Below are 288,358 nucleotides of genomic sequence, written 5' to 3'. Positions count from 1 at the left end.
ACAAAGTACTTGACTCTTTTCTAGTGCCTCCTTCCCCAACTCAGAATGGAGTATGTGTTGTTTTTACTCTTAAGTTTTGAGAAGAAATTTCAAATTCCAAGTTCTATTGTTTGCACACACTTTTCCCCTTAAGGTTTCAGCATGTGATTTGATTTTGCTTAAGTTTTAGAGAAGAAATACATATTTTAAGTTCTTTCTGCATGCTTTCTGTCTTGAGTTCCATGTCATTCAATATCCAGGTATATTTTCCTCCTAAGGCTTCAAGGTGTGATTCAGCACATTAACTCAGAAATGAGGGAGAAAATAAAGCAAAACAAAAGAGAATATCCCTTCTAATGATGCAATGAGAGGCCTATCTAAAAACAAACAAACAACAACAACAACAAAAAAGATCATATGCAGAAAATTCCACCTTGAAGAGCTTCAATTTAGGGAATAGCAAATATTTGCCAAAGTCCTTGAACAGAGTTTGTCATTAGAAAGAATTCAAAGATCTAAGAAAATTACTTTTTCTTTAGCATTCAAAAATCTGGAAAGCAGAAAGGAAATGATTGCAAGCACCATTTACTGCTTTATGAGTTTAGTAATAATGATTTACACAGGAATCTTTATTTTTTAACAACTGTAACAACGTTCAATTAAGCAATAATGGCTGAGGAGAAAATCTAAAATCCAGTTGTCAAACACATAGTAAAATTACATTTAACAAAATGAATTTCCTAGAAAAAATAATATATTTGAACAAAGAAATATCTAGAAATAATTTCAGATTGTATTGAGAGATGCCAACATTTTATCACACAAACTAATACTTTTTCCTGAGAGACATTTGTTTGTTTAAGACTAATACTTGAAATGATTAATATGGTTACTGACTCTTTCTCTGAAATCATTGCAGTGAACGAAATACTTCTGTCATTACTTCTTCCTGGGTCTCTGTAGTTATACATAAAATGAATCTCTAATGACACAAGAATTCTAGATTCAATATATGTCAGTGAAATTTTCATTAGTTGCTCACATGTGCCTTCAAATTAACCTTAAGATCCCATCTAACTGGAAATCTAATTAGTTTTAGAAAAATGATTTGTTATTCATCTTTCTCACTAACAAACTATAAAGCCATAGATACAATCATTGGAGGTGAGGTTTAAGGTAGATATAATAAAAATCCTTCCTTATATTGAGAAGATAACCACCACTGTACAATCTTAAGGTTCAAAAATGCTTACCCAGGAATCAATCAGAAATGAGATATATCTAGCCTTAGAGGAGAATTGATATTTTCAAGGAAGCCAGTACTTATTGAAAAGTTGGTGATTTTATAATCCCTAAACTAAGATAAACAAAGTGTCTCAGTTTACATAACAATCACACCATATCATCATTGTCCTATTACCCTTTGATGATCCTTTAAGCCATTGTGGGAAATTCTTTTGTAGTAAACAAATATCAATTATTTCCAAGGAAGACTTTGGAATTTTAATATTAAAATGAATATGTTTAAATTATTATGTATCAGATACATGATCTAATTCCATATGCTTCAGCCAAACTCCATAACAGTTTCTATTTTTTAAAAACAGATTGCTTTGTGCATCTTATTTTTAAAATCGGTTGCTTAGTTTTATCATTTTAAAGATCACACATTTCCAAAGTCTGCTGGTCAATAATTTATTTGCACATGATTATAAACAAGAAAATAATTATATTATTTCAGGAAATAATTTTAATTAAATTTAAATTTTATTTATAAAGATGATTCTGAAACAATGTGTACAGTACATATATTTTAAAGTATTTCCATACAGGTTGAAATCGATGTTAACTCCATTATTTTGAATTTAAGCTTCTGAGAATCCAAGATCAAAACTACCAGTATAAGTCTAACCAAAGTTTTGTCCCATGACTCTAAAGCTAAATTTGTTTAAATCTAGGAGTACTAAAATTCCTATTTTCAAGTGTTATTTAACATATTAATAATATATAATTTGGATTTTACTTTGTGTTTATTTAGTTAAGTTGAAAACCTAAAGCCCTAAATGAAGACTGGTTTTTAATTTAAAAAACAGATTTAGAATTTCAAGATTGAGTAGAGGTAAAATATATTGACAATAGATAAATATTGATATGAAATTCAATTGAGATAATGCTGTGTAGATAGGAGATAATAAATGAAGTGGTGTTTGATTTTACTATTGTAGAATAATTGATTCTATTATGCTTTGCTGACAGTGATACTTTTACTACTATATAAAATTTATGAAATAATGATTGTCACATTTTATAAGATACATGATAAGATAGACAGAAAGAGCATATTAATACAGGGATTAAAGCCAGTTTGTTTTATTTTCCAGAAACCTACTCATATCATTTCTTGTTGTCTTTATGTCTATGTGTTGAATAAATAGGCTCATCTTAATTTTTTAGAAAAGTTATTTTTCCTTTTCTTTTATGAATAAATTTCTGAGTGTAATTCAGATTTATTCTGAATACAGAGACCCATAATAAAGTTAGCTCCTCAAATATCTGAAAAACCAAGAACAAGCATAAAATTACTCAGCTCTTATTTGAGATTAAATATGTTCCTAACTAATGAGATGAAAATAACAGAAATAGATAAAATACCAAGACATAGAATGCACATCAGGACTGTGTCTTCTGTGTCCAAGACACAGAGAGAATATGGCATGAAAAACAGCCTCACAAGAATTCATGGACGGTATGTATTGAAGTAGAATAGCATCTCTAAGTGTCATCTCTACCTTATCCCTAAATTTATTTTTTTCATTGTTTTTGTTTAGTTTGTTTTTTGTTGCCCGTCCTGGGGCTTGATCTCAGGGCCTGAGCACTGTCCCTGGCTTCTTTTCTTTTCTTTCTTTTTTTTTTTTTTTTTTTTTTTTTTGCTAGTCCTGTGCTTGGACTCAGGGCCTGAGTGCTGTCTCTGGCTTCTTTTTGCTCAAGGCTAGCACTCTGCCACTTGAGCCACAGCTCCACTTCTGGCCGTTTTCTGTATATGTGGTGCTGGGGAATTGAACCCAGGGCTTCATGTATAGGAGGCAAGCATTCTTGCCACTAGGCCATATCCCCAACCCCCTGGCTTCTTTTTGCTCAACGCTAGCACTCTGCCACTTGAGCCACAGCACCACTTTAGGCTTTTTTTTTTTTTTCTATATATGTGATGCTGAGGAATCGAACCCAGGGCTTCATGTATACGAGCCGAGCACTTTACCACTAGGCCATATTCCCAGCCCTTTTTCATTGTTTTTGTAAAGTGATGTAAAGAGAGACATCAGATAATGAGTCTATTTGTTTTTAAAAAATGTCCCCTCTTCCTTCACTTTTTCCCAGTTGATTCCCTCCTGTTCCCTGCCTCAAAATGCATAGTTCATTTCCAATATAATATCTAGCGACTGTCAATGCTGCAATTGTTCATTCTTTGTCTATAAATTTTATAGATTGAATAATTTCACCTTGATTGAGAAACATTCATGCTTTCAGGAGAAGCAAACAGAGGAGAGTTTGGAATAGCTTTAAAAATTATTTTGTAGCTATATATTTATGACTAGGAAGTTTTGTACTATTCCATTATTTCTTTTTGTTTTCATACATTTTTACGTTATTTTTGATAATCATTTTCCCTAATAGAGATGATGATATTATTTGGCATATTAAAAAATGTGATTCACTTTAACAAATGGTATTTTCTTGTTTTGTCAATCATAAAGACTATGTATTTTACTAATACTTCCTCTCTTGTTTAGATTGGCTTAGACTAATTCATGCTAAGATTATTTTGTCCATATTGAGAAAGGTAGTGTGTGGCGGACAGAAATCATATGCTAATTATTTTTAATTGTCATATAATTCTATTTCTGGTGTCTGCAAACAGATGTTGTAATACATACATTTAATTCATATGTACTCATCATACTTGATTTCTTTATTATTTATTTCTTTCTATCCTTGAATGTATTACAACTTGTGTTCATTTATTTGCTTTACCACTTTGTAAAGGTAGTAAGTTAAGCTAGAAGAAGAATTATAAACATTTTTTCAAATTATACCTCTTGATAGTGACAATGTGAAGCACTGCAATCAAACATAAATCGTTTTTGTTGTTTAGAAGTTTATTAGAAGTTTGGAGTGGACATATACTCTCTAGGATCTTAAATTTCTTCTCTATAATTTACTAACAGAAAAGGATTATTTCACATCCAGAAAGTGTGTTTCTGTCATGATATTTTTAGACATAATCAAAAATTGGTGGATCAGATAGTATCTTTTTAAAAATAATCCACTAACCAAACATATTTCAAAACCCTGTAAATCTTCACCTACATTAACATTTTTTGTGTTTGCAATGAGCTTGTAATTTTTCTGAACCTCTAAGCCCATGACATTTGCAAGGACTCACCCTTTCCTATCTTGCCTTCCCCTCAACCATTCATGTAAATTTCACTCATTCACTTGAGTTTCATATCCCATAAGATGCAAGAAAAAAAAACGTGATATTTCTTTGTTTCCATATGTCATTTAAAATTCTCTGTTTTTTTAATAGTTCCATAATTCTCCAAGGATATAACATTTACATTATGATTCCTTCTCAACTATTTTAGAAGTTATCATTTCATCATAGATGCTTATTTCTCATTTATTAGTGTTAGATGTTATACTGGCAAACTCTAAGTACAACTTTGATTCATTTATTTCAAGATGTACAAACAAGAATTATGTCACAACCTATTACATTGGAATCACTTGTGTAATGTTGGATACTATGCATTTTATCAAATATATCAAATGAGATTACTTGTAATTTTCATGTTTGAAAACTTGTTCGCTTTGAAAATCCCATTGAATGAAGGAGTTACAGAAAGCTTGGGTTAGAAGCTGAACATGTCAGAGCACTGTCTGTAGACAGGTGCGAAAAGATACATGCAGAGTACTGAGATTTGATTCTGTAACATGAATAAATTGTATTGATTTTAAGTGATAAATTAACATATGGGTAGTCTTGACAGAATTTTTTTAAAAATTTCACTGAGAAATAAAATGTTATTGTTCTCTGATCAAATCATGAAAAGCACAAAAGGATTTTTAAATGGAAGTAGAGAGGACACAGTATTTCAAGGAAGGATAATTACTGGGGAACAAATGAGTATGAAAATGATGAATTATAGTAGGCGGCTGTATGAATTAACAGTGGTTTTGATAATATTTTGAAACAGCAGATTATTTTTTCATATTTAATTAGGTCATGAGTTTTTTTTATCAGTGATATCTTTTTAGGAGATAAATCAGTAAGTTGAATTGTAAGGAATGAGTTAGAAAAAGAAACCATTTTGTGCTGGCAAGCTAATGGTCAAATTTCTGTAAGAGTCAAAAGGAGAAGCGCAGAGAACCTGATTTGAGTTGGTGACATGGAAAAGATGAACAGAAAAGAATAGCATATACATTTTCAAGTACTTGGATATTAGCTATACCAAAGAGTTTGAGGTGGAGCATGTGTGTGTGTGGTAGACACACGTGTTTGTGGTGGGTGAGCATGTGTGTGGCATGTGCGTATGGCATGTGTATATGCAAAGAGAAAGGAGAGAAGGAATTCGCAAGATGCCTGAGGAGGGGAGCCCAGCTGAACTGAGCAGTGCCCAAGGCCTGCGGAGAGGCTAGGCCTGAGGCCTGCAGGAAAGAGGAATAGACAGAAGCGCACTCCCTTGGAAGCTTGAAGGTTGCAGGTTTGGAGGTGGAGGCTGATCTTGCCTCTGAGTTCTAGGTAGTTAGCCCAGGACAAGGTAGTTTCAGGCTAGTATTTAGAGGTGATGGCTGTTCTGGTTCTGGGTTCTGGGCTGTAAATAAAGCTCCTTTGTAAATAAAACTCTTTTGTCACCTAAAAAAAAAAAAAGAGTTTGAAAACGTATATTGTTGTTTGTCATTGGAAATAGCCTTTAAACATTTTTTAAAATAAATTATGACAGTCATTTAACATGTTGGATTTTCAAATACCAGTATTCTTTATTTAGGAAGCAAGTATTTGCATATTGAGGATGTAGCTTGAGAAATGCCTTATATAAAGCCAGGAAAATGGTGGCCTGATAGTACAAAAGAAGTATGCAATTCAAATAAAAGCCAGAAAACCTAGGTTACACAGAAAACACTCTTTATCCATAGTATGTATTGTTCATAAAACTAAACGTTGTTATTATTCTTAATTGAAAACCAGAGGGCATTATTTGTTTCTTATTTGGTGTTCTCTGGAACAATTAAAAGAATTTTTGTCCAGGGCATAGGTTTGAACTTAATTTGGTGTACTGGGCATCATTTCTACCTAACCTTACCCTGAGTTCAAAATAGATGCCATTCATCCTGAATGTACTATTAACACATTCTTTTATCCTCTCAGTTAAGCCTCAACCTAGAGAGTAGCTAGAGTGGTCAGCCCTAAATTACTAGTACTTTTAGAATTTCTGTCACATTAAGGAATATCTGGCGCCTTGAACAACAGAAAACTGTATAGGTGGAGCATGACCACTTTTAAAAATATTTTGAGTTTATTATCCCAAACACAGTGAATATAATGTTAACTAGAAATGGGATCTTCTCAATGGCAAAGTTTAGTGTGGACTCAGTGATTTCTATCATCTTAAGAGTTCTACATTTGGACAGCGAGAGAAAGTTAAATTATGGACTGTTCCCAAGAAAGTGGCATAGGAATTTCCATCCCTAAGTATTTTTAGATACACAGTTCTACAAACGACTTGCTTAGAATTTCTAACATTCCAAATGTGGTACAAATATTATATTTTATTATATATGTATGTATTTATATATACTATATTTCTCATGGCAGCCAAACTACATTAATACAGTCATAATGACATTTGTAAAGTTTTCATACTTCAAAATAATAATGTCATACTTTCTTGAAATTTCAAAGACCATGGTGAAATTTCAAAGCTCTATCGGTGTAAAATCATTTCATTATAGGGTCAAATGAGCACAATAGTATTTTTACATAGTCATTTGTTTCAATGGCAAACTCATCCATTTTTATATAGTTTTCAAAATTCTGTGTTGTTATGTTAATGGCTTACTTAATTTCAACTGAAGTTATAAAGGTTGTAAATATTATCTCTCTATTTAATTTAGACGTTTTGACATGAGATAGAACAAATAGAGCTCTACATATTCTGACATGAAAAAAGAGATGATATATTTTAAGGATAGATAAAAAGATATATAGGTAGAAAGTTAGACAGATAGTCAGATGGACAGATAAAATGGTGACAGTTTCTTCAGGATAAAAAAAGTTCTTTCTTATCACAGGTATAAGTAAGAAATAATATTGGAGATTCTGTGATAATTTCAAATTATTAATGTTCAGTAAAACAAAAAACAAACACTTTTGGGCCTCTGCCCAAAAGATTACAAACAAGAACACACATAAGCCAACAGCACAACTGTGTTCATCGCAGCACAAGTTTTCATTGCTAAAACATGGAACCAACCCAAATGCTCCTCAGCTGACACATGGATCAAGAAAATGTGGTACATATACACAATGGAATTTTATGCCTCTACCAGAAAGAATGACACTGCCCCATTCATAAGGAAATGGAAAGACTAAGAAAAAAATCATACTAAGTGAAATGAGCCGGACCCAAAGAAATATGGGCTCTATGGTTTCCCTCATAGGGAATAATTAGTATAGTCCTTGCAGAAGACCATAATAGCTCAAGAGCTATGCCCATATGAACACATAAGAGGAAGCTATGGGAAATGAACTCTAAATTATGGCATATCACTGTTGTAGTCATTTTCAACATGTCATGTAAAACTGTGCCCTTTTTTGTTTTTCTTCTGTATTCCCTTCCCATGGTTTAACCCCTGATATCACCGTAACTGATTTTCGTACCCTGGATATTGTATATACGTGTATTGAAATTAGGGAAAAGAAAGGGAATATCAAAATCAAGAGACAAAAGATTGAAAGACAAACCAATGCAACATCAATACTTACAAAGCCATATGGGGTTAACCAACTGTACAACTCATGGGGGGTAAAGGGAAATGAGGAGGGGGGAGGCAGGGGAAAATGAGTGAGGAGGTATTAAGTTGGATAAGAAATGTACTCACTGCCTTATGTATGAAACTGTAACCCCTTCACATTGAAAATAAAAAAAAAACACCAAGAAGGACATTGAGGATAAACTTGGTATGTATTATAAATAGAGCAAATAGCTTTATTTTAATTTGAGTAAAACAGAAAGGGGTCATATAATAACTATTTGTAGACATTTGTTGATTCTTTACCTCAATTTTATAAGCACATTAGGTGAGTAGCTTAATGTGGTGAAGACAAGAAGGAAAGAGGAAAGGCAAAGCCTGGTCACTGAAGGGGCTCCCAAACAAAAGGGTTTCTGGTTGGTAGCTTAGAAGATTCATATCCTGACAAAGCTTCAGCATAGCATATTAAAAATAGAAAACATATAATTGTTTCTTTAATATATAATTTCTCAAAAAATTCCAAACCTCTCTTCTGTATGTGATGTCATTATGTAGAAAGAAGATAACATCATTTCCGTTAATCTTATATTTTTAAATCTATACAACATGGCTAAACTTAATATATTAACACAAATTAAATATGTTTATTTTTGTTTTGTAATTGTATTTTTTTGTCTTTTCATTTTTGGTACTGGGGATCAAACCCAAGACATTGCACTTGCTAGGCAAGCACTTTGCCACTGAGCTACATCCCAGCCTTAATCAAGTATATTTATATTAGTCCAAATAATTTAATAAATACTTATTTGGCATTTACTGAATTCTAGCCATATTCCTACATACCTTGAAGAAACAAAGAAGAGAAAACCATAGTTAACATACAGTACTAAAAGCATACAGAATAAACATATTGACAAGAAAAATTTTTAAATGCTATGTACTTTAAAACAAAACATAAAGCTGGATACCTGGGATGTTAGTTGAGGGTAGCATTAATTTTTAAACATAAATGACAAAAAATATTCAGTGAAAAAATAGGGATTTATTACAATGTGTATGAGACATAAAAAAAGATATACATAGGTGAAAGGAGCTACTTTCCATTATTCACAATGAAGAGAACTTGCTTGCAGATATTTGGGGTATACAACATTAGGATGTAAACTATAAGAATGTGAATATATATTTTGCTGAAAGCCTTTAGTCTGTCTCCAGAGATCCCATTTAGAATTCAGAATTAAAGTGTTAGTCACCATTTTTATTAGAAGCACAGAAAATGTATTACTTCACAAGTGATCACATTGCTTTTGAGGTGCTTGAATACAGAATTTAATTAAAAGGCACCACAATTAGGTAATCAATAGTCTTTGTGACTGAAGTTATTGCCATGAAGAAAATGCAGTCATTCTACTTTAGAAGAAAAGTTCTTTACTGTGATACCTAATTTTAGTAATTTTCCCTATCAAACTCCCCCAATATTTGAGCACATAAAGCCCATAAAGGTGGACTGTAGTACCAAAAGGACTTAAAATCAACCAAAAGCCAGTCTTAAAATCAAATTACAAAAAACTATGAGTTAAGATCTTCTGATGCAATGACCTTTTTAAAATGCACTTTGGAATTTCTCTCTTAACCTCTGTGGTAATTAAGTGTTTCTGACACATTTAGGAATAAGTCAAGCAATTTGAGCCAGTAAACACCCTGCTGATTTGTGTAGAGTAATGATTTACTGTGCATGCAAACATGAAATACAAATCCAGAGTATATGAAAGGAAAAAAAACATAATATAAATCTAATGGCAAATTAACTATGTGTGCAACACTAGTGTATGAATTCTGAGATCCTCGTTACATCTTTGACAATCACATAACAATTTAAATCCACAGGAAACTGATAGCCACTACAAGGTACTATATCCAAGATAATTTCCTTCTCTCTCTCTTTCTCTCCTTTCTGCCTCCCCCTTCACTCTTCTACTTTAGAAATATGACTATATAGAGTGATTTTAATAAATTAAATTTAGTAAATTCTACTGCGGTTTAGACAATCTGTAATGCTTATTTATATTTTTCAGCCATATTCTTTTTTTTTTTTTTTTTTTTGCCAGTCCTGGGCCTTGGACTCAGGGCCTGAGCACTGTCCCTGGCTTCTTTTTGCTCAAGGCTAGCACTCTGCCACTTGAGCCACAGCGCCCTTTCTGGCCGTTTTCTGTATATGTGGTGCTGGGGAATTGAACCCAGGGCTTCATTTATAATAGGCAAGCACTCTTGCCACTAGGCCATATCCACAGCTCCTTCAGCCATAATTTTACCTGAGGTTGAAAGATAATTTGAAAGTATGGATGCTGTTCCAAAACATGACTGCTCCCATTCTCTCTGTTGATAAAGGGATAAAAGGCTCAAGAATATATGAAAGTGTTATGTACATTTCAAAGGAAATATTGTATTCTTTCTTCCATTAGATTTCTTACTACAACTTGTTTGGTATGTAATTTAACTTCTTCAGACTTAATTCTGTACTTCTTTCAGGAAACGTGTGTGTGTGTGTGTGTGTGTGTGTGTGTGTGTGTGTGCGTGTGCGTGCCTGCACGCATGCATGTGTGTGTGTGCTTGCATGTAAACGCGTTCTGGGACTGGGGCTTGAACTCAGGAAATGATTGCTGTCCCTCAGCGTCTTTTACTCAACGCCAGAACTCTACCACTTGTATCTCAGCTCCACTACCTTTTATTATTATTATTATTATTAATTAGAGCTAAAAATCTCAAGGACTTTCCTGCTTGGGCTGGCTTGGAACACCAATCCTCAGATCTTAGCTTCCTGGGTATGGGAATTTACAAGCATGAGACAGGAGTGCCTGGCTAACTTTATTCTTTGATTATCCCCCTGTTTCATGAAGCCAGTTCTATTGTAAATGATAGCCTTGATAACTTTTCCAAAATGATTTTGTCTCAAATCTAGCATTAGTGAAGACACCTACACGTTTCCTGCTTTTGTGCATTTATACACACATGCAGGTTGTGGACAGGGTACAACTGTCTGTTTTGCCTTACTATTCATAGGCATTGAATGCATTTATTGTAATTTAATCTTTTAAGATAAAATTATATAAGGTGCATGAATTACATAAAGTTAATAAAATGTCTTAGAGGAAAATATTTCATGTTATTAAGTATTGTACTGAAAACATACAATACAAAATCATATAAAATGTATGAACTCTTAAGTAAACAATGCAATAATAATTTTTGAAATTAACATGTCAAATTTAATTTTATATGAGTAAAATATGGCTTATTGGTAAAAATATACTTCATAACAAACATATCGTGACAGCTACCTCCAATGTAAAAATATTCATATAAAATCATACCATGAAGATGTGAATCTTGTCAGAGTTTCTCATTTTATTACCCTCCTTTAACTAAGAATGATATAAATGATGAACACTGAATTTTTCTCAGATTTGCATTATTAAATAGTTTCAGTAATTTTAACCAGTATAATTTTAACTATTAAAGATTATGAACTAAAGAACAATGTTAGAACTTTTTAAATTATATTTTATCTAAGAAATAAAAACTACTTATGGAAATGAGTGTTATATCACTGTTGTAATTACTTTCAACATACCATGTGAAACTGTAGCTTCTTTTCTTGATGATTCTCTTGTATCCCCTTCCTGTGGTTGTACCCAGTGCTATCACTGTATCTCATCTGAGTACATTGGAAACTGTATATACTGGTATTAGAACTAGGGAAGTGAAAGGGAATATCAAAATTGAGAGACAAAGGACAAAAAGACAAACTCTAAAAGCAATAGTTGCAAAACTATTTGGTGTAAACCAACTGAACAACTCATGGGGGGAGAGGAAAAGGGGAAGGGGGAGGGGGAAGTGAGGGAGGAGGTAACAAATAGTACAAGAAATGTACCCATGGCCTTACATATGAAACTGTAGCCCCTCTGTACATCACTTTGACAATAAATAAATAATTATTATTAAAAATACAGTTAAAAAACTAGTAATGACATTTTACTTTTTTTTAAATTTTGAGTTACTTTATTTTTCTGTTTTCATCTGTCTTAATAGTAGCTCTGCTTGTATTTGGACTCATGTAGAGAACAATGTTGATAAGAATAGTGTGCCCTTCCAGAATTTCCTGCTATATCCTAAAAAAATAAGCAATGAATGTAATGGAGTTGTTATTTGATCCTCAGTTACTCAATCTTGCATAGTAATTGTCTTTGAGATCAAACCTAAGAGCATAATATAAAATTTTAAGCATCCATCTAATTACCATATTCTTCTTTCTATGACAGGTAGTATTACACCTTCTCAAACATACTAAATGTCAAACTTAGTTCTAGATAAGGATTCCACCACTTTAAATAGTAACTAGAGCTGTAAGAGCTGGGTGTGGGCTGGTTCACCCAGTTAGTCTTATCATATAAATGATTCTGGGTCCTGACATATAGAATTAAGAATCTAGTAATGACATTTTAAAAGCTTCATAAATTAGTAGGCAGATTTTTATACTGATATCAGGCAGAAATGTATTGAAAACTACTTTCATCAGTTATAAACTATGCTAGTTTGAGCTTCAATTTCTTCACCTCTGAAGGTCTGCTTACTGAAAAAAGCTTTTCAGAGATGTAATGAAGCAATGAGAGTTTAAATTTCCATGATTGGTTCCCTTAAGTAAATAATTTTTAGTGGATAATATCAAGTTCACTGTAATATTTATTATAAGAATCATTAAGATGCTTTCTCAATTATTTTTTCTTCTAAGTGAAAATACTTGTTTTATAGATAGAAAATATGAAATTCCAGTGGAAATATAGCGTTCCATTTCTGGCTATGTGATTTCTTCATCAGCAATTTGAAAAATGTCACTGTGGTGGAGCTTACTGCTTCAGTGCCAGTGGTGCCATGTTAGAGCAAGGCAGAAAAGAGGAGGCTTGTTGACATGATGGACAGGCACACCTTCTCACTGCCACCGAATAGCATGAGAAATAATGGGGATGTCTTGGAGAACTGCAAGGTAAATGTTGCCTATGTCACACAGTACTCAAGGAGAACTCCATTTGTCACTGGTGCATGCATTGAGTCACTTCTGTGGGTAAATTCTTTACATTTCCTGTTCAATCCATGCTCTGGTACTCACTCTTTTTCCGTGCTTTGTACAACAACCTTGCATCTGATGCTTCAGGCACACAGCATTAGGCCAAGAATGCTGCTCTTTGTGTATTCGTGGCAGAAGCTCAAGTATTTGTAGAGCTATTTTTCTTTCCTGAATCTCTGACCAAAAAGAGAACAAGGCCTGATGAATGTCGAGTAACTAGCAGGTATGAATACCAAGTTGGTGTGAGTGACACAAGAGAGGTGAATTATTGAACATAAATGGATCATGTCAGCAAAGAACTGTGACTAGAATACATAATAATTCTTACCCTCTACTTTCTAAGGAATCACAGATGGGAAAAATACCGATATAATATTTAAATCACATTTAATCACAGGTATAGATTATTAAAGCCAAATAGGAATAACATAGACTAAACAGCTTTTTAAATTTTCTGTGACTACCAAAAGAAATTAAGGACAGTAAGGGGTTGAATGAGTGCAATAATCATGAAAGTGAGCTGGAAAGTTGTAAAGTAAATAAATTTTTCCCAGATGATAAATCATTTTCTGAAATGATAGATCATGCAATTTATTACTATATTTCTAGAAAACCAAATGAAAAATTTACCAGAACTGATAATACGGGCACATTTTACATAGAGTAGAAAAAAAAAAACAAAACCTGTCTATATTCTTATATGTGAATGATAAGAAACAGTCCCAAAGCATTTTTTCTTTAAAAGATGGCATATAAGATTAAGATCCCAAAGTATTCTTCTAGATAGTAACTACAGAAACATTTCAAGGTAGTAACTACAGATACATTTCAAGATATGCATGAACCTATAAAATTTAACTTCTAGGAAGAGAATTTACAGAGGACAATACTATAAAAGTAAATACAGTGAAAATTATAAAATTCAAGAAAAGAACAATATGGTAAAAACTCATTTGAATGGTCATTTAGAAAACAAAACAGATTTAACAAAGTTGTGTTAAATAACTTGATTGTAAACACAATTTAATTGGAAAAATATTATTCAATGTCTATGGAATTCAAAAGTCAGCAACAGACATATTTAAAACCCAGACTGAATTAATTGAAAGCAACAGATTAAATAATGTGATGGTGAATTTAATATGTAAGCCCCTCAAAACTCTAATAGATTTTTCTTTCAATAGATGGCATAAATAACATAAGAAGTAAAGTGAATATTTGAAAACTATTCAGTGGTGTAACTTCAGTAAGTAAGTCTATCAAAAAGAAAAAAAGAAATTCTGGATGTAGGACATAGATGATTGCAGTATATATTCCTTGCCTGGATTAATATAATGTTTAAAAAGATCACACTTAGGTGTCAGGAGTCCTGATGATAAGTCTTTGATCTCTAGAGCTTTAGAGCTAGAAGGATTTGGGAACTGTTGTCAGTAATGGCAGGGAGAAAGCTACCATCTTATTTGACATCCCTTTGATATTTGGCCTCTTTTTACTTCTACAGATTTAGAGTATTTGCGGCCATGCACAAAAGAGAGTGGACAAAATACTATGCTATTAGAGCTGATGAAAATATTTCTTCATTTAATACTTAATAAAGTTTTTAATACCAAAACATCAAGATTTCACATATCTCAGGATATTAACAATTCAAAAAGACTAGAAACAATAAATGCATTTGGTGTCACAATTACATCTCTTAATTCTGGACAAAGGGAAAGAAGTCCACCACTTATTGCAGTAAATTATGGAATAACACACACACACACACACACACACACACACACACACACACACACACACACACAAAGAGCAATAATCAAGTAGTGAGAAAATGTCGGGCTGGGAATATGGCCTAGTGGTAAGAGTGCTCGCCTTGTATACATGAAACCCTGGGTTCGAGTCCTCAGCACCACATATACAGAAAAAGCTGGAAGTGGCTCAAGTTGTAGAGTGCTAGCCTTGAGCAAAAAGAAGCCAGGGACAGTGCTAAGGCCCTGAGTCCAAGCCCCAGAACTGGCAAAAAAAAAAAAAAAAAAAAGAAAGAAAGAAAAAAGAAAATGTCAATGTATATGCAAATTTTTAACCCTTAATTTTACCTGTTCTTTAGTTGGCAATTTTATTTTGTTTCATTTCATGATTTCTCTCTCTCTCTCTCTCTCTCTCTCTCTCTCTCTCTCTCTCTCTCTCTCTCTCTCTCTCTCTCTCTCTCTCTCTCTCCCTCCCTCCCTCTCTTCTTCTTCCCCTACTTCTCTCTTCATACTGGCACTGAACCCAGTATGTTGCACTAGCTAGGCAAATGCTGTGCCACTGAGTTACATCCAAGCCCTTCAGTTGCAGTTTTTAGAAAAATATATTACAGGAATTAAAAGTCAAAATAAAAAAAAATACTACATTGATATCATTACTAATACAATCATTTATTGGATAGGTGAATTAAAAAGGGAAATAGAATAGCAAATTACTTGGGTAGAAGAATTTTATTTTTAGTAAGGTTTGTTTTCTTCAAGATGCAATGGAAACTTATTTTTGGCTTTCTAAGGACATTAATATTTACAGACTTAGCCTTACAAAACATCAAGGCTTAAAACTTCAAAGAACAGAAAAAAATAGAAATTATATGTCTGCTTAGTAAATCTGAATGTCAGAAAGGTGACATAGTTCTAAGCATTCAAACTAGAAAAAGATAAATTCTAACTTGGAAGTACCACTTTCATAAAATGCTTTGCTTTATATTTTTTCTAAGTCCTTCTCAAAAACACATGTACAACCACAAGTCAACTGAAGTGCATTTTCTGGTAATCATTACAGGATTCCAAACATACATTGTCTCAAAACTTCCAATTCAATGAATATTTTAGAATTTTCATTGTCAGTCATAGCCATGAATGTCTTGTATACTAAATATTAGCGGTTTATTTGAAATATGTGACTTACCAGAGAATTTATATATATACATATATATACACATGCATATGAGTAGCATCTATCTAGTCTATGAACCATGAAAATAAAATGAAAAGATATTTAAACATCACCCAACTGAAAAAAAACACCTTTTGAAAATTCTCATGTTAACTGTAGATTGCAGTGCTTTTAATATTTTTTCCTAACCCAAGAAGTAACTGCAGTTTTGAACTTTATATTTTTATTCTATTCTTTTATATTGTATATGTTATCTCATCCTGTTTACATGCATTACAGAGAGCATGATGCTTAATTTAGGTTTATTGTAAGCTTTCCATGAATTTGTTAATATTTGTTAACATTGTTTATAATATAACATCAAATATAATAGTATCTGGGCCCACTCTTTGGGGTTTTGTTATGCTTGTCCTCATTAAATAAGAGATTTTATGTCTACACAGTCCATATTTAATCATCTATGATCTTTTCATAGACAGTAATATGTTTATTCCCCCGTTCTACCTAAATTTTTCATAAATAACTACAATTATTGTTTAATATTTTACACTTAAGATACATGTAGAATATTCACACATTTAGGGATGGTGTGTGTGTGTGTGTGTGTGTGTGTGTGTACAGTACTTATGAAAATTAAACCCTAGGCAAAAGGGTGAAGAGCTAAATCCTAGATCAAAGAAGGAAGAACTTTTTTTTTAATATAAAATTTCTGGTAAGATGTCCAGATTCTTTTCTTTTTTAAAATAAATAAATACCTACTTATTGTCAAAGTGATGTACAGAGATGTTACAGTTTCATATGTAAGGCAGTGGGTACATTTCTTGTACAATTTGTTACCTCCTCCCTCATTCCCCCCCCCCTTTCCCTCTCCCTCCATGAGTTGTTCAGTTGGTTTATACCATATGGTTTTGTAAGTATTGCTTTTGGAATTATTTGTTGGTTTTTTTTATCCTTTGTCTCTCGATTTTGATATTCTCTTTCCATTCCCTAGTTCTCATACCAGTTTATAGAGTATCCAGGGTATGCAGATGAGATACAGTCATAGCGCGGGGACAAGAGGATTATCAACCAAAAACAAAACAAACAAAAAAAGCTACGGTTTCACATGGCATGTTGAAAGTAATTAAAAAAGTGATATAACACGCATTTCCATATCATGGAGTTCATTTCACTTAGCATCATCTTATGTGTTCATAAGGGCAAAGCTATTGGGCTCTTGTGATCCTCTGCTGTGCCCTCATAGGGAATAAACTTAGTTTTATAGCATCATAATTTTGGATGCAAATCTTGAACTCCAAATCTGTTACTAAGCATTTATCTATAATAAACTCCTGATTGTGGTTTGTTAAATAAACATTTTCATATAAAATGACTAAATGACTATTCAAACAAAATGAAAAATTCAATCAAATGCAATTTATTTTCATAGTTATTTTTATATACTGATATTCCAAGTAATCTTTTCTTTTCTTCTCTTTTTTATAATTTTAAACCTGATTTTACCTAAATGCTCAGGGGCCAGAATCTGATTGCCTCAGCAGAGTAAAGAAAATATAAAAATGTAAATGGTAAAATGTGTAAAATATAAATGTAAACAATGTTTGGTCTCATTTTATAAACATAAATGAAACTCTAAATAGATGTCTTGTACTCCATACAATATAAATTTTGAAGTATCTTTAAGTACAATTATTTTTTTTCTGTTTCAAGTCAATTTATCATTTCCCTCTTTTCTCTCAACTCTACTGTTTCTGTACTCCTTCCTTATTCTGACACTTTTGGGTGTTTCAATAGAACTTAGAGTAAATAGAAAATTTCAAAAAGTTCCTCTACTTCTCATAACAAGTTTGCATATTTACCTATGGTACACCCTTATACTCATTCTCACAGTTTGCTAAAGATGGCTTCTGCTCATTTTCATTTAAGCTTAAAATCTTATGTACTTATCTCCTTTTCCACTTATCTACTCTATAATGTTATTCTGCAATATACTATTTTACTTCAGCTTTCACTCTTTAGTTATGTGTTTTGTGATGCAAAATTAAAGAGAGAGAGAAATGAGAAAAAGAGGGACTGAGAGAAGGGAGGGAGGGAGAGAGGAAAGGAGGAAGAAGGGAGGGAGAGACAAAAGAGGGAGGAGAGAGGGAAGGAGAGAATAGTACAGAAGGAAGGAAGGGAAGTATGAAGGGAGGGAGGAAGGGAGGGAGGGAGGGAAGAAAGGAGGGAGGGAAGAAAGGAGGGAGGGAGGGAGGGAACAAGCAAAGAAAGAAGACAAAACTAGAGTGGGCTGGGGATATGGCCTAGTGGCAAGAGTGCTTGCTTTATATAAATGAAGCCCTGGGTTCAATTCCTCAACACCACATATATAGAAAAAGCCAGAAGTGGCACTGTGGTTCAAGGGGCAGAGTGCTAGCCTTGAGCAAAAGTCAGCCAGGAACAGTGCTTAGGCCTGAGTTCAAGCCCCAGGACTCACAAACAAACAAACAAACTAGAAAACAAATAAAGTATCTAACCTCACGTGTTAGAATTTCATCTGGCCATTTACCACCTGAAAAATTTTTATCTAATCTGGTAGAAATGAAAAAAAAAGTACAACTCACAATCAAGATAAATGTAGCACCAATGGTTTAGAGGGTAGGTTGAATTATTCAAGGGATATTTGCTTATGTTATAACACTATTGTTGGAACCAAGTGTGTTATCTTCCTTTATGTGACAAGAATATTCAGTTTTTACATTTGATATGTTCATGTTAAAATACCCAGAGTTTTCAAAAACACAAAATAAAGAACAATATAAACAGGTAAAACCACTGACTTCTCCATCAACTATAAATGTAGGCAAGACTCAACAGTATATTGGAAAAAAAAACTAGTTGGTTATGTAAGGTATTGTGAATAATACTTTATGACATATATTAGAAAAAGCGTTTTTGAACATCATACTTACATAATATCAAACAATTTTAGAACTTCCTCCAATTATACTCTAGTCATTCTATTCTATTAATTCTTATTACCACATCACTGAGATTTGTTATACAATCATTAATGGGTGCTCTATACTGTAAGCCTTTGCCTGTTGTCTTAGTCTTCTGTTATCACTGAGAGAACAATGGCAAACATTGTCTTTCTCTTCACTGTCTTAATAGATCCTTCCTTCAAAGAACATATATAATTATCATTTGTGTATTGGGTCTTCTTTTCAATTTTGATCCCAACATGGAAGAAAATAGTGATCTCTTTCCAATTCTTATTCTACTCATATCTTCTGCAACAACATCATTGTGGGTGAAATGTGCAATTTGTTGATATAGTGTCATGAACTTAAATGCTATTGGTTTTCCGGTCACAATTATTTTACTCTTTCCTCTTCCTTTAAGCCTCTGGATTCATGACATCTACTTTATTCCTTTCTTTTCTTTTTAGGCTCTGTTTAAATGCTTTGTTCAAAGGCTGTCTCTATCCACCCAATCTAATTTCTCCTATGCATTCATTAATTAGATCCTCACTTAACCTCTTCTTTTCAACGTGTAATAATTATCATAAAAATTATACTTGCTTTATTCTTTAGTTCATGCTTGTTTTTCCTCACCAACTTTTCTAGTTGTCTCCCTTTATATAAATTTCTTTTGTTCTTTCACTTTCAACAATTTTCTAAATCTAACCAAAACATAGGAAAGAGTTCACACCTAAGATTTTTTTGTGGAAAGAAATGAAAGGAAGTGTAATAAGAAAATAAGCTGGTAAATTTGTTAAACCACCCTGAAAATCAGTCTGGAGATTCCTCAGAAGGCTAAATATAAAGCTCCCCTACGACCCAGCAGTCCCACTCCTGGGCATCTACCCAAAATATTACAAACAAGAACACACTAAAACTACCAGCACAAGTATGTTCGCGCAGCACAATTTGTCATTGCCAAAATATTGAATGAACCCAGATGCCCCGCAGTAGACGAATGGATCAGGAAAATGTGGTGCACTTACACAACGGAATTTTATGACTCTATCAGAAAGAATGACATTGACCCATTCATAAGGAAATGGAAGGACTTGGAAAAAATTATACTAAGTGAAGTGAGCCCGACTCAAAGAAATGGTTTCCCTAATAGGAAATAATTAGTACATGTTTAGGCTAGTCACAGCAGAGGATCACAAGAGCCCAATAGCTATGCCCTTATGAACACATAAGATGATGCTAAGTGAAATGAACTCCATGTTATGGAAACAAGTCTTATATCACTGTTGTAATTACTTTCAGCATGCCACATGAAACTGTAGCTGTGTGTGTGTGTGTGTTTTTTTTTTTTTTTTTTTTTTTTTTTTTTTTTTTTTCCAGTCCTGGGCCTTGGACTCAGGGCCTGAGCACTGTCCCTGGTTTCTTCTCCCTCAAGGCTAGCACTCTGCCACTTGAGCCACAGCACTGCTTCTGGCGGTTTTCTGTGTATGTGGTGCTGGGGAATCGAACCTAGGGCCTCGTGTATCCGAGGCAGGCACTCTTGCCACTAGCCGTATCCCCAGCCTTTGTGTGGTTTTTTGGTTGATGATCCTCTTGTATCCCCTTCCTGTGGTTGTTCCCGCGCTGTATCTCATCTGAGTACCCTGGATACTGAATATACTGGTATTAGAACTAGGGAAGGGAAAGAGAATATCAAAATGGAGAGACAAAGGATAAAAAGACAAATGATTCCAAAAGCAATACTTACAAAACCATTTGGTGTAAACCAACTGAACAACTGGGGGGTGGGGGGAGGGAGCGTGAAAGGGTGAGGGGGAAGGGAAATGAGGGAGGAGGTAACAAATAGTACAAGAAATTTACCCACTGCCTTATGTATGAAACTGTAACCCCTCTCTACATCACTTTGAAAATAAATTTAGTAAGTATTTTTTTTAAATAAGTTTAAATCTTTTGACTTCCTTTTGATATCTGGATACATGGTTAATCATCTAAAGCATTGAGTCTGAAGTTCTAATTTTCATTTAAGTCACAAATTGGAGTAGGGTGCCAATGGCTCATATATGTAATCCTAGCTCTTGAGACTGAGATCTGAGTATCAATGTTCAAATACAGCCTGGATGAGGAAGTTTGTAAGACTTATCTCTAGTTAAACATTGGAAGAAAAAGGAAGGAAGGAAGGAAGGAAGGAAGGAAGGAAGGAAGGAAGGAAGGAAGGAAGGAAGGAAGGAAGGAAGGAAGGAAGGAAGGAAGGAAGGAAGGAAGGAAGGAGAGAGTTAAAAAGGAAGGAGAGGGAGAGGGAAAGAGAGAGAGAGAGAGAGAGAGAGAGAGAGAGAGAGAGAGAGAGAGAGAGAGAGAGAGAGAGAGAACAGCATCCAGTCCCTTATTTCATGTCCCAGGGCTGGCATGGAAAAGGAAAAAAAAAAAACAAAAAAACAAAAACAGGAGTAGCTCCTCTTAGAATATCAATCTCATCTGCTAGTTATCTCATGAGTTTCAGGGGAAAAAGTATTTTCTCTTGACTATTCCAATGTTGTCATAGTTTTCAAATCTATTTAAAATATGTATTTACATTTCTCCAAGTACAAGTATTATTTAGTAGCAATTCAAACTTTTCCCTTATATCTCTCTTAAACATGGTATAAATAATTCAGAAGTCAAAATCCCATATGGCATTAATACATGATCTTTCATACGTCTTTCATTCTGAATGATACAACTATGATTCCCCTGAAGTTTTGAAAGTGTCTATCAAAAATCATTTGTATTTAAATATTTTCCTCCTTAAATCCATTAGTATCCCTTAAGACTTTTCTGAAGTCAAGATTTTAAGATCAATATCTATTAATATTTCAATATGTTTGCCTACTCTGCTGTTAGTATTTGGGGAATTTACAAGCCATTATAGTACTTCCATCATTATACTCTCTATTTTTTATCTACGTCTAAAAATGTTTATAAACCCAGCAAATACTCTGAAATTCAAAATAATTTTAAATTTATTTCATTTATGAGTTTCTAGGTAGTTTTTATGTATTCATTCTATTTTTACAAGTCAAGATCCAACTGTAACTAATAATAAGCATATAAAGCACTTTAGATTACAAAATAATACCAACCTTAATATTCTAATAATGTATGAGAAAACTAACTACAAAACGAATATGGATCTGGAAAGGTATTAGATATTTTACATGACTATTTTTACATAAAAATGGTGCTACTCTTTCAAATAAGAGCTTTATCACTGGTGCTTCATAGAAATTAAATTAAGGAAAGAAAACAAAACTAGATAAAAGCTCTGCACTTAAATTCTTTTAAATGCCATGCAAAATTATTTTCATTTCAATATTACTAAAACATAATCATTTAATTTATTGACTGAGAATTTTTTAAAAAGTATAAAATTTCTCTAACAATACATTAGAGTTGTGTATTGTGTGTATAATCAATATACTGCCAATCATCCATTTTTACTATTCTTTACAATAACATATTCATATTTCCTTGGCTCATTGTCTTAATAAATTTAAACATGTTCATGTAATTTCAGCCAATGTGAAAAGTAATATATTTAATTTTTAATAACATGGAAATGATCCAAGTTACTAAACTGTATGGGTCATTTACTTATTAAATACAAGGTCACAGTTTTATCGTGTCTTCTGAGTTTATGACATATTCCATCAACTTTTCTAGGTGAAGATTGATCTCTACCCTCTGCTTGCCATCTAGATTGTCAGATATATAGTTTTATTAGGATTGACCTGTCAGCCATGAGATGTTGTCAGTCACAATGTGGAAAATAAAAGTACTTTATATTTTCCCAAGCTCTAAAACGAACTCAGGCAAATCTTTTAGCATATAAATATTCATCTTAAGAGTCTCTGAAATGAGGATTACTTTGGTTCAAGGCCAATGCCCTTAATTTAAAAAATACAGAAAGTATTACTATTTGTGACAGGTCATATCTGGCAGGTGAAAATGCATCTGTGGTTCAACAACAACAACAAAAAAAAAACCCACTGTCTCTAAAGTAGATTATACAATATATAACTCATCATGTGGACTAATATGTCTATTGTGAAATTCACTTTACAATGGTATATGATGTAGAATTTTATAATTTTCTCTTATCATCAGGGATATAGATTTTTTGTAGAAATTGCTAGTAATATATATCCAAGTTTTATAATATAGCACTTTAATCCTGAATTAACTACTTAGTATGTACTAGTTTACTATATTCAATTAGATTACTACTGTGGATTTCCAAGACTTAAAAAATAAAAATAATAAATAGAGTAGAATGTATTGTGGTCACAATTTAATAAAAATTTCACTATTGTTTCTTAAATCCTTCCTGACAAGAATTGACTATTAAAATATCCCATGTAGCTTTCAACTTCTAATAAGTGTGTGCTGGTGTTCAGTCACATCAGTAGTCCATTTTTGCTTTATTTTTTTAAACTTTAATTGTTATTTTAAAGGTGATGTGCACAGGGTGTATAGCTAAATAGTCAGGTAAAAAGTACATTTCTGTTTGGACAATGTCACCCTCTCCCTCACTCTCTCCTAGTTTTCCCCTCCCATCCCCACCCATAGTTGTATAGTTCATTTTCAACATAGTGTCCAGTGAGTCCCACCACTGCATTTTCCCCCTTGCCACCTAAATACCTCTGTTATTAAAAAAAATAAAGTCTTGCATCTATTCCTGGGCCACACAGGATCATAATCTTCCTATTTATGCTTCTAATATAACCTAGATGATGGACCAGACACATCAAGAATAATTTTAGGTCTATTAGATGAAGTCTCCAGGACAATTTCCCCCTGGACTAGTCTCAAACTGTAATGCTCCTGCTGTCTTCTTCTGAGGGTTATATGCGTGAACTTCTAGTCCAAGTTCAGATAACTTTCACAAATTCTAATGTCTAATTCCTTTCTGATTGTTACCTAGACACTCAGACCCACATATATGGCTCAGTTCCTCCTACATAATTTCTCTTCCTTTGCTTTTATTGTTACTAACAGTTTTTATTACATTCTCAGGTTTCTGTAACTTCTTGGTAAGCATTTCCCTGAGAGTCATTACTTTTTCTTTTGTTTGTTTCTAATTTTCTTTAAGAATTACTGACTGAATTATTTCATGCATGTGCAATTATTGAGTAGGAATCTTTTTCGTGGTAGAGTTGTTAGACTTGAAGATCTGAGGCAGACTCAAAGAAGGCAAGTCTTTAGTGCTGTGTACCAAGTCTTGGTGAAGCAAGCAAAGTTCACTGAGCATTTATTGTATGAAATATTTGTATCTGATTTATGGAAATAGGAAAAAATATTCCTGTGATGGCCTCTGCATATTACTGCTACACCAATTTCTTGCTTAATCTCATCCTTCACTTTTTCTTTGGGCTATACCTTTGTCTTTCCTCCCTCAAAGTCATCATGAAGTTTCGCATCTAGATTTGCACTTCTTTGTTTTTGTCTACTGAACTAAGATGTTGAATTTTTTTACAATAATTTAGATCAGAAATTGTCATCTCTATTATGATTTGTTGTTACAGTTTTGTACTTTGATATGTACTTTCTATATTTTGTCATTCTAGTACTGTTGTTCCTAGCAAGCTCAGTCTATTCATTGTAATGTTGGTCAAGTATTTGCACTATTTGAAGGTAGGAACTGCACTTATTTCAGTAGTCTACAAGAAATTATAAATTTTTAAAATAGAGAAGATGCCCAATAAAAGTCACTCTATCACCAACACCTGATTGAGTAAATGTATGCAGTCAATTGTAGCTTCCAAAGGCATGCAGCTTTATGATCATAACATTACTTTTCTAAGTGGCTATTTTTATTTTCAGAATGGAATATTGACAGGGTAGTCCTACAAGTGTCCCTGAATTGGAAGTTTAATATATGCCTATGTATTATATCTAATAAGAACACTAAAATATTCATTTTGAAAATATGGATGCAGGCTAGAGTTGTCTTGATAGGGAAACCCTTTAATGTAGGACAATATAGCTTATAATGGAAGACTGTGCTTTGAGGTGAAGATCGTAGTGAAAATATTTATCTATAGGGTGAAAATGCTTAAAGGGTGGGGATTCTAGATAAGCATCAAGTACTCTTATAGCATACAGTATTAAAAGTAACACCAAGTACTGTTATAGCATACAGTATTAAAAGTAACAGTTCCGGCATTAGGGGATTCAAACATTATGTTAAAACATCACCACATAGCACTTCAAATAAAAAATTAGCTTAAGGCAACTCATTCAAATGCTTCTTAAGCTCAATGTATATCATTTAATAAATACACAAAAAGGAGTTCTATGTGAGGAAACACCCCTGTTAAAGAGGACTATGTATTTTTCTTAATAACATAGACATGAAGAAAAATATGGAAAAAAACCCCAAATCTTTACTCTAATAAAAAAAATCAATCCTTCTTCTAGTCAAGCAAAATATGAGTGAGGCTGATATTGTATACTGTTAGATCAAAGGCAAAGTATATGTGTTCATCATTCTTCTTATTTCCAACGTATGCCACACGATTCTCCATGAGTTCCCCAGTTTTCTGGACTACTTGTCACACGATTGTTTCTCCCTCACTTTTGAATACTTTTCCGTGACTATTGACTTTTGACCTCAACATTCCTGCCTGGGTAGTTCTGCTGCAAATTTCATTTACCTTCAGAAGTGTGAAAACTAAGCTCCAGTAGCTCTAGGACATCCAAAGACCTCCACAATGCTAAATGTAGTTAACTCTCAGAGAGGAGGGGAGAATTCTGAAATATTCATGTCCTCTCTATAATGCAGCATTTCCAGAACAAATCTCTTTTGAGTATTTAGAATATCTTTTTTTTTCAAATTTTTATTATCAGACTGATGTACAGAGAGGTTACAGTTTCATACGTTAGGCATTGGATGCATTTCTTGTACTGGTTGTAACCTTGTCCCTCATACCCCCCTCCCCCCTCCAACTTACCCTTTCCCCCCCTGAGGTGTTCAGTTCACTTACACCAAACAATTTTGCAAGTATTGCTTTTGTAGTTGTTTGTCTTTTTTTTACCCTGTGTCTCTCAATTTTGGTATTCCCGTTCAATTTCCTAGTTCCAATACCAGTATACACGGTTTCTAATCTACTCAGATAAGATTACAGAGATAGTGTAGGTACGACCACAGGAAGGTAATACAAGAACATCATCAATAATAGAAGCTACAGATACACATGGAACATTGAAAGTAGTTACAACTGTGATATAACAATTGTCTCCACAACATGGAGTTCATTTCACTTAGCATCATCTTAGGTGTTCATAAGGGTATAGCTATTGGGCCTTGTGATGCTCTTCTACGACTTGCCTAAACCTGTACTAATTATTCCCAATAAGGGAGACCATAGAGTACATGTTTCTTTGGGTCTGGCTCACTTCACTTAGTATAATTTTTTTCCAAGTTCTTCCATTTCCTTACAAATGGGACAATGTCATTCTTTCTGATAGAGGCATAAAATTCCATTGTGTATATGTACCACATTTTCCTGATCCATTCGTCTACTGAGGGGTTGGTTCCAGATTCTAGCTATGACAAATTGTGCTGCGATGAACATTGTTGTGCTGGTGGCATTACTGTGATTTTGTTTGTGGTCTTTTAGATAGATACCCAAAAGTGGGGAGTATTTAGAATATCTTAATCTCAAGTTTTTATGTCAGCAGGGAGAAATAGAAAAACCAGATTTTAGAATGTTTCTATCAATGAAAAGACTTGCAAAAGTGCTCTCTGACACATAAACATTGCTAAATAATTTATGTTTAATATTTTTATTTTTTTCATTTATTTATTTATTTTTTGGCCAGTCCTGGGGCTAGGACTCAGGGCCTGGCTTCTTTTTGCTCAAGGCTAGCACTCTGCCACTTGAGCCACAGCGCCTGTTTAATATTTTTAGTTAATTGTCTTTACCTACTGCTAATTACTTGTGCTTTCTTCACTGTGAGCTCTGAAACAATGGCAATTTATCACATTTGGGTGAAGTTCCAATAATACTTAAAGGATATACCATTTTTAAGTTGTGTAGCCATGAGAAACAATTTAAAGATACATCTTCATAATGGATTCACTAAATATGAAAATTACTTTAAAAAAGTACACTACAATAAAAGTATGGAAAATGTCCTGTACAAGATGAGTATTTTTCTTAGTAAATATTTTTGGATTTCCTAGCCTTGCAGTGTGAAATTATTAATACTCATGTATTTTTTTTCAAATTGATTCAGAAAAATAATAAAGGTGTATGCCTATATCCTAGATTGCACAGATTTTGGAGAATAGCTAAATATATACAGATACAAGGCTATATCTTCACATTTGTACTTTTTTTTTTTTTTTTTTTCCTGGCCAGTCCTGGGCCTTGGACTCAGGGCCTGAGCATTGTCCCTGGCTCCTTCCCGCTCAAGGCTAGCACTCTGCCACCTGAGCCACAGCTCCCCTTCTGGCCGTTTTCCATATATGTGGTGCTGGGGAATCGAACTGAGAGCTTCATGTGTAGGAGGCAAGCACTCTTGCCACTAGGCCATACTCCCAGCCCACATTTGTACTTTTTAAATATGCATATAAAAGAAGCTGACACTAAGTGTTAAGTTTTTTAATTTTTAAAGGAAGAAATATAAGTGTTCAAAACTTTCTTCTCTTGAAAATCCTAGTCCTGCCCACCCTAAAGTAGCCTCTGGATTGTGCAGGCAATCCCTCCCCCAGCATTTCCGGTCAGCTGGATCTGGACTCACTCAGTAGCTGAGCAGGAAGACTGCCCCTGAACTCTCTTAATTCTATGTGAGTTGTCTATGGAGTAAATTATAAAGGAACTTTTTATTATACAACATGGACTCTTATTTCTGGATAATGGGACATGTCTAATTTTTTTCTTGCTTTACAAGAAATGAAATATAATCAAATTCAGAGAAATTTAAAGAGCTCTGATTCTGGAATGGTGAAGATATATGCATTCCACTTACTCCCTGACTGACTGTCCTCCGTCTTTTTCGTGTAAGTTTCTCAGAAGTTTCTTGTGGTAGTGTAAACATGGGACCTGAGAACACTGTTTTCAAAACTCACCCCTGAAAAATACTCATCTTGTACAGGACATTTTCCATACTTTTATTGTAGTGTACTTTTTTTTCCAGAGGAGTGTCACAAAACTGGATTTAAACTATTACTCTTTTTTTTTTTAACTGTATTTTTTGTCTTTTCTTTGTAGTTACTGGGGATCGAACCCAGGACGTTGCACTTGCTAGGCAAGTGCTTTGCCACTGAGCTACATCCCATCCCTAAACTATTACTCTTCATACCTGAATTTTGTTTATCAATAAGAAAAAAAATCAACATTTAAAAAAAATATATAGAAAAAGTGAGGGGAGAAATTCCAGTTTCTACTTCGCTGTCCCTCTCCCCTTATCAGCTTTCAGTATAAGTAACATCTTATAAGATTTATTTTCAGAAACTATATAAGGCTATATATGCATTATTATTAGCTAAAGTCTACAAGTCAATATTTATTCTTCTGTTAAATAATTCTATGGGATTGCCCAAATGCATGATGACATGTGACCAAAACTGCAGTGTCTCACAATTCCCCTCCTGTAATATTCCTTGTGTTCTGTTCATGCATCCTCCCACTGAAATCCTGGCAGGCACTGGTAACTGTATTGTCTGCATATGTTTACCTTATCCAATATTTCATGTACTCGGAATTGTAGTGTATGGAACATCTCAATCTGGCTTAGTAATCAACATGACTGTGACATTCATCCACGTGTTTTTGTAGATTGGAAGCTCATTTCTTTTCATCATTGAATAGGTATTGGATTTACATGTCTTGGTCTGCTTTTATTAAAACTTTTACCCATTAGATGTTTCCAGGTTTTTCCTTTTCTTGATAAAATGGATATAACACTGATGTGCAGATTTTGTGTGAATGTAAGGTTTTGGCCAGTTTAATAGATTATATAAGAATATGACCGCTGTGGGCTGGGGATATGGCCTAGTGGCAAGAGTGCTTGCCTCATATATATGAAACCCTGGGTTCGATTCCTAAGCACCACATATACAGAAAATTGCCAGAAAGTGGCACTGTGGCTCAAGTGGCAGAGTGCTAACCTTGAGCAAAAAGATGCCAGGGACAGTGCTCAGGCCCTGAGTCCAAGCCCCAGAACTGGCAAAAAACAAACAAACAAATAAAACCACTATGACCACTGTATCACAAAATAAGTCTATGTTGAGCCTTCTATCAAACTCTGTCCAAATGCACTGCAGATTTACAAGTAAGATCTGAAACTAAGATATTACAAGAGAAGATATTACACAGGAGAAACATTTGGACATTTGAATACATAAGGATTTCCTTATTAAATAAGTTCCAAACAGCATAGGACACAGTAGCAAAAAGAATAAGATTATGAAAAACCACTAAAAGTTCTTTGTAGCAAAGAAAACAATAGAGTCACAATTTCTGACTTAGTGAAAATCTTTACAAAGTATACACCTAGCAAGGGGTGATAAGCAGTATTCATAAGGAATTCTAAAAGGCACTAGCTAAATTAAGGGGGAAAAATAAAAACAGAGGAAAATGCCATTAGCTAAAATTAGGATAAAACTGATTTGAAATGGCTAATTGTCCTACTTATTTGCATATATTGTACATACGTATACCCAATGCTCTGAATCAGGAACCATAAGCAATAACAACAACAACAAAAAACACTGACAGACAATTATACCTGAATCTATGTTCATTGGCCAGAGAACATGTAGAAACTAGAAGTAACTTTCATAGATTAGCTTTCTCTTGAACAAAGGATGAGTGTCCCTTTAAGAATTAGGAAGGAACAGTGAAGGTTTTATTAATAACTACAGGAAACATTTCATCCTGGTCTTGAAGCGGTCTGACCAAGATAGTCAGGGGGCTGTAGAAAAGGAGATAATAATGAGTCTAGGAGTGAATAAGACACCAACATATTGTCCTTTATGCCTAACAGGAATTTGTCCCACTCCATCTGCATAGTTTCTCTATGCCACAAAGAACTTGAATTTCTCCAGGGCTGGCTAATGACTGAAACAAAATATTGGTTAGAAAAGAAACAAAAGGTTGATCCTTGGGATTTGAAAAGTTATTTTTTATTTATTTAAATTTTTTTGGCCAGTCCTAGGCCATGAACTCAGGGCCTGAGCACCATCCCTGGCTTCTTTTTGCTCAAGGCTAGCACTCTGCCACTTGAGCCACAGCGCCACTTCTGGCCGTTTTCTGTATATGTGGTGCTGAGGAATCGAACCCAGGGCCTCATGTATACGAGGCAAGCACTCTTGCCACTAGGCCATATTCCCAGCCCCGAAAAGTTATTTTTTGATCATATATATCATATATATCATATATATATATATATGACCTCTATGAGGAGGAAACATCTTAATAACACAATAACAACCTTTGTGCTGTGTTTAGGTGGATTTGTTTGTTTTTTGAGACATGGTGTTGCTATGAATCTGAGGCTAGTCTGGTGCTCAGAATCCTATTACCTCAGATCACGAATTCTAGTCTCAGTGCCCTGTATCAACATGCTCAGCAAATTGTGTTTCTATATTTCATTTGTTTTACATCACTTTGAAAATGGTCAATATTTCATACTTATTGTATAATGACAATGATTTTATAAAATATGTAGAAATTATAATAAAATAAGCCCAAGTGTTCCCAGTGTATGCTTTCTAGTTTATGTATCTTTTAAAATGTTTTGAGAGGAATTATACAAATCAAAACTATCACTAACATACACATAATTTATATAAGCTTGGATATAAAATGTCTATTAATTTTGATAGCATTTATAACACTTATTTTGAATTAATACTTGAAAATGTTGACATATTTTATCTACTTTGAAAATCAAATCAGGATATGTGTTAAATTCTGCACATGCATTATGTTTAAACAATCTTAGCCACAGTCATCCAGATACACTGAATTTGGAAATATATATTCATTTCAAAAATTAAACGTTATTTTTGTTTACGCTTGGTGCTTGTGGCTTAAATCTTTAATCCTAGTTATTCAAGATGCTGATATCTGAGGATATCTTTACAAAGCTAGTATCAGCAGGAAAGTCTATGATATTTTTACCTCAAATTAACCACCAAAAGGATGAGATCAGGGCTGTGGCTCCACTTGGTGAGCACTAACCTCAAACATAAAAACTCAAATACATGGCCCAAGCCCTGAGACCAAGACTCAGGAGTGGTATAAAAAATAAAGAAAAATTATTTTTGCTTTTGAACATGTACAATCAATATTTTAGAAACTGAATGTAGAATTCCTATGACTAAAACCTGTAGGGTCTTAATAATACAATAAAACCTGGTTCTGACAGATATTTCTGAAAGTAATTAAAAATGTTTTCACAAATTAAAATGCTTCTTAATGAGGCGACAGAAATACTAAGATAATTCAACAGAGAATGTTTGCTAAAGTATGAGGATACATCATGATTAGAATCAAGTTGGTTTAAAATCAGTATAGAATGAAACTAAGGGGAACAGTTTATTTATTTATTTTTTACCATTAGAAGAAATAAGACTAATGGAAAAAATTAAAGCATAAAATAAACAAAGTATTTCTAAAAGGCATTTGCTAAATTCTAAATGCTATTGCTAAATTATTTGTCTGTCCTTGTATACTAAGAGTAAAACGTATTATTTTAAATTGTTATACCTAATATAATTATGACCAACATAAAACAAAATTCTACTTTAAATTAGGAAACATTAATTCAAGTGTACATTAAAGAGACTATCTTTCCTTTAAAATTAGTTTTATGAACTACCACTTTTCAGATCAAAGGAATGCAATAGTGAAACAGGGTGTGAATGTGCAAGCATTTAATGCCAGCCATGTAATGAAACCCTAATTAAACAGAGAGACAAAGAGAGAGGGGGGGAGGGAGACAGACAGAGAAACACAGAGAGAAACAGAGAAAACAGAGAGAAACACAGAGAGAAATAGAAAAATAGAGACAAATGGACAAAGTGAGAAAAAGGCACAAGAAAATAAATACAACTGAGTAAAATATTATGTGTAACATATTGCTTTTCATTTATTTTAAAATTGCATCTATATTTCCTGATTTCAGCCTTGGTCTTCAGGTTGTTAGCATAGAGAAAGGCCGTTGATTTTTGAGGGTTTATTTTATATCCTGCAACTTTGCCAAAGTTTTGGATCAGCTCTAGTAGCTTGGGGGTAGAGTCTATGGGATTCTTTAGGTTTAGGATTATGTCATCTGTGAAGAGAGAAAGTTTAACTTCATCTTTTCCTATTGGGATCCCCTTTATATTTTCTTCTTGCCTAATTGCTCTGGCTAGGAATTCTAGTACTATGTTGAAGAGCAGGGGAGAAAGTGGACATCCCTGCCTTGTTCCTGATTTTAAAGGGAATGGCTTTAGTTTTTCACCATTTAGAGTTATGTTTGCTGTTGGTTTGTCATAAACTGCCTTGATTATATTCAGGAATGTTCATCGCAGCACAATTTGTCATAGCGAGAATCTGGAACCAACCCAGATGCCCCTCAGTAGACGAATGGATAAGAAAAATGTGATACATATACACAATGGAATTTTATGCCTCTATCAGAAAGAATGACATTGTCCCATTTGTAAGGAAATGGAAGAACTTGGAAAAAATTATACTAAGTGAAGTGAGCCAGACCCAAAGAAACATGTACTCTATGGTCTCCCTTATTGGGAATAATTAGTACAGGTTTAGGCAAGTCATAGCAGAGCATCACAAGGCCCAATAGCTATACCCTTATGAACACATAAGATGATGCTAAGTGAAATGAACTCCATGTTATGGAAACAATTGTTATATCACAGTTGTAACTACTTTCAACGTCCTATGTGTATCTGTAGCTTCTATTATTGATGATGTTCTTGTATCACCTTCCTGTGGTCGTACCTACACTATCTCTGTAATCTTATCTGAGTAGATTGGAAACCGTGTATACTGGTATTGGAAGTAGGACATTGAAAGGGAATACCAAAATTGAGAGACACAGGGTAAAAAAAGACAAACAACTACAAAAGCAATACTTGCAAAACTGTTTGGTGTAAGTGAACTGAACACCTGGGGAGGGGGGGAGAAGGGAAAGGGGGAGGAGGGAGGGGGTATGAGGGACAAGGTAACAGTACAAGAAATGTATCCAATGCCTAACATATGAAACTGTAACCTCTCTGTACATCAGTTTGATAATAAAATTTTGAAAAAAAAATGCATCTATATTGATCAGATAGATAAAAATATCTCTGCCTTGAAAGACTTGATGTTTTATGCATGCATGTATTGTGTAATAAGGTTAAACATTATCTTCTGAAGAAATAATCACTATGGAAAAAGGCAAAATGAACAAAAATCCACTTACAACCCTTTGTTTCAGCGGTGTGAGATGCAGCATACAGCTGCTGTTCATAGTGACTGTGGACTTCTTCCTCCTATCTCAGTTCAAGGTAGTCCCCATTGTCCAACCTCTGCGCATCCTTCTCTCCCCACACACTCTTCAAACTCTGTCACTATCATTTGGTTCAGATTCTACAAGTTCACATTACTCAAAAAGAAATGCTTGCCCTGTGCCGGTCTTTCATGCCTGTAATCACAGCTGCTAAGAAGGCTGAGATCTGAGTATTGCGATTCTAAACCAGCCTGGTCAGCACAGTCTCCAAGAGACTCTATATCCAATTAACAGCTAAAAAATTTGAAGTGGCTCTGTGTCTCAAGGGGTACAGCACTAGCCTTGAGTACAAAGTGGCTCAGCCATAGCACCCAGTCCCAGGGTTCAAACACTACACCAAAAAAAATTAAGATCTTCATGAATATTTAGAATTAAAAAAATTATTGTCAAACTGATGTACAGAGAGGTTACAGTTTCATACGTTAGGCATTGGATACATTTCTTGTAGTGTTTGTTACCTCCTCCCTCATTTTTTATTTGAAATCATGCTGTCAGAATCTACATACATGTGTTAGTAGGCGATATGTTATTTGGGTGCATTCATCTGATGATTCATAATCATTTGACTAAGTTAAATATTAACACAATTTAATCAAAGTATATAGTATTCAAAAAACAATAATGAAAATTAGTTTCAGTGGCATCATATAATTATTTGAATGGTACTGACAAGAACATTATAAAGAGCTATTTTACTTAATTCCACAAAATTATTTATTCTTTGGATGTTTGTGTTTCATATAAAATGTGACTAATTATGTGCATTTTCATTTTGGAACTAAATATAGCACATCAACAATATTCAAATTTGGGCAAGGAGGATGTGGCTCACACCTGTAATCTTAGCTACTAAGGAGGATGAGATCTGAGGATTGCAGTTCGCAGTGAGTCCAAGCAGAAAAGTCTCCATGGCTCAAGTGCTAGAGTACTTGTCTTGAGCACAGAGGCCCAAGTACAGTACCCAGGCCCTGTCTTCAATCCCCAGGACCAGCACAAAAATAAAATAAACTTCGGTTTACTATGTGTCAGAATCTTCTAGTTCCTGTAGTCTTTTATTCTATTTGTGTGAAAACTGATTAAGTATAAATATCCATTGGCAGTGAGACAATAAAATGTGGTATTTCTATATTTTGGAATAGAGATAGATCATGTGTCATTGTAAATATATAATTTGGAAATGCAAAATATACTAGGAACATAAATGGACAAAATGTTATGCAAAAAACATACACATTATTAGTATGATCAATTTTGGCAACAGAAGATTGCACAAAAACCAATGCACCTTAAATTTACATAAGTGTATTTGTGTATGCGTAAATATATGAGGCCTTAGGAATACTAGCTATCTAAATCCTTACACTTTTTTTTTCTGAATAGCAAGTGTGTACTTCAGAAACATTTGTGTTAATTTTACTTTCTTTCCTCCTTTTCAGGAGTTTAACTTGTTTTTAAACTTTGAGTTATTAGAAGGGAAGTGTGTGTGTGTGTGTGTGTGTGTGTGTGTGTGTAAGAACAAAAGTCTATTCAAAATGGAAAAGATATATGTGAATTTTACTCTTAACTCATATGTATTTTGCCATACATTATAGTCCTTGGACACTCACTATATTTGGTGGACCAACGTCCTTATGAGGCGGCCTCAAAGATAAATTTAGCCCAAGTTTCCCAGATATTTGCAGCAACTCATCCCAATTATTTGTTGAGTTGGATCTTTCTTTCAAATAAAAGTAATACATAAAAGGAGACAAACATATATTCAATGTCTGAGACATTTTCATAACTGTCACTCCCTACCCCCACCTAACAGACTTACACAGATTTTTTTTTGGTTCTTGAAGTACTGAATTTTCTTAAGCTAGACTTTCTCATTTCTATATTGTGAACTCAGTGTGGCTTTACATCATTCTTTCTGAGTCTGGAATTTGTAGATGTGATCTTATTGAGCACATGAGAATTCTTATTCTGGACCATTCATTCGTTTTCATCTCAGGGTCGGTATTACTAACTTATCAGTATCTTCCAGGTTTAATGAGGTAATTTTATAAAGAATGAATATTTTAGAGGTCCTAAAAATATAACCCAGATCTGTTAGCATTTCCCATAAAGGGTGCCCATTTTTAATAATCTACACTATTTCAATAATTTGTAATGAATTCATATTTTATTTATACTATTTTGAAACAATAAACTTCCTTAATCATAGATAATGTTCATGTAACTATAATGGAGGTGTAGACATAGGTGTGTATATCAACTAAAATTATGTTGGTTGCAGCTTGATGTAATGCTTTTTTAATAAAAGCTCTATAAAATATTATTAAGGCACATTTACCTTTTTTTCATTAACTTGATTTAACTACAAGAAAATTTAAATTGCATATAAGATGGCATTATAATTCTAGTTTAAAGCTTTTCTTTGGGGAATCACATTTTCAAAGCCTACAGAACATCCATACAAATCATGAACTCTAGAAGATTTAAGGCAATTGTAGACCAATAAGTAAATGCAGCAGTTAATAAATCTTTCCTTGAGTGTTCTGCTCTTAACATGATTCACCTCACTGCTATCTGTCTGCTTCTTGTCATACTGCTATAAATTGTCTCCCGCACCTCTAATGTTTCTCTATCCCTATTGGCTTCTAGATTTTCTAGCATATCAAAATTTATTTTCTTACATAAGGAAAATATTGCTCTCCCTAACTCAACATGTGACGTAATTGCAAATTTTCAAAAGTAATATAAAGTGTTAAGAATTTTTGGAAAAAAAAACATTTGATATAGCAATTTATTCTTAGTAAAAAAGCATTTTTTTCTCCACAGTCCATTGATGTTTCTTGAGTTATTTGATTTCATTAGCTTAAGTGATGGTATTATGCTTAACATGTTTTTACATATAACATGAAAAAATTCAGATTGATTAAATTTATGTATGCTATATTATCTTAATTTTTTAAGATTTGCTAATTATTTCTAAATACCTGTAGTCTTACTATCGCTACACTGTAAATTAATGATACTAATATTCACAATAAAATACCACGTCCTAATTTTTACATGTTGCTTACTTTGGTTCACATGGCTCTATCTCATTATTTTGTATTCAGGTTGTTAATCAGAGCTGTATACTCATTTAGGGGCTTGAGATAATGAGAGTTCAGTGACTGAACTAGAAATGCTCTTTATTTTCTGAAATAAAATTTTCCTCTATGATAATATTATCAGTGAAGCTTCTCAACAAAACATCATGACATATAGAAACTCTCAACATCTTCTGCCATAACAGAAATGACTAGACACTATATTGGAAATGAACTATACAAGTTGTGGGGAGAACCAAGGCAGAGAAATGGAGAAAGAGACGGAGGGGTAATACAGTTCAAAAAGAAATGCACTCATTACCTGACTTATATAACTCTAATGTCTCTATACATCACTTTTATGATAACCATTTTAAATAAGTACATATGTCTTTTATATTAGTTTTGAAAGTGCTATGTATGCCAGTAAAATTTTGTCACACTTAGAATACTATTGCTTAAATCTTACATTTGGGAAGAATGTGCTATATACATCATTGAAAAGACAGGATGTCAAATTGTGCAATGACACTTTTCAAGCAATAAATGGATAAGAATGCCCTAGAAAATAGCAGTCTTTCTTTCTCTAGGATTTTCACAACACTATGTCTTTTCTTCAGTGTCAAAGAGTTTCATTTTACAGTATGATCTTTCTCTGTTCTGGTGTAATTAAGTTAACATGACCAGTGGATTCCACCTAAATATGTAGATATGATACATTAAAATGTCTAATAAACATAATTATTACCAGTTAAATGATAATGCCATCCCACAATGATGAGAAACACTAAGAAAATGAACTATGCTATGGATACTTGGTTTCATTCTCTCTTTTGATAGCTCAAATAATCCCTAATTCATACTCTTTCTTTTCTCCAATGTATTAAATTCCCTTTTATTGAACAACCATAAATTGGACCATCGATTGCATTTAAGTAAGTGATAAGGTAATACCAGATATAGTTGTGAATATCCCACACTACAAGGATGGGATTTTTGAGATCATCCCTTTTGATATATTTTAAGTTTAGAGATACTGAGAATGAACCATACATTAAAGAATGGCTCTATAGAACTCCAGGCACACAATGATAAAACTGTCACTTACATTCTTGCCTGCAGTTATGAGGAATAGAATGCTAACTGAAGGTATAGCTTTGGAGTATCAAGTGTTGCAAAGTATGATGTCTATGTTGGGCATGTAAAAGATAAAAATTTTGGAATAGGTTTCTTCTCAAAATCCTGAAATTTGAAGAAAGAAAACAATATTTTTCCATTGTGTACTCAATGATTTTTATAGAAAAGAACAAGAATCTATAACTTACTTGAAAACATATTGCCAGAAATCATATAAAACTTTGCTCTAAATTGCTGGTCAGTGATGAATTGAAATAAGTTGAATACTCAGACTTGCTATATTTCTCCTGTCAAAGCTAACCCTTGGAAAACTGGGACTTTACAGTTGATGACATTTAAAAAATGTTTAGATAATTCTAAGGGGCCACAATATTAAAATTCAGCTGAAACCTTTCCAATTAGCAGAGGTAATTATTCCTTCACTGTCTGATGAAATCTGCCATGCATTAATTGAAAATATATTTGGACCTAGATTTAGGTGGCTATCAAATTTAAGAACTGTAACTTTTGTCATCCTTACCTGTTCTCACTGAATCTTCATCTGTAATTACATTCACACCTAGCTTATCTCAGTGAGAATGTTAAGTCCAGCTTGATGTGCCAATATTTTAAAGACACATTTTCAAATATGTCTCTGAAAGCAAGGGTAAGTTTTGAAGTTGTTAAACTAAGAAAGAAGGAAAAATGTGTTGATGTTAATTATGTCTAGAAATCTATTTCTATGTTTCTCTTTCCTTTTCCCTCTCCTGGCCTACCCACCTCCTCTCAATGGCAGTTCATTAATTTGAAATTAAAATACCAGAAGATTCTGGGTATACACACGATCTATTCTGTTCAACACAGTATCCAGGCTGCATATGAGATAGGTGAATACTAGTAATATATGAGATTTTCAATAGTTATTAGAAATGAAAACTAATATTAAAACAATACTGAAGCATACTTAGAAGTTTAAAACTGGGAGATTTGTGTTTTGAGGACAACTTGGACAATAAGGGAGACCCCCATCTCAACCAAGCCACACATGAATAGTCACAATTATGATTCCCTCTATATGGCTGAGCATATGTATGTATAGCAACCATTATCAGAGCCTGCCCGTGTAGAAGACCTTAGATGAAAAGTAGTTGGGTAGAAACTAGATGAGGATTTGGCTCAAGTGCCTGTGCCTCGTAAGTGATAACGCTTGAAGTCATACTCTAGTAACACACACACACACACACACACACACACACACACACACACAGTAAATACGAACACAATTTTTATTGATTATGTTAAAATTGGACTATTTTAGATTAAAATTTAAGATATACAACTAAAATATGTTTACATTTTCTTTTGTCATGGCTTTGCAAACATTTAAAATAATATTCTTGCAGCCTATCCTGCATTTCTAGAAGACAGGATCTGAAGATGTAGAGAAAAATGGGACGTTGAAGTAAATTCATCGTGTGTTTTATCTAACTATTTAGAAATTCTACAGCCCCCAGAATTGGCACCCTTCACCTTTGCTTGGGCATATATACATGAGGCTCTGGGTTCAATTCCCCAGCACCACATATATAGAAAATGGGCAGAAGGGGCGCTGTGGCTCAAATGGCAGTGCTAGCCTTGAGCGGGAAGAAGCCAGGGACAGTGCTCAGGCCCTGAGTCCAAGCCCCAGAACTGGCCAAAACAAACAAACAAACAAACAAACAAACAAACAAACAAAAACCCCAAAGGGGCTTTGGATGGGATGCAAGGGAAAAACTGGGAGAGAGCAAGGGAAGGGGTGACATTTTCCAAAAGAAAATGTACTCTTTGCCTGACTTACATAACAGTAACCTCTCTAATTATAACATTTTGAAATAATTTTTAAAAGCTCAAAAGAATGTATTCTGGTGGGGAGCAGAAACCATTCACTTCTCAATGGGAAGGACAGCACAAAGTCGGTTTTCCATAACTTTGGATCGGTTTCACAGCTACTGCGGGGGACAGAATGACCAGGGTGGACAACCCAGTGGGGCTTCATTTGTTCATTACCATGAATGCAGTCCTCAAGTGTCAGCCTTCTGAGTAGCTAGGATTACCAATATAAGCCAGTGCTAGCTGGCTGAATCTTTATATTTTAAAGCAGAAACAATTCTCCCAAAAGTGACTAGAATAGTTTCAACTAAATTTAAGCTGACATATTTCTGAGCATTAGCTCTTAAAATCATTTCCCTAAAGCCTGTACTTTAACAGAGCATGAATCCTTGTTTACAGTCTATCAATATCATTACCAAGATCTGTGAACCATTATTTTGAACAGGAACCAAGGGGACAAAGGCAGACCCCATGTGCAAATTTCTCTTAAAGGATAGAAGTCGAACAGTTTGAGAACTAGGGAGAAAAGGGGGTCAGCAGCCTTTTTATTTTAAGCTGTATAACTACGTGTATCATGCTAAAATTCTGTTCTGTATATGAAAGTTTCTCCATCATAACTATTAGTTGTACTTTAAGTAAAACTATTAAAGATGGCCTGTAATGCATCTACACATACTAGAAAACTTCGATTTCCCCCTAGTGGTTATCACTTCCAGCTAGTTGCATTGTTCTTTTTTATTTTAATGTTTTAAATTGTATTGTAAGGGGTTTATTGTAGAGGGGTTACAGTTACATAACTCAAGTAATGAGTATATTTCTTTTTGAACAGTGTCACCTCCTCTCTCATTCTCTCCCAGTTTGTCCTCTCCAGTCTTCCTTCCCTCCCAAGTTGTACAGTTAATATCCCACAGTAGCTTTCACTGATGAATTGGCTCACCCTTTGTCCACTCTTTCTATACTTCCTCACTCCCCAAATCAGATAAACTCATATACAAGACAAAGGGCATATAAATCAAATACAGCTACAGAAGGGAATTAGCCAAAGAAAAAAGGAAAGCACAACAAACAGTACAATATAAAAAAAACCTCTATTTAGTGGAGTATATTTTGATAAGCATCAGTTTATATGATTTTATGCATGAAGCTTTTGACCCCTTGTAATCAGTTCCTAAGAATATCCTTCTTTGGTCTCACTGTGTGAATGATTAGATTGCTGTTTATTGAATCATGTCCAAATGTAATTATTTGTCCTTTACTAACCATTGGGTTTACTTGTATATTTAAACGCAGATTCTAATTATTACAAATGAGGGAAACCATGCAAGCTATGTTTCTTTTTTTCTGGCTTACTTGGTTTAGTATGATTTTTTCAAGGCTTTCCATTTCCTTAAAAATGGGAGGTGTCATTTCTTCTGAAGGAAAGCAATTGATTCCATTGTTTATATATACCACATTTTCTTTTTTTTAAGTTTTAGTGTAAAGATGATTTGAAGAGGGGTTGCAGTTATACAATTCAAGTAATGAGTACATTTCCTTTTGAACAGTGTCATCCCTTCCTCATTCTTTCCCAGTTACTCTCTCATTTTCTTGATCCATTCATCCATTGCGGGGCATCAGGGTTGATTCCATATCTTGTTCATGGTAGGTAATGCTGCAATGAACATGATAGTGGCTAGTGGCCTGGGTTGTAGTCAAATAGGTCCAGGAGTGGGATTCCTGTGTCATAGGGAATCTCAATGCCTAGTCATTTGAGGAAGCTCCGTACTACTTTCCAGAGTGGTTGAACAAATGTACATTCCCATCAACAGTGCAGTGTTGGGTTCCCTTTTGGATAAATCTCACCCGCATGTGTTTTGGTTAGTTTTCTTGATAATGGTCATTCTAATATGGGTGGTCTGGAATTTCAGTATTGGAAATACAAATCATTGTATGCCTTTCATTTCCGGAGATAACAAATATCTCTTCTTGTATCTATTGGCCATTCTTATTTCTTCTTTATGGAAGTCTCTGTTTAAGTCTTTATCCCATTTATTAATTGGCTAGCATTTCTTTGAGAATTTGTTTTAGGGAAGATTTAGTTTTTTGAGCTCTGAGAGTATTTTAGATATGAGGCCCTATCTGATGCATAGCTAATAAAAATCTTCTTCAGTTCTCTGGCCTGTCTATTTATCTTGCTAGCTAAGTCATTTGTCATGCATTTCTGCTTGGCAATCCTATTGATCTAGTCTTTCATTTGTTGTGATTCTGGATCTTTACTTAGGAAGTTTTCAGCTGTGTGTTGCCATATTCTTTTTTTTCCATGAAGAAGATAAACATTTCATTTTTGTGTATGCCTAGACTTGTATAAAAATGATCAGAAATCAAAATTCCCATTCATAATGGAAAATTAAAAATGCCACTCTAGAGATTTATTAATCAAGAGAACAAAAAAAGTAAAGAAATTACTTTGAAAAACATGAATAACTACTACTTTAAATTAAATATGCAGAAATATCCCCAATAATTGCAAACTGTACACTATTTTCAAATATATATGCAACATGTACGTAAATCAACTGGGCACGGAGCAAGTATAGTGCAAATCAGTAGCAAATAAGTACAAATGAAATCAACATAAGTGAAAAGACATAGAAAAATATATCATACACTCTTGGAATTAGCAGAGATATGGCTCTAAAGAGATTACTTCTGAGGGAAAATCATGGATGTTTAGATTTAGAATTTGCCTCTAATGAACTGTGTCATATTTGCATAGGACATGTTTTTCTCCTGGGCCATGTGAATGTCAAGTAATAAATCTATCAAACAAGACAGATGTACTGTGTAATAATGAAACTCTAGTCATCCTTAATAAAGAAGGGGATTCTGTCATTTACACATTTATAACAATATGAATGAACGGGGAAGACATTGTGCTCAGTGACATCTGACATCAATTGTCTGCTCTGGCTTTAAGGCTTGTGGGAGGTATGGCTTATTTTGTGTGTGAAAATGCAGAGCAATCAGCAGAGCCCTTTATATTACCTTGTGTTTTTTTAAAATTTTTAAATTATTTATTTATTGTCAAAGTGATGTACAGATGGGTTACATTTCATACGTAAGGCAGTGGATACATATCTGTATAACTTGTTACTTCCTCCATCATGTCCACCTCCCCCTTGCCCTTCCTTCCCCTTCTCCTCGCCCCCCTCCCCCCCTCCCCCCACCCCCCACCCCATGCGTTGTTCAGTTGGTTTACACCAAATGGTTTCATAATTACTGCTTTTGGAGTCATTTGACTTTTTATCCTTTGTCTCTCGATTTTGATATTCCTTTACCCTAATCTAAGGAAGATTTTACATACACTTTATTGCTCTGTGTGTGTGTGTGTGTGTGTGTGTTGGTGTGTATGTATTTGTTCTTCTGTTGTTGTTTTTTTTCCATCCTGTATATTTTGTATTCACAATTGTTCTACAGTGCTTCCATTTCTCTAGAGGGCATGTCTCTAATAACTGTCAGATAATACATTCTCATGTCATCAGACCATTAGAGACAAAATGGATGTAAACTGTAGATCGATTTGGTTACTTCTCTAAGCCAAATCTGATTATGATCAGAATTTGTATGGTATGCTGCTCATACTGTTACTTGAATCATAAAATGAAATGTTATATAAAATCCCACTGTAGGCTGACATACTGAAGAGTTCTGATTATTCCTAAATGAAGCTTTGAGTCATGCTACAAAGTATAAAATACTAACCTTATCAGATGCAGCCAAGTGCTTAACTCAGAACAAATTAGGAGAAAAGGAATATAAAAATAGGGAAAAAAACAAACAAATAGGAAAAGGTCAATGGAAGAAGCTGGTTGATATTTATCACTATAATCTAAAGAGTAAACAAAGAAAGAAGCCCATTATTAACTATCATCTTTTATTTCTTCTTTGCCCTGTTGGTGTTAAATCCACATTGAAGATTCTTTGTTCTAGAGTTTGCTCTTGTACAATTCTATTTCTCTAAGACACTTAAAGGAGATGTGAAAGAGAGAGAAAGGGAGAAATCAAATGCTCCATGTTTCATATTCCAACAAATCTTGTCATATAAGGAATTGCTGTTGGCAGCAACCCATTAGTGCCTTGGTGATTTGATGAAATTATGGACTAGTATCTTATAGGTTCCGGTAATGTCATTCACTTTTTGAATTTCACAATAAAGCGGAGATGCTATTGCAGATTTATGCTTATCTATCTCATTCTGCTCTCACAATCCTCAGTAAATATGTCTAGGACTAATGAAAGTTCTGCTGTTAGACTCTGTCTCCAACTGACCAGGAAAACGAATTGGGGGACATTGATAAGGTGGCAAGCCAAGCCAACATGAGGTTCTGAGTTCAAGTGCTTATATGAGACATGTCACCTGTAAATGACCACTACTGTAAAAACAGCAATAAATTAAATGATTAATAAAATCAGATAACTTTAGTCCAAAATATATTTGTCACAGAAATTGAAATTTCTGCAATACTACATATACTTCAATATGTTATTAACTTGGAAATTGTTTGTAATATTAAATGATAGTGCCAGATAGCTATTTCTTTAGAATAAAATATTTCTTGTGGAAAATAGTTACTCATTTAGAAATCAACATTTCAGGAGATTGCTTCTCTGTCGAGGAAAGCTACAACTCTGTTGAGGTATGAGGAATGATTCAACTAGTTGGACAAGAACTCAAATTGGGTAATGAAAGACTCACTTAAGGTTCAGAGAAATTTGTTAAAGAGATGTTCCTTAAGAATTCCCCAGAACTACTGATACTAAAATACTCTGGATTTCCATGGATTTAGGTCATTTTTCTTGGTCTTTCAGGATAAAGTTTATATGAAAGATACATGTTTTCCATACATGAGGCCCATTGTAGTGGGTAAAATGAAGTTGCAATTCTTTAATTATTTAGCTATGTATTATTTACCTCTGTCTATATTTAGCTGTATATTAAATGAAAACTCTAAACTATTCCATTGGATTAAAGATTTATGCCACCTAATTTGATCATTTAAATAGATCAAGTCTGGTACATTTAGGATACTAGAAACAGACAGTATTCTTGGAAAATGTACAGACCAGGAATAAGAGAGAGGTGTCTTAAATTGTGGTTCAATTGGCAAGTAGAGGAACTTTGTCTTTAGATTGAAGTAGAAGAAAGAGATAAACAGGTAGTAGGCCTCCCATTATCTGAGTTAATGCTTTCCTAAGATAATTTTGAGTCAAATTAAGATACAACATTTTGTCTACATATCAAATAAAATGAAAATACGTTGTTTCAAGGTTACCAATATCCGTGAGCCCTAGAAAATCAATGATAAATGGATCTTTGTTCTGTTAAGAAAATATGCAACTTTTGGTCATGAACTCTCACTTAAAAGAAAAGACATCTGGATACATGTGAAGTGTAGACATATTTTAGCAAAGCATACTGATCTAATAGCTAAATACTGAAGAAATTGATCATAGAGAGTGAAGCCAAACCTCAGCTTTCTTAAGAAATCTGATAGGTCTTTAGCTTCTCAATGTTAATAAAGCTTCTATTATATTTAAGAAATTACTTAGAATGATAGCAATAACAGTCTTATTCTAGTGAATGAGTTGACTTTTTAAGACCTTGGAAGCACTTCACTTGAAATGTAAAGAAAAATAAGCAGGCAATGAGAAACAACAACAAAATTATGAACTGTTACATTTTTCTGATAGAGGGGGAATTTACTGAAGAAGACAAGAAAGGCAGCTGAAACATTCAGTATATTATGTGGAAATAACTCAGCAGGACACAATATATAAAAATGGTGTCAAGGGAAAAAAGTGCAAAGCCATGAGCACTAAGGTGGGTGGGAGGAGGTGGTTGGTACACTTGCTGAAGAAGGAAACTGTGATGCTAAGTACCAAAGTGCAAGTGTTTTGGAAGAGTAGAAATCTGTTCTTCAGTAGACAACAAGAAGCACAGCGGTCTTCTAAGAATAACCACTTTGAAAATAAGATAAATATTTAATAGAAGAGGGAAGTTTACAGACATATCACTGGAAGTAATAACTGAACTTTTTAGGAAAAAGCAGCATGCTTTAATTGATTCAATAATAGGTAGGAAACATACAGATGAAGTCCAGTTGAAGCCATTATGACTTAGGCTCATGAGAGACAGAGAGAACAGTGCTCAGTCAGGATGAGAATAGACAAGACCACTGCTATAGTTCTTTGAAACAGATGCCTCAGGGCCCAAATAGAGGAGAATTTTCAGTAGGTAATATTATCTTATGGTCTGGAGCAGCCATGGAGGAGATCACAGGTTTAAGTATGTCACATTGTTTTAAAAAAAAAACAGTTCCCTCAAACAGTAAAAATCTTTAAGTCATAACTCAGGTAAAATAATTACTAAAAGAGTTCTGTCCCCTAAACTTCATAGAAGTGCCAGTTAATAACTCTTTCTCTTCATCTTGTTAGGATGGCGCCTAGTTCTTACTCTCATTATTGTAGTTGGATAGTGACCGCAAATGTAAAGGTGACAGGCCAGTGATAAGATTACGTAGTAATACATTTAACTGCTTTCCTAAATTGAAAATAAGTTATGTGTAAAGCTGATATACAAGACAAAATAGTATTTCTAATGCCTGAACTTTAAGACTAAAGTTTAGGGGCTGGGGATATGGCCTAGTGGCAAGAGAGCTTGCCTCGTATACATGAGGCCCTGGGTTCGATTCCCCAGCACCACGTATACAGAAAATGGCCAGAAGTGGCACTGTGGCTCAAGTGGCAGAGTGCTACCCTTGAGGAAAAGGAAGCCAGGGACAGTGCTCAGGCCCTGAGTCCAAGGCCCAGGACTGGCCAAAAAAAAAAAAAAAAAGACTAAAGTTTAGAGAAGGAAGATTACTCATTGTTTCCTCATTATACCTCCATTTATTCCTTGTACAGATATAAAGGAGAGTCATATTCAATGACATTTAAAAATCTTCAGAGAAATTAGGGAAGGGAGCATAGTTTTAGGGAAATAAATGGTATATTTGCATCTTGGTACTAAGTTGTTTTCTTATCATTAGGATTTCTTTCCTAATCCATTTTGTTTGTCTTTATTAAGATGATCAAATTTGTTATTTAGAATGTCACGATTGCTTTCCTTAATAGATCTAACTTCAAAAAAGACAACAGTACTTCTGCTAAATAAGAATGTGTTCTTCATAATCATATTGTCCTTGAGCAATTTTTTTTTCCTAAAAGCAAATAAAATTTTAATCAATTTCATAAATATCTCTTAAAGTGAAAGGAATTTATCCCAATATATAATTCTGAAAATAATTTTGTCATTGTTTTTTGTGACATGGCCTCATGGAAATCCATATGCACTATTATAAATAAAACTACAATTTAATGAGAATGATAACAACAAAGCTTAACTTCTGTTACTAACTTCAGATACAATTACCATTGTAAGTTTTACATAATACTCAGGATAATATTATTTTAATTATAGAACAAAACAGGAGTGAGGTTAAATTTTGTCTCCTTTCTCATGATGCACCTAATCCTTTTTCTCCTTGTAAACAATTCAGTTTAGAAATGATATATTGATTTATGTTTAATCAAGGATTAGTGATTACTTTTAATTAAAATACTTTAATATAATTAATGGAGAATTGTTATAGTCAACTTAAAACCTCCCAAGTTTCAATGTTGATCTGCCAAAAGGGAGGGAATTTCCACTTAAGGATTTCTTTAGTATTTTGAGTCCATATTGTCCAAGATTACTCTCGTATCTAAATATTGTCCATTTGATAGTATTTGCATTTTTTACCCAAGCATCAAATTCTGTATTGAAATTAAAAATACTCAAAGCTTCCATATGTGATATACATGAATAATCATACTCTAATAGCTAGGTGCTATAATCCTTCTAGTATATTTTACCAACTTAATACATTAAAGCAGATCCTTGTCTATTATGATGAAGAATAATTTCTTCCTTATATCTCTTTCTAGAAATTTCAGATGGAAATAAATGGTGCATTAAGGAAAGCTAGTTATGTTTTTCCTTGATTGTCTTGGTAGTAGTGATTATTTATAACAACTGGCTTTGTACAGTACTTTCAAATCTACATAAATATTCATAAGTAAGTAGGTAGCAATGTTATCATTCTTGCTTCCCATTGTAGCAGTGCAAATCACTTTCTTTCACAGAAATATTGTCTCCTTTTGCAAAATGTTAACTATATCATAATGTCTTCTTCACGTCTTTTTTCTTTCGTGGTAGTGATATTTGAACTCGGGACTTGCTCTTTTTAGGAACATGTTCTCTCTGTCATTTATTATATGACCACATTTCTTTTATTTTTAAGAACTTTTTTATACCTTTTTATACCAGAATTATGCCTTGGTCAGCCGAGATTGCCATTTTCCTATTAACACCTGCATTACTGTGATGACAGAGGTGCATAATCTCACATAGCTTTCATTGGTTGAGTTGGGGTTCCGTGAAGATTTTGCCTGAACTTACCTCTGACTGTGATCCTCTCAGTTTCTGATTACAGGTATAAGCCATGATCTCTTCCCCTTCATATTCAAAAATTCCTATTAATATACTCCTTATTAAATGCAGACAATTACTCCTGGGCTCATAATCCCATTCTTCCAATTTTAAACCATTCCTGTGGTTTCAGCACATTAATGAAACATATATCATAAATCATCCAAGTCACATGGACTCTTTTTCTCGAGCTTTTCTTTTTACCCTCTCTCTTATTACTGTATCTTGTGATTTGGGCATTCAATTTTCAATTTAACAACCGTCAAGCAACCCAGTCCTTCTCTAAAGTATGCATCCTCACTTTTATGGCTCATCATACTTCTTGGTCAAATATAATTCACTGCTCATCTCTAGCCACTGCTTTAAAATCTTTTGTGGATTTTACCACAGTATAAAAGTTGTTTTTGATAGGTTGTAATGAATCTTTCTCTGGATTCTGTATCTGATCAGTTTGATATTGGTTAGGAAAATCCACATAAATTGTGAGGTGATTTTCTAATTCATTAAAAAAACCTTTTATTAAGTTAATTATTGCTTTTGGAAAAGTTCCATTTTTTACATGAAAGAATATTTTACACATGGTCCTTTCCCTTTTTTCTCCTACTCACTGTATGTAAATCACAGTATTTACAACCTTCTTGCGGAAAGAAAGTCTTGTTTATATCCTCTTTATTTTCACGTAACCTAATCTAGTGTGTTAGTTTCCTAATGCTGCTGTAACAAATCAGTGAAAACTTAGTGGCTTAAACAGCTCAAGTTTATTATTTTATAGTGTAAGCTCACAAAAATAATTTTATAATATAAATTATAAAATGTATTTAGCTTAGTTAACAAACAAGCTTGAATTACTTTGTACTGTCTCATACCCTGCTCAAACTTTAATATTGTCAATTTTATAATTTATACAAATAAAGACAACCAATTTTCTTTTGTAAAAATCTTTCAAAAGCAATTGTTCATCCAATATACTTGTAGAAAAGTTAGTAGAAAGCATAATGAATTATACAAATGTTTTAAATTTACACAATTGTCAAGTTTTTCAGTTCTCTTTGGAACACACATCCTATAGAACATAGAATACAAATAGGTGAATCAAGTTATTCTTTATTCATTTATTATTTTTATTATATTAAGGTAGCAATATACAAAAGCAATTCAGTTCTCTTATCTTACATTTCTGGAGTTCCACAAGAACACAAAGTGACTATGCACTTCCATTTTTTACCTTTGAAACTTAAATTTGTTTTAAAATGACTTGTCACCTGAAACGTCCAGATGTCTGACACCTGCTTGTGTCTCTTTAAAAGACTGTTCAAAAGTGATAGATGAGCAGCATCAATGGGCATATTGCATAATCATGCATTTCCGCTGATAGCATTCTCAGTGAAAACTAATTTAATTCAAGGTAACACTGCATACCCCAATGATTGATTGCCTATTCTCCAGATTTATAAAAAGGAAATACATAGTCAAACTAAAATTTCAAGAAAAAGTCTAACAAAAGTAAATAACTAGAGATCTATTGAAGAGCAAATGAAAAGGGATATCTCCAGTAGTGAAATACAAAATGAAGTAAAATTATAGGTGTTGTTTATAGGTGTTTCTACATTTTCATATCATCTACACGTATGAAATTTGGCCATTTTAATGTATGTCTCATTTCATACTCCATTTATGTATTTGTTTTTGTTTGCTTGTTTTTGGTGGTCTGAGGCTTGAAATCAAGGCCTGAGTGCTGTCCTAGAGCTTTTGGCTGAAGACTACTGCTCTACCACTTTATCCAGAACTCCACTTTCATTTTGGAGGTAAGAATCCTACAAAGCCTCCCGCATTTGCTGGCTTTGAACAGTGATCTTCAGATCTGGGCTTCTTAGGTAGCTGGAGGTGTGACCCATGCTTCACTGGTTCACTTGAGATTCTTTGTTTTAATCAATTTTCAAAACATCAGGGAATTTTAATCCTAGTTAAATTATGTCATTAAAACTTTGAGAAAATATAGGTAACTAGTTGAAGAGTATAATAGTATATTTTAGTAGTCAAATAAGTGTACTGAAAAAAAAAAAACAACCCTTAATGTAAGGGTTTAGATCATTGGTTTACTAATAAAGTTGCAAGCATTTAGTTTCTTTCAAGATATATTTTATGTCAGTAATATTTTAGATCTCAATAGTTGATGTTTCAAGGACAAAATGAATTTATTTTAAGAATCTTGCATGACACTATTTTCCAAGTCAGTCATGATATTAAAGTATTTAAATATGTATCTTTCATAACTTCATCATTCTTTGCTTCAGTGCAAAGGGCCAATTCTAATATGGAATTGAAAGTATTTGCATAAATGGTTCAAAAATGTCATAAGGTTTAAGATTCACTTATGTTCTCAAATTTTGCACATGTCTTGAGGGAGCCATTGAACCTCAGAATTTCATCCAGGAGCAGAAAAAAGTCTTTAGTTTTTAGTTCTTAAAACTGTCAATCAAACTGCTTATGTACTAGCTCTTCTTTCATAACATAACTCTCCACATCTAAATCTCTGAGGTTAAGAAAAATCAAACCATTAAGAATTATTAATGATGTAAATATCAATTTGTTTTCTCCTAAATATAGAGTGGAAAATGGCTACATTTATTTATTTGTTTATATGGTCTCTACTTAGATATTTTCTGCTCATTTTTAAATGGTAAACATTGAATTGGTGTCAGTTTATTGTGAGGGGATAACTTTTGTGATAAAGCTTGATACGGAAAGCTTGATAGAGACAATAAAAATACAATACAATAAAATACAAAAAGAAAATACTATGAAAGATGACCTTTTCTAAACCCCAGAATCTGTGAGTTTGTTACCAGTTAGGGAGATATATTTTGAAGACCAGATTAAGTATCTGAGATGAAGAGAATACCTTGTTTTATCAGTAGGATCCTTATACAAACTAGGCAGGATGGTTAGAGTGACAAATGAGAGGGGAACGAGTAGAAGAAAGAAACAGACAGAGATAGTTAAAGAGAGACAGAGAGAAAATTGAAACTGTGAAGTTGTTGGACTGAAGGTATGCCAAGAAATTCAGGGGACCTCTAGAAGAGAGAAAATACAGGAATTGGATTTTCATCATTTCTTCAGAAGGAACAGGCCAGAACCTGGTCAAATAATTAAATTTAGTTCTTTTGCCTTAAGAAAAAACATTTTTAAGTAAATTATTAATTTAAATGATTGGATTTGTTGTAATTTGTCATAATCACAGTGGAAACTAATTTATAAAGCATAGGTGGATTATATATGAAGTGAATTGAAACATGGAAATATATTAAGTATTAATTTTAATCCTACTAATGGTAGGGGTTTATAGAATTCATTGTTAGTATTATTACATCTGTTTTCAAATTAATATATTGAAACCTGGCACCTAGTATGATGCATTTGAAGTAAGATTTTTGGGATAAGATAATATCCTGGGAGCAAAGTTCTCATGTGTTTGATTAGTACCTGTGAAAATAGGCCATAGGAAGTGCCTTTAATATTGTGTTATGGGAACACACAACTAACAATGTGTGAAGTAAGAAACAGATCTGCATCTGTAAAAAACCTTAAACATCATGGTCTTGTACTTCTGACCTCTGAAGCAAGGAGAAGCAAGTTTCTTAGATTTCACACTCTAAGGCATTGTGTTGAAGGAGCTGAAATTGGCTACAACATTAATTGTTGAGTTTATTATTTTTATTAGTAGTACAATAACACATAAGTGTGGAAGTGTAGACATGAATCTGGAAATAAATACAAGTACAGCATCTCAAAGAGGTTCTTATTTCAAGTAAAGAAACAGGAAAAAAAATCTATAGTGCCCTTTGATGAAACAGGAAATTGGGAACTAACAAACTTCATTTTACCTGTCTCAGAGAAAAAAAGTGGGAGCTTATAGTCAAGGTAGTGCATTCTGATAAAATATTAATAAGTTTGTATTTTTAAAAAAAATCTTTAAAACTAAAGCTCCTAATTCAGAAAGAAAATATGTGATTCATGACAGTTTTAATTGGCCTGGATTTCTATTTCAAATGTAATAGGCACTAGCCATATTTTTAAAAAGAAATACTTCTCATTTGATTACCTAGATTAAAGTAAGAGGTCATATATATGACATTGTATTTTATTAATAAGTTACAAAATTTAACATTAAAATGTTGTAGCTTTTCTTTAATAGAAAATACAGCAAACCAAAGAAGTTATTTCTATTTTATTTCTAAAGTTTCTACAAGGCTGACTTTTAATAGTTCGGGACATGATCATTTGTTTTCCAGGCAGTTCTGCTGCTCTAAAAGTTTTTGCAATCAGAAATTTCGATTCTGTTTTGGCTCCAGTTCTTATGCCTTAGGGTGATAGACTCCGTGTGACCATCCAACTGCAACGGCAACATCTGGAGCCCGCCTCTCCACTGAGGAAGAACAGCAGGACAGGGCCAGCAGAAATGACGCCAGATGTGCAGTCATTAGTGCATCTGCAAAAGAAGTTGGATTTATAGACTTCATCACTCCTCACACTTTCAAAATATCAGGTATAAAATTGGTGTTTCGTTGAACAGTTTTGGCTGTACTGAAAAACCTCCATGGTTTCACTGGTATGAATAGCATTAAAAACAACAACAACAACTTTACTTCCAGTGTTCAATTTGAAATGCCAACTTAGTAAATAAAGAGCAGATTGCTAGCTACAGTTGAACACAACAGATGATCCTGAACCATTGCTAAGAAGGACTGATGGTAGGCTCTCCTGTGTGGTTTTTTTTTTGTTGTTGTTGTTGTTTTAAATCAATCATTGCTAATGACTGAGAACAGAATGAAAGGTTAAATTTTATAATAAAACAGAAAAAAATGACACAGTAGGGTTCCATTTCAAACTATTAAGCATTTCTAGACACAATCTGATAATGATATTTTAGTTAAAGAGCCATAAACTCTTAGAGAATTTGAAAGCTAGAAATGGTGGTAATATGCACAAAGAAGAATTTAACATTGTGGGATGGGCATTGCCTATACTTTGACAAATATGGGTTTACATTCATCTCCCTTCTCAACTTTGTTTTATATAACATTGTGCTACCACCAGCCAGCAAAACTCAAGGGTGAATTCCTGGGAAGCCATAGGTAAAATTTGTATTCCCTACCTACTAAAGTGCTAGAAATGAACCTTTATTTTGCTACTGTACCATTTCCTCCATGACAACTAGATTTTATGCTAAGCGTTTTGGTAGCCAGTTGCTAATCACAAAGTTATAAGCAAGGAAATAAAAACTGTAAAAGACAAGCGATCCTGTGAAACTCTGATGTGGAAACTGTTGCCAATAACTATCTCCCCACAGCCTTCAAAGAAACTGGAATAACATGTTGTGTTTCAACCTAAGTCCCTATTATTTACATTCCCTGCTACTTGCAACTGACAGCTGATAAAAATAAATATCTTTTACTAAAAGGAGGGTGAAATAATTTGTTTAGTTCACAAGTGTTGGTGAGGATTAAGAAAATCCGATCCCTGGAGAAAATGAATACAACTAAATAGTGGAAGAAGTATCAGGCAATTCCAATGAAAGATATTTCTTAAGGCAAAGTGTTAAAGTATTTAAAGGTACATGATACATTGTTTGTTTTTTGCCAGTTCTGGGGCTTGAACTCAGGTCTAAGCACTGTCCCTGGCTTCTTTTTGCTCAAGGCTAGCACTCTAGCTCTTGAGCCACAGCACCATGTGTGGTGCTGAGGAATCAAATCCAGGGCTTCATGCATATGAGGCAAGCACTCTACCACTAGGCCATATTCCCAGCCCCAGTACATGATATATTCTAAGTAACAGATTTCTAGAAAGTGAGTAGTAGAGAAATAGCAAGCAGAAGTGTTTCTTGAACCCTTCATCGTCTTGCTTTATATATTTATGCACATATAAATGTACTTTTTACCTGTTTTATCCTTTTATCCCATGCTGTTCTCCATTAGACCAAAAGCTTCTCAACAGCAGGAAATGTGATTCTTCTTTGTCTCTTTGTACCACATCTAGTGTGATATCTCTAGTTGGTATTTAGAAATCTCATACTAAATGCATGTGTGACTATATGAACCTGACCCTGCTATTTTATGAAAGTAATGTGATCTTTTTAGATAGTATTACTTCTTACAACAACTGCATAAATTAGTAAGGTATTGTTTCTACAACACTGAGCAAACTGCATGATGTAAACAAAAGGGAATTAAAAAGGTAGGTTTTTCTATATTTTATAGAGTGTTTGAAATAATGTGTTTTTTGTTGTTTGTTTTGTTTTTGTTGTTGTTGTTGTTTTGTTTTTGCCAGTGCTGGGCCTTGGGCTCAGGGCCTGAGCACTGTCTCTGGCTTCTTTTTGCTCAAGGCTAGCACTCTACCACTTGAGCCACAGTGCCACTTCTGGCCGTTTTCTATATATGTGGTGCTGGGGAATCAAACCCAGGGCTTCATGTATAGGAGGCGAGCGTTCTACCACTAGGCCATATTCCCAGCCAGAAATCATATGTTTTATAAATAATTATTCAGTCTTCAAAATCCCTTGACAAATAGCTCAAAAAGAATGAAGAGTTATGATTTTATAAGCTATAAGAATCAAGCTAGGGGCTGGGAAAAAGGCTTAGTGGTAGAGTACTTGCCTCTTATACATGAAGTCCTACGTTGGATTCCTCAACACCACATATATAGAAGTGGCTCTGTGGCTCAAGTGGCAGAGGGCTAGGCTTGAGCAAAAAGAAGCCAAGGACAGTGTTCAAGCCCTATGAGTAGCAAAAAATAAAAATAAAAATAAAGCTAAGTACTAATGACTTATGCCTGCAATCCCAGCTATTCAGGAGGCTGAGATGTGAAGACAGTTACTCAAAGACAGCCTGGGCAGGAAAGTCCACCAGTCTCTTTTCTCCAATGAATAATCAAAAACTTTAGCTATGGCTTCAGTTATAACTGGAGCGATGGCTAAAGTGTTACAGCCTTAGCCTCAGTCATGTGTTAGCAATCCAGTTTTCAGCACCCAAGGCCTGAGTTCAAACCCTAGGAATGGCCAATTGCTTCTACTTATAATTCTAGCTACTTGGGAGGCTGAGATTTAGAAGTTCACATTTTGAAGTCAACCTAGATAGTAAACTCTTTAGACTCCATCTCTAAGACACTCAGAAAAATGATATACTAGAGGTATGGACCCAGTGGTAGGATTCCTGCCATAAACAAGAAAGCCAAATGATAACCTCAGGGTCTGAAGTTCAATCCACAAACCATCTGAGACATAAAATATCACACCACACCAGCAATTTCCATGAGTTAAATATTTTACAAGATCTAAAAATATTGTGGTGGTTGTAATCTGTAATATCAGTATTCTTAGAATAAAGAGTACTTGTTCAAAAAGAGCCAGATACTATTTTTAACTAAAAATTTTAAAAGAGAAATATCATCAGAACTGTATTAGTTTTCTGTTGATAAAATAATATGATTATTACAAATTAGGGAGATCATGGAACTTATGTTACTTTGGGTCTGGCTTACTATACTTTATATGATTTTCTTCCAAGATTTTTCCATTTACTTACATGTGGGCAATATCATTCTTTCTGATGGAAGCATAGAATTCTAGTTTGTATATATACCAGGGTTAGTATATGTCTAGAATAGTCCTAGCAGAAGATCACAATAGATAATAGTTATGTACATCTGAACATATAAAATGATGCTAACTGAAATGAAATCCAAGATATGGAAATAAAAGGGTTTTTGTTGTTTTTTCTGTTTCTGTTATTTAATGTTCTGTGTGAAGTTCTGTCTTTTTCTTTTCTTTTGTCCTTGCTCTCCAACCTGAACCCCCACCCCCACCCCTCGCCACTGGTGTCACTGTTTTGATTCTGGTACCCTCTGTCTTCATCCAATTTGGGAAGGAAAGGGGAATAACTAAATAGTGAGACAAAGGACAAAAGGTGAACCAATGTAACAGCTATGCTAAAAGTGAACGTTACAGCTGAGTGCAGTGGTAGGAAGTCAGGGTGAGGAAAAGTGGGAGAAAAGGGAGGGCGTGACAATGTTCCACATGAAATGTACTAATTACTTTACTTATGTAACTGTAACCCCTCTGACATCACCCTTACAATAAAATGAAATGAAATAAATATGATAAGAAATAAGTTTAGAGGAGGGATTATTTATATTGCTATGATTTTGGAAGTGTATATCCATCGTGATTGGGAAGGCCTAGAAGGTCAGGAAATCTTGCAAAGAGAATATCTGTGGGTTTGACTTGCCTCAGCATTTTGAGGTTCAGTCACGCTGATCATCATGATGTAGAAGTGTGATTCACAGAAGGATTTTCTCCTACTGGGCAGGAAGTAGAGAAACAAGGTACCAAAGGAGCCAGGGTAATATATACTTCCTCCAGATTAGACCCATCTTCCATTTTTACCACACAAAAAATCATAGCTTTGTATTATGAATTCATCAAAGACTGAATCTACTGTCTATGTTAGACTCAGGAGGATTTAATATTTACCAAAAGCCTATCAGTTTACAAACATTCAATACTTACCTGTAAGTAATACTTAATATTGAAACCTTAGTATTTTATCCCTCTTATGTCTACCTCATAATGGGAAATGACTTAGTTCATCTGCAAGAGGCCTAAGAGTCTTAACAGTCTTACAATTACACACAAGCCTAAGTTCAAAGTCTTCTGAAACTCAGTCCAAACTCTTAGCATTGGGACCTGGTAAAATGAAAACAAGATGCATGCCTCCTATATACAGCTGTACAGAGTAAACCTTCCTATTCAGAAATGGATGGATGGATAGATAGATAGATAGATAGATACATGGATATAGAGACAGATGATAGACATATATGTGTGTGTATACATACATACCTACATGCATACATAACTACATAAATACATATATACATACATGTGTGTATGAAAAGATCTGCTCAAAGGAAGATCAAAACCCAGCTGTCAAACATTAAATCTTATACCTCTGTCTATATCATACAGAGCAGCTGTAGTTCATTTTGAAGCCCAATTCCTATGGCCTTATCAATTTCAGTCTACATGAGTTCTCTTAGTCTGGGTCCACCCATCATTGCCTGTGGATTTCCCTAGCCATTTTCCTGTATATCTGACATCTTCAATATTCTGGGATCTCCCTTGCCAATGTTTTACTGCATATCTTCATAGATGGCTGCTCCCCCCCGCCTCCGCCTTGCAGGGCTCTGTTCCTGCCACATGATGCCTGGCTGTATAGACTTTTAATTGAAATCTCTCTGAAGCCTCCGTGAACCTGTAACTTGCTTATTTTTCCTGTCTTTTGGAAAGGATTCAGATCCTTTCCAAAGACTCAGTTACTGGCAATAAAGCTCCTAAGACATGACCCTGTGGAATACATCCATAATTAAAACTATAAGAAAGGCACAATGTACTTCAGGTCACCTATATGATAATCTTGGCCTAGGATGACCTTAAACTCATAATCCTCCTACAAACCCTTCCCAAATAGCTAGAAACCCTGACATAATACTTTGTGGTTAATCTCTTGTAGTAAAATTCCAAATAATTTAACATAATAAAGATGACTTTATGTCATTGCAGTATCTAGCTTCGTATATCATGTACTTGTCAAGTAAAATACAAATATAACTATTGTTTTGCAAGTATTTTAGGAATGATCAATGCCTAAAACACATATGTAGATGTATTTTTAAATAATTACTTATTTATTGTCAAAGTGATGTACAAAGGCGTTACAGTTTCATATGTAAGGCCATGGATACATTTCTTATAAGATTTGTTACCTCCTCTGTAATTCCCCCCATTCCTCTCCCCCTTCTCCTCTCCCCCCATGAGTTGTCCAGTTGGTTTACACCAAATGGTTTTGCAAGTATTGCTTTTGGAGTCGTTTGTCTTTTTTTTTTTTTTTTTTTTGGCCAGTCCTGGGCCTTGGACTCAGGGCCTGAGCACTGTCCCTGGCTTCTTCCCGCTCAAGGCTAGCGCTCTGCCACTTGAGTCACAGCGCCGCTTCTGGCCGTTTTCTGTATATGTGGTGCTGGGGAATCGAACCTAGGGCCTCGTGTATCCGAGGCAGGCACTCTTGCCACTAGGCTATATCCCCAGCCCTCGTTTGTCTTTTTATCCCTTGTGTCTCGATTTTGATATTCACTTTCATTTCCCTAGTTCTGAAACCTGTATATACAGTATCCAGGATACTCAGATGAGATACAGTGATAGCGCAGGGACAACCACAGGTAGGGGATACAAGAGGATCATCAACAAAAGAAGCTACGGTTTCCATATGTAGATATAATTACACTTAAGAGTTGCATATATATGCATTTATAATCACATTCTCACTCACACATACACATACACTTACATACAAGTTTTCTATTATTCTGTTTCTTGGAGGAAGAAATTGAATCAGGACTTCTTGCATTCTTCTGCTACTGTTTATGTTAATAATTTGTCCAGTACTTTAACAGACTTCTCTGTGTCTTTGATACATTCAGTTTCATTGTCTTTTTTCCTGGAAAAAACAAACAAATTGGTAGCCAAAGAATTCATTACACATGGGATTTGTTTGTCACAACACAGAGTAGGAAATTCTAGATTCTTCCCTTCCCTTTATATTACAAATCCCATTTGGCTTTTGAAATATATCTCAGCCTTTATAAATAAAGCAGAAGGATAGACCTTATCCAGAGACTATGAGACAACACTTTCAAGTGAAATTATATTTGAAATAAATTTCCTGAAAAAAAAAATCACCTGGGTGAATGAGTCTCTTACGCCCTGGTGTGTAACCACTTACCTAACTGTTTCTTGATTGTACTCATTCTTTGTTTTGCGTGGTTCATGCTATAAAATAGAGGTGAGGTAGAAATTTCCATGTACCCTGGCAGAATACTTTATTGAACTAATTAAATAATATTCAGCCATCCAGACTTACAAAGACAAAAGGGGAACTCTTTTAGGTTATAGTGCTCTTTGAATATTTTATATTCAGGGGATCACTTTCTTAATAGGAATATTTTCCACTAAAACTAACAGTAGACATTCGTACATGTTTATAACCAAATTCTTCTCTTCACTCCAAGTCCCATTTCTTTATAATTGTAAACCATACTTCTTTGGAAATAGTATATTTACTCCTTAATAGCCTTTCCTTCCTGCTGTTTATTCTTTAGCTAGAGTCATAATCCCACATTTCTGACATTATCATCATCTCTACAGTTGCTAATTGTTCTAAAAATGCTACTTTAGGTGAAGAAATGCAGCAGGGAGTCAGTAAGCTACCAAAAAACAAAGATGTTATTTCCACTATGCAAATGCCTTGTGTGAAGAAGGGGACAATTATAAAATGCGGGTTGATTACCTGAAGCTACTTATATTATGTTGCTTTTTAAGTTTAAACAATAGAACATTTTCCTTAGTAGAGTTACTTTATAGTGTTAGCACAAGTATAGACTTTTTAATTACTCTTTTGTGACATATCACAAATAATCATTATGGAATTCATTGATGTTCTAGAATCTAACTTACCTATAAAACAGCCAAAAGCCACAAACTATCCCTTTACTTCTGGAAAAAAAAATTAGGACAATTCTGCATTCGAAATTCCAGGTGAATTTAAATAAACATTTTATTTAAATTGGTGGAAATAATTTGAATTTTTAATTAGAATAATATTTGACAAAATAATTCCCACAATATTATATTCATCTTTCACTCACCAGTTCATACAAATTTAAGATGGGTTAATAGAAATGTAATTGTGATTAGAATCAATGAAATATGCTATGTATTTTTAAGTGAAGGTATTTGAAAAAGGTCATATTAGGTTTTATTGGCATTCTTTTCAAATATTGTTAAATTTCTCTATATAGACACTTGTTTCTCCTTTAAAATATCACAATTAAGCAAAGCATTTATCATTACTTAACTATCATCAAAATATTATATAAAGTAGGACATCAATAAATGTTTACTTATTTTAGTTATCAATTTAAGGATGACTGCAAACTTAATGCTGTGAAACAATATGAATGCTAGCAAAGCAATATGAAAAGAATATTGCACAAGGTGTCAATGTATGTGTCCCATGTGTCATCTTCTGTTAAGAAGTGTGTTTGGATGTAGCAATTACTTCAGTTTCCGTAAACCAAAACATTTACCTATTTAATAAAGCCAGTATTTCTCTATTATTTATATGATGACATATATATGTATATAAATTACTTTTCTGATTACCTTTAAGCAGTTGTACAAAGAAGCTTCCTCTTGATCGAGGTCACCCCTTCCCAACATTCCCACCACCAATCCCAAACCACTCTTTCCCTTACTTTCCTTAATTTTTAATATATTAAAAGGTCTGTCATTAAAAAATAGTTTGTGTACAATACATCTGGATCTGTGACCCTGTATGTACATTTATGAATTTACAACAAATTTAGTTAATTTTATTATGCTTTATCTTATTTTGTCACATTTTCTTCTGTGTTTGTGTATACCTCTCTCCAAGTTTCTCTTCATGACTATTTAAGTCCTTTGTTTGATGTACCCTGAGAACAAACTACTGCTAGCTGGAGAAGGGAATCTTTATAGTTTGTTCTTTGCTGCGCGGTGTCCTCAGATATTCAAAATGACTTTTCATTTTTAGCTTAGAAGAATTGAAAAGTTAACTATAAAAGGGTGAAATTATGTGACGTTGAAAAAAAGGATTTGATAGAGTTATAGTATTGATTGTTTCTGAATATTACCTGGCTAAATTTCTGTAGGTAGCTGATGAACTGAAAAGGGAATAAAGGCAAAATTTTGAGAAAAGTTTTTAAAAAGTAATAAAGTTAGCATTGGGGACAAAGTATATTTAGTGTTTTATTTCCTCACATTACTTTTCCTATTTGTTTGGAAAAATTGATGTTGAACTTTTTTCTTCTTTATCTTACATTAATTATTTTACATTGTATCATTTAATTTTCCAATTATTCATAGAACATTACAACAGACAAGAGAGTTTTGTGAATTGTTTTTCAGGATAGGTCCTACTTGCTTTTGTGTAACTTTAATTAACTTGCTTGGAATTCTAAAGTCCAATGTGATAAAAATTAATTATTCTGTCATCTTTAATATCTTCACACTCTATTTCTCTAAAAATTTTGTGTAACAGTATTGGCCACTCCAGATATTCTTCTTTTTTTTTTTTTTTTTTTTTTTGGCCAGTCCTGGGGCTTGGACTCTGGGCCTGAGCACTGTCCCTGGCTTCTTTTTGCTCAAGGCTAGCACTGTGCCACTTGAGCCACAGCGCCACTTCTGGCCATTTTCTGTATATGTGGTGCTGGGGAAACAAACCCAGGGCCTCATGTATATGAGGCAGGCCCTCTTGCCACTAGGCCATATCCCCAGCCCCATCAAGATATTATTCTTACAAACAGTTTTAGATATACACACATACACACATTCTCTCATACACACACACACACAAATCAGTGGTTACATTAGAATCCCTTATAATTTTATTATTTATAAATGGCAATTTTGAGATTAATATTCAAGATGATATGAAGTAAAACAAGGAATAATAAAGGGATTTTTAGACTCAATACTTGGGGGTTAGTAAAGACCTGAAAGAGTAAATCACACTGTTCAATTTATTCACTTAAGATTTAATCATTTCAAACAAAGCACATCCAATTTATTAATATATCAACTAATAGCTGATCCAAATTTTTCCAGTTGGCTAATTTTGAATTATGGCAAACAGTATTTCCATATGAGTGAACTAAAATTCATCTTTTGCCATTTCACAATTGTCATAACTGGTTTCTCTCTTTGAAGAAACATGTCTTAACATTACAAGGACATTTTTTCAAACATTTGACTGCAATTATTGCTCTTTCTTAGATTAACTATAGTCAAAAACATGAAATTAATGGTCTGACTGTCTTCTCACCAGAATAAAATAAATTTAATTATAATTTAATTATAAATTATAAATAAATATAATTATAATTTGTCTGGGGTATTTGTTGCTTAGGGCAAGACACACAAAAATATTACTCCTCTAAAAATTCAATTTTGTGTCAGATGGTATTGCATATGCTCTTTACTAGATATATTCTTTCAGCTTACTTTGAAGTATAAACATGTTTGTAACAACACAAGCACCATTTTTTCTCAATATAAGCAAAACCAATTTTAATTTTTTGTCATTATAACTATCCCTTATCATATTTAGATAATTTATTGAATACAGATTTAATGGTCCTTGCTTACATATGCAAATCAAACAGAACTTAATCTCAGACACTAATTCAGTTCAGAAGAGATAACAATTGAAAGATTTTTTAAAAAATAATTTATCAGTGAAAGTTTAACCTATTTCAGAATTCTAGGACCAAAAATAATTGACCATGAAACTTACAAACACAATTTGTCTACAGCTCTGGAAGCTGGGAATTCAGTAGTATATTTAGTTTCTGATAATAACTGACCCTCTGTCTTCATAGATTACCATCTTTCATTTTGTAAACATGAATTTCAACATATGAATTTTGGAAACATGTGAACATTCATTCCATTGAAATCAATATACAAATGTCAACTACAGCACAGATGAATAGCAAGAATAATATTTGGACAGGAAAGAACACAATTGTTATTTATTTTCTAGTGGAATCAATTGAAATTGACAGTCTACACTTGAATAAATGATTGATATAAACCATAAATGTCCCTCTTTGGAAAGGCCAATTTGCAGAGTCCAAATATTTAAAATGGTACTATTTAAAATGGTCTACACAGACATCCCATGTGATTTACAATCAATGATGTGGTGATGAAAAATACTACTTCTCCTGACTCAGTTCCCAGATTTGTTCTACCCCATTATGAACACAATCAGATAACAAATGGTGTTTATATTAAAAGATATACAGTGAATTTAAGGAGTAACTAATAGTTCCAACAGGTGCCTCCAGATAATCTGTCATTAAAATGCACTGAACTGGCCTGGTGCCTGTGGCTCATCCCTGTAATCCTAGCTACTTGGAAAGGCTGAAATCTGAGGATTGGAATTTGAAGCCAGCCCAGGGAGGAAATTACTTTTGATTCTTTTTGCCAATAGATTATTTAAAAAGTCAGAAGAGACACTGTGGCTCAAAGTGCAGAGTGTTAGTCTTGAGTGAAAAAGTTCAGGGACAAACCCCAGGCCCTGAGTTCAAAGTTCCACTACCAAGAAAGCAAACACACAAAACAAAAATGCATTGAACTATACATAAATAGAGGGCCAGTGGACTTATGTTGATGTGCTTATTATCCAGGCTTCACTTTGAGAACTCGAGTACCTTGTGATTGTCTTCAATTACTCAGACACTCTATTAGTGTTGGGACAGTGTAATTGATAACTCAAGAAAGGGTAGCAAATGTGTAGTGAAGATTTGTGTCAGTCTTAAAAGTTAGTCATGAGATGGATAGTTCACTTTGCTATGATAGAAAACATCTAATACAATCAATTTACACATTCTTAGTTACTTCATTCCTTCAATGTATGAGATAACTGAGGGTTCACTGAAAATGTTTATTGGTAGACATCCTGTAGTAACAATAATGAAATGAATCTTGGGAAAGAACTCGTTTATTTCCATAGTCTTTGTCTTCCTTTATATGTTACTGAGCAATTCAAAGGTTACAAATCCTGATTTTAATATACATTGCTTTTACTTTGAACTCAAAATTTCCAGTCTTCCACCTCCATTAAAAAGGTCATGGCAGTACTTTCAAAAGAAGCATAATTTAAATTCAAATGTTGGGAAAACCTACCAAACAGTGGAATTTTTTTCTTTGTGGTTAAGTATTACAAAATATTATGATTTGTCTTTTATTTTCAATGTGATGACATGGAGTTTCCAGACAATTCACTCATGCTAAAATATTTTTTAAAAAGGTTCATTAAAAAAATCTGAGGGGCTGGGGATATAGCCTAGTGGCAAGAGTGCCTGCCTCGGATACACGAGGCCCTAGGTTCAATTCCCCAGCACCACATATACAGAAAACGGCCAGAAGCGGCGCTGTGGCTCAAGTGGCAGAGTGCTAGCCTTGAGCGGGAAGAAGCCAGGGACAGTGCTCAGGCCCTGAGTCCAAGGCCCAGGACTGGCAAAAAAAAAAAAAAAAAAAAAAAAAAAAAAAATCTGAGCACCGTTATTGCCATCATTTATAGAACATGTATATTAATGACTCCAAATAACTTTTCATCTGTTTTGATCAGGTTCAATTATTATCATTGCATTTGTATGGATGCTCAATGTCATGTACACAAAAATGCCTGATGTTTTATATTTTGACATGCTACCAAGCATCTATCTATACATCATAAACATGATTGCGTATATTTTTACATGCTGAAGAATAAGGAAAAGTGCATTTCTTTGTGAACAGCATATATATCAATGTCCAAAGATTTGTTACTTGGCTGTACTTAAGATTCCATATGTACTACTAAATAGATTTATAGATATTCCAGAGAAATTGATATTAAGACCGCAGGGGTGTGTGTGTGGGGGGGGTGTTTTCTTCAAAATGCCTCTATTGATTTCTCCAAAAACGTAAGATAATCTGAATTATTATGTAGGCAGCTGAAAAATGAGAAGTATCTGGATTTTAGGCTAGAGTATCAAGAATATTCAAGCAATAGGACAAGAGAACAAGTATATCACATTTTGGATAACCTGAATTTTTAATGCGCTGAAAGTCTAAGCACAGATTAGAGGTAGTAGAGTTCTAGTAAAGCTCAAATTTAGTACCTAAAACATGTTGCTTTTTTACAATGATTTCCAAAAGGACCATTAGATTTTATAAAGCAACCCAACTGTGGAGAAGAGTCATTGAAATTTAGCCTTGATGAACAGCCTAGTCAAATGTCTTCCAAGCTACTTGATCAGAAAACTAATAGAAATTGTATATGTCATGGGTATAACTCAAAACCAGACACTTGGATCAAAATGCCTTTTTTATAAATGTTTCAAAAAGAGAAGAATCCTTCAAAGTATATAATTTTCTGTGCCTAAAGGAATGTGTATCAGGAGAATAGTGATGGTGATGATTGACAACAGACAGAATGAAATAGTTTTCCTTGAAATCCATTATCACCAGATAGGAAAACCTACTCAAGGGTCTCTTGTTTCATTTAGGAGACCAGTCACCCACTTTAGTGAGACTTTGGACCCTGAGGCTCTTTTATATGACAGTTGTTAGATAGACTATTGCTCTCAGCAAGGAGTGCAGTTAAACTTCAATATATTTCTGTTATTCCAACAGGAAGAAGAAAAAGCAATAACAGAGAAAAATGTTTAGAATTATCTGACCACTTATGCATCAATCATAATATAAAAATCTAATTTTTGGATAAATTTTAAGGTATATATCAACAATGATCTCAAGAAACTTACTTTTAAGTTTGTAATGAAACCTTTATAAACACATTTCACATAACCTTTCGCCTAAATTTATGACAATTTACTTCCTTTTCCACTATATTTGACATCTTTCCACCTAAGTTTATGAGAATTTACTTCCTTTTCCATTATATTTGACTCATACTGACTCGTTCTCTCCCTGATGATAGAAGATCATCGTGACCTATTTTACTTCATTTCCATTTGTATTTGAAATATTTTTTTTTTCTGTCTTGAAATCAGAGTCTGTAACTAAGGACAGCTCAGTAGAGTGTACTTTGGAAATTAAACAACTAACATGAAGTAGGGCTATAACAAGTTTCATTAAACAAATTATCAAAATAAAAACAAACAAAATTTTGAAAAATGACTTTCTGTCATTTATCACCATCAAACATTTCAATAACACTAGTTAAAACCATTCTCATTTTCACAGTAGGTAATAATTTCAATCAAGACACTAGTAACTATTGCAAAAAAATAGCAATGTTTTTATATGAAATATCAATTTTCAGCTCAATTTAGCTACAACACTGTGTGATTTTAAAGTAAAAAAATTAATTGCTCACCGTGTGAGTCATATTAGAGAAATCTACATATTGCCATTTGAGATGAAATATATATTTAAATATGTATTATACTATGAAAGATAACTGTAAGCAACATTTATAGGATGCAAAATTAGTTGCTCTTTATTTTTCCCCCATAGGCATACCACCTGCTTTTGCCTTCTGTCCTATAAACAGTTCATTGCTACTGTGCTTTAAACACAAAAAAGCAGGTAATGTTGTATGGAAGAAAATCTATACTTTCTTGCTTTCTGGATAACATACTGGTTGAGCTCTCATTGCTCTCAAATCACTATTTTATAACTTGTCTGTGCAACATCAATGGAGTGTGCCATTGCCTTTTCTAAGTAGATTATTCTTTCTCAGTTCTTCAGCTACTAACTTCAACAAAAAAAAAAAAAAAAAGAAAGAAAGAAAAGAGGGAGGGAGGGAGTGAGGGAGGGAAAAGAAAAAGTCTAACTTCTGATTATGTGTTGAAGAGGACATTGGCTAACTGGGTTAGTAGTATTTAGAATGCTTTTTACGGACAGTTCTTTGGGCTTTCAAGTTGAATTTCTAACATAGACAGTAGCCATTTTCTGTTTTCGGTTCCTAGTACTGTACTTTAAAGCACTTATTCATCTCATTCATTCACAATGAATATGTCATTTATGACCTCTTAAGGTTCCATACATAGAGAAAAAACAAACAATGATAGAACTTTACCAGAAAAGAATACTTGGGGACTTATATTTTTTTGGAGGTTTAACTAGCAAGTGTGTGTCAACTATTGGTTTTACCTCTTAAATATTATTTTTGACTCATATACTTATATGCTTTTCACTGTCATTTTTAGACAAAGCTTGCTAGTTGAATGTGTATAATTCAACATAAATTGTTAGTATTTTATTTTAGAAAATTAGGTGTAATTTTGATAGATTACATATAAAAAGAAATTCTTTATATTCCTAACTATCTAACCATTCCATGAAGTTGCTTTATTTATAGACAAACAAGTATCTGGGAAAAATCGTATGTCTGAGGAGGAATTATTTTAACATTTCCTATACTGAAACTCTGCTAGAAATAAAAACAAGTATATATTTAGTATATCTTACTGTATATTTTCAAATCCAGACATATTGATACAGGTTTTCTGACAACTCATTTTTTTCTTAAATTTTATTTCTTTATTGTCAACGTGATGAACAGAAGAGTTACAGTTTCATAAGGCAGTGTGTACATTTCTTATAAAATTTGTTACCTCCTCATTTTTGCCTGCCTTACCCCATCCCCATTTTCCTACCCCTGTCATGAGTTGTACAGTTGATTTATAGCATATAGTTTTGTAAGTATTGCTGTTGCATTGGTTTGTTTTTTATCCTTTGTCTGTATATTTCGATATTCCTCTTCCCTTAGCTAGTTCCAATACACCTATATGCAATATCCAGGGTACCATAATCAGTTACAGTGATATCGGGAGTAAAACCATGGGGAAGAAAGACATGACATGTTGAAAATAACAACAACAATGACAAACCACTTGTTTCCATAACTTGGAGTTCATTTTGCTTAGCACCATTTTGTGTGTTCATATGTACATAGCTATTGAAACATTATGCTCTTCTGCTAGGATTAACATCTGTACTCTTTATTCCCAATGAGGGAAAGCTCAGAGTCAATATTTCTTTGGGTCTGGCTCACTTTACTTAGTATAGTTTTTTCCAAGTCTTTCCATTTCCTTATGAATAGGGCAATGCCATCCTTTCTGATAGAGACATAGAATTCCATTGTGTATATGTACCATATTTTCTTAATACACTCATCTACTAAGGGGCATCAGGGTTGGTTCTATATTTTTTTAGCCATGAGAAATTGTGCTGTGGTGAACATAGTGTGCTGGTGGCTTTAGTGCTGTCTTGCTTGTAATCTGACAACTCTAACTAGAACTGTAAAAAAAAAAATCCTTTGATATGCAGAAGCTCTGCATTTTAATGCAATTCCATTTATCCAGCCTTGCTTTAACTGGTTGTGTTGCTGGATCATTATTTGGGAGGTTTTGATCTGTAGTAAGGAGCTCTAGTATATCTCTTCTCTATCCCCTCTTATAATATTTTCAGGGTGTCTGCTCTTATCTCAAAGTCCTTGATCCATTTGTACTTGATTCTAGAGCAGGGTGATATATAAGGATCTAACTTCAATTTTCTCCACACGTATGGCCAATTCTGCCAGCACCATTTGTTGAAGAAGCTATCTTTCTTACATCTGATGATTTTGGCTCCCTTACCAAAGATTAGGTGGTCATAAGTCTGTGAGATCATTTCTGCATCTTCAATTATTCCATTGGTGTTCAGGCTTGTTTATGTGCCAGTACCTAACTGTTTTTTAAAACTACAACTTTGTAATAGTTTGAAGTTTGTATTGATATTCCTCCAGCACTGTTTTTTCTATTAAGGATTGTTTTAGCTATTTGGGGTGTTCTATTATTCCATATGAATTTTTGGGTTGCTTCTTCTGTTTCATTATAGGATGTCGTTGAAATATTGGTAGGTATTACATTGAACTGTAGATAGTATTGCCATTTTCATGATGTTTATTCTCCCAATCCAAGAGCATGGGAATTTTTTCTGCTTCCTTACATCTGCTTTAGTTTCTTTCTTTGTTTCTTTGTTTCTTTCTTTGTTTCTTTCTTTCTCTCTATTTCTTTCTTTCTTTCTTTTTCTTTCTTTCTTTCTTTTTTTCTTTCTTTCTTTTGGTGTACTCTGTGTAGTCATTGCTTCTTTTCCCACTGTATTCCCCTTAGTTTATCCCCAGTTGTCATGTTTTTCATCAACAGCATGGATTTGAAGTTTGATTTTTAATTCAGAATTGTTTTATTTATAAATATTACATAGCTCCAAATTTTGTCATCATAGTTGACAAATGGGTTCAATGAAAAACTTATCAGATAGATAGACAGATCTCTAAATTTCTGAAATGTCTCGATGTGCATGTGAAGGAGTTATGTTACATTTTTTTTTTGGTATTTTTTAATCAGTTCAACCATGATGTGAAAACTTTGGAAATAAATTAATTTGAAATAGTATAAGCTGGATGTTATAAACATCAATTGTAAAAAGTAAAATGTCCTTACTGAAAGACACATCTTAAGAAGGTCTTATCAAAAATTGATGTGTTCTACAGTTTGTAAGCAGCTTGAAAGTAGATTTTTTTTGTTTTGTTTTGTTTGCTGTTTTAGGATATTTTATGGCCCATTGCCTCTTGATAATGAGTAATTTCTAGTGCAGGCGGCTGGAGTTAATTTTATGTCTATTTAACTGGATACTAATAAGCACAAGCATCAATTCAAAAATATTCTGAACTATTCCATGGATTTTTTTTATAACAAGACTATAATTTTATTTATTTGTTTGTTTGTTTTTATACAGAACAATGGAATTCATTTGCTCTTATGTATACAGGGCTCTTTTTTCCCCAATGACTACTCATCCTCCTCATATTCAAACAGTTACCAACTTAAATTACTTGTTTTGGTGTTCCTATACCACATATAAGAGAAAACTCATGATACTTGTCTCTCTGACTCTTAGTTCATTTCACATGATGATCTCTAGGTTCATCCATTTTCCTACAAATGACATACTATCAGTCTCCTTTATGATGAGTACTCTATTGTGTACATGCACTAAGCTTTCTTTGCTTGTTCATCTGTTCATGGATATTTAAGTTGACTGCCTAACTTAGCTGTAAGGTCCACCCCGGGGAGGGCTCCATGCAGATGCCCCCCATCTGTTTAAGACTGTGCCCAGTACCTGTGTTACCTAGGTAACTGGCACATTGGGAGGCAGTTACCTCCTTCTTTTCTGAGGTCACATTCAATCCACCTGGTCATATTGTTACGTGGTTAAGAAATGTTACTGGGTCCAAGGGTAGAAATTCTCCATCCCTCCAGGAGTCCACAACTCAGAGACCGTCTCAAGCAAAATGATGGATTTATTGAGGAAGCATAAAGCGAACTGACTGGCCAGGGGTGCAGCACAGACCTGGGGGTCGAACTGCAACACACAGGGCAGACTTGGGAGCTGCTATGGAGACCCCGAGGAGTCCTCAATTTGGGGTTTATAAAGGTAAAAGCATACCACAGTTGTAGGTGCTTGATGCAGGGGTAGAGCATGCAATAAGTTCACAGATGTAGGAGGTTGGTGCAGGGGTTGGAGCAAATAACAAGCAAGTTAAGCCAGCCATTTACAGAAGCAGAATTTTGGGGTCATTGACCTAATATTCAAGATGGAGTCAGCTCTATTCCCCCCAACATTTCCTACCATGTTTCCCTAATCAAGATGCAGTCAGCCCTACAACACATACCTCACAACTTTTTTTTACATAATCCGGCTAAACCCAGTCCCTGCTCTTTCCTTTTCTCTCTTACTCTCTTTTGCTCTTTTCTCTCTCTTCCCCTTCTTTCTTCCCCTCTGTTTTCCCAGGCCTCCATCTTGTATGGGCTGGCAGTTGGCTTTCCCCCACAATAAACTCCTTTTTGCCTGAATCATGGGGGGTGGGGGGGTGTTTCTTTCTTGCAAACCTTACATTAGTTATTATGAATTATGTTGCAATAAATATCCCATTGTATGCCAACTTAAAGTTGGCACACTTTGTACAGCTGACTGCTTTCTCTTATACATGTGGCTCCCCTCCAATCAATTGAATGCTTGAATAGTAGAGAAAGAATTGACTTTCCTAGGAATCAAAGGACACCTTTATCTTTCCTACTTGAGCTGGAAACTTACATTTTGCCTACTGTTGTGCCTTTGGATTCAACCCATTCAAGTCATAGGCTCTTATTGATTATTGATTTCCCCATTCATTCCTCAACCGCACAGCTGATGGTTCAATCAGGTTGAGTATAATGAAGAAACAGTCAGGTTTTATTAATCTTCTCTTTGTAACATTTAGGTGAAAGTGCCCCAGAATGATATCTAGATTTGGACTACCTACAATGGCCAAATCCTTATTCTCAGAATCTGTGAACCTGTTATAAGACATAGAAAAGGGAAGTTATGGTTTTAAGTTTAATTAAGTTAGACACTGATAGATATGACAATAGGATTTTTTTTAATCCTTGGTAAGCCTAACTTATTTGTGAGGCATCTATTAATATGGAAGAATGTCTAATGAGTCAAGTTCACATTGTTAAAATGAGAGGAAACTTGACCACCATTAATAATGGAAGGATTCCCTAAACCAAGCAATTCAGGAAACTTATAAGAACCGAGGATGGCAAGAAAGATATTTTATTCTACAGGGACCAGAACAATCTAATCCCTAAGAAATGTTCATTTCAGTCCATAATTTATATTTTATAATTTAAATTCTTTAGAACTGTGAGAATTTTTTAAAAACATTGTTTTGTCCAGTAACTTGAAGTTACTTTTCTACAGAAAAAAATAACCTCTCCCTCAGTGACAACTCTCTTCTAATTTTTGTTAGCTAGCTTTCCAGCAGGTGTGAGAAATTCAAGAAATAATCAACTAATAAATTGAGAAGGCTTGTTCTAGCTCACGGGTTTCATAAGTTTCATGGCAGGATCGATTGACCCCATTGCTTTTAGGCCTGGACTAAGCATAAGGGCAGAGAGCATGTGTGAGAGAGAGATGAAGAGAAGGGGTCAGACTCCCATTTGCCCCTGCAATGTCATGACCAAAGTACCACAAGACCTCTCTCCAAGCCTCACATATTAAAAGTTTCTACCAGCACAACCAAGGAATCTTAAGGTAGAAACTAAAATTTTAACTATAGGCCTTTGGGAAATACTCAAACCACACTATTACAGTCTCCTTTGATCATACCTCTTAATTTCCTCTTCAGTGGGCCAGATGAGAATCTTTTGATCATTCTTATTCCTTCCCTAAATTCACTCCTTAGCTTTTTTCCTTTTCTTTTCTTTTCTATTTTTTTTTTTTTTTTTTGCTGTGGTATGGCTTTGGATATATTCAGCATTTCAAAGAATATTGTTGCCAATTTAACTGTACCCTCTCCCAAACACCCCCCCCCCCACACACACACGTTAAAGTTCTAAAGCCTGTACACTTAGTAACTGTGAGTTTGACCTTTGGAAGTAAGGGATTGAAAACTCTCAAAACAATTCATAATCAAGTTATGATGTTATTTTTAAGGTGTGTCATATGCCTAATGTTTGGAGTATGTATGATTTTATATATCATATAACACAAGAGAGAAGAGAGACTGAGAAGAAAATGACAGAAATAGACCCTGGAATGACCAACAGAGAAATCACCCTCTCCCGCCAACAGAAGCTACAAAAAACAAAACACAAAAATAAAGGAAAAGAAAATTCTACCCACAATGGAGAAGAAACATAGCTGTGAGAATAATTTGGGGTTAGGCTTTTAACCTCCAAACTATAAAAGTTGATATGTTTTTGTTAGTTTGTTTAATTGCAATATTATAAAGTTTGAAATCAGGACCCAGAAATTGTCTAAACAAGTGCCTTATGCCTTGAACTACACTGCTAACCCTTTTTGCTTTATTTTTCAGATGAGGTTTCATGCTTTTGAATTGGTTCAGTCTGGAATCATGATCCTTTCAAATCAGCCTTTTGTTTTAGCTGGGATTACAGATCTGACCCACCACTCCTGGCTTTTATTTATTTATTTATTTATTTTGCCAGTCCTGGGCCTTGGACTCAGGGCCTGAGCACTGTCCCTGGCTTCTTCCCGCTCAAGGCTAGCACTCTGCCGCTTGAGCCACAGCACCGCTTCTGGCCGTTTTCTGTATATGTGGTGCTGGGGAATCGAACCTAGGGCCTCGTGTATCCGAGGCAGGCACTCTTGCCACTAGGCTATATCCCCAGCCCCTGGCTTATTTTTAAGATTAGTGTGTTGCAAACTTTGCCCAGGTTGAGCGCTAATTATGATCTTTTCATGTTTACTTCTTGTTTACCAGGAATTATAGTGTTATGCCAAGTCGCGAGACGACCACCAAGAAGGCCACTGAGACTCAGACATTCCGAAATGCAAAAGCAAGGCTTTATTCAGGAGAGCTGCAACTCGGCCTCGTCCTACCCACTTACACAGCGGAGATTAGGAGGAAGCCTCGAGCTGCGATTGCACAGGGCTTATAAAGGCAAAAAACAAAGTTACAGCCATCAGGTGTTCAAGCAAGAGGAAAAACAAAGTTACAACAGTCAGGTGTTCAAGCAAGCAAGATTAGGACACGGGTACAAATCTGATTGGCTCTGGGCTCAAGGCATTTTAAGGGCGGTTAGAGTTCTTGACCGGCTGGGCCCTAATAAGCTTGTCCTGGGTTTGCTCACAGGGCCTGCTTATCTCAGGTTCGCGTGGTAAAGTGGGGCCTGACTTCAAAATGGCTTTAGTCTGGCTCTTCATTTTCCCCCTTTTCTCTTTGGTACCTTGGGAGCCAATCATGGCTCCCTTCTGTCCATTTCAATGGCTTGCATGTCTAGGGGATGATATAGAGATAAGGCATGGGCCAATAGGGCCCAAAGTAGTAACCAAAAACAACTCTGGTCCCTTGGTTTTAAAGGGGGGCTAATGGGTAAAGATCATCCATCTTCTGTAGCTTCTTCAGGCTGACTCAGGGACGTTGACCTTACCTAGCCAGGAACCTATAACCTTAGTCTACTTCACCAAGGGACTGCAGGATTACTTCAAACTCGAAATTAACTTTCAGCTATACAGACTTACCATTAGCTGTATAGTGTTTAAGATCCAAATGTCAGCAACAAAATAATACAAACTTCTCAGCTGTGCTCTAAGGGTCAGGTGGCTATACCCGTATTCCTGAGCAAGCCCAAAACTACCAATGCCTACTTGCATGGGACTTTACCGAACTCCTGCTCATTCAGGTTTGGGTTCGAGTGATCTGGCACATCCCAGTTGCCTGTGGCCAGATCATATAAGTCTACTACTAAGCCTGGCCACCAGGTAAGGGGGCTTCCTTAGTTGCTAAAATAAGGGAGTCACCCCACTTTGGAGTGAGCTGCCAAAATAGCATCAACATTAGCCAGGGTAACAAGGAAAGAAGGCAAAAAGAAAATTATAACAATATTCAGTCTAACTTTCTTTTCTTGAGGTGAAGGCGAAGCGGCTGAGTCGGTGCTTGGAGACCTCCCATGTTCCACCACGGTAGTCGTTTTCCAGGGCAAAGGGGTCAGCTGGCCTGGCATGGGAGCAATGGACCCAAGTGGCAATGCCGTCTACCTTGAGGGTGGTGGGAGTAGTCAGTAGCACCACGTAGGGTCCCTTCCACCGTGGTTCTAAGGATTTGGGGTTATGCCGCTGGATGAACACCCAGTCCCCTGGTCTGAATAAATGGGGGGTAGGGACAGAAGCAGAATCATATAATGCCTTAAGTTGGGGCCACATACTCTTGTGCACGAGCTGCAAATAATCAAGTTTAAACAAAAATTCAGTATCATCCAACTCAGCAAGCAATTCAGTCTGAAGGCTAGGGATAATGGGTGGGGGGTACCCGTACATTATTTCAAAAGGAGTAAAGCCAAGCTGATAGGGAGAATTTCTTACTCTAGGCAGAGCAAAAGGAAGGAGTGACACCCAGTCTGCGCCAGTCTCTAAGGCCAATTTAGTTAAGTTCTCTTTTAGAGTCCAATTCATTCTCTCTACCTGTCCTGAACTCTGGGGTCTATAAGCACAATGCAATTTCCAATCTGTCCCCAGTGCAGCGGCTATTCCCTGACTTACTTTTGAGATGAAGGCCAGCCCATTGTTCAACCCAGTGGTGGATGGGAAGCCATACTTGGGTAGGATTTCTTCCAGGATCTTCTTAGCCACTACATTCCTGGTCTCATGCTTTGTTGGATAAGCTTCAACCCATCCTGAAAAGGTGTCTACAAAAACTAGCAAATATTTGTATCCAAATTTTCCAGGTTTAATTTCTGTGAAATCTACTTCCTAATACACGCCTGGCCTATCCCCACGGAGGCGAGCTCCTTTAGCAATTGGTTGATTGGTGGCGTTGGTGAGCTGACAGGCCTTACAATTTTTAACAATATGTTCAATAAGTTGATCTCCTTGTCTAATTTTCACTTTGGAGGGTCGGAGCAAATCCTGCATTCTTTGGGTTCCGATGTGAGAAGCTCGGTGGATTCTCTTAAGGATCCCCTTACCCAGCCCTTGTGGCAGGATAAGTTTCCCTTCACAAGTTTTCCACCAGTCATTGTTTCCTTCTCTGTCCGGGGTTTTGTGGGCCATGGGAATTTTCTTTATCCACTCCAAGTCTTCTTGGGAATACTGGGGCACAGGAGGCAAAGCTCGTGGCCCTGGGTCTACTAGAGTCAATACCACTGCTCTGGGCTGGAGGGCTGCTTCCTTGGCTGCCTGGTCGGCCAGATTATTCCCTCTAGTCACTGAATCAACTCCCTTTTGATGACCTGGACAGTGCATAATGGCAATTTTTGCTGGTTTTCATAGGGCCCAGATGAGGCTTTCTTCATTGCCTCAAAGGCTTTTTGCATCTGCTCAGTCCAATGAAACTCTGGGAGGTTTTTGGTGGCTTCATATAGAGGCTTGGCCATCTCAGCAAACCCAGGTATCCAGAGCCGGCAAAAGCCTGGTGTTCCCAGGAACTCTGACTTGTCTGGCTGACTTAGGCACAGGGATTTTCAGCACAGTCTCTTTATGTGCATCCGACAGCTAACGCTTGCCCTCTTTTAATATGAAGCCCAGATAGGTGACTTCAGGTTTACAAATTTGTGCCTTTTAACATTCTAGTTTGTAAAAGCTTTTTCCTGACTGGCTGGGGAACTGATTTCTGATGACCTAAAAAAATGCCTACATTACCTTTGCAGGCCTTTAACAGATCTCAATAAGGACACAATCTCAGGTCCACAAGCTTTCTTTCCTGAACAGGTGTACCAGCTTAAAATTATCACTGCCAGTCAGGGCTTTGAGTAGTTGCGGGGGTTGGGATTTTAAACTATCCTCTCATTTGACAAACTTACCCTTACTACCCACTATCACAGATGACTGGCAAGTTCCTGCCCAGTAGACAGACATGGGCATTAGAAAGGCATGCTTGCGAACTATTCTTCTAGGACTTCCCGGCTTTGATTAACTTTTGAAAGGCCAAACAGGAGTGACTTTAGGATCTGACACCATCTCTGCCATCCAAGCAGTGGCTTACTGCCTCTGGATGCTCCATCACTTTTGTCCCAGGAGTGACTTTTCACTGGACTTGGACTCAGGGCCTGAGTGCTGTCCCTCAGCTCTCCAGCTCAAGACTAGCACCCTACCACTTTGAGCCTCAAAGCGACTCACGACTCTGTTCCCAGCACCCTGCTGGCTGATTAGAGATGAAGACTCTCACAGGGACCTTTATTTGCCTGGGCTGGCTTTGAACTGCAGATTTCAGATCAATGAGTCTTACAAGAGGCCACTTTACTCCAATTAAAAGCAACAATGTGGTCCACACAGAAGTAGTTTTTATGCATGCTCTTACCTGGAACTTACTAAGGGCCAATGTTAGATCTTGACAGACTTGTAGGAATCACCTGTCCTTCTCTGTGGGCCTGCTGGAAATTTACAAAAAACCTACAAAGAAACTGGAATGGCAATTAAACATTTTGGTAGCCATAATTCTCCTTTTCTCACTTTGCAATAATCATTTAGGACAATTTTACTTCCAAATTTCTTATAAATGTATTATTGATTTCCAAAGCCTTTTACTAACCTCTGCTTTAATACTAACACTTTAGCTTTTATCTGAAGCTTACAGGCATTCTGAAACCAGGTGCTGCACTTCGCCTCTGGGCTGCTTGTTTTAAAAGAGCCTCTTTTTTTTTTTTTTTCTTCAGTCACAGTTACCTCATGACATGAAGACCTTTGAACTCAAATGACAATTTTTTCTTAATGCAAGAATTACAATTACAGAATTAGAAATACTATCCATTCAGCTTTTCAATAAATTGGTGAGAAACCTTAGCCCATTTTGCCATATCTTCCTACATACACGGAATTAATGAGAGTTTACTCCTATCCCCATTAGTTTTATATATATCCTTTAAAATCCAAATTACAAAAATAGCAAAGGAATCGAATCACATCAGGTAAATAAAACATTTGGTAATGCCCGAACTTGATGAACATTTGAATTTAAAATTAAGCTTAATTTTGCATCATACTACAGTCTTGAACATGTTCACCCTCACACCTGCACACACACATACATATTCAAAAGATCTTAAAGCGTGCAAAATAAGCATCGGCCGTACATTTTCCAGTGGCAAGAGGTATTTTTGTCAATCTTACTCCTGCAACACCCAAATTTTAAGACAAAACCTTTAACAAATGATTTTAGCATTCTCCAGCCTCATTTTCCAGGACTTGATAGTCTTAGTAAAACATTTTTATTCGTAGTAAAACATTTTAGCACACCAAATGATTTTCTGCTTAAGAAGGCTGGGTGGGGGTCCCCCAGGGTTCTTTTTGTGGACACTCACACTCTGATTGTGAACCTTTCCCTGTACCTCTTTCCAATAAGCTATGCATGTTTGACACAAAAGAGACTGTCAGAGTCACAAACAACACAGAGATGACAGCGCTGCATGGTGGGGTCACTCCCCGCCGCCTGCGGGTGGCTTGGGCTGGCCCCGTGTCCACCCCTGGCCTCCTGTCGGTGGGTAGGACAGGTCAGAGTTGCAGCTCGCCTGAATAAAGCCTTGCTTTTGAATTTCGGAACGTCTGAGTCTCGGTGGCCTTCTTGGTGGTCTTCACGTGACTTGGCATAACAATAGGAATATATGACCATCTCTGAATGGATGATTTACTTTAAACTCTACACTAATTAGTACTTTTATTTTCTTTTGTAGCAGCCCTAGAATTTGAATACAGCAGTCAAATTCCAATATTGATGCAGTTTGGAAAGAGAATCCTCTATTCAACACATACTAGATACACTGATGAATCATATGGGACTTTTATTTTCAACAGTGCAGTACCAATATCTCCTGCTAAATTGCCCTCTGATGAGTAGCAGCTAAGTCTACAGTTGCTAGACACTTCCTTCTGCAGTTCTCAGATTCTTTTTCCAATCAAAACAATTTGAAAAGTACTTGGATGAATAAAGAAAACTATCATCATAATTCTCTATTGAATGGTAAACAGATATGTGGGTACACATAGAAATCACAGCCAAGTATATCAGTATTTGATAGTCATTTTGCTTGTTGCTACAGAGTTATAAAAGTGGCTATATCACTGAGATTCAAAATGTTCTTGTTAAATTACTAAATTCTGTGATTTTCCATGCTTTTGTGGCTGATTGCTTTCTCCCAGTAATAATTTCCCTGACTTCAGTAGTGATTTCTCTGACCTCTGACCATTGTATCTTAACTCCTATGTCATCCAGCAGCAAAATTAATTCAGATTTCTCTATCAAGCGTAATTCTAACTCATCCAATCCTTGGTTTTATTGTTGTTGGTTTGTTTTGTTTCAGGCTGGGGCTCACTATGTAGCATAGATTTTAGATTTTGGCTATCCTCAGTAAACCCACACCAATTTAGCACCCCAATAAGTGTCTCAACTTTATAAAGCTCAAGAATCTAAAATATCACAGTTGCAACTGGTTTTCCTATGCTGTTACTTCCACGCATATTAGTCTCAATGAAATAGTTAAGAAACATACAGAAAATAAAGAAGCAAACAAAAAACCCTGTAAGGTCTACCCTCAGAATGCTCTAGGCAGATGCCCTACCTATTTAAAATCTCCATCCAGTTACCTATGTAACTGGCACAAGAGGCAGTTACCCCCACCCCCTTCTTTGAAGTCACATCCTAATCCACCTGGACACACCTCCCACTCTATAACCTAGATAAGGCATCAGCCAGAAATGATTCTCTTAGCCTTCCAACACCTGCCTTGGATTTAGCAGCAGCCCAGTAGTTTGGTCTGGGAAAAAGGGCCATCAGGACTGAGGATACTCCTCTGAAAAAAAGGAGAAAACAGAGGGGAATTCCTGTGTCCTGACTCTAATCCCTTCAGACTTCAGCACCACATGTAAGAGATTTTCAAGTAGACAACCAATGATGGAGAACTCCATGTGGTATTTGGCAGAAGAGAAAACTTTATTTAGCCTGTTGGCCTGCTGCTAAATCCAAGTCATCTGTGGCCACTACGTAACCACTCTTGAGTGAAGCCTTATCTAGGGCAGGGGGGTGAGAGGTGTGTCCAGATGGATTAGGGTGTGACCTCAGAGAAGGGAGGAGGTAACTGCCTCCACATGTGCCAGTTAGCTAAGCAACAGGACAGATTTAGAAGGAGGAGGGAGGGGCGTTGGTTGCATGGGCCCCTCCCAGCAGTGGACCATGCAAAAACAAACAAAAACAAAACACAAGGAAAAATGTTGCCAGGCAGTGGGGGCTCAAGTCTGTAATCCTAGGTACACAAGAAGCTCAGATCTAAGGATTGCAATTTGAAGTCAGCCAGGGCATGAAATTCCTGAAGGCTCTTATCTTCAATTAACTATCAGAAAACTCAAAGTGGATCTGTGGCTCAAGGTAATAGCAGTAGCCTTGAGCAAAAATATTAGACCACTCCAGGCCCTGAGGTCAAGCTCCGTGGCTGACAAAAAAAAAAAAAAAAAAAGAAAGAAAGAAAGAAAGAAAGCAGAAAGAAAGTCAAAAAATTCTTATACATAAAAGCATATGGGAAAACCTATTCTCTGGAGTATATTGAAATCATATTGTATAAAAATCAATGATATCTTCACAATTACAACTAGCTATATATTAGGTGAATGTTCTTTGGAATTTTATGTGATCTCAGCTAAATAGAATTTGTTCTTTGGTGGGCTAAACTAGAAATACTTCTCGTAGATTCCTTAGTATTAAATCTATTAACCTATGCTCTGTAAATGGTTGCAATAAGGACCATCATTACCAAAATGGACCAATTGAATTACAGAATGTAGTCAATGTCCCACGTGCAACATTTCCTAGGAAGGCACAATCCAACATACATCTAGACACATTCTCTTTTCCCTACCAAGGATTGTCTCTTTGGATTTGGCAGATGCTCCCTAGACAAGCCTGAATAATTATTGTGGATTATTATCTTTGAATTAGTTAAGAATTAGCAAACTCTGCATGTGGGCAATCAGTCCATTTACCTTATAAAACCATCAAATGAAATGTCTTGTGGGAAGGGGAAGTGACTCAAGGCAGTAGGCTATAACAAGAAAATACAATGAATTCAAACAGAACACCTCCATTGTTTTTCTTCTGTCTGTCTTTCTGGGGAATAACTTGCAACCTTTATTTTATTTACCTGTAAGCTATTGAACTGAGTCCTATATTTATAAATACTATCCCAAGTACATAATTTTAGACATCTGGTGGCAAACGGAGGAGGTTGAATTTTTCAGTTTTTGTTTGTCAGCAATTTATATGTCATCATCACTAGATAGAACCATCCCCTCGCATGATTCTCAATTATAGGTAAAGGCCAATAGCTGACAAAGTATTTTTCATCCTTGGAAAGAAGATATCTTTACACATTCTAACCTGTTTTTTCACTTATTTTATTTTTTTTTTAATATGACTTGTTACTGAGGAATCAAACCCAGAGCTTTGTGCATGCTTGGGAAGCCACATTCCCATGTCCTGAAGTGCCAGACTTTGAAGTCAGGCCCCACTTTACCACGCGAACCCCACTTTACCATGTGAACCTGAGATAAGCAGGCCCTATGAGCAGACCCAGGACAAGCTTATTAGGGCCCAGCCAGTCAAGAACTCTAACCGCTGCGAATGCTAAACTCTAACCACCCCTAGAATGCCTCAAGCCCTGTGCCTCGAGCCCTGAGCCAATCAGATTTGTACCCGTGTCCTAATCTTGCTTGCTTGAACACCTGATGGCTGTAACTTTGTTTTTTGACTTTATAAGCCCTGTGTAATTGCAGCTCGAGGCTTCCTCTTAACCTCTGCTGTGTCGGTGGGTAGGATGAGGCCTGGGCCATGGCCCGCTTGAATAAAGTCTTGCCTTGCTTTTGCATTTCCGAATGTCTGAGTCTTGGTGGCCTTCTTGGTGGTCGTTTGGCAACTTGGCACAACATTTGGGGTTTCATCCGGGATAGCCCCAGGGACCCCTGAGACCCCAGACTCCAAAGGTAAGAGAACAACACTGTTCATTTGTCTTGTCCTGTAATTTATGTTTGTCTGTTTTGCTTTTGCTTAGTTCTTGAAGGGGTTGTCGAAGTGGACGCGCTTACTCGGCAATCTTGGGGAGACTGGGGAATGCCCCAGACTCTCCACCCTTGAAGGGGGACCCCTGGAACCCTGCCTTGATACTTGTAGGGCGCAAGTCAGTTCGATTTTTGGCCGGAACTGACCGGGAGGGCCTCCTAACCGAGACTCAACCCACCCACCTTGTACTTGGGTCTGCTTCTTCTGCTTAGCTGGCAGGAGGTTGTGGGCCAACTTGGGAGATCTCCAACCCATAGCTTTTCTTGTTCTCAGGATGTTGTGCCAAGTCGCAAAACAACCACCAAGACTCAGACGTTCTGAAATGCAAAAGTAAGGCAAGGCTTTATTCAAGCGAGGTGCAACTCGGGCCTTGTCCTACCCACTGACACAGTGGAGGTTAAGAGGAAGCCTCGAGCTACGATTACACAGGGCTTATAAAGGCAAAAAACAAAGTTACAGCAATCAGGTGTTCAAGCAAGCAAGCCCCGGACATGAGTACAAATCTGATTGGCTCAGGGCTCGAGGCACAGGGCTCCAGGCATTCTAGGGGTGGTCAGAGTTAAGCATTCCCAGCGGTTAGAGTTCTTGACCAGCTGGGCCCTAATAAGCTTGTCCTGGGTTTGCTCACAGGGCCTGCTTATCTCAGGTTCACGTGGTAAAGTGGGACCTGACTTCAAAGTCTGGCACTTCAGTCCAATCTATTTATACATTAAGTTCTTCTTAATATTTTAATGAGTATTTTGGTACTAAAATTGGTTAGCTGTTTCAAGATATCATTGGCTCATAGGAAATTTCCTGACATTGCCTAAAATCTGTATCTTAGATTGAAATTCTCAATTTTTTTTTCAGGAATTTTTTTTTTAATTATACCACTGTTTGCTTGTTTGTTTTCTGCCAGTTCTAAGGCTTGAATTCTACGTCTAGGCATTACTCCTGAACTTTTGTTCTCAAGTCTACCACTCTGTCTCTGGAGCCACAGCTCCACGTCTGGGTTTTTGTGGTAATTGAAGATAAAAATCTTCATGGATACTTAACTTATGGGAGAGGGGTATGCCTAGCTCACCTATACAGTTTTTTTGTTTGTTTGTTTTGCCAGTCCTGAGACTTGAACTCAGGGTCTGAGCACTGTCCCTGCCTTCTTTTTGCTCAAGGCTAGCACTCTGCCACTTGAGCCACAGTGCCATTTCTGGCCATTTTCTGTATATGTGGTGCTGGGGAATTGAACCTAGGGCCTCATGTATATCACCTGTACAGTTTTAAAATGAAAAATTTGTTAAAGATTCTTCTGCATTCTCATTATTCCAAATCTCATTATTCCAATTACATATTCACATTTCTGTTTACTCAGAGTCCTACCAAAACAGAAGGCTAATCTCTACCTTCTCTTACCCTGCCTTTAAGTAATTAGGCAAGGGTCTTCAGCCTTATGATAAGCAAGATATGTGGTGCTCCTTGGGCAGTTTTGAGTTTCTGAAACTCTACTACTACCACAATAATAAAGTGTTCCTCTAAGCAGATTATTTTAACATGTCCAAACTCCCAAAATACACTACAATATACCTATCTAAATAAACAAGCAAGACACATAAAAGTAAGATATAAAATGATAAATAAATACAACTTTTGAGTGACCTGTAGTTATCTCTGAATTTCAGTTGACTTGGGTTTTTGATTATATCTATTTATCTTATGACTCTATGTGTTGGAAGTTAGAGATCAAACATTTCATATACTATTAACATGTTTTGGTATTCAAATGGTACTTTACAATTTTAATACATGTAATAATAATCTTATAATACCATAGTTGGTATTCTGCTGTAAATGTATTTTGTAATTGCTTAATTTTAAAGAACTATTAATATAACCTACTGACTTTTTCTTAACTTGAAAGCACGTATATGAAGAAAAAGATAGGCATTCAACTTCATCATAGCAACTAGAGAGGTACAGACTATTGGGTCATGAATTTGAGGATAGCTTGGGCAATAATAGTCAGATCCTATATCAACTGAAAAACAATGGAAAACAAAAATATGAGTGTAAGGTTAGCGAGAAAAGAAACTAGCCACATGGTTCTGGCAGAAAGGAGTTTGTTGGGGGGAACACAAATTGCCACCTCACCCAAGATGAAGGTGTGTGGAGACAGAGGGAAAGGAAGAAGGGAGAAAAGAGCAAGAGGGAGTATGAGAGGAAAGGAAAGTGAGCAAGGACCCTGTGGATCCAGATTGTATAGGAAAAGGTGGGAGATATGTCCAGGTGGATTGGATGTGACCTCAGAGAAAGAGGAGGTAACTGCCTCTATGTGTGCCAGTTACCTAGGTAACTCAGGTACTCAGCACAGACTTAAACAGGTGAGGGGCATCTGCATAGAGGCCTCCTAGGAGTGGACCTTACAATGAGAGAAGGTAAGAAAGAAGTACAAGAGTAATGAAGGTACAAGGGATAAATATGGTCATATGATCAAAGTATATTATAGCAATATAAGGAGATATCACAGTAAAATCCTTCTGTACAAATAATATATGGAAGGGTTGAGAGTACTACAAAATAATACAAATAAAAGAGTTTGAAGAGTTAGAACATTTGTCTATCATGGAAAAAATTATTGGTTCAATGCCACTACAGAATAAAAGAAAAGAAAAGAAATTCCTTGATTGGAAAGCATAGCACAGTGGTAGTACTGGGAACCTTCTTCCCAGTACATGAAATTTATTTTAAAAGTATATTACTAAAAAACCTTGAAGAGTTTCTGAAGTTGAGAAAGTGGATCACATCTTTACAAATACTGTGTGTGTGTTTTTTACACAGTCCTAAATAAAACTGTATTAGATACACTATTAGAAAAAAATGATAGCATAAAGTAGCATATGTTTCCTCCAAATGATAATACTCTTCCTCCTCATGCAGGTTATAGAAGGCACACTTTATTTTCCTAATTCTTTAAACTTGCTTTAAACTTAATATTTCTAACATTACAATGTTCATGTTTATTGGATTTTATATTTCCTTTTTAAAAAAAAATTGTCATAGAGCTTGACCTTGAAGCCTAAGCAGTCCCAGAGCTCTTTTGCTCAAGGCTAGTGCTTAGCACTTTGAGCCACAGTACTACTTCTGGTTGTCTCAAGGACTTTCCTGCTCAGACTGCAAAGCAACCTCAGTCCTCATATCTCAGCCTCCTCAGTGTCTAGGATTGCAGATGTGATTCAACTTCCCACCAGCACTCAGCTTATATTTCTTGGCTTGAAGTGCTACTCTTGTCCATTTTCTGGATAGTATTTCTTTATTAGACTGGACATATTATACAAAGCAATCTTCTTCTGTTACATATTGCTTCCTCTGAGATTACTATGATTTTATTTTTAAAACAATTCATAATATCCCAGGAGTTTCTTATTTTCACTACTATTATTATATTGATTATAAATTTTATTTTATAAAAAATACACTAATTTTTCAACTCAAACTCTTTTTTCATAATTGTAAGTTTTTATATTCTAGTCTCTATTACATTTTGGTCAGGATATTCTGCTCACAGTGTTTTCACTTTTATTATTTCTTTAATGTCTGGGAGAACATTTAAATTTAAGTGCTTTAAGTCTTCATTACTTTAAACTCTGGGAACTTAGATTTGACATCCCTTGATGCGGAAAGTGTGTCTGTTGTTACTGACCACGGACAAACTAATTCAATGACTTTATTTGACCAAATTCTGTTTTTTCCCCTATTGGCCACTGGATTGTGGATTGCTTCAAACATCAGCAATCAATATGGTGCCTGAGAAGATTATTTTCTGTGGAATATCTCTGATCCTTGTTTCTGTTTGAAACCCCTCACATGTCCCTTCTAGTCACTATTTCCAAGTATAACCCATGTGTCAGACTGTCACTGTCTCTGAAAGCTCTCAGAGTTTCTCAGCTCTTAAGTGCCACTAATTGCAGATTGATTGCTGCAGTGTTTTTTAACTAAGCCTAAAGGCAGAACTGCCTTTAAGACTGATGGTGAGACAAAGGGTAAAAAAAAAAAAATGAACCAATGCAACAACAATACTTACAAGACAATATGTTGTAAACTAGCAGTACAACTTGGTGGGAGGGGAGGAGGGAAGGTGGGAGAAAAACAAGGGAGGAGGTAACAAGTTTGACAAGAAATGTATTCACTACCTTATGCATATAACTCTAACCCTTGTACACATCACCTTGACAATAAAAATTTAAGAAAAAAGACTGATGTGTCCAAATTCTAGCACCTTGGAGAGGTAGTTCCTTAGATGCTCCCAGATATTTAGTTTCCTGTGTCTCTGGCAAACAAACCAGCTTACAGGTTTTTTTGTTTTGTTTTGTTTTTCTTTAATAAGTCGACTTCCTCTTTCCTCTTGACTTTCAACACAGCTTGTACTAGTTGAAGAAATCCCATATACTTAGACATTTCCACGTTGTGCATCAGAAAGAATCAGCTCCATGAGGAATAGGTATTTTTCAGTGTTCACTGTAGTTTTGACCTGAACCAACATCAGAATTAGCTACTCCTCCAGCCTTCTGCTGTGTATGTTAACCATCCTACCTGACTTGCTCTTTAACAGGAGGATCTTATTTTTACCCAGGCTGACGTTGAGCCCAAATCCTTCTATTCCCACCTCTCACACAATGAGATTACAGGTGTGAACACCTGCACTCAGCACTACATGATTTTAAAGCTATGGTTTTTGCAGTGCAGAGGAACAAATTCAAACTCTTCATGCTTTCAAGAGAAAAGACTTTCTGTATTTATTTTTGTATATTGTTGTTGTCAATTTTGTGAGCTACTAAAGCCATATGATGCACTCCTCATAGAATGTTACATTTAACAAATAGTCAACCTTTCTAACTATTTTGAACATTTCACTTTCCCTCATAAAAAGGCATAAAATCAAGACATATTTTGTACAGAAATTATCTTTAATATTTTTACAGAAGGTTCCTCGGATGCCACAAGGGTTAGTTCACCTTGTAATAAGGGACATTGAAAAACTAGCAAGTTTTATGTGTGGTATTGTAATTTCAACAAGACTCTTCATTACCATACATTAATTTGTATAAATTAATAACAGTAATATTTTAGACAATATGTAAGATGCCATTATAAATTATCTCATAGCCACAATACGTTTTTCTTTCTCAGAATTCTATAATGAAAATATAGTGTTATTAAACATGATTCCAGTTAATTTTTGTATATTAACTTTGCTACTTCTGAATCTCTGTAAGTGGAAAAACAATTAATGACATAATGTTGAATGAATTAGAAAAAGTTGTGATTTGAAATTAATAATTATTTGTCCATTGCAATAGTAGAGGTCTCTGCCTTGGAAAATAATACTGATTAACTACATTGTGCTAAGTAAAATTCAAATTAAATAATATTTAAAAGGTGGTTTGTTTTTCTTGAGATATTTTATTAGTGTGTACATTCAAGCAAATTCTAATGTCTCAATGGTTTTATGGGAACCTAGTAACAATAGTTTTAAGAAATAGGATTAGTCCAGGATTAACAGTCCTTTTCTCAGAAATCCTTGATTGATGGCTTTTTACATTTGCAGAGTTTGACTTTCTTTTTATTCTTTTTACAAAGAATTATCATGTCAGCAACTATATAGCACTTTTAAAAGATAAATTAAAAGACAGTATTTCCTTAAAGTATTAATTGAAGAAGTATTTACTTAAAGTTTATCTCTAACATGCAATCTCCAGAGGGCATTAAAAATATAACTGAATTGTTTACGTATATTTATCATTCATGTATTTTGTGATTTAAAATATTAATTACATATGCATTTTTATTTGAGGTCAAATGTATAGGTTGAATAGACCAGGAAACTGGAGAGAAACCTGAAGAGAAACCTATCAGGATGTCTTCTAAGTCTGGCAAGTATTTATCAACCACAGTCAAAGTTCCTTATGTACTTGCAATGCTTCATTGTGCATTCTAGGGCGTTCACCACCTGGCAATGTGCTTTATTTTCTTCCTGGATATTATTATTACATAGCATGGGTTTTTGAAATCTCGTAAACTAGGTGATGTCTGAATTTAAGTTCTAGGGAAAAATCCTGACATTGTCAGAACTTAATTTCTTGCACAGGCAGAGTGTCTCATGGTGGAAGACACAGAAGAGAAACAAGTCTTTGAAAAGGGAGAATGAGAGTGTAAAAGGGTTTCCAGAACACAATGCAATAGGAAAATATTCTTATTTTTTGACATGTTAAATGCACATGTGTACTTAATGCTGTGTGATTCTAACTCTAGGAAATCAAGTGTATAACTTAGACAGCATATACTTTCAAAGCTGATATTTATTATCTTATGGCAGATTGTGAACTGACCTTATTTAGTAAATATTGGAATTTAAAAATTGTACACATGTGATATTTATTTATATTTTAAAATAAGCTACAGACCTTAATTACAATAATTGTAATATTTATATTTGAAAACAATAAATAAAATATATTTAATTATGTTAATATTCAGTGAGCCACATTGGGATAAAAAAGGTAAAAACAAAAACAAAAATAAAAACATTGTATCATAGTTTTTTAACCTTCACTGTGCTTAAAAAAAACCAAGGAAGAGAATACAAGACAGAGCTAATGTTCTACACAATGTGAAACATTTTCATGCCTCTTATTACTATTTTAAGTTCAATGTAATTAAGATCTGCTGAACACAGATGGAAATTCTGGTGCTACTTCATTAGAGAGATGTAACACTTCAAAAATGTTAGGGTTATTTTAATTCTTTGGCAAATCCTCCACAAGTTTGTTATTGTTATTGTTTTTTAATTAATAAAACTCAGGTATTTTAAGATTTCTATTTGTAATTTGATGGATGACATAGAAGAAACATTTGACCTTTTGAATTCTGAATTTTTGTATATCTTAGCAAAAGAAGGAATATGAAGTACATGATTTCTGATATCCCTCACAAGAGATAACAGTGCTATAGCCTCACCAAAAAGATGTAGTTCCAGTATATAGGTAAATATATAACCAAGTGATTATGACACAGAAACCAGAAAAGTATGTTGGGTTGAACCAAGAAATATGATTCCTGGAGGAAGTCTTGTAGATTGTCTTAAAAGTTTTCTTAGACCAAACATATATAGAGTTCTTTACTTCATGCTGATTATATACTGACCCTAGCATATGAAACATATTCCATAATTTTGCAATAACCAGCAAGGATAAACATGAATCCTAAATAGGAAACAAAACAACAGTTAAAGCAGATGTTAATTCTAAGAGTTAGAAGAAAGTTTTGCCACCTTCCTATGAGTCCAATTACTAAATTAACAGAGCTGGTGTTTGATACAGGGAAGATAGAGGGTTAAATCAAGTGGAGTTCATGGACTTCAGATCAAATGAAGTCAGGAGCAAAATATATATGAGAGGTTACCCTCTAATGGGAATTATACTAGAGAAAATTTGCAAATCTTCCTAGGGTCGTAGGAAAATACAAGAAATAAGTTTTACTTCTCAGGATTGGTATTGGAATGTTTCAATTTAAATCTATCTGTCTATCTATCTATCCATCTATCCATCTATCTATTATTTAGCTAGGGCTTGGACTAGCACTGAGCTAGTCCTGAGCACCATGTGCAGCTTCTTTTTGCTCAAGGCACTTTAGCACTTGAGCCACAGTGCCCACTTCCAGCTTTTTTCTGTGTATGTGGTGCTTAGTAATAGAACACAGGGCTTCATGCATGCCAGGCAAGCACTCTACCACTAAGCCACATTCCTAGCCCCTTATAATATGTCTTACAAAAAGTTCATCTCCAATTTTTTTTCAAAGTCAAGAGAGTGATTTAAATTAACACTGTGCATATTATAGTACTTTATGGGTGAAGTAAATATTAGTACCTAATCTATCATCAGAAAAGGAATATAGAAACCCTCTTTCTGCAAAAACAAATGTTCTTAGCAGCACCTGGTGATCTGTAAAAAATTCAATCTCACCTAAACAGACATACTTCAAACTATTGAAGAAGATTATATTCTTTATAATTATAAAAACTATAAGAAAGCAATCATCTTTAAGGAAAAAACACAAAAAGTAACCAATTGAAGCATTCATAAAGAAGCTATGTACAGTGCTAGAAAAATCTTAAACGTTCCATGAAACTACACTGTGGGTTTAACACAAGCTGTAAAATGCTGGTCTTGGTTTTGTTCATCCCCAGTATAAAGCAAGCAATGAAAAAAGAAAAGATAACAATGAAGTACTGTGGTTGTTTTTATTTTTTTGGTCTTAAAAAACCTCATTGGAGAACTGAAGCAAATGTTTAGAGCAAAGAAAGATTTCAGGGTGATTCCACAGAATGACTTCGTACTATGTACCTCAGAAAAGTAGAATAGAGGATTATAAATGTTATTGCCATGAAGTGATTACTGTTTGAAGAAGTTGACATAGCTCATGAAATTACAAAGTGCACACATACATTGTAACATCACTCAGTACTCCATTATGGCACAATTCTAGGTGTCCCCATGGATCAGTTAAAAATTAAGTATAAAAATAAAAGAAATTGGTTAGGCAAGAGCACAGAAAGAGATTTGACTTGTGAAAATCCAGTAAGCATACTCAGCTTTTAAGTTAATAAATGAAACAAAACACCAAGGAAAACAATTTTGTAGTAGAGAAAAGATGTAATATCCTTCTTCCCTTACTTTTCAGAGCTTTCTTGTCATCAGTCCCAGGTTCAAAATATTTTCTTTTTTCTGTCAAGATGGAAATGAGGTCACATGGAGCCATAAAGCTTATAATTTATGTTATCATATGCAAAGAACTCCTTTGCTTCCTCCTTCATGCATTATTTCTGACATGTATCATTTAAACATTCAGAATGTACAATATCCATAGTATGTTTTCAATTTATGAGATCATTTTAATCCAGATCCTACAAAATGCTTGCTTAAGAGTTTCATGTTAGAATTGTACTTATGGATTGTTAAACATTCTTTGAGTTGGGTTTATTTCCCATCAAAATTATTTCAGAAATTTCAGATTACCATTGTATTTCATTGGAATTCATTTCCAGAAAAAAAATAATTTGAAATGATTTCAAAACGTGGCCTTAGTTCATATAATCTTTTCTATATTTAGGCAATAATTTTATTTGAGTGCATTGTGATTAGTATCGTGTTTAATCTGGTAGGAGAGTATTACATAATTTGGGGTTCTATCTGTTTATTATCAAATAGGAAAACAAACACTACCACCTGCAAAATTTACATGTATATGGGCAAGGAATGTGGCTTAATGGTAGAGTGATTACCTAGCATGCACAAAGCCCAGGGTTTGATTTGTCAGCACATAAACAGAAAAAGCCAGATGTGGAGCTGTGGCTCATGTGGCAGAGTGGTAGCCTTGAGAACAGAGAGGCTCAGGGGCAGTGTCCAGGCTCTGAGTTCAAGCCCAAGACTGGCAGAAAAAAAAAAAGTACATGTGTATGTATTTACTACCTTCTGTCAGACAACATATAGTTTTCAAAACGAAAATGTGGTTACCTATTTCATTCTAGCTGGGCTTTTAATCCATTACATCTGATTCAGAAAGTTCATCCCTAAGCATTTTAATGCAATTCTAGAAGTTATCAAAATGATGCTTCCATTCGGTACAATACAATGATCAGTTCTTTTACTTTCTAAATTCAGTGCCATTCAATAAATTTAAATCTTAAAAAAAATGAATTTGGTGTAGTAATGAAGCATTTGGGCAAACATATTACTAAAGTCCTAAACCCAGTAAATAAGCCTTTCCTTGTCCTCCAGATATAGTTTTTATTCTGCATTACTATTCACAGTAAACAACAGGCTAGTAAAAGAGACAATCCAGGCTTAATGATGAATTAAACTGCATTGCGCTGACATTCTCTAAGCCAGTAAGCTCTATATAATTGATTTTCCTTCAGAGGTCAATGTGAAACAGCAGTTTGAAAGTGACATCTCCAAATAAATTCTGATTGTTGACCCCTGCCGTAACTGTCTTTCTGTATATCATTAGCTGAAGCATTAAACCTGTACATTTCTTCACCTGTGCTACATGATAAGACTAATAATTTCATACTAGAAGGTTATGAGAGGAACTGTTGCCCAACCAACCTATGAGGCATATTAAGAGGATTCTTTGCTTTTTGAAACTACAGACAAATTTAATATACTTAATGATCACTGTAAGGACATTATTTTCTTCAGTAGACATGAATAAACATTGTATTGTTAATTATATACATCATGAATCTAAACCTAATGCAAATGATTTAATTGGTCAGAAATAAATATGAAGCCTCTAGTACTGACGAATGAAAAAGAGATTACATCATTTGAAATAAAATTTAACTTTCTATCACACTTTAGATTTATATTTGCCAAATAGTTTTTTATATCTTTACCAGAAATATAGTTGCTTCGCATTATGTGCTTTGGCATGAACTATGTATACTTAATATTTGATTGCATACTTTTGACTTTGAAAATGAGAATATTTGTATTCCTCATATTATTATTTCATATGTATATAAATATATATTATACTTGCTATGTATACACTATTATTGAAATAATGGTGATAAGAGTTTTCTGTTCTTCCTTTCCTAAATAAACTATTTGTAAGAGGGATAATTCCAAACAGTTTATAGACTGGGGTCAACTAATCAGTTAAAAAAGAAAAGAGAGGGAATCAATGATGAAACTGTATCTCGTCCCTAAGTAAGACTTCTTAGGGAAGAAAAGAATGAGTGATATTGGTTACTTCCTTTAGTACTAGATCCTGAAGAAGGTTTGCTTTTATAATGAAGCATAATGAATATATACTGGACTAAAGTATTTGTTTTACTATTCATTGTCTTTAGGCTCTTTCATTAAACCATTGTTGCTACCAGAGTAAACCCTGACCAATACATACATGATACATTGTGACTGCAGTTCATGACAAATACTCAAGAAAGAGCAAGTAAAAGATGATAGCTCCTGTATTGAGTAGTCAAGAAATATAAACACACAACAAATCAAAGAAAGGCTGTATAAATGGGATCTTATTAAACTGAAGAGCTTCTGTATCTAGCAAAATAAATAGAAAACCAACAGGTTGGGAGAAGATCTTCACTAGCAACACAACAGTCTATGGCCTCATATCAAAAATATACCTAAAGCTCAAAAACTTTCCCCCCAACCAAGAAAAAAAATTCTCCTCAAAGAAACAATCACCACACTAATAAGGTGACAAAAGAATTAGAAAAAACTTCTCTGGAGTTGGAATAAGAATAGGCAATGGACACATGAAGAAATATTCAACATCTCTTGCCATTAAAAAATGCAAATCAAAACTACATTGAGATTCTACCTCACCCCAGTTATAATGGCCATTATTAAGAAAACAAATAACAGATGCTGGTGGAGATGGTGCCAAAAGGAACTCTACTGCACCACTGGTAGGAATGTATACTAGCTCAACTATTGTGGAAAGCAGTATGGAGGGTCCTCAAAAGATTAAACATAGAGCTCCTGGGCGTTTTCCCAAATGTTCACAAATATGTCCACACTAAAGCTATGTTCATTGCAATATTATTTACCATAGCTAATGTATGGAAACAACCGAGATGCCCCTCAGTAGATGAATGGATAGAGAAAATGTGGTATACACACACATTTTCTCTCACTGTCTCTGTGTCTCTCTGTCTCTGTGTCTCTCTCTCACACACATACACACACACAATGGAATTCTATGCTGTATGCTCTAATGGCATCACCTCATTCATAAGGAAATGGAAAGAGTTGGAAAAAAATATTAAGTGAAATAAGTCCTACCTAAAGAAACATAGGCTCCATGGTTTCCCTCATTTGCAATAATTAGTATATGTCTAGAATAGTTTTCCTAGCAGTGGATCACAGCTCAATAACTATGTAAATATGACCATATACACATAGGATAATTGAAATGAATGCCAAGATATGGAAACAAGAGGTTTGGTTTTGTTTTTGATGTACTCTGTGAAGTTACTTCTCTCTCTCGCTCTGTCTTTCTCTTTCCCTTCCTCCCTCCCTCCCTCCCTCCCTCCCTCCCTCCCTTCCTCCCTCCCTTCCTCCTCTCCTCTCCTTCCTTCCTTCCTTCCTTCCTTCCTTCCTTCCTTCCTTCCTTCCTTTCTTCCTTTGGTTTATCCCGTTCTTTTAAATTCTGGTACCTTGTGTCTTGTATATACATTTATCTCATTTGAGGAAGAGAAGGGGTATAAAAAAAATGGTGAGACAAAGGACAAAGGGAGAACCAATGCAACAGTGATACTTACTAGACACTGTTGGAAATGACCTTTACAACTTGGGGGCAGGGGTGGGAGTACAGGGAAGGATAGTGAGAATATGAGGGAGTGGTAACACTCTTAGAGAAGAAATGAAATCATTACCTTACTCATATAACTGTAACCCCTCTGTATAACACGTTTACAATAAAATAAAATATTATCTCTAAACAAATGATAATGTTGAGCTGGGGATGTAGCTTAGCAGTAGAGTGCTTGCCTCGCATACATGAACCCCTAGGTTTGATTCCTTAGCACTAAATAAACAGAAAAAAACAGAAGTGGCTTAAGAGGTAGAGTGCTAGCCTTGAGCAAAAAGAAGGCAGGGACAGTACTTGGGCCATGAGACACAAGCCCCAAGAAAAAACATAATGTTAAGAAGTGTGGCTTTGGGAACTGAGTAGATTATGAGGACAAACTATTTGTTAGCATAGGCTGTACTTTCTAGAATAAGTAGGTACCACATTACAGTTAGAAGATTAACAGTTGCAAAATTGACATTGAAAATCATATGATAATTTGTAGTAGGCCATGGAAATTAAAAATAAATCTGTGCTTTAGCACAAAGCAAAACACAATGCAAACTAAATTATATGACATGATCCTCTATCATTATTGGAGGTTTCTGCATAACTGGGGTAAAGAAAGTGTGATTTTGTAACTTAAATTTATATGAATATTAAGTGGTATGAATGAATATTTTTCTTTCATTTTGGATGCAAATGAGTATCTTTGAACTATGGGTCTATAATGTCACTCTTTCCTCCTCCACAACTGTGATGAGGAATATACAAACCATACTTCTAAACTCCACCAATAGCCATCAACTTAACCTCTGCTAACTTTTTTAGGAGAGTAATTCACATTGAAACTAATATTACTGTAGATCAGAAATGTCCTTGAACAACCCACCTTGACTATTACAATACATGAACTATGGTTACTTTTATTAAATAACTTCACACTTGGCATAAATCACAAATTTGAAAAAAAATCAGGAAGTAAAAATTCTCTATTAATGTGTTTTCTTTGAATGAGGAAATTATGGAGAGGTCTAAAGATATCAGTAGACTAGAACACCTCAGGATTATTGTGTTTGCATTGTGAATAACACAACTGCAAGTGTGATTCAGTTTTACACCCTTCTCTTCCAAATATCTTAACTTATACTTTCCTTATTACATAATTGTGATTTGTATACTATATCTTTCATAAATTTAATTAGGAACTATGAATGCATTTTTCCTAGAGCATAGAATTAAAGAATAATTAGTAGCAGTGCTTTTATATAGCAGCACCTTTCTGACATATATTCAAATATAAATGAGAGGGAGGTATTTTTATATTCACTAAATTCCATTGATATACATATTTCTTTGCTTATTTACATGTTAGTGAAGGCAAAATAAATATTTCTGACTGTATGGTACTGCCAAAAATGCACATGTGATATAAAGCAGCAATTAAAAGGGGAAAATACAGTAATTTTAATCATTATATACTGTATATTCTAACCAGTTCCAAAGTTCTGTCTCTACCAAATGTATTTTGTAGGTTAAAAGATTTCAGCAGCTTTCACAATTCTCTGCTTCAGGGGTTGAATTATGTAATTAGCAACCTGACACTAAGGTAATACTCTAGGTTAAGAAGGAAATGGTGGGCTGTTGAATTTGGCCCTACAGACTATGTATGCTAACTTATATCTGCTCTTTATTTGTTTCCGTACATTTAAGAGAATGAGAATAGTTAATGTTTAAAGGTAGATGCTTTACATACATATATCCATATTCACATACACAGATTCATATGCCAGGTGACATTAAATATATTGATTTCATATATGATTCTTCATGTATATGTAAATTTTAAAATAAATCTGAGAGACTCTTGGATATGCTGGATAGAAAGACACAGCCTATTCAGTTGAGCAAGAAGATACTCATCTTTTCTATGTCCCTTCAGATTTTCATCCATTTTCTGATAAAGTGTGTGGAGGTATTAAAGTATCTGAATGTAATTTTGATTTTTTTCTGTTTCTTCATGTACTATTATTATTGAGTTTATATAACTATTATTAAGGGTGCCAACATTTCAGATTAATAAACTGACCCACTTTGCAAGTGGATATTGAACTTTTCTAAAATCTGACTATATCTCTCTAATAAGGATGTTTACATTTTTATTTAATATGATCATTTTTATTTTTAAGTTAGTCTACTTTTTAGTGACTGTACTTTATAATCATTGTTGGATATTGAAGACTATATTTTATACATTTGAGTTATCACTCGAAAGTAGTCCCACAGAGGTGACACTTGCTTATTACAATCTAGCTAATAATTGTATTATATTTTGCATACAATATACCAATTATTCATTTAAAATTAGTTTTATTGGAATTATTTTTATATAAATATAAATTGTTACTAGTTACAATATAATAATTTTCAGGATAGGGAAAACATCACACTGAAATATATTGTGTTAAAGGCTGAAAACCCTACATTCACTTTTCAAAAGCTACTTACAGGTTATTTGCCAAGGAAGGAGCATGTTTCCATGGGAATAGAATGAAGTACACTCAGCGAGGGGTTTCAAAAGTGTGTTAAATTTCAATGACTGAAACTTAGCTCTCTTCTAATAACACAATCTAATTACTAAGTGCTAAATTCAGTAAAGGTTTCTCAGGCATATTCCTAGAGTGGCTGGCATGATTCTCTAAATGGCAGCTAAATTGAAATGAATAGTTACAGACCAATTTCTGAAACTGTTATGGTGTAAATTGTGCATCTTTAACCCTGTCCAAAACCACCATGTTACACAATTCATAATTCAATTGTATGATTAAATAAAATAATCTTACTTTGGTATCCTTACTCAAGGAAAAATATGAAGAAAATGATTTCTCTACGGGATCTTAGTGATTGGAGGTCTATTATTTGTCATCACAACATTAACTCTCAGGTTTAAGAGCCAAATCCTCTAATTTACCAAAATACATACTTAGGATGTCCTGATGTGATGGAATTATCATACAAGTATTAATTTTGGAATACATCCACTTTCCCTTGGTACTGTTCCAATACCTAAGGAACATGATTTTCTGCCTATAAACCCTTTATTTTTACTTACTAAAATAAACATTATTTCATAAATAAAATGAATTATCTGACTTCTTTGTTCTTTAATAATATTTTGAAAAATAGTAGGCATTATTAATATAAACAAAAGAAATGAAAGCTCATTAGGCAGCATTCAGTCATTATATCAAGGCAGTTTACTGAATTTTACTATTTAATTAACACTTTTATTTTGGTTGATAATTTGGGGATAAATTAGCATGCAAACAAATAAATATAGCTTTCAATACACTTTTTCAGAGAAAGCCAGCAAGTCTAAATTAACACCTCTTTCTCTTCATTCTTATTCTATGTAATTTTCTCAGATAAAGCCATCTCTGAGATTAGGCAGCATTCTGATCCTTATATATTTGAAGATAATATGAAGAAAACAATGAAGAGTATAGGAAATAAACAAAATATTAAGATGGTTATCAATTATGAAATGATTCATGACACCATATTGAAAAGAGCAAACATTAAGGGGGGAAAGGTATCTATGTTAAATGTAAATTGTTGAAAAGTAATTGTAGCTTTGCCCCTCCAGTGAAACTGTGTTACTACCAAAATTTATTTATACCAACATTACTTTTGCAACACTTACCAATTGTAATGCATTTGAAAAATATCATAGTACTATTGATATCATATTTACTACAAGTGACACTGTTTATCTAGTTTTATTTATATCCTATGAATATAACATATAGTCAAAAATATTAAATGAATAAAAGTTAATTATTTCTTGAAGCTATTACTTCTACATTTCGCTCTCTACTATGTACTTTTCTTAATTTGTAGGCATCATGTTTGTAATTATATATCATATTACTGCTATTCTTCGTATGTAACATATCTATCTTTCTATGACAAGTTGGAATTTAGATAACTTTAAATGAATTTTCTCCTTTGTAGCCCTTTTACCAAACCTTATTATACATATAATACCTTCAAAGTGTCTGTATAATAATTTTTATCATTTTTAATTATTTTGTTCACATAATTCACCCCTCAAAATACATGATAGATTGATTCCAAGGGTACAATGTCTATATATATTTCCATGCTTACAGTACTTGCAACACTAACATAATACAAATAGGATGTACATAGTTGTTATGCTCCATTGTTTAGGGAATAGAAAAAAATTCCACATGTTGAGGACAGATACAAATTTTGTTTTCCAGTATATTTGATACAGAGTTGATTGAATCATTCCACGCAGAAAGCATGGGTGTGGAGGGTCGACTATATAGAATACAAATGAGAAAATTAATAGAATTCATGTACATTTTAAACCAGTGGAATGACATCACATAAGTATTTTTCATAAATAGCCATGGAAATTGTTATTTTAACTTAGAAATCTGCCACATTGTTTTAAGAAGTGGACTCTCTCACCCTCCTTCCCTCCCTCCTCCCCCATCTCTCCCCCCCCCCCTTCTTTTTGCAATGGTCACTGGATGCTTCTCTTAATAGAATCTGATAGAAGCTGTTCAAAATAAATTCTGACACTGGGTCATGCAGAGGGATGAGCTCTAACCTGATTCCCTATTTCTTGCTACATTTGTTAATGGAATGGAGTTAACCTGCTGAGGCAAAGTTCATTGGGAATCCCTATGCAAATATATCAGAAGAAATGATCTATTGCCTTTTTTATGAAGTAATAATACATTGTGCATTAACTCTGGAGAAAGCATCTGTGCTCAATATATAGAGGCACTTACTCCAATCTGTTTGGGTTGGAGCATATCAATGAGGTTGTCATTTCATTCTCTTGCAAAAAGAATGTTTCTCGTCAATGTATTTCTCAATGTTGTTAAATTTTAAAATTGATATTTTGTAGTTTTAAATGTACTATTATGATGCACATTATTATCTCTATGTCTTCATTGCTGTAATAAGTGCTACAGATTACCATAGGATAACATTGGTTTCATTTATTACATCTTTGAACCAAAGTTAAGTTTAGAAGTCAAAATTAAGTAATCTATTTTCATTCACCATCCTAATTTCTTAGTAAACTTCTTTTGAAAGTGGAAAACTCAGGTGGAAAAGGCTACTGTTGTGGACAGTCTTTTTTTCATTTTGGCAGCAAAAAATCTGGTCTCTATTCCTTTATACACTACCACAATTTAAATAGCTTATCTGGAATATAATTATTATTATTTATTTCTGTCAGTCATGGGGCTTGAACTCTGGGACTGGACACTGTCTGGGACTGGGCACTGTCTCTTAGCTCTTCAGCTCAAAAATAGCGCTCTGTCACTTGAGGCAGAGCACCACTTCCGGTTTCCTCTGGTTAATTGGAGATAACAGTCCCACAGATTTTCCTGCATGGGCTGGCTCTGAAGGTTATCATCAGATCTCAGCCTCCTGAGTACCTAGTATTATGGACGTGAGACACTGGCGACCAGCTTGGCACATTCTTTTTAAAACCCTTCAAAAAGTATCACATCTCATATAACTCATGTAAATACTTGTGTTTGCATTAACTCTGGTTAAAGAAATGTCTAGGCTCTGTCTCTGCTAGTACTGCAAATATGCACAAACCAATCATGCTATAGGCATTAGTAACTTTTGGATAAATACAGGTATGGTAAATAATAAAATTTTGAAAATAGGTGGTAAACTTTCATGAAGTCTTTCTAATGTTGAAAATGAACTATCTTCATCTTGTCTGTGAGGGATGGGAGGGAGAAACTCAAGACACAGCTAGCAAAGGGCCGTAAAGAAATGTACTCTTTACTTGACTTATAATACCAGTATAATATCACATAATTCTATTATAATACCAATAAATATGAAAAAATAAAATACCAGAACAATGCCTGAAAAAATATTTGGCCCAATTTTCTTTCCCTTACATAAGGATTAATTGTATGTATTTCACTAAAATTAGCATATTATGACATCAGAACCATTTGCTTTTCAAAAACTCTTTAAAGTTCCTAATAAACTAACAAAACAAGGAGTAGAAAATGTGAAGTAATTCTCTATTATTGACATTAACAATTTTTTCTGTATGTTTTCATTTCAATTAAATAAGCAGCAGACTATCTCAGCATGTTTATGAAGTACAAATTCACTTTGAGTTCTCAAAAGGTTTCTAGGGTTATTTTTAGCATTAAGATAATATGTGAGACATTTGCAATCAAAACTTTTTAAGGTATATGTGATAGCAAAATTCTATCACCCAAGTAGAAATGAGAAATGACAAAACTCAAACCACCGTAGTAGTGTGCCTAAAAATCTCATCAGGATATCCAGATTGTCAAGTTTTGTGATTAATAATATAGCTAATGCTCTCTAATTTCTTACACTTCCAAATGCTAGCATTTGGTAATTTTACCTGGGAATTTTCTCTGGATAGTAGAGCTGAATTTTCTGTACACACTGCCAACCAGATGTGCTAAGGTAGGGATTCCTATGAGGAACCTCAATCAATAACTGACAGGAATTGGTGTACAAATATTTCAGCTCCCTTCTGTGAGAGGGTTAACACAAAGTTGTTATTTTATATGTGCTCTCAGCGTTCACAAGATTAAGATTAAGGTTCAATTACCCACAACAGGATTTTGCTTGATGATGCCCTTTATGTTGGCTCTGTTTCCTTGTCTCAACCAGATCCTTGTTCCTGCCAGGGTTTCCTGAATCATTACTCAAATAAACTACACCCATTGAATGTAAAGAAATGAGAGCTGTATTCAAATCAAAATAAATTAGCCAAAACATATAATGGAAAAGGTAAAATGTCCATATTTTCTTTACGGTTATCTTATATTGGTGCATCCACACTGAGGTATTTTAACCATCCCCTTGCCACATTAATCAGTCAATAGGTTAAATCAATTCTTATTTACAACAGAGGGAGCTAAGTGCACCTGTCTACTTTCTACAACTGGGAATAATTTTATGCTAATATATTTACTGTTGCACTTTACATTAAATCCTAAGCCTAAAATTCCTGGAAATAGAAATACAAACAGCATGTACAACTTTTAGTTCATAAGCCCTAAACACAAGAAATACATTACTGTTCAATTGCTGATAAATCAAATTGATCTTCATTTCAAGAAAATAACCAAACAAGGAAGTGAAATATTCCATTTGAACCATTATCAAAACTTTTACTCTTGAGGACAAGATCTATTTTGTTGGTGGATAACTGACTGCAGGGCATTGTAGGTGCTTAGTAATATCTGCTTTCTATAGCCCAATGCTGGCTTTAATCCTGCTGTTCTTACATGTGGGTTACCACATTGGCAAAGCTCAGAACATTAGAACCCTCTCAAGCTCATTCTGCATACATATATTGTTATGAGTTATTTCTTAATGTATGTTATTTTGCGGCACAAATTTGGAAATATTGTATAGCATAATCCCATATAACCTACAAATATCAAATGAAAACAATACAGTCTAAATACTGCTGCCATAAATCATTCAATTACATATTCATTAAGCACCTACTAATTTCACCAGAGACTTTAAGGCTTGATTCTGAATCTTTAAGCTGTAATTTGAAGAAGTCATGGGCCTCAATGTGCTTAAAAGGATAGAGGAAAATATCAGCATATAAACAATATTGTCACTATAAAAAGTATGCAGAAAGTTCTGTATCATGTAGACTGTTATGTGGTCATCAAAGCTCTATTCTTTGTTTGCTGGGAAACGCAAGAGAGTAAATTGTCCAACTATCCAAGTAGATGAATGTGGTCATGTGACTAGGTTCTAACCAATGGGATATGGGAAGAATGATATTTGTTATTTCAAAACATGGCTTATAACAACTATCCATGGAAGAGATCTCACACATTCTCAGGTTTTTGATAAATAGAAAGGATTTGGGGATTTTAAGGATGGTGTAAGGACTATGCATCCCAGAAATTCTGATGCCAAACCATCTGTTCAGTACTAAAATTAAGTGCTTACCAGAGTAAAAGTTAAAAGCTACGGTCCAAAGTAGTTACAGAACTTATCCTGAATTTACACTTCTATAAGGGGCATTTTGCTATGTGTAATTTATCCCATTGTCTAGTTTTACCATGCAATTAATAAAGCATCTTAACTAACTAAATGGTTCATTTTTAATATACTTTATTGTAGAGATGATTTACAATGGGTTACAGTTACAGAAGTCAGGTAATGAATTTTTTTTAAGAACTATGTTAACCTTCCCCTCTCCCAGTTTTTCCATCAAGTCCCTACCCAAGAATTATATATTTCATTTTTTACATACTGTCTAGATTTGCCACCCACTAAAATAATTGGCACAACCATGTTCATTGCAACATTGTTTACTATAGCCAAGTTGTGGAATCAGCCCAGATGCCCCTCAGTTGATGAATGGATCAAGAAATTGTGGTATATATACACAATGGAATTCTACTCTTCCATCAGAAAGAGTCTTATTGCATCATTCATAAAGAGATGAAAAGACTTGCAAAAAAATCTTACATGAAGTAAGCCAGACTCAAAGAAACATAGGTTGCATTGTTTCCTTTATTTGTGGTTATAGGTAACACTGAATGAAAAAAAATACACTGAGGTATGATAAATTATACAAGTTTCTAGACAGTCAAGTAATGAGACCAAAGGAAGATATTCATAGAAGCAGATCACAAAGGCTCAATAGCTATATGGGTATGATGATATAAAATAATATTTAAGGAAGTGATTCACTTTTAGCAGTTCGAATTCAACAATTCATTCACAACCATCATTCATTTGCTTGGAAATCTCAATTCTCTTTACATTCATTGTCTTTCAATGTTTATCATCTAAATATAGCCCAGTTATTTCTCCAGAATGGTTTTAAAAGAGCTAGTATGCCTTAAAATATTTGGAGCAAAAATATTTATATTATGAGATTTCTGAGATCCAACTACCCCCCTGCCCTCTGCCAGGTAGCAGTTTACAATCTTAGCTTCTTGTTGCTATCAAGACTATGTCCAAATCACTACCACATTATGTCTTTAATAGAAGGATATTTTTTCATGGTGGTATTATTTCTCTACTTTTTCCAATTAGAAATAGTCACAAGTGTTTTTTCATTTGCATGTCTTCATTGCTAGCCATGCACTATACTTTCTGTCCTATTAGAAATACGAACCACCTGTGCTCCTAAATAACCCAATCTCCTACAATCTACAAAAGTCACTGGATGCTTGTAAGTAAATATAATCAAATAAAACTTTCCATGTCTCTCCAGAGTACATCTCCACAAACAGAAAATGAAAACACTTTAATTATTAAATAAGCAATAAATCAAAATACAATTTGCTAAGCAGACTGCACAGACAGGAAAGAATCACACTGTTGTATAAGCCAGGCTGAGACAATTTACTGCATGTTCTCAAGATAAACTTGTCCTCAAGAAAGAGGACTTGATAATACTATTTGTCATGAATAGTTCATCCTACACTCATCTGGTGATCTGGGTGGCCATCTGTAACAGCTAATTGGTTTTTGCCAGAGCCAAAATAAACTGCAACTTTATGGCAAGTTTGAATGAGACATTCATTGAAACTCAACCCTCTGTATACACAAAACTGGGAAAGTAAAAACTGCATATTCCTGACTGGATGCATTTCATAGGAAGTCCTTTTCTGCTTCCTCTTCCTTTTTTTCTTCATGCTCCTTCTCCTTCCTTCTGTCTGCCCCTTCTTTTGGTTATACTGAGGATTGAATTCAGGTCTTCATACTTGCTAGTCAGGTGTTCCTATGTTTGATCTATATCTACAGCAGCATTTTGCAATGGATATTTTTGAAGCAGGGTCTCAGGGTCTCACTTTGTGCTGTGCCCAGGTGGGCTGCAAACCTCCCACAGTGCTTCATCATATGAGAGATGACAGGCAAAAACCACTTGTGTTTTCCTCATAATACAGATAGCAAATTTCACCCTATGTCCAGGCACTGGATGAGATGTAGTCTTTTGAAGTTCTTTTTCCCTAAGGCTGGCTTCAAATATTAGTCCTTCTTTCTGTTTCCTAACTGCTAGGATGATAGCCTTGACCCAGTGCTTCTAGTTCCTTTCTCTTCTTTGATGAAATAATTATTTTTGCTTTAGATTTTATATTTATGATTCTGTCCATTCTAATTTCCCTCCATTATCAAACATCCTATTTTCTAAACATATGAATGTGCTATTATGTTTCTCTTGCAAACAAAATAAATCAAATTCATCTATCTCTCTATGTGTCTATGTATGTATGTATGTATGTATGTATGTATGTATCTATCTATCTATCTATCTATCATTATCATCATCATCATCATCATCATCACCATCATCATCTGTCTATCATATGTTCACTATGTATCCACCTGTTGCTTGGTATTTCACTAGTGTACTTTCAAGTGTACTTGAAAGAACGTTTTTTTTCTTTTCTTGAAACAAAGGTTTGAAGTCAGCCTGTTGAAATTGCTTGGTTTATCTGAGGCATACCACCAGCTTGGATTTTTCTTGGTGGGTTTTGTATGGTGGATGTTTGTTCCATGGAGCTGATACTGTGAACGCATGTTCAAGAGCGGTGAGTGGGGACCTCAGAGAGCTTCTCAGCCTACTGCTTTTAGTTGCTAAGAGAGAACATGTTAACTTGGGGGTTTTGACAAAGGGCACAGGGATGAAGTAGAGGATATTGGGATGCAGTTAAGATCAGGCACACAAAGACTGACTCATAAAATGTCTTCAGACAGAGTCACTACAGAATGCAAAACATTCAGAATATGGTATTTTTGCTGCTTAAACACAGGAAAACAAATATAAGATGGCAAACACAAGCCAGCAGTATTCTACTGTCATCAGCCCCTTTCCAAATGCACAGATCGTCCAATCATACTTTCTGCGCACCATCACAGCTACCACGGGTGCTCAAAAAGGAAGTCGGGGACTTTTCTATCAGAGTTGGCGTTGACTCTCCGTCATCTGGACCTCAGCATCCCTCACAACTAGAATTACAGGCTTGAGAGGAAGGTGATGTATATCTATGTATACAAAACTATCTACTGTTACTAGCATGTGGGCATGAAATCTCTTAGTAGGTATGATGCATTCTGACTGACTACATTTACATCTGATTAATTATACTTATCATACAAGTCTTTAGAGTCAAACTATCAGAAGGTAAGTAGACATCATGTCTCCTAAATTTCACTGGCAATACTCCATAGTTTTAAAATAGAAAGAACTGAGATTCCCCCGGGATGAGCCAGACATGCTGTGAAGAATACACATCCTTAGTTATTAAACTAGGTTGCCTCTGAAACACTTTGAATTGAAATCGAACCAATTTCAAAGTCATTTTCCTCCTTTCTGCAGTCAACATTCTTTATGGAGGTTTTGTCTAAATATTTGTATTTACAAAACTCCTTTAGAAGATTTGCTGGATTTTCCTCATGTAAATAGCCCCACACTTTAGTACTGGAGTATTTAGGACTCAGATTTAGGAGTAGGCTCCTGTTGAAGATATTTACTGGTTTCCAGCTGTCAAACTGCCTCGTTTTCCCACTGGAATGTACACGCATGCCGTAGCTCATCACCACTTTACATGCCTAGCTTAGATCACTTTTGTCAACCAGAAACTCTTAAATCTCAGTGATAAATCTACAAGCAACAAAACTTAATAGACCCAAAATTCACTTCATGATATTCTTCATATACCTGCTTCCCTCTGTGGTTTAGAATCTGGTGAGTAAGGTACCTGTCTTTGAGTAGCTCAAAGACTGTTGATTTGAACAGTAGGCACTACATTATGTCCACAATATTGTTGTATCTTTTACTTTTTCTGCATTAGTTTTCTCCTTCAGTTGATATCCATACAACATGTATGTTTATCTGTATATCAATATTTACGGTGACTGCTTCTAACTTTAAGTGGACAATTAGCTTCATGACATAATACACTTTGTTCATTACTATATTTAGAATGTGTAGGAAACTTCCTATTTTAATCAAATTCATTAGATCCCTCTGAAATAAATACTTAAAATGCAAATATTTTGTTACCTTTTAAAATTGTAGTCATATTAGGCTGTGAAAGAATTGAATTAGACAAATAAGCGCAGAAAATATGTAAATGGATACATGGTAAGATTGAGAAATCTAGTCTTAGTCTGTTGGTTCGAGATAAGATATATATACATATATATATATATATAACTAAAATATATAAATCTGAGACTGACAACTGTAGATTTCAACTAATTCTAATTTGTTCCCAGTTTAAAATCATAGCTAAATCAAGAAAATTTATATAGAAAAAATCTACTTTTTGTCCATTTATTTTTTCATAGTAGTATTATACAGATAATTGTTCAGAGCTATCATTTTTATTAATTATTTATATGCAAATGTAGTTTTATTAGTCAGAATTAAATGTACTTCAGTGGATATATTTGTGTCATTTGGATAGTTAATATTTTGCATTATTTAATACATATATTTACTGTTGTTTCTTTTTTCTCTTTTCTCATTCTCACTTTTATTTCTTTTTTCTTGGTTTAACTTCTGCTTGTTAGAACTTCAGTTTATCTTACTGGTTCTAACTACTTTTCCCAATTCTGATTTCTTCTGAAATTAATAGAACTGAGATTTGCATGCATTGCCATGTGCATGCTTTGAGGAATATATCTCTTTACTAACTGGGCCTTCTGTGAAACATTCTCAACCCATTTCACTTTATGTAAGCTTGACCAGGCAGTAACATTTTGTGTTCCTGGTGCCTCACAAAAGAGATACCTTAGAAAAGAAAAGAATACATATGAATTAATAGGTTTTCTTCCCTAATTCACCAATTTTTTGTTTCTCTAAAGTCATAATATTCTTGAACATGTGCACCTTTAAAAGTTAATCTAAAATACATCTTTTTTTTCAAATTTTTATTATCAAACTGATGTACAAAGAGGTTACAGTTTCATACGTTAGGCATTGGATACATTTCTTGTACTGTTTGTTACCTTGTCCCTCATCCCTCCCTCCCCCCTCCCCCTTACCCTTCCCCCCCTCAGGTGTTCAGTTCACTTACACCAAACAGTTTTGCAAGTACTGCTTTTGTAGTTGTTTGTCTTTTTTTACCCTGTGTCTCTCAATTTTGATATTCCCTTTCAATTTCCTACTTCCAATACCAGTATACACGGTTTCAAATATACTCAGATAAGATTACAGAGATAGTGTAGGTACAACCACAGGAAGGTGATACAAGAACATCATCAATAATAGAAGCTACAGATACACATGGGACGTGGAAAGTAGTTACAACTGTGACATAACAATTGTCACCATAACATGGAGTTCATTTCACATAGCATCATCTTAGGTGTTCATAAGGGTATAGCTATTGGGCCTTGTGATGCTCTGCTATGACTTGCCTACACCTGTACTAATTATTCCCAATAAGGGAGACCATAGAGTCCATGTTTCTTTGGGTTTGGCTCACTTCACTTAGTATAATTTTTTCCAAGTCCTTCCATTTCCTTACAAATGGGGCAATGTCATTCTTTGTGATAGAGGCATAACATTCCATTGTGTATATGTACCACATTTTCCTGATCCATTCGTCTCCTGAGGGGCATCTGGGTTGGTTCCAGATTTTCGCTATGACAAATTGATGACACTCTATAAGTTCTAGTTGTTCATTTTAAATTTAAAATGTTTTCTTTATTGTGATTAGACATCAATTTGATAATAATTTACAAAATTGGACAGTAGTTCTTTTTTTATGAGAAGGTCTTCAAGATGACTTCTTTGGAAAGTCAGCAGTCAAGTTCAACCAAATTCCCTGGAGAATATGAACAGCAGGAGCAACTGAAAACCAGTTTATGCAAAGCATAAAATATTTCAGTACCTAACACTGCTATATTTTTGCAGTAAGAGACACTAGTGTATTAGAAGTATGGTACAATATTTGTAAGTCAAAATTTAGAATAAAGTCCGCATGAAGGGGAAAAATATTATCTTTGTTCCTACGAGTAAAATAGCCCATTCTGACTGTTACTGACTGTTACTGTTACTGAAGTAGTAATTCAACAAAACAATAATCAAAACTCCTATAGTTATTCCAATTTCCAAAAATTTATGTAGGAATAAATGATCCAGTATAGTAAAGAAACTGATTTTTATTTAAAGGTTCCTTCTTCTGGATTGGGCCTCTTTCAAAGTGAACGTACAAGTGGGAAGTTTATTCTTTTCCCTTTCTTCCATCACTTTTTCTTTTTCTGCTTTGCTCATTAATCATGGAAAATGATCTCCCCAGAGAAGAAGGGGAAAACGTGGTTACAAAGGTTGAATAAAGGGCAGAAAATTGTTCACTTAGCTGGTTGCATAATGATTTCAGCTTTGCTCTCTTGGGGCTTATAATCTTGCCAAATATAATTTTATACTAGGACGTATTTTAAATTTCTCAACTTGAAGGTCTGCTTTTTGAGAGAATGTCTATGTTTAAAGCATTGGTGTGGCTTACTGCTTAAAATTTTCGAAGTGACTGATAGTCACTCTTTCTGGTGACATCAACTGGCTATCCCTGTACACAGCATACACAGGTACATAAGAAACAGTTCAATTTTATGCAGGTGCAGCTCCACTTTCTCTCTACCTGTTTTACAAATACATGCAGATTCCAAAAAAGCAATGGAGGTAGTTGTTCTTTATGCCCTGGTTCCAGAGGGATTTGTAAAGTGAGGCATGCCCAATCTGTCTTCTGAAATCTAAAAGAGAATAAAAAAATGAAGAAAATTTCTTGGCTCAAACATATTCTCTTCTCTACTTTTCTACATCATTCTAATCTTCTGCATATTCAAACAGGAGGGAGGCTAAATGTACAAATATGTATGAAGATAATACTTAGAACAAATAAAAATTTTGAATATTTCATTTAAATTTCCTATGAGAACTCTAGTTCTTACATTTTGGGATATGAGAATATTCACAGTGTATGTTTTCTCTATATCTTTTGAAAGCTATTATAGATTGAATTATCTCCACAAATGCGAAGGTTCAATCCATAAACTTAATGTGTTGTATTTGGAGACAGAGGGTTGGGAAGTAATTAGCATAGAACAAGTCCATGATGGTAGGAGTCTCATGATGGAACTAAAGGAAGATGGTAGGAGTCTCATGATGGAACTAAAGGAAGTATAATATGAGGAAGAAAGAACATCTTGCACTTCACAATCTTCATAACTGAATAAAAATAAGCCATTACCAAAAAGAAAGAACCTCAGTCAATCATATTTTATATGGTGATCTGAAGGGATTAAGATAAGTTCTAAATTTAAACTACTTTAGAATTAGTTGTGTTTTAATAACTTTTCAGATTATTGTTACCCTCATTTTGTTAACCATGAAAGGAAATTTACATAATTTCAGGTATTTGTTGAAGATCTAACAGCTGAATTCATCCTAGAAATTTTACTATGGATTATTATTGATCTATAGATCCTTTTAAAATAGGATTATGACTGAAGAAAGAAAAAAAATGTCTCTCATGTTCAAATCAGAGTATGACTTGCTCATAGTTTCCCAGTGAAGTGAGCCTAAGGATGGAGCCTACATGAATGGTATTAATGCTCTTAGAAATAGCCCAAAAGATACCTAGTTATTTCTACCATATGAAGACACAGTGAGGAGAATGAAGAGAACTACCTGTAAAGCAGCCAGAAAACCTCCACAAAAAGCTTGATTCTGGTTGAAACTGAAAGTTACACCTTTGGTTTGGAGAAAATGTGCTTGGTGTTTCAATCTCCATTCTTAGTGTACAGCAGCCTGGTAAACACAAAATGGACGATACTTTTCTCAAAGCTGAACTCTTTCTTTCTTTCATCTTTTTTTTCTTTTATTAGCCTCCTAGTAATTATTCTCTAATTAGATTTTATGGGCTCTACTATTTTAATGTAGTCCATTACCTGAAGAACTATGTAAATAATGTATAATTCAAATCTGGAATTCTACAAACACACACACACACACACACACACACACACACAATTTTGAGAGATCAAACCCTTGCAAGATTAGTTTACTACAGGCTAATACTTTCCTTTTCTTTCTTTATCTTTAATAAACTGCATTCTATGGAATCATCATGATGAAGCCCCCCCTTATTATTAACATATACTACTTCAAAAATTTAAAAATGTAATATGTGATATATATCTTAAACCACTAAGCATCACAAGTAATTCATTTATTTTTACCTACCTGATTATGATTACCTGCTTTCAAAATTAAAAATATTACTAAAAATTGAAAATTTGCAAGTGAGAAGACTTGTTAAATATATGATCTAGAAAACATAAATGACTATGGTAGGCCAGAATGTTTCAAAATATTTGAGTTTAACCTTTAGTCTTCTGTTTTTCAAGATTCTAAACTTTTGATTTGTTTATTTATGTTTGTTAGTTAATATTGATTGCACTGTCATAGAAATTTCTACTTTAATTTTTTTCAGTCATTTGCTTTAAAATATGTGTGGTCTATTTATGCTGAGATAAGCATGGTTACTAACACCTGGAATGTGATACAGTAAAATCATGCTAATGCCTTGTATCAGGACTGCCCTATTATTGTTTGTAATCCTTTGTCACAATTGAAACTGTGTATTGAACTATTAGGTATTTAACATCTAGCTTTCCAAATTGTGTGAGCAAATTGTAGAGTCAGAATGTAATTTGTTGTTCTAGTCTGTTGAATAGGAAAATACAGTGTTAAAAACTTGATGAAAATTTTCTGAGACGGAAATGAAGATGAAGAAACCCAGACATAGAAACAGAGCTAAATAATCCTTTCAAGTTCAAATATTTGGGGAAATTAGTCTTTACATTAAAATTATTTTCTTAATGTTGAATGGTTTTACAATTTTTAAAATATCTTCTTATTTATTACCATGTATATAAGGTAAATACAATAAAATACTGTTTGCCGGGATAACAAAGTAATTCTAAAAGATAGGCAGTAGCATTAACTGAAACTATGATTAATATAAATAGCATTAAATTAATATTAAATTTTGTTTTAACAAAAATTTCAATATTTAATTTTAAAGAATATTTTCTTGAGATATTTTATTTAAAACTTTGTATGGTATTTTAGATATTGAGTACTTTACTGAAAAATTCAACAGTGTTCAGGACTACCAAGGTTGTTTAATTTGAAAAGGAAAACATTAGAGTTAATTTAACAATGTGTTTTGTGACATATTCACCTTCTTGTATTTATAAGAACTTAAGTAAATTTCCTGAGGATTTGGCTAAAGATGTTAAAATATTTTTCAACTATAAGCTGGCTTTCATTGCTTATTTCTTTTATCTTCTCATGTATTCATGTGTATTCATGAGTTGCAATTTGGATGCAAATATTTCTAATGATATAAAACATACTGAACCGTCTTTAACAATTTACAGGTATTGTATTTGTATAATTCAATTGAGTGCATTAAGCATTCTTCTTCTATGTTATTTCAGGTATTAAAGCATATGAATAAATGGTATGTGTATCTTCATGGGTACAATATTTTTCATATGAATTATCATAAATATTGGAATACATATAATTATAGGAAAATAAGTTTTAGCAAAAAAAAAATTCCTTTTCAGTTCTGAAAAATACATCAAAATTGAAGATTCATTTTTAGACCTTGGGCTAACTTCACTTGAGCTCAAAAACAGTCAAAAGTTAGTTAAAGAGAAAAGACGTTCAAGCAGAAGAGTATTATGAGTAATAGCCAAAAGTGAGTGATAAACTAACCTCTGAGATATGAGGACAGAAATAATAAATTTCCATGGTTAATGGCTTGCATAGATCTGTAAAAAGTGTAGGGACTGAGGAATCCAGGCAACTTTCCAGTAAGCAAGTGGAATATAGAGAAATTATTATGCTTTTGTCATAAAGCCAAATCTAAAATAGAATAGTAAAATAGCAAGCAACTTCTTTCCATAGATCAAATAATAATCAATTTAAAAAAGAATAGGAAAACAAGTCCAGTCTCACTGACTGGTAGAGTGGGTGAAGTCCATTGAAGAAATATGGCTGGCTCATGTTGACCTCTCAGTATTAGGTTCAGCCTGATAACTCAAGGGCAAAACACCAAACCAACCTGAAGACAAAGACATCCTGCTAAAATTAGGAACACAAAATATATCACCATTTCTTCCCTCTTTCCCACTCGTGTTGAACAATTATCCTACCCAAAAAAGTGGTGGGTAAATAATGGTACATCAATCCACTCACAGTTGCAGTACCAGAGAGGAGCAAAGAGCTGAAATTACAGTTGAGAATTCATAGGTAAATAACCAATAAAATACACCACAGTAAAAATATGAGGATAACAGATAAATCAAATTGGCATTAAATATATTCAAAATTAACTTTCTACTTAAAAAGCATCTAGTATCTATCACTTAATATGTAGTCTTCATAGACTTCAATTTTTAAAATAAGAATTTGTGTTAATCTTTTGGGGATAATAAATTTCTGTAATAGAATATTTCTCACATATTTGTTTACAAATATAAATAATTTACAACATGATAATTTACAACATGGTATTTCTGTATTTTATTTTATAATATATTGAGTTCATAGCGTTAAATACATGTTATGTAAGAGAAAAATTAAATAAAACCAAACTATGATGTCCAGGAAATAGCAGTGGCTGCTAGCTCATAACCAGGCAATCCCTTCTTGACTGTTGCACTTGAAATAATGAGAAGTTAAGAAGCAAATTAACCTCTGTGCTAATCAATAGTCACAGTAAAACATTAACAAAAATAACTAACCTTGAAAGTGCATTCTAAATTTGGATATTATTAGTATGAAGAGGCTAATACATTCTTGAAACATAGCAGACTTGTAATAAAACAGGAGTAAAATTGGCATTGATTTTTAAGTTTATGATGATTTAACCCTAAGGATTTGAAATTTGTAAGGCATTATATTCATGATAAAGCCAAATTATTTAGCCCTGCAACCATAATAATGATGAATCCCTAAGAGCTTTAATAAGAATATGAACAAGGCAGAAAAATGTGTGGGTAAATGGCATTTCAAATTGTTTTGTCTCACGGAAATTTCTAAAAAGGAGATAGGCATTGCTTCCAAAGGTTTTTTACATGATGACTGAGTACCCTAGGTGCTGTTGTTTAAATTGCTGGTGTACTATTTTATGAAATGCTTCAATATTATTTAGTTACATAAACTGTGACTTGAGCAAAACTTGCCCAAAATATTAAAGTCAGAGTCATGAAAATATAATAGCTTTTAATTTATCAAGCACATCTTAACACCATTTTTGTGCACATTTAAAAAATATTAAAATTTTATGATTGACAGATATATATGCTTTTCAAATGATATTTTGTTCATTCACATATGTATAAAACTATTTTGGTTTATATTTCTTAGAATAATACATATGTACCTACTGCTGTAAAGATTCAACTTTTTACAAAATGAAATTTTATTTCATTTTGTATAAACAAAAAGTCTCTATGAGATAAGGTAATAGGAAAAAAAAAGGAATATGTCTGTCAGACACATGGGAGATTTCACAATGGGGGAAGTTCATGAAGTATAGTGTAAAAACTATGTCATAGGTACTATTGGAAGTAAAAATCTTAGAAGTGAATTTCATCTGTAATTGCTTTCCTGTCTGTAAAGGATATTTGCCTCTATAAACGCATTGGTTGTATTATTTGTGCAAAGTCTTGGGATTAAGGCTTTGGGAAGAAAATTCTGTCTTTGTTACACTATTAACATTTGTTCAAAACATTCTAGCTTGGTGCGATCTTCCCTACATATTTCAAAATTGAACAGTCCATGCACAAGTACTAGTGCACACGTGTGTGCACGTACAAAAACGTTCACAGTTTAATAGGTCCTTTGTAGCCATAGGTATATGGTTCCCAGAGAGCATCACTGAGTAATATATCAGTAATATATCAGTGCCACAGACATATGATTGTATATAGTAATACTGTTTAAATACTGTTGTTGTTTCATTCATTTTCCCCAAATTGACATTCAACTTATAAAAACACACCATTCTCAACAAATTGATAATTATTTTTGACAAAAAGGCATCCATTTTTCTTTTTTTTTCTTTTTTCTTTTTCTTTTTTTACTGAAAAATGGCAAATAGTTTAATAGCAAACAGGGAAAGGACCACTGGTTGGCCACATCCATTACTTCTCATTCATACCTCCTATCTCCAATTCCTTCCTATCATCCCAAACTTGAATATAGTCCTAGTTGGTTGGTCAAAGACTGACCTTAAGGAAACATCCCTCAAAGATTGGTTACTGTTGAAAAAGAGATAATAAAACTCAGCACCTCTTTCATTTAAGAAAATGACAAAAACCAAAAACTTGGTAAGAGAAAACTAAAATTCTTATAACTGCTTGGAGAGTAGATCTTGATCTTTCTATTTTCGCAGATAAATTCACATCCACAAAGAGCCCATTGGACTAAAACCAAACTGAGTCCATTACTCATTCCCTCTCCTGGTCTTCTTATGGCTCTTCTTGGACCTTTCTGGAGACTTTGAGTGGCTCCTATGTCTGTGACTACGGTGATGACCTGGAGATTTGGAGCGAGATCTGTGCCTTCCATCTCGGGGAACCTGCTTCGGTGACGTCTTGAACTCTTGCTCCGATGCCTTTCTGGGAGGGGAGAGGGGCTTCTTCTTTTGGGTGATCCACTCCGCCTTCTGGGTGACCGACTCCTACTCCTCCTGAAGCGCAGTGTAGGAGATCGCCGGGGCTTTTCTAGGTCTCGGTAACTTCTCCGACGGTGATCAGGTGATGGCACTCTTTCCAGCTTCTCATCTTCTTCTTCCTCCTCTTCACTGGACTCCACGTCGTCCATGTCTTCTTCTAGAGCACTCACTCTAGGTTCCAGCTGCTCAGCCTCCTCAAGCACATAGCGTTTCTGTAGCCGGGGAAGAATAATATCACAGACTCACTGTGCAGTAGTTCATCAATGAACTCATCTACATGCATTAGTTCAAATTCTCCATTTCGGTTCTGGCTCTTGATTTTTCGATAGTCATTGTACAAAGGCTCCAAATACTTGTAGCAATCAATTGCAGTGCCTGTCAGTCTCATGTAAAGTGCCCCCAACATACGAACATACTTGAAATCTTCATTTTTAATAAATTCAACAATGATATCCTTCTCAGGTTGAATCTGAAGCATCTTCAAGGTTAAACACAGAAAGGGAGTTGGTTTTATGTTTCCACCATAGACGCCACCGACAAACCTCAACTCCATGGCTTTATCCACTGCAAGTTCAGCTGTAAGCCCAAAGCACTCTTCTTTCCAGTACTTAGACTCATAGATTCCCGTCCGAATGATCTCCACCAGATACTGAGGGTTGGTGCCATGGATGCTATGCACATCCTTCACTGTACGGTTCGCCATGTTGGAACGCTTTCAGTCCCACTTCCGCCAACTCCTTTACTCAAGGCATCCGTTTTTCAACCAACATTTATCTTCATATTTGAGATAAATTGTACTTTTATTTTAGAAAATTTTAAGATACTTAGCAGATAACTTTTGAGTTGGTGTTAACTCTTAACTGACAGTATTTAGTTTATATAAAGGAAAAAACAGAACAGATCTAAATAAAATATGAAATGTCACAATATCTTATATATGTTAAGATAATTTAAGATATTCAGATTATTCTTTCATATTTCATAGAGAAATGGAGTTCATCTATTTGTATAAAATGTCAACCCATGCATTGAAAATGCCCTGTCACGTTATGCTTCCATTATTTGAAAGTGGTACTGAGTAAACAATTCCCAAACGGGTGGTAATAATATTTTCAGCCCAAAATCCTCTTGTGGCACAGACATGCTGACAAACCAAAAAAGGTTTAAAGAAACTGCAGGAAAATGATTAAGGAAATAAAATGCTAGACACAAAAAAAGAGACTATGAAAGAAATATGTATACTCTCCTGAGATTATGACAAAGTTGAATAAGAAAATGCCTGTTTTGAAAAATCCCAGATCTTAAGCATTTGCAGTATTACCATGTACACACACACACACACACACACACGTACACACAATATTTCTACAATAATTACTATGTTTTCTTTGGTAAATAATACAATAGCTTTTAAACCTAAACTATCAAATGTAAATTTCTGTGTATATGCCCCATTTTTATAGCTTTAAGATATTTAAATTTTAAATTATAAAACCAAAAATACCTCCTCATGGCCACAGATAAATATTTATTCAGTAAAATTGCTATGATTAACTTTATTATATATTCTGAGCATATAAGGTTGAGCAAAGATACCATTCTCTAGTTTTGTGCTTCCCATTAATACAGGCATGCTGAAACCTCTCTCAGTCATAGAGTTCTTCTGTGATATGATAAGGATTTTGAACTGGACATTTTCAAGATCATTTCTATAGTGATATGTAAAGATTGGAAAACTAAGCTCTTACCATTTTAGATATTTTATTTCCAGTAAAATACTAGAATGATTGTAATACAATTCAAGTATGTAAAACATGAACAGTTAACAGCATTAATAGTCTCAAAATATAAAATAGAAAATGAAACTAATGTTTTCCTACTTTAGTACATCACTTAAATAACTTGATTTCTATCTAGTTCTAATAATTACAATTGCTAGAGTCACAAAGATAAGTGAATGCTTTTTGATTTTTTAAATTATAAATACATAGAGATTGCAAAAATCAAGATAGTAAACAAACAAAGCCATAATCTGAAAATTTCCCTTGTTCTGTTTGGCATTCTTTACCTATCATGTACCATGTTGAAGGCAGAGTAAGCTCATCCATAACCTGAGAGTTTGACACTGAAGATAAAAGACATTAAAAAATACAGAAAATACCTAAAGCCTCTCTTCATGTTTACAGGACCATGGGCAGAATACTAAGAGAGAAAAGTGGACTGTCAGTTCTCCTGACATCCTGTCCTTCAGGAAAAAGTATCAGATAAAGAAACGGCTTGGTAGACTGGTGCAGGAAATCACCAATTCCTATTTAGGTGGAATGGCCAAATACTTTCTTCAATGACTAACTCAAATCTCACAGGTGGAAAAGTACAAAGGGAACACCACTCTCTCTGGGTGCAAGAAGACAGAATGCTCCTATCAGAATAGAAACATATACAAGATTCTCCAGATTCTCCATGTATTTTTTTTTTTTGCCAATCCTGGGCCTTGGACTCAGGGCCTAGCCCTGTCCCTGGCTTCTTTTTGATCAAGGCTAGCACTCTACCACTTGAGCCACAGCATCACTTCTGGCCGTTTTCCTTATATGCGGTGCTGGGGAATTGAACACAGGGCTTCATGTATTCAAGGCAAGCACACTTGCCACTAGGCCATATCCCCAGCCCTCCATGTATTCTTAAGGCTAAATGCAACTGAAAAAGGCATTTCTTTTATTTTTACTTTTTACATTCATTTCAGAGTGGGGACAATATAGAATTAAGCCAAATATAGGGATTTTCTGGGCCTGCACCCTGGGAGACTATTGCAGTTATAAATCATGAAACCAGATCAACATGACACAGAGTGACAATTCAGATAAAACAGCATTGGCATAGCTGATGGAGACGGTCTCCACTGACAAAGTGACAGTTTGTAATGCAGTTGGAAAGAGATATCACAATGGATATTATAAGAAGTGAAGAACACAGACATTGCAAACATATCTTAGGGTCTTCTTCTGTTACAAATTGGGGTAATGTAAGCTCCTTCCCAACTTGATCACATCATGCAAATGAAAAATTCAATGTGGTCAGGAAAATTGAAAGACATTTATCCAAATGACAAAAATTTAACAAACTTCAGTTTTGCACATGGACTAGTATTGGATGATACAACTTGTAAACAACAGAAGTTAGTTGCTTTGCTTCAGAGTGGTGTTTGCAAAACAAAAAATTAAGGTTTTAAAATAAGCTTAAAAGTTGAATTTTCACATTGTAAAGACTGGCTACCTTTTATCACTGATGTGAACCACTTTGTTTTTTTTTTAATTTCTTTATTGTTAAAGTGATATATAGAGGGGTTACAGTTTCATGCATAAGGCAGTGAGTACCTTTCTTACCCAACTTTTGTTTAAAATGAGATTTAACTTCCTTTTTCATTTTGTCATTGAAGAATTTTACATGTTAGAGTAAAGCTACATTAAATCACTTGTTAATGCTTTTATTAGGTATTAAATTAAGACATTTTAGGATAAATAAATTTAATAATAGGAAATATTTCACTATACTTATATTGTAATGTATCCTGTTTTTATTGAATAATTTTTTATATTATTAACTGTGCTACTGTGAAGATTCTCATTTCTTTAATAAGTGCAGTTTTGAAAGCAATTTGTCAAGGTATTTTATGCATTTCAATGACTTTTAATACTTAGAAAGCCCTAGTCCTTTCAAAGTAAAAAGTTTGGGAAGCCATTGTAGAAATTTAAAAATGCATTAAACAATCTCTAAGCATTGATATTTATAATGGAAAAAAGGCACAAACCCATCAACCTAGAAAGGAAATGTGGCATTTTGTTTTAAAGGAATTCCCCAGGAGGTATACAAGATAGAATCAAGGAAGGAGATATGTTCTTTTAACAGACAGTTCATTTTCTTTCAGAAATGCTCTGTGTAAAGAATGGTAGGAAAGGAGCAGTTAGAGAGGGAAGAGGGCTAAATGAGAATTCTTTCTCAGACCTGATTGATGGAAGCAGTTATTACATGGAGCAGGGTGTGTGTGATGGTGTCTGGCAGCTATGATATGGCAGGAATGAGGTGCCAAAAAATGAAGTCATGAGCTGAAAACCACCTTATACTTGACATTGTGATATCCTCACTTGGTCCCTCAGACAAAATTTCGATTTGTCTCTCCACACGTTTTAGTCTCTCTCTCTCTCTCACTCACTCTCTCTCTCTCTCTCTCTCTCTCTCTCTCTCACTGTCTCTCTCTTTTTTTTTTTGCATTACTACACTGGTGCTGTGACTTTTCATCAGTTGAGCAGTGACATTTCTAGCCAAAGCCCAAATTCTATTGGAAATATAAAGCTTTAGTGGATTTTCTTTACTTTCTCATTCCTACCATGAAAAACTTCTGAAAAAGGAGAAATTGTTTGAAAACAAATAAGTGTTTATTATTTTAGGTTATTGAAAAAACCTTTCATGAATGCTACCTATAGAAAATTATTATATAAATACCTCTTTGAAAGTCTTCAATTATATATTCTTCAGTTTCCAGAGTTAAAGTAAAATTTTAATTTACAAATGAATAATGCTTACCTAATGAGATTTTTTTTATCAAATTTCTTTAATAATAAATCATATTGAGTTATATTTAAGGGAAGATCATAAGTATAAACAATAGAGATAGTAAAGGAAAACTGAGAATGAAGTATACATATGTACAGGAAAGCATGTACTAGAGTTAAGAGAAGTTAAAAATACAGAGGAGGTAACAAGGTTGAGAAGAAATGTACTTATTACCTTACATATATAACTGTAACTCCTCTGTACGTCACTTTAAGAATAAAATTTTTTAAAAATGTACAGAAAAATGTGAGAAGCATATTGTGATGGAGAATTAACATTGAACTGTCTATATTTTTTAACAGAGGATGTAGACTTACTTTAAAGTAATTCTATAAAATTCCTAATTTCCAAAATATGTTTTTTTCTTTATATGATTCCTACATGTGATTATTGCTGCTTCTTACAATCATTCTTAGATAAGAGAATTATTAACAATTATTATTTACTTTAAAAAAATAGATTTTCCAGATTATCACTCTCATGGCATGCTAATGATATAGTGAAGTTATAATACCTCAAGTTACATCTTGCTAGACTTGTGTCCTTCTACCCAGCAGACTGATCCACGTGTGTGTGGCTGTGTGTGACTCTGTGTGTGTGGCTGTGTGTGCATATGATCATATGCATATGATATGCATATGCATATGATATGGGAAACTCTTTATTTGGTAATATTTTTGTGTTCAGTTCATGCAGTTCATTAGATGTTTTTAATTTTGGATGTATTTATTACATATAATTTAAAGGATTTGTATAGTATAGTTAACATAGCAATTGACTTGAGGACTTTTTTACTGTTACTTTTTGTGTATATATGTATATTGTATATATATGTATATTGTATATATATATATCACAGTTTTGATTACTTAATTTAAAAAATTGACTATGCTGGGTATCAAATGCAAGGCCTTGCATGCACTAGCAATTGTTCTACAACTGGGCTAGGTGTCCAGCTTTTTTTATTTTTTCATAACATTATATGCTGAAAACCACATTTGAAATAACATGGTAAGAAATTAGAAAATAGTATGAAGATGCAGACTTTATGTTATTTATCATTTGTCTTTGCTACATTGTTGCTATTTTTATTGTTGTCTTTATAAAATATATATTACATATTAATTGTTATCCATGACTGCTAAAGTTGCTTAGTTAGTTTAGTTCTATCTATTTTAGTTCTATACAGAAATTGCTTGAAGTTTCTCACTCTACATCAGTTACTTTTATTTGAAGGAATGCCTTTGTCTGTCACCTTGCTGGTTATGTGTGTGTGTGTGTGTGTGTGTGTGTGTGTGTGTGTGTGTGTGTGTGCCAGTAGTGGGGATTGAATGTTTCTGAGTGCTGTCCCTGAGCTTTCTTGCTCAAGGCTAGTGCTCTACCATTTGAGCCACAGTTTCACTTCTGGCTTTTGGTCATTTGGAGAAAAGTATCTCACTGACTTTTCTGCCTAGGCTGCCTTTGAACTGTGATCTCAGATCTCAGCCCCCTGAGTACCTAGAACTACAGGCTTTCATTTCTGTTATCAGGTTCTAACTTTTTTAATAGATAGTCCATAAATGGTGAGATTATGCAGTGATATTTTCTTTTCTTTCTTTTTAATTAATTTTATTGTCAAAGTGATGTATAAAGGGGTTAAAGTTACATATGTAACATAGTGAGTACAATTTTTATAATACTTGTTACCCTCCCCCTCATTTTTCTCCCACCTTCCCTCCTCCCAACATCCCCAGTTGTATAGTTAATTTCCAACATATTGTCACGTAAGTATGGATAATGCATTGGTTTGCACTTTATCCTTTGTCTCAACATTTTGATGTCCCTCCTTCCCTTCCCTAGTTTAGATGAACATATATACATATATACAATACCCAGGGTACCAAAATCAACAGGTCAGAGGATAAACCTTTGGAAAGACAAGAGAAAAAAAAAAAAACAAACACATAGTACAACAACAATTCAAACTACTTCCTGTTTCCTAAGAGAGTCAGACACAAAGAACCATGGATTGCCTGGTTTCCCTCATTGGTAATAATTAGTCAATGTCTAGGATAATCCTAGCAGAGGATCACAATAGTTCAAGATGATGCTAAGTGAAGTGAGATGATGCTAAGTGAAATGTTTTCTTCTTTGTTATCTACTCATGTTGATTTCTCTAGAGCATGGAATATTTTTTGACTTTTCAATGTCCTCTGAGTTCATCTAATTTTCAGATGTTTCTTTTGACTTTTTGGCCAGTTTATTATTTGAAGTAAGAGTATCACAGCCTGGGGCAGCAGTGAAATTAAATAATTCCTTCTGATGACTTGTGTTGAACACTGTGAGGCTAGGAATTTTCCCACAGAGGGAATTTTGAGTAAGGTCAAATGAAGACAATTTTTTTTTTTTATTCCAGGCTCTTCTATGTCTTGTCCACTTTTTTATGATTAAACTTTTTTCTTTATTGTCGAAGTGTAGTACAGAGGGATTACAGATTCATATGTAAGGCAGTGAGTACATTTCTTGTTTAACTTGTTACCTCCTCCCTCAATTCCCCCCTCCCCCTTATCCCTTTCCCTCTCCTCCCAAGAGTTGTGGAGTTAGTTTACACCAAATGGTTTTGTAAGTATTTCTTTTTGTCTTTTGTCTCTCGACTTTGATATTGCCTTTCCCTTCCCCAGTTCTAATACCCATATAAATAGTATCCAGGGTACTCAGATGAGATACGGTGGTAGCAGGGGTACAAACCACAGGAAGAGAATACAAGAGAAAGAAAACTAAACAAAACAATCAAGCAAACAAACAGGGAAGAAAAAAAGTTATGGTTTCATATGGCATGTTGAAAATAATTACAAGGGTGGTATAACTCTTGTTTCCATAACGTGGAGTTCATTTTACTTGGCACCATCTTATGTGATCATATGGGTGTAGCTATTGGGGTATTTTGATCTACCATGGCTAGCCTAATCATCTACTACCTATTCCCTATGAGGGACACCATAGGGTTTATGTTTCGTTGGGTCTGGGTCACGTCACTTAATATGTTTGTTTGTTTTTGTTTTTTTTTCCCAAGTCGTTCCATTTCCTTATGCATGGGGCAGTGTCTTTTATGTTTCTTTGGGTCTGGGTCACTTCACTTAGTATGCTTTTGTTTTGTTTTGTCCAAGTCCTTCCATTTCCTTATGAATGGGGTTGTGTCATTCCTTCTGAGGGAGGCATAGAATTCCATTGTGTATATGTAACACATTTTCCTGATTCACTCAGTCTACTGAGGGGCATCTAGGTTGGTACCATGTTTTAGCAATGGCAAGTTGTGCTGTGATATACACAGTACCCAGTAAGACTGTCAATTATCAGGAAATCCAATAATAACAAATGCTGGAGAGGATATGGCCAAAAGGGAGCCCTACTACATTGTTGGTAGGAATGCAAACTTCTTCAACACCACTGGAAAACAGTGAGGAGGTTCCTAAGAAGGCTAAACATAGAGCTCCCTCCGACCCAGCAGTCCCACTTTGGGCATCTACCCAAAAGACTACAAGCAAGACAATTCATATAAATGAAATGTCATCAGCACTCATAATTCCCTCAGTAGGTCAAATAGGAAAAAAATATTCTCTGGGCAGAGTGTTTTTGTGAACATCTAAAACTCAGTCCTTCAGTCCTAGTTGGTACCTTTTACAATATAAAAGCTTGAGTTTTCTGATTGTTCAGCCTATTATTAAATTGGGGAGAGGAGCAGAGAAATGGAGCAAGGCACAATCTTACAAAGTCTGCCTTTCTTTAAGAGACTTGCTACTGTTCTTGATAAATAATGTGTTATTGTTGGGAAATTTAATTTCCAAGACTATGAATGGTTAATTTAAAAATATGGCTACTCTTGTATATTACTCTTTACCTCACTACCTTTTGTCTCTATATGCTCTTTTCTTTGTCACTCTTATGGTTCATATAGCTATATTTCACAACAATCTGTTGCTATACTCTGGTCCTAGTACATGTATACTCTCTGTGTGCTTGAGAGTGCTGTCACTCTCAATGACATAGCCACTGATTCTGAAGTATCTCCTCCTACAACTATTAGGTTTCATAGTATTACAAAACAACAACAGCGAGTACTACTATAAGAGAAAAGTCTAACCTCAATGATGTTAAACATTAAGTATGTATTTAACTCATAAACAGAAAGTTTCAACTCTCATGCTGACATCAACAAGACATTTATTAGTCTTGTCAACTTAGCCGGGTCACTAATACCTGTGTCGTGTCATTCACCTGGCAAACTTTCCTTCAGAGTTTGTTTGATCATTAGTCAATCTGAAAGAGGTATGTGCTATATGATTTATAGCAGGCACTTTTCACATAGTGGAAGAGAAAAGGAAAATATGGCAGGAAGAAAGAATTACATTGAGTTATTTACACTAAGTTACTTACTGATTTCCTGAGCACAACAAACCATATATCCAAGCCTAAAATTATTGTAGGTAAGAAAGATTAACTAGAAAGCACATTCCAGTAGGCAAACACATGTCTCTGCCTTTAGCAAACATTATTTATAATGTATATTGGAATCTTCTTCAGTACACAAAAGAAAATCAACCCCCACAAAGGCAACCTTGAGTAAAGCATTCCTTTGCAAAATGGCAACTACTTTAAGAAAAATAATATATTAATTTTATTTTTAGAAGACTAAAAACTTATCTAAGCTTATAATTAAGTCCCTTGTACAAAACCCTTTTATATCTTCCCTTGATTTCAATCAAATCAAATGAGATTATATCTGTCTAATTTCCATCAAAATGGCATTTTCAATTGCCTCACCTCGGCCAGACAACCATAAGACTCAAATCTGACAGGGCTGTCTTTGAATACACAATGGTGAAAACTGACAATGAAGCTGTAGGAAAGAGAAGGATTTCAATAATGCAGGGAGTATTATTTTCTTTGCTTTAAAGCTTCTTCTACCCCCGACAGTGAAGAGGTTTAAAGCATTCAATGTGGGAGAAAAGCTATTTTACTGTGTGTGTGTGTGTGTGTGTGTGTGTGTGTGTGTGTGTGTGTGTGTGTGTGTGCATAAAGCTGGATATTTCTTCTAACTTGAAAAGTTTCATGTCACTTTCAAGCACATCATTAAGAGAGGCAGAGCTAGATCAGATTCAAACTGTCCCCTCTCACAGCCAAATCTTCTGCAATTGAAAGTGCCAGGGTGACAAAGGAGCTTTTCTGCAAGAATAAACTGTTCACTGTTCGACTGAAAGGACCTAGCTGTCCCCATCTTACTGATGCTACCTGTGTTATTTCATGGGTGTCACACTTAGATGGGATAGAAGCACTACAATTAAATTGAAAACTAATGGCATCATGGGGGAAATGTCAAGCAAATATTTTTTTACAGTGCTTGTTGACAGTGTGAATCTAACGTGAAGGTTCAGGTGTTAGTGCGAAAAGATTGCCCTACATGACATAAATTGAGCTAAAGAGCATTTCATTCTTTGTTAGAAAACTATCTTATAGGAATAAGATTACAGCCATGGAAATTCAGAAATTATTTTATAAATAATGAGACAGAAAAATTACGAAGACCTTCATGGAACAGCAGAGCTTTTGTAGATATCAGTGGTTAAAAAACAGAACAAGGGACTGAGAAAATGGCCTAGTGGCAAGAGAGCTCACCTCATATAATGAAGCTCTGGGTTCGATTCTCCAGCACCACATATTTAGAAAACGGCCAGAAGTGGCGCTGTGGCTCAAGTGACAGAGTGCCAGCCTTGAGCAAAAAGAAGCCAGGGACAGTGCTCAGGCCCCTGAGTCCAAGCCCCAGGACTGGCCAAAAAAAAAAAAAAAAAAACATTATTTTACGAAGACCACATTGTTTTCAAAGGGGGAATTTTTCCAATTATTCCATTAGAACAAATATTAAAAATGTTTTCACACTTATCTTTACTACTAGATTTCATTAAAAAATTATCGTCTTTTTTAATAGATAATTTTAAATGATATTGAACCAGAACACATAGCAAAAGTGTTTGAAAATTCATGTGTTTTATCTCTTAAAATTGTCACCCTGAATTTCACAGTTATTTTAAGGATAAGTGTAGACTTGTGAAACAATTACACCGATTTGGTGAACACAGATTCTGTCTTTTTTCCTCCAACTACTATTGTCTCAACCATGAAACATTTGCCAAACATTATAAACTGACCTCAAAACAATATTAATTAAAATTTTACTTGGAGTCCAACAGATTGTTCATGAATATCATTATGTTTGTTCCAGTATTATACAGGGTATTTCCTCAAGAAATCTTATAATGTTAAATCTTATATAATAGTGTTTTTTTTCTTTTTCTATTATTACCTAAAAGCATTCATTTAAAGTTTAACAACTATAACTATAAATTCTTTTAATATGTTCATAGTTTGTAGGAGTTTGATTATTGGACTTTGTTTTTGTTTTTAAATATATCTCAAAGACATGTTTTGGGGTTAATACTACTGATAGTGAAATGATTTTACTTCAGTTTTATTTCATTCATTTTAATGCAATTGAGTTTAGTTCTTTGCTAAAAATACATGACTTGCTTCTTCTTGCCCCTCTATAATAGTTTTATTTTTTCAGGTTCATATTTAATATTTTAAAATATTGGATTATGCAGTTGAAGATTTTGGAACAAAATTATAACACTACATGAAGGAAATTCTTAGATCAATCTTAGTATCTCTAGGCCAAATAAACACAATTACATTTATACACAAAGGTACCATTTTTTCCAGTATCACAGAAGGGCTATCCAGAGAAGAGATAGACAATTTATCATTTGTTATCCATGGAATTCCATTTGTCATTTGTTATTCCAAATGGGTGACATGGATTTTTTTAGAGTCCAGGGTCAACAAATCTGTCTTCTACACAAGGTACTTACAATGTCTTTGTGAGGCATCATCTTTATTTGCTAAACTCATTTTAATCTCTTTAAAATTCCTTGTACAGATATAAAAATTTAACACAAATGATCTCTTCATGTTTGCATATAGTTGTGTCAGAAGCCATGTGATGTCGGACAAAACATTTTATAGGCCTAGTGATTTCAACTCGTCTAGTTTTTTCAAGACACATATTCCCAACTCCCCATGACCTTAATCAGATACTGGTTGATCAAATCAATAACTGTTCTTTATTTGATGATTAGACATAGTCAAACTTAATACTCTTCCTAAGACAATTATTATTTTGAAAGTTTGCCTTATAAATACTTTCTCACTTGAACAAGAAGAAATCAAGTCCCTTTCAAAGTGGTACTAAAAAATAAACTAAATCCTATTTTAAACATATTCAGACATGAGTCTTGAATCAAGTTGTGGCCAATTAGCCACACCACCTGCCAATCTACATTATGTCAATAATTACTGCCTCATAGGTTTAAACTATTTCAACATAAAAATATTTGGGGAAATTCAATTGCAGTTATATGGCTCAGCATATAACACAAAATTCTAAGGTGTAAATTAATTTTCCATTATTTGAAATATTTTTAAATGAAAGTCATAGCTGGCATGTGCTTGATCAGATTTTTCCCATTTTGTGATTAAAAAATTCTTGCCTGAAGCACAGCAAAGTGATTTGTAAATGCTTATGATATTCAGTAAGAATAAAATATTGATATCCTATTATAAGAAAAACCATGTTTTAACATGAGGCATGAATCTATTTGAAATGGTTATGGCTTATTAATTATTGAAAGTTTTAATACACAAAAAACTTAGAGAAGTCCTTTTTTAATATTTCAAGTTATTTAAAAAACCCATGGCTAAACTTATCCTTATCCTTAACACTAAATTGCTTCTTCTACTTTTACTAAAATGTTATGCCATAGATTTAAGTGAATTGATATTAAATATAATAAAAATTCTTATTATTCATTTTGAATAAATATTTGTATATTACTTATATAAATATTAAAACTAATACAGAAGCCATATTAAAATTAACAGAGTCTGTATTAACATTAGTAGTTTCTTCTCAGAAAGAGAGGCAATTTTTTTGTTCAAATGTATAATCTCTGTGCTTTTGTATCAGAATAGTTAAGGGGATAAGTAAGATGGAACTCAAGGGGCTGGGGATATGGCCTAGTGGCAAGAGTGCTTGCCTCATATACATGAGGCCCTGGGTTCAATTCCCCAGCACCACATATACAGAAAATGGCCAGACGGGGCGCTGTGGCTCAAGTGGCAGAGTGCTAGCCTTGAGCAAAAAGAATCCAGGGACAGTGCTCAGGCCCTGAGTCCAAGCCCCAGGACTGGCAAAACTCAAATAATATGCTTAGGAATGTAAACATAGTGAGAATTTTCTGTATAAAATGGGAAATATTTCTGTAATTATTAAATATGCAATTATTTGTAATTATTATCAAGAAAACTAACAATACCAGCAAGGCCACATTAAAACCACCAGTACAACTATGTTAATCACAGCACAATTGGTCATCAGTAAAATATGGGACCAACCCAGATGCCCCTCAGTAGATAAGTGGGTCAAAAAATGTGGTACATATACACAACAGAATTCTATGTCTCTATTAGAAAGGATGGCATTGCCCCTTTCATAAGGAAATGGAAGGACTAGGGAAAAAAATCTTACTAAATGAAGTGAGGCAGACCCAAAGAAACATATACTCTCTGCTTTCCCTCATCGGGAATTATTAGTACACATCTAGGATTAATCTTAGCAGGAGATCACAATAGCTCATAGCTATGTACATATAAACACATAAAATGACAAGTGGCAGTTATGGGTCTTGTACATTAGAGTGTGGTATAAATGGCCTGAGGGTCCTGGAGATCTTAAGTGATGGATGCAAACAGTTATGTATGTCACTACTCCTTATCTAAGACAGGAAGTTGTATTAATCTGTTTCCTTTGTACAAAATCTAAGATTTACACAGGCACATACACATTCTCCTATGGGCACACACACACACTCCCTAGTATATTCACAAATTTCTGTGCTTGCCACATATTTTATTTTGGGCATGGAATTCTGGCTTAGTTGCCATAGTGTTTATATAAGTAGATTTATATTTTTAACTATTTTTAATGTAAATTAATCTCTAGAATGTGATAACAGGCTAGTTGTACCCATTCAATTTGTATGATGCAACATGATGAGGACAAAATTTAATTCAAGTCTGTTCGTGGTACTGCAACATTCGTGACACAAATTATTTCAGACAGAAAGATAGGAGGCCATACTTTCTGACTAACTGAGCAAAAACACTAGATGTGAAAAGTAACTGATGCCCAAAGGACTAGAAGAATGGCTCAAGTGGTAGGATGTTTGCCTGTCAGGTATAATGACCTGAGTTCAAACTCTCATATTGTCAAAATAAAAGAAAGTTATTCCAATTTGAGTTCTTGGATTAATTGAAGTAATAGAAATAAATATTGAATAGACTATTATTCTTAAAGATAATTTATTTCTAAGTTAATTGTAAAAGAATTATTCTGTTTAAATTCTTTTTAATTGGTAAAATATAATCATGTATAACTACAGAATATAATATATTTTTTTTCATCTTTGTATACACTGTAGGAAGATTCAGTCAAGCAGGTTAGCAAATGTACCAAATTGCTAACATCATTTTTTGAGAGTGTATAATAAGAACATTTTAAAAATCTACTAAAATTTGATATATTCAGCATATTATTGCTTGTGGTTAGCATTTAAGTCAACAGATTACTACAACTTATTCCTCTAGTCTAACTTAGATATTTTGATTAATATTTCCCTCATCCTGTTTCCTCTCCTCATCAGCCTCTGATGACAACATTGCTATGTCTTGTTGGCATATAAACTTTTTCATATTCACATAAACATGAGATTTTTTATTTGTGCATGACATAAATTATTTGATAAAACACTTTCCAATTTTATGCATTTTGTGAAATATAGAAAGTCTTATCTTTTTAAACTGTATAGTACTTGTGTGTATGTGTAGGTGCAATTGTTCTTATCCATTTCTCTTATGAGACATTTAGACTGTGTAATTACTATTATGAGTTGTGCTGACACTAACAACAGCAAAATTATCTTTGAGAGTAACTTCAAATTTTTTGTTACATATAGAGATACAAGTTTAATGTATTTTTAATTCTATGCTATGTATTTGTCTATTGTTTCCACACAGCATTTTCCAAAGTATTTGTATCCATTTATATTTCTACAAGTAGTGTATAGAGTTCCTTTTATTTATATTTTTCCAACACTTGATAGCATTCTTCATTTTAATAGTCAGTCTAAAGACTAAAGTCGTATCTCACTGTAAATATAATTTGCACTTCCTTAACTGGAAGATATTCAGAGAAGTTTTACACTTGTTGGCATTCATGGTTCACCTTTCAAGATATGTATATTAAGATCTGCTGCTCATTTTTATGCAATTTTATTATCTGTTCCTTTGTATTGAGTTGTTTAGGTTCTTCCTATATTTTATATATTAGTGTTTTATCAGATATATGTTATAAAATATTTTCATCTGTTCTGAAATATTTTCATTTTTCTTTTTTTACTGTGAATTGTTTCAAACATTTTATCCAATTCAGTTTACCTGTGTTTCTTTTTCATTTCTTTTGCTTTTATAGTTGTATAAAAGGTATCCAACCAGATCAACATTTCAGATCTTTCCCTTTATTTTCTTCTTGTCTGTCTACCATTTCTCTTCTGCTTATTTGGAAAGCAACTGGATGTGTAGTTGAAAGGATATACAACAAAGAAATCTATTTTTTTTGCTTTTTATAATAATGGTTTATACTTTAAAAATAAATGGAGTTCTGCTTTGTCTCCTTTGGTTAGCAAGGATAAAAGCTCTCCATTGAAAGTATGATTTATAGAGTTCCATTACAAAACATATTATTCAAGGTCCTACTTGAACTTAAGGTGATTTATTAGACTTGGAATAAAACTGGGTTAATGAATCATGGCTAGGTAGAATCTAGTGCTTTTCAAAATTAAGGGTAAATATGACATACCTCTGAAGTAAAAAGATATATAAGTCATCTAATCCTTAATGACAATTTATGTCCCTGGAATGCTTTCATGTGGTGAATTAAATCCTCCTTTCCTTCCAGGAGGAGTATTATTGAGATTCTAAGAATTTGTTACTAGGATAACCTGAATCATTACATGCATAGGGAAATGAATAAGCATGGTTAGTTTCTCATCTCCTATTGCATTTGTAATTATAATACATCCTATGACTATGCATAAAGGAAATATACAAGTCACAAGACATACTTTTCATGAAAGCTTGTTTCCTATAACTTATGAGTGCTTACTTTCTACAGCTGTGTTACAACAGTTTGTAATTAATGGAAGGGCAGTGTAATCTGACAAATTGTATGGCATAAATTGTGTGCTAATTGTGCTAATTTTGTTCTATTTATTTTCCTCATTTCCTTAAGAAGAATGTGTCTTTAACAATACAAGTGCAAAGCCATTTAAAATGGATTTACCCAGAACTATTTAATGTAATCTGTTCCTGGCACAATTAATTATACATTATTATAAATCTTATATGATCTTGAGAAGAGTTTGCAATAAAAATAATATATTCATATAAATACTACATTTCATAAACCATTACAGGTATATATTGTAAAAGGCTTTAAAGATCTATTATTTAAAACACAATGTCACCACTACTTTTGATAAGCCAAATTATTAACTCACTTTTGTTTTCTCTAGTTTCCTTAGAGAATTTCATTTGGAGTATGTGCAGTAATAACCATCAGAATGCTCTAGTGTTTCATTACTCCCATTGTTTCAGAATATAAAGAATTTGAATTAGCCTAGTGAATATTAGAGATTCCTACTGGGAGAAGGAATTTAAGCACAGGAGGAGCCCAGGCAAAGAGGGTAAATCCCTGCTGAAATTTTCAGACTTGAGCCAGAATCCAAGGAGGGCATTAGTACCAAATCATCTAATTCACACTTCTAAATATGATTCCTAACATTTGCTGTTCTTGGCCTTTGTTCCAGTGTTATGTGGAGGAGATGGATTAATTAATCTTATGTTTGTCAGTTACTCATTTTACATATTAAAATGTCTTCTGAATATTTTGTAAATTGTCATGAGTAAGCAGAAAAAAAACACAAAATATCTTAGAGAACTAAAGAAATCTGCTGTCATATGAAATAGAATTAAGCAAATTTTAAAATTTCAACTGAAGTTAAAGATGTTTATTATTATAATTTTTATGACACCGACAACATGATCCTAAACATATATAAAAAAGCATCAGAATAATGACAGGAGAAGGAAATTAAGAAATACCATTGCTGCAATAGGCATTGGCCCAATTCCTAAATGACTTCAGAATCCTGTCCACCTCACACTCCTCAAAGACAGGTCCTTCATAGTATCCTGATATACGTATGGAAAGCTTCAGACATGCACCTTATAGAAAACATGAGGAGTCTACAATCCTTTAAAACGAAAAAAAGCCTTCTGCTGGTGAGCAACCTGTCATAATATCTGGAAAATAGGCCATGGATGGATAATAATTGAAAGGAGAAGATAATATAACCTTTAATAGGAAAATCAGTGTCACACAGAATTAATGCTTCTGAGATTTCAAAGAAGGACACATCTGACTGATGAAAGATGTGATGTTTCCTAAGTTTTTGTCCAGGTGGCAGTCTTGAAAAGGCATACCCAGAAGTAAAACTCCACTCACTTTCCTTTCTCTCAACTCTGTTGTCTAGCAGATAATCTGCACTCAGTGTACACCCTAGTATTCACAACTATTTGGTATCTATTTGATTTTGTGTGTGTATATACCTATGCTACATATACAATATAGAGAGATAAAGATATATAGATTGTATAAAAACTTCTAAATAGCGTATATAACTATATTGATTTGAAACTCTTAATTCCTATCCTGAAGTTTCAGGGTAATTTTGTACCAAATTGAATTTATAATAATCATTTCCTTTTTATTCTAACATTCTGCAGGCTCACAGTTGAAAAACTTATTTATCTTAAATTGAACCACAATGAACATCGTGATCAATTTTAAGGGTGTACAACTCTATTCTTGCTGTGATGCCAATATTTAAAACAAAACTGAAGCCAGGCACAGTGGCTCATATCTGTAAATCTTGCTACTACCATTGCTGAGAATAAAAGGATCGAAATTCCAGGCCAGCACAGGCAAAAGTTAATGGAACACTATCTTAACAATTAAAATACCGGTTACAGGGATATGTGCCATTCATGCTATCTATGCAGGAAGTATAAAGCAAGAGGATCTCACTCCAGGAAAGTCTATTCAACAAACAAATACTATTTGATAATTTTAAAAAAGCAACAAAAATAGAGTTATGGCTCACGTAGTTATATCACTTTAATCTATTTACCTTAATGTTTATTGTCATCAATTTATATATATATATTTCTTCTTTTTCTTTGGTGTCACTACAAAAATTAGTCATTTTAAATTGAATCCCAAGAAAACACAAATGGAAAGTGTATATTGAACTAATAATTTAAAAAGACGTAAGAATATATAATCTTTTGTTTAGAAATTTGACTAAGTTATACTGGAAATAAAATATCCTCAACATTGCAGCATGAAATCATTTGAATGCATGGTAGAATGTGAGCAGGTGGAAATATTACTAAAATATTCATCAGCAATCAAAAAGTGTGTATAGGTGTTATACTTTGATTAAATTCATATTTTCCTATTACTTTGTCTTATTTCCTCTACATCCCCCCTCCTTTTAAGAAAGTTTTCAGTGTGCTTCATTATAGTTTATAATTGGAATTTTTGCAAGTACTAGGCCTTGAAATCAGCTATTCTTGCTCATTCTCAGATTTTACACACACTCAGCTAGCAAGCTGCCACCCAATCTATGTTGCCACTTCCACATTCTGCTTTCTGATTAAATAGAGATGGAATTTCCTCAACTTTTCTAGGTGGGTAGCGTCTGAACCAGCATTCTTTGCTCTCAGACTCCTGAGTAGTTGGGATTACAGGCATGAGTCAACAGTTCTCGGCTTTCATTATTTTATTTCCTTCCCTGAAAAAAAATTGTCCCTACTATAATTGTGGAATAGATGTCATTTTCACCTATGAGAGAAAGCATGCGGTACGTATCTTCATGAATTTGGCTTATCTTATGAAACATTATCATCTCTGGTTTTACTCTTTCCTGAAAACAATCTAATTTTTAATAGTCAAATAACAGCCCATTGTGTCCATGCACTACAGTTTCTCTTCCCACAAATATTATTATAAGTTTTTTCCTTAAAAAGTTTCCTTATTATAATCATGAAATAACAGTTCTATAATTCTAGACATAATTGTTACCTACAACTTTCCTTCCCACCAATATTATATAAGGGTTATATGGGTTCATTTTCCCCTCACGAATTTGCCAATGCTTCTTGTTTCTTTTTATTAATTAGTGTACATTGATGGTACAAGAGGGATGTATTCTTTGATACCTGCACATTCATCCACTCTGACTCAGACTTTCTGTTCTGTGTATATGCCCATTTATTAATTGGATTTTTCATTCTCTTAGGCTCTTGTCATGTAGCACAGGGTGAACTAGAACTTAGGATTCTACTGTTGCTGCTATACGGGATGGAGTTATAACCTATCTGTCACTATATGCGGCTTTGTCAGACTAGTGGACAAAAGGATTTCATCCAATTCACTTCTGATTAATTATTATTACTTTTATTAAATACTCTGAGTAGTGCTAAATACTATAAATGAAATATCAACAATAATCAAATAGTTCACATAATTAAAATGTAAATTGAAGAAAAAAATCAGGTTTTCATTTGAAGAAAATAAGACTGTAATGATAAACGTAGGTGTGAAATTTTATTTATGTCTCAAAAAGTCATATGATGCTCAGATTTGGCTCAGATGTAGCTGGACAATAAAGTCCAGCATCTCTGAGGTCCTGAATTCAAGCCCCAGGAACAGAAAATGAAAGTTATTCATTATGACTTATGAGTTCTTAAGTTATGTTTAGAAAAAGACCTGAAAGCAATTGGAGAATAATTAATATAAACTACATTTGTATTTTAAACTAAATAAAAGTAGATTTAGGAATCCACTAATCCCTTTTTACTGACATAGGGTAGTATTCTAGCACTTTAATATTAACAAGATATTAAAAACTTCTTACTTTCAATCTGTAATTTATTGACAATACAGTCTTGCTTGCATTCTCCAATTTCTTCAGCTATAAATAATGTATAATAATTTTCCTCTTGAAAATAACTTGTCTGGCTTTGCATGGCATGAAATGCATCATTCTGGCCATTTAAAAATTATTCTTTTTTATATTTCATATTATTCAAGGACTTCTAACAATATTTAATTGCAGTTTAGTCTTAAAATCTTTTTTTTTCAGTTTTTAAAGTGCATATAGTAGAATATTAGTTTAAAATATTTTTGGAGCTTTTTGAGTACATAACCTTAGGAAAATCATAGTTTGCACTCCTTTATCTAAAAAGGCCAAGAGGTTAACTTTAAAATGTTCAGCTGAATTTTGTTTGAATTAACAAATAGTGTTATGTTTTTACCTTATAAGGTAAATATTATACTGAATCTTGTAATTATCTGAAAATACAAACATAGTAGCTAATTCTGTGGAATTTAATTGTGATCTTTGAAGCATCTGAAAATGGTTAAGTAAGCTTAGTTGGGATACATGACATTTAAAATAACTTGTTGCAATTAATTAACTGCTAATATTTTAGCAATTTTATCACAATGAGCAAATATCTACTGTAACTGCATAAATACTGCTTCTCTATTTGTGACATGAAAAGATATATGATATGTAGGTCTAAACAAAGTTGAAATTGTTTCAATAATGGAAAGTAAGAGCAAACTGGGCAAAATCAAAGAGCATCTAGTACCTTTGTTTCATGTAAAACAATTCATTTGTACAACCCATTACATCTTTGCCTGTTAGCTCACTCAAAAATTTATGACAAGAGTGTAATATTTTCTTTAAGACTAGATCATTCCTTATGGGGAATTTATAAAACTTGCAATAAATAACACTTGAAATGATTGCTAAATTATTAAAGAGTTAAATCAGTCTTCCCTTTGGGAATTTACTGACTAATGCAATAGGACACATTTCCCAGTACAAACACATGTACATTGGTTGGCTGCTGAGCATATAAAAGTGAAGGCTATGTCAATGTTCTGAATCTATTTTTCATTATTTTCAATTGAATTGCTGTATCTATTCTATGACAATTGCTACCATGTCACTGGAATATCTATCAGATGTTATTAAATGAGCTATACTGATGTTTTACAAAGAGTTGGGTAAGTTTGTAAATATCCAGGTCCTTAACAGTAAGGATTGTAAGGAATCATTTTCAGTACTGTTCCTATTTAAATGTCACTCAATATCGGCTCTGTCACACTATCAGATAAAAATTTCCATCTCATCCATTTCTAGTCTTTTTTTCTTTTCTTTGTTTATCATATGAATCATTATTTTAGCAGTGATTTTAAACATTTTTAGTTTGTGTTGATGTCAATGTTCTGTGGTTTCATTTCTTATTCATTTACCGATGATTTTTTTTTGTATTTTCACATACCTGTTGTTTTTTTTCTCATATTGTGAACATTTAGTTTAATCAGCTTTAGAGATTTCAGGAATGGAAGAAGAGCTCTGAAATGGAAAATTGAGTGAGGCCTGATTTTATTAATTTACTCAGGAGTGAGGTGGCCATACAGCCATCCCAACTTTACAATTCTTCTATATGTCTTTTAGTATGGGGAACTGATATACCTAGATATCTCCATCTATCTTCTCTGCTGTTCCCTTCTCTCCTCCCCTTCTTCCCCCCATCCACTCCTCCTCCTATCATCCTCTCGCCTTTCTTCTCTTCTCCTCTCCTCTTGTGCCCTCTCCTAACCTCTCCTCTGTTCCTCTTCTGTCTTCTGTCCACTCCTCTTGAATTTACCCCATCATCTCCTCTCTGTCTCTTCTCATATTTCTCCCATCATTCTTGCTAGACCACAAAAAAACATATCATTATAAAATTTAGAACATAGTTCTTAGTTTCTATTCCATAGAATTTGAAAATGTGACAAACACATTGAGACAAGAAACCAGAATGCTAATAGAACATTCATTCCCATAGAAAGCTCTCATCTGTAGCAGAATAAAATACTAAGGAAAATGTCTTGGTTTCTGTTCCTATTCCAGGGAGCAGAGCTCCTGGTTCCTTCCTGCCACATCCTCAGAGAATCAGGTGCTGGTACAGTCTGCTAGGTGCCTGGGCATTTTCCACTTTCACATTTGCAAGGATGATCTTGCAAAACCACAAAAGCTCCTCTGGCTTATTCCTTCCCACGGAAGGAGTTTTTGTATTAACCTTGTTAAGAATTGACAAATATTCCTGGAGAAATAGGAAGTGAAAGAATCTCAGCTCACCTTGGAAGTAAGATCCGCTTGTATCTGGAATTGTAGTTAATTGCTTTATTATTGCAAAGTTTCTTTTTCATATTGTTATTTCTGCAGTCTCTGTTTTCTCCTTTTCCACATATTATATTTCATTTTATCCACGAAACAAAGGAATGCTGTCTCAACTAGAGATTTAGGGAATTCAGTGTTCACGAAAAAGGTTATTAAAATACTACATTATGCCAAGCATAATATTTTCCTTTAAAATCATATTTCACACTAGAGATATTTTGCAATAGGTTAAAAACATGGATAGAAAATCATTATTCAGCCTAGTGCCAGTGGCTCATGCCTAGCTACTCAAGGGGCTGAGATCTGAAGACTGTGATTCCAGGCCAGCCCAGGTAAGAAAGTCCATGAGACTTCCTCATAATGACTCAGAAAAAGCCCCAAGTGCTGCTGAGGCTCAAGTGGTCTTAAGAGCTAGCCTTGAGCAGAAGCTCAAAGACAGCTCCCAGGCCCCATTTCCACCCAGATCCAGAAAAAAAAAAAAAAATTCTACAGTAATAGCAAGGGTCAAAAAAAATCTGTGTAATACATAGAACTATTGACACGACAAAATTCTTACAGGCATCCATTCATAACACGTAAATTAATAGGTCTATTTAGGAAAATAAATTGTGGGTGAGATTTGAACTTTTAGCTAGTTCTTTCCATCTATTCCATGACAGGCAAAATTTTCAGAAGAATAAATCTTAAAAAAATGAACTGACACCAGTCTCTGTGCTGCCATATTAAGGACTAGGAAAGCATCACTCTTGTCCTTATTGCAAAATCAATGACTCCTCTCAGACCCATCAGTGGACTGCTGCCATCCACGCTCCACCCTCCCATCTGTGTGCCCGGTGCAACCTAGCCATTCTCTGGAACTCAAGCCAACAGCTCATAAGTGCAGTCACAGGAGGCATTTGTTCCATTGTTAAACTTGGAATACAAGTTAACATAAAGGACAAAAATGTGGCAGTCATGTGAGGTCAACGGGCAAACAGCTGCTTCCCAATGAAAGAGATGTGGACACAGAAAACCACAGCTTACTCCCCGAACATTGCTCAATAACTTTAATGGGAACAAAAAACTGAACCATTACAGACATATTGCTGGAACTCTGACAAACGGTTCTGAGTTAAAAAGTCAAAAGTGACCCAGTGATCTAGGGTGGTCAGCTTTCAGATGTTTACCCTCTACGAACTTGACTGGCTCCTCACAGATTACATCGGAAAAAATTCCACTCGTGGCTTCCAGCAGGGGCAGGAGAATGGTTACATTGAAAATTATTCAGAGCACTCTGTTTCCTTAACAAAGGTCTGCCTTAAGGAGAAATTATTCAAATACCTTATAGTCTTGACTCCATACTGGTTTACATGCATGAATGTATATAAATACTGGAGAATAGCAATATCTTCCATAAGAATTCTAAACCAATTATGCAAACAGTCTTCTTTCAAAGAGATGTAGTATAATTGCCATCTGCCTGTGACTTGATACTGTGTATAGTATCTTCTACGGCTCACATGGGAGTGACTTGCCAAAATTCACAGGCCAATATTCTAATTTTAAGGTGGTATTGTGAACAATTGGGTCCTTTTGAATCATTAGGAAGACAGGGTTATGAATGAGAGTAATGCTATTCCAAAGGGAGCCCAAATACTTGTCCCCACAGCTATATGAGGCTTTGTGAGGAACAGGTCACTCACAGACACAAGATCTGCCAGTTCCTTGACCCTGGATTTCCCAATCTCTAAAACTGCAGAAAATAAAGTTCTCTCGTGTATAAGGTAGTGACATTTTATTGTTTATGAGGTATTTACTTAGAAACAAAATGCTCTTGTTCATAATGTATCAGTTCAAGGTATTTTGTAATAAAATGTTGAAAGACAAAGAGTTGGGTCTATTTTCTAAAAGCATCAGTGTAGAAAAAGATTAAGAAAGGGAAATTTGTGGGGCTGGGAACATGGCCTAGTGGCAAGAGTGCTTTCCTCATATACATGAAGCCCTGGGTTCAATTCCCTAGCACCACAAATATAGAAAACGTCCAGAAGTGGCACTATGGCTCAAGTGGCAGAGTGCTAGCTTTGAATAAAAGGAAGCCAGGTTCAGTGCTAAGGCCCTGAGGTCAAGGCCCAGGTCTGGCAAAAATAAAAGGGGGGGGGGGGAATTTGTGGTACAAGAAATATCTCAAAAGCTTCCTCAAGTTAAGACATTAAGGTTAATCTCAACAGTCACAAAAGCATTGTGTTTGAAGTTATCCTAATCAAATACCAACATGTTTAGTTTGTATTTGCACAAGTGTATTAAAAAAAGACAAAGAAACAATCAATTCTAAAAACTTGTATGAAATAGACAGGATGAGCTCTATCAAGGAGATATTTTTGTGGCCCAGGGATTTTGGTAATAACGAAGACCTCTCACATTCCAGAATACATATCAAGTTGGAAAAACATATAACAAAAATAATTTAAAGTTTCTCCAAATATACCACCACAGCAAAAGCATCCATGTATCAAATAACTGCTGGAATTTAGGAAGAATTTTACTGACCCTTCAGCTTTCATGCCTGGATTTATTCCAGTTGCCATGCCACCCTGCCCTGTCCCTAGTTCAGATGACCTAGCGGTGTCACAAGCCAAGCAGGCATTGAATACCAGCAGCTTCCAGCTGGAAATGTCTGAATAGATTCAGGTCAGAGCACACAGACTCATGCTCATTGGTGTTGTCAGTAGTAACAGCGAGAGTTACAGAAAATAGGGTAAACCCACAAGTCCACAAGCCTGAGATTACAGCCACATATGGTGTGAGCTGTAGAGCAGCAGGCTAGCCATATATTTAAGTGACACTCTAAAAACACAACTCCAGTAATCTCTCTACATATCCTTGCCTAACCTAGAAGCTACATGCCAGGCGGGAAATCTTGGAAAAAATCAACACAAAAATGAAATCTTGAGAAAACTTCAGGGAAGACACAAACCCCAAGCATGGGGGAATTAGCCTTAGGTGTGAGGGACACACTGACTAGTAGTTGCTGCATAGTTTTCTAAACTGTAGCAACATCCAGTGCACTAGACTAATTTAAATAAAGAAGATAAAAGTAAACACTCATTATAGCTGTATATTATGAAGAATATATATTTGAAATCACAAAAACCAATAATCAATAGCACACTTGATCAGAAAAAAAAACAGAAATCAGAAAGTTATATACTATCTATTACATCCAGATCTTAGTAATAAGATCTAAGAGTTGGAATAAATGAATGTGAATGCTTTTTTGAAAACCATTTACATTCAAAATGATATCAGATATGAAATAGGTATACAAAATGTCAAAGGAGATATAACCAATAGCATTCAAATCATTATAGATAAACATTTATGTTAGGAAAATGGAGTCAAGTCAAAGAAAATATGTTAAGGAAGTTAAGGAAATACAATAAGGCAAAGGAAATATAAAAAGAACAAAATGTAATTTCTAGAGTTTTAGACATTTTTAAAAAACTGAAAAAAATATTTGCTAACAATAATACTGAAGATGGCAGAAGAAAAAATGAGTAAATTTTTAATCTGTTAATAAATGTATTAAAATTTATGAATGAAGAAAATCAATAAAAATATCTCAGGAACTTGTAGGACAATGAAGCTGTGGTAGAAATCTTGAAAGGGAGTTCATACTTGTTTTAAATAAAATAATGTAAATAGTTGAATATTATAATTTTCCTTTAAGGTGGGTTGACAATTTCCTTGTTCCTGCTGATCTAATGGGCAGTAATTACTGTAATTTAATCAGATACTGAGCTGGAGAATCACTATTTGTAATGATCGCAGCATTCCATATGGTTCTTTTTTCTCCGTATTATCTAGGAAACTGTCCTCCAAATGGTTTATGTTAGGAGCCTGATGATAGCTACACTCCAGCTTGCCAGCTCTCAAACTTGGTCTTTATCTCCTCCCATTACAAGACCAACAATTTTGGTTTAATCATCAGAGCTCCTTATCATATAGAATACTGCTTAGGCTTGTTTACACATAGGAAACACAGGAGAAAACAATTTTACCACATGAATACTGAAGCAACTACTTCCAATCAATATTATGGCATGAGTTATAATTATCAATTCACAACACTGAATTCTCATTTTTATTTATCAAGTCATTATCATACTAATTGTGGAATTTGCATCCGGTCCTTGAAATATCATAAACATAAATATAGAAAAATGCATAAAAACAGGTAATTACAGAACTGTCCCAGAGCTATTTGTTGATCTGCACACACATTCATATCTACACTGCTTTGGAGACAGAGAGAGTTACAACGGTGTCAGACCACAACTATCTTTTGATTGTAGTTCTGTGATTTCTGTCACAACATTATATTGTAGCCATCATGCCAAAGATTTTATCCACATTCAGGTCCATCATGCTTCTTCAGGCTCTGCTGCCATAACCACTGTTTAGGCTTTCATTTTTTTATTTAAAAATTTGATTGTAGAGGTGATGTACAGAAGGATTATAGTTATATAAGCTAGGTAATAAGTTCAATTCCTTTTCACTAGTGTCATCCCTCCCCCTCATTCTCTCCCAATTGTTTCCCTCCCAAGTCCTCTTACCCCCAGGTTGTATAGTTCATTTCCAACATAGTGTCTAGTGGGTGTCACCATTGAGCTGAGTGAGGGGAACCTTTCTGTTATTCCCCTTCCTTTTCCTAAATCAGATAAACACATACAATACAAAGGATCCAGAAATCAAAAGCAAGGAAAAAAGGAATAAACACAGACAAAAAGAAAAGAAAAATAAAATGCAAAGATTACAAACAAAAATCCCATACTATTTCCATTTCTTGGAGATCATTTCTGTAAGCATCATTTTATCTGACCATATGAACATAGCTATTGAGCCACTGTAATCCTCTCCTATGAATATCCTCTTTTGTTTTTATGGTATAAATGCTTAGAGTGCTATTCAATGATTACTGAATTTATCTAGATGTCCAAATAATAGAGGAAATAAGGGACCTTGTGATGTGTCCCCAAACTGTGTTCTTGATATTTCTTTGTTCAAGTACTGATGTCATATGCAATATTTGGTCATATAATTGAAAGTATACATGGGGAAATAATACAAGACCTCACATGGTTGTAAAATAAAGTGTTCTAATTGTATACTTCAAAGCTCAAATTTACTTATCTATTACCTTTTTTTTCTTTTTCTCCAATCTCTCATTTTGTCTGACCTATAACATTTCTCTGTTGTCTCCTTACAGAGACTATATAAAATTTCTACGACTAGAAGGAAATCATAGCATATCTCTTTGTCTAAGATGACTTTCCTTACAGAATGAAAGCAAGCATCTGCAAGTACAGTGAGTCACTGTTGCTTATGAAACATGTTGCTAAGAAAGACATATTCCTCACTTATGTATTCAGGCTGATGAAACCATTCACTGAAGGAAATGAATTTTCGTTGGGAGAGGAGACATGATTTTGCTGCTGACAAGAGATGACTTTTTTATGTTATAAATGTGACCACCCTACTGGATAAATGGGCCACTGGATCTCAAACTACTATGGTGAATTTCTGAAGGATAGTCACATTTTAAGCCAAATATAAGCTTAGCGTGATTTGAATTCATTCTGTAAGACGCATCTTGAATTAAATTAAGCATAGAAATTGGTGAATATTTGAGAATACTGAAATATTAAGGATAAATTCTGATGGCAAGAGACCTATACAAGCAATATTACGCATGCATGCAAATTTGTTTTTCACCTGATGTTGATCGCAATTTAAATTTCTGTGAAATATTTCATAGACTAATACATTCAAATGGATCAACTGTATAGAAAGGGTAAGCCATAATACATATATATATATATATATATATTTTTTTTTTTTTTTTTTTTTTGCCAGTCCTGGGCCTTGGACTCAGGGCCTGAGCACTGTCCCTGGCTTCTTCCCGCTCAAGGCTAGCACTCTGCCACTTGAGCCACAGCGCCGCTTCTGGCCGTTTTCTGTATATGTGGTGCTGGGGAATCGAACCTAGGGCCTCGTGTATCCGAGGCAGGCACTCTTGCCACTAGGCCATATCCCCAGCCCCCATAATACATATTTTAAAGTAGACTAGGTAGATATGCATACATTTATTACATATCATGAAAAAGTTCTGATGATATTCTAAATGAAAATAATACATCTCTGTGTATTACCATAGATCTATTTAAAGCATTGACCTAACTGCATCTCTAGTACCCAATATAATTTATGAATAGATTTACAAATTGTCAATTTTAAGTAACTTCCAGGTGTGTTTATTATATTAGGTTATATTCATAAGGAAATATATTTAAATAAATGTTAGGAGCTGGTGGTTTAGGTCTGTAATCCTAGCTACTCAAGAGACAGAGATCTGAGGATCAAGGTTCAAAAAAAGGTAAATGAAGTTGCATGACTCAAGTGGTAGAGTGAAAAAGTTAAGAAGGCTCTGGAGGTTCTGAGTCCACGCCCCATACCAGCACCAAAAAAGAAAAGGCAGGCAGGCAGGAAGGAAGGAAGGCAAGCAAGCAGGCAAGGAAGGCAGGCAGGAAGCCAGGTAGACAGGCAGGAAGGAAGGCAGGCAGAAAGGCAGAAAGGCAGGCAGGTAGGCAGGTAGGCAGGTAGGCAGGTAGGTAGGCAGTTAGGCAGTCAGGTAGGCAGGAAGGAAGGCAGGCAAGCAGGTAGGCAGGTAGGCAGGTAGGCAGGAAGTCAGGAAGGAAGGCAGAAAGGCAGGCAGTTAGGCAGGAAGGGAAGGGGGGAGGGAGTGAGGAAGGACAGAAAAATGAAAGAAGAAATGAAAGGTAGAGCAAATAAGTAAATAAAAAAAGTTTGTTGAAAAGAAAAGATAAATTTTACATTACAAAATTTATGGAAATTCTATGAGATATTAGATAAAAAGACTTTAGACAAAATAAGTTTTCATGCTTTTAGTTCACGTAGTTCAATCGAAGTCAATCTAGAAGAGGAGACACCCATTGGCAAATAATTTATTTAAAAAATCAGAGACGTTCATATGAAGTTTTTGTGAGTTTGTTATGCAACACTGTTGGTATAATTTTATCTACGGACAATGCTAGAAAATGAAATCCATACTTACAACCATTGTAGAAATGATGTCATTATCATAATAGAATAAAAAATAAAGGTAATCAATTGGGTTTGTTGATGCTATACTTAGATATTTAGATAGCCAAAAATTAGTATTTGACTTTGTAGGTTTGTTTTCTTTCTTTCTTTCTTTCTTTCTTTCTTTCTTTCTTTCTTTCTTTCTTTCTTTCTTTCTCTCTTTTTTGGTATAACTGGTAAAGTATCTGACTAAATGGCGTAGCCTCACGTTTTTTTAAAGATAAATTTACCTTTAAAATAGATTACTCTTCAAATGCTCTTCTATAATTAATGCAGACTTGAATAATTAATACAGAACCAAATTATTATAATAATGAATCTTGATAGCTATAAACTCTATCTCTCAATGCTGTAGCAACATGCTTGGTAAGCAAATGACTTCATAAAGTCTTGAGTACAAAATTAGTTAGGAGTTGGAGCATGGTCCTCACCACTTCCTGGAATGATGACCTTATCAAACATACATTTCTCTTATTGTCTCATTTCTATATTTAATAAAAACAATCCCTTCCTTTTAAAATCCATATAAAAAGCCAAAGACTTATTAAATAATTAACACAGTGTTTACAAAGATGTTGTAATTGTACAGAAATAGCTTGTCATTACCTGACTATGTAACTGCAAACACTCTACATTTCCCTTTTCCAATAAAATTTAAAATAAAAAAAAGAAATAGTCTATGCTAAATAAATGTTATTATCTAAGAATGGTAATGAGGGAATGAGGAAAAACCTGGGGGGACAGACTGAAAGGGCACTTAGTTTATGATCTTGAATTTTTTTTTTTTTTTTTGCCAGTCCTGGGGCTTGAACTCAGGGCCTGAACACTGCCCCTGGCTTCTATTTGCTCAAGGCTAGCACTCTGCCACTTGAGCCACAGTGCCACTTCCGGCTTTTTTCTATATATGTGGTACTGAGGAATCAAACCTGGGCTTCATGTATACAAGATGAGCACTTTAACACTAGGCCATATTCCCAGCCCTTGAAATAAATTTTATTGCCATAACAAGTTAATATAAAGGGATACATATGACTGTATAAAACTTAGGCTATGAAAGAAAACTGTTAAGGAAACCTAATATGATTCTTTCCTTGAAGATTTTGCGTGTTTGGGGTTAATAGTTATATATTTTACTTCCTAATATACATAGAAAAAAGAATAATACCAATTTTCTTTAACTGTATTCATACACACACACACACACACACACACACACACACTTCTACCATAACCATTTATAGTCAGTACTTTATTCCATGAACCTATAATTATTTACTTCAGGAGTTTTGCTAGGGGCAGATCTCAATTCTTTTATATCTAATTAGTCTGAGCTAGTACTTTGTGTTTTGATGCTTGACAAAGTGTCAACATGTTGAACTTTTGCGATGTGTATTGACATAAAATTTGGCTTTGAGTCATAGAAACATGATCAGTATAGACTATTTTTCTGAAGACAAATTGATATCTTCTTTTCACATAGGTAAGCTGAATAATGTTTATCTCCAAAAGAGCTCACCATAAAAATTATTAAGTGACATGTCTAATATCCTACTGAACTGCTGTCAAGTAGACAATGCAAGTATTCTGAAGTCTAGCTCAGTGATAAAGGTCACTGTGGCTCAGTGTTTCTATCAAATTAATAGGCATGGTTATTTTCTCACTTATATTTTCAAGGGTTCTACATAAAAGTGTTTGGACTAACCAAAATTGATGTTGTTTATGTGTGTGCCTTATTTTGCAAGATTTTCCTTCTACGTAGTTTTCTTGTTTGCTTCTTTTTTCCCCAAAGGAACATTTTTGTAGTATCAAGTATATCCTAACATATTCACTGGGCCAATTTGAGAAACTAGGACAAAGAAAAAGACCTCATTATTTATACTAAAATTCATTTTGAGATTTGCACTTTTTTTACACCAAATTACTGTGCCCAAATTTGTCACTATAATATAAGAGTAAAAGTGGATAGCTTGTACTTGTTTTAAACATATTGGACCATATTAGAAAAATATTAATGTTCAAAGATTTGCTTAATGAGCTGTATGAATGATGTAAGCTACACTATGAAGTGCTAAAAATAATCCAAAACAGAATGAAAATATTCTTTGGGAAGATAATTATTTCTATTCTTTAACTTAAATTTATTGAATGAAAGACAAGAGTAATGCCTATGTACTCAATAATGTTCACAGGAAAGGACCAGACAGTGTGTTCTTTTTACATTATTACATTATCGATATAACATCACATATATAATATTGAATATTACAAATATATATGACACATTTTTCATGTGTTTATAAAGCTATGGAATTCTTAAGTCTCTTCCAATAGATTTCAATGTCCTTGGTTTTATCTTTCTGAACAGAGAAAGCTGATCATTTTCTATGCTCCTTTTCCCAGCTGTTTATTTACTGAGAAAAATTGTACAGAACTCTAATATAAAAAATTCAATATCTGTTCTTTGTTATGGTTCCTAGTGGTGTGTTTCTTTTTCTTTACAACAAAATGCCATCCTCCATGAAACTACAAAGTATAAAAACTGTTTGAACAGGAAATTATGTTTCAGAATATTAGTTTTGATATAGTGTTTAATTTCCTTTAATACTGAGTTATCTCTATTTCCAAATACTAGTGAAACAAGCTTATCTTGTGCTGTTATCTTGTTTTAATTTACTACTTTATTTTCTCCATAATACATGATATAGCTTCTGTGTTAAGATTTCCTTTTGAAGTGGGACTATTTTACAAGTTTATGTGACCCACTTTTGTAATTCTCACGAATCTTTATTATTAATTACACTAATTCTTAGATGAATTCTTATTATTCTGTTTTTAAAGTAGCACCCTATTACTAAATCCTACTTTTCTGAAATATTGTGTCTACTGCACAATATTCATTCTTATAGCATAGAGACTTGGTTAGAAAAACCTTCAATTACTCACTACTGTTTCTCCATTTTTCTCTGCCTTCTTAAAAATAATTTATTGCATTTCAAGAATGAAAACATCTTGGGCACTCAGTGGGGCAAAGCACATTATGACTGTGCTGAGTACTTCTCACAGCAAAACCATTAAAATCATATATAGCTACTGAGTCAAACTGTGCTAATCAGCCTGCATGTGTTTGCCTATTCTATGTTATTTATAGATTTGTCTGTTCAAGAGTCACTTCCCTAAAAGTTCTTTTTGGAAGAATGCGGTAGTGTGGGATAAATGAACAATTATATTTCCCCTATCAAACATTTTGCTGATTAAATATTGTGTAAAGAAGTTGAAGTGATTTAATCAACTTTAGGTACTATTCAATATTTGAGTGAGTTTGGGAGTTTGTGCTATAGTGTATGGGTTGTCACATTTCATACAGATGGTGACTCATCTTCAGCTGTTTATTGTCTATAAAATTTAAAATGTACCCAATTAAACTCTTTATGCTGGTGGAAAATCATGATTAATATTTTGTAAAACAAAATCTATTTTATAATATGTCCTTTTTCTTTCCCTTTTTCTGTATTCTGGCTAAAACTTCTATCAGTAAATATTCCATGTCATAAAATTGACATTTTTGAAGAATGTGTGTTGATTGGATGAACAATTGTGTCATAGAAGATTGTGGGATGGAAAGTGGGAGAAAAAAGACAGAGGAGTTAAGAAGTTTGACAAGAAATGCACTCACTACCTTACATGTGTAACCATAACCTCTCTGTATATCACCTTGACAATGAGATCAAATTAAAAAAATAAAGATTGTGGTAGGAACTTCACAGCCATTTTGCCTTCTCCCCATTAGATACCAAAAGTACTCTCACTTTATTTTGATCTCTAGAAAATGGTGGCACCAGAAATGAATATATGACCTCCAGGGAGTCAAAATTTCCCTGCATGAACAGTCAGTGAGTTGGGTCATATAAAGCATCTTCTCTCATCATCATCGACAAAATTATCTGTAAAAGTATTCAAGATTTTTGAACATGCATGACTGCCAGAAAATGGTGGCATTTCAACAGGCAAAAACAGAGAGAATTCCTGGAGCCTTCTTTCATTGAGAACAGACTGAAAACCATGCATGTAATGGATGGCTATGTTATCATAAGTACAGACTATTATACACTTGCATAAGCAATCCTAAATCCAAAGATCAACACAGATAATATTCTAACAATAAATTAGTAGACATGACACAATCAATGTCAAAGCCTGAAAGGAACACAGTCAAGTTCACACACTTAAGTTGTGATGAAGAATGGAATATGAAATAGGGAAATGACTAAACACATGAAAAAAGACCCAAGAAACAACAAAATGAACACACACTGGTATAATTGTAACAAAATAAAAATAATAATGAAAGTCTTTAATGATGAGATTATAAAACAAGATGTAAAGTAAGTATTTCATATTTCTTCGAGAATGTGAAGAAAAAACACAAATAAAATGTGTGAATATATGGTGATTTTTGTTCTTAAGATACGAAAGAATCATCTAGAAATTTGACATCTAACTTTTATAAAAGAATAGAATTTCATTGAATTAATATCATCAATAGAAAGGAAACTGCAGAAGAGGAGTATAGAAGGAAGGATTAAATGTTTTAAGCTCTTTTTAAATTTAATTTATTTATTAATTGAACATAAAATTTTTTGACAAGGTGTTGTGCAAAAAGGGTACAGTTACATAGTAGGGCAGTGTGTACATTTCTTGTGATAACTTATGCCCTGTTTTTCTTTCCCTTCTTTAGGTCAGGTAGACATATATACAATATACAATGTATCAAGAACATATACAGTAGCCACGTGGCCAAGCCCAAGAAAATTCGCCTAGGGCTTTAAATGTAATGTCGATATTAGACAATATGTCGACAGTAGTCTTATATGAACGTACATACATAGCTTTTGAGCTATTGTATTCCACTGAGAGGTCAATTTTTGACCTTTATATGTTGAGTAGTTGTCTGTTGGGTTGCTGCCCCAACCCTGTGGGGAAATACCATTTGACAAGCAGTTTTTGGTTTCACAGACCTGGTCTCTACTGTCTCTCGTGTCCCTTTCTTAACAGTCATATATCAGGGAGATCATGCCCCTTTGTTTGCTGTGTTCTAGGCTTGTCTCACTCAACATTATTTGTTCGAGTTCTGACCATTTCCCTGCGAATAACAATATTTCACCATTCCTAACCGCTATGTAGTATTCCATTGTGTATAGGTACCATATTTTTTGGATCCATTCATCTGTGGAGGGGCATCTGGGTTGTTTCCATATTTTGGCTATTGTGAATTGTGCCGCGATAAACATGGAAGTACAAATGTCTTTTTGATATCTTGGGTTTTGCTGTTTAGGATAGATGCCTAGGACTGGTATGGCTGGGTCATAGGGTAGGTCTATATTGAGCTTTTTGAGAAACCTCCATACTGTTCTCCAAAGTGGTTGTACTAATTTGCACTCCCACCAACAATGGAGAAAGGTTCCTCTTTCCCCGCACCACCTCCAGAATTTGTTGTTGCCTGAGTTCAGAGTATAGGCCATTCTAACTGGGGTGAGGTAGTATCTCAGGGTTGTTTTTATTTTCATTTCCTTTACTACCAGGGATGTTGAACATTTCCTCATATGTTTCTTTGCCATTTTTATTTCTTCTCTTGTGAAGTCTCTCTTTAGCTCCTTTGCCCATTTCCTAATTGGTTTATTGGGCTTGGAAGGGCTTAGTTTTTTGAGTTCTCTGTAGATGACAGATATTAGGCCTTTGTCTGTTGCTGTGCTGGTAAAGATCCTTTCCCATATGGTTGGCTGTCTTTCTAGTTTGGTGGCTATGTCCTTAGCTGTGCAGAACTTTTTAATTTGTAGTAGTCCCATTTGTCGAGTCTCTCCCCTATTTGTTGTGCCCCTGGGACTATATTCAGGAAGTTCCTTCCTGTGCCTATAAGTTCTAGCATCTTTCCTACTCTGTTCTTCAGTAGTTTCAAGGATTCAGGTCTGATATTGAGGTCCTTTATCCATTTTGAGTTGATCTTGGTGCATGGTGATAGGCTTGGGTCTACTTTGAATTTTCTGCCCAGTTCTCCCAGCACCAGTAGTTGAAGAGGCTATGTTTATTCCATTGTATGTCTTTAGCTCCTTTGTCGAATATCAGCTGACTGTAAGAGTGCGGTTTTATTTCTGGATCTTCAATTCTAATCCATTGGTCTTTTGATCTGTTTTTATACCAATACCAGGCTGTTTTGTTATGATGGCCCTGTAGTAGAGCTTGAAGTCTGGTATTTTGATACCTCCTGCACTGCTTTTTTTGCCTAGAATTGCTTTGGCTATTCTAGGTCTTTTGCTGTTCCATATGAATTTATGGATTGCTTTCTATATTTCAGTGAAGAATGTGACTGGGATTTTGATAGGGATTGCACTGAATTTGTATAACAATTTGGGCAATATGGCCATTTTCACTGTATTGATTCTGCCTACCGATGAGCATGGGAGGTCTTTCCATCTCCTTGTGTCTTCTTTGATTTCCCTTATTAGATTTTTATAGTTTTCATTAAATAGGTCCATCACGTCCTTGGTTAAGTTGATCCCTAGGTACTTTATTCTTTTCTTGGCTACTGTAAATGGAATTGTTTCCATAATTTCCTTTTCTGTTTGTATATTGCTGGTGTACAGAAAAGCTGTTGACTTTTGTGGATTGATTTTGTATCCTGCTACTTTGCCAAAATGGTTTATTAGGTGTAGGAGTTTGGGGACTGAGTTTTTTGGGTCCTTCAGATATAAGATCATGTCATCTGCGAATAGGGATAACTTGATTTCTTCCTTGCCGATGTGGATCCCTTTGATGTCCTCCTCTTGCCTTACTGCTATGGCTAGGGATTCTAGCACTATGTTGAACAGAAGTGGGGAGAATGGGCATCCTTGTCTTGTTCCTGAGTTTAGGGGGAATGATTTAAGTTTCTCTCCATTTAATATGATGTTAGCAGTTGATCTGTTGTATATGGCTTTTATTGTTTTGAGGAATGTTCCATCTATTCCTGTTCTCTCCAAAGCTTTTAATAAGTATGGATGTTGTATTTTGTCAAAGGCTTTTTGGGCATCGACTGAGATAACAATGTGATTCTTGATTTTAGTTCTGTTGATGTGGTGAATTATGTTGATTGATTTATGGATGTTGAACCATCCTTGTGACTGTGGGATGAAGCCTACTTGGTCATGATGTATAATTTTCTTGATCAGTTTCTGGATCCTGTTAGCTAATATTTTATTGAGGAGCTTTGCATCTGTGTTCATTAGTGATATTGGTCTGTAGTTCTCTTTTTTTGTTGGGTCTTTGCCTGGTTTGGGAATGAGTATGATATTAGCTTCATAGAATGAGTTTGGGATTTCTCCCTCTGTTTCTCTTTCACGGAAGAATTTGAGGAGTATTGGAATTAGCTCCTCACTAAAGGTTTTATAGAATTCATTGGTGAATCCATCTAGGCCTGGGGCTTTTCTTTGTTGGGAGGTTCTTGATTACTTCCTGTATCTCACTGTAAGTTACTTGTTTATTTAGTTAATTTATTTCTCCTTGGTTCTGTTTGGGCAGTTTGTACTTCTCTAAGAATTGATCCATTTCGGTAAAAATATTGTATTTTACTGAGTAGAGGTTCTGGAAATAGCTCCTTATGATTGTTTGAATATCGTGTGTACTTGTTGTAATATTTCCGGTGGAGTCCCTGATTTTACATATACGAGTCTCTTCTCTTCTTTTTTTTGTAAGTCTTCCAAGGGGTCTGTCAATTTTATTTATTTTCTCAAAGAACCAGCTTTCAGGCTTATTTATTTGTTGAATGGTCTTTCTATTTTCAATCAGATTTATCTCTTCTTTAATCTTTGTGATCTCTCTCCTCCTACTCATTTTAGATTCGGTCATTTCTTGTTTCTCCAGTTGTTTTAGTTTCATCGTGAGGTTATTCACCTGCTCTGTTTCCATTCTTTTAATGTGAGTGCTGAGGGCAATGATCTTGCCCCTCAGTACGGCCTTAGCTGTGTCCCATAGGTTTCTTTGTGATGTATTTTCATTGTCATTGTGGCTTATGAATTTGTTGATTTCATCTTTAATTTGGTCTGTGGCCCAAGTGTTGGATAGCAGTGTAGGGTTTAGCCTCCAAGAATGTGTATAGCCTCTGTGGTAACCGTTGTTATTGAGGGTTACCTTTAATCCACTGTGATCAGATATAATACATTGGATGACATCAATACTTTTGTATTTGCTGAGGTTCTTTGTGTGGGCTATGACATGGTCTATTTTGGAGTATGATCCATGGGATGCTGAGAAGAAGGTATATTGGGTCTCTGTAGGGTGGAAGATTCTGTTTAGATCTGTCAGATCCATTTGGGATATGGTGTTACTTAGGTCCTCAGCTCCCTTGCTGATCCTCTGGGTGTTGGATCTGTCTCTTGGAGAGAGTCGGGTATTAAAGTCTCCCACTTTGATGTGTTTGTGTCAATCTTGTTCTGTAATTCTGTGAGAATTTATGTGACATATATAGGTCCTCTTTTGTTTGGTGAGTATACATTTATCACTGTGATGTCGTGATTCTGGATTTTTCCTTGTGTTACAATGTAGTGTCCTTCTTTGTCTTTTTGAGTTGATTTTAATGAAAAGTCCAGCTTGTCTGAGATCAGGATGGCTCCACCTGCCATTTTGGTAGATGCGTTTGCTTGGAAAATCTTGCTCCATGCTTTCATTTGGAGCCTGTTTTTGTCCCTTGCTGTAAGGTGGGTCTCTTGTAGACAATAGATGCCAACTTTTTGTTTGCAGATACATTCTGCCAGTCTGCTCTTCTTTATCAGGGAATTTATACCATTTATTTTCAAAGAGATCAAGGATAAGAGTGTTTTTTCTCCTTCCATTTTCTTGTTGGGCTGTTTTTTCCTCTTTTTTTTTTTTCTTGTCTTTAATGAGCTGTTCTTTCTGTTGGGCTCTGGCTATTGTAGTTTTTTTCTGTTTCTGTCTGTGTGTCCTGTACAATCTCTGTTGGGTGGGATTGCCCTCTTAGAATTTGCTGTAGGGCTGGTTTTTTATTCACATACTTCTTTAGATCCTCTTTGCTATGGAAAGATCTGCTTTTCCCTTCGAATGGGAACTCCAATTTTGCTGGATATTTAATCCTAGGTTGCATATTGTTGGCCTGTAGAACTTGGATGGTGTTCTTCCACTCACTTCACACTTGGTAGGTTTGTGTGGAGATGTCTGCTGTAATTCGGATCCTCTTCCCATTGTAGAAAATTTCTTTCTGCGCTTTGGCTGCGTTCAGAATTTGTTCTTTATTCTTGAGATCTGAAGTTTTGAATATTATGTGCCTTGGGGTGGCTTTTCTGGGGTCTGGCCTGCCAGGTGTCCTATAGGCTTTGGTTACCTGGATGGGGTTCCTTGTGAGACTGGGGAAGTTTTATGCAATAACTTTATTGAAAATATGATGAAGCCCTCTGCTCTGGTATTCGGCTCCTTCTTCAATTCCAATTATGCGCAGATTATATCTCTTGTCTTTGTCCATTAGTTCCTGGATTAGTCTGCCCTGAAGCTTCACCATTTCTTTGAGTGTGGTAATTTTCTGGTTGTTGTCAGCTGCTTCATCGTCCAAGAGAGAGATTCTGGATTCCATATGGTCAATTCTTTGTGCTGTGGATTCAATTGCAGAGCTTATGAATGTCAGAGAGCTATTTATGGTTGTCAGATCAGCTCTGATCATGGAAATTTCTTCCTTCAAAGAGTTGTATTTTAAATCTATTTTTTCATGCATTTCACTTCTCAGGATGTTAAGGTCTTCTTTAACGGAAGTTTGCATTGTATCCATTTTTGCTTCCATTTCTTTCTTGGCTTCCTGGATGTCCTTCAAGACTTCCACTCGAAACTCCTGGAACCGTTTTCTGATTTTGTTTCTGATGCTTTGCATCATTTGTGTTAACATGGCCTCGTTTGCTTTTTTATTCTCCATCTCCTCTTCAGTCGTGCTGCTTTTTGGAGCTGGCAAGTTGGCTTGCCCTTTGATGAACTGTCTTATATTTCTTTGTGATTTGCACATCTGGAGATCTGTAGGTGGCTTCCCTGGCTTGGCTTTGTGCTGGTTCCCACTGGTCCATCAGTGGGAGCCTTGTGCCCTGGTGTCCTGGCTCTGGGTTTGGGTTTGGCTGTTGGACCTTGCTTCCCAATGGGTGAACGTGACCTTCTTGGTTGTTGCTGAGGTGGTCACTCTCCCTGCACTTGGGGGCCGGTAAGTTCTGTGTCTTTCTCTGTGGGACAGTGTCCTGCTGCTGTGCTGTGCTGACCCTAGCGTGCCCCTGTTGGGGGTTGCTGATTCAGTGTGGCGTGGAGGCTTATCTCTTCTTTGGTTCTTTTTTCCACTCTTTATCTTAGTCAGAGGAGCTCACCTCTCAGGCAGTTCACCTTCCTGTGTGGACTGCTCCAGGGCCGGTGTTGTTGAGGGGCGGCCCACCCACTTGTGCTAAATGTACCAAACTGAGTGGGCACAGGCCGGTGGAGAGCTCTGCACTCCTGTGTAGGCGCGTCTACCAGAGGGGGTGCTGCTGCTGTGGCCCCACCCACCTGAGCTGGGTACGCCTACCAGAGCAAGAGCTGTAGCCAGGGGCCCTGCCCAACTGTGCGCTGTGCGCCCACTACAATGGGCACTGCCACTGTGGCCCCGTCCACCTGAGCGGGGTACTCCTACCAGAGGGAGCCCCAGGTTGTTGGGTTGTGCTTGAGCCCTCCCGCGAGTCCGCTGCAGGGGGCGGTATGTGTGGGGCCCAGTGGGATCAACTGTCCAGGTGTGGGTTAGTGCCCTCAGACTGTGCCTCCTCTGCAAGGGAGGCACATGATCAGGCCCAGGTGCCCCTGCTGTGCTGGTCTTCCCCACAAGCACCTGTGATTTCAGTTGTAAGAGTCCGCGAGGTACAGGCACCTCGGTTAGGGCTTGGACTGCCAGCCGTCTCCCGGCCCCTGTTGGGAAGGGGGTAGGGCCCGTTTGGCCAGTTCAGGCTCCTAGGCAGCCTTGGGGCTGCTCCGCCCTTCCCCTGCTAAACTCCTGTGATTTCCCAGAGCCTAATGGGTGCTTCCCACCTGATTTGGGGGTTCTTTGTTCCCTCAGGGTGGGGAGGGGGAGGGAGGGAGATCTAGCTTGTTTGTAGGGTTTGGGTCTCTGATAGCTGGTCTCCCCTTGGGGGAGGGGGTAATGGAGTCACTGGTCCTGGATTGTGTGTGTGTCCCACGCTGCCATTGGTCCTTTGGGTGTGGAAAAAGGTCATGGTGGCATCCCCAGCTCTCCCCTTCTGCACCGCTGGGTTCCCCAGCTGCTTACGTCTGTTCCCGGTGTGGACCCAAACTTCCCGTGGCTGCCATCGCCATGTGTCTTGGTCCCCGCTCTCCCTGGTGTCCGTGGAGTCCTGCTGTCTGGACTCTGTGCTCCCAGCAGTAGGTCTGCCAATCGCTGGGTCCTCTTTCCCAGCCTGGCCCTGTTCGGCCAGGGTCGGCTGGTGGGGGGAGGGTGCCCCATAGATTCTCCGGCTCCATGTAGGTTTTTGGCTCTTCTTTTTTGCTCCTTTTTGCTTCCTGCGTTTCTCCACTGCTTCTGGCTGCTGGTTTTGCTGGGTTCTTGATGGGGTGTTGGGTGTTGGAGTTCCCAGCTTGCTATTCAGTTGGAGCGAGTCAGGGTGCCTCCCTACTGTGCCAGCGCCATCTTCCCTCCTTTGTTTTAAGCTCTTGAGAAAAGAAATATGGAATTTTTCCTAAAGGTGGTTTAGTGTTAGGCTCCAGTGACTCATACCTATAATTTTATATACTCAGAAGACTGAACTTCAATGATCACAGTTCAAAAGTAACCAGCCAGGAAAGTTCATGAGATTCTTGTTCCTAATTAACCACCAAAAATTGAAAGTGGCTCAAATGATAGAACCCTAACCTTAAGCAGCAATGCTCAGGGAAGGTACCCAGGCCCTGACTCAAGCCTGATGCCTGCACGCATGTGCACACACACACACACACACACACACACACACACACACGGTTTAGGGTAATGTAAAATATTAATTTTGAGTAGCCACTTGCTTTCATTTCTCATACCACTTCTCCCTATGCTTCAAATATCCTGCTTGGAATTACAAGTGTTAGTAGAGTGAGCTAAGAATCTGATATCAAGACAGTAGTACATATTTGAGAAGAACAAGAGATCTATTAAGGATGTTTTGACCTAAAGTGTTCAACAGAAAGTGGATTCTGTCTGGGAAAGTTGATTATGCCTAGAATTTTTCACCCCTTCCTAAACTAAGATTGAAGAAATGACATTGTTATGATACATACATATATGGGTATTTCAAATTATGTAGACAATTAATGGTATTAACTAAAAATAATGTTGACCAACTAATAAAAAATAATGGATCTCTGGCCTAGGAACACGTCGTGATCAAGAAAGATCCTTGGTAGACCTTTCCAGGTTTATTACCTTATATGGGAATACCTTTTCTGCTCCAAGACAGTGTACTTACTTTGTTCTGCTTAAGCTTTGTAAATCAATGGCCCTCAGGCTTGCCTCAAGCTCTCTGCTTTTCAGAGAAAGGTCAAAGTCCTTCTTCTTCTTCATCACAGAAATGCATGTAGAACAACTGCCCTGGCTTGGCTTCCTGCTTGGGGACTTGCTGTCCAGGAGGGGCTGCAACATTTTATTGAAGTCTATATTGCTCTCTCTTCTTCTCTGTAATAAAGACAATTTCCCACCTAGTTCTTGACTGTGTTGTGTTTCTTGCCATGACTCCAATATCAAGATTCAACTGGCACAAGTGCTTGGAATCTTGCCCTGACATTAGTAAATGGTGCCAGTTCTTCTGCCCTAGGGAGAATAAAAAAAGGCACAGAGCTGTGAAATTGCAAGGTAGAGTTCACTTCCTTGAAAGGAAAAGAAAGTAGACTGCACTGCAGCAGTGTGTGTGTGTGTGTGTGTGTGTGTGTGTGTGTGTGTGTGTGTGTATGGTGTGTGAGCGTGTGTGTACACCATATATAGTATACATATATATAATTTTTAAATTAAGAAAAGCATCACTGTTCTTCAATACTTATGTCTATTAAGTGAAGTAAAATAATAGTTCAAGTCCTCTCTATAAATAAAACTACAGAACTGCATGATTTCAGCAATGAGATTTACTTGCTTTTTTAGGGAAAAAAACAAAAAACTAGACATACAATTCAGTGAAGTTTCATCCAGAAAATAGCTGAAAAATCTGATTGTAAATCTCATATTGCCTTTAGATTTCCCTGGCAGAGTAAGATATCACACACAAGAAACAGACTTTACCAAGAAAAGCAAACAAACAAACAAAAACTACTGCTAATTATTCCCAGAGAAAACAGATTTGTAAATCCTTTTGTAATCCTGCAAATTGAAATTAGTATTACAATAGTATTTAGGAGATTGCATAGGAAACTATATTTTACTTCAGGAATGTAAAGTGAATTTAACTTGTTTAGAATTCTAGCAGTAAAACCTAACATACGAAGAGCCCAAAGGAGAATATTTGTAGCATTATGCCAAAAACATTGAAAAATAAAACTTAGCACAAATTTACTTTACATAAACCGAAATAAAAAGATTTGCAAAAAAATAAACTTTCTACTTGATTTCAGAATTCATGTAATTTATATGGATAATGAAATAATAGAAATCCATGTTGAAATTTATATTTGAATTTACTTATAGGACAATATATTATTTGTATGTGGACAAGAAAAGCCTGACTTTTAAATATGTAGGAGAATCATATAAGTGAATTGATTAGATATATTTAGACATAATTATTACATAAAGTTATGAAAATATTTAGATATAAACTTTAATATGTACATAAGAATTGCATAATAGAAACTTTAAAACTTTACTGACAAAGTTAACATGAATAATTTCAAATAGCTATTTAAAGCTATCAATTCTTAAAGGGGTGTATTACATTTTTTTTTATGATTTTGATGTGTAGAATAAAGACACTTCCAATTCTAACCATGAAAGTTTTTTTTATTATAAAGAACTGCAAATTTATTTCCAAATATATATAAAAATTCAAAGAACATAGCTAGACAAAATAATGTTAGAATTCGTAAACTTCTTCAAATATATATTTAAGACATACAGTAAACTTACATTTATCAGGAAGTGAGATACTTTATTAACTATGACTGGATATACACAGAGAAGGCCTTCTTATCCTCGTGATTCCCAGCTGGCATCTGCCTGGACAGCTACACAAAACATTTTTGCCCTTTAAGGGCATCATTAGACCTAGATTGTCCCTTACTTCAGCCAACTTTTGGACATGCTTGTGATCCTACTCTGTGAATCACGTTTGGGTTCCTTGTCTAGCTTAGGCTGTCTGAAGGCTTTCAGTACTCCAACAGAATGTTCACACCTGTTCAGGTTGATGAGAATGTCTAGGGAATTATGCTGAGATATGATTTATATTTCTTTCTTATAAAGATATTTTCCCTTTCTCCATGGGTTTTGAACTCTATTGCTTAAAGCAATGTCCACTTATAAATTCTCTATACAAATCTATATATTCTGTTACAGGAATTCCTATATCAGGAGTATACAGGATACCATCCTATACAATTGTTTGTGGTATGTACTGTTTTGACTTTTAAATGTTGTAAGCACCCCATTTTATAGTATATTCCCACTTTGAGGCAACCAGCATAGAAGGGAGGAAAAAATTACAAAGAAAAAGAGAGATCGCAAGTCTGTAATAAAGATTAAGAAAAAGAGGTTTAAGAATAAAGTGTGATAAAAATTGTTTTTACAGAAGCTATAAAAGAACAATTCTAAATATGACGGTTTAATAAAAACTAACTGTATTAGCTTTCTAGGGCTGACATAGCAAAATACCATAAATTAGGTACCTTAAATGACAGAACTTTCCCCACACAGTTCTGGAAGCTCGACAATCAAGACAACTGGGCATTGGGATTGGATTCTGATAAATCCTCTCCTCTTGCTGTACAGTATGCAAGATTCCTCCCTCACAGGGTTTGTGTTTGTTTGTATGTACTAATAGAGAACTGGAATCTGTATATATACATGGATAGATAGATAGATAGATAGATAGTGAATCTGAAAGGACTTGTGACCACATATTCTTATGACTTCATCTAATTCTACTACATCGATAAAGGCCAAATTCAAAATACCTCCACATTTTGAATTAGGGATTCAAGCTATGACTTCAAAGAGGAACACAACTTATTCTGTAATAGTATCACATGAAATGTTCATTGGTAACTAACATTCTTTTTATGCATGTCATAATTTTTTTTCATTACAATAACATCATAAACAGGAGAGTCATGATCATCACTATGTTTGGAAATGGAAAAAATAAATTGATAGAAGCAAATACCAATTGCAAAGACACAATAATGTGTTATTTCAAAATATATAACAACTTTTAAAGTTATTGCAGAATATTAAGCCCTCAACATTTATATCACTGAAAAAAATGAAACAGAATTGAAATATTCATGGCAAGATAATTGTGGTACAGATATAGAATGGAAGTGAAAAGGACCAAGATTTGAGAATGAGGCATTTGGAGATGTATAATGTACTTATGTTTATGATTTGTGTGCCTCAGTTACTTCCTATTTACAATCTGGAAGTGGAATCATTTTTGCAAGCATACTTCAGGATGAAATGGAACCAAACTTGTAAATTATCTTGACAATTTGCTAAGTATATGCTTATTCTTTCCTCTCTTCCCAATATTCAGAACATACTTCTCTGGCTGCCCAAATGTAATTAGGTATATTTTGGAATTGTAATATGTAGTGACTTATGTGACAGAAAAACCATTGTCTCACACTTCTGTAGGCCAAGATTCTAACAGTTGAGAGTGTAAGATTAACCAGGAAGGAAACTTGCCAGAGGGTTCAGGCAGAACGGAGTTTATTGTGGGGAGATCAAACTGCTGGCCTGCATATTCTAGATGAAGGTATGGAGAGACAGCGGGGGAGAAAGAGAAAAAGATAGAAAAAAAAAAGAGCACAGGGATTTTGTTGAGCAGGATTATATAGGAAAAGGCGGGAGATCTGGCCAGGTGGATTGGATGTGATGTCAGAGAAGCAGGAGGTAACTGCCTCCTGGTGTGCCAGTTTCCTAGGTAACTCAGTCACTGGGTGCAGGCTTAAACAGATGGGAGGCATCTGCATGAAGCCCTCCTCAGGATGGACCTTACATTCCCGCCTTTTAATAATTATGTAAAAGAGTACCGACTCTCTTTGGCTACTTCCTGTTGGCAAGGAGCATCAACATTAGGGGTAAAAGGTGGAGCTGCAGTCCCTCCTGGAGAAAGTAAGCAGCAGCTGCCCCTTGGTTGTAGATGCCAGTCCTTGAGTGAAGCCTGGAAGAAGTCTCATGAGGCACCGGCTGTACGTTATTAAGAACTGAACACAAATACTTGTCAGACTTATTTCTCTAAAACTGTCCACTTTTTCTCTGTGGCTTGTGGAGTACATCAAACCCAGAATGGCTACCTTTTCTGAGGGAACCTAGAAGAGGGTTCCTGGACCCCAGGGAGAGTGTGTTGCACTATGGAGGCAGAAGCCAAAAGGTTGGGCCATTGAGACTGATTTTCTATTTTACTTTATGGAGTAGTCTGGTGAGGACATAGGAGTCCTTAAGGACCTAGAGAGGAGTCGACAATGACATAGACAGGGAATCCACAAGGATGTAGAGCCAAATTCTTGATTCAGGCATCCCTGAAATGAGAACAGATTGGCCAAAAAGGTATAAAGGGGTCCCTCTGGCATGGTCAGTCGGAGGACCTGTAAATGGGAGACACTCACCCAACTTAGACAGGAGATGGTGTGGTGGATTCATAGCCAGCAATAGTAAAGGATAGAAGTCCGAAGTGAGGTTTCTCAGGCTTTTGGAAGTTTGTCCAAGGAGGCAGATTAACCCACATATTTTAGAGAGATCCAGCGATTCCTGACTCTGTTCCCTCCCAGGTCTTGGCACCAGATGTAAGGTTAGCCAGGAAGGAAACCTGCCACATGGTTCAGGCAGAAAGGAGTTTATTGGGGGGAAAGCAAACTGTTGGCCTGCATGCACAAGATGGGGGTATGCGGAAACAGAGGGCCAGGCAGAATAGAAAAACACAGAAAAACACCAAAAGAGAAAATGAAAGAGAGCAGGGATCCTGTTGAGCCACAGTATATAGGAAAAGGTGGGAGATCTGGCCAGGTGGATTGGATGTGACCTCAGAGAAGCAGGAGGTACCTGCCTCCTGGTGTGCCAGATTCGTAGGTAACTCAGGTACTGGTCACAGACTTAAGCAGTTGGGGGACATCTGCATGGAGCCCTCCCCAGGGTGCACCTTACTGAGAGCACTGATTTATTTTGATCTGTTTCAGGCCTTTCTGGTAGGCTTGGTGATAGTGAGTTGCCTTGTATCTTTTTAGCATCTTGCTTGGATATATATTGTCAACTTTGCCCCTGTGTTTACTCTCCTCCTCCTCCATGTTTTTTTACTTCTCCATTTTCTCCTCCTTCTCCCCTTCTCTTCCTCCACCTTCTTTTGCTTTGTGGTAGCTGTGATGGAACCAAGGACCTCATCAATCAAAGTACTAGGCCTCCACTAACCACATTGTCCCTTCTTATAAGGATAGAAATCATATATTAAGGGCTAACTTAATGTGTGTGTGTGTGTGTGTGTGTGTGTGTGTGTGTGTGTGTGTGTGTGTGTATTGATTCTGTACTTGGCATTACAATTTCAACATATAAATTTTAAAGTGAAAAAACTTATCCTTAAATTCTATCTAGTATAATATATTATACTTGTCCAAAGGAAAACATTTATTGGTAAATGTATGTATTCAAGCTATACCATTTCCTGTTTCTCCACTACAGCATCCATTTTTTTTCAGAATCTCTAGTTTTTTTTTGAATTCTGATGTTACCATTACCATTTCTTGAGTTCATTGATAAGCTCTCTCCTTTTCTTCAAATGTATTTCTTAGCCTATTGCTTGAACACAAGGACAAAACAATTTTAGCAGTTGTCAGTCTCTGAAATTTTAATCCATATACTAATTATTTAATTTGTCAGAAATGTATTCTTCCAGTTTTAATTTACACACTTTTACAAATATTTTCCTAATTAGATGTCTTCTATCCTCATTATTAATTCTGTTAAATGATGACATACATGGTTTACTTTTAGCTAAAATTAATTTTCAGTATTAGAGCACATACTACAAACAAAGGGCAATATTACAAAAATTTCAAATGTGTCAAATAGAAAACTGCATTCAGGAGAAGAAATATTTGCTAAGTTCTTTGTCTTGTAATATACAGCTTGTTTATTTGGAAGTTTAATAAAAAATATGAGCTCACTGTTTGACTGTATTAAATCTTCTATCTACCTTGATAATAAAGAAATGAGTATTTCCAAATCTAATTATATCATAGTTCTCACACCCTGTTCCATTTTCTGTAGGTCTACTTTATTTTCTTTTGGCACATTATGTAGAGAACAATTAGTATAATTTTGGCATTAGTGTGATTAGAACTAAAGGCCTTGGATTTTTTTAGGCAGATGTCTTTCTCCTTCAGCTATAGCCTAAGTTAACTTTTTTTTTTAGTAGTGGTTCTAGAAGAGGGCACATATTTCTGTTCAGGGCTGATCTTGTATTGCAGTGCTCTATTGAGACCTATCACTCTCTGCCTCCTGAGAAGTAGGGAGTTATTCTTCTATAATCTTACTAAGGGTCACTATAGTCTCTTTCCTTATAAGCTTCCTGTACAACACATATTGCTATGAATACCTTGAATACACATTAATACCTGCTTATATGTTATTTTCTTTCATTTTAAACAAAATCAAATGCCAAATATAGCATTCTTGGTGGTGAAAAAAGCTATTTTCTACATAGCAAACAAGGAGGCTACAATATTTTATACAGAAGATACAAAGAATAGAAGAATTAGAAGACAGATGGGAAAATAAGTATGAAGAACCTACATATCTTTTTAATATGGTCTTGTTTTTATAAAGTCTGTGTATGCCCAAATCAAATACCTAGGTTGTTTTTATCTCAATCCCTTTCCATCTGCTTTTTAATTAGTTTCAGTTACTCTCAGATTTTGGTATTAATTGCAAATGAGTTTTAGCTTCCAATGCTATTGAGAAAGTTTGTTATTTTCAGTATTTGTACCATCAAGAGCAACTTACTTGCCATAAGCAGGAATGAATTCATTTCCATTTTAAGCCTGTTAAGAGTCACATTTCAAATGTTAAAAGATGAGTAAGTACTTCAAGGACATGATACAAATTATTTATTAAAAATCGATGTCAGGTCAATGTAACCTTCACTCCATCATTCTTACAAATGTTAGCATCAGTGGCTAACATCCACAGCAGACATACTCTCATTTTCATAATAGATCAAGAACATTATTTTTGTTTGGTTGATTTTATCTATTTGCTTTTGATATATATTGAGAAAAATAAAATTGAACCACACAAAAACTCTATCTTATCTTTGATAATTATAACAAAAGAGGGTTTTAGGCATGGTTTTGTTATGGTGTGAATGAGTCTGGAATATCACAGTATTAACAACCAAATCTCATGCACTAACATACAATTTAACACGTAGAAAAGAAGATAAGTTGTATGAGGGACAAGGTAAAAAACTGTACAAGAAATGTATTCAGTGCCTAACGTATGAAACTGTAACCTTTCTGTACATCAGTTTGATAATAAAAATTTGAAAAAAGAAAAAAGAAAAGAAGATAAGTTAACAGATATATAGATACATGACACCTGGAGTTAAAATGAAGAGTCATTTATTTATTTACTCTTTCTAATATGGAATGTAAAAGACTTTATAGAGTAGCAATTATTTATGAGGCAAATTAAATAGAGAGAAGTAGATGGCCTTCTCAAAAACTATACCAGAAGTTCTCATTAATAGGAGTTGTTAAATGTGGCCAGTCCTGTTACACATGCAAATGAATATTTGGCTTTTGTATCGGTTATTGAGAAGACAGCAAGTGATATCTTCTTTAAAGGCCTGTAAAACTTGAGTGAGGGAAGTACAAAAAAGTGTACACTCACTTGGATTGCCAGTTTCTTAAGGGTAGAAATTCATCTCCCTTAGTGTTTATGGAAAATGAGCCAGTGTGTCTCACACAATTTCAGATAAGTGCCATGTTGAGTTTGGAAATTTTTTAATCTTGATAAATGGAACCTTACAGAACCCAGTACAGGAGCCCAATCACTGCTTCACTCCCTGATAATAGTCCTTGACTGCTTAGAGAGAGGGGGCATCAGAGGATTAAGCCTTATATCCTCTCAACGCAAGAAAAAACCTTGGCTGTCTGCTTCAGCCACTGCTTGAAGCCACAAGTGGTTCTAACCAGGGCTCCATCAGAGGCAGGCCTTCTGTCCTTACAGCCTTATCCTGCCTTTACCCTCCACAAATCCTGTGACTATTGACATCAGTATGGTTTCCTAAACTCACAGGAAGTGTCTTGGAAGTTTGCACAGCTCTTTGTTTCGAGATAATGTAGATGTCATGGAGAGTATGCTTGGAATTGTGACTTTGTGTAACTAATTCTTTGGGCTGTATATTGTCACATGGAGGGGTGGTGTGGTTGATTGAGGAGTGTGAAATCTCAATAAAGCCCCTGAGAACTATGGTGTCCAGTGCAAAAAGAAAAAAGAAAATCCCATCACTGACTTTGAAATGGGAGGTTAACTCCATTTCTTTGGAACAACAGAAGTGCGTGAATTAATGTGGCGTACTCAAGCTAGAGTAAAGCTTTCTTTCTTTTTCCTGTCCTGGTGCTTGGGACTCAAGGCCTGAGCACTGTTCCTGGCTTCTTTTTGCTCAAGGCTCTCTACCTCTACCTCTTGAGACACAGCACCACTTCTGGCCTTTTTTGTTTATGTGATGCTAAGGAATCGAACCTAGGGCTTCATGCATGCTCGGCAAGCACTTTACCACTAAGCCACATTCCCACTCCAATGGTGTATGTTTTATCTGAGCTTAATTGGCTTGTAGAGCACTTAAGATATAAGTTTCTTGGAAATGTCCACCAATAGTTACCTAGAAAGAGGCAGAAAATGGTAGTCATGACCACCATTCAGGTTGTTAAGGGATTATATACAATCTACAGGATCACGAAGAAATTGCAATTTAGCCTCCTCACATCAAGGGTCCAAAAAGCCTGCAATTGTACTCAAGGAGAAATAAAGTATTTGAACATTTGCAATTCAGTAATCCAGTGCTATGCCTGATGTGATGGTACCCAGGTCATGCCCTGACAAGCCCCAAATATCACAAATCATAACAAATAATGTAGAGATTTTATAGGGATCTTTCAAATAATAGCTGGTGTTTGTCATCCTCTACCAAATTAAAATGCCACTCACTAGGACCTACTTTTGACAGTAAGTACATTTCTTATCCAACTTGATACTTCATCCCTCATTTTTCTCCCACCTTTTCCCCTCCCCATTTTCCCACCCCCCCATATGCTGTACAGTTGGTTTACAGCATATAGTTTTGTAAGTATTGCTGTTGCATTGGTTCATCTTTTATCCTTTGTCTCTCTATTTTGATATTCCCCTTCCTGTCCCTAGTTCCAATAGACATATATACAATACCCAGGGTACCACAATCAGTTACAGTGACATCAGGGATAAAATCATGGGGAAGAAAGACAAAGGAAAAAAGCACAATTTCACATGGTATGTTGAAAATAACAACACCAACAAAACAGCTGTTTCCATATCTTGGAGTTCATTTCACTAAGTATCATTTTTCTTCATCCATTCCTCTATTGAGGGACATTTGGGTTGATTCTATATCTTGGCTATGGTTAACAATGCTGCAATGAACATGATGGGGCTGGTGGCTTTACTCTGGCCTCCTTTTGGTCACTTGGATAAATGCCTAGGAGTGGAATCACTGGGTCATAGGAGAGCTCTGTTTAGTCTTTTGAGAAACTTCCACACTTCTTTCCAAAGTGCTTAAACAAGTTTATATTCCCACCAACAGTGTAGTAGAGTTTAGAGTTCCCTTTTGGCTGCATCCGCCAGTTAGAATTTGTTGTTATTAGTTATCTTGATAATGTTCATTCTATTCTGGGTTGCTTTTCTTTTATGGACAGAGTTGTTAAATATTTCTCCATGTGTTTATTGGCTAGTCTTACTTCATATTCTGTTATATTAAGCAAACTAAGTCAGACCCAGAGAAACATAGGTTGCATGTTTTCCCTCATTTGTGGTAATTAGAATATGCCCATAAATCTACAAGTCAACACACTGTATGTTAAAGGAAAAAAATACACTGGGACATAAATTGTTTCGGTCTCTAGACATTCAGATAGAGAGTCCACAGGAGGATATCTTCTAGAGAGGATCACAGGCACAATAACCCTGTGCGTCCAATCACATAAATGAACTCCAGGAAATGGGAAGAGTAAAGTATTTTTTCTTTGTTGCTGTTTTTGTTTTCTTTTCCTTTGGTTTTGTTTGTTGGTTTATCTGTGTTTTGTAGGGTACAGAAGCAGAGCACAGAAGTGGTGAGAGAAAAGGTGATCAAATGCAGCCTTGATATTCACTAGACACTACTTCCAAGTCAACTATGCAATTTATGTGTGGGGACAGGAGAGAAAACCTGGGAGTAAGGGAATAGTGAAAATGTTCAAAAAGAAAGGTGAATTGCATTGTCCTTGTTTGGGGGTTTGTCATCAAATTACTAAAATAGAACTACATGACATCCTGATCTAACTCTGAAATGTTCACCGTATGTGTACTAGGGATGTTGAACAGAAAAATCCTTCTGAAAGGCAAAGCCTAGAAGATAGTACTATTTTCTTTGACATGCCTTTTTAATATATAACATAAAAGGAACAAAATGAGGAAAATGTGCATGGTTGTAAAAAGAGGGTTTTGGAAGCCATTAATGTAGAATTTAAGTTTATTGCTTTTTAAAAGGTATTCAGAAAAGGATATCAGTGATTTTAAAGTTAACAACAGGACATGTACCTTTCAGAAAAAAACAAAACAAAACAAAACAAAACAGGCCAAAGAACAGCTGCTGTAGTCAGTCATCAGAATGCCATAGAGTTGGTAGGGGATGGGCTTTGTCAACAGTCAAGGCTTGTTCTGTTTGAACACAGCTGTGGCAGGGATTTTCAAACTGCCCCCATCTGGGTAAGGCTAGGAAGTATCTGAAGGATTTTCATCAGAGCCCAGATGACCAACAGAGCAGGGTCAAACAGAAGGACAGATGGCAAAGGAAGTGAAAAACTCTTGGTATTATTAATTCTGAAAAAGAAATAGCCTAACTCTCATGAAACCCTAAAATTATCCTGAGTAAAAAATGCCTCATAATAAAGAACCTGTCTGTGATTGTGGATTAAAAAGACATATATGTCATGGGGCTGGGGATATAGCCTAGTGGCAAGAGTGCCTGCCTCGGATGCACGAGGCCCTAGGTTCGATTCCCCAGCACCACATATACAGAAAAAACGGCCAGAAGCGGCGCTGTGGCTCAAGTGGCAGAGCGCTAGCCTTGAGCGGGAAGAAGCCAGGGACAGTGCTCAGGCCCTGAGTCCAAGGCCCAGGACTGGCCAAAAAAAAACCAAAACAAAACATATATGTCAATTAGAACCACTAGTAAGCTTTCTTTCTAAAATTATTTAATGAGACTATTGCACTATTTCTAACTGTAGGATTTGACCTTAGGAGCAAGCAAAGTCATTTAAAATTCTCCAAGAAGATGGTTGTTTAGTATCTACTGGCATCTAGAAATTAATTTCCAAATAATTGCAAACTAGACACATATCTTAATATGTTTAGTAATAATTTCCCATAGAGTGTATAAAATTAAATGTCTTAAAGATGCTCTTGCTGAAATGATCTAGCTGGAGAAGTTGGAGTTGACCAGGAGATTGATTTATTCTTAAAGCCTGAAAAGAAAGTGCAACTCTGCCAATTTTCTTTTAATTCCACCTAATGAAACATAGTTCAAACTTCTGAGTCCCAGAACTCTAAAACAACAGATTTGTGTCATTTCAAATCATTAACTGGCTGGTAATTTGTGGTTCACAGCAACAGGAAATTAAAGGACATGTCAATTTTTTCTAACACTTACTTATAAGATTAAAGATTACCACAATTTTAATCACCATACTTCACTGGGTTGAATGGCATGCATATTACCATGCATATTTTCATCTAATTATTTTCCTTATTGTTTATCACTTCTCCTTTTCCACCATACCTAACAGGGTTTGGTTACAATATATCCATCTTGGTAACCTAAGGAAGACATTCAACAATTTCATTTACTTTCTTTGATTCCTTACTTATCATTTTGTACTAGTATCCCTGTGCTCTGAGGGAATCGCCTGTTAGTGAGTTAAGGACTTAAGAAGAGAACTCTACATTTTAAAGACTCTAAGGGGCCATTAACAACACTGAATGGGTCATTCATTTGGTAATTGATACATATTCAATTCTGAAGAAGCACCTTAGCAGATTCAGTACAAAATACGTTATTGGAAAGATAACATTCAAACAAATACCTTTTGATCAGCTGACTTGAGTAAATCATTATGCTATGAAATGTATTTTCCCCCAAGCTTTAATATGATCACCTACTGCTTATGTAAACAAGATAGAGATTTCTCATGTCATTGAAACATACCTTTGTACCAAAATGTCAGAAACATGCATGAGACTTCCCTCTCTGTTATTAGTTCAATATTAAAGAGTGGGGGGAACTTAAGTGTCATTTTAGCATTCTGCAATATTTTCTTCTATCATCTATAATACTTTCACTTCTAATTTAAAATTAAATTAAATTTGGCCAACAATTTCTGCAGCCTATGGCTATCCGTGAACTGAAATATATTCTTGTAACAGTGAGCTTAGTTGAAATTACAGCACCTAAACTTCAGACAGTCTCAAGCTACAAATTGATTTAACCTTATCCATATAAAACAACTTCCTTATCACACCATGCCAATATACAGGAAATGTGATTATCTGTAAATTGTAACTAATCAAGCTTCTTTTGACTTTATTTTCTCTATATGAGTACTGTTCCTATACATTCCTCTGTGGAGTTCTCTGAAGCACTGCTATTCAAAGTGCTGCCTAATTCTTGAATTTATTTTACTTCATTAAACTCTACTAAATTCAATTCACCTTAATACATTTTTAGTTACTGTAAAATTTTGAGACACAATTTCCTGTAGCACAGTGATCCAATAATGTTAATTTTAAGTAAATTCTACATTAATGAAATTTAAAATAATAACACATCATTAAATCTACTTCAAAATTGTTTTGACCACATCCATGACAGCATTTCTTAATTGTTAGTTTTCTTGATAATGGTCATTCTCACTGGAGTGATGTGGAATCTCGGTGTTTTTTAAATTTGTATTTCCTTTAAGGCCAGAGACGAACATTTCTTCATTTGTTTATTGCCCATTTTTACTTCTTCTGGAAAGTCCATCTTTTAGTTGTTAGCCCATTTATTAATTGGCTTGTTGATTCTCTGAGAGTTTAATTTTTAGGGGTTTAATTTTTTGTGCTATAAGCATATTTTGGGTATTAGACCATGGTCTGATGCATAGCTGGTGAAAATCTCCCATTCTGTGGGCTTTCAATTTTAGTTTGTCGGCTATGTCCTTTCCCATGTAGAAACATTTAAGTTAAGTGCAGGTCCCATTTATCCAGTCTTTCTTTCATTTGTTGTTTATAGTTTTCACTAATCAGAAAGCATATCCTGAGTATATTCTAACCTGTTAACATTTCCAGCCTTGTGCTTGTAAGATTTGCTTAGTAAAATTTTTTTTTTATGTTTAATAATTCTTCCAAGGAATCTGGAGAAGTAATTAGATTTTCAGGCTACATTCTTGAGGTATAACAAGAATACACTAAATGAATATCATTGCATCCCTCATATAAATAACCACATCTCTTTATAAAGAAATTGAATTCTGTTTATGTTAATTCCTTTAAGTACAAAGGGAAAATTATGGCAGTACTTCTACCAAAAATGATATTAAATTATTTTGTACCTTTCTGTCCATTATTATCCACTGTACAAATTTTTGAAGCATTGTCAACATGCTCTCTGTATTTTTGTAAATTACTTTTTTTTTCTTAAACTGAGGTATCACAATAGAGAAATTAAGTAAGTAAAATGAAGAGTAGTTTGGGTTACAATCAAAGGGTAACTTTGATAGGTTTGAAAATATAATAAGGCTTTTGTTGGAACTTGGGAACTCCTTTTATGTAGCAGAAATTGAAGTGTTTTATACATATACATAGTTTGAAACATGTTTTTGTAATCACAAAAATTTGTTAGTTTTATGTTTCTTACTATTATGATGGGTATATTTTAATGTTTTCATTAAACATGTTGATTATTTAAATACATATTTTCTCTGATGACATACATCTGGATGGATAGAAAATATTATTCTAAATTTTAAGTATAACCATGGAACTAGACTAGCTGAAATGCATTCCAAATATGAAAAAAATTACTGAATTTTAACTTGTAAACCATAACTACATGAAAACTTGCTGCACTATTGCTTAAAGTACAGATGTTTAAATTAATGAATTTAATTGAAATCTCAAAAGCAAACTCATGAAACATACTCCACCAATTTTTCACAAAGTAACAATGGGAATTTAATGAGGGAAAGCTAGAACTGTCTATCAATGGTAGCACAGTACATTAATATCCACAAAAATATTTATAATGTAAACTAAAGACCCAACCAAACAGAAATATATTGGCCTCTTTTTCAAAATTTGTGCAAAGATTAACTTCAATCATAAATTTACTGTCAAAATTAAAAAGCTCTTACACCCTCTGAAAATTTTGAAAAAAGAAACATTCAAGATACAAGTTCATAGGTAACCCCAAGAAACCTAGATTCACTTTTCTTAGACCTGAAAGTACAAATATGATCTAGAAAATGAAATTGATAAACTGGACATTTTCAAAGCTAAAAATCTTGCATTGTAAAAGACCCTTTTCAGAGAGTAATAATACAACTGTCAGAGAAAATACTTCCATATAGTCTCACATACTCATATGATCAATAAGTCCCAAACTCCAAACTCACAATGAGAGAAGAAGGGAAGGAAGGAAGGAAGGAAGGAAAGAAGGAAGGAAGGAAGGAAGGAAGGAAGGAAGGAAGGAAGGAAGGAAGGAAGGAAGGAAGGAAAGAAGGAAGGTTTTCTGAGCTCTAAGAAGCAAAGTATAGTAATGAACAACTTCTAGTTATTCAGGAACAAACTAATGTGTATCAAAGTACTCTAAGTTTTCAATGCAATAAAAATAGCAATTTAAATATATTTTATATTCCATTATTTATGTTATAATCCTCTGAATGCCTGCTAAATGCTATTCATATAATAACATAAAATTTAAAGGGGAAAAGGATCATTAATACTAATCAATAATGATTTTATAAAAAGATAATTTTTATAGAAGATGAGGGTCACAAAGGAAAAAAATATCAGAGGTATTAAACAAGCGTAACCAAAGCTTCATTAGAAATGGATAAAATATATAATCCAGAAATTTATTTTTACTAAAGACTCTATAAACACCAATAATAAAAGTAAATAATATAAACACACAATAACTGGAAAGTTAACGTTTGGAAACATATGCTATATAAAGACTATCTGTATTTCTGGACTAACTAGTATTATTTATATTGAGAAGATTTTCTTTGAAAAAAACCCCAAATCCTCAAAAGTAATTTCAAAAAGTACTAAATCAAAATAACTTTATGCAATGTTTTGCTTTGTAGTTTTCTTTCATGTAATCACATTTTCTTTAAACTCCTTACAATCTTCCTTAGCCTCTCAAATTCTTGGATTAAAGTCATGTACCATCCCTCCTAACCTCTACATTTTTCTATTTAGTGTTACATTTTCAATATCTCTTGAGTATGCTGTTACAAAAATAAGTTTTTCAAGTGTTTGCTTTCAATAACTATCTCATCAACTTTCATGCATGGAAGCTTAAAGATTAATATCTATACAAAATAAATGGTAATGTTTTATTTTGTCTAACCTGAATTTAATTACTAGTCTTGTAGGGCCCTTCAGGTTTGCAGAATATATTTGGGGACTTCATTGAAAGAGACAATATCAAAATCGAGAGACAAAGGATAAAATGACAAACGACTATAAAAGCAATACTTGCAAAACCATTCGGTGTAAACCAACTAAACAACTCATGGGGGGGAGAGGGAAAGGGGGAGGGGGAAGAGGGGAATGAGGGAGGAGGTAACAAGCTACCAGAAATGTACCCAAGGCCTAACATATGAAACTGTAACCTTTCTGAACATCATTTTGACAATAAATAAGAAAAAAAAAAAGAAAGAGACAATGGAATTTTTTGGTTGTCATATTTTTAAACAGGACTAACACGTTTATATTTTACAATAAATGATTATTGAATGAGTTGTTGATAATATGGAAGTATAAGTTTGCAAAACATAACAAATATTATTTGTTCAAGTTTATTTACCATTTTTAACTATATCACTAGTCATCCCAAATCCTTTATCACTTTATCATGAAATTTTTAAATCATATTTGCACAGATTTAATGCTCCAATAAAATTACATTCTGAAGGTAAAGTTTAACAAGTAACTTGAGAATTATATTATCTAACGTACTAAATTATTTTACCTTTATTAGAATTTATTCATGATTTACAAGTATTATCTAACTTTTCATTGGAGACAAGTTAATCTTAATTTAATGTAATGTAATATTTATGATTCATCATGTTTAGTTTTAAAAGAATCCAAGTAAATAAAAGACATTGCTATCTGGTTGGAGATGACAAAACTCTACATTATTAAAATTAAATAATATTTTATACAATTTGTCATTTAGATCTTATAAGTAGAGAGCTAAAGAGGCTTGTGTCACTATGTCAATATTTCTACATCAGTAATTCTCGCATTTTCCAAATTGAGTTAACCCTTTTTGTATTTCATAAATACTTTTTTTTCAATCAAGTTAAATATCCAATTACTCCCCTGATAATCAGAGAATAGAACTTCACTAAATGCTTGAGTTCTTCATGTTTGAAAACAAAAGAGATTTTTGTCTCCATGTTGACATTAGATGAATAGATGATAGAGAAAGGCTGAATTGACCATGGCTTGGAGCAAAACAAAACCAGGCAAAAAAATTGACCAACAAAAAAGGAATAAATCCACCAAACTAACTGTTGCCCACAAACGATACTGACAGAACCTGAACATGCTATTTTTAGTTTTTCAGGATATTACAGATGCATCACTGAACAATTCCTTCAAATAAAGATGTACAAAAGGCAAGAAAATGAACAAATCTGTACTACCTAAAAGTCACTAGGCATAGGTTAACGGGTTTTAACATAAACGAGATGAAACTAAATCATTTTGTAAAGAAATGAGAGAATAAATAGATAAGTGCTTAACAACTGGGCACACACAGGCACACACACACACACACACACACACACACAGAGAGAACAAATACACATATAAAAGTTAGGGTGTTATCTCTGAATGCAAACAACAATGTCAAAGATCTTTTGTGACCTTTGCATTTAAGAAGTTATTATTCCCATGCATCATATTCACATGCTTCATAGCTGAGTAAAACTGATCTGTTCATAGCCAGGCAAAGATTAGTGGATAATTCTTCAGAAAGTAATCAGACGTATCAGAAACCATGGAATTAAAGCAAAGCTGTCAGATTTTTCTAGAGAGGTGAATTGAATGACATCCAGTATAGTGAATGTTACATTCTTCCAACTCACCTCTTAAATGTTCCTTTTTGTCATAAAAGTATTATTATAAACTTCAACCAATATAATAGAAAGGCTCATATAAATACAAACTCAAAGTCATAGGAAAAAGAGAAAAGTGTAAAGGAAATTATTTTTATGGAATGCTTTGCATTCTTCATGCTAAATTATATTCATATCAAAAGATTAGTTAAAATCACAAACTATGGATGAGAAGTATTTGTCTTAAACTACATCATTCAAATATTTATGAGCTCTTCTCTCAAAAAATCCAGAGCATTTTCATGAATGTGGTGCATATAATTTTTATCAATATGATAAATGTATATATAATGTTAAATTCTTACATAGTGTTGAATGACAATATAATGTATGTCTTTAAATATTAGCCATGATAATATTAGTAGAAGTAATTCCATATGAAATATTTAAAACAAAATATATCCAATCTTGTAACAGAGAAATTGTCGGTTGAAACAAAATACCTGGTGTTATTTGACATAGATAATGTATACAATAATGAATTATGAAAAAATATATTTGTAATGTTGTTGACTTTGTCTATTAAGATTATGAAATTAACATGCACCCCAGGCTTTATAGAGCATTGTAAAATTATCTCTGTAAACTTATCTTTAAATTGAAGATAGCTCTGTGTTGAGATGAAATTGTTTCTACTAAAACCACCTGAGGATGAAATTTAACTGTGTTGGGCCCATGGGAGGTCTCTGAAGTATTTGTTTGCATAAAAAATGCATGAATTGCTTTTCTAACCTGCTGAGTTGCTCCTTGATGATGACCTCTATTGTAGAAATATTAAAGGGCTTTTCAAGTTCTCTGAACATTTTTCTAAAAAGGTAAAATAAATAAAATACAATAAGAAAATACAACCTCTAAATAGAAACCATGTGAATTATCTTAATTTTTCAGTTACTTAAACCATTATTAATAAGTTTGTTTAAAAAATAAGGGAAGGAGGGGCTGGGGATATGGCCTAGTGGCAAGAGAGCTTGCCTGGTATACATGAGGCCCTTGGTTCAATTCCCCAGCACCACATATACAGAAAACGGCCAGAAGTGGCGCTGTGATTCAAGTGGCAGAGTGCTAGCCTTGAGCAAAAGGAAGCCAGGGACAGTGCTCAGGCCATGAGTCCAAGGCCCAGGACTAGCCAAAAACTAAAAAATAAAATAATAAAAAAAAAATAAGGGAGGGGATAACAATTTTTGACAAGAATTGTACTCATTCCCTTATTTATATAAGTGTAACCCCTTTGTGCATCAACTTTACAATAAAAAAAAAACAAATAAATGGGTTTGTGTGTGTTTTTAAATTCATTTTTTCATCACGAGAAAATTATCAGTCTGGTGTTATCATAGATATTGGAATGTAAAACTTCATTTTAAATATTTATGAATACTATAGGTGGCTATTTGGGTATTTCTTACAAGAATATAACACTTCCATTACTGGAATAATGTTAAGCTTTGAAAACAATTGAAAAAATAAATTATTATGATAAATAATCAAAGTAGCACTGGACCCATCGATTTTGTTTTTTGAAAAGTTGTGATCTAAGATTTATGCAAAAAAATCTTCTGTACCATACCTGAAATGTAAATTTATGCTCATTAGGAAAATAAGTATCATGAAACTCTTACATTTTTCAATTCACTTCAACACACATTCACTGTAAAATTGTTTTTTATTGTGTATGTATTTAGCATTTCTGTCTATGTTAAATTTAATGTTCTGTGACATTAATGTCTACTTGTAAGTCCAAATTTTCATTTCTAATAATATATAAAATTACATATTATTTTCTGTCTATAATAATATACATGGGATACTGAGCAAACTATGAAATTTAATTTATGTATGTTGTCTAGATTCTATAATCGTTATGCATGAACATTAAATCCAAATTATATAATTACAATGAGTACAAAATGTTAGGAAACATTCATAGTTCATAGTTAGTACAATACTTTGACTAGAAAATTACATTTACATGAAGAGTCCACGAAAACTCCTGTGTGTATAAGTGTCTGTAACATTTCACTGAACACAAAAATATTCTTAGCACACACACACACACACACACACACACACAAATAAGCAAATAAGCAATAAATAATAAAATGAAGAATATTCTGGAGGCATAGAACTAAAGCTGTGTATATTATACATGTACCAGTGTTATGGATCTTCCATACCTCAACAATTTTATAAATTTATAGAACTTCTACCGACTTCCATTTCCATTTAGCTTCAAAGTAAAGCTGCATTTAATCTTCTCACTATTATATCCAGTTAAATATATGCTATTAACTGGGAAATTTCTGATTTCAATATTTTCCAAATAACAAAACCTAGAAGACACAAAAACTCATGTTTTCTCAAATTTGTGTGAGTAAAATATGACATGGTAAAACTTTAGAAGTATTTCACAATAGCTGATTTTATATCAGTTGCCAGTATATAAACAAAATTTAATAATAATTATAAAATACTATGTAATATATATGAAATAATAGAATTGAAACAAACAGAAATATTATTTAAGATATTAGTTATAATAACTAAGGTTTTAAATCTTCAAATTCATAATCCATAGATAGTTTTCCAATAATGTATCAGACTTCAATACTGTCCTACCATAAATTGTTAAAGAGTAGTCACTAAAGCTAGTCACAGGTATGTTTATTGTAAGATAGAAATGGAAAAAACATCTTAGAAAGTATCATTTATTAAGAAGTATATTAATGCTTACTATACAGGAGTTAAAATATTGTTTAGATATTTAAAATGGGTTTTTTCCTTTATGGTATTAAGCACTCTAAGAATGTTATATATACACAGAATGTATGTGTGTGTATACATATATTGTTGTCAGAGAAATAATGAATGAGGTGGATTAAATGAGCACTTTGTTACTTTATTTTGGTTTAATCTGAATATCACATTATCTGTATTATCATTGCATGTATCTAAATATTAAAATCATGTATGATAACATGATAAAACATGATAAAATCATTGAGAGAAATTAAGACTTTCATGAATAATTAATGATTGTTTTCCATTATTCTCCATAAAATATCCCCAGTAGAGTTATATAAAAGTATGCAAGCAAATGCTTGAATATTTTTTTTAAAAGACACCAAAATTTGTGAGACTTAGTTACTGGACACAGCTCAAATTATCTTCTAATCAATAAATGGAATATAATTCCATTTTTGCATAATGCATTAGAAGAATTGAAAAGTATGAAAAAATAATATACTTTGTATGTATAGGAACAGAAAGTTTAATTCTTAATTCGGGATAGGATTTTGAAAATGTAAGTCTTTGTACCAATGACAAAATATTATGCTCAGTAAGGTGTTGAAAATTGCAGTGTCTCTTCAACTTCACAGACAACGTCTGCATTTAGATTTCAGTGACCAAACACACTTTACGATTAGCATTAATGTAATAGAGCCTAGGGAGTAAAGAACCAGTATCAGTTTGCATGATAGTTAGTGATTGGAAACATGGTTGATCATCATATATGTACATGTTGATGTTTACGCTTGGCATGAATAGCATACAATGATAATTAAATGAGTCCTCTACACCCTAGGTGAGTGTCCAACAAGTAACACACATTTGGTGATATTTCTCTCACTAGAAACACCATGTAATATCCTGGATGGCAGAACATTTTCTCTTTCCAGAATTTTGCACTGAGTACCAGACAGTACTAGAATGAAGTAGGTGCTGAACATAGTATTTATTGATAAAAAGAAACAGTTTACTTACACACTGCAAGCAGCCACGTCAACCAGAAATAATTAAGTTTAATGTGGCCATCTAGTCATTTCCTAATTCATGAAGAGAACCCATTATCAGGAAAGGTTCAGGGATTGTGGGACAGAAATTCCAGAACAAGAGGGAGAAATGTAAGGAAGACTACAATATAGAGACCGAAATTTTATACATTTTGTAGTTGACTAGATAGCTAGTTACATGAATTACTATTTCAAGTATTATTATGACTATATAATTAAAATGTTACAACTTGTATTTGGTTTACATTTCCAAACTGTCATGTCAACTTTCCACAGAATTTTAACACGCAAATAAGCCCTGTAGCTTTCATCAGTTTTTCAAAGGAACACATACTGCTTGTTGATTGGTTGGAACCAGTGATTTAAGTGTTCCTTGACAATAAAATAACATGATTAGGTGTGGGGTCTCAGACACTACCATGGCCCATACTTAAAGAATAAAGTTTGATAACAATAAACAAAGAGTAGAGAACTTGGATATTAAGAGAAATTAAAAAAAAAATTGTGTTCTAGTTAAAAAAAATTTATGAAGAAACAAAAATACTTTAACTACACAGCACGATTAAAAGTACTAAGTTAGATAAGAAATTAGATGAATATACATTTTTTAGCTCATTCTTTGATTTTTCAAGTTTTTAAATTGGGCAAAATCCTACCAAAGACAAATATGAAACAATTTCAAAGAAATAGAAACCTAGAAATTTATAGCCCTGTCCTTACTGACATTTGTATAGAATTCTCTTCCCCAAAACTATCTACTTGAAATAAAATTTGTAATTTAAAGAAAATTTGTGAATACTTTATTATATAAGAATTCACAAGTAGGCTATGAAAAAATTATGCATTATTAAAGCAAATGATTCTTGGAAACTTGATCAATACTTTTGGATTTTAATTTGCATTCAATTAAATTGTCAGAAGCAAAATGATTGAATATACCAGAGTGGATTTTGGCATGAATGGATTGTATCTAAAGTGACAAGGATTAAAATAGATTGCATGGCTGAGTAACACTAGCTTTCTAGGCCCCAAGTCTCACAATAAAAAAAAAAAATGTGGCCTACTGAAACAATTGCTTTATTTTAATTTCTGCTGTCTGTTTTATCTTTTAAAGTTAACAGGGCAACTTTATTTAAACCTAAAATAAAGAAAAAAATATTGAGATTCTTCATTTAAAGAGGAGTCCTAATTCAGACAAACATATACAATACCTAGGGTACCAAAATAAAATACAGTGATAACAGGAAAAAAAAAAAACATAGGGGGGGAAACACAAAAAAATGAATAATTTCACATAGTAAATTTAAGATAACAATAAACCACTATGTGTTTCCATACTTTGGAATTCATTTTTCTTAGCATCATATGATGTGATCATATGTTTGCCTGAATTAGGGAAGGGGAACATCAAAATGTTGAGACAAAGGGTAAAAGGTGAGCCAATGCAATAGCAATACTTACAAGACAATCTGCTGTAAGCCAACTGTACAACTTCTAAGTGTGTGTGTGGGGGAGGAGAACTGGGGAGGAGAGAAGGTAGGAGAAAAATGAGGGAGGATGTTACAAGTTTGACAAGAAATGTACTCAGTACCTTATGTATGCAAATGTAACCCCTCTGTAAATAAATTTGACAACAATAATTTAAAAAGAGGGGCCCAATGAAGACTCATAATTCATACTAAATTTTAAAGAATACTATGATGTAAGCTCTAATGCTTCTGAAAAATCACTTTCTCAAAGCTTCCTTACGTAAGAGTTATAATACGTTCTGTTTTTATGAGAATTATTAAAAGGAAATTGAGTCAATGTAACAATCTTAAAGCGAATACTATGGGAAAAGTAAATGTAGTCCTGAATCAACCAAGTAAAAATTATATGTACATAGGGAATGACCACATTAACCATCACTCATATTAAATATGAAATATGTTATTACTAAATATTATAATTGTGAATAATGTAAGTTAGGATAGACATTCTGGAAAACGGTAAGGAGAATTTTAAGTCATCTAAAATTAGAACAAGTGGCGCTGTGGCTCAAGTGGCAGAGTGGTAGCTTTGAGCAAAACAAAGTCGAGACATTGTACTCAGGCCCTGAGTTCAAGCTCCAGGACTGGCAAAAAAAAAAAAAAAGAAAGAAAGAAAGAAAGAAAATTAGAACAACTGTATCACTGTGAAATCCCACTCCTGGATCCGAAGGAGTTCAAATTAATATATCAGAAACATATGCTCCTCCTGTTCATTGCTGCATTGCTCACCCCAGGCAGCGTATGGAGTCAGTCTAAGTGTCTATCAAAAGAGGGATAAATAAAGAAATGTCATTTATCTTTTAAAAACAAATTGTCTCACGTGTACTTATATTATAAACCTGAAATCAATTAAGCATACTAAATTAAATTAAAAATAATTCTCATACCAAAAAACAAAAGAGAAGCAATTATTAAGTTGAGTTTTAACTTTGGGCTATAGTTTGTCAAACACAGATATGCCTGAGTGTGTCCTAATGTCTCATGAATGAATGAATGTGCTTAGTCCAAATGTAAGGGTAGACTAAATTAGATGAGATGGAGAAAGTCTCAAACTATCAGTATGACATTCTTATAAAAGAATTATTTGGGTCATAGGAAGCCATGTATAAAAGAATGAGGTTTGGAATGAAATTGTACTGCTCATCTTTGCTGAAAGAAAATAATGTTTTTTAAATAAATATTTATTCCTATTTCTGTTATCCTAACTTGCAGAAACTTTATCTACATTGCTTCTTTTGTAAGAGTTTTTTCCCTCCTCTTCAATACATTTTGTTACTAGAGCTGCAGCTCAATCAACAGTAGACATTTTCAGTTTAACATGAAAACTGACTGCCTCAACTACAGTAGGATGCAGTTGTTAATTGGGATATATCACAGATTCACTGATTCATTTTCTTCATATACCTTCATCTGGAGCTCACTTTTCAGAGCAAAAGTGAAGAGAAAAAGAACGAGCTTTAGCTGAGCACAGAGTGCAGAATTCCCCATTCTGCATTCTGCCAGAATGCAAAATCCTCACATTAGTTTAGCACAGAGCAGAGGTACAACAAAATTCACTAGAGTTGTACTAGGGGAAAAAATCACACCTTTTTAATAGTTAACTGGCCACAGTGTAATATTTAGAGGAAACAACCTTTGTAATACAATTGAGAAAATGCTTATCCTTTTTAGCAAATGCTGGACATCTACAAAATAAAGAAAAGAAACATAGCCTCTACGGTTTCCCTCATCGGAACTAATTAGTACACATATAAGATAGTCCTATGCACATATCAATACATAAGAAGATGCTAAGCAAAATGAACTCCAAGTTATGCTAATAAGTCTTTTAGCATTGTTGTTGTTATTTTCAACATACCATGTGAAATTATGCCTTTTTTGGTCTTTCTTCCACATGGTTTTACCACTCATAACTGTAACTGATTTTGGTTTACTATGAACACTTTACATACGTGTATTGGATCTAGGAAAGGGAAAGGGAATATCCAAATTGAGAGACAGAGGGTAAAAGACAAACCAACGCAACAGCAATACTTACAAAACTATGTGCTTTAAACCAACTGTACAACACATAGTTGGGAAGATAATTGGGGATAGGGAGAAGGGTAGGAAATGAGGGAGGAGGTAATAAGTTGGATAAGAAATGTATGCCCTGCCTTACATATGAAACGGTAACACCTCTGTACATCAGTTGACAATAAAGAAATAAATACAAGAAGATGAAGGGGAAGAAGGACAAGGAGAAAGAGAAGGAGAAGGAGGAGAAGCAGAAGAAAGGAAGGGGAAGGAGAAGAGGGAGGAGGAGGAGGAGAAGGAAGAGAGGGAGAAAGAGGAAGAGAGGGAGGAGAAGGAGGAGGGGGTTGGAGGAGGAGGGGGGAGGAGGAGGAGGAAGGGGAGGGGGAGGAGGGGGAGGAGGAGGAGGGGGAGGAGGAGGAGGAGGGGGAGGAGGAGGAGGAGGGGGAGGAGGGGGAGGAGGAGGAGGGGGAGGAGGAGGAGGAGAGGGAGGAGGAGGAGGGGGAGGAGGAGGAGGAAGAAGAAGGGAAAGGGGAAAGGGAAGGGGAAAGGGAAGGGGAAAGGGGAAAGGGGAAAGGGGAAAGGGAAAAGGAGAAAGGGGAAAGGAGAAAGGGGAAGGGAGATATCTTGGAACAGAAGAAACGGTTTACTGTGTCTACAAGGCTCTGACCAGTGGCAGGATTTCTTCCTGGCTCTGGGCTTTGATTTCTCTTTTTCTTTTTTCTTTGTCTTAGCTGTAATTTCTCAGGAAGAAGTAATGGAATGTAATTTCACATTTCAGTATAAACATTAAGAGGAGGAAAAGTGTATGATCCAATAAGGGAAACCATAGCGTCTACGTTTCTTTGGGTCTGCCTCACTTCACTTAGTATGATTTTTTTCCAAGTCTTTTCATTTCCTTGCTAATGGAGCAGTGTCATTTTCTCTGATAGAGGTATAGAATTCCATTTTGTATATGTACCACATTTTCTTGATCCTTTCATCTACTGAGGGGCATCTAGGTTGGTTCCATGTTTTAGTGATAGTAAATTGTGCTGTGATGAACATCGTTGTAGCTATAGTGTGACCTTGCTTGTGATCCTTTGGGTAAATGTCCAAAAGCAGAGTGACTAGGTCATAGGGGATCAGTTGAACAAATTTACACTCCTACCAACAGTGTAGTAAGGTTCTCTTTTGGCCACATCGCAGCCAGCATCTGTGTTAAAAGTTTTCATGTCATTGGCCATTCTTACTGGGAGAAGGTGGAATCTCAATGTTATTTTGATTTGCATTTATTTTATGACCCATGATATTGAGCACTACATGTGTCTCCTGGCCATTCTCATTTCCTCTTCAGACAAGTCTCTTTCTAAGTTTTGAGCCTATTTATTAAGGAGACAGTTGATTCTTTGAGGATTTGTTTGGGGGAACTTAATTTTTTTGTACAGAAGATCACAATAGCTGGATATATGAACACACAAGATGATGCAAGCAAAATGAACTCCAAGTTATGGAAATAAGTGGTTTATCATTGTTGTTGTTATTTTCAATGCAGCATGTGGAATTGTGCCTTTTTCCTTTGTCTTTCTTCCCCATTGCTTCACCCCTGATGTCACTGTAATTGATTTTGGTGCCCTGGGTATTGTATATATGTTTACCAGCACTAGGGAAGGAAAGAGGAACATCAAAATAGAGGGGAAAAGGGTAAAAGTACAACAATACTTAGAAGACAATATGCTGTAAACCAATTGGACAACCCGGGTGGGGAGGTGAGGGAATTGAGGAGGGTGGAAGGTGGGAGGAAAATGAGGGAGGAGATAACAAGTTTGAAATGTACACACTGCCTTATGTATGAAACTGTAACCCCTCTGTACATCACTTAGACAATAAATAAATTAATTAAAAAAGAATCATTGGCCAATTTTCTAAAGGATAGAATAAAATCTTATTAAAACTTCTCTTTTTTACAATGACAGGGAAGCATACAATAGTATTTAGTTATGTAGTGCCTGAAAATCCATTTCCTGACTTCCAGTTCTTGGCAATATTATTGAACACTTCTAGTACGGAGAAAGTAATTAATATTACCTGCCTCTTCTTGTCATCTTCACAATCATAATTTACTACTTGTAAGTAGGGGGAAAATCACAACTAATTTGAGGAATAAATGAGCTGAACTATGCAAAACGATTAGAAAGGAATACAATTCATAAATTCATGTTTGTTAGCTATTGCATTTAGGAAAGAATTTATTTTATTAAACTTCTTGGTTGCCAGATGTAGATCAGGCCTGTAATCCCAGCTAATCAGGAGGCTGAAATCTGAGGATTTACATTTGATGCCAGCCCAAATAACCAGCAAAAATCCAGAAGTAAAGCTATTGTTCAAGTAGTTGAGTGCTAACCTTGAACAAAAAGCTCAAGGACAGCACCCAGGCCCTGAGCTCAAGACCTAGGACACACACACACACACACACACACACACACACACACACACACATTTAAAAATAGAATGGGCTGAAAAACACAATCAAGGAAAGACTATATATATAGGAATAATATATTTTATCAATATCCCTTATTTTTATGGCATGCCTTAGTTTAAAAGGAGAAATGATTTATTTCTCATAGATATGTGATATGTATATAATGAGTGGTATATATACTATATATAGATATAAGTATCTATATATAGATATATATTGTATACAGTATATATTGTAAATATATAACATGTATAAAATATAACTATATATTTATCATTGTATACAATAGACATTGTATATAATATATTCCAGACAATATGTACTGTTCTATAGTAGTGAAAGTTTGGATCAGATAGCTTAATTCTCATGTCATATTTTTCACACAGTGTATAGTTTATTCATACTATATTTTCCTGTGTTTTAAATATTAATGGCCTATATTTATACATTTTAAAGTAGTGTTGCTTACTTTTAGAGACCAGGAGTGTTCTTTTCATTTTAAAGCTGTTTTTATACTTTAAATAGGAAGTTTAGCTTTTTAATTCTCCAACACAATATTATATAACATTTTCCACCTTTGCAATTATCAGCTATTTAAAAGTTAGGAATTCAGGTAAAATACAGTGGATGTTAACAGAATATTAAAACAAACACAGAATCATGATGGCATATAAATAAATCTTAGCTCCTACTTCTGCATCTGTCAATTGTTTGTTCTACAAATACACCAATAACCTAAATGAATATCTCCACGCGTATAACTGTAATTGTTCTGCAATATCTATCTCTCTATTTTCAAAAAAAAAAAAAAAGAAACAGAAAAAAACAGCCAAGGTAGGCTTATAAATTAGTGATAGAGCCCTTGCCCAGCATGCCCAAATCTCTGGATTGGATCAACTGCATCATAAGAAAAAACAAAGAATAAGATAGAAGCCATCACTATTCTCAGGTGAGTAGGAAGACAAATAGGAGTTAAGCAATATTCGCCTAAAAGAATATAATATAACCTTGGAAATTTGTGCAATATTAACTAATTCACAGAAAGAAATTTGTGTTGGCACTGCGCCTGTGACTCACGCCTGTAATACTAGCTACTTAGTAGTCAGATCAGAGGATTTTGGTTTGAAGTCAGCCCAGGGAAGAAAAGTCCATGATATTTTTTTTTTAATCTTCAATCCACTACTAAGAGAAATCCAAAAGTGGGACTGTGTGATTCAAGTGGTATAGTCTTGAGCATAAAGAGGCTCAAGGAAAGCTCCCAAGCTTTGGCCCTTATTCTAGGATCTCATGTATGGTCTTCAGAATGGGATAAGATGATACATTGAGTGAAATGAAAAAATGATAATTCTTAAATATAATATTTGAATTAAAGTAAGTATAGTATCTCATATGAGGCTTCTCACATGAAGAGCTCATTGTACTTTTTCTTATGAATTTTAAATATGTTCACAAGTCATGTAATCACAATGAGACTACTTGGTACTATTGATATTTCTACATTTTGACAAGAAAATAGAAGTATAGAGATGACTGAATATGTCAATGTTGAAAAACATACATAAACATGGCATAAATCTATATCTATCATCTGTGTATAAGACCTATATATCTATCAGTCCATCCATGTGTGTGTTTTCATTTGAATTAGTTTCACTTAAAATTCTCAGCTATTTTCACTGCCCTAACTTTTCATATTAATTTGAACTTTTTTGCTTCTTCTATACATATAATTCATTACTTACTGCTTCTATGCCCAGGTAGTGTATCAGTCTATTATTAGTGGTCATAAATTGTATTTTTCTGTATATTTAAGAAAATATCGAGGCACTTTTTTATTTATTCAGTAAATTTCATGTGTACAGTCACAATTATCATTCTATTCTGGAAGAGAACTTGTAAAGAACTATTACTTTAACTTACAGGCAAATGCCTTTTATTGTTGATTTACAAGCATCTTCCAAGAAAGAAATTACTTTTGAATGTCAACTTTAGGATAGTCTATATGACATTCCTAGGGTGATTATATATGTCTGTAGACCTGGCATAATCAAGATAGGATGATTTAGAAATTTTGTGGACTCTTAGGATTTGAGAAAGCTTTTAATAACTTATTTTAGCTCACTGATATGTGTTATTTAATAGTTCTGTCTGAACTCCCAGGTATCTTCCTGCTAAGGAAGTCTAATGCACCACCAATTATAGGTCAGATTGACTATTGTTTTTACCATGTTTTAAAGAGTAGTTGATCATTAGAACTTTCTGTTCATTGTATTTAATAATTATTCCCAGTGTAAATGGGAAAATACAAAAGACTATCTTAGAGTGCATTTGAACACCGCAGCTAGCTGCATATCAAGTCATTTGCACTTTTTGGCAGCTTCCTGGAGTATGGCACTGTTGCTTCCTGCCACTAACAGATGGAGTCTCAGTGTGAGAACTGCTACTGTAAAACCTGCAATATGTTAGGTTAAACATTAAGTGAAATCAATGTGAGGAGGTGCTATCATATTACATATTACAATTGTATGTATAGTGCCAATTATAAGCTTCATGAATTTACTTATTAAAGATGAAGATTTATGATAAAAACCTTTCACATGGAGAAGGGTCTATGCAAGCAAACTTGCATTTCCCATGTGAGTGACAGATGCTACAAAAGCTGTACAGCACCATGCTTCCCTGGTTTTCAAATTAAAGATGTACAAAACAAGAACATTTTTATGGGTTGCTATTAAACTTGATGAACCAAAAAGTTGACAGCTTTTAAAATGTTTTAAGTACATACTGTTGTATACATCAACATAGATCATTTTTCTTCCCTCTTTTCCTTTATCAATGGTTTAATATCAAGCAATATTTTCTTGGAATTCCTAAAGGTTATTGAGTGAATTGTCTGAACTATACAGGGATGAGATGCCCATTTTATATTTGAGTTTAAGCTCATTTTAAAAAACAATGATATTGATATTATCCAAAGTACAGAAACAGCAGAAATTTGCATCATTTTCTATCTGTAATGACAGTTTTAATGATTTAATCAATGAAGCATATCATCTTTGGCCTTGAGCATAGGTTTCTAGTAGATTTTCTTTATTTCACACAACACTGAACATACACATTATGGGACAGATTTAAGTCACATTCTAGATTTTCTAAACTTGGTTTAATATTGAAAAGAAAGATACTTCCTATGTCCATATCATTCGTTGTCTGTTTATAAGTGCCTGATTATTAGAAATTCTGGAAAATGTTATATTGAGACATCTATCTTCATTTTTTCACATAGCACTGTACATGTCAATCTGAAATAAGGACCAGAGAGCATGTATTTTAGCTTCTTCTCTAACCATAAGCAAGTCAGTGTTGCATTTCTGAAGAATTCTGTAAGAAAAATAAGAAAGCTACCATCTCTTATATGATAAACGTCTTGTACATATTAAGTAGAGAGAAAAAAGGAAAGAACCAAGTTCACATTTAACAATAATCATTTAGTTATTTAATTGCATATAAACAGAAAAAATTCACACAAGACTAATATTTGATACATTTACTGACATAAAAGCAGAAACATTTCAATATTTATAGAGATTATTAGATGTGTAGATTTTATAAATTTCATATAACTTGATAGATACATTTTATAATTTATAGTAGTACTTTTTTAATACTTATAATTTGAAGTCAACAAATTATGTCAATGTATTTATCAATTCTTCAATGAATTTGAAGAAATGAACATATTTATTTAGCAGGGGGAAGATTTCTCAAGTACATGACAGATAGTTCATTAGTAGAAACCAAAACATCAGCTCTTTTTCTTCCTTCATAGCACAGATCTTGAAAATGTACAAATGGCATTACATTGAATAACAGTGAAACATTTCCATTTATTGTACCACTGTACAGGATTGGCAACCTGTAGAGCAGCCTCACAAAACCTCACTGAGATGAGTTTAGCATTCTGTGATTGTCGACTTGAAATTCTTAATAGTTTTAAAATTTCTTCTGTGGCTTGTATGTGAGGTAACAATTGACTATAAAACTCATGGAACTTACAGTGTTCACATTTTCCTTGCCTTCCTGGGCTTGATTCTCAAATACATTTATTCAAAACTCTAGGGCTTTAATCTTTGCCCAGCTCCATCGTCCCATTATTACTCTGTGATATTACCACTCTGCACCAGCCAGGGGTGTTTTTTTTTTTTTTTTTGTTTCTTGTTTTTTAACTTTTTCAATTTTTTATTATCAAGCTGATGTACAGAGAGGTTAGAGTTTCATACGTTAGGCATTGGATACATTACTTGTATTGTTTGTTACCTCGTCCCTCATACCCCCCCTTCCCTCCGCCCCCTTTCCCTTCCCCCCCTGTGGTGTTCAGTTCACTTACACCAAACAGTTTTGCATGAATTGCTTTTGTAGTTGTTTTTCTTTTTTTACCCTGTGTCTCTCAATTTTGGTATTCCCTTTCAATTTCCTAGTTCTAATACCAGTATACATGGTTTCCAATATACTCAGATAAGATTACAGAGATAGTGTAGGTACAACCACAGGAAGGTGATACAAGAACATCATCAATAATAGAAGCTACAGATACACATGGGACGTTGAAAGTAGTTACAACTGTGATATAACAATCGTTTCCATAACATGGAGTTCATTCACTTAGCATCATCTTGTGTGTTCGTTGGGCTCTGTGGTCCTCTGCTGTGACTTGCCTAAACCTGTACTAATTATTCCCAATAAGGGAGACCATAGAGTCCATGTTTCTTTGGGTTTGGCTCACTTCACTTAGTATAAGTTTTTCCAAGTCCTTCCATTTCCTTACAAATGGGGCAATGCCATTCTTTCTGATAGAGGCATAAAATTCCATTGTGTATATGTACCACATTTTCCTGATCCATTCGTCTACTGAGAGACATCTGGGTTGGTTCCAGATTCTAGCTATGACAAATTGCACTGCGATGAACATTGTTGTGCTGGTCATCCAGGGGTGTTTTAATTTTATTGTGGTTGTTTTTTTTCATTGTCTTTTTGAAAGAGTAAAAGGGCTAGCATAAAAGCTAAACCAGAATCTCCATTCCCTTGGTTCTATTATTAAGTTTGACATAATGAGGTTTACATTCCACAAGTCAGCTTACAAGCACAATGTATCCTGATCAGTGTTATCCCTCCTATCATTCTCCATTTCTCCCTCACAACTCTACCCTCAAGTTCTGTAGTTCAACTTGTTTTTTCATATTATGCATTGACAATGGCATTTTTTCACACTTCCTCCCTTCATTTATGTATTTCTCCCCCTACCATATTCAGCTTCTTCATATTCATCAAACAGTTCAGGGAATTAGTGAGAGGAGTAAAGTCAGACCACAATCTCCATTTCCATTTACTATGCCACAATATCAAGTCCCTCAGCTTCTGTGGCTTGCTGCTGTGACCAAAGAGTCATGCAAGTAGCCACATCTCTGGCTTCAACACAAGCACAGCATCATTTTCTGGTCAAACACATCACAAGGATAGGGAAAGGAAAGGTAGTTTTCTATGGGAAAAAGGATTAACCTTAGGCCTTAATTTACTCCAACAATCAAGAAGAGATTTACCCTCTAATTATTGCTTGTCTGACCCTTTCCACCAGGCATCAATATATCTTCATTTTCAAATCAAGTTAAAATTTACCAAGTAAGTGTCGTAACTTAATTCCAGAATAAATCTGCACTTAGAGAAATAAAAGGTGTTCATGACCTTTTTTTATTTATTTATAATCTAGCCCTCTAAACCTTGACCAGGGACAAATCGATGTAACCATAACTAGTAGAGTTTAGCATTAATTAGTATTAATGTCTCTTCAGTCCCATGAACAATTAGATATTCTTTTGGATAATTAATTTTTATAGAACCCATAACATCTTCTCACTAGAAAGATTATAGACATCAAAAAGCATGGAAGACAAGAAGTACCACCAAGGTTGTTTTAGTCTTTTGTATTTCCATTTACGCCTTATTCAATTGCACTTTTTCTTGTATTCGTTTGTATAATTGAGTAAGATAAATAGGGAAAAAACAATACTTCTGTTTGAAGCTATTCCCTTTACCATGGTACTCCCCTATCCACATTAATTTAATTGATTTGGGTGAATATTTTTCCTATTCAGAGTATCCTTGAGTATTCTTATTCATGAGGTGGTTATCTGCTGTTTTTCATCTACTATAAAATCAATGTCTAACTTTTCGAACTAAGTTTGCCAAACCGTATCATTTTCATGAAGTTTTTGTTTTTCTTGTTTACAAAATAATACTTAAAGAACAATTAAATAATAACAATACAATTAAAGCAATGTATTATCTGGGCACTGGTGGCTTGTAGTATAGCTCAAATTACTCAGCTGAGATTCAGAAGATCTTAGTTCAATGCCAGCCCAATTTATAAGACTACATCTCCAAAATAACTAGCAAGTAGCCAGCCTAGAGTTTTAGTTCCCATAGTAAAATACCATCTGAACAAGTACACAAAAAAGAACAATGTGTTGAGTTCAACCTTTCTATTGGCAAAAAGAAAATCCCACAAAATCATATATTAAAGAGATCTACAGCATACTTAGTGATGCACTAAGTAGCTTCTTGCCCTATTTTGCCCTATGTCTTCAGAATAGATATCTCAGTATTTTTATTTATTGTTAATTGTGTACGACAGAATCCCTCTATGTACAACAGAATCCCATTGATTTGTGTCTGCTAACTATGGCCTGTGCTTTATTAATTAAGTAAAGTACGACAATAAGATCTCTCACAATGCGTGAATCAGCACCATTGCATGGCTGGGACAGTTTCCTAAGAGTTGACAGAGATGAACAAATTCTAAAAAAAAAAAAAAAAAGGAAATCTAAATCAGTTATATTTGGAGAAGGTAACAACATATTCTCTCTGTTTCTATGTGTAAATGTGTGTTTGTATGTGTACTTGTACATATTTTTACAGGTCATTGAAGATCACTTGGAAATTGATTTATCATTTTAAGTTTATTTTCCAACTAGGGTTTTACATTTTCTTGTTGGAGCTGACCTTACAATTTGATTTTCTGTTCCTAGCTCTTGAATAGCTGCAGTTTTTCTTAACCAGATTTTATAAAAGTAAGAACTAAGTAGTAAAGAATTTGTAAATCAATTCACAAAATGAGGCAATTCCTGTCCAAATGCAATTCTGGTGAATTGCTATGATTTAATCGTATGAGGATGTGGAGTGTTCTATATGTGACATGGTTGATTCTTTCTAGGACTTAAATTTCTTACAAAACCCTCCCCCTAGTTAAAGAAAAACTACTTTAGACACAAGAGTAAGTACCCTTAATTTATCACATTCCAATTAAAATTAATTGCATGAAAACTTCCAGATAATATAAAAATACATAAAATAGTGAACCTATTGCCTTTATTTTAAGAACTCAGAGATTTTCCCTCTACCTGTATTGCAAATGACAGTACAATTGTCATCCCAACTGTGAAAATAACTTTTAATGAAGTTATAAAAGCAACTAGTCTATTGTTTGACTAGTCATAGCCATACGTATACTTCAATAATTACTGTAAAAGCTCCCTTTCCTTTCTTAAGAAAATGGATTGATCATTTATTTATTTCAAGTCTAGTGGTTTCAAGTCCTTTCATATTTTGTTTATTGGCAAATATCTATTTACTTTCATTGTTGAAGGCACTTCCCCATCTATAGGATTCTGAGTTAGTGGTTTTACTCTTCAGCCACTAAAAATATTTTTTTTCCTATTAAAACCTATCCTGCCCTGTTTCTAATGAGAAGGCAACCATGATGGATTTCAGTGTTCTGTATGGCATGTGTATTTTTTTAAGTTTTTTTTTTATAAAACTGATGTACAGAGAGGTTACAGTTTCATACGTTAGGCATTGGATACATTTCTTGTACTGTTTGTTACCTTGTCCCTCATACCCCCCTCCCCCCTCCCCCTTTCCCCCCTGAGGTGTTCAGTTCACTTACACCAAACAGTTTTGCAACTATTGCTTTTGTGGTTGTTTCTCTTATTTTACCCTTTGTCTCTCAATTTTGGTATTTCCTTTGAATTTCCTAATTCTAATACCAGTACACACTGTTTCCCATACACTCAGATAAGATTACAGAGATAGTGTAGATACAATCACAAGAAGGTGATACACGAACATCATCAATAGTAGAAACTACAGATACACATGGGATGTTGAAAGTAGTTACAACTCTGATATAACAATCATTTCCATAAAATGGAGTTCATTTCACTTAGCATCATCTTATGTGATCATAAGGGTATAGCTATTGGGCTCTTGTGATCCTCTGCTGTGACTTGCCTAAACCTATGCTAATTATTCCCAATAAGGGAGACCAGAGAGTCCATGTTTCTTTGGGTCTGGCTCACTTCACTTAGTATAATTTTTTCCAAGTCCTTCCATTTCCTTACAAATGGGGCAATGTCATTCTTTCTGATAGAGGCATAAAATTCCATTGTGTATATGTACCACATTTTCCTGATCCATTCGTCTACGGAGGGGCATCTGGGTTGGTTCCAGATTCTCACTATGACAAATTGCGCTGCAATGAACATTGTTGTGCTGGTGGCTTTACTGTGATTTCGTTTGTAGTTTTTAGGATAAATACCCAAAAGTGGGGTTGCTGGGTCATAGGGGAGTTCTACATTTAGCCTTCTGAGGAATCTCCATACTGCTTGCCAGAGAGGCTGAACCAGTTTACATTCCCACCAACAATGAAGTAGGGTTCCCTTTTGGCCACATCCCCTCCAACAACTGTTATTGTTAGTTTTCTTGATATATGACATTCTTACTGGGGTGAGATGGAATCTCAATGTTGTTTTGATTTGCATTTCATTTATGGCCAGTGATATAGAGCACTTTTTCATATGTCTCTTGGCCATTCTCATTTCCTCATCAGAGAAGTCTCTTTGTAGGTCTTTAGCCCCACTTGATGAGTGGGCTATTAGTTCTTTGCGGTTTTGTTTTGGAGGAAAGTAATTTTTTTAGTTCTGCATATATTTTAGATATGAGGCCTTTTTCCGTTGAATGGCCGGTAAAGATCTAATCCCAGTCTGTGGGCTCATGTGTATTTTTTTTTGTACTACTTAGAGACTGTTACTATTTATTTTCTCACCTTTTTTTCTTCCTTCTTGAACTCAGGGCCTGGGCACTTTCCCTGAGCTTCTTTTTCTCATGGCTAGCACTCTACTTTGAGTTATAGTGTCACTTCTGACTTTCTTTTTTTTTTTTTTTTTGTAATGTGGTGCTGAGGAATCAAACTCAGGGCTTGGCTGGGGATATGGCCTAGTGGCAAGAGTGCTTGCATCTTATACATGAAGCCCTGGGTTCGATTCCCCAGTACCACATATACAAAAAATGGCCAGAAGTGGCATTGTCGCTCAAGTGGCAGAGGGCTAGCCTTGAGCAAATTTAAGCCAGGTACAGTGCTCAGGCCCTGAGTCCAAGCCCCAGTTCTGGCAAAAAAACAAAAAAACAAAAACAAAAACAAAAAAAAAACACCAAAGCAGGGCTTTCTTTATACATGCTAGGGAAGCACTCTCCCACTAAGCCACATTCCTAGATCCTTATCTAATGCTCAGACTCTACCTAAAATCTATTTCAGTACATTTTTCAATGCTTAGAGATAATCACTGTACTTGGACAGATTTCTTCGTGATTTAGTTTTAAACTTTGAGAGTATGGTGACTTTCTTTCCTTATTTCTCTGATTTCCATTCTACCCTTTGTGTCTGATCAATCAATTTTCTCTTTCTAAATTTTTCTCAGTTTTTATTCTGTCATCTACAATCTTCTCTTCTTCTACTCAATACATCTTAAATTTCAGATACTCTTCTTACTTGTTTTTAGTAGATTTTTTGTATATTGAAATTAAATTGCAAAAGTTATTATCAAGTTTCTTGATTCTTTCTGTGTGGATGTTGTTTTCAACAGGCTTCATTATATAATCTCTTCCTGTTCATATCCTGAGCAATGCCTTTCCTATCATCTGTATTTTAGCCATATATGTTGTTTTGTTTTTCCCACTGGTTTGTTCTAGTTTGAGTGATTCTGTTTGCTTGGCCATGTTGACTTATTAGAGCAGTAACAGCATCACAATAGGTAGGAGAACTACACTGACCACTCTGTGTATTAGGTATCCCTTTTGTTGCCTAACAATCTTATAGGAGTCACTTATTCACGCCAGGATTTCATCAGTAATTTTTTCTCTTCTTGAATATTTTCTCTGTAGTACTGAGTTCTATGCCCTGTTACTAAGTGGATTCATGATGTCAGCAGCAGCACCCTTGCCAGGTATTTTAATTAGGAGTTTATTTTCCTGAATGCCACATTGCTCCTCTTACAGATTCTGAATAGATGGCAGAATACCACAGCTTCAGTTTGTTTATGCTCTTTATAAAATCTCAAGCACCTTTTATTTTATTTTATTTTTTTAATGTGTGAGTACAGAGGTTTGAACTCGGCGCCTAGGCACAGTTTCTGAGCTTTTTTTTTTTTTCCTCAGTTACTGCTCAAACATGTAAGCCACAGATCCAGCTACACTTACACCTTTAAAATTTTAGGGATATACTTAATAGAAGATAAGAATCTCAGGACTTTTCCTGCCTGGGCTAGCTTTGAACTTTGGTCCTCAGACCTCAGACTACTGAGTAGCAATGATTGCAGGAATGAGCCTCTGGTGCCTGTCTGAAATACATTGAAACTTCCCGGCTTTAGCAGAAATATTAATTTCTCAGAAATTTAGCATTATTTTCTGCATTCCACTCCAATTATTCATCTTCTTTGATAAAAATGAATTAATATTTTTTAAAGTTGTCTTTAGCAAGACAATGTTAGTTTTTGATAATATAACTACTGGTGGTTTAAGATATTCTATCATGGATCCTAAGATTTTGTCTCTTAATATATCCATGCTGTATAAGTCTCTCTCCTTGAATATGGTCAGAACTTCTGAAAATGGAAGAATAATCAGTACTGTTATATACAATTCCTTTGATCTTAATAGACTATCAGAAAATTCTTCAGCAATTTTAAAGAATCAAGTGTTTCCACTGTGCAAAATGCATGTATCCTGGGAATGTCTTCATGGATTTTGAACCAGTCCTTTGCCAACAGCCATCTAGAGACAACAATCTCAGTTCCAAGAGCAAAACAGCAAAAAACAGATGAACATGCATGTAGACATTGAACTTTGGGTGAGAAGTATAAAGAATTGAACTGATAAGATACTGAGGAGAAGATTCAGCTAACCTGTATCTTAATTCATGTAAACTGTACAAGAAAGTCTTACATAAAGACTATGGGTGTTCTAGGATATTCTAGGTATAATAATCTTGTTACTCCTTAGGAAAAAGTAAACATAAAAGCACTGCCTTTCACTTCTATTAGAAAACCGAAAAGCATTACCAGTATTCTTCCTAAATTCTAGTTCTTGGTTAACTATGGAACACTTTTAAGAGATATTATAATTTTTCCTTCTAACAGACACTATTTCTATATTTCTTTTATGCTGTTTTGTACTGGCCTCTATCAGATGTAAGGGGTTTTGCTTAACAATGCTTTAGTCTGCCCTATTGCTTAGATAAAATGCTGTCTGCTTCTAATAAATTGCCACCATTTGTCAGCAATTAACACCAGCCTAAAATAGAAGAGAAAGAAACCTGTGGGGATTACAAAGAAGAATTTCACTTTCTGACCTTCCAAATTGTGCTTAAAAGGCAAGGTTTGAATTTGTATGTTTCTGGAGTGTTTTAAATAGAGTCCTTCATTTGAATAGTATAAATTTATATTTGTATTATAATTTGAACATTCATCTTCACAATACAATTGTGAGAAACCATAGAATACATTATAATCTCCATATTATCATTTATTTCATTTCTCCAAGGTTACTTAAAGGATATTGGAAAATCTTATCAGGCAATAAAACTCTTAATATGTATTTCTTTTTATACTGGTCAGGTATCCTGCTGGCTAAGAAAATATAATCACTTCTCTAGGTTCCATTACAAAACTTCTCAATATTAATGAAAATCTTATTGAAGGTGAGTCTTTTTTGAAATGTATTTATTGTTTTTAGAATGTATACAACAAATTTGGAAGATTGTAGACTCTGATTATATACCCTTCAATAGTCTACTATTGAAGACTCATGTGTGTGTGTGTGTGTGTGTGTGTGTGTGTGTGTGTGTGTGTGTCTTAGTATCTCAGTGTGTGCATACTCAGGGAGTATGCTGGCCCTGGCACTTGAACTCAGGGCCTGGGCACTTCTCAAGAGCTTTTGTGCTCAAGCCTAGCATTCTATCCCTTGTGTCACAATTCCATTTAAGGCTTTTTTGGTTGTTAACCGGAGATCAGAGTCCCATGGACCTCCTTGCTTGGACTGGCTTCAAACTGTGATCCTCAGATTTCAGCCTCCTGGGAGGCATTAGAGCCCAGTGTCCAACTACTACTGACATTTTATTGCACTTCATTAACTAAATATCCATCTTTCTTTTTCTTAACAGAGGAATGATATTGGAGTTTGACCTAATGGTGATCGAAGTAATACTGGGGTTTGATGCTAAGCGTGTACTCTACTACTGGTCCAAGCCTCTTGTCCATCTTGTAAGTATCACTGTTGCATTGGTTCTCCCTTTGTCCTTTCTCTCACCGTTTCTATGATCCCTCTTCCGTTTCCTAAATCAGATAAACTTATATACAAGATAAATTGTACCAAAACTAAAATGAAGATTTTGTTTTCATCATTAGCCATTTCTCTAGTTTTGATGTCTACAGTATTGTGTTCTGCCCTGTAAGTTGATTGATTTAGGTATACCTGTTCATGACAAAGATTAGTCTGTTTTTCACCACTTGATATTTAACATTATTTTATAAAGAAAACATGTTTTCAACTATCTTTAAATGGCCTGCAGTCATGTTTCAGGTACTGAGTAGACCCAAACATTTGAAAAGGATTGGAACCTTCTATGAAGAATCAGAGAATTTTGCAGTACACAATAATAATATTATTAAAATAAAATATTTCTTATAAATATTGATAAGAGATAGTCAATGTATTCACCTATAATGAGGTTATTTGACAACTACTGTAACCATCATAACTGAACAAAACCATCAGTGCAATACTGGATTGGTATAACAGGAGCATAACAGGTACATGGAAGTAAAGTACAATTTACATCACTAATATAAATAAAATAAAATTTTTTGACAGAACTGTACAAAAATAACTATACACTTCCAATGTATTATATTTACCATTCTTTGAAGCCAGGTGGAAAGTTACACTGTACAGGTGGCTTTTATTTGTAGAGTTGGTTGATTCCCAGTGGCAGAACCTGAGTACAAAGGGTTAAATCAATTTCAAATTTGTCTTTGATGTACTTCCAGATCCATTCTTGTGGGAAACGAAAGCCAATTGCTTTAAGTGGTGAACAGTGGAAATAGATCAGAGCACTCAATCTATGGCCTTGGGAAAAGGGTGGCAGAGCTTATTTTTTGGAGAGCAATGTGTCTTGGTTGATTATCTGTATTTGCGTGAAACAAAAGATGTACAAATGTCTCAAGCAAATGCATCATTCAGGAAATGCATCATCCCATTTCAGTAGGAAAACTACTCAAGTGAGATTCTATGGTAAAAGGCCAAATGTCTTCACATGTACTGGGGAAAAAATGTCCCTGAAAATTACAACTCCATTTCAATTGCATCTTTATTAATATTAAAAGAGACAAGTGAAAAGTAAAATCCAGCACTGTGTTATTTTACAAATTTATATTTGGTTTACACCAGAGAATTTTTCAAAGTTGGGAAAATAAATGAGCTTTCTGTAGTGAGGGATAGATATATTTAAAAAAAAATAAAAAGGATTTCTCATTATGATGGCTAAACTTGTACATAATACCCACCTGGTCCACAAAGATATTTACCATGCCTTTTTTTCCAAACATAACCTTTAACTAAATGAGAATTAGACTACAGAGAAACCAAGGAGTTATTTCTGACAGAGATTATACTTATGTAATATACAGTGGCAGAGGTGTGTCATCCTCTAGGTACAGGATTTATTACTGTACTTATTTTCCTACTTAACCATTGTACAAATAGCTTCAAATGCACTACAAGATAAGGGAATGGTTTATTCAAAAAGCTTTAGAATTTTAGTAGAAACATTAGTATATATTTTATATCTCCATATAACATGTCAAAAAGTATATTTGTAATTTTAAAAATACAAAACCTATCTGTAAATTAGCTAAAAATAGAAAACAAGGTATCTCCATGAAGCATGTAAATGAAAAAATGATCAAAAGCCATTGTGTTTACAATCACCAGTTGTGACAGGCAGAAACAAAGATAGTAGATCTTTTTTTAGACTGAATAGAAATCATTAATATACATGCTTTGATGCACTTAAGTATGTTTAAAATAAGAATTCTACATCATAATTAAAAATGTTCCAACATAGAGAACATGCTAGAGAACCACTTTGCCATTTGAAAATTAATGAGTGAATATGGATGGCTCATGCCTGTACTCTTAGGTACTCAAGAGTCTGTGGACATGAGGAGCCTGGTTCAAACCAGCTGGAGCAGGATTTTCTGTGAGATTCCTTTTTCCAATTAGTCACAGAAAAGTTGGAAGTGGTGCTGTGAGTGATAGTCTTGAGCAAAAAAAGTGTTCAGGGACAGCACCTAGGCCCCAAAGTTCAAGCCCTAGCAATGACAAAAGGAAAATACCAAAGTAGCTCTTTCCTGCTTTCACAGTATCCTTATGCTTCAGGAATCATATAATCAACCTGAGATATTTCCAATACTCAAAATTGTCCAGCTAACAAATGAATAATGTATGATATAACTATACTAAAATTATCTTATGACAATACATGAAAAGATGAGTGACTTTAACAAGTATCATTTGAAATCAAGAAGGCAGATAAAGTAATTACACTTAATTTCTGAAAAAATAAAATACCATTTAAAAATATTATTTTGACTCCCACTCTCCAGTAAACTCTACCTTCCTTTTCTCACCACTACCCCTGTTTATACATGATTCAGTGATGAAAATACTGTTGTGATATTATAAAGATGATATCAGAAAAATCAAGATAATAAGAAACTGTAAATTTTCACCTAGAAATAATGGCGTAAAATTTCCAAACTGTGAAAACTTGTGTGTTCAATAATAAAACTATACTAAAGGAAACTGTAAAAAAAGGAGAATTAAAAATCTAACCAATGGGTATTATAATGACATCCAAACTCAGTGACAAATCTTCAAACTCAACCAGAGAAATTTTTACTCAAGAAAACCTTTGATAAAAGTGATACAGCCTTCTCAAAATCTTGGATGCAGAAGGCAAAGCAATGGATAAGTTTAAAGTTCATGAGGGAAAAATCAAGTTAACATAAAGTATTACATCCAGTAAAACCGTCTTGTAAGTGTAAAGGTGAAGTAAAGACATTTACTGATAAGAAATTTCAGTGAATTCATTACCATGGACCTATGACACTAGAAATGCTAAAGAAAGTTCTTCAAGATGAAGAGTAAAAGAGTACTGAAGACCAAATATAATAAAGTTATTGGACAAATGCAATTTTTGATTTGATTTGATTTTCCTTAAGAAGATAAATTACTAAAGCCAAAACATAGTATAATGCTTTATAAGCACAAACTTTTAGTAGATTGTAAAACTTTAATTATTTTGTCATCTATACTATTGAGAAAATAAGTGAACTTATTTTAAAAAGCAATTTTCAGAGAGAGTGATTAAAAATAGATCTGTATAAAAAAGTCTCAAGTCACCATAAAATCACTAGTAATATTTACCTTAGTTAAAAACATACACAGAGATCTAAAATGTTTGATATTTTAAGTAATTGTAAAGACAAAACATTGTTCATATATTTCATCTTTTCCTATTTTAAAAACAGTTTTATAGTTATATAATTGTGTGAAATGGTTGAAATTCAACATAGCACTTGATAAGTGCAATGTATCTTGATCAATGGTACCTCTTTTCATAATTTTCCCCAATCTTTCTTTCAAAAAATTAAAAATCTCTGTCACAGTTTTGAAACTGACAGAATTCATATTGAGCTGATTAATCTTTCTAACAAAAATGCCAATCACAATATATAAAAATGTTTATTGCATTTTTTCCTAACAGTAGCTTTGTATCAGAAGATTTAGAATTAGCAGTATTTAACTTTCTTCAAAATCTCTTGTCATAGAAAAACAGTTTCATGGGCATATTGATCTTAGCATTTAAAAAGTCCTTACTACAGTTTTTCTTCTAAGAAGTCTAAGTAATGAAAGAAACATGGTTGACACTGAGATAAAGATTTTTAAAAGCATCACAGCCAGAAAAGTCTTGTTTTTGAAGGCTGTTAAGAAATGTTTTCCCATAAATAAATACAACAAGGTGATCACAGTGTTATAACACTCAGAAGTTGGGTTGCTACTGTGGTCAGCATTGCCCTGGCCTCTCCGGAGAAAGCAACACATCACAGCAAAGGTGCTGAAATACCCATCGAACAGGTGAGAAACCTGCCACTCTCCTTGACTCTCCTTTCTCAAAACAGTTTAGAAGTGACTGAAGAAGGTAACATTTTGTCAAAACAGTAGATTTCAAAGAAATTTCTTCAGACAACCTACATTCCACACATCATTTCTCCACGAAGCTTCTATTTAGATTTTTGTAGGTATCACTATTTAATGATTTACTGCATTATCACCATGCGTAATCAGTCCACCCACGTGAAATGCTACATTCTTTTAAATATGTAATTTGCAGTAAATGTATTGTTGTAATTGTACAGTATTTGCCTACAAGTATTCTGGATGAAGAAAAGAAACAAATGATTGCCACTCCAAGTTATTTTTTTTTTTTATGTTTTTACCAACTCAGATAATGATGTGGATTACCTGATTGACTGGACATATTATTCAAATACTCCAGAAAAATACATTTTAGTTATTTGTCATATACCTCCTCTATTAATTCAGATATGTTTATACAGTTTTCTCTTCTGTGCTGAAAGACATTTATTACGTTAGAAGCCTAGTAGTGTAGGAGGTAAGTTACTGTGTTTTTAGCAAAAACTATTCTTGTCCTCAAGTCTAGTGAAGATTCTTCCCAAGACAGAGGTATATAGGCTGTAGAGTTTACAATGGAACAAACTTTATTATTATTATTATTATTATTTTTATTTTTTGGCCAGTCCTGGGCCTTGGACTCAGGGCCTGAGCACTGTCCCTGGCTTCTTCCCGCTCAAGGCTAGCACTCTGCCACTTGAGCCACAGCGCCGCTTCTGGCCGTTTTCTGTATATGTGGTGCTAGGGCCTCGTGTATCCGAGGCAGGCACTCTTTTTTTTTTTTTTTTTTTTTTTTTTTTGGCCATTCCTGGGCCTTGGACTCAGGGCCTGAGCACTGTCCCTGGCTTCTTCCCGCTCAAGGCTAGCACTCTGCCACTTGAGCCACAGCGCCGCTTCTGGCCGTTTTCTGTATATGTGGTGCTGGGGAATCGAACCTAGGGCCTCGTGTATCCGAGGCAGGCACTCTTGCCACTAGGCTATATCCCCAGCCCCCGAGGCAGGCACTCTTGCCACTAGGCTATATCCCCAGCCCTGGAACAAACTTTATGATAGAGACTATAGTATCTTTGAGTATTAGGAAATGATAATAATGTGTATTGTTTCATAAATTAAAAACTAAAAACAAGGAAAACAAAGCCTCTTCCAGTTCATACCTTTACAATCTCTTCTTAAATGTGTAATATATTTTCTTTTAAAAATATATCTTAAACTAATATTCTATAATACATAAAACTCCAATAATATACCCTATGGTCCCTGGTTCTAGACTAGAATATATCTTCTACTCAGAATTATCTGCCATGAAGTAGTATGAATGATTTTTTGGCACCATATATATTTACCTAGGAGAAGTATGATATCTAGAATTACTAATTTAATTCACGTCGAAGTGAGAAGTTGGTAAATGAATACGCAAAACGTAACTTCTGATATCACGAAGAGTTTAGAACGTATAAGTAATTATACAACCCACTCAACACAAGATGATTTATTAATCAATAATAGTCTCAGTTTTTTCAGATAGCCTGCACAGACTGCAGAATGATTTCTACCTCAGAAAGAAAGCAAGGATGTGTACGGGTATTCACTCAAGAGATTTACTAGGATGCTTCAGAGACTGGGTTTAAGTTGGCAGCTAATGAAGGCAATTCTTTCTTTCCATTGAAATTCGATGAGCCACTTCGCCCTGTGTTACTCATCAATGATCTTTGAGACTTGCAGTCATCTTGCATTTTAGAAGCAGAGGAAATAGAATGCTAGGTAACCACAGTGGTAGTCCTTCAAGAAAGCTTGCACACTTTTGCTTGATTTCCTGCCAATAATGCTTCCTTCACTGAGAAGAGAATTTCGGTTCGTGTGTCTTAAAAGCTGTTGTTAGGCAATTCCTCTGCTTTTACGTTTCCTTTTTTACTTTTTGAAATATTTCAAATATTTGAATGTTATTTTTGAGCATCTTATTATTTTGAATTTTTTGAATACTATTTTTTGAAAATTATCTTAATGTAGGTGTCGGAGGGATTGTCACTCACCCAAGAAGTTCATGAATACACTGGGCTTTGATCACTCCTTTCAACATTCTCACCAATTCCTCCCAGCCCAACCCTTCCCTTATTTTCTGAATTTTAGGTTGTATATTAATATTTTTTGTCATTTAACAAAGCACTATATGAGCACAAGCCATCTTGATTTGTATCCCAACTTCAACATCTTCAACAGCCTTCAACCCTGTCCCTTATGTTTCTTAATTCTGCGGTATATACAACGAACTCTTGCCTTCTTTCTTCCCAACCTCTCCTTTTGGCCCCCAACCCCCTCTTGAAGTTACCCATTTCCCAAGAATTATTTTGTTCAGCTTTCACTTATGATTTTCAAAGAATTTGATCTTTGGTGATTGTATGGTTTCTTTTATCCTAATCAGTGTGTTTATTATTTTAGCTCCCAGGTGGTATTTTGCACATAAATGTTTCAGTATTGATGACATACACCCAGGAACTTGTCATCTGGGTAAATGGACTCTCATGGCAAAGGAAGATTAGGAGTTACCCACTCTCATATTTATTCTCATCTGAAGTCCATACGCCATCACATTACCTTATAATTTATTACATATTTTGTTAATAAAGAACCAACCCAGATGCTCCTCAGTAGGTGAATGGATTAAGAAAATGTGGTATATATGCACAATGGAATTCCATGCTTCCATCAGAAAGAATGATATTGCCCATTTGTAAGGAACTGAAAGAATTCAGAAAAAACAAACAAAACACATATTACATGAAATGAGCCAAACCCAAAGAAACAGATTCCATGCTTTCCCTCATTGGTAATAATTAGTATATGTCCTAGATATTCCTAGCAGAGGATCAAAATAGCTCAATAACTATGTACATATAATCATATAAGATGATGCTAAGTGAAATGAACTCCAAGATATGGAAACAAGAGACTTTTTCATTGTTGTTGTTATTATTAATATAGTATGTGAAATTATTTATTTTTTCTTTTATTTACATTTCCTATGGGTTATCCCCTGTTGTCACTTTATTTGATTTGGGTTCCCTGGGTATTATACATATGTTTATCTGTCTTAGTGAAGGGAAGGGGAACATCAAAATGGTGAGACAAAGGATAAAGGGGGAACCAAGGCAACAGTGATACATTTAAGACAGTACGTTAGAAATCAATTCTACAATTGGGGAGGGACTGGGTTGGAGGGAAGGTGGGAGAATAGTGAGAGAGAGGGTAAAAAGCATGAAATAAATGTACTTACTACCTTAAGTATCTAACTATAACCCCTCTGAATATCAACTTGACAATTAAATTAAATTAAAAAAAGAAACCACTGTGAACTTAGGGAGTTTTCTCACCTAATCAAAATGCTGCTTGATATTTTGAATTTGACATTAAATTCATATATGTATTGATTTTGACTAATAAGTTTGTATTTATGAAAAGGAAAAAAGTAGCTTAACCACTTACCAGCATAGTTTGCCTGGCAAAAGTATTTTATCCTATTCTGTTTAGAAGTCTTTGTTGAAAGTTGCATTTTCTGTGCAGATGTTTTATAATATAATGAAATGTCATGTGTCACTTTATAGGCAATGATTTTCTGAATAGCATTCCAATAACTCCAGGATATAAAATTTATTTTTTTCTCCGAAGGAATATTAGAGAATCAAATTGGAGATAAGAAGGGATAAAGAAAAAAAATGAAAACACAACTCCTGTAATCATCTTTGTGGTGATACCTTGTACACTCTGTCTCATTGCCATGATGTATTCTAGGAGAAGGCTTTATTCCTTCTGCTAACTTATCATCTTTTCCTATTGCACTCACTCACAGAAACTCCATTTATTTGCCAACAATCTGAGCCATGATTATGTACTTAATGCTGTGATTATTATCTTTCACTAGGTTATTCCTCTCATTACCTTTCCTATCCCCACAATCATCATCTATATGTTTACATCTTCTTTTTTAATAGACAGATGTGCCACATTATTATAACTAGAGGTCCAATTGTCAAATTAGCATGTTAGAAATATCATAGTGACTGTAATGTTATGGAGGGATCAAATAAACTCAGAAAGTAAAGCAATTAGAGGGTGGACAGACAAATCAAGTCTCCAACCACAAGAAGTTATCATTTATGTCATATATATCATTTATGTCATTATAAAAATAAGTTCTGGGCTTGGAATATGGCCTAGAGACGAGAGTGCTTGCCTTGTATATATGAAGCACAGTTTCTCTGTGTTTGTATCTCTCTAGTAAAAAAGAGTTATTAAAGTAATTGTAGTTATAATGAAGGTAAAGTCTCATAGGGATCTCTCTTTTTTTTCCCAGTCCTGGAACTTGAACTCAGGGCTTGAGCACTGTCCCTGGTTTCTTTTTCACAAGGATAGCACTCTATCACTTGATCCACAGTGCCACTGCTGGTCCTTTCTATACATGTGGTGCTGTGGAATTGAATCTAGGGCTTTATGTAAATGTAGTAAGCGCTCTACCATTAGGCCATATTCCCAGCCCACTGATCTCAAAAAGAAAAGAAGAAAGACTTATTATCTACACTCAAGAGTTAATTTTTTTTACTCATAGCTACTAGTATTGTTCAATAATAATATACAGAGTCATGAAAGAGCAGATTCAAAAATTAAGTAAATGCATACTATAAAACAATAAAAATGAGCAAACTTGCCAATGGTTTCAAAGTTCTAGTAATTCAAGCTCTATAACAAGTAAATTATTTACTCAGTAAGAAAGACAGTTCTGTGGTGTTCTATGTTGTGTTATTTCCTATCAACACTACCTCCTCCAAATCACTGATACAGTTTTAAGAAGCCAGAAAATTCACAAATGATGAGATTTAATGTCTTTTCCTAGGTCTTGCAGACAAAGGTCAATCAATATTTTTTCTGAACTTTCAGTTTTACAGAAAACTATTCTTAGAATATGGTGATATTGTTTATTTAACATAAGGATCTCAACCCATCTAGTGAGTGAGAATAAGACATGCAACAGTAACAGTTGGAGATTTCAGTAATGTACTTTCAATATCAAGTGAAAGAACTAAGCTGAAGGTCAGCAAGGACATGGAACAAACAGTAACATTACAACCTTCACAAAGCCTAGGAGACAAGTGTAGAACATGCTACCCCATAAAACAGAATAATGAACATACTTTTCAATAAGCATGTACAAGTTTCCCATTAAATAAGACAAGCATTTCTAAATGACCGTGATTGAAATTTTACAAATCATTCTACAAAGTTTAAGAATAAACCTAGAGGTCAATATGGTACAGTTGAAGTTTCAAAACTTAATTCCTATTTATAACCAGTCGTATTTTAAAAAAATGTGGCAATTCAATGGAGAAAATATAAGCTTGTCATACATGATAGGAAAACTCAATGTGCAAATCCAAAAGAATAAATTTAGTACTCTAATTCACAATATACACAAAAAATTAATTCAAATGTGTATGTACTTCAAAGTCTGCAAAATTGTAAAATATATTGAGGAAAACTTGGAAGTAAATCATAATGACATTGGATGTATTAATACCATATAAAAAATAAAGCAGGTATAAATTATGGCGAGGTGTGATGGCACATACTTGTAATGACAGCTGCATCATAGTTGTATCATAGTTGTAGTTATGCCTAGTTACTATAGGCCCTGAATTCAAGCTCTCAAGAAGCAAGAGGTGGTTTTTGTTTGTTTGTTTAGAAAAGAAATGGGAGGGAGAAATGGGAAGCAGAGGAAGCAAGAGAAGGAGAAGGAGAGGTAGAGAAGGCTGGAAAGGGAGACATGGGAAAAGAATGGGGGAGAAATGAGAGAAAAAGACAGAGAGGAAAGAAGAGGAGTGAGAGGCAGAGAGGGAAAAAAACAGCAAAATGATAGAACTTATTTCTGAGTCACTTTATTTGTTCCAATTTATATTTGTCTAATTTTATGAGGCAAGCATTCTAATACTAGGCCATATTCCCAGCCCTCTTGCCAGATTTTATATGAGTAAAAATATGCACATTTTTATTTATTTTTATTTCTGTATAAATTTATTTTTATTACCCTAAACAATTACTTCTTTGAAGTCTTATTTCATTATGATTATTAAATTTTTTAGAACAACCACATGTTAATAAAATTCACAAAACAAAGAAACCCATAGAATTATGATCATATCTCAGCTATGTACATGGATTAATTAAAGCACTGATTCCTTCCAATTGACTTTTTTATTTTTACATGCATTATACCATGAATACTTTTTTAAAAATAAATACAGAAGAAATACTTCCCAAATTCTTAACTTTGTTTAAATTTTTATAATGCATAGCAATTTTGTGTTATTTTCAGGAAGGTGGTCTTACATTAAGTGATTTCCTGGGCTCTGTCATTAGTTGTAAGTCTCCTTTAAGTCATTTCCAGAAGATAAGTGTTATAAGTTATACCTTCAGTACTCTCTGATTACTAAAATATTTGTGATCATGCAGAAATTAATTTATAATTGAGTGAGAAGTGAAAATTCCTACAAAAAATGAATGTTTTGCTGTAGGTGAAATGTGTAGCAATTAAGCATCTTGTTTTAATTATTTACTCTTATTTCTGAGTTCTGAAGCAATAATTTTTGCTAATGCTAGAATTAGGAAAGAAATCACATAAATGACCTTGGACTATAGCGTTTACAGGAATCTAACCAATTATTTATCTGTAAATACTCAATAACTTTCATTAAATTCAAAATGCTTATGGGCTGGGAATATGTGGCTTAGTGGTAAAGTGCTTGCCTCGCATGCATGAAGCCCTGGGTTCAATTTCTCAGCAACACATAAACAGAAAAAGCTGGAAGTGGTGCTGTGGCTCAAGAGGTAGAGTGCTAGCTTTGAGCAAAAAGAAGCCAGGGACATTGCTCAGACCCTGCGTCCAAGAGCTAGGACTGGCCAAAAAAAAAAAAAAAATGTTTATATATTAAGACATCACTTCCTTAGATGTGGAATACATATAAACACAATTAAATTGTATACTTCCATAGGAAATAATGCTATCACACCATTTGTAAGCAAATGAAAAAACTCGGAAATTACCATAAGCGAAGTAAACTAGGTCAAAAGAAATATAAGCTTCATGATTTCCCTCATTTGTAGCAATTAGAACATGCCTATAATATTATAAGGAAATGCAAAAGATGGTGGAAGACAATAAACTTAAACGTGGAAAAATTAAACAAGACTAAACATTCACACAGTAAGACTAAAGGAGGACATTCTTAGGAGAGGATCACATAGGGGTAAAAGCTGCTTGGATATGGTCATATAAAATGATGTTTTTTGAAATGAACTCTAAGAAATGGAAAACAAGAGAGAGGTCTTTTGTTACTTTGTTTTTTCTCCTGTAATGTGTGTGTGTGTATATACATATATATATATATATACTACTTTTTATTTTTTTTAATGTCTGGACCTTTGTCTTCTACATAAGTTTATCTGTTTGGGTGAGGGTAATGGGGAGCAGGGAAATGGTGGGAAAAAGGCAGAACAAATGAAGCAGTGATACTCAGTAGACATTATGTTGAAAAGGGACTATGTATTTTGTAGGGAATGAGGGTTGTTGCTGCTGCTGTTTTTATTTTCTGTTTTTTGTCTTGTTTTTAAGTTCTCTATTTTGGGGGATGGGAGGGGGGAAGCAAAGAAATGGTGGGACAAAGAGTGAAGAAATGTAGTAGTCAGTAAGAATAAGAAAAATACATCCTCACCTATGTTTTAATCAGATAAACTAAAATCTATCAGAGTTTCACAGCATTTATTATTCTTTAGATTAATAGTTTGTGAAATTTGAAAAGACTGTTGACAGAAATCTGTAAAAATCCCAAGTAAGTTGGATAAACAATGACTTCAAAAGTTTTAACTTTTGCCATTTTTAGAACATTTATATTCTTCATATTTTCATTTTTCACATTTACACATTATATGTATGTATATCTATCTATCTATATGTATATATGCATACGAACAGAGCATTATTAAATACCAACTTGTAAGGCTTTCTTCCATGTCCTGAAAGTTAAATCCTAGAAGAAACCAATCTGAACTGTGAAAATCCTCATTTCCACTGGGGGTTTTATTTTTAGACTTTCACTCTCTATCCATCTGCCTTTGAGCAATTTTCTGTGCTTCAAGCATGAACAAGCAATATTAATCCAATTTCTAGTTTCTGTGAAGCACATTATTTTAGATCACATGGACTCCAGTGCTTCTTAGAAACTTTGTGTTTACTTAACTGTTTCACCATCAATCATTATCAAAGTGATTAACAAAGAAATAAAAAAAATGAGGTAAAATATGATTCCCTTCATTTGACAACTTGAAGGAGATTCTAATGATTCAATAGCAATAGAATCTTATGAGGAAATACTATGTGGCATAAAGGAATGTTACATGTTTCATAATTGAAGAACACCTTAATAAACTGTAAGAGACAGTCTCTTTAATACAGTCAGTTCAAATATGCTTAGAGCAGCATTTCAAACCCTCAATATTAGGAAGACAATACCATTTCATTTAATGTCATGTTTTCTATAAATGCATTTCCTTCTTTTCAGAATTATTAAATATGAAAATTTTCTATAAATGTGAAATTATAGTAGAAATTAAGCATTTAACAGGTTAAAATCTCTTAAATGTAAGGAAATCCTGTATGCTCTATACTTTACTTTCCAACTACATTCACTGCTTCACTTTTTTTCATTAGATCTGCAGAATGCAAGCACTACATGTTGGAAATTTGATTTATATTAGATTATATTGTTATAAATCTACAATGAATGAGCTCTGAATATTCTCTAAATTTACTAGGTAACAACAAAGAGGTTTACCTATTTAATTGCTTTAAACACAGGAAATACAATTGAAGCAATCAGTTTATATATTTACCATTTCTAAGAACACTTAGCATATATAAGTATTCTTTTGAATTTCTAAATGTGAAGACAGAAAAACTGGTACTCTAATATAATATGTACCAGACACTTTGCTCCAAGAAATTTTACTCCATTCTTATAACAGAAAAATATAAATAAATACAGATTAATGCAGAAGAAAAAATAAGTTAGTGCTCTTTAGAGTTGAAAACTACTTGTTTTAGAATTACAATGATCTTTTAAAATTATTAAATAATTTAATATGCTACACTTGATTATATAAGATTCCTTTTAAGAAATATGTAAAAGTGATGCACAGAGGGCTTATAGTTACTCAAGTAAGGTAATGAGTATGTTTCCTTTTTTTTTTTCTTATTTATTGTCAAAGTGATGTATAGAGAGGTTACAGTTTCATAAGTTAGGCCTTGGGTACATTTCTTGTACTGTTTGTTACCTCCTCCCTCATTCCCCCCTCCCCCTCCCCCTTCCTCTCCCCCCCCCCCCCCCCGCGCCCCCATGCGTTGTTCAGTCGGCTTACACCAAATGGTTTTGCAAGTATTGCTTTTGGAGTCGTTTGTCTTTTTATCCTTTGTCTCTCGATTTTGATATTCCCTTTCACTTCCCTAGTTCTAATACCAGTATATACAGTATCCAGTGTACTCAGGTTAGATACAGTGATAGTGTGGGTACAACCATAGCAAGGGGATACAAGAGGATCATTAACAATAGAAGCTACAGTTTCACATGGCATGTTAAAAGTAATTACAACAATGATATAACAGTCATTTCCATAACATGGAGTTCATTCAACTTAGTATCATCTTATGCATTCATAAAGGCATAGCTATTAGGCTCTTGTGATCCTCTGCTCTGACTAGTCTAAACCTGTGCTAATTATTCCCTATGAGAGAAACCATAGAGTCCATGTTTCTTTGGGTCTGGCTCACTTCACTTAGTATTATTTTTTTTTCCAAGTCCTTCCATTTCCTTACGAATGGGGCAATGTCATTCTTTCTGATAGAGGCATAAAATTCCATTGTGTGTATGCACCACATTTGCCTGATCCATTTGTCTACTGAGGGGCATCTGGGTTGGTTCCATATTTTAGCTATGACAAATTATGCTGCGATAAGCATTGTTGTGCTGGTGGCTTTAGTGTGTTCTTCTTTCTGGTCTTTTGGGTATATGCTAAAAAGTGGGGCTGCTGGGTCATAGTCAAAATTGCAATTTTGCCAAAGGCTATCTACAAATCCAATGCAATACCCATTAATATCCCAATGCCATTTGTAATGAAACAGAGGAAGTAATCCAGAAATTCATATGGAACAATAAAAGACCTAGAATAGCAAAAACAATCCTAAGCAGAAAGAACAGTGCTGGAGGAATTACAATACCAAACTTCAAGATGTATAACAAAGCTACAGTAATAAAAAGAGCTTGGTAATGGCACCGGAACAGGCCTGAAGACCAATGGAACAGAATTGAAGACCCAGAAATGAACCCACAGAACTATGCCTACTTAATCTTTGATAAAGGAGCTAAAACAATAGTTTGGAAGAAAGATAGCCTCTTTAACAAATGGTGCTGGCAAAACTGGTTCAACACATGCAACAAACTAAAACTAGATCCTTATATATCACCCTGCACCAAAATCAATTCCAAATGGATCAAAGATCTCGAAATCAAAACAGACACCCTGAAAACACTAAAGGAAGGAGTAGGAAAAACACTTGTGCTCCTTGGAACAGGATGAAACTTCCTTAACAAAGACCCAAAAATGCTACAAATCAAAGAAAGGTTGGACAAATGGGACTGCATCAAACTGCAGAGCTTCTGCAGGGCAAAGGACACATCTCACAAGATAAACAGAAAGCCCACAGATTGGGAAAAGATACTTACTGGCCATACAATGGACAAAGGCCCCATATATAAAATATAGACAGAACTAAAAAAATTAAATTCCTGCAGAACAAAACCTCAAAGAACCAACAGCACCCTCAGCAAGTGGGCTAAAGACTTACAAAGAGACTTCTCTGAAGAGGAAATGAGAATAGCCGAGGGACATATGAAAAAATGCTCTACATCACTGGCCATAAGAGAAATGCAAATCAAAACAACATTGAGATTCCAACTCACCCCAGTAAGAATGCCCTTTATCGAGAAAACTAACAATAGTAAATGTTGGAGGGGATGTGGCCAAAAGGGAACCCTACTTCATTGTTGGTAGAAATGTAAACTAGTTCACCCACTCTGGCAAGCAATATGGAGATTCCTTAGAAGGCTAAATATAGCTGGGGATATGGCCTAGTGGCAAAGAGTGCTTGCCTCATATACATGAAGCCCTGCTTGGATTTCCCCGCACCACATATACAGAAAATGGCCAGAAGTGGCGCTGTGGCTCAAGTGGCAGAGTGCTAGCCTTAAGCATAAAGAAGCCAGGGGCAGTGCTCAGGCCCTGAGTCCAAGCCCCAAGACTGGCTAAATAAATAAATAAATAAAAAGGCTAAACATAGAGTATGTTTCCTTTTGAAGAGTGTTACCCCTTCCTTTTTTGCTCCCAGTTTTCCCCCTCCCATCTCCTCTCCTCCTCAACTTCTGTAGTTCATTTCCAACACAGTGTCTAGTGAACATTCCTTCTGAATTGGTTCACCCTTTTCCCTTTACCCTCTCCAAATCATATAAATTTGTATGTAAGACAAAGGATACAGAAATAAAAAGGGGGGACAAAAGCAATAAATCAATGAAAATGGAAACACAAAAAAAAAGAATAAAAGAACAGAATGAAGGAAGAAAGGAAGGAAAAAAGCAAAGAAGGAGGGAGGATGGGAGGGAGGAAGGAAGAGAGGGAAGGATCCTTCCGTCTACTACAATAAGTACAATATAAAAACTCTTCTTTCCATTTTTTGGATTACATTTCAATAGCTCTATGCATATGACCATATAAAATGATCTTTTTCAAAATCACAATGATCTTTTGCTGCAATACATTGTACATTTGAAATATACTTTGAATTCAGCAGTTTTGCAGATCAGTCAATCTCTGTAGTTCACACACATGTAAAAGAGATGCTTAATAAAGCCTTTCAATATGATCTTTTTTCCTTATGTTGCAGGAATCTTCCCAATGCATTACCACAGCCCAGTGGAAATATAAGGTTATTAATCAGAAGAGAAATCTTACATCTATTATCAGTTATTGTCACCCATTTGAACCTGACTGTGGATTAATATAATAGATAACCTTGCAGTAGTTCCAAAAAAAGAAAAGAAACTGCTTTTAAAGTGGAAGGAGGAGAAAGTAAAGGATACATCCAAACTGGACAGCATGTCCTTGAAAAACAGATGAGGTGTGAACTGGAAATGCTAAACTCAAAGCACAAACATATTTATAAGCACAAAAATAAAAAGCTTCCACCATCAAAAATAGGGATATAATTTTGACTGGTCACAATACTATAACATGAGTAAAATTTACTGTATTTGCCAAGACTGCTCAAGAGATGCAAGCAGGACTAAGTGAATAAGAAAAAGAAGAAAGTGAGATATCCAGCTACTAGCAGCATTGAAAGGCCATTTCTATGTGTAGAATGAATCACACCTGTTCTCTCTCTCTCTTTTCTCTCTCATACACACACACACACACACACACACACACACACACACAATTTCTCAGTGTAAACGGGAGTGATACCTGAAACCCACATGTAACCTGCACGCATAAATGCAATCTTAGACATCACACAGCAAGAGAAGGCAACATCTCTGTCTTTTTGTGCCTTGGAATTCATGTAGGTACCCACAGAAGAATATGTCATTCATTAGTGAAGAAGAACATAGTCTGATCATTTTTGTTTAAATTAGAAAAAGTAGGTTGCTTGAGATATAAGTACTGAGTACTTGTAAGTACTGAGACATTTAACTTATTTAAATTTATCCTTATCTATAACCATCTATCTAGCATAACTGATTCCATTGACATTTGTTTGCATTTAAAAAATAACAGAGCTGAATAGAAATTTTCCAAAATGAATGAATCAATGAATACATACATTTATGTAGGTACTACAAATTCCTTAAACCAAATTACATACCAGCTGGCATTGTGGCATTTTTTTCTTCCCTGATACTATTTACTAATAATTGAACTTGGACTGAGCAATTATTGTAAATATTAGATTTATTATATTTATATGTGTTATATCTTTTTATTTCATATGTTTGTTGCCCTGTATCTTCCTTTCATCCTCGCTCATCAATCCCATCAAAAGAAATTTACTCAATCCAGGAGCCTTGGCTCATGCCTGTAATCCTAGCTACTCAGGAGGCTGAGATTTGATGATAACGATTCAAAGCCAGCTCTGGCAGAAAAGTCCCGGTGAGACTTATATCTCCAATAAGCTACTCAAGAAATCAGAAGTAGTGCTGTGGTTCAAGTGGTAAAGCGCTATGTTTGAGCAGAAAAAGGCTCAGGTACAGTGCTTAAGCCTTGAGTTCAAGCCCCAGGATCAGAAACAGACACACACACAGACACACACACACACACACACACACACACACACACACACACACACACCAACACGAGACAAACCTAGTTGTATAACCCCATGGTTTGTATCATTAATATTTATTTCCTTAAAACTATTTACTTTTTATATTTAGTTCATTTTAGACAAAATTCTCAAAGTTAATATGAAATTCAATGTATGACTAATTTACACTTAGATTAATAGTTTAAATTTAAAACAAATAGTTCTTGGTAATTCCCCATAATCTTTCCAGGAGTTTCAGAGGTGGCCATTGGAGAAGTATTATCTACACTCTAATATCAGTGGAAATGAGATAAGTTAAACATAATGAAGGCTGGGAATATGGCCTAGTGGCAAGAGTGCTTGCCTCCTACACATGAAACTCTTGGTTCGATTCCCCAGCACCACATATATGGAAAACGGCCAGAAGGGGCGCTGTGTCTCAGGTGGCAGAGTGCTAGCCTTGAGCGGGAAGAAGCCAGGGACAGTGCTCAGGCCCTGAGTCCAAGGCCTAGGACTGGCCAAAAAAATAAAACAAAAAAAACCAAAAACTTTTTTTGGTCATCTCATAGCTCCTGTGGATGCTAGCACAACTTTCTCCTCTCAGCATTATTTATAGAGATGGATCTCATCTCTAATTAGCTATCACTAGTCTATTGATATTCAGACAAAAGTAACAATGCATAAAACATTGTGAAACACCTTGAATTTCCAGTTTATTACACTTTACTCCAACAATTCAAGAGTGGCCCTATATATGGCATGTCAAGTTTGGACCCTTCCATTAATTCATAAATTTCAAATAGGATTGCAAATATTTGACTCTTTCAATTTCCAAATTACTATGTATTGAATAGGTGTGTTCCTGTCTTCGTTTCACTCTCATATTCTCAAAAACATTCAATCATCAGTCTTTAAGAACAATGTCAACTTTATTTTATTACTTACTTACTTATTTTTGTGAATTGTGGAGCTTGAATTGAGGTCCTAAGTGCTGTCTCTAAGCTTTTCTGTTTAAGGCTAGTGCTCTACCACTTTGAGGTACAGGGACACTTGCGGTTTTCTGATAGTTAATTGGAGTTAAAAGTCTTATGGCCTTTCCTGCTTTGGTTGGCATTGCACTTCAATCCTCAGACTTCAGCTTTCTGAGTAACTAGGATTATAGGCATGAGTCACCAGTGCTCAACTAGTGGCAACTTTAAATTGGAGAAACAAAAGCTTCCCTAACTGCTTTATAATTCTCAAGTTCACATATCTATAATAGAGTTAACATAATCTGACTATTATGTAGTGCTACGGTGTTCCATATCCATACTTGCTTTTTCAGATATGTTCTTTCAGGTCTACCTGGAATAATAAATGGGCTAATACTAAACCATTTATCTCCTACATTCTACTACACTAAGATCAGGTAGAATTTTGGAAATTACTTCATAAGTACTTGATTAAATTCTTAGCCAAGCACCATTCTTCTCCCCAATCTCTCTATGGGGAAGAGACATTCATCTTCTTCTAGTTTTAAGAGCTTTTGAAGGAGAAACAAGTGCTCTGTGATTTTGATTGCTAAAGGGAGAACACGATGAATAAGGACCTGGAAGAGACCATTGAATCTGTTAATTAGTAGGTCTTTGGTGAATTGAGCTCTCAAACACTGGTTTCAGAAAACTGTAGAAGGAAAAATAACAAGGAGGAAGTTGAGATAGAAGAAACAAAAATAGAGGTGACAATTCAGTTTTGAGAATTATTTCAGTAAATAAATAGAAAAATAGAAAAGGGAGATTGCTGAACTGATACCTCACATAAATTTTAAGAAAGTTGAGTGTGCATAACCAATTATATTTTATATTAAAACATCAAAAACTAAAAAAACTTTTATCTTGTAGAAAATTATTGTTAGTCCAGATAATTTATATCTATATTTACTTTGTTAGATTTGTTTGATAATTGTTTTATCTTTATTCTTCAAAATATTTTTACGTAGGTTTGATTTTTTGGAGGGATATGTTTATGTGCTGAAATTACAGTTAAACTCCTAGGACTTATTAGGATAGAAAGTCTCTTGTACCTCTATCATTTTTTCCCCTAGGCTTGTAGAAGGTGTTTCTTATGTTTCTGTGCATGTCCCAAAGCAGCAGTAGCTACAGAAGAGATGGGAAACAAGATTGTTCATCATACCGGCAATATGCCAAAGGCTGATGGCTGAGCCTGTTACAAAGTCATCTTGTATCTCATAGAACAGCACTCTACTCAGCTTGTCCCCACTGTCGTTCCAACACATCCAGAAAAGATACTCCATGAGCAGCCATACAGTTAAGCAGGCAATTTGAACCTCAAAAATCTTATCAACAAATCAAGCCATAGACACCCTTCTCCTCATCTATTCTATGGGTTCATGAGTCCAAGTCCAGTGGAAAGTCACTCCTCCTGGGACAAAAGTGATGGAGCATCCAGAGGCAGTAAGCCACTGCTTGGATGGCAGAGATGGTGTCAGATCCTAGAGTCACTCCTGTTTGGCCTTTCAAAAGTTAATCAAAGCCAGGAAGTCCTAGAAGAATAGTTCATAAGCATGCCTTTCCAATGCCCATGTCTGTCTACTAGGCAGGAACTTGCCAGTCATCTGTGGTAGTGGTTAGTAAGGGTAAGTTTGTCAAATGAGAGGATAGATTAAAATCTCACCCCCCCGCATTTACTCAAAGCTCTCACTGGAAAAAAAAAAATCAGAGCTAAGTGTCAGAAATTTGGATTTAAAAGGATATATAAAGCCTTGCCTTGCTTTTGCATTTCGGAATGTCTGAGTCTTGGTGGTCTTCTTGGTGGTGGTTTCCTGACTTGGCACAACCCTTTCATCTCTACCAAATGTCATTCATTATAAGGTCGGGTAAGCCAATCACTCCTGTCTCAATGAACTCCATAATGAGAGCCAGTGTGATGCTATACTGAATGAAAATCAGGGATTGTTTACACCAGGGCCAGCTCTTCTCAGATCAGTTCTTGCTAGGGTGCATTTGTTGTGGGCACATTCAAATTGCTTTACCCAAGGAACTTGTTCTGTCTCCTTATTTATGAGACAAAGGTCTCCAAGAGATTTGGAAAGCAACCCACTTTTAAACAACATAGGAAAAAAATCAAAGAGATTAATTTCATGTTTACTTTTATCTAAGTCTCACAATGCAATCGTTCCATAAAATGCTAGAATATTCCTGAGCATATAACTCTAAGTATTTACAACATGTATAAAACTATTTCTCAGCTTATAAGCTTACCTGGTGGAAGAGGGAGCTAACTGAAATAGTAGTGTAATGAAGAAAAAAAAAAAAGACACCAACAATATGACCAGCCAAACTGTGCTTTGTACTGGACAGTGACCAGGCAGCAAGGAAAAGCTAACTTGTACCAAGCCTCCAATATATTTTATATAAACAAAATACAAGTATACTCTGCTATTCTTCCTCTGAAAGTGCTTCTTTCTCTTTCCTTCAGGGAAAATCTGTGGATACTGTGCAATCCTTTCACATTCTGCCACAAAGAGAAGAGATCAGGAGGACCTGAAGTCATCTGCTAGCTCTTATTATTCTGACTACTCCATAACCCTGGGTGAAATGCACCACCACAGACATCTCCATGCTGTGCTATTACACTGCAATTTGACACTGCTTTGTGGAAAAAGAAAAACAAATTATATAACTGTGCTTTTTAGCAAGTGAATTTCCAAATATAATCCCTATTGATACATTCTATACCACAGCAATTGAAAATTTTGCAAAATCCATTTTAAGCAAAAGGCTCTTGGTCATTCCTTTTGCTACAATTATAACCTCGAAGGCTGTAGATGTATTTCTTTCATCACCCTGAGTTTTGAGATTGAAAACTGCTTTTGAAACCTCGAGAAATTTAGTTGAACTTTAATTTCCTTTCTAGTGTATCATATTAAAGCAGACTATTTTACTCTCTGGAAAAAAATAGCGAATATATGACAATGTTCTTTTTTAAAAAAGAAGAAAAAGAAATTGATCTATGTCTGTTCTAATATTAATTACTGTTTTATGTTTATTTCATGTTGATCAGATGAATTTCAAGGGTAAGCATTTGAATTTTCTTGTTCTCTGAAACTGTTGAGATTAGTAGAGGAACCAGACATATAATAAAAATCACTGCAGTGAATCACACAAAGGGCCACAATAAGAAACTGCACCAAGGACAAGACATTGTGGTGTCCAGGAATTAATAATACTGCTCTTTTGAATGGGGAAAAAGGCAAATATAAGCATGGGATGAATTAGACCTGAAGCAAACTTCACAGTGGGAATCACTGAGTTAGGACTTAGCAAGTTAGTGAGATCTGTAACACTCTAAGACAGGAAAGGTGGGAAACTGCAGAACCATGAGACACCCACAGAAATGTCAATTATCATAATGCAAACTATTGGAACTATGATGTAAAGGATGTTAGGTTCAAACAAGACAAAAGGGAAAGAAAACTAAAAGAGTAACAAAGGAAAAAAATACCTTGTTACCAATTCCTGCAGTTCATTTTGATAAATATTATTTTATAGGATCAGATGCACATAGCTATTGTAACTTTTGATCCTCTCCTAAGTATCCTCTCCTTTGTTCTCGCTCTGTGTGAATGCCTTTTATCTGCCCTGGGAGGGTAAGGGTGGGAGGCAGGGGGATACACAGAAATGGTGTGACAAAAGGTGAACAAATGCAACAGTGATAATCACTAGAGACCGTTGAAAATGAACTTGTGATGAATGAACTTGTGAAAATGAACTTGTGGATGGTGATGCGAGGGAAAATCTGGTAGAGAGCAAGGCAAGGTTAAAAAGAATTGTTCAAAAAGAATTGTACTCTTTATCAATCTTAAGTAGCTGTAACCTCTCTATACATCACCTTTACATAAACAAAAATGTGCTTACGATAAAGCAAGTTCATTAATCTAAAACTAACTAATCTGTATGATATTAGGGTACTAGATAAATAGCTCAAGGTTGACATATATGCTTATCAGATCATTGGTGTTGTGTATCATTGATTTGACAGCGCTTTGAAATTACTCTCTTTTAATCATCTGAACTATTGCCTTTAACAATACCCCTTCACTCTTAGGATTACTTTATACTCATTTTCACCAATAGCTATTCAATCCTTGTCCAGATAATATAGTTATTATAGATTTGATTCAGAGTACTTCAGAGTACTTGTGTACTTCAGAGTACACAAATAAAAATTGTCAAGAAATAAGAGGTAGGGTTTTTTGTATACTTAATTGTATCAATTTATTTATCTATTTATATATTATTATAAAAGGGATGAGTAGGAGAGTTACAGTTATGTAAGTAAGGTAATGAGTACATTTCTTTTTTAACACTGTTACTAGCTGCATCATTTTCTCCCGCTTTCCCCTCCCCAATTCCTCCCCCCGCCACAAGTTGTAAAGTTCATTTCCAACATATTGTCTAGTGAATATCATTGTTGCGTTAGTTCATGCTCTGTCCTGCTGTTCTGTGATTCTCTTTTCCTTCTTTGAATCAGATAAACTTATATACAACATCATTCACTGAGATTCCATCTCACCCCAATAAGAATGTTCATGATCAGGAAAATTAACAATAACAAATGCTGGACGGGATTTGGCGAAAGTGCAACCCTACTACATTGTTGGTGGAATTTTAAACTTGTTCAGCCACTCTGGAAAGTGGTATTGAGGTTACCCAGAAGGCTAAACATAGGGCTCCGCTCTGACCCAGCAGCCCCACTATTGCACATCTACCCAAAAGATTACAAACAAAACCACACTAAAGCCACCAACACAACAATGTTCATCGCAGCACAATTTGTCATTGCTAAAATATGGATCCAACCCAGATGCCAGATGAGTGGATCAGGAAAATGGGGTACATATATACAGTGGAATTCTATGCCTCTATCAGAAAGAAGGACACTATGCCATTTTTAAGAAAATGGAAGGACTGGAAAAAAAAATCATACTAAGTGAAATGAGCCAGACCCAAAGAAACATGGACCCTATGGTGTGTCTCATAGGGAATAATTAGTACATGTTTGGGTTAGTCATAGAAGAAGATCACAATAGCCCAATAGCTATGCCCTTATGCACACATAAGATGATAATAAGTAAAATGAACTCCACGTCATGGAGACAAGTGTTATATCCTTGTTGTAATTATATTCAACATGTCATGTGAAACTGTACCTCTTTCTTTCTTTTCTTTTTCTCTCATATTCCCTTCTAATGGTTTTATCCTCGCTATCACTGTATCTGATCTTAGTACCCTGGATACTGTACATACATGTTTTAGGACTAGGGAAAGGAAAGGAAATACCAAAATCGAGAGACAAAGAAAAAAAGACAAATGATTCCAAAAGCAATATATACAAAACTGTATGGTGTATACCAAATGTACAACTCATGGGGGGAGAGTGAAATGGGCAGGGGGGACTGAGGGAGGAGACAAAGAATAAAAAGACAAACAATTCCAAAAGCAATGCTTACAAAACTATATGGTGTATACCAACTGTACAATTCATGGGGTAGAGGGAAATGGGGAGGGGGGATGAGGAGGGAGGAACAAGTTGAATAAGAAATGTACTCACTGCCTTACATATGAAACTGTAACTCTTCTGTATTTCATTTTGACAATAAATGGGAAAAAATTCTTTAATGAAATAGAAGAAACAATCCAAAAATTCATATGGAATAATAGAAGACCCAAACAGCAAAAACAATCCTTAGCAGGAAGAACAGTGCTGAAGGAATATCAATACCAAAGTTCAAGGGTATAATATAATATAATATTATAAAACTGTAGTTATAAAAGCAGCTTGGTACTCATACAAGAACAAGCCTGAAGACGAAAGAAATGGAACTGAAGACCCAGAAATGAATCCACAGACATACGGCCACTTAATCTTTGGAAGGGTGACAAAAAAATTGGATGGAAGAAAGACAGCCTCTTCAACAAATGGTGCTGGCAGAATTTGCCATACATGTAGAAAATTGAAGTTATTTTGGTATATATCACCCTGTATCAGAATAAACTTCAAGTGGATCAAAGACCTCAATGTAAGATTAGATTCCATGGAAATAATACAGGAAGCAATGGGGGTTCCTTAGCACAGGAGGTAGATTTTAAACAAAAGAAGGAAAGCAATTCACATGTTCATGTTTATATTGAACTGAGTTCATTCTTAATATGCTGCTTCCAACCAAAAAGAGCTATGCCTAAAATGTCCTTAAAGAATAAAACTTCCCATTGATAGTGTTTATATTTACCACTATGAGTATAATTGAGAACTACCCAGACAACCTATAGGCTTACATAGTCTTAATAATCGAGCATTCAATTTAGTTCCCAGCTTAGATGCAGGCAAAATTGTTACAGTGGTTTTTATACAAATTTTATTGTTTAATAAAAGAAAAAAATCAATTCCTCCAGATTATTACCATTATATCTTAGAAATGCATTTTCAACAGAATCTATCACTGAAGTTCTTATTCAATAGATATTGAACCAAACAGCAGACAATGCAATTAGACATATTTGCAGTTGAATAAAAATTCCATTGTCATTTAAAAAGGATAGTGGAATTAATCAGAAGTTTACATTAACAGAGAATGATTATAGAAGAAGACTTTCTCATTCCCTGTATGCTTTTGTGGTCCAGGAAAACAAACAAGCCTCTGAAGAATTACCTTACCCACCCCAAGCATAGCTTCTTTTGTAAAAGACTGTGAGTCCTTTTAGAATTGATTCCCTTGTTTACTCTTCTTGGAAAATCCTAAATATTTTTTTCTGTGATATTTATTATGATCTTTTTTTTTTTCTTTTCTGGGAAGTAGACCAAATAAGTTAATGTAATTGATTATGCAGTTTAATCTGACTTTCACATTGCAGGAATTTGAGTTTAAACTTTAGAGCATTTTTGTTTGTTTTGTCTAGAGTCATGTCTTTGTTATTTTGGCTAGGTATGTTTCCTGTTAAAGGAAGTCTAGACATTAGGTTAGACAGGTAAATCTTACTAGTTGAAAAACGTTTCATATTTAGGATTGTTCTGTAAATTATACATTATAATATATAATAAAATATTAGATATTATTTTTCTGTATATATTATATAACAATATATTACATATAGTAATATATTATAATAAATAATATATAATTATATATAATATAGTATAACATACATTTCATATATATGAGAGATTTCATGACTTTTAATATGTGTTTGGTGCTGGTGAGTTCAAAGTAATCCTAATGAGGCACATAGCAAATTAGTAGATGTAGCCCAGGCCGCTCACAACTTTTTTCATTTCCATGCATTTATAGTGCCTATTCTGTTCATATAATCACTAACCTAGAACTCACAACTCATTTTCTTTGCAGACAATTAACTTAATCTGTGATGTCTATAATTCTGAGTTTATAGCAGTAACAGAAGGAAATCAAGAGCATCTTGATGCGATCTTGTTTTGTTCCTGGAAGTCAGTACAAGAGCAATTGTATGTGGTCACGTTAGTCTCAAGACACTTAACTTGCTGACCTTATTTCAGAAAAAAAAATTGTATGTATTCTATTTGTGGGAAAGTAATAACCTGGTTTGAGATTTTTTTTATCAGATATGAAGACTAATTCTTTATGAAAAACAAAGAAATTCTTCTTTCATTATTTTCCCAATTTATATAAATAACTAAAAAATTCATTAAAGCAAAGAAGAAAATAAAATACATTTAAAAAGAAATGAAATAGCCAGTACTTCAATTTGTAACTTTAAAATTTCCCATTTTTTTCTTAAGCATAGCTCTCAGTTCTCCTCTTTTGCCATTGACAGACACAGGTTAAACAACTTCTTTCCCCAATAAAAAGTAGCAAGTTTGTTTGTCTGTTTTGTAGCTGTTCTTGTTTTACCTTATGTTGAAACTCAGTGAACTACTGTAGAAAACAGTACATAAAACTCAGACCTAACTAACAGTTAAACAAAATGAATATTTGGAATTGAAATTATGTCTTGAGTTTGGGCAGGGTTTGAAAACAGGTATGGTAGGTCAATACAGTCATAGTACTCAATGCACATACAGTAAATGGAAGGACAGAACCTGATGAAACCAGCTATGATGAATAGGTGGTGGGGGAATGAAAGAAGTGATGTCTGATTATGTTTCATTGTACACATAAAATGACATGTCAAAATTAAACCCCTTTACAGAACTATTTTAATACAATGGAAATGAAAAATAATAATGCTCAGTCCTCCTGCTTTTATCTAGTTTTCTGCTCAGGTGACTGAAACAAGATCATGCAGTTCCTACTCAGCAACTACACATTTTCTTCCTAACAAGCCTCTAAATTGAATACCAAATACTTAATATTTATTCACAAAGTGATACATTGAAAACTAATGAAAATGAAGTAGCACAACTGCACAATCCAGAGGATCCCATGTGCTGGTACAGAAATTAATTTATGACCTACATATTAAATCCTTGCTGGACTAGGAATAAGAATTAGATGTTGCCTCTTACTTTTACTATTAATCCCTGCTGTGAAATCTTATTGCATGACAGCCAATTTATTTACTTATATTTGGTGAACTGTATTTGCTGAGATCAAAGGAGACGTTTCCTTTGTTTCATCTTGACACTGTTATTTTTCTTTGCTCTATGTTTATTGTAAAAGAATTTAACAGCTTTGAAAAAAATAAATATAAGTAAAATATAGTGCAATATGTTTTCTTCCATTCTCATATTGTTATGTTAGGATGACAATGCAAAACAAAATAGCATAAAGTAAGATACTGAAATTTTAGCAAAATATCCTATAGCTAAGAATATCACTATATGCATATATTTTAATGTAAATAGGTATATATTTCATTCAAATATTTTCTTACACTGTTGGAAGATATTTTAAGATATCTTCTTCATCCAAGATCAAAGATATTTAAAAAGAAGACTGTGTTACTACTCAGACATGGCCTGTTTAGGTATAATATTTACTTTTCAACTCGCTAATCAAGTAGAGATTATTTTGGGAAAACGTGACTACAGTCATTCAAATATTTAGCTTTATTGATCATAGTATTTATCTTAACAGTGATTACAGAAAGAAGAATATGAAATATTAGACAATTGCCAGTTTCAATTATTACCTTGGGAGGTAGATTGTTAGTGGGCTTGAACTCCAGGCCTGTTGAACTTTCTTGGCTTTTTTGCTCCAGGCTAGCATTCTACTACTTGAGCCCCAGATCCACTTCCATTTTTTTCTGGTTAATTGGAGATAAGAGTCTCACAGACTTTTCAGCCCTGGCAGGCTTTGAACAAGGGAAGATGTGACACAGTATAACAATAACAATTACAATAAAAATATGAAATAAAGAAGTTGTGTGAATCTCCTATGACCTATGCATTAGAAAAATGAAGTTTGTGTCTGGGTATGTGTGTTTCTGTGTTCATGTTTCTGAGAGTGGATGCAGCCCTCTATTTCAAACAAACTTAAGAACATACAACTTTAAAAATCTACCTGTGATTGAATTTAACATGCATGTGGTTAGAAAGTTGTATTATCTGTCAATATATTTGAGAGTTCATTAGTAAATCTAGCCTAATTATTTGTTCCTTATGATTTTTGTCTCTTTCTGGCTTGCTCCTATGACCTGATAAAGCTTGGACAACCAACTCTTGTTCCTTGACATCTATCCATTGATAAGGAAATATGTGAGGATTTCATCTTTATTATGTGATCATTATCTGATTCTTTGTTGTCACTTCATACAGTAAGAATTTATGGTTCCTTGGAGTAAGAGCAAAGCATTTACAAATGAAAAAGAAATTGACCAAGGAGTTAGCAAAATACTATTCACTATGGGGAGTTACTCTCCTCTAAGAATTAAAAAAAGCATATGAGTGAGGGAGATATAAAAATATCTCTTGATAAAGCAACTTAGACTTTCAGAACAGCTTAAGCAAAGATAGATTTGGAGAACACAGAGAATTTCTATGCAATTGCTACCAAAGAATTGTTGGTAACGAATACAGCTTTAAAAAAACACAAAAACACTTGAGAGCTTTTTCGACTTTTTAGGCAAAGTCCAGTTTTCTTTTTTGTTATTTTGATTTTTTTTATTTCTTTATGTGAGAGTGATATACATAGAGGTTACAGTTTCATATGTAAGGCAGTGTGTATATTTCTAATACAACTTGTAACCTCCTTCCTCATTTTTCCCTGCCTTTCCCCCGTACCCATTTTCCTCACCCCATGAGTTGTACATTGGTTTATAGCATATTATTATGTAAATATTGCTGTTGCTTTTTTTTGTCTTTTATCCTTTGTCTCCAATTTTCTTAATGTTGATATTTAAAATATAAATCGATATTTTTAAAGATATTGATATGGTACTTTTACCATCTCAAAGAAAAGTTTAGAAATACACCCCATCTTTAGGAAATGATACTGAATATTTTAGCTGGCAGATTAGTAGTCTAGTACTTATAACATAAAAATATATGTAGCTATTTTCTATAACTTAGGATTTCCTAAGTAAGAAGAAGGAGGTTTAAGAAATAATCCTTTACTCCTGTATCACTAAGTTATTTTCGCAAGGATAAAAGATTGTGAGCACCTACATGACTTCTTTTCAGAATAGACAGGTCAACATTTAAGCTCAGTTTTAGTGACCAAAATTTCTGAGTCTAAGAAGGAGTAGGGTAAATAAGATTTATAAAACGGTAGGCATCATTTTTTTTCTTCTAATTCCTGGGCTTTTAAATATATTTTGAAATTTACCTCTACTATGTCTGTTTTTACTAGGATGCAATCAAGTGTTTCTAAGAAAGTAAACTAAGTAGTTTTTGTTCATTTAACATTCACTTATTACATTAACCTTGCTTTGAGAGAACTGGAAGGATAGGGCAGGTAGCTCTGAGCAAGTTTTTGTTTGTGTGTTTTGTCTCCTCACTTTATGACACGCCTTTGTGTTAGGCCAAAGTCCTTTAAAACATGACTGGTAGAAATTTGATGAAGCTTGGTTTTTATCATGTGCCTGAGTTGAGGAAGTTTAGAAGTTTTAGAAAGCAGATGCTGATGGTGAGATTAGTACAATGAAATGCTAGGAAAGGGGAAAGGATGGGGTTCATCCTCTGAAGAGAAAATGAGACATATGTAAGGAAGCTTGATTTATCAGAGAGAATTAAATACTGATGCTGATCTGGTAGACCCAGGTTGGAGCTCTCCAGTAGACTGCTTTATCAAAGTAAAAAGCAGCAGTTGTGGTTTGATCCTAGAACCTTGGAAAATCTCAGTCCTGGTCTGGAAATATCATAGGAGAGGTGTGTTTTAGGCTTAAATGGACACTTTCATTAGAGCAATGCAGCTGGAGGCTTGTCAGGAGTTAAGAGATCATCAAGTTTCTATGCTGCCGAATAACAAATCCTTGGTGGAAAAATCCAAGTTATCTAGATCTGTGACTTCCATATCTGAATTTACTTTAATCCCTCAAATAGACCTTAGATATCACAAGAAAGTCATTAAGTTTACTAATAAGAAATGTCATGTTCTCCATACTTTGTCACTTTCTTTAACAAACATTTAATTTTTTTGATTAAATTTTGATTAATTTTTTGAGGGGAACATTATCCATGGCTACACAGATCTTATTTGCAGGAATACTATGCTATATAATAGCTCTCATAAGAGATATTATGGTATTAAAAATAAAATCTCTGCTTGATACTTTCACTGATATTGCAGATGTATTTCCGAGTAAAGAAACAGTCCTGTGAAGACACTCAGTCTGGAGTTAAATAGTCTTACTCCAGCTGAGAAATGTGTTTTCACATATTACACTCAAGAGAACATGGTTAAATATTCTCTATAGTAAAATCAAGTCTGTTGCCTCACTTGCTAATTTAAATTGTACTAACTACATAAATAACTACATATTACATATTTTGGCATAGTTTACAAAGAGATTTTAAGAGTAGTCATACACACACATATATTAGTATTTCCTGTGCATACATCTCTATCTATATATTCATATATACACACATACAAACACACATATGCAAACATGAACTAGATGAGAATTGTAAAAGCAATTATTCTTTGCTTGGCATAGTTGGGAATCAGCCACTCACATTTGAATTTTGTCAAAGGCAGCAGGAAAACATGTCCCAGGCTGCACAATATCCTGATAGGGGGCCATCGACATGAAGACGCTAGAGGTGGGTTAATTAGAACATAATCCTATAGGATCAATTAGGTGTGCTTATTTGGATGTCTGTGGCTGGTAGTAAATTGAAGCAGAGACAAAAAATGGGAAAACTGTCAGTTGTTGTTCAAGTCATGGCCATTTTAGTATGGCTGATACAGAAGTACTTGTTTAGTTTTCTGGATTGTCACTGGAAATAATGATTTAGCTTCCTGCAATTCTGACTCATGTTAGACTGATGCACTAAGACATTTATTGTAGATAAGGAGTTGTTTTCTTGGGTAGTCTGTTGACAGATGTGAATCATATATACATAATCCACTTTATTCCACAAACATGTGCATTTATTTTCTAGTGGGTTATGAAGCCATTAATATTTTCATTCTAAAATATGAGAACAAAGAAAAGAAAATTCTGAGGGAAGCACCTTTCATAATTTTAGATGAAAGTATGCATAAGTCAGAACAATGCAAGACTTATAATCAAATGAGTTTTATTTCAATGATGCAAGACGGAAAATAACCCTTTAATTTACCTCACCCACAGAAAAATAGAAAAAATATAATCATTTCAATCAAAGAAAAAATATAAAACAATAATATTCCATAATGAAACACAATCTGTTATTCAACCACACTTAAAGCTAGATTTGTGCTTAAATACATGAGTTGGCTTATGCACTTATGGGACAAGTCCTATGAAGTTTATAGAATTCTGCTTAACAAAGGCACCGAACAAAATGCTGTCAATATTCAGCATTCCCGCAAAATATAGAAGGCTTCTACACTAAGTTTTGGAAGGAAATACAAATAACCATTTGACAAACTTTATTTAAAGTAATAACTTCTACTCTATTCTGTAATAAAATGATAAAATAGGAATAAAAGAAATGAAGTACTTATGTTTGCATATTTGTTGCTTCATATATATTAAAATCATCTCCAAAAATCAGTAATCATTTTTCTGAAGTGTGTCCAATAAATGTCAATATATGAAGTTCAAAAGCAGTTTCCCATTTATGAGCAAATAATGAATACGATATAACTAAATGACACTGTAGCAGATGGTGGGGAACCACTTCTCCCAAGAGAGCACTGTTAAATATTTTTATAGGGAAGCCCTATCGAACAAACCTCTTTTTTTTTTTTTCCATACTTGAAGTGTGCTGACATGTGAAGACCGAGGAGCATTGCTTCTTTGACTGACAGCTGTTAAAACCTTCCCCATACTCTTCACTACTTTGGATGAGGGTGGCCATCCAGAGAGCTAGATTGCTTATCCTCACCATGAGCTGTCAAACAACATGACCACAAAGCTATAATGTTTACTCCCCTATTATGGATTGTCAATCACTCAGGCCTGGTAGCCAGTATGTAGCATCAGCTCTCAAGTCACTGTAGGAGAAGCAAGGACGTTTCAGGAGGTTTCCTCCTGATTCTACCTGTGAGGATAACAAATAGCCTCAAAGGGCCTGCTCACCAGAGGTGCTTCTACCTATGACATCCATCCACTTAAAGAAATCCCAGTAATTGGATTTAGGACAAAACGATCTATCTGCAAGATCATCACAAATTTTTGTATCTTAGTAACAAAACTGATAAACATTATTGAATAAATATTCTAACAAGAAAATATACTATAAAGAAAATACAGCAATTTTGTAACTTCCATGTGTCTGGACTATAGAATTCTCACAAAATTGCTCAATTTAATGTATTGCTAAAACGTCTACATTTTGTTGTTTCTGAAACAGAATGAGATAATTCTACAAAATGTACTCACTGCCTTACATTTGAATCTGTATCCCCTCTGTACCACACTCTCATAATTAAGTAAAGTATTTGCAAAAAGAAAATTCAAAAAGCCAAAGAAAGTCAAAGTGCTAACACAACAGTACTTAAAGCCTCACGATATTGCATTCAGTTATTTGCATGTATGTAGGTGTATCTATGTGTATTTCTCCCTATATATGAAAATACTCAAGACATTTGGAACAGTGGCCATATCTCAGTAATTACTGGAGAAGTTTACTTTAAATCACAATCATAACCTAACAAAGAAGATATGACCCAAAAAACAGATATTAAGAGTTATATTATTCAAAATTTTGTAGTATTTAGAGTGCTGTTGGTGGGGTTCTATATTATTGAATCATTTAGGACAAAGTGTTGGAAATAAATGAAAAAAAAATATGATATTTATTTTCTAGAATGAGCAGTTCTTCCCCCATAGAATATTAGAATTGGTCAAGAAAAACATATTTTACATGATGGCTATGTTTATATCATTACTTGTCCTGAACTGAAAATGAGTCATCTGCTATACAATACTAGAGTATACATATTTCAGTATAGAAATGGGATGCAATATTACATAATAAAAATGTTAATCAGAAAAAGATTTCACATACAGGCAATATTGCCTGACAAAGTCAGACAAATGTAGTAAAGACTATAAAAGGAAAAAAACTAATGCATGCTTTTGTAAATTGTGCCTGGGTGAAGTTATAATTAGGATGTGATTATAAGGTTGCCACAAGGGTCCTAGGCTGAATGTTTAAGGTTGGTCAATTCTTCAGTACATTTGACAGTCTGACTTAATTTTTAAGCTATGTTGCACTGAACATGAATAGAATAATTTTTGTATTCTTTTTTTTTTTTTTTCCCTAGCCATGTGTCTTGAATTCCAGCCTGGGAGCTGTTCTTGAGTTCTTTTGCTCAAGGCTAGCACACTATCACTTTGAACCTCAACACCACTTCCTGTTTTTCTGATAATTAATTGTAGATAACCACCATCCACAGATCTCAGCCTCCTGAGTAGCTAGGGTTACAGGAAGGAGCCACCATCATCCTGCTATGAAAAGAATATTCTTTTGCGCTTTTCCCCCCAGTCCTACCTTGAACTTTGGGCCTATGTGCTGCCCTGAGCTCTTCAGCCCAAGGCTAGCACTCTACCACTTGAGCCACCGAGCCACTTCTGGTTTTCTGGTGGTTAATTGGAGATAAGAGTCTCAAGAGACTTTTTTTTTTTTTTTTTTGGCCAGTCCTGGGACTTGAACTAAGGTAAAACATGCACTCGGGGATGTAGCTCAGTGGTAGAGCTCCTGTCTAGCACATGTGACCACCCCCCCTCACCACCCCCCCCCCCCAGCTCCATCAAAAAGAAATAAAAGCACTAATCTGGATCTAAAGTTAATACTAAAACAAGTATCTACCAACTTAAAAGTATCCTTTAGATTTTCTACTGATAGTAAGTAAATAAAATTCAATTAGTTATGAAATTTGAAATGGAAAACTCAATGTTGCTCCCGTTTAATAAGATGACAAGAATTGTCAGCGGGATTCAGAATATCTCAGGATGCTACTACTCTGCCATTAAATAACTGTGTGCATGAATTGTTGAAAATTTTTAATCATGCACATTACAGAATACTATTTCTGTTTTCAACCAATTACTTTATTTTTTAAATATTATCTTGGAATTAAAAAATTACCACAAATAATATGTAGCTTAAGATTTTATGGTTTAAAATACTTTTTATTCTGATTTGACAATTAGTTAAAATGTGTTCAGTGTGCCTTTGTCAGCTAAAAATGACCAGCAATGAAAAACCTTGAAAATATTTATTAAACTTTATACTATGCATGTAGTCAAAATAAGACAGTTTGTAGTTTAGAGTCCTGATGCTAAATTCTACATACCCCCATATTAGAAATATGGAGCAGAAAAGCAAGCCATGCTGTGTAATCCTAATCTGGATCTGGATTTGACTGCCTTTGTTTACATGTCATACATAATTAATTATCTCCTATAGCCAGAGGTCCCACTGCTATCTTTATTCAATCTTCTTTTAAAATATAAAATGATACTTCCTAGAAGGTGAGCTCACTAGGCCTTTAACATACTAGCGTATGTTAATCTAGATGCAGTATTTATTTTCTTGATATGGTATCATTGGAGCCCTTACATGTAATGTAGGAGGAAGAAATTAACCAAGTTTAAATAATAAATGACAAAAACGGTCTAGTTCAGAATATTTTTCATGGGATTTCTCTAGGTACTGAGAAACTCAAGCCCAATAAACATTTTGTTTAAAGTTTTACAGGGCCAACTAAAATAATTCCTTCTTTTTACCAAATTCCTAAGTGCTCTTTTTTTCCTAGCAAGCCTAATATAATCAGGAAAAGTAGAAGATGTGCAAATCCTTATTATTAACACTGTATCTGAAATAATAGGCTATTTTGCCTCATCCACTTTTCAATATAGCCATTTCTAAGTTAAGAAAATTTTTGTGGCAGACTTAAAGCATTCTTGTGTTTCATTTTAGATTGTAAGCTTATGGCAGGGAACTGTATCAATAATTACATATTTTTATATAGCAACCATTGCATTATACTCCTGGTGCTTAATAAATGTTCATAATTATTAACAACAACAAAAAAGAGTCTCAAGGACTTTCCTGCCACATCTGGTTTTGAATGTAGATACTCAGATCTCAGACTCCTGAGTAGTTAGGATTACAGGTGAGAGCCACCAGCTCCCAGCTCTTTTGCACTTTTTTATTAAGGTTTTTTTTTATTAGCACATATTGGTTAAAAAAGGGGGGGGCATTTCCATACTTGCATGCAATGTGCCTCAAATTAAACTTCTCTCCTTGATCACTTTCTCTTATTCCCACATTCTTAAAATAATTTCAAAATGTTTTAATTTGTTTCTGTTTCCCTAAACATAAAGTACATCAATTAGTTGTACTTTTGAAGATAAAGAAAATTTCAGATTTAATTAGTATTTCTCTGTTGCCTGATATTAAACAAGTGTATCCAGGCATCTGATATATGATATCTCCTCTACTTGTGTGAATCCCAGACACCTATCTTCTCCATGCCTCCTGTATGCTACATGGTGCATCAGCTACTTCTCTACCTGTCTGAAGTTTATTCCTGAATAACATCAATGGGATTAAATATAAATCTATTTTTCTGGGGGTGGGGGGAGAATGCTATGAAGCACATGTCAAAGCTTTAGATTAGTTGCTAATGGTGAATTCCAACACAATGCAAGCTTATTTTATATATAATCTATAATCAAATTGGTGTGCAATCTGGTTGGAGATAGCATCAAATTGTTTCTTAGCATTAAAGACCTATATCCTAGAGGCTTTCAACCAAATCAGCATGTTGATCAAATTCAGAAGTCCTATATCTGTAATGATTCTATTTGACATGTTCAAACATGATACTATCACAGCAATAAATTAAAGACAGAAAATATATTCTTGGAGATGGTGGCAGTATAATCTGAAAATAAGAATGTCAGTATCAAAACTTCATACTAATTCTTAGTGAACATACTTACATTTAATAACATGCAGCCCCCACACTTATGTACAAAGTATCCTATCTTTATTGATTATATTTCTGAACCTCTGTCCTTCATAACAAGAATAATTTCATTGGTTTCACCTTGTTACATTGGTTTCCCTTCTTAGGATATTAACTTGAACACTTGCCCATGCATTAATTGTGCCTGATGTGGAATTGTGGCTCAAAGAGGTAGACAGCACTAGCCTTGAGCTGAAGAAAGTACCCTTATCCAGAGTTAAAGCCTCAGGATCGGCCTAAGGAAACAAAGATAAATAGTTTTCAAAATCCCTTTTCTGTTTTTATTGGGAAGAAAGTCAAGAGGGTCATTAGAGAGACTTTTGGATATTTTCAGCACAAAGATTATACTAAATGGTGATAGATATGCTAATTATTATTATCTAAATATTATACATTATATACATGCATGGAAACTCAGTTGTAGTCCATACATTTATAAAATTTTTGTCGATGAAGTTTTAAAAAATTAAACACACAAATATAATCACTAAAATCCATGTGTGTATGTATATGTAACGTGTTTATGTATGTATTTGCATGGACATGTTATCATGCAATACTATTAAACATGCTAATATAGTGCTTTGTACACCAATAATTCAAGAAAAAAATAGGTAAAGATAGCATTTCAGATACTTCACGTAATAAAATTCTGAATCAAGCATTTAAGCAATAATAAAACTTGACAGTTTCTAAAAATTCAAGCTGGAGGAAAGAAAAATTAGTAAGGTAATGGTTCTGTACCCTACATAATCCACTATGATTATCAGCTTCAGACTTTGAAAATTGTCTATAATTGTCCAATGCTTCTTTCATTCTGGCTTTCTTAGATTGCTATACAGCTCCTGTAGTCAACTAAACTTACAATTTAAGGTTGCTATTAGCTCATAATTCGTATCTTTAATTCTGAAATTTTATTACAAATTTTCCAAATGATAATGATATTTACTGTCAATGTCTAATACAGAGATGGATACTGCTGCAAATATCCTACCATGTCTAAGACAATGCCACAAACAAACAAACAAAAATGTATGATACACAATAAAAATACCACCAGGATTGAGGGCCTATTCTACATCATCTTGTACAAATTTAATGATTTTTAATCAATATAGTCAAATATATAAAGGCAACCTAGAATTTATATGAAATTGAATTGACACAATTCATTCTATCCAAACTTTTGTTTATTTGCAATCGAGATTTGGTTTGAAAAAGAAAAATTATCCAAGGTTAACCAGCCTGTCCTGGCTGTCTTCAGACTACTTTCTAGACAACTCAGATCACTTGACTTTTAGGCTACATCTCTCAGGTTAAAAAAAATGACATATTTGACAATTCAGGTCATTGCAACTTGGAACTGTTATTCTTATAGAAGAAGATAAAATGTATTTTGAAATCCTTGATTCCAATGATGATAGCCACTTCAGTGATTTTTTTTATCATACTCTGAAATGGAATTTATTTTTAGAGATAGTCTAACATACCATTTTGATAAGATAAAGCATTATGAAAAGAAGTTATTTTTAAAGTATTTTGATGAAATTAGGAAATGTACTATGGTGCTTTCAAATTAATATTTAATATTTATATCTTATCTTAGTATAAGCTCTGAGTTATTTTAAATAAGTTTATATTAATTATACAAATCCAGCAATCATGATTTCTAATCTTTGTGAAGTTAGTAAACATCACAGCCATATTTATGGTTAAACTGAAAATTTTCCTTGCATAAAAAATTGGAGTATTAAAGCTTATTGTGGGTTGGACAGTAAAAAAAAAGTGTGTTACAATCTATAGCACAAAAGTATTTCATAAATCACTTACTACTTGGCATTTTTTCTTTGTTCTTACAGTATTATAGACATGATTACCATAGCTGGAAGTGAGATGTTCCTTTTAAAGTGAGTCATTTTCTGGCTTAATAAATGCATTCTTAATGTGAATTGCTCCTGAGAAATACCATCTACTCTGCATGCTACTGACGTGGGGGCTAACAGTCAGAGCAAAGCATCCAAGGAAAGGGAAGAAGGATCTGAGAGAAAAGCTGTATTATTGCCCTGTTCAGTCTCACTAGGAATTGCACTGAAGTCAAACTGACCTCAAGCCATTCAAGTAGGAGACCCCAAAATAATAGAAACTCGAGTCTGCTGTGAGAAATTCCTGAATAAAGCTTGCAATTTATACAATCTTTGCTAGTGCTTTTCTTTTTTTCTTCCTTGAAGAACAAATGCAATGGCATAGAATGTCCTAGCCTTTCACAGGGGCAGAGCTTCCTATGCAGTGCTAGCTCTGTATGTTGGCTTGACTCCATGTCAGCATACTGTCAAAATAAGGAATGATATATAAATCTGAACATCGTGCCAACTACAGCATATAAACTACTTGGAGTTCAGCCATCCTTGCATAGAGGTCACCTTTCTGTAGCAAGCCCAGAATATTCTTATGATGTCATGTTATTGAGGGAGGCTATCAAGGGAAAGACTTTGTGTAATATTTGACAGTGATAGTAAATCTTTCTGATTGTATATATCAAATGTACAATAAGAAGGTGCTTTTTTGGTGTTGTTGGTGTTGTGTTTTTCCTACTCATGTGCTTCTTAAATATAAAGTTGCATTTAATTACAGATGCATCATGGAAAATATCAGTGACATGAAGAAACACTTGATCTAAAGTGGCACCTAAACTTAAGTAAACAGAAATGAACAATGTGAGAGAATGAAGTTAGAGCTGAGAACAAAATCTCAGATCTGGACTCAGGTATTTTCTGGCTTTTCATTTTACACAGAAAGAAGCTGCAATCTTGGGTTGCTAGAAACTATCATTTGAAAAATTTCTCTGTGCTTCTGGGAGGCATTTCATTTAAAACAATAATAAAGTGGAGTAACTCTGGGAAGTTGAACACTCTATCTAGAATTGGATCTGGATTCAGCTGAGAGCTGATAGAAACCCGAATATTGCAGGATAAAAAAGCTAACGATAGACTGTTGTGTAGAGATTCTCTTAAGCACAGTTCTGATTTGTGATTTTCTTCACAGTGATACAGTCTGATACAACTTCTGAACACCCCAGTTAGGTATCTGCATAACCAGTGAATGCAAAAGTGGGGTTAGGGAGAGGAAGAAATAGCACTAAGCCAGAAGTAAAGACGTATTCAATGATAATTCTACAATTTCTCCCATATGAATTTAGCTCACACTCAGCAATTTCAGAGGGAATCTTGCTAGTTCAAACATTACCATGTTTTTCATTAACTTTATAAAAAAGAAATATAAGGAATATTAGAAGCCACATGGGGAAAAAATACCTGAACCCGCCATGAGTCTTCAACCCAGAGATAATTTTTTGCTTATAATTTTTGGCCTAAACAACCTGAAGCTAAATTCTAGAAAGTGTTTATATCTAAAAAAACACCCACTTTTGTTAGGTAACTCTGTTTTTTTTTCACAATAATTAGCTAAATTATTGCTATAAATTTTTTACCAGTTTTGTGTTCTATGATATATGGTTATAGCAAACATGCCTTTTCTTTTTAGCAAGGCAAGTAAAATGCGCTCATTACGGACTGAGAGTTCTGGTTCATGCAAGTAACATTTTGATATTCTTACTGGGAAATGTGAAAAAATTATAAATTACATGAGTTTGTGTTTTTTCTTGTATATATTTAACAGACTTTCAAGAATACTTTATCATTCTTTTTTGATGTAGTTCATTAGATATTGATAAAGACCGATGGTTAGGATGTAAGAAATTGAATGAACACTTCTTTTGTAAAATCCAATTTTCATAATTTTGCTATAAATATAGTAGTATGTGAATGAACATTTTAAAAACAGACAATTTCTATTTTTATGTAAATGAATTTTCAATAATATGTCCATCTTTCATATATTTTGCTTAGGCTTTTTGTTCATTCCAAATTTATTATAATCTGATATTTTGATAGACTTAAGTGAATCACACAATTCAAATGTCTTGGTGTTGAAATGCTTTTAATATCATGCAGAATTTTTTTGTAGAGCATCTTTTATAAATTAGGACACTGTATAGTTACCATAATAAGTTGACTATTTCACATTAGCACCTATTTTTATATAAAGATTTTGAAAAATGTTATTTTATTAATAATGAATAATAGCTTTAACATAAAAATTTATGTCTATATCCAAAACATAAAATCTCTAGAAAGTTAATAAAATTTGGTTTATTATATACTACATTAATTTATTTGAAAACAATTAGTAAGCAAAGGGAAATATATGATTCTACATTGATACTACTCATGATAACCTTATACTTATAGAACAGACTCAGTAAGAAACTACTACAATTACAATTTTGGGAATAACTCAGTTTTTAAAAGAAATATAATTTGCTTCTCTTTTAAGATTACAAAAGAACAAAAAAGTAAGATAAAAACAATTCTCACTGACAAAGTAGCTTGTTCTTATAAAGTGACTTAATGAGCTAAAGGTCAATAGAAATAGATAGCATGAGGAATTACAAACCTCTTTCCTTTACTATGTATGTAATATGGGATATCCTATAGCTATTCGATAAATTTCATTCTAAGTAGCAATACAAAAATAAAAATAACTAATTCAGCACCGGTCACGACCATGAAAGCCCAGCAAGAGCAAGAAGCTTTGAGTTGAAGCTCCAATACCAACACAAAAATGCAGCAATGTAATAAATATTGTATTATCACTTAGAAAAATATTCTCCTGATGCAAAAATTGTATGTCCTTGAAAATAAGTCATGAAAAAATTAGAGAAACATTGATGTCACTTTTTACTAATCTACTCATTTCCATATAGCCAATTTGTATCTTGAATTTTCTACATATCCATGAATTGAAGCATGAGAAAATTCTAAAATAAATACTAAATATTTTAGTGAATGAATTTCATATAATTATGGGCATAAATTTTACTGAAAATAGAAATACTATGTGTTACCACAAATTATTACTTTTTTCTGTGTTAAAAGAAAAGCAGTAACATATACACTAAACACTTTTCAATACATTCATATGTACCTACAAATGTTGACACTAATTCTCCCTATACTTAAATTTTTTGAGTCAAGGAACTCATTATAACAAGTGATTTTTTTTCCTGTGACACAAGAGGTAAAATTGAAAAGGATATTCTGCCTCATGAATTAAAACTTAGCTTTATTTTATTCATGAATTGTTTTGCTTACTATGAAACCTCAGTTTGTAAAATCACTTTTTTGTGGTGCTTGAAGAATATATTTGACTTCAAAGAACTCTCCACTTCAAAAACAAACAGTGACTGTTTAGTTTAAATATTTTAAAACGAACTTCTATATTAATCAAAAAATGAAGACAGAGATACAGTTTCATTACACGCTTGAAAAAATGCTGATCATTTAGCTCAAGAAAATTTAGGTTTAAATTGTATTTGCATCCAGGCAATACAAGGAAATGGTCTTCTTACATTTAACAAAAATATTGATATACACTTATAATCTACATTAAGCAAATACACAAATCTTTCTTGTTTGGATTCTTGCAGCTATCGAACTGTAAATTACAAATAGCAAAGTCATTATAACACTTTAGTTTGTTTTGGAGAACTATTAAAACTTAGTGGAGTGAAGAGTACCAATTTCAGAATTATGCAAAACTACCAAATGTCATACACAGTAGATAGTTTATAGAAGACTATAAGTGAGACTTTTTCACTGCTCTATTTAGTTTACTTTTAAGAAAAGTTGGGTGGGAAATTTTAAAACCCATAATTTCCACACTATATTGCTTAAGGATTCAACCAAGAAATCTTACTATAACCTCTTAAGCTAGCAAGAATTTTCTTCCAAAAAGTGTTAAGTATATGAAACAGGTTTCCTTTTAGGTTGTGTTTTGTTTTTGCTTTTTTCAATTAGATAAACTAAACAAAGTTTTTTTTCCTAAGTTTACCTTGCCTGAAGGTAAAATCAGTGGCAGGATGAACCTACTTTCCAAGTGTAAAATAACATTACTCTGATTAAAATTGCTTCTTCATTTTACTGCAGTCAAGAAAAGAGCAGAGATTTATTAAATACCAACACTCTAGATTTTGAGCCTATCCATTTTATTATTATTATTATTATTATTATTATTATTATTATTATTTTGCCAGTCCTGGACTCAGGGCCTGAGCATTGTCCCTGGCTTCTTTTTGCTCAAGGCTAGCACTCTGCCACTTGAGCCACAGCGCCACTTCTGGCCATTTTCTGCATATGTGGTGCTGGAGAATTGAACTCAGGGCCTCATGTACAGGAGACAAGCACTCTTGCCACTAGGCCATATCCCCAGCCCCGAGCCTAGCCAATTTAATAAATGTTTTTTCAATAAAAAATAATGAAAAAAAGATTAGTTAGAAAAATCATTTCTGTCTTTCTCAGAGTAATGTGATTTACCATTGTTAAAAGAGTTACATATTATCATTAAACTTGCAAAATCTTTGATGCTTACATGTAGTTTAAATATATAGACCACTTATTTTATTTTATTTTTATTTTTTTAGCAGCAGCTGGGTTGGAATGTGGGGCCTCGTACTTGGGGGGAATAGTAGTCTACCATTTGTTCCAGATCTTTGGGGGCATTTTTTTTTTCCAGAGGGACTCTGGTGCTTTTTGTGTGGGGCTGCTTCTGGGCCAAAATTCTTCCAACATATGCATCCAACATAAGTAGGGTTATATTAGCTGGACACACTATTGTCTGCTGAGGTAAAATTTCACTGTTTCTTGTTATTATTTATTTATTTACCCAGCCTAGAGAAGAACTACAATCCTCTCTTCTAATCTATAAACAAAAGATAGCTTTGTGTTTTTTTGTTTATTCACTCTCTTGAATTCCTTTCATCAGTGGTTTATCATGTCCATAGGTTTTTTAATTTCTTGGGTATTTTTTCATATTTATTCTTTTTTGTTTGGTTAGCTATTTGTTTCTGCATTATGGAGGATTATATTCAGAACCTCCAATTCCTTAGCAGATTTAATTCCACTTGAGCCATACACTCAATTCTTTTTGTTGTTGTTTAATTCAGGTTTTCTTATCTTTTCCCTGAATATCCACTTACCACAATCCTGCTATCCTCACCTTTGGAGTATCTTGGACCACAAGCCTGTACCTCCATGCATGGCTTGTTTTTGAGAAGATGCTATTTTTTTTTTTTTTTACCCATGTGGTTTTGAATAATAAGATCTTCCTGTCTTCATCTCCTCAGTACGTGAGATCACAACTGCCTACCTCCACATTCACCTTGGCCTTTTTCTTTTCTTTCTTTCTATTTTTTTGTAGCTCTTAGAAATTGGATTAATATTTTGATTGCTACTTCAGTTAATTTTCTACTAACATGTATCAAAACAGATTTTTCTGTTTGGATGTTTTATGCTCCAACTCTGCTGAGTTTGAAGATAGTGTTGGTGGTACTCTGTGGGTTTCTATATGTACAACTGTCATCTGGAAACCGTGATGAATAAGACTGATGAGAGAAGCAAAGCACAATTGAAAATAAATGCACCAATGTTTAAAGAAAATGGGAAAATGAAAATAGGGACATGTATAAGTCCCAACGTGACTTTAGCGAGTGAAGAGATTAACTTTCTGTTAATAAATGGAAAATTTTAAGTGTATTGCTTACAATTACAGAGTTAACCAGATGAACCAAAAAACAAAAACCATCAACTGTCTTTATTGGCAAAGAAAAGGATAGGGATTTAGAGGAGAGTTTTCAATGTCATGTGCTTTAATTTAATGATGTTTATAAAGATTTTAGAACTTATTAATTATATAGGGATAAAAAATTCTAATTTTATAAAGTGAAGATAAAATGCAAATTATGTTAAATAAATTTACACATTCTCTTAAGCAATGAATTTTATTAAGTAAATAATGAACACTCATTGTTAAAAATAAACAAAACCTGCAAAATTTATCTCACATGGTTAATTTATCCTTGGACTCATTACCTCTTGAAAGCTGCTATGAACATTGATATGTGAAATTACTTGTTTCGTAAGCTGAGATTTATTTGTAGAACTGAAGCAGCAAGAGCACCTGTCCACAGAGAAATGCAGGAGACTGCTAAACAGCAACACACAGGTGTGCTGGGGCAGGCAGGATGTTAAATTCTGATATAAACAATTAGAAATAAAATAAATGTCTTTCTGTATCATAGGAAATATTTCTGAGGTATGACTCAGCCTGTATGTGTTTTCTTTTTGACTAAACTAGGTCAATCTTTCTATCTTTCCTCCTTGCTTTGGAGTCCAAGATGAAATTGTTCCTTTGTGATCATAGGCAGCTATGACAAGCCCAGGTTTATCAAAACTGTGCATGGGAGAGATATTCACCTTCAAGTTTCCAAAGTTTATGGTGTAATAGGAGAAAAAAGAAAGCAAGTTAATTAGATCATTAGAAATGCAGAGAATGAAGAATTATACTCATTATCTGAGTTTGTTATAAGTATAAGTAAATAAAGTGAGAAACCTGATATAAACTAAACAATAAATGGGATAGTTTTCTGAAAAAATGATTTGATTTGAGACAGATAAATGGCTCTCAATTTAGAATCAAGAAACACAAGAGGAAGAGAAATGTCAAATACAAATAGAATCGTGAAGTTTCTGTTGATCACATCCTCAGAAAGAAAATGTCAATTTCCAAATGAGGCCTGAAAAATTAATGCAAGAATCTCACTGTACTGATACCAGCATATAAAATTTCAGGTTATATGGATGTGACTCTGTGCGTGTGTGTATGTATGTATGTATGTGTGTTTGTGTGTGTGTGCATGTGTCTGTCCAATTATGAGTTAATACGTGCCATGTGTTCTGATTATAAATTACCTATTGATCATAATTATCCATAATTGATAGTAAAAGTGTCTAAAGTCAATACAATACATAGCATTAAAGACATAAAATACAAAATAATATAAGTTGACACTTCAAGTCAAATTCTCTGTACAAAAGTAAGCAATGGGACTTTCATAAGAGTGTCCCTGATTGGTAGTATAGCATCCCACATTAAAATTCTAAATGCTCAGAATATGTGATCTTCTTAGATGACAAAGGGAACCTTGCTGATTCAATTAGAATAATGGACATTAAAACAGACAAAATATTCTTCATTATCTGCATGTGTTTGATAGAGCCTGTGATCTTGCCTAATGGAAGAAGGCAGGAGTGAGTAAGGGGGGGGGGTGGAGCAAAAGAGCCAGGAGGGACTAGAAATGTGACAGACACTCCAACTGCTGGAGCTAGTTTGAAGATGGAGAATAGGGCTCTAAGCTGGGAAGCGTGGGCAGCTTCTGGAAGCGGAGAGCAAGTTTGGATTCACAGCCAGCAAAGGAACAGGACTCAGCCCCTCAGTAGCAAGGGACTGCATTCTGCCAACTACTTGTGTTTAGAAATAGATTTTTTCTTGAACATCCACAAAAAGAATAACACTATTTTGCAGGTGCTCTACATTTTAGACCAATAAAATCTGGGTTCAGCTTCAGAAATATAGAATGGTAAAGAAGTTAAGAGGGTGTAATTTAAGGTGCTAAATTTTATAATAATATAGTATGACATCAATAAAGCCTAATAGTTTTCAAGTCATTAATGTATGCTAGTTATGTGCCTAATTATATATTTCCCAGGAGCTTATTAAGTGAGAATTCTATCAAAGAATTTCATGTAATCTTGATTATGACAGAAACCTAAGTTTTAAGTGTTATTCTTATGTGGTGAAACATGCAGCTGAATTTTAAATACTGAACTTACGCATATGCTCTTCATGTGTTTTTACCCCTGGTATCACTGTAATTGATATTGTATATACATGTATTGGAATTAGGGAAAGGAAAGGGAACACCAAAATTGAGACACAAAGGATGAAAAGACAAACCAATGCAACAGCAATATTTACAAAACTTTATGGTGTAAACCAACTGAACAACTCATGGGGAGCAGCGGGAAAAGGTAAAGGGGGGAGGTGGGGGAAAATGAGGGAGGAGGTACCAAGTTGGATAAGAAATATACTCACTGTATTATGGATAAAACTGTAACCCCTCTGTACTTCAATTTGACAATAAAATAAAATAAAAATTTAAAAGAGTAAGGAGCTTTCAAAAGGCAGAACAGGTGGTCATTGAAAAAGTCCCTTTTAATCATTTATTTCCATGTTACACCTGAACTATTTGCATCTGAGAGGTCTGGCCATAATATAAGTAAAGGGTCCAAAACAGAAGTAAAAGATTTCCCTTGTGATTGCAAGCAGCAGGGAGATGGTTGCTGGTTGTTAGAAGATGAAAAGGGAACATGCTAAGAGATCACACAGTGACTGTGAGGCTACAGGTTAAGTTAGAATCACCTTTATTGGTTCTGATCAATATGCCAAACACTTCCATGTTGAAAATGGACCTTGTAGAGAACAGAAAATTCTTATGCAGAACATTAAATTTATACTATCCACGCACATGGAAGAAAGTATTTCTATGATAATCACCTTCATAAACTTCATGCTCAGTGTGACTACCCTCTAATTCCCTTCCCTTCATAGTGGGTAAGAACAATATGGGATGTTGCATTTATAATAGGTTAACTTTGATTGGGGTACTCTTCAAAACCACCTGAGACCTTTGTAAGCAGGAGATATACCATCAGAATTCTTTCCAGCAAGCCAGAAGGAAAGTCAGCAGCTTTGAATGTATTAAATTGCCCTGGGTGACTTGAAATGAATCTGGTAGTAGGAGAATTGTTTTTCCATAGTGGTAGAAACCAGCAAAACTCCTGTGTGATGGAAACATATCTTTGAAAGATGGACCTAGAGATGGATATTTCTAATCAGAGTATTGAAAGCCCTGCCTAATACAATCATTTTACATGAAAGGTGACACTGGTCATGATGCACTGTATTCATAAACTGACATATCGGATCCACACCCATATGTAGGAGTATTTAAAGATAATGAAAAAATATTAAATTTTAAAACATGTAAGGAAAGAAGAGAGTTGTGAGAAAATTAGACATAGACAAACTAGGAATGGATGAATTTTTTATCTTGCCTTGATGGTAAGCAATTCCAACCTTCAAATATAGCTGCAGGTAACCAGGCATAGAGAGCAGCTGACATTTCATTATACGACTATTGCTAAAACATCGAATAGATCAGAAGTTAAGGTGGTGAATAACACAAAGGATCTTTTCAAGATATTCAGTGTATAAGCCTTAGATCCTTTCAGTCAAACCAGAGGCTTCTGTGAGGCTTAAGTGCACTTGTTCCTTAGTCATTTCACCAGAAGACAAAGACAGGCAAAAAATCAACTCAAAAAGCTGGTGTGCATGCACACCGCTAATGAAAGAGAAACTGCGAAATTCATTAAAGACTAAAAATTCTTTTTCTATTGAATTCATATTTATTATGTTTAAATAGTTGTATAAACAAGTTTTAATTCAACATATCAATTCGTGAGTGTAGTATAACTAGACTAGTGCCCCCCTTCCATCACTCTCCTCCATCTCTATCAAATCCATCCATTTCCTCAAGTTATTCAGTTCAATTTACAGATGTGAACATTGAGTAATATGATTATATGCACCATTATTTTCCTCTCAATTTGTGCTGATCCCCTTAAACCCTACTAGCCAGGAGAAGGACATGCTTCAACCCTAGGTATTAATTTTTTTCAACTGCTAATTGTTTAAAGAAGTACTTCAGTCTTTTTCTTTTTGCATATATGAATATAGCCCTATTTATGTTTTCACATACATTTACATTTTGGATAAAATATTCACATTCATGTATAAAATAAATCATTGGCATTGTTTTCCTTCTGAACATAATATGCTTGACTCAGGATAATTTTTTCTTGGTCCATTCATTTTCCTGTATATTACATAATATTCTTCCTGAAGAACAATGTATGTCTATGTATATGTGCATGTATATGTACATATACATGTATATACACACATACAGACACACCTATACATATATATGTATGTACATATGTGTGTGTATGTACATCCATACTCATCACTTGTAGGGCTTGTGAGCTGCTCCTATATTTGCTATGGTGAATAGAGCAGTAATACCTATGTCTGTACAAGTGTTTCTATAGTACACTGACTTGAAATCTTTTAGGCAAATCCCTAAGAGTGGTATTACTGGATCATAAGGAAATTCTATTTTTAGCTCTTTTGAATAGTTATTATACTTTCTTCCACAGATCTTGCGCTAGTTGCTAGTTTACATTATTTCTAACTGTGTAACAGGGTTCCCCTTTCCCATTTCCTCACCAGGTTTTGTTGCTTATATTAGTTGTGGTGCCCAGTGACGTGGAATGAGGAGGAATCTCAAAGTTATTTTGATTTACATATACTTTATGATCAAGGAAATTGAGCATTTCTTCATGAATCTATTAGCCTTATAGCTTCTTCTTGGAAGGGTTTATATATACCTTCTTGCCAAATTAATAGTTCAGTCAGTGATTCAATGGAAATTGAGTTTTTATGAAATCGTTGCACATTCCAGTTATTAGTCCCTCAAGAAATATATAAATATCAATGATTTCTCAATCTACAGACTGATTTTTAGCTTAGTAACAATATATTTCCCTATGCAAGCTTTTTAAGGTGACAAGATTACATTTGTCAATTCTCCTATTTTCTGAGCCCCTTCAATTTCTATTTAGAAATTATTGTCTATACCAGTAAGTTTTAAAGTTTCCCCTACTTATCATGTAGTAATTTCAAATCTCCAGGTCTTAAGTTGAGGTGTTTGATCTATTTTCAATTGATACTGGTACAGAGTGACAGAAGGAATTCAGTTTCAGTCTTTCATATATGAATATCCAGGTCTCCTGGTACAATTTTTGAAGAGACTATATTTTTACACACACACACACACACACACACACACACACACACATTACCTTGTTTAAAAATGGAAGACTGGGCTGGGTACTAGTAGCTCATTCCTGTTATCCTTGTTGAGACTTACTTTATGACCTAGACTATGCTCTATGTTAGAGAACGCTCTATGGGCCATTAAAAAGGATGTGTATTTTGCAACACATGAAATATTCTGTAGGTATTTATTAGGTACATGTGGTCTATGATGTCATTTAAACCTTGTGGGTGTCAACAGCCCTGCTTGAATTCCAGGTTCATTACACTTTGAGCTATCGTAATCACGTAAAAGTGTATAAAATATTGGGAGAAGGTGAGTGTAATTGCTTGTGGGAAGGGTTTGAATTATTGGTGTCTATTAAGAGCAGACTATACCACCCCTGGACTTATGACTAACAAAAATTGTGAGATAATGAACTGCTTGCTTGTGCAATAATCTGCAATCATTAGAAAAACGAAAATTGAAAATGAATATCCAACCAGTGAATGAAATTTCTTATATTTTCACTTGAAGATCATTGACTCATACTAGACCATTATTGGACTAACCATGAGCCTTAATGACTCTGAATACCAACTGTTCAACCATTCTGCCTGGTATCCTTTTCTTAGATTTATTTATTTTTGTTGTTGTTGATTGCAATGAAACAGATGTCTCTTCTACCTGGAAAAGAGCCAGGTAACCTTGGAGCTTCCCATGACCATGTGTCTTGTTGGATGAAGCTAATGTCACAGAAAAAGAGAAAGAGTAAATGAGGCCAATGGCCAAAACAAACTATAAATAAACAATCTGAGTATGCAATTGAAGGATAATGATGTTTATAGTACTATTCTAACACTTGTTGGCCCATGCATATCCTGGATCATAAATTACCAGAGCTGATTATTCGTTGCTTTAAATATATATACAGCTTAAAACAAAGAATAATACATACATACATACATACATACATACACACATACATACATACATATACATATTGAGACCTGTTCAAACCCTTATCCAAAAAAAAAATAGAAGATAAAATCTTCTGTCCTGTGTACCTATGTTTATCTTTTCTCTTTTGAACACAACCCCATGATATGAAACTGCCTTATACCTGATCATTTTTTCCCCTTGCTTCTGGAGATTCCAGCATGCTAGGGAACTCTGTTTTAAAACTAATCATATCTCTGGTATCCACTAGAATAAACAACTGCTATTGCCTGTGGGGCCATTAGTCTCACTCACTCCTCCTATTTCATCAGAGTCTAGCTCTTCTATTCTACCACCATTTCCTTTCTGTCCTAAAATATTCTCAGATTTCTCTGATGACTTTCATCAATTCTTTTAAATCACATGCATCTCTTCTCTACATTGCCAAGTCATTTTCCCCAATAATTTTCAAACTCTACTTATTCCACCAACATATATTTCTCTATGTAGGAAATAGAGTCTAAGCACACATTTGGGTCAATCTAGTTATTGGAAAGAATTTGATTTAAAGAGCACATTCATGCCTGTGTTACAAGAGGTAGCCAGGAAACAAATATAGTATGGAAGAAGGAACTGTAGAAGGCAGCTATCTTTCCTGGGGCATAGGAAGCCAACAGGACATCTTGGAATAATAAGCTGTAGACAAGTAGCACCAGCAATGCTCCCATGGCTCTCAAACTGACATAGAAACCAGTAGTAACCAGACAGAAAGGAATCATTTACCATTTCCTCTTCGAGCCCCACATCCTCTTTATACAATTCCTTGTTGAAAAATCCTAACTTTTACAGGTTAGCTTCCTCATACCAAAGCCAATTTGTTAGCAAGATGTAATAGTTTTATCCTGAGAATAAAGACATTAACTTAATGTGGTACATATACACAATGGAATTCTATGCTTCTATCAGAAAAGAAATTACATTGACCCATTCATAGGTAAATAGAAAGATTGGAAAAAAATAATATTAAATGATTTAAGTCAAACTCAAAGACACATAGACTCTATGGTTTCCCTCCCTGGTAATAATAAGTACATATCTGGGATGTCTAGGATCACAAGAGCTCAATAGGTATGTCCATATGAACACATAAGATGATGCTAATCAAAATGAATTCCAAGTTATGGAAATAAGTGGTTTATCATTGTTATTGTTATTTTCAATGTGCCGTGCGAAATTGTGGCTTTTTCTTTTGACTTTCTTCCCCAGGGTTTTACCTCTGATGTCACTATAACTGATTTTGTTAGCCTGGGAATTGTATATACATTTATTGGAACTAGGGAAGGGGAATATCAAAGTGGAGAGACAACCAGTAAAAGATGAATCAAAGCAACAGCAATACTTACAAGACAATATGCTGTACAACATGGGCAGGGGGATTGAGGTGAGGGGGAAGGTGGGAGAAAAATGAGGGAGGAGATTACACATTTGATAAGAAATATACATACTGCCTTATGTATGAAACGGTAACCCCTCTGTACATCACTTTGAAAATTAATTAATTAATTTAAAAACCACCTAGGTTGTGTTTCAACTATTTTAACAGAAAAATATATGCGCTTATAATGCATACAGTCAATGGGTGTTTTATCTCCATTTTTATCTGAATACTACTTTGGAAGGAATCCACGATGATAATGAAATCTTGGTTTTGTTAATATATGTATAAATATTCAATTCTTCTTTTTGATTTATCATTATTTCTCACCACTTTATACATTTAAGCATTATACAAGTAAAACTGTTTCCAATTGCGCAATTTCTATCATAAAAACAAACAACATGAAATACTATTCAGCCATAAAGGACAAAACCAAATCAGATACTAAGTGAAGTGAGCCAGACCCAAAGAAACATGGACTCTATGGTCTCCCTCATAGGGAATAATTAGCACAGGTTTAGGCTAGTCACAGCATAGGATCACAAGAGCCCAATGGCTATGCCCCTATGAATGCATAAGATAATGCTAAGTGAAATGAACTCCATGTTATGGAAATGAGTGATATATCACTATTGTAATTCCTTTCAACATGCATGTGAAACCATAGCTTTTATTGTTGATAATTCTCTGGTATACCCTTCCTGTGGTTGTATCTGCACTATCACTGTATCTTATCTGGAAACTGTATATACTGGTATTAGAACTAGGAAAGTGAAAGAGAATATCAAAATTGAGAGACACAGCATAAAAAGACAAATGACTACAAAAGCAATACTTGCAAAACTGTTTGGTGTAAACCAACTGAACAACTCATGGGGGGAGAGGAAAAAGGGGAGGGGGAGGGAGGAATGAGGGAGGAGGAAACAAACAGTACAAGAAATGAATCCAATGCCTAAGGTATGAAACTGTAACCTCTCTGTACATCACTTAGACAATAAATAAGAAAAAAAAATCAGATCCAGGGTTGTGGATGAGACACCTTGAGCCAAATATGCAATATTCAAAAAAGTAAATGTCATATGCCTTCTCTCATACATACAATCTAGATTTCTTTTTAGAAGACGTAAATCAAATGTTGATTATTTTTATGAGGAAATGTCAACTAATTGTGCAAGGACTCTGGAGAATGAGAGGAACCAAAGAAGATGATGGAGGGATGAATGTAATTGAAGAATTTTGTACACATGTATCATATCATAAAAAAGCATTATTTTTATTTGATCTTATTTTTATTGAAAGGTGATGAGCAGCATGGTTACATTTACATAATTAAAGTAAGAACACATTTGTTTTCAATCACTGTTACCCGAAGATTCCAAGGGGACTATTGTAGAAAAGACACAAATGCTGAGGATGCATAAAATTGAAACACAACTGCAAATATCCAGGGACTGACCCAGAGCTTATCTGCAGCACCTGAGCTGCTGAATGTGTATGGGCTTGACTGTGCTTGGTTGGAACTGCATATAATAAATACATGAATAAGGAAGTCCTACTCTATATCGTTCCCTCCCTGTGGGTTTTATCTGGAAAATAATAATTATGCAAATAGTCATGAAACTGTAATTTTCCTAAAGACTGTGAAGACAAAGTACAGTGTAAATACAATTTCACATATTTATCAACATATATTATATGTAGATAGATATGCATATACATATGTTAATACAGGTTTGTATTCATATATTTCTATATGGTATGTCTCTAAGTGTATTATATGTCTTCTGAAGCAAAAACATCTTTAATGTGAGGATGAGTAAACATGTATAAGACGATGTGTAAACTTGAGAAGTCCACACAACTTAGGTAAAACAAGGAAAGAGCATGTAATAGAAAAAGTTCTTACTTTATATAGCTACCAACTTTTACATTTATTAAAATATTTATATATGTATTAATAAATGTAACATATATAATTATATATAATATATTAATATGTATTTTTCAATATATGTAACTGTAATATATACTATAAAATATATAGTCTTACTTAAGTGCTATCTCATATTTTAAGAAAATTGTTAACAGTTCAGTCTTATTGGAGGAAGTGAATAATTTCATACTCCCTCAGTAGCATTATTTTGCTTGTTGGGTGATCCTCTCTGATTCTTCAATAGTCTATTCTTGTTTTTTGTTTGTTTTTTAATTCCCATACTTGGGTTTAAACTCAGGGCTAAGTGGTAGAGGTGAGTCCTCTTCCACTTCAACCACCCTCAGCTCAGTTGTCTTGGTGATTGTGTTATAGTAATCTTTGGATTCATACTTTTCTTTCATGCTGTTTACTCCTTTCTTCATTTTATAATCCTTGGTTTATCTGTAATAACATTTTAAACATTTTCTGATGTTTGTGTTTGGTGAGCAAGTTAGAGTTACAAACTTCATTTTTTAAAGTGACTTGTATGTGCAATGTTTTCTAGTATATTGAGGCTTATAATTTCCACTAATTTAGAAATTATCTTGTAAATTCTTTGGTCCTATGAAACAACAAAAAACACATTTGTTTAATAAGAAATTTTACCTTACTGAGACATTTGGCTTTTTTTGTTAATTGTTTGGTGTCAACAGCTAACTGCTTGGGATATCTTGAATCTGTATTTCTTCAGGTCTCAACTATACATAACAGAATTATTTATGTTGTGAGGTTTTGAATTGACCAAATATCACATTTGTACATGAAGAGGGGTTAGAGACTGAGACTAGTGACATGGCTTGTTAACAATGGATAGGAAACAGCGCCAATGGTGACTCCAAACACCAAGGGATGTGGGGTTATTTGGTTGATTTGTCACACATGGCTTTGAGGTATGACTCCAGATAAAACAGAAAAAGCTGGATATTATACAATTACTAGATCGAAAATATTTAACCCATGCATATCTTCTTTTGACTAGTTTTGAATGGTATGTTTTCACTGCACTGCTAAGTGGAATAGGACATATTTCAATGAGTTCTGTACTATATTGAGATGGATTTAGCCATTCCTGAATTTGCTAAGGTGCAGATGAGAGGGTAGTGTAGAGACCATCCACAAGATCACTCTCACTATATGAGAAAATACCACAAATACTTTTAAACACAGGGAAAAAAAAGCACTTAATGTAGCTTTTATTTCTGGTGACAAGAATTTAGTCTTGACAATGATTGGGAGGACACTATTCTTTCCAGTTTCAATAATACTCTTGTTTATCAATTATTATAATTTATATGAAAGAAGAAATTATTGCCGTTGTAAGTCACTCCAAGATCTATGCATTTTTTCTTCAGAAATCTGTGATCACTAATGAAAAGGTATGGAATAAAGGATTTCATTTCAGTTCCAGAAGATTACTGATTAGTCCTCCCTGAAGTTTTAGAAGTTAAAGACTTAGCTTCATCAGTTTTACATATCAAAGTGGACAGAAATTTGATGACCTAATTTACAAAGGATTTTGAGTTTTTTGTCCTATGAATAAGAATTGCTCTTAAACAAAATTCCTGTTCATCTTATTAGCAAGTAGAATCATCCTGAGGCCCATTACAATACTCTGTAGATAACTCAACAGTACACTGACTCAAAATTGTGATGCATCAAGAAGAACATTATAAGAAATGATTTTCCTATCAATCTATCTCATGTGTGATAATGACCACGTAATTGTAACTTTGTTCCCAGTAAATCAGTCTTCTTCAGCTGTCCTCATTCACATCGGTGATACTTTACTCTGAATCGTGATTTCTGAAATCTGTTTAGATTTCAGTCTATTCCAAGTAGCCTTTATTACTTCATTTTCTTGAAATTTATATTCATTCCACAACATGGATTAGTAATTTTCTGTAGGAAAAAAACATTAAATGACAAATGAAAGCTTTCTTGAATTTATGATATATATTCATTCATTACTTCACTAATGGAATTTTGTGATTTTTGGTTTAGGTGCTTAGATGTTGATATTTGTGAGTAACAAATACAAAATTTGGAGTCTCTTGTTACATTGTAGCCTGCTAAATAATTTACAGTTGATGGCTAAAATCTAGTTTCCTTAGAGCCTTACTAGTCTTTCTAGTAGGCTGTCAGAACAGTTCTTTGGAAGTAATTCACATTGTAGATGAACTGAAAAAAATGTAGCTGATTTATACTCCATTATGACTATGCTTCATTAAGGGTATAAACTGGTCTGTAAATCATCACAATAAAAAGCAATGCAATAATCTTTTAAGTACTGTTAAAGTTTCTGAATATATCCTATCACATTTTTTGTTTTAGGAACTCTCTTTGATTTCTCTTTCAGTAGTGCTGATCAGTGTGAAATCTCAATTCACCTGGAAACATCTGAAAATTTATTTGGAGATATAGAAGTTAGCTAGATCAAAACCAATAGCTTTATAATATGTATAGTGAACCTAAGATAAAAATCAATATGAAATGACATAATGCTTATATAGAGATAAATGGAACATCAAAGGAGAGTTTGATTAATGAAACAGGACAATCTTTGAGTAGTAAGATAGGAATGAAAATGATAGGAAAGAAACTCTGTACACTATAACACATACCTCTGACATACATTCCTCTGAAAAATATGTTTTAAGACCATCCTTGTCTAATAAAGTGAAAATAAATAAAATGCACTTGATCAGGAGCAATTTTTCCTCATTTGAGAATCCAGTTGTTTGAAAGTCAGAGTCTGAATTGAAAGTGGAACACATTGTAAGTGGGATTTTCTTAGTAGGGCAGTAAGAAATACTTATAAGCTCCCTTTCTATATTTGCCTTTCATTGTTTTAAACAAATTCACCATATGCAGTTTAAAATGTGACTACTCAGTTTCATGAAACTAGAGGTAAACATTCATTTTGAAATTCTTGTAATGCTTTACATGCCTAGAATAAAATTTAAAAGGGGTAAATTTCTTCTCCTATGTGGTCTCAGATATTATTTCCTGTGTTTTATGACTAAAACTAGGCAGAAAGGATCCCTTGTATTCATTAGTCCACACTTCCTGAGATATTTGAAAGAAAATGTACAGCCAATAATTATCGGTGATTTATGGGTATCAGAGCTTTACAAGACAAGAGATAAGAAAAGACAATTTCAGATAGGGAAAATAGCTAGTGTGAACTCTTCTTTTTTCATTTCATTTTATAAACCCTCTTATCTCCCCCCTCTTAGTAACTACACAGTAGAACTAACCCTAAAGAGTTTGATACCTTTTGACACATGAAGCAATCAGAGATGAATTTGGGCATATAAATGACATATAAGTGATAAATAACTTTGAAATAGTACCAGTAACATTTACCTGCCACAGTGCAGTTGAACAAACTATAAAGTTCCATGTATTAAAATTAAGTATTAGAAAATGAGATTCAAGGGGTATGAGATATACATTTTAGAGCAGCAGTTAAACAAAAATGTAAGTGTGACAGTGGTGGTCAGAAAATAAACAGACTGAGCAGACATAAAAGAGGAGATTATCAACCTAATAGTCAATAAAGCTTTAGAATAAAGCCATTTTTCATATATGAAAATAGTAGAATTTCCAATATCCATAGGGAATGCAGATATTTCCTCAGAGCAAAGGTTAAAAATGAAAGTGATTTTATTGTGTCTCCTTGATGCTTAATACCTCCATATGTTATTTGGAATGCTATTATCCAAGAGAATTATTATTAAAAGGGACAAGCCTGGAGTCTACACTACATTATAATAATGAAAACAATAAATTTTGTTAGTTTGTATTTACCACAAATAAACATATTAAAAAAGATACACTATATGGGGGCTGGGGATATGGCCTAGTGGCAAGAGAGCTTGCCTCATATGCATGAGGCCCTGGGTTCGATTCCCCAGCACCACATATACAGAAAACGGCCAGAAGTGGCGCTGTGGCTCAAGTGGCAGAGTGCTAGCCTTGAGCAAATGGAAGCCAGGGACAGTGCTCAGGCCCTGAGTCCAAGGCCCAGGACTGGCCAAAAAAAAAAAAAAAAAAAAAAAAAAAAAAAGATACACTATAAAATACAACCTGTGATGCAGGATGTATTAATGAGATATGTACCAAAGTAGATTGGAAAAAAAAAATCACAGGGGCTGGGGATATAGCCTAGTGGCAAGAGTGCCTGCCTCGGATACACGAGGCCCTAGGTTCAATTCCCCAGCACCACATATACAGAAAACGGCCAGAAGCGGCGCTGTGGCTCAAGTGGCAGAGTGCTAGCCTTGAGCGGGAAGAAGCCAGGGACAGTGCTCAGGCCCTGAGTCCAAGGCCCAGGACTGGCCAAAAAAAAAAAAAAAAAAAAAAAAAAAAATCACAGCCTAAAAGTAGAGGATAAAATTTTAGAAAAAAAAAAAAGAAGTCTGAGTATAGTAAATTGTAACCAAAATGCCTTTGCTTTAATACATTTTGTAATTAATTTCATTGAAGGCTCTTGTCTCACTTTCCCAACACTGATGTATTATCTTTTCATTGAAGAATGACTACAAATTAAGAGAGGAACTGATTAGAGGGTATGTCAACAAAATCTAAGATATAGAAGAAAGAAAAGAGATAATAGAAAAGAAATCATAAATTCAGAGAGTAACATAGTGTTACACTATTGAAAACTGTCACATTCTCATGATGAAAGTTATATTTTATAATTTTTCATAGATTGAATGTATATGTTGAAATATTTATATTGTATTATTTTTGTATTGTATTATTGTATTGTTTTTTATTTCCTACTTATAACTGCCCTAACTTTTTAAACTTTTAGTTCAAAATCGTAAGTGAATTGAGCTCAGTGTCCAGAACTTGATTTCTAATAGCATTTTCCAAGAAAAGAATCCTGAATTTCATTCATTAAACAATTTACTTCTCTCTATAAAGGTCTGTTAATATTTATTCCTCAAATTGGGTTGTAATAAGGTTTTATTGTGTTCCTCAGATTGTTCTAGATTCTTTCATTGGATGTTGTGACAGTTTGGCTCCTGTGTTTCCTATGAATGTTTGCACACTCAGTTTTGATTTCCTTTCAGCTTCTTTCCACGGAAGCATTGATATTCTGTTGCCATCCCATATATTTCCAAGAAGTTTTGCGTATTTCATTTGAAATATAGTAATCAAAACTATCACTTGATGGCGCAGTCAAACCACAGCCTTAGCCATGGATTGATGGCATTGGCCTTAGAAAGGATTACAATCATTGATGGAAATTCTATTGGTATTTGTTTTCTCTTCTTTACAGTTGGTCATTTCTGTTACTTCATAGCTTGCTACACACCTTTGGGCTCCTGCAAAAGGGTGAGAGCATATTACAAGAAAGGCAATAGACAAGAATTTTGGTTGGTAAGATCTTGAATTATGTGCCAGATGTCTAGAATTTTCCTGTCATTATCACAACATACCTAAAATATTTACTCCATTGAAAAAAAAAATTCTTCCTTTTTAACTCAGTTTTGTAGGTTCCACTGGATGCCAGGAGTGCCCTTTCCAGGAGGCATTTTGGTTGGCATGGTAGAAGCACATACTCCATGCTAGAAAATGCTGGAGCACATCATTCATGTCCTGGCCGGGCACTAAAAGACAGTGAAGAAGAGGCTGACGTTCTACAGCATGCCTCAGTAACTCTGGCCCTCCCACTAGGCTGTACATCCTAAAAGTTCCACCATCTCCCCAAAATGTCACAAGGGAGGAATAGTCATGTGTATTTGGGGAACATCCTACATTCAATTGTTCTCTTTACAGTACTTCAAAACCAAACAGTTAAGTGATGGCAATTAGGTCGCTAGCACTTGAATCTCTGGAAGAAAACATAGGTCAGAAGTGGCTGGTCCATTGTGGTGGGAAACTCCTCTGGATCTTTCTGTACCCATTAGCTACTCACTCAGATCCTCTGTCTTGTTCAACCAGTACTCTGTGTGACTTCTCATGTGGGATCCTGTCAAAAATTTAAATCTTGGAATCTAGAAAATTGGAAGGAAGAATATTACTCCCACATTAATAAATGTCACTGCTGAGCTTCATAGAAAGCAAGTTTCTAAATTAGCTTTGAGGACAGAACCTAAATGCAATAATTAAGTACTGCCGAGTTCATGGTCCTAGTTGCTTGTACTCTCTCAGAAAACAGACCATCCAACTTCAATACTCCACTTGCAAACAGGAAGATGAAATGAGCTTTACATGTGAGTTCTTAGTTGCCTGAGTGTTCTGGACATATAGGCTTGAGGAGGAGGGTAAATTATGAGTGCAGTAGGAGAGATGTAGTTCCCATCTCTTAGGTGCTGAGTTCTGGACAACAAAGAACTGCAGGGGAACACAGTGTGTGCCTGGAAGCCATGCTGTTGAGATCACCATAAAACAATTCAGATTTCCATTTCAGTTGTGTAAATCATCTGTCTCCAGCTCTGTGATTTTCAAAGAGGAGGCAAATGCAGAACAGTAGTGGGGGTGCTTTATTTCCTTCTGTACCTGAAGACAGGGTGATAACATCAGAGGCATTTCAGAAAAAAAGTAAGAAAAGAAGTATATAGGGCAGACAGCAGGTGGTATCACATGTTCAAATTAACTTTGTCCAAATAAATCTTTTCTATACAACCCCCAGCTGTGTAGAAAAGTAGAAACTTATGAGCGTCTCCCCATGATGACATTTAGAAGGAAGATGCTGTTGGTAGTGCCTTGAGATCAAGCAATAAGTTCATGGTTGTTTTTTCTTTGGTTATCTCCTTTATTTTTGTCACAGCATAGGCTGCAATTTCATTCTTCTCTCATTATTAAAATTCAATGTTGGTAGTTACAGTTAATTAGGATCAATAATAGATCATATGCTCCTTTTTCCTCCTTCCTCCCTGGCTATTATGTCTTAGAATAGATTAGGAGTAGAGATGATTTTAGAAAACAAAATGCTTTAATGAATTACTGAAGGATGAACATTAAATTTCAAATATACAAACATTGTGGGATAAGGTTCAGAAGGACTTTGTAGATTACTCAAAATGACAGCTATTAGGAGGTTTGGTTTAATCGGTTCCCTGGGAATTTCTTGCCAAGTGGTTGTCTTCTTTTTACCCAATATAGGTGTACTATTTCTTTCTCTTCTGTTGTCATTAATCCTTCCTCCAACTTCCTTGTACCCAGAACACTGACTTCTTGCACAGTAAGTAGACCTACCTTATTAAGAAAAAATTTCCCCAGTAACTTTTAGATGGTATCTCACAAATACACTTTAGGCCTTGTCCCTCATATATGGAACTAACTCAGTGACTTGACACTAATCATTTATGTAAGATCAATAATATCCTATGAACTCAAAGCACAATGATATTAAATAGATAAAGTTGTTTGGGTTTGAGGTAGAAATACTTAGGAATATCAGCATATTTTGGAAATAAAGAAGATTAAATGTTGCAAATTTCCCAAGATAGTTCTCCAGCCATTCAAAAGAGGAGGTTACCTATTTCATAGAAGTATAATGATTGAGCATCTAATATATATGAAAGTTCCCTAAATTTGAAAAAAAATGATTTGACCCATGTGTAAATTAAAAGCAACATTGATTTTGTATTTAGCTCTAGTTTTGTGCTCTTTGTTCTTAAACCTCATCAGTGACTAATGATATTACTAAAAATCCTGAGCTTGGTATAATTTAAATTATTTTCCTTCACTTGCACTGAAAATGTGCATACATTTTAATTCTTTTTGAGGAAAAATACTGAAGTATTTATAAAAATAAGTGCACACAGATTTTTTGCTTTCATTATATCTTATTCCTCTGATTTTACCAATCTTCCCCTCCCTCACTTATACTTAATTAAAAGGATTACAATTATATAGTTCATTGTAGTGTAATAGCATTTGGAATTTTAAGAAAGGACAGTTTGATTTAAATCATTTATATTCATTATTTCTTACTTTATCCCCATATCTACACAGTCATTTCAGTATAACCCACTGCATTTCCTTTTCTAAAGGCAGTAACAGAGAAAGCTTATCCAAGTAAGCAGTAGCAAGATTGACTTTCTCATTTGACACTTCGAATGATACTTGCAAAGTGTGGTTGATCATAATGTGGTAAAATGGCTGCCTTCTGTCAGTCTCCACGTGAGAATTACAATTGTAAATGGTGTGAAAAATTTCTCCCATGTTTTTACTCTTTCAATTCCAAAATCAAAGAACAATGAAACTGCCTTTTCAGTGCATGAAAACATGTTGAGAAAAAAAGGGGAAAGCAACACTGAGAATGAATATTATTAGCTGCCTAATGTACAGCCAAATGTATAGAGGGTGCATAAAGATTGCAGCCTGATGACACAAATCTTAGCCACTGATACATCTGTTTGTACATGTGTGCTCAAACCAAGTTACCGACCTCTTAAAACTCATCTTTATGATATAGCAAGGAGATACTAATTTGTTCTTAGGAATGTGTTGTCTAAATATATGTTTCAGTAGATTATAATGATGGTTTGCAAATTTAGTTAATGTTTTTAGTCTCTGGAAATGAAAAGGACAAGATATTAGTGTTTATGTTTAGCAAAGTTTATTACTACTTATGGTTATTATTTAGCTGCACTTTTCTTGAAGACATCCATCACCTTTGAAATAGCAATAAAAATGGCAATCATATTTATCATATTTTGCTTTTAAACAAAATTACCTCCTCTCATGGGCTTGAAATGTGCAAGATATACTACACTCTTTGACTAGAATTCCATCCTATGCTCTTAAGGATTTGCACACTCTTTCTGATTCATTACATCTTTAGATAGAAGCTCCTTGCATCTGGACTTATAGAGTTAACACAACAAGCATTATATTTTGGCATACTTGGTGCATGCAGCAATGATCTTGAATTTTTGTGGATTTAAGCAGATATAGCACAGATGTGTTGCGGCTTACCCTTTGCATTCCTGGAATACTCAGAGCTGTTTGTTTTATCTACCTGTTCAGACTTTTATTATCATTTTTATTATTTCCAAAAAGGTCATAAGAAATGTTTTAGTATTTGCAAATACACACTTTTGGATCTCAGCAATATTAAAATTCCATTGACTACATATTAGCAGAATATTCAGATGGCTGATTAGGTTACACAAAGAGCTTTGAAAGTATTAGCAATGATATAATTGAAAATTTGATATATTACTGTTTAGTCACTTGGAAAATACCACAGTTAAAGGAAAGTAAATTAGATTTCTCTAAATTCAAAGGTAAATGTAAACGTAAAAAATCTAAATCATATGAAATATCTAGTAAAAAAGTGTCTTTCAGTCTTCCCCAAGCATTGAAGCCAAGTTTGGCTTGTTGGAATCTATTTATTTATGTCATTAAGCTATTTTTAAAGTATTTTAATAACATTTTGTACTATGGTAGCATATACTAGAAAGTTGAAATATGTTGCATTGCAAATAATAAATAAGATCAATACAATTTCCATTAATATCTATAAAATTATCTTCTCCAAAGATTTTTCATATATCTGTGTAATCTTTCTTTAACAAATTCTTAGGCATATTGATGAATTGATTTTTTATGTTTCTTTTCCTTTGTTTTGAGACCACGATCTACCTATGTAGCTAAGATTGTCCTTGAACTTCTCATCTTTTGTACTCCTAACTGCTATAAATTATTAGATAACATTAAGTCTCAAATTATGAAGTAAAAATAGACATTTCACACACACATCCATATGCATGCATATGTGTGTGTTTTCAAATGGTAATTGGACTTTTATTACTAGGTAGAAATGAACATATTGTTCTGGTATTTTTAGTAAAAATGGCTGGGAAAAATAAAACAAGTATTTGCACTCTATAAGTTCTTCTAAGTTTGTTTGATTCTTGGTAACTCCTCCTGTAAAACTTAGTTCTTTCAATACTGTTTTATTTGATGTCTACTTTATATACATGTCATATATATTCATAAAAACAAGTTATGTGAATTCATTTTTGCTATTTGATACACCAGGAAAACCAAAATAAATAAGTCAATAATTTTTTTAAGAGCAATGCAAATGAAAACTTCCAGACTTAGTGGTATTTGTTAGAACATAAAGTTTTGCTTTTATTTTCAAGTCCACTGTTACAGTGACATGAAATTTTAAAGTAGCTATCCTGAGCTTTGTATTGTGAACACTAAAAGCTCTGGTGCTTCTGATCTAGAGCAGACGATGGGCTAGAACGGCCCTGAGACCTTCGATGTGACATAAGCATGGACCCAGAGTGAACTTGTATGACTGCAAAAGAGCTTTGTCAACCTCGTCACGGAGAAAGTGACTAATGCCAAAGAGCACATGAGCTCATGACAGAAACAATTCTCCCACAATGACATGACTTTCAAAGTTCCCACTTTTACTTCATCATAAATACCAGAAAACCTGTATAAATCAAAATGTTAACATTAGAGTAAAACTGCTATCAAATTTCTAGACAGAACAAAGTAGAAATAGACAATAAGCTGCATTATCACCACAGCTGCTTTGGGAACTATTTTGAATGTTCTCTTCATAGAACAAAATATGGAAGTGGCGTGGTGGATCAAAGTGGTAGAACACTGGTCTTGAACAGAAGAGCTCAGGGACAGTGAATTCAAACCTCACTACTGACAGGAAAATAAAATGTCTCAGAACAAAATGTAATTTCCTTCATTCCATTACATTATTTTCAGTTTAATCACTGGTTTGACTAGTTTGGATCCAAAACTTTTTAGTTGAGCCTAACAATTTTAGACATGTATAATGAATTACAATTTTAGGCCAACATTCATCAAAGAAAAAATATGCTTTTAAAATTCCTATTAGAATTTTTATATCTGTGTTCATTATAAGTTCATTTTATAAAGTTTTATGAGAATAAAATGAATCATTAAAATATGTGAAAACTGATATACAAAGTTGGTCACATTGCCAAAATGTTATTGTCAGCCATCAGGAAGCAATATTGTATAATAGCTCACAATGTTCTTACACCAGTTGAGGTTCAAAAATCTGGCATGAAAAGGAGACAAGGAAAACCAATATGCCAACTATAAGAGTTGTGTGAATGTAAAAGAAGGAAAATGCATGTTATTTTGTGAGGCAAGCTCATCTTATCTCCTGGAGACCTAGTAACAATTACATTCACACCTAAGAAAGAAAAGATATTCATCTTAATACTATGTATGAGAACATAGTACTGCATGTAAGACCCATACTTCATGAATAATTTTTCTCTCTATGTTTTATTATCTTCTTTGTTTGTCATGTATTTTTTATTTTAAAATGTCCATGAATTAATAGCTAAATATTAGATGCCCTATCTATCCACATCCCTGGCATATTTTTAGAAATATCTGCATCTGCGCATATTTAACTCCACCTAAATCATAATACTTTATTATTATACATTTTCATACTTTCCATTTCCTGTAATTGTCTTCCTGCGGTGTTGGCTACACATAGCTCTTTTAAGGACTGCATGTGGTATCCTTTTTCTATTTCTGAGGAACAGTGAAACATGATGTTCAGTAGACGGAACACAGCATATCATTTTTTCCAGTCCTGGGCTTGACCTCTAGCTCTTTACCTCAAGGCTAGCACTCCACCAACTGAGCCACAGCTCTATGTCCATTTATTTTTGCTGGTTAATTGCAGATAAGAATCTCATGGACCTTCCTGCCCTGGCTGGCTTTGAACCTCCATCCTAAGATGGTAGCTTCCTGAGTAACCAAGATTACAGGCATGATACTCTGTTGCCCGGCTAAATATCCTTTCTGTTGAATCATGGTTGATAGTTGGACATTTCCTGCATGATTTTTTTTCTCCTGTTTGTAGATATCTTCAAAGTATTATTCCTATTAACTTTTAATATTATGCATTTTTCATGAATGACTTGCTGATATGACTTCTTTGATGATTGTGTGTGTGTGCACACGTGTTTGCTTGCGTGTGCACTCTCACACACTCTCTCAGACAAGTCTGGGAGCTTGAACTCAAGGCCTGAGCACTGTCCTGGAGGAATTTTGCTCAAGGCTGGTGCTCTGCCACTTGAGCCACCAATCTATATCTGTGTTTGGGGTAGTTACTGGAGATAAGAATCTCACCTAGTTTCCTGTCCTTGCTAGCAATACTCAGATCTCAGCTTCCTAAGTAGCCTGGATTACAGTTGTTAGTCAACGACAGCTTGTTGACAGCTTTTTGTATGTTCTGGAAAGTAGCTTACTACTATAGTGAGAAGCATGGATGATGTGGCATAATTTATATGAAAGAAATGATTTTTGATTATTTTCTACTCCTTCCTTTCATTTGCTTCCTCACCCAGTCTCTCTTTTGAATTTGATTTGAGACTGCTCAGAATTCCTTCTTTTAAGGCTGCTTTCCTCAAGCTAACCAGAAGCAGAACTCATTTTTTTGAGGGGGTGGGAAATAGAACTTGTTAGTTGTCCAAAAGAAAAGCATCATAAAGTAAACAAAATAGGAAACTGAAGGTAGAGTATAGGTTTAAAAATAATGCCTGGGTTGTTCTGACAACCAAGAAACTCGAGCCCCAGTTGCAACTGATATGAATGCAATACATTCATCCAAGTCTGGTTCTTGGAAGGAGATGAATGGGGGAATCTCCACACATGAAGCATGTCCATTTAATCATTGCGATTCGGTGATTTGAATATTGTCTCTTCCCAACCTTTCTATTCAGATCATGGTCTTGTCCTTGCCCACTTTAATGAATGCTTGAACACATAAATAAGTGACAGATGGAAAACTTAAATGTAACCAGAGCAACATTAAAACCTACTATCCACTCTCTACTAAGAATGCTCATTGTGATACTATGTCTCTACAGAGCTATATTTAGTCTGGACATTTCTTGAAATTTTTGAATGAAGATTATTTTCACTCAATCTCATTTAACATTTCCTGCTTAATCTTACAACATTATTTAAGTGGTTCATTGCATATGATTATTAACAAACATAACTATAGACATTAATGTGATGAAACATAATTATTAAACCCATTACTTAAACTTACAGAAAATTAAAAGAAAGAACTTAAGGCGAACTTTTCAATTTTACTATGAAAATAAGAAATTATCAAATATATAAATATATAAGACGACATTCTCTTCAGTAAGCATAAAATCAAACAAACACACATAGTTTCTGTTCTAATTTTTGAACTTGTATTGACTTCAAAGTGACAGGAAGTCTTAGATTTAAATAGTAAATAAAATAAACATTTACAAAATCAATGAAATGGCACAAGTGAGAATAAAACATTGTTAGCCATTTGCTTTGGAAATTCGATTTATTTGTTTTAGGTAGGGAATACAAGGTTAACCTTTAATTCTACAGAAATAAAAAATTAATTAGATAATTTGTCTCTAAATTATAATGCAAGGGAGAGCCCTGCTGGCAGACTTTTAGATATGCAGCTACTGGACACATAATTAAAGCTGTCTTAGAAAAAGTAACACTTATGGAAAACATTTCTTATTATTTTATGCTCTATAGATCCTACATTCTCAAATTGCAATTCATTTGTCTTTCTAATATCAGGGTTTTGAAATCATATGCCATGTTTCCTGCAGTTTATCTTTTGGAATAATCTTAAAATGTAGAGAAAACTTCCTACTTGGATTTTAAACATTGCATATAATGGGAAACAAGGTCCATTTTGTAAGTAATAAAGAATTTCTCTTAAAATACTGCATTTATTAAAATCCTCAGTAATGCAGGTAAATACATGTGATGTCTTAGATTTGCTCTGCTTACTTCCTATACTGAAAAGCTCAACAGAACTTCATGTTGGGTACACTTTAAATAGAAAATTTTACATTGCAATGAGAATAAGTAGCTTAGAGGCCATGTATAATTAGATTTAGGTATGAGCTGAGCATAACCTTGGACAACTTGGCCTCCATAAATTTCCTCTAAGTTCTTTAAGGAGCATTACACATTCACCAGGAGTTATTTTGCAGGTAGAGAAAAATATAGAATCAAACCTTTAACAATGTCAACAACACTTGATTGTCTGATATATTGTTTCTTATATTTGAGTGAATGTGAAAATTGAGGACATACTTAAGAATGTGGTGAGAGCCTCGTGTGTGTGTGTGTGTGTGTGTGTGTGTGTGTTTGTTTTCTATTCTTTTGTTTTAAGTTTTGTTTTCCTGAATAATTACTTATATATTGTCAAAGTGATGTACAGAAGGGTTACAGTTTCATACATAAGGAAGTGGGTACCCTTGTACAATTTGTTACTGCCTCCCTCATTTTCCCCCTCCCTCTTTGTCCTTCCCCTCTCTCCCCATGAGCTGTTCAGTTGGTTCACACCAAATGGTTTTCTAAGTATTTCTTTTGGAGTCATTTGTCTTATATCCTTTGTCTCTTGATTTTGACATTCCCTTTCCCTTCCCCAGTTCTAAATACGAAACCAACCCATACGACCCTCAGTAGACGAATGGATCAGGAAAATTTGGTACATATACACAATAGAATTTTATGCCTCTATCAGAAAAAAATGGCATTGCTCCATTTGTAAGGAAATGGAAGGACTTGGAAAAAGTTATACTAAATGAAGTGAGCCAGCACCCGCCCCCCCCCCAAAAAAAAACATGGACTTTATGGTTTCCCTCATTGGGAATAATTAGTACAGGTTTAGCTAGTCACAGCAGAGGATAACAAGAGCCCAATAACTATGCTCTTATGAACACATAAGATAATGCTAAGTGAAATGAACTCCATGTTATGGAAACAAGTGTAATATGACTGTTGTAATTACTTTCGACATGCCATGTGAAACCGTAGCTTTTTTTTTGTTGATGATCCTCTTGTATCCCCTTCCTGTGGTTGTCCCCGTGCTATCACTGTATCTCATTTAAGAGCCTTGTTTTAGGAAGCAAAGCTTCATTAACGTAATGTTGGAAAAATAGAAACTAAAACAAATATCAGATCCATGAAAGGGAAATATTCTTATTTATCATTCATCAGTGACTTTTTTGTTTCTGCTATGTCACGATATTAAGCAGAATTTCAGCATAATGGATTTGAAAAGCACAGTATACATTTTTTTTCTACTGTATGTGATCAACTAAAAGAAAAATTAAAAGCTGTTTAGGAGAAAGTATTTTTCTTACAATCAGGAGTAAGTAGAAGACATTATGTATATATATATGTGTGTGTGTGTGTGTGTGTGTCTGTGTGTGCATGACACATAGTAACTAGAAGTCATCTACCTATCTATCTATCTATCTTATCTATGAAGCGATGGCACAGTCTACTATTGTGTAGTTGGTAGTATCCTAGTTTTCTTACATTTACATACATTTTCCTTCTAGAGAAAATATTCTAATATTATTAGTGATTACTTACATACTCATCCTCAATGGAGCTTGCAAATACTAGAACTATCTCTTAAATCAAATTGTATTATTTTTTAAAAAACATATAATACATTAATGATATTGGAAAACTCTCAAATTATACTATTATCAGATAGAAATTACGCTTGTCAAAAATTCATGTTCAGGGGCTGGGAATATGGCCTAGTGGCAAGAATGCTTGCCTCCAACACATGAAGCTCTCGGTTCGATTCCCCAGCACCACATATATGGAAAACGGCCAGTAGGGGCGCTGTGGCTCAGGTGGCAGAGTGCTGGCCTTGAGCAGTAAGAAGCCAGGGACAGTGCTCAGGCCCTGAGTCAAAGGCCCAGGACTGGCAAAAAAAAAAAAAAAAAAAAAAAAAAAAAAAAAAAAAAAATTCATGTTCACACATTCATATAGATAAATTATCCCATACAAGCTCACTCCCCTTAGTCTTTCTCAATATTGCTAAAAAGCCATAATCACCCAATATTTCCCTCTGCCCAAATTGATTGTCTGTCGCCAAATATAATTCTACCCATTTCCTCTATTTTGGGTCAGTTTGTTGATTCACTTTTCTGTTGTGATTCATTGTGATTTTCTGAATAGTTGGTCTTGAATCAAAACTTAAAATGGGAATGCAAGCACAAAGCACAAACTTTTTTAGTTTCATGTGAAGAAGTGTTTAAATGTGGTAGAATTACAGATGTTCAATAAACCATGGTAAACTGCACCTATCCTATATTTTTGTACAGAATGTTATAGAAACAAAAGCCACTTCTGTGTGTGGTCACAAATGAGTTCATATTATATGCACCACTTGAACATTAATCAAAATAGTGGTCTTTGTCAAATTCCCACTACCATCTGCATGACTTTAACCCAAAAGAAAAAGAGGTACTTTTAAAGAAACTCATCTCATTTTAATTCTTAAATCCTATAACATGAATTGTTTGATTCTCTTTTAGCTCTTTGGCATCATTTATCTTTTGTGTAAATTTTGCATTTACAGAAATTATTCCAACAAGGTATCTGCATGTAAGCATTTTAAATTTATTTTCCAATTAGAACTTCCCTGACTGGCAGAAGAACAAGAGAAATGGCAGATTGGAGTTTTAACATGATTTTCTATTCATCTTGCCTGCCAAGGCTAAACTTGTAATTAAGGGATAATCCCTCAGCAAGACCAGGCACACAAGCAAGGAAACACAACACAAGCCTGTGTTTATGGAGAACCTTCTTTTAGTTCTTGGTTAGAGAAATGTATTTATAAAGGTTATGGAAATAATTACCACAATACGAGTTTAGATGTACACTAAATTCTTTTATGCTGAATCTGAACATTTAACACATTTGTTCCTAGAGAAATTTTTGAAATGAGAAATTGTTCCCAAGTTATAACTGCAGTCAAAAAATGAATAATGTAATGCTAGCTTTACGAATAGTGGAGGTTTTCTGGGCTTTAGACACTGACAGCTGTGCTTCTCTGTGCTCACTCATCTCTCACATATTTAGCTTTCAGTGCATAGGTTGTGGAAGTATGGATGTGCTCCAAGGACTAATTGGAAGACAAAATGTTGAGTTCTGATAATGGTGTATATGTATCTAACTTAGGCTTCTACCTTAAATTACTGTAGACTTTGAAGATATAAATATACTTATGCATCAGAAACATTTTTTAACAGTCAGAGGTATTATCTTTCACATAAAACACACAAGTGAGGTAAACTAATACATTAAAGTAGTCCAAACATGGGCACTGTTTTCAACATACAGAGAATGGGCCTTAAAAAAATAATGTTTTCCATCAATGGATGATGGAAATCGAGATCTGAATGTGTGTCTACCAGCTTTGCTAGAAGTCAGGCTGACTTCTAGAGAAGAGAATACTATATTGAAAAGACTCCAAGAAAGCTGAGGATGAGTTTCTTCAATAGGAGAGAGAATGTCAGGTCACACATACAAGAGAAAATATTGTGTGTAGGGGCGTCAAAGAAATATTAGGTATTTTATTTTAAGCAGAGATGACATGAACACTGTGCTGAAGGATACTGCATTTCCATCTAAGACATTGGATAGAAGTTGCTGAACTTCTTGATTATTTGTAAGAGAGTCTAGAGAAATTAAACATGTATTGATCCACACCATAATAGCTATATAAGCCATGGACTAACAGGCCTTAAAGTAGGACTTGGCAGGATCAAACTCATTAGTCAATAATTTAACTGCCTACTGTAGCAAACTTAAACACTGTTTTCAGGTATAAAACAGAAAATAAATTTAATAAAATTCTATCCATGTTGCCAATAATTTAAAAACATTACTAATCATTGAAAACTTCACAAATATGAACGTGTTAAAAATCAATTAACACAACTGGTCAAATTATTAACCAACTAATTTAAAAAGACTCTAAACAGTCCTTAGAAATATGCTCAAAAATTAAGAGAAATTATGAACTGAATTAATAAACTAAGAAAAGTTTTAAAAAGTCATATAAGGAAAAGTTAAAATATAGCAGAGGAGCAAAGAATAGAAACACAGATTTACATAACATATTAAAACCCAGAAGAAGACAAAAACACACACAAAAGCACACACACAAAAGCACACACACACACACACACACGTGTCAGAAAGTAAGCCAAGTCAAAATGTCAAAATATATAGGCATGTATGTCATATATGTGTATATATGTGTATATATGACATGTATGCATATATATGCATATAGTATATATATGATAGAATGTAAGCTAAGGAAATGCAAAACAAATCAATATGATCAAAATAGAAAATTATAATTAACTTGTTGAAATAATAGATTTAATGATGACATTTAAAGGAGTAAATAGTTCAGAGGGTGTTCACCTAGTATGTCTAGAATTTAGGGTAATTCCTAGAGATGAGAATGCTCTAAAGAAAGATGATGAATCATCAGGATACTATGTTCCTTTGATAACTTCTGTGTTTCAATGATAGGTAAGATTAATTTTCCTTCCATCATAATGCTTAGGAAAATGAATTGACCATCTGTGTTGAGAGAAATACATGTACTACATGTTTCCTCATATATATATACACACACACATACATACACATTCATAAATACTGTGTGTACACTACTGACAATAAAATTATGTGTTTGGGAACCTGTTTCTTCTTGTTTGTGAAACTGAATATTGCTGATATCACCATATTATATGAGAGTATAATGTCATGAAATATGAGAATCTTCAAGTGGAATTTGGACTATTGTGTGTTAGGCCAAAGAGCAATTTTTATTTATCAAATGAATATGGAAGAGTAAAAGTACTACACTAATATTGAGAGCAGTCATTTTAGCTGTAGTAACTGTGAAAAATGTACTGAAATATATGTTGACCAAGGATGGCCTTAATGTTTGCCACAAATTGACTAAGCTTTAGACAAATATCTTCTATAGAACCAATACTGCCTACTCTTAGAGAAATTAATTTAGAGACATAGTTTTAAATACTTCATTTGTCTTTCTGACATTCTCTCTCTATATGTACATATAATCTTTGTCATCCTCTCTTTATATATGTACATATATGTATGTATATGTATATATATAAGTATATACACAAAATGTATATATGTTCACATATATACAACTCCCCACATATATACACATATATACATATACGTGTGTATATATGTGTACACATATGCATGTACATGTATATATGTGTGTGTATATATATATAACTTTATAACCATTTCAGTGATATTTAATCAGTGAGGATACGATTTCTGTTTGTGTCTCAATCTTTGTGGGAGTGTAGGAGGTAATTATGGGTGGTATTCTGTTACAAGTTGAAACTTGAGGATATGAGAAAATTGAATTTCATGTTAGTAATGGTAATCAATAGACAAACATGTCCCTGGTATAGCCCAATCAACCTGGGTATTAAAAACTCCCAGATCACTTTTTTCAAGGAATGGTTTCACCTATTCTCCTTTATTGTAATAACCTTCCGTAAAGTATTTCTTGCCTGCTCAACATGCATTGGAATTTACTTAACTTCCTTCCACTCTAGGAAAAATTACCCTGGCTTTTTCTTATACCCAAGGAGGGATAACTTGCTTTCTTTAGATAAAGGGGATTTTTCTAAGCAATGTTTTATGAAGCACATGCTGACACAGAGAATCTTTAAGTTAGCTGATGGCAATCATCCCAGAAAGAGGCACAGCTATGGCAGTCAAAATCTGTATAGAGTAAGCGATTCTTAATTTCGAGTCTCTGATTATTCTACATCCTATGACATCTTTTTCAAGATTCTGGCAGGTCCCAATTGAAGAGCCATGTAACAGGATATGATTGACAGTTAATGATGTTTCATCTACAAGCCACAAATATATGCAGTGTTTATTTTTGTATGAACAGAGTTTCATCATAGTGACCCATTTTGCAAGATGCATTTAGGCTTCTTCCTTCTTAAATAATACTGCATTATCTGCCCAGGCAGTTGGAGACTGACTGCTTCATTAACAAGGTAATGTTCTTCCAACTTCCTACTAATGCTATGATGTTTCTATCAGTGAACATTGTTCTTTAATTGGAACTAACATTTGCTGTTTAAATGTTCGAAAGTGGAACATAACCAGTTATGTCAAAAGATAGCCTTAGACATCATGTAAATTTGTAACTTTATGAATCTTTTTTCCATCTTTTACTTCTTTAAGAATTCCAAATTTGCAAATCAAGCATAAAAGAGAAAGTTTCTTGAATAGCTTAATTGTTCCATCTGCTTTGAAGCAATAGAGACAATACTTCAGAAAATTAGCTTGAAGTTATTTCGAAATATATAGGCCAACTTCACTTTGAATTGGTCATAATATCTAATATTTTTATTTATAATTATTTCATTTTCTTTTATTTCCATGCCTCAGGCATTTTCAAAAGTATGACATTCAATTACACTTCCTCTTAAAAGGTTAATATTTAATACTTTTTAACTTCCAAATATTCTTCTATCATTATGTTTTTTGGTATTTTACTCTTTTTCTATTTAACTTAGGCTTGCTTTCTAAGCTACATGATTATTATATACAGACATAATGGAGACAAATACATTTCAAATATTAATATTCTAATTTTATTTTTTCAACAAAGTAGCTAAGATGTTCATGTTAAATTTGAGATCAATCTTTAAATCAATGCATGTTTATAGAAACCCTGTTAAGCCAATCCAAATTTCCAAACTAATTAACAAAAATACTAAAATGATTGCTTGATATAAGCAACATTCTCTGGGTAATATACCTGTAACTGTTCACCATTGGACTAAAAACTTGCTAAGATATTGTGGAACGCTGAAAAAAATGGAGTCTTGAGGGTTTTCTGAGCCCGGGGCCTGCTACAAGAGCAAAGAGAGGTGCAGCAGCTAGTAAAGCTATATGCATAACAAGTTCTTAAATTTCAGCTGTGTGTTTCCTCACTTCTTGCACTATCACTGCAATGCGCTTCTCTCTACAGCAAAATGTTTCAGGGAATGGAGAAAGGCAAACAGGCCAAGATGTGAAAGCAGATGATCATTGTAAATATCTCTTGTGACAAGCTGATTTTGAACATGAGAGCCAAAAGATGTCTCCCTCATAGGGAATAATTAGCACAGGTTTAGGCTAGTCACAGCAGAGGATCACAAGAGCCCGATAGCTATACCCTTATGAACACAAAAGAAGATGCTAAGTGAAATGAACTCCATGTTAGGGAAACGACGTTCTATCACTGTTGTAATTACTGTCAACATGCGATGTGAAACCGTAGCTTCTATTATTGATGATTCTTTTGTATGCCCTTCCTGTGGTTGTACCTTCACTATCTCTGTATCTTATCTGAGTACATTGGAAACCGTGTATACAGATATTAGAACTGGGAAACTGTAAGGGAATACCAAAATCGAGAGACACAGGGTCAAAAAGACAAATGATTGCAAAAGCAATACTTGCAAAACTGTTTAGTGTAAATCTACTGAACAACTCATGGGGGGAATAGGAAAGGGGGAGGGGGGAGGGAGGAATGAGGGAGGAGGTAACAAACAGTACAAGAAATGTATCCAATGCCTAAAGTATGAAACTGTAACCGCTCTGTATATCAGTTTGACATATATATATATATATATATATATATGAGCTGTAAAAAGAAAGAAAAAGAAAAAAGAAAAGATAGGTTCCTCAAAAAGAGATTGGAAAAACCTAGATATCAACCTGTAAAGAAAACTGAAAATCCAGTTTAAAACTTGTATAAAAATTATCAAATGTTTGTTTGTTTTGTACTGTTTGTTGCCTCCTCCCTCATTCGCCCTTCTCCCCTTCCTACTCACCTCTCCCCCCATGAGTTGTTCAGTTTGTTTACACCAAATGGTTATGCAAGTATTGCTTTTGGAGTCGTTTGTCTTTTTATCCTTTGTCTCTCGATTTTGGTATGAAACTGTAACCTCTCTGCATATCACTTTGACAATAAATAAGTAAAATTTAAAAAAGAACGAAAAAATAAACCAATATGCCACAAAATTATCAAATGAATTAGCTCCTAAACAAAGGACATGGTCTTCAAAAAACAGCAGAAGAAAGTATTAGAAAGTCCTTTAGACTGGGTTGTCACTACTGATTTACTGGATATGACAGCAAAACCACAAGCAAATGGAGCAAAAATAGATGCGTGAGACTAGTTCAAACTAGTTCATATCTGCATAATAAAGAAAACAATTTAAAAGCCAAGAGGTAAACTATACATTGAAAACATTATAAACCATATACCAGAAAACATATTATAAGATGATTTATAGAAAATGTGTAAAAGATTTATACCAAATGTATTCAACAATGGCAAGAATAGCAGAAACTATTGAAAACATATGGAACGTATCCGAAAAGACATTTTTTGTCAGAGAAATAAAAAATACCCAGCAGTAACAAGAAAAGATGTTCAACATCATTATCAGGTAAATAAATCAAACCTATAATGAGATATTACCTCGCAGATGTTAGGAAGGCTATTAACTAGGAAAGGCAAAAGGATAAAAATCATTTGTTAAGGATGTGAGTATGTGAAAGCCTTGTACATGTTTCTAGATGTACAAAATGTACCAGACATTGTAGTAATCAGTAGAGATATTCCATAAATGTTTAAGTGTTTACTATATGATCCATCAACACATTTGTGGTGTATAACCAAAAACTAACCAGATCAGAATGTCAAGCAGATACCTACACTTCTATGTTGCCCACAGCTTTTACTCACAAGAGCCATGGAGAAAGAGATTCGTTGATCAAATATACACACACACACACACACACACACACACACACGCACACACAGAGAGAGAGAGAGACTCAAATATTATTAGGGACTCAAATATTAAAAGGGAAAAGCATCTTACCACATATGGACTAGGACAACTTTATGTTAAGTGAAAAAATATACAAAAGCCTGTGGGAATGAATGCAGTTGTACATTCTCTAGAATAATTGCATACTAAGGAACCCAAAGATATTCCAAGAAAAAAAATCACAATTGGATGGGTGATTTTTTTTAAATCATTTCCTCTTCCTAAGTTAGAGAGTTCAGCAATGTCAACAGGCTACAATGCAGCTAAGTGCAAAATCATGCAAAAAGCTGTTTTTCCTGCTTTTAGCATGTGTAAAATCTACAATGACTCATGACTTGAATTGTAAACATTAAATGTTTACATTTCCTCCAATGAAAGAAAGTGTAACTACTGTTCCACATGATGATGTTTAGGCCTTTTGTCTTGTTTCAGATAGAAAGGTTGAGAATTAACAAGAAAAAATAACATTTCTTGGAGTTATAGAGACTGTATCATAATTTTGTCACTCTTATTCAATGTAAGTGGGGCTCTGATATTACTGGAAAACATTGGAAAAAATAAACACTACTTTAATAGAATGATCCTTTTGTTCTAGTTGACAGAACTCTCTCTTAAATAGAAAATAACCAAGGTTGTATCTAAGGTATGGAATCAACCTAGAGACCCTTCAGTGGTCAAGAAAATGTGGTATATGTGGAATTCTATGCTTCCAACAGAATGACATTGTCCCATTCATAAAATAATGGAATGACATGAAAAAAACGTATATTTGGCAAAGCAAGCCAGACTCAAAGAAATTTAGACCTCATGGTTTAACTCATTTTTAACTATTAGAATATGTCTATGATAGTTATAGGAGAGGATCATAAGGGCTCAAGAGCTATACGTATTTGAACATATAAAATGATACTTAGAAATGAATCCCAAGAAATGGAAGCAACAATTGTTTTTTAACTCTATTGTTTTTAGTTTTTCTATTTTCTTTCTTTTTTCCCCCTGTGGTTTATTCCCCGATGTTACTTTTTGTTGTTGTTGTTGTTGTTGTTGTTGTTGTTGTTGTGTTGTGTTGTGTTTCTTTGCTTGTATATAACTTTATCCAATTTGGAGAAGAGAAGGGGAATCACTGAAAAAGTGGGACAAAAGGGGAACCAATGCAATCGTGATGTACACTAGAAATTATGTTGGAAATGAACTTTAAAACTTGAGAGGGAGAAGAGCAAGGAAAGGAAATAGTGGGAGAAAAGGAGGGAGAGGGTAACACTGTTGAAAAAGAAATGAACTCATTACCTGACTTATGCAACTGTAACCCCTTTGTACTTCACCTTTAAAATAAAATTGAATTTTCAAAAGGACCAAGGAATTTCTCAGAGTTTTCATAGTCCCTCTTATTAATATGGCCAATGTAAACATAACAATTTTTTACTAATAATAGTTATTGTGCCTTTGGAAAAATATTTTTTCTTTAAAAAATTGTATAAGAAGTTTTCAGTTTGGTATGTCAGTTCAAGTGCACAATGCATCTTGAACAGAATCAACCCCACTCCCATTATCACATCCTGACCCTGTGTGGGGGAAAGTTAGGCTGAAATAATCAAGAAGTGAAGAAGCAGTGACAACAAATTTAATCCACTGTCTGATGAGTTGGCCTGAGATTAGTCCATTGATGTTGTGCAAAAATAGCTCATAGACAATGAATATTGTTACTCCATTGTAGGTGCATTTGCTCTAGTTATTCATCTTAATATATTGTTTTACAGGATGACATATACAGGAAAATTAAGAATTGTCAAAAAATTCAGAAATCTCATAGAGTTTGCCCTGAAAACAGAAGGAGAACTGATGACTGGCTAAATTATTATGTTGTGAACTCAACTAGGTTAGAGGAAGTCAACTTTAGCTGTGTAAGCAAACATGGTAAGTGATATACCTGAGCTAAATAGCCAACAGAACAAAAGTTCTGAGTAGCACGATGGAAAAAATGACTTTCTTTCTAGTTATTTATGAAATAAATTAATGCTGACTGGTTTGAATCTTAACACAGATAAGGCTACATATATACCATGATAAGTACAAAAATATTTGTTACTTATCTAATAAGGCACTGCAGAGAATGAAGGAGGTGTCAAATAATCTTGAAAATATAGGAGAGAATAAGGTGTAACTGCAACTTGGTTTATTGTAGTGTAGGTCTAGAAAGCTGTGGCCTGCATGTTTTAAGCTTCCTGCCGATGCTAAAGGAAGACGTGTTGAGCCTTTCTTATATTCAGAAGTGTCCAGCTGTGGGGAAGAAGAGATTGGAGAGTGATGGAACTTGAAAACTGTCAGCAGTCAACAGCAAGAGTAAATGCAATGTCTTTATTCCACAGAGCAATTTTTCAAACTTCCAAATGTGAAGAAATGCTTTGTGTGCTTCTTGCTGATGTAGGATGTCAAAGCACATTTTAACATAACAAACATTTTAATCTTGGGTTCCTAAACTATTTTCAAGATAAAGGATAATCTTTCTTATTAGGAGATTATTTTGAACAATCAATATAAGTCAAATCCACACAACTATTATCTTTTTCCATAGAAAAACTTTAACTGAAAGCATACTTGCCTCCTGAGACTAGGATGCTAAAGTCCCCTGAAGTTTAATGTTTGCAAAAGTTATCTGAAGAGAGTAAAACAATACATAATTCAGAGAAAGTTGGTGGCCCTGGGGTACATAGTATACTGATTGTTGAGGACCATTACAAGAAAGAGAATAACTTTTCTATGGGAAAGACAAGCTCAGGCTTAAGTTCTCTTGTAAAGAAGCATGATGAAAAAATAAGTAGAAAATGGGATTTATCTAATTTTGAAATAAATCAAGGCAGTTTAGTTCAGAATGCTCTAGGAAAATCAAAAGAGTAGTTTCTCAAGAACCCCTCATGAAATTAACATAATTATCATGATCTAATAGGGTATAAAGTTCTCTTTCAGCAACTCATAATTTTAGCCATGGATACAACTCTTCCCTGTGGAAATTGGTATGTAACTTTAAAATAAGAAAACTAAACAATAAAAACAAAACAGGCTGGCCATAGGATAGCTAGGTCTTTGAGATAAGAAGAAGGAAGTCTTTAAATCACCAGAGGAATAAACAACCAAGAGTAGTATTGCTGGTTCATAGCATAATGATACTTCCTGATTTTTGAGGAGTTTCCATCCACCAGTAGTACATTCCCACCGGTATACAAGTGTTTTTCTTTTTTACACATCCATGTTCATTCCTGCACAATTCACAATTCATAGCCAAGTTATAGAAAAAGCTCAGATACAGATCAGGAAATGTAATTACATATACATGCATACATACACACATATATACACCTATGTATATATGTTTATCTGAATGACAATTAGATCAAACATCAATTATATATGGATTTTATTCATTCCTTCAAGATAACAATTATTATTATATTTCATTTCCAGAGACTGAAAAATATGTTAAGTAAGATAAGACAGGCTCAGGTGTTTTTTTCCACAAATATGAAAATAAAGTTAAAAATATAAAGATTCATGAAAACATATAGGGCCATATCGATATATAAACATTCAAACTGAGTAAAGAGAGTACACACAGGGGCTTATTCCACTGTTGTGTGGAATTTCCTGGAAGAATGAATTAAAAATGTATCAAATAATTACCAGGAACAGAAACATACTTTGTCTGTGGACAGTGAGACTTAAGGGGAAGGTGACAGGCAAATGATAAGAGGAATGGTGGGAGAATTCAGTGATCCTGTCAACTGACAGCTGTGAAATGGAGCAGGGCTGAAAGGGATGCATGCATATGGGATATATAGGAGGAGAATGATGGAAGTGGTGACATTGATGAAGTTGCCTTGCTTTCATAAACTTAGATGTTGAATTGAAACCTCTTTGTATAACTCATTAAAGATAACATCATAAAATGATAAGCACCTCATCGAAGGAAAAGCATATTCCAGTGCACTTTATTAAAATACCCATTTAATTTAAGTAATCTGCATATTGCTTTTTATCTCAGAAATATCAGGACAGAGTTAACTACAAACAGTTGTTGGGCTTAAAATTTGTCTTCCATTGGATTTTTTTAAAAAATAAAACTTGTCAGAATTTTCAAGTTGTCTTTTGGTGAAAGAATTTATAATTTAATTATCCCATAAAGATGGACACATGAATAATAATTCTGGTTCACTTCTCAATAGTATGCAGATGTATCAGTGGTCAGAAATACAGAATGATTCAAGTACACCTCCATTCTTTTTTTTTTTTTTTTTTTTTGGCCAGTCCTGGGGCTTGGACTCAGGGCCTGAGCACTGTCCCTGGCTTCTTTTTGCTCAAGGCTAGCACTCTGCCACCTGAGCCACAGCGCCACCTCTGGCCTTTTTCTGTATATGTGGTGCTGAGGAATCGAACCCAGGGCTTCATGTATATGAGGTAAGCACTCTAGCCACTAGGCCATATTCCCAGCCCCTACACTTCCATTCTTGAAGAGGAAGAAATTTCGGGAAAAGCAGAGCACCATCTACATTCAGAAGGAGACAACAGATTCAAGACATCTTATTTTGGTTAATTACAAAATCAATTGTTGCTAAGCACAATACTATTTTGGATGTAGACTTATCTGAACATATCTTACTCTGGATGAAATGATAAAAGTGTACCTATAAAGTCCATTTCATTAACTTAAATTGGTTAATAAAAGATTAAACACTAAATATGGGTTTGTTTTGATTTGCTAGCATTTTTCCTTAAATTGTACCTTATTATTTTACAAAAGATTAATTTGGGATAATGTACCTTTCATGAGTGTGCATTCATAATTCCATGATTCAGTCATACAGCAAATTTATACTTGCTGACAAATGAAATCACAAGTTATTTTCTCTCTTCATCAGCAAAATTAAAAATAATATTATTTTTGCTTGCTGAGTCAGCTAAACATTTAATACACGCTAGCCAAATGTAAACATATATCATATGTGTTCTTCAAAATTTTTAGTACATACTATGTAAAGTAATAGGTTACCTTGGGTCACTGTTCATGTGCACATAAATACTTTCATAATATTTTCTCCCACTTCTCCTTTTTCACTTCATCACACATTTGTATTCTATTTATCTTCCTTTAAAATGCTCTACTTTAACTTTTTCCCCCAATTATTTTCCACATATGAGAGAAAATATGTGCTAGTTATCTCAGTGAATCTGTAGCTCATTAATTTGCTTTTCTTTGTGATTGCATAATACTCCGTTATGTATACATACCACATTTTCATCATCCATTCACCGATGGATGGACACTGGTGCTGATTCTGTATCTTGACTATTGTGAAAGATGTGATCATTCATAAAAATGGAGCATTGTGTACTCACTTTGATTTCCAGAATTGATACCCAGGAATGGTCAGTGGATCATATAGGATTTCTACATTTAGTGCCATGAGGAATTTCCATAATTATTCCATAGTGGATTAGGTGACTCGTTTACATCAGTTTAGCCAGGAAGTACACATAGTTCAAAGTAGTCAAGGCAGAGCACCAACACATTGTATTTGAAGCCTTGAAGTCTATACCCAGTATGGAGGATAAAGGAGAAAATAAATAAAATAACAGCAACTCCCAACAGTTAACATGATACAGAAGTAAACAAAATTCACGAATCATATACAACCTTTACACCTTAACAAGAGACCCTAGTGGGGAGAGGATGTTATAAACCAAAATTAATGAACTAGAAATAAAATAATTTAAATGACAAGTAAAGAGAAATAATTCAGAAAGAAGAAATTAATTCAGAAAGAAGAACATGGTAAATAGAAAGAAAAGAGTAGAACATACAAAGACTAAAAAAAAAAGCTCTCTAAATGTGGAATATGAAGCCCAAAACTTAAAAAAAAATTAAGAAAGTAAAAAAGAAAGGGGGAAGGAGATAATGTGACTATTAGTGGGAGAGAAAGAGAAAAAGTGACATAAAAAGACAGAAGAGCATATATATATATAAATTATGAATCATGTATATATATTTAAATTATGTGTAAAATACCTAATTTTTATTTGTATATTTGTATAAGTATGCAGTATGCATACATAGAAATTCATGAGTGTATGTATTTCACATGTACATATATGTGGAAGTCCAAAGAAACGAAGACTTTAAAACAAAAAAAAATTAGTGTTGCTCATCAGTTCATTATTCACAATGTTTGGGAACAAATCTGACTAGAATTGATTTACTTCTCTGCTGGTTAGTTCAAGTTGGTAGAAAAAACAAGTTTGCTTTATTCTGAAAAGATAACCTGGACATACCCTGAGGTCTAAGATGGCATTGAGCGCTCCTGTGTATCAGCAATGGAGATGTCCCCATTGAATCACACATGGAGAATAGGTAAGCAAGGCTATATCGCATTTTTCCTACTTTCCACTGCCCCTAACTATTATTTCATAGCACTGGATCTTGAACAAAATCATACTCCCTGGTCAAGTTTCCTGATTTTCTGTATCTCAATCCTGAATCACTATTCATAAAAAGAAAGCTAGTTTGTTTCCAATCCAAGTCTCCAACACTAATCTCACTGAATGATTTTCAATGGCCTCCCTTCATTGGTATTCTACTTGTCCCACTGAGGTGCAGACTGAAGAAGCTTAGTCTAACTTGTGGTAAGTTCCATGGAAAAAGATAATACTTTGAAGTTGAAAATGCTGATGAATTGTAGTTATGGTAGAACCAGACTAGAGCTAAATTTAGTCTATTTCTATTCTGCATATTTTTCTGCTATAATTTTGGACACCATTTCTCTCCCTTTCTTTTTCTGGTAACCTTTCCCCGTGCCACACCACAGCATTCTCCTAAGTAGAGTTTCTGGATGGCTCTAATCCCTTATCTGACCAATATTGAACTTAGTCCATTCTTTTGGTCACCTACATTTTTGAGTGGCATGCTCTGTTTTGATCATAAGCCATTGAGAAGCAGGAAAGTGCTTCTAATTTCCCACAGATCACATGATCTTCCTTTCTTTCTCTCTCTCTCTCTCTCTCTCTTTCTTTCTTTCTTTCTCTCTTTCTTTCTTTTTTTCTTTCTTTCTTTCCTTCCTTCCCTCTCTCCATCCTGCCTCTCTCCTTCTTTCCTTCCTTCCTTTTCCCTTCCTTCCTTCCTTCCTTCCTTCCTTCCTTTCTCTCTTTATCTTGGGCTTAAACTCAGGGCTGTCACTGAGCTCTTTTGCTCAAAGATAGTGTTCTACCACTTGAATCACCATTCATGCCACTTCTTGACTTAAAAAAAAAAAGGTTCTTAATTAGAGAATAAGTTATACAGACTTTCCTACCCAGTCAAATTTTGAATGGCAATCCTCAGGTCTCAGTCTCTTCAGTAGCTGGGATTACATACAGCAGCTATTTTAAAATAGTATTGTAATGAGGGAGAACGTAACAAACAGTATAAGAAATATACCCAAGCCCTAATGTATGAAACTAAAACCTCTCTGTACATCAATTTAACAATAAAATAAAAAAATAAAATAGTATTGTCTTTGCTTAGTATGAGAAAAGTTCTTTTCCTCAAAATGGTTATTTCTATATTGTCTCTTTAATACTTCCCATCCTTCAAATAAATACCCTGATCTTTGGATGTTCTTGTGTATTTATTCATAATTTTAAATTCATGGATACTTCCCAATGAAGAAGACATCAGCATGTAGAATAAAAACAAAGATATATACTTCCATTTGATAATGTAATAAGAAACAAGAGTAATATTATCTGGAACAACATGATAGATTTTATTGTCATATTCAAATATTACTTGGCATGCTGAAATTACTATAAAATGATCACTTATAATTTGACAATAGGTATGAATAATTTTATTCATGATTATATAAATTTTAACGGTGTGATATGTTACTGTCTTATACTCACATTCAGGAGTCTTTGATTATATGACGTTTCTTTTAGTTCTCCTTTATTTCTGCTTGTTTGCTTGTTTGTTTTTGTCAGTCTTCTGCCTTGCACTCAGGGCCTGAGCACTGTCCCTGGCTTCATTTTGCTCAAGGGTAGCACTCTAACATTTGAGCCATAGCACCACTTCTGGCCACTTTCTGTATATGCGGTGCTGGGGAGTTGAACCCAGGGCTTCATGTATTCGAGGTAAGCACTCTTGCCACTAGGCCATATCCCCAGCCCCTCCTTTATTTCGGAAAATGATTATTTGCATGCTTTGATGCTTAATTCTTGCATCATACCGTCATTACTATGAATTTTCTTGCTGAAACCTTCTTGTAAAAGGAAAAAGAAATGATGTGACTGGTTTGTAGCTTAGTGGTAGAGTACTTGCCTAACATGTATGAGGCCGTGGGTTTGATTCCTTGGTACCACAGAAAAACAGCAATGAAAAAGTCAGTAAATAAATAAGAAAACTAAAATAGAATTACAAAAATGTTCCAGGTAAACTCACATATTTTACTTATTTGGATCAACCATTATATGCAAAGATTGTATTTCCTGTATTATTTTCAATCTCATGATGATTCAATAATTTGTATTTTACTATCCAGTTAATTTTTCAGTCGCTTAGCTTTCATGATTGGTGTGATATGTGTTCTTGTTCTTTATGCATCTCTATATTGGGCCTGGAACTTATTTTATTATTCATTAGTTTTCTTTTCAATTTGTATTTGCTAATAAAATCTTCAGGACTCTCTTACTAATTTATATTACTATTTTCAGCACCCTTTTAAATCTGCTTTTTAAAGTTTCCATTTTATACCTAAATTAAAAGTCATTTATACATGTAGAGTTCATATTTTTTAGAGCAGGATTATCATGTGTGTGGCCACTTGTAGGTTAAAAATTTATTGTAATGAAAAAGTTTATTTTTAAAAGGCCTGTGTTCTTCATAAAATTCTCTAATCCTAGCAATACTTCCTTCTGTTACTTATTAATGCAAACATTTAACTTGAAAGACATCCTTATTTTGTCTAGCTATAGAGGGTATTTGAAGTTCTTTGACTGGGGAAGTGACTGAGCCCCAGGGGAACATTCTATTTCTAGCTTTGGGTTTGACCTCAGTCCGTTTCATTTCAGGAGCAAAGTGTGATCATGTGTGGTCCTCTCACTTTCTACATCATTGAAGAGCATCTGGAGAAGTCCATTAACCTAGTTTTCGGTTGGTTTTCCCACCTTTGTCCTCAGGTCTCCCAAAGCACTGGAGGATGAGTATAACTAACCTGCAATGCCCAAAGCAATTTTGAGTGGTCAGTTGGACTTTTTACCTACTCTCTATTTTTGCTGCTTGGAATGACATTTAGATTCCTAACAGACACCTTTTCTGCCCTATTGCCACAACCTCTCAGATCACATGAAATCTCAGCACAGCTGTGGTACAGAATTTTCAACACTCTGACTCAGCTTCCTGACAAAGTACCATACACATTTCCTCTCAACATTCTGTTTCAAGTTTTTCTCTGAAGTTTAAAAATGGTGGTGAGACTTCAAAACACAAAGTCCATGCACTTGAACAGGTAGTAAAATGATTGGGGGTGATCTTTGCCTCAGAATCCTGGCCTGGCTAAGATGATTTTAAAAGTGATTCTCTAAGCTTTACTCACATTTTGCATTTTCCTCTGACTCCCTCATGCCATTTCCTCACATCCACTCTGTGAGATTTGCTCCCTCTCAGGTTTAAATAGCTGACCCTGCTTTTCAGCAAATTTAGCTAGAGTTCCTCTCATGATTTGAATCCCTCCTGCCTTTTTTTCAGTAACAAATTTCTAACTCTTTCCAATTCCTTACATTTTGATTGGCTCATGTAGATTTGCAGAGGTAGATAATCCAAAATAATCACCATTCTAAGGTAAAATATCATTCTCTGGAATATACTGTGTGAAGACTCTGGTAAGCTACTAGTAAATTAAAATTAACATAACTTTAAGGGAAGACAATAAGAATGGAGGGGGGCATCAGAACAAATCACAGAGATTTTAGCATGATGAACAGAACAAAAATCAACACCGATAATAAAGAAAATGAACATCCATGTTAGAGGAGAACAAAGATACACATTAAGCTGAGTAAGTAATCTTTGAATACTTAACTGGAGAGAAATTTGGTTGGATTATCGAATGGTGTTGCACTCTCCAGGCTAACAGAATGGACAGAAAGACATTCTACATTTAATAACATTAGCACAAGAGGAATTGGCTACATTAGCTAGTACTCAGGGATGAAAGCATTTTCTATACATCTAAACAACCTGTTTGTATTACAAAGCACATGGAACACCTGAAAGCTGATGATGAATTCAATGGGAATATAATTTGTAATTTATAGATTTTATTGAATTATAAAGTGCTTTGCTCTTATACCATATACTGGATTACTAATGGTAGAAAAATTATACTTTGAAGAAGAACAAAACTCAGCTTAGTGAAAAGGTACCAGCACTATGCTGAAACACAGAAAAATTTAGTGAAAAGATGCTCTCTCTTATCTCAGTAACTGGGAACACATTTATATCACAGGCCAGATGAGCTCACCACACATTTGAAAGTGGGTCCCTTGACTAGAAATGACCACAAATGGGTTCAAAGAAATGCTCACATGTTCTTCTATACCAGGCTCCTGCCTGGATAGTTAACAAAACTTCCTAGTGTAGCTTCCTTTTTGCCACAAGGCATGGTAAGGGTGCCATATTCCAGACTTGAGTGTTCAGAATGAAGAATAGCACCAGTTCCTTGGAGATGATGCTGATACATGTTCCCCAGAGCCAAATCCTCTACAAAGGATATTCCTTTTGTTTTAGAGTGATTGGAAGCACCTCATGAGTAACAACATTATCATATTCTGCCTCTACACGCTTTGTCATGACAGGTAATAAAAAATACTACAAGTAGCAATTGGAGAGAGGTGTCATTATACTTCGTTTATTTTCTGAAGCATGGCTTTCTGGAACTGGAATGGTCATACAGACCAGATTTTCTTAATTAAACTTTTTTCTTTATTGTCAAAGTGTGGTACAGAGGAGTTACAGATTGATATGTAAGGCAGTGAGTACATTTCTTGTTCAACTTGTTACTTCCTCCCTCATTTTTTTAAGTTACAGATTTATTCAGGATTTCTGTGTTACTAAGGGATATAACAAAACAACATGGGAATAAAGAGAAGGGCAAAACTTAAGATTCTGGATAAATGTACTTTAATTTTGAATGGTCTAAATTGGAATACCTAACCTAAACCATGAGGTCATTCTCTTATTTAGAGTACTTGAAAACCATCTCTCTTTCCGACTCCCTATAGCTTTTGCTAAGTAACTTGCTATTTCTCACTTGGGACCTTATCCCTTCTCCCAGCAAATTGTTTTACTTTAGAGAAAATTCTGCCTACACACATTATTGGCATTCCTGACCTTCAAAATAGGCCAGGAGTTTGTCAATTGGTTTGGATAAGATCTGGGAGTAACTAGAGGTGTTTCAAACATATTCTTCAAATAGATGCACAGGTATTCAAGAATGCAACTTTGTCTAAGAGACTTTTTTTTTGAAACTTATATGCCTTATATGGTACAAATATTGCAGTCTCTCCTTGTTTAAAAGACAGGTGGTAGGAAGATATTTTTGTTTTATAACTCCTTAAGGACAATAGACAAACTCCATGGAAACAAAATCTAAGACATAATTATATTCGGTAAAGAAATATTTCATTAGAGATACATTCAAGGAGTGTGTGTATTTACTTCAAGATGCAATGACAAAATTGACATGTAAAATAAAATTGGTGTTTCAAAGGAGAATTCAATAATTACATTTTTTGTAATATCTTGTTAATTTTTGCTAAAGGGACCATCTCACTTTATCTCATGTACATTTTCTATCCTTTGAAATATTAAAAACAAAAACATATAAGAAAGACATGCCCAACACTAATACAATGTGAAAGCAAGGAGACATATAATTCCTTATTCTCCATAGTTATTTTCTATACTATGGCTAAAGTACTACATAGTGGTCATGGCTTCATTTAGCCTATAGAAAATTTTTCTTTTGTTAAAAAAGTGCTATCTTTTGAAGAGTTTATTTCAATGTGATAATTTCATGCAAACATACATGTATACCACATAGGTATAATTGCATGTTTTATGCACAACATGTATTTTATTCCAAACAACAGAACCAAATATTTTATTATAATAATAATTATTATATAGTTGTGCAAAGGGTTACAATTTTATAAATCAGACTAAGTGTACACGATTTCTTAATCAGTTTTATCTCTATTTTTATTCTCTGCCATTTTCCCTTTTTGGATCCCACTCTGAAGTTGGATAGCTCATTTTCCTTTTTAATTGGTTGTGGGGTTTCAACTCAAGGCCTGGAATCTGTCCCTGAGCCTCTTTGTGCTCAAGTCTAGTGTTTTACTACTTAAGACAGCACCACTTCCAGTTTTTGAGTGATTGAATGGAGAAGTGTCTCAAGGAAACTTTTGTGACCAGGATGGCTTCGAATGGCAATATTCAGATGGCAGCCTTCTGAGTAGCTAGGATTACAAGCATGAGTCCCCAGTGCTTGGGAAGTAGTTCATGTAGAATATACATCTGGTATAATGCAAAAGCAAAATCTTAGACATACACTTTTTCTCATTTGTGCTATGAACAGACTAGCAAGTCCTATATTATTCTCTTTTTCAATATTGAAAACTAACACTCTGAGAGGTTAAATAAACTTGCTCAAAATTAAACTAAATCCCCAAATCTGTAAATAGCAGCCTCTGAACTTAAATTTGTTTTAAATGTATAGCTTCATTTTACATTTCCTTTGCAATAAAATCCCGCATCACCATTGCTTAAGTCATTTAAAATGTTTTTTGTGTCAATATTACCGAGGATAAAAAAGGAATAACTTAAATAATAACTGGCCCTTGAATATTAGTTGATTATTCTATCAGTGGATTGTGCTTATATGAGTTTTTGTTATTGTTTGTTTTGAAATCCATTATAGCAATTAATGTACAGTATAATCCAAGAGGTTTTCAGCCTTGACTTAAATAAGGATCACTTTCTTTAGAAGTTTTAATCACAGTGGAATTGCTTTGTGTTGGCACTCTTAATAAGGTTTTAGGTATGTAACTAGACAGTATGCATGATGGGAATAGCATGATATCAAGGTTTCAAAAATAGATAGAGTCTGTCATTTAAAGCTCCAGCACTTCAGAAGTCTACCAAGCAATACTATTAGCTTAAAGGGTGATTTGACTTGGAAACAATTTAACCCTTCATGCTGTAAATAAATGGAACGTGAAGGACAGGATGCTAATATAGTACTGTAAATTACTCTTTGTTTTCCCCAAAGAGAGCACTAAAAACCCAATTCTGCCTACCAGTTCTTTCATACTCTAAGCTTGATGTTCTTTTTCGTTATGTCAAACACAGATGATAGTTAATCAGGTTTAAACTTATGAATATTGCCATCAAAATTTATCTTAGCCAACTCTTTTTTCACTGGGTACTGCTACTATTTAGTTCTAATACTTTATTTCAATTTGCAGGTGCATGTATTCATTCTGGGCTTTTTGTTTGTTTGTTTTTTGCCTTTATTGCTGGGACTTGATGTCAGAGCCTGAGCACTGTACTTGTGCTTTATTGTTCAAAGCTAGTAGTCTGTTACTTGAGCCACAAGTCTGGTGTGCTTAATTGGAGATAAGAGTATCCTCGACTTTCTTACTTAGACTGGCTTTTACCTCAGACTTCTCAGAAGCTAGGTTTGCAGGCCTGAGCCAGGATCTCCCCGCCTCATAGATTTTATACCTGGGCTGCTGGTCTGGAATAGTGTTCTTGAAATCTCAGCCTACCATGTGACTTATGAAGACAGGCCTGAAATACAAGCAAGTTGTGCACTGAGATGGAATCTTGTAAACTTTCTTGCCTAGGCTGGCATCAAACTTTGATCCTCCCATTCTCAAACTCTTAAGAAACTACAATTGAATGAATGAGTAATCAGCATACATATTTGAAACTAAAACTTTCTAAACCTAAAGCTACCTTGTATACATTTGACATATTGCTATTTCTAATACTTTGTATTATTTAATTATGTATATTTCCTTTTTTTAAAAACCTTCATGTCACCTATGATGGAATCAAACATTCTTTAAGTAAACTGTGGTAGCTATTTGGCAAACAAAACAATCTATCACAGAATTTGTAACTAAAGTAATCTATGTGGTTTCATATCACAAACAGAGTGTGAGCAATATTATCAGTCTGCTACTTATATGTGACCCACAAATGACTTTGATCACAGAGAACACAAGCACTGGTTTACTTGAGCAAAAACAATTAAATACTAAATTATAATTAGGTGAGTATCATAATACAGATTGAGTCCAGAGGGCACTTCCAAGTTGGAAAAATCCTGTGATTAAAGGAACAAGGATGATGGGTAGCGAATTCATTCTTCTGAACACCAAGCTTTGTCTCTGGCAAGACATAGTGATGAACGAGAAAAGGCCTTGGCAACTTCTCACAGCACGGCCTGTGTGTCTGCGGTCTGAAGAACAAAGGGTACTCTGCATTGAACCTTGTCAGCACTGCTGGTTTGGAGACATGTGTGCACAGCAGGATAACATGGCAAAGCCTTTTCCGTCTATGACCCCACTGGTGGATACACAGCTTCCCTATAGCTCCACACAGTCTTGTTCATGTCTCTTTTCACTGTGGTGTGGCATTCTCCATGGGAAAATGGCAAAGATTAGGTCAGTTTTCCATCAGTATCAGCCAAGATTGCAGCCCTCCCCATGGATACCAAAATCTGTAGATGCTCAAGTGCCTTATCTAAAATAGCATATATTTGCATACAAACTATACACATCTTCCTGTATACTTTAAATCCTCTCAATAAATTATGATGCTTTAAAATTTTTCCCACATACCTTAGTATAGTAAATGGGAAAAAAAAGATTCTAACTGATTCTAAGTCATAAATATTTGAAGTTATCCTTAGCATCTAACTTTCCCTCATAATATACAGTTTTTTTTCATAAGGAATCCATTAATTTTATGTTCTATTAGGTCCCAATACTTTATTTTGATTATGCTCAGTTTGTCACATTCATTTTAACTTTATTGCATCTGGAACCTGACTTTAAAATTTCAATTTTTTTTTTTTTTTTTTTTTGGCCAGTCCTGGGCCTTGGACTCAGGGCCTGAGCACTGTCCCTGGCTTCTTTTTGCTCAAGGCTAGCACTTGAGCCACAGCACCACTTCTGGCCATTTTCTGTATATGTGGTGCTGGGGAATCGAACCCAGGGCCTCATGTATACCAGGCAAGTTCTCTTCCCACTAGGCCATATCCCCAGCCCCGTCAAATTTCTTTTTTGTTGTTGTTGTTCTACATCTCACTCTTCTTACTAGGTAGAAAATAATCCATTTTATTTTGTGCACAAATGTTATGTGTATTCCCATTCAAATAATGAGCAAAGACGTTAGCTTTTAATAACTGTTTAGTGTGTGTGTGTGTGTGTGTGCTGGTCATGGTCATGGAGCTTGAACTCAGGGCCTTGGTGCTTTCCCTGAGCTTTTTCTCTCAAGGCTAACACTCTACCTCTTTGAGCCACAATGTCACTTCTAATTTTCTGGTAGTTAATTGGAAATAAAAATCTCTTTCTTCAGGAAGCTGGCTTTGAACTGCAGTCCTCAGATCTTAATCTCCTGAGTAGCTAGGATTACAGATTTGAGCCACCTGCTCCTGGCTTTGTTTATGGATCTGCTCAACCCTGTCAGAAAAAAACAACAACAGATATTAATAAATGCTATCAATCCTGAAACATTTTAAAAATTCATCATTAGGTTGTAGATCTTTTTAGGAAAAATGACAAATTATTGTTCAGTAAAAACTGTATACTTTAGTACCAATATTACTTCAATCATGGAAATTTATTTCAATTGAGGAAAAGAAAAAAACTATGAACAAAATTTAAGATGTAGTCCTACATGCTTCAAGAAAAAGAACCATATAAGTAATCTCAAAGACTCATCAAGTTAAGAGGAAACCAGGTGACTGTGGTCCTGAAAGTTAAGAAAAAAAAATTCAAGGAAATCAAGTGAAGTAGATACTGCTAAATTAAAGACAATGGACATAGACTGGCACAG

General features: G+C 34.4%; 1 pseudogene; it reads right to left on the bottom strand.

Moving 5' to 3' along the window:
* Positions 1–114,330: 114,330 nt before the first annotated feature.
* Positions 114,331–115,283, bottom strand: LOC125347843 (annotated as a pseudogene).
* Positions 115,284–288,358: the final 173,075 nt, after the last annotated feature.

This window comes from Perognathus longimembris, chromosome 3 (assembly GCF_023159225.1).
Source record: "Perognathus longimembris pacificus isolate PPM17 chromosome 3, ASM2315922v1, whole genome shotgun sequence".
NCBI classification, from domain to species: Eukaryota; Metazoa; Chordata; class Mammalia; order Rodentia; family Heteromyidae; genus Perognathus; species Perognathus longimembris.
Note: the sequence above shows the minus strand (reverse complement) of the source record. Positions and strands in the feature narration are given on the sequence as shown.